General features: G+C 44.8%; 5 protein-coding genes across 8 annotated transcripts; 2 read left to right on the top strand and 3 right to left on the bottom strand.

The window, feature by feature from the left end:
- Positions 1-3,797: 3,797 nt before the first annotated feature.
- Positions 3,798-36,232, bottom strand: SHPK (sedoheptulokinase). Its single transcript, XM_073668032.1, has 7 exons — positions 36,021-36,232; positions 30,358-30,499; positions 26,181-26,364; positions 23,305-23,457; positions 21,978-22,153; positions 11,473-11,673; positions 3,798-4,564 (listed from the first exon to the last, which is right to left on the bottom strand). Exons 1-7 carry the CDS (start codon positions 36,183-36,185, stop codon positions 4,173-4,175), a joined length of 1,413 nt encoding a protein of 470 aa, XP_073524133.1. The 5' UTR covers positions 36,186-36,232; the 3' UTR covers positions 3,798-4,172.
- A 124-nt stretch (positions 36,233-36,356) lies between these two features.
- CTNS (cystinosin, lysosomal cystine transporter) lies at positions 36,357-54,402 on the top strand. The gene is made up of 11 exons (XM_073668029.1): positions 36,357-36,479; positions 37,855-37,945; positions 38,032-38,143; positions 38,409-38,493; positions 42,499-42,602; positions 44,297-44,428; positions 46,946-47,045; positions 47,118-47,237; positions 48,926-49,096; positions 49,595-49,712; positions 52,715-54,402. The coding sequence occupies exons 2-11, from the start codon at positions 37,876-37,878 to the stop codon at positions 52,846-52,848; spliced, it is 1,146 nt and encodes a 381-aa protein (XP_073524130.1). The 5' UTR covers positions 36,357-36,479; positions 37,855-37,875; the 3' UTR covers positions 52,849-54,402.
- A 2,286-nt stretch (positions 54,403-56,688) lies between these two features.
- TAX1BP3 (Tax1 binding protein 3) lies at positions 56,689-81,335 on the bottom strand. Its single transcript, XM_073668030.1, has 4 exons — positions 81,185-81,335; positions 63,657-63,776; positions 62,358-62,435; positions 56,689-62,210 (listed from the first exon to the last, which is right to left on the bottom strand). Exons 1-4 carry the CDS (start codon positions 81,221-81,223, stop codon positions 62,073-62,075), a joined length of 375 nt encoding a protein of 124 aa, XP_073524131.1. The 5' UTR covers positions 81,224-81,335; the 3' UTR covers positions 56,689-62,072.
- Positions 81,336-81,544: 209 nt separating this feature from the next.
- On the top strand, positions 81,545-88,888 carry EMC6 (ER membrane protein complex subunit 6). Its single transcript, XM_073668031.1, has 2 exons — positions 81,545-81,701; positions 87,852-88,888. The coding sequence occupies exon 2, from the start codon at positions 87,881-87,883 to the stop codon at positions 88,211-88,213; it is 333 nt and encodes a 110-aa protein (XP_073524132.1). The 5' UTR covers positions 81,545-81,701; positions 87,852-87,880; the 3' UTR covers positions 88,214-88,888.
- Positions 88,889-94,039: 5,151 nt separating this feature from the next.
- On the bottom strand, positions 94,040-221,377 carry P2RX5 (purinergic receptor P2X 5). Of its 4 annotated transcripts, none has more exons than XM_073668024.1 (12): positions 221,102-221,371; positions 170,750-170,900; positions 170,608-170,679; positions 154,117-154,192; positions 126,881-126,977; positions 121,268-121,348; positions 115,166-115,304; positions 112,502-112,638; positions 109,980-110,073; positions 105,268-105,333; positions 98,216-98,298; positions 94,040-96,676 (listed from the first exon to the last, which is right to left on the bottom strand). In XM_073668024.1, the coding sequence occupies exons 1-12, from the start codon at positions 221,236-221,238 to the stop codon at positions 96,580-96,582; spliced, it is 1,230 nt and encodes a 409-aa protein (XP_073524125.1). In that variant the 5' UTR covers positions 221,239-221,371; the 3' UTR covers positions 94,040-96,579. The 4 variants fall into 4 exon arrangements, with proteins under 4 accessions (XP_073524125.1, XP_073524124.1, XP_073524129.1 ...); XM_073668023.1 differs by having other exon boundaries at positions 221,155-221,296; XM_073668028.1 differs by lacking the exon at positions 94,040-96,676 and having other exon boundaries at positions 98,212-98,298; positions 221,102-221,377.
- Positions 221,378-288,358: the final 66,981 nt, after the last annotated feature.

Raw genomic sequence — 288,358 nt, 5'->3', positions numbered from 1 at the left:
CATTGCAGGGCTCAGAAGAAAGGAGTGCCATTTGATTTTTGGTATGCAGATCATGCAAGAATAGTTTACAGGTGCCATTTGCAGAGCTTTTACGCTACCAGTAACATATTTTTCAGTTGACAGATGACGAACCTGAGTGAGGGCTTGATTTTTGCAAAATGAGTTGAAAGGAAATCTGTCAGTAGGATCTATAGGCCTATATGGGCTTGTAGGTCATAGGAAGCTGAATAAAATTATACACTGATATCTGGGATCTAATGTCTTATTCAAGAGCAATCCACATTTTTCTTATTTGTGAATGAACTGTTAAAAGCTATGGGCCGGACATCTGTGTGATGCCTCGCTCCCGCTCGCTGGCTCTACCCTGAGAGATGGGGGTACTCGGAACCGGGCCTCCTGGTGTACGGTGGATGCAGTCGTGGCCTAGGCCCGGCCCGTGCCCAGGGTCGTCACAGTAAAAATAAGGGCCAGGAGGGACGGTGGTAATCGAGTGGATGCAATGACTACGCCACCTGTGGAGCCTGGTGATTCGCCACCAGCGCTGCGGCAGTCCTCTGAGGAGGGATGTCGTGGCAGCAGAAGATTGGTACTACTCCGCACAGGCGGCGCAGGGCATCAGGGCAGAGAAGAAAGATCAGGGGGGTCGTAGTGGGTGGTGCGGTGTGGTGTTGCGCTAAAATAAGGGACCACAGGCAATGGATGCAGTCTTCCAAGCTTTACTCACGTTGTTAGGTGTCAGCTGCAAGGCTTCTCCTTGCTCCTCACGGCGCGCTGCGGCCACCAGGAAGGGGTTCAGCACACACCGGGTAGTTCGGGTGCATCAATCAGGACCCCCTGCACCAGTGTTCCTAGACTTTCCCACTAGGTCCTCTCCTGTCCGTATGTGGTGCGTGTTACAAGGCTGGGTCTCCCTCTGGCTATACACAGAACAAGGGTACGGGTGGCGACTCCGCTCCGTCCGTTACCCGGTGGGATCCTCTAAGCCTCCGGGCTTTTCTGACTAGGACATGAAGTAGCAAAGCCAGATATCGGGGGCCGGTACCCCTTTTGCAGCATTAGTCCCTCTGACTAGGCCAGAATAGTGAGGACAGGTGGTGTATGCCGCTCCGTCTGCATCCCCCTAGGATCCTTTTGCCTGTGGAGCTTGTCTCCTCTGCTCCCCTCCAGGCCTTCTTAGGTAGGGACCTTGACCGGGTAGAGACAGCCGTTAACTTTAGCCCGCTCCTCGCCTCAAGGCGTGTATCTTCAATCAGCTGCAGGTTGCACCGGAAAGCCACGTTCAGTGATGAAGACCACAATCAAAGGACCTTGAACCTAAGATGGCCGTTGATTAAATATGATTGAATGAGTGTAACCTAAAGTGTGTCCTCCACCCTCACCCACTACATGGTTCCCCCTATCTTTTGGTCCCCCCCATCTCCTCTATCCCGGCTAGGGCAGCCCCCCTCAGGACAGGAGTGGTGTAGTGTTGAATGGATGGCTGAGTCCTGAGAGGTGCTCCACCCTTACCTCGGAGAGGAGATACCACACCTCGGTCTGAGGTGCAGTACCCCTGTGGCGACTGAACCCTCAGGGGCGCCACATCTGCATGAGAATCTACCTCCAGAGATTATTTTAAATAAAAGGGGCAATACCAGTGTGAGACATGTAACCAACACAGAACAGGGGAACTGAACTTTGTCTCCTTACAAACACATTTGCTGCAGCTCTCACAGCTCTGCTGTATTGCAGCACTGTCTGCCTGTGCGATGGAGGCTGAAGCTGAGAGGACGCTGCAGATGTGTCAGGTATAATCACACACAGCTCTGCAGTGAGATCAGGAGGGCAGAGAGTGGCCATCGCACATCACACTGGAAATGCCGACTTTTATTTAAAATAACCTCTGGAGGCGATGTCTCAGGGAGATTAGTGTCCGGCTTATAGTCCTGAACAGATCATTTACATATTCCAGAGAAATCCATTTTTTTCTTATAAGACATTGGATCCCAGATATCAAGGTATTCCGTTATTCAGCTTCCTATGGCCTGCATGCCCATATAGACGGCTTAGGAGGGTTGATCCTACTGACAAATTCCCTTTAAGAACTGACTGATTAAGTATTATGGCTGATGTGTATGCACTGTAAGATTTTAAGAAACCAGCATTAATCTCTGATGAGACAGACAAGTGGTTAACTCACACACGATACATTGAATATTGTAAAAGGATAGAGACTATAAAAAGTTCAGAATAGGAGTCAGAGGGGAAAAAGTGGTTTTGTTACTCACCTCTCCTGGATTCAGCGCTGGGCACTATATCCTCTGTCTTCTGATAACAGATCCCTCTGATACTCCAGGTGATGTGGCAACCCAATACGCACTCTCCCGTGCCATATAGTCTGTGCAGGAGGCGGGAAACCACCTGAGTATTTAGGTAGCAGATGTTCAAACTGCTACTCTGTACCCTGCTACATTGCTGTGTAGTTCTGCCACATTGAAGTTGCTCACTGGTGGGTCAACTCTGCTGTGCCAGCTCTGCCACAATAAATGCTGCTGCTGACTCAGCTCTGCTACACCGATTCCTCACCTTGCTACACTGAACTCAGTTGTTTACTCAGCTCTGCTACTTTGGTTCCTTATTGTTGAGTTTTAATTTTACCCCTTTTTTTTGCTACTATGTGTTAAATAAATCTTTGATATATTTATATATTTATGGCTTTTTGATCGTTTATTCCTTTCCTTGTTTCTAACATTTGGTTCCTTATTGTTGAGTTTAATCTGCTTCCCCACTTACTATCAAAAAAGAAGCAAGACAAAAATATATCTCATACCCTACCATAATTATATATAAATGTAAAGCAAAGTTGCATAATAAATATAGGGTACTTAGTGAACTATTTTTGATCAAAAAAAGTATACAAGCCGTCCCACCAGCGGCAAGGTGACCCTAAATTGGGACGGTACCTATACTGCCTATATTAAAAACCTTACTGTATATCAAAGTTGAAGTAATGCATATAAAAGGGTAGACAAATAGGACCGGGTCCCAACTCCAGACCACCTAGGCCCGTGGTAAGCTACATATATACCAATCAGCTCAACAAAGGGCATGCCACACCCTTAAATTGCACAGAATGCAAACAAGTCAAAAAACCAGACAATGTGAACTGAGGTCTAAGATGGCAGACATACAAGAAACAGAGGCATGTTCACACTAGCAAAAAAGAAGCAAGACAAAAATATATCTCATACCCTACCATAATTTTTAATATAGGCAGTATAGGTACCGTCCCAATTTAGGGTCACCTTGCCGCTGGTGGGACGGCTTGTATACTTTTTTTGATCAAAAATAGTTCACTAAGTACCCTATATTTATTATGCAACTTTGCTTTACATTTATATATAATTATGGTAGGGTATGAGATATATTTTTGTCTTGCTTCTTTTTTGCTAGTGTGAACATGCCTCTGTTTCTTGTATGTCTGCCATCTTAGACCTCAGTTCACATTGTCTGGTTTTTCCCCACTTACTATGACTCTTTTTCTGCTACTACAGTAGCTTTGTTCCAGTTCGCTGCTTCTGCCACCAAAATTCTAACTTAATCACCCAGCTGCTCCAGCGCCACCTGTCTGGGCTGCATAAGAGCTGCTCATCCGGACCGAAGACCTGGTGATTCCACCTATCTGGAGATGTAAGAGGACTAACAATGGATTTTGAGACACAAAAAGTTTTGATTTAATTTCTTGAGTTTCTTTATAGTCAGTTATTTCTTACTGCCTGCTTTTGTGCAGATTATTCTTTATTCCTTTTTTTTACCATCATTCAGGCATGGAAACATTCTTACTCAAACATGAACTTTTGTAAAAAAAAAAAAAAAAGAAAAGGAAAATAACACCTTACAATGTGAATTCAACACGCAGTCTTTCATGCCTTGTGATGCCCATATTAATAAGATATTTTAAAAAAATAAAAAAATACGAAAGATAAAAATAGTTTAACTTTATCTATCATTTTGCTTTAACCATTGTGCAATTCGGACTGCAAAATACATGTCAATAAGCAATATAAAGCTCAGAACCAGAAAAACGATTGTCTGCATCAATTACTATGACAATTAATAGGTTCATCCAAGCAACTGGTGTCTACACGGCCCTGCTTCCTTTGCCGATTATGGCCTATGATGTTCAGTAACAGTTACTGATGAACCATGGCCACAGCTGCACCTACTGCGGCATCCACATCCTTTCCATAGACTATAGGGAAAGGGAAGATTTTCTCCACCTCTTGCTTTAAGGTGGGGTTTCTAGACAAGGCACTTCCGCTGCCGATGATTCGCCTAATCCCAGACTCTCTCAGACGATGAGACGGCAGCATGGAATGAATATTGTGAATAATGCCGCGGCACAGTGCTCGGGACACATGGCCCAGTGACAGGTCCGCAGATGTCAGGTCTGAAACAGAAGCTCGACTGTCCGGAGAATGCCTCTCTCCAAAGAGTGTAGGGCAGATGGTAAGATGAGGGTCATTCACAGACAAAGCAGCATTGATCACCCTCGAGTATATATTGGAGTCAGAGGTTTCGAGACCTGTAAAGAAAAAATAGATGTAAGATGGTTTCTTCGGATGCAGATTCAAGAGTCAGATTAAAGTCACCAGTAATGTCACCCACTGGATAATCCAAAAAAGTAAATGGAATGGATTGTGTAGGGCAGCCTAACGACAAGCTTAGGGTAGACTGGATTTCAACATGTGGGATCATATTTTTATTCCCGGAGAGAATTGCACACAAAGGTGTCACGCAAGGTGTGTGAAAGACTAAGTGCAACACAAAGGGAAGGGGGGAAGTGAGCTCAGGCTCTAGGGAAAGGGGGGAGTGGAGACCTCCTAGGCTGATCTGATATCACCCTGTCAACACTAACGTCCCTATATTGGTTCCTCATCAATTGCCGCACGCGAACCTAAACCCTGTATTTCCCTAGTGCTTGGCCCTGGACATGGAAGGGGGTATGAGCACTAGTCAATCCCCACTAACAACCAAAGACCACAAGAGAGACAAACACGGGGGAAAGTAGCTTAGCTTTAGCCGACTTCAGAGAGATAACTCCAAGCGTCCTCCTAGCACCACAGAGGAAGATAGCAGTCTGAGAGCTCCAAGCATTCACAGGGAAACATGTGAGTATCACCGGCACCTTCCTGCTGCAAAGTGAAACTATTTAAATACCCAGGCCAGGGTGTCAATTAACAGGAAGGAGGTAGCAGCTGGGTCCTAGAGTGAAACAGTTAAGAAGGTGTCTGTAATGCTAAACAAAGATCTTCTGCAACCAACTGCAGGGCGACTGTCTGTCACATCTGACACACCCGTGACAACAGGTCCTTGGCAATGGCTCATCCAACTGCAGTAAAAATACTTAGTTGAATAATATGAGTGTGCTTGCTAACAGGGATGTTTGACACCGATACTATGTAAAGGGGTATTCAAATTCTATAAAGTGATGGCATTTATTGCTAGGATCTGACCTCTAGAACCCTCGCTGATCCTAAGAATGAAGTAGCACAGCACTGGTGTAGCACATCATCCCCTTACAAGTCTGCTTAAAGCACCACTCTATCGTTTTTATTTATTTAATCGCTGGAGTGGTATCAATAATGCATGTTACCTGCCCCTAGTAATATGCTTACCAGACGCCGTCTTCTGCTCTTCCCTGTGCCGCTCTGGCACCACTCCTCCATCTTGTGAGCGCAGCTACTGACTGACCGGAAAGTCAGAGTTAAAGTTCTGGATCTCATAGACTTACGTTGAGAAGTGACTTCGGGCTGACCCAGCAAACATAGGAGCTATCTGGCAGGTCACAAACAGCAGAAGACAACCAGAGATGCACCGAGAACAGAAGAAGCTGGTAAGCATATTACTGGGAGCAGAGAACTTATATTAGGGATACCACTCCAGAGAAGAAATGAAACAAAAATGAAGAGGTGCTAAAAAACAGTGGAGTGAGGATACACTACCCCAAAACTGTATGCCCTTCATTCTCATGATCAGATCCTAGTGATATGGTATCACTTATAGGAGACCGTGGAAATACTCCTTTAATTGCTAGTAAAAGCTGGGGAGTAATACAGGGGAGATCTGGTTTTTCTACTTAAGACTTTGCCAACCATAACTTATCCTTATAAATTAGATTTTCAATATTTCTGTCCTTTTTAGCTAATAACTATCCAGATAACATAAAAAGACAAGCTAAGGATTCTTTAAACAACTTGAAATCTGTAGATGGATTATGACAAAAACAAGTAAAAATTTAAAAAGGTCCATATTTTATTATATATTCCCCATTTTATTAAAAGCCCCCATATACATTAGAATAAAGGGCCTGTATTAGGCATAACACAATGCATGTGTTACTTATGGAGGGTTCCTTCTAAAACTTCATGCTTTAGGGAGCGGGTAAGGGCCAACCTTCTCTTTAGGCTGTATTTGCAAGTGCTGGTGGTGCCATCTGTCCAATAACACTAGAATAACAAGTCTTTATGAGAACTACAAAAGATTTTGGGGCCAAAAACCTAGAGGAATCTGGAGGTGAAATTAATGGCTAAACTACAGACTTCCAATATTATGAACATAGGTTTTTAAGGGGTATTCCTAGATCAGTAACTGATGGCATATAACAAGGATATACCATCATTAATCACAAATGTATGCCATTACGTAATGATGACTGGGTGGTCCAGTGACTGCCACTTATTCTGAGAGTCAAGGATCCACACAGCTGCTTACTTTGGACAAAGGTGTACTGTTGCATCCGGGCTAGATACAGTGGGCAAAATAAGTATTTGATACACTGCCGATTGTGAAAGTTTTCCCACCTACAAGGAATGGAGAGGTCTGTAATCTTTATCATAGGTCACTTCACCTGTGAGAGACAGAATATAAAAATAAAAAACAGAAAATCACATTATGATTTTTAAATAATTAAATTGCTTTTTATTGCATGGAATAAGTATTTGATCACCTACCAACCAGCAAGAATTCTGGCTCTCACAGACCTGTTAGTTTTTCACTCATTACCTGTATTAAGACACCGGTCCACAGACTCATTCAATTGCACTCCAACCTCTACTCCAAGGCCAAGACCAAAGAGCTGTCTAAGGACACCGGGGAGAAAATTGTAGACGTGCACAAGGCTCGGATAGGCTACAGGACACTAGGCAAGCTGCTTGGTGAGAAGGCAACAACTGTTGGCACAATTATTAGAAAATGGAAGAAACACAAGATGACTGTCAATCTTCCTCGGTCTGGGGCTCCAAGCAACTTCTCGCCTCATGGGGTGAGGATGACTCTGAAAAAGGTCAGGAATCAGCCCAGAACTACATGGGAGGACCTGGTCAATGACCTGAAGAGAGCTGGGACCAAAGTCTCAAACATTACCGTTAATAACACACTACGCCATCATGGATTAAAATCCTGCAGCACACACAAGGTCCCCCTGCTCACACCAGTACATGTCCAGGTCTGTTTGAAGTTCACCAATGACCATCTGGAGGATCCAGAGTAGGCATGGGAGAAGGTCATGTGGTCAGATGAGACCGGAATAGAACTTTTTGGTATCAACTCCACTCGCCGTGTTTGGAGGAAGAAGGATGAATACAACCCCAAGAACACCGTCCCAACCGTGAAGCATGGTGGAGGAAACATCATACTTTGGGGGTGCTTTTCTGCAAAGGGGACAGGACGACTGTGCCATATTGAACGGATGGATGGGGTCATGTATCGTGAGATTCTGGCCAATAACCTACTTCAGTCAGAGAATTGAAAATGGGTCATGGCTGGGTTTCCAGCATGACAATGACCGAAAACACACAGCCAGGGAAACTAAGGAGTGGCTTCGTAAGAAGCATTTCAAGGTCCTGGAGTGGCCTAGCCAGTCTCCAGACCTAAGCCCAATAGAAAATCTTTGGAGGGAGCTGAAACTCAATGTTGCCCAGTGACAGTCCCAAAACCTGAAAGATCTGGAGGATCTGTATGGAGGAGTGGGCCAAAATCCCTGCTGCAGTGTGTGCAAACCTGGTCAAGAACTACTGGAAATGACTGACCTCTGTAATTGCAAACAAAGGTTTCTGTACCAAATATTAAGTTCTGTTTTTCTATTGTATAAAATACTTATTTTATGCAATTAAATGCAATTTAATTATGTAAAAATTATACAAGATTTTCTGGATTTTTTTTTAAAGATTCTGTCTCTCACAGTTGAAGTGTACCTACGATAAAAATTACAGACTTCTCCATTCTTTGTTGGTGGGAAAACTTGCAAAATCGGCAATGTGTCAAATACTTATTTTCTCCACTGTACAAGTGAATGGGGCAAGATGCAGTTCCCTGCAAAACCCAGGGGCCGCGAACCTGGCTGTGCAGAGAAAAAGCAAAGTGGTTGTAGGGCCACTACTTCTTCATTCTCAAGATCAGTGAGTTGGACCCACAGTAATCAATAACGTGATCACATATCTTGTCGATATACCATTCCTTAGGGCTTGTTTGCATATATAAGGTCATCCTGGGTTTCTGTACCACACTGGAAGGAAACTGATATCAAAGCCGATCCCATAGGTTTCTATGAGATCACGTCCAGTCATCTGGTGCATCAGACGTTGGTCCTAGAACTGGATCAAAAAAACAAAGTGTGCAGCATTTTCTTACCCGGCTATGGAAGTCGGACTGGTACTTAACTTTGGCGTCAGCTGTGTGTCTGACTCATGGATACAATAACTGACTGGGCACAGCCGATGTATGGAAACTCAGCCTAAAAAGGGAATACCCCTTTAAAGTTTTACAGATAAAAATTCCAATTTACAGAACAGAACCTGAATTTCGTTGACTTTTAGATGTAAAATCTGTTGTCACAAATAGCAAAACCCACAGAAAAGCTTTTTTTTATCCAGAAAAATAGCAGAATGCAGTCACAACACATCAGCTAATGAGTTCAGGAAATGGGAGACGTCTTGAGACCAGATTGCACTTATCTAATTGTGTTAGATTCCTTCCATTTTACAAGCAGGTTTTTGAGAACATCGGCATCTTCCTTCTAATGGAAAAGCCTCAATTTTAGCTTTTCTCATACATCCAAGAAATATACTTAATAGTGAACCTGTCACTCTGACCGACCTATAGAAATAAATGCATCATTATATCATGGTAACGGAGATACGCTGGTGGGTGTGAATATACCCCTACGCCTCCCAGAGGGCCGAACAGAGGGATGGTAATTAGAAACCTTCTGTGTAACATATTTTAGGGTACTCCAGACAGACTACTCACAGGCTCCTATCGATTACAGTGTGATCTCCGGGAGCCACTGTGAAGCAGCCATGGACTTGTCATGTGCCTGGTAGCTCAAGTGGTTTCTGTTAAAGGGAATGTGTCACCAGATTTTTGCTAACCCATCTGAGAGTGGAATAATGTAGAGACAGAGACTCCAACAATATGTCACTTGCTGGATCTTTTTGCTAAAAATCCCTGTTTTATCTGCTGCAGATCTAGCAGTTCTCTAATGCGGAGCTCCGTATAATCCCGCCCACACCACTGATTGGCCATATTCTGCCTATGCACAGTGTATACGAAAAGCTACCAATCAGTGGTGGGGCGGGCAGGGTTATAAAGAGCTCATGAATATGGAGGACTAAATGGCAGTAAGTTTACTAGTCCTCTAGTGATAATCTCCTGCTCATAAAGTGATTTTATCAAAATTACACTAAGTAGCCCAGTAAGTGACACATCGCTGTAATCAGGGTCTCTGTCTCTACATTATGCTGCTCTCAGATGAGGGAGTAAAAACCTGGTAACAGATTCTCTTTAAAATCTCAAACTTGTCAGAACCATGTAGAATAAAGGGTGTCTCATACAGAAAGTAACAGTGATCACAGTAGGGGGGCTAGGTTATCCAAATGTAGGAGAAGAATCACGGGCAGGCAGTCCATCAGCAGACTTGATCGGGGCTCCCAAACTTTGTGTCTCTCCTGGCGGTGCTTAGGCACGTTTAATGCAAAATTACAAGGCAGTCATCTAGGGATAACGAAGGCACACATCTTACTCATTGAATTCAGGATTTTTTTATTCCATCTTACTGGCACAGGTGTATAACTTCCAGACCCTCGTCTGCAGTCTGCATTTACTACCGTGGAAAAGAACGGCTTGTACTAAAGATCCCACTGATACACATTCGGTCCTGTAATAGGACGTCACCATTGTAACTAGTCAGTACTCGGCATTTCTTCCCTCCTAAATATTCCACCATCACCTCTTAGTGTTATTATACAATGTGGAAGCATTAGGAACTGCAGCTACCTAGCCAAGAATTGGAGACTCCAAAGTGCTGAGGAGCATAGTGTGTAAACTGCTGACTTAACTGCAAAAATCCAAACCTCTGTTGGCATTAACTTCAGCACAAAAACTGTGTGTCAGGAGCTTCACAGCATAAGTTTCCATGGCCGAGCAGCTGCATGCAAGCCTTACACCACCAAGCACATTGCTGAGCATCAGATAGAGTGGTGTAAAGCTGCCATCACTGGGCTCTGGAGCAGAGGTAACGTGATTTGTGGAGTGATATGTCATACTTCTGTATCTGCCAGTCTGCTGGATGAGTCTGGGTTTGGCATATGCCAGGAGAAAGTTACCTGCCTGACTGCATTGTGCTTACTGTAAATGTAGTGGTAGTAAAATAATACTGTTGTTCAGGAGTCGGCCTAGCATACCAAGACATTTTAAATAACTGCATGTTTACAATATTTTGGGAACAATTTGGAGAAGGTCGTTTTCTGTTCCCCATGACTGTGCGCCACTGCACAAAGCCAGGTCCGTAAAGGCACAGTCAGGGGATTTGGTGTGGAAGAACTGGCCGCACAGGGCCCTGATTTCATCCTCAGCCATCACTATTTGGATGAACTAAAATAGAGATCATGAGCCTATTGTGTTATACAGTTCAACTACCTTTTCCCGTAGATCCGTTGACAATTCTTTTGCTTTCCCCATGACTCACAATCCAGAAACGTCAGTGGCTGGATGAAAGATGCAAGAGCCTGTCTGGATCCCAGAAACTCACTCAGCTTTTATACACACACACTGATTACAAGCAAACAGGTCACAGGTGAGGATGTTATCTTTAGTAGCCATTCAAACCCATTTGTGTCAAATTCTGTGCATGTTATCAGGCCAAAATCACCAGGGTATGTGAGTTTTTGATCAGGGTCATTTGGATGTTTTTGGTTGTCATTAAGATTTAAAAAGAGAAAACACAGTAGTTTGACAATAAATGGCTTCACCCAACTAATAACCATGAGTGGAGAAAAAGTTTTTTGTTACCATTCATATTCTCTGAAACAAATGCAAGAAAGGAAAAATTCTTCCGGGGTATGGAAACTTTTGAGCACAACTGAATATAACGCACACACACAGACACACATGAGCTCCAGGTTCTGTGTAACATGGTGATATCCGAGATCATACCTAACTCTGCCGTCCACTGAGCCAACATGGTGACAAAGGATGCAAAAACATTTCCTCCATTCAGAGAAGCAGCAACTGCTAAATACCGGTCCTGGAAGTAAGGAAAATACGTCACAGCTTCTGCAGGGCCAGGGTGGTCTTGTGGCTGGAATCCCTCTGGCATGGAGAAGGTCAGCTGAGCAGAGGTGCTGATGTTCAGGACTTACAAATTAGAAAAAAAAAAGCAACTGATGAAAATTCAATTGTGCTATAATTTAACATGAATACCCCTTTAAGTCACTAGAAATAAACTTTCAGGCAAAGGAATAACACATATAAAGTGTTACATAAATGATATTAAAGTTTTTTTTTTCAGAATTATAAATGGATAAAATTTGTTCAATTATTGTAAAAACAAGAAAATTTTCAATTCACATTGCAATTTCTCAAGAATGGAGGGATTTTTAATTTTATAGTTTCTTGCTATAGAGCCTGCAAGCGCTGCTCTGAACTGGATCGAACCAACTTCATTGCTCATGTGCTCTTCCAATGCTGCAGAGACAAACCTGCCTAATATAGCAGCATCGGTAAGCACAGTGCAACAATGTTGCTGCCCCGAACTGTCAATCATCAGTAGTGCCCCCTGAGAAGCAGGAAGGTGGGAAGCTGGGGAGTGCTGCACTCCTGAAAAACAGCTGATACGCCTTTTCACGGCGGCCGTTAAGGGTACTTATTCCTCAGCGCCACTGAGGAATAACAGTGTAGCGCCCCCCAGAGTTACTGGGGGTAACTGAGACCCTGGAGAACATGATCAGGGCCTGTTTTTCCGGTCCCCAATCATGTGATCCCCATTATTCACTGAATAACGGAGATCACGAAAAAAAAAAGTGTGCCCACGGTTACAATCATTTCTCTCTCCTCTGACATGATATACATGTCAGAGGAGAGAGAAATGAAGCCCATCAAGCCCACCTGGTGCCTCTGCCATCCCACTGATCTCCTGAACCATCCCCTGGTCCTCCGTCATTTTCCTGTAAAAAATAAAATGGCGGGTGCATGTGCAGTGCGACCGTCGAGATCTGCCGGCTGGTACCTGGCAACAATAGGGAATTTTTCCTATTGGTTCCTTTTGATCACTGTGATTGAACCTATCACAGTGATCAAAAGCAAAAAAAATGTAAATCAAATCCCCCTTTGTCAGCCCCTTAGTTAGATGAAAATTATAAAATAAAAAATATATATTTTTTCCATTCTTTGCAGTTAGGGTTGGAGTTAGGGTTGGAGTTGTATTAGGCTTGGGTTGTGCTAGGGTTAGGGTTGTGTTGGGATTTTTTCAAAAGTAAAGAAAGAAAAAAAATGATGACGATATGGCGACCAGTGTTGAGCGCAAGTGCTCGCTACTTGAGTTTGCATCAGGTGCTCGGGTATGCACCACGTATCGAGGGTGCATGAGTGACATGCTTAAGTCTCCGCCCCACATTTCGCAGCCGTTATGCAGCCAAAAAAAACATGCGGGGATTGCCTGCCATACACAGGCAATCCCTGCATGTTTTCTCTTTTGGGTGTCCAACAACCGTGAAACATGCGGGGCGGGGACTCGATCATGTCCCAAGAGCACATGATGATGTACATGGTGCATACCTGAGCACCAGATGCAAACTCAAGTAGCGAGCACTTGCGCTCAACACTAATGACAACTTATTCAATATGATGACTTAATGTTATCAAATTTTGTATCGTACCTCTGGGTTCAAAATGTTCACTATACCCCGTGATAAAATCCTTGAGGGGTCTAGTTTCCAAAATGGGGTCACTTGAGGGAGGTTTACACTGTTTAGGCACATCAGGGGCTCTCCAAACATGACATGGCGTCCGCTCTCGATTCCAGACAATTTTGCGTCACACCTTTCCTTCTGAGCCCTGCCGTGCGCCAAGACAGTGTTTTTTTTCCCATATATGGGGTATGTCCATACTCAGGAGAAATTGCACAACAATTTTTGGGGTCTATTTTCTCCTCTTACCCTTGTGAAAATAAAAAAATTGGGGCTAAAATATCATTTTTGCGGAAAAAAGTTTTTACTTTCACAGCTCTACATCATAAATTTCTGTGAAGCACCTGGGGGTACAAGGTGTTCACCACACATCTAGATAAGTTCCTTGAGAGGTCTAGTTTCCAAACTGGGTTCACTTGTGGGGGGTTTCCCCTGTTTAGGCACATCAGGGGCTCTTCAAACGCGACATGGCATCAGCTAATTATTCCAGCCAATTTTGCGCTCAAAAAGTCAAACTGCGCTCCTTCCGTTCCAAACCCTGCCATGTGCCCAAACAGTGGTTTTCCCCCACATATGGGATATTGGCGTACTCCGGAGAAATTGCAGAATTTTCTAAATTTTCACAAAATTTCCGTTTTATTCACAAATAAAAGCAAGTCATATTGAAGAAATTTTACCACTATCATGAAGTACAATATGTCATGAAAAAAATAATCTCAGAATCAGGGGGATCTGTTGAAGCGTTCCAGAGTTATTATCTCATAAAGTGACAGTGGTCAGAATTGTAAAATTTGACTTGGTCATTAAGGACATAATTGGCTCCGTCACTAAGGAGTTAATGGGTCCAGAGTGGTGTAAAACAAAAAAAAAAAAAGAAATTAAACTATGCTCACCTATGGGGCAGATGCTGCTCTACAGCACTCTGTACTATCCCACACACGTCTCCTGTTATTAACACCCATCGAGGGAATGTCATGTGGTCACAGCAGCCAATCAGCAACTGCCAATCAGCAGCCGCCTTCATATTCTGTCCAAATGGTTTCTTTCTGTTCGAATGGAATGAGAAGGCTGCAGCTGATCATCTCCTGCTGATTGGCTGCAGCGGTCACGTGACGATCCCCTGACGGATGTTAATGCCAGGTCAGGAGTATAGTTTTATTTTTTCTTACACTGCTTGGGCCTATTAGGGTTAATTTTGATAGAAATGGAGAAACCCTTTAAATGTTCCAAAAATAAAATAAAGAAAGAACAAACACATATAAACTAACAACCAGATATCACTGGAAAGAACACTCATCCACCATACATCACTTCATTTTTTTAACTAATTTCCTGGAAAAAAATTATCATGGAGACATGGCTCCAAAGACAATCCTGGAAATGAACAGACTGATGGTGCATTGTTTGGGGTGTAATTAATAATTAGATGCAGGCAATGAAGGCTTTGTAGGTGCGGTTAGTAAAGTGGTATTCTGGCACACAGCCACACCACTATGAACACTGCTAATTCTGACATGGACACTTACACATTTGTGTTATTTGTGTCGCTACTTCATTCCCTGAATGGAAAAGGACAAATGAAACGGAGTTATATGTGATGTAGAAGTGCCCCAGATAATCAGGTTTTATATGATAGTTTATTAAATGTCTAATGAGAAAGTCTCGTCAAGATAACCCCCTACCATATGTACATCACAGAAAAGGTCCCTGGCTGTGGATGTACAAACAGTGCTGCTCACCATTATTGGCACCCCTTCATTGTTTCCATAGACTGTGCAATATCAGTAAAATATCTCCAGAAATAAATCGAAAATGTACCAAAGTTTTATCCTCAGGATTTTTTTAACTAGTGGTCCAAAGTAATACAACAATAAAACATTGAAATTACAACATGGAAGTTGAAAAACAAAGAAAAAACAGAATAAACAGCATGTGCAGCAATAAAGGCACCCCTAATTAATACTTGGTTGCACACCCTTTGACATTGCTGACAGCTTCCAAACGTTTCTTGTAGCCATCTATAAACTTCTTGCACTTCTCAGCTGGAATTTTCTCCCACTCTTCCTTTGCAGTTTGTTCAGGCTCTTGAAGGTTTGCTGGTTTCTTTTTCCCAATGGCAGATTTCAGCTCACCCCAAAAATTTTCAATGGGATATAGTTACATAGTTACATAGTTTGAAAAGCCGAATAAAGACTTGCGTCCATCAAGTTCGACCTGTAAGTTATGTGGTTGCTAAAGTTGATCCAGAGGAGGGCAAAAACCCCAAATGATTTAGCCAATCTTCACCTGAGGAAAAATTCCCTCCCGACTCTGAAACCAGCAGTCAGAATAAATCCCTGTATCAACCTACTATTTTATTCTATTTTTAAGTATATGCTGAAATCTGCCTGGTATCTAGAAATGCATCCAGTCCCCGCTTGAACTGGTTTAGTGAATCCGACATTACCGTCTCCTCACTCAGTGAATTCCATATTCTCACTGCTCTTACCGTAAAGAACCCCTTCCTATGCTGGTGCTGAAACCTTTTCTCTTCCAGTCTTAGTGAATGCCCTCTTGTTACCGTAATATCCCTCCTTTTGAACAAATCCCTGGCAAGGTCTCTATACTGTCCCCTAACATATTTGTACACATTTATTATATCCCCCCTCAACCTTCTCTTTTCCAGGCTGAATAGTCCTAGTTTTGCCAACCTCTCTGGGTATTGCAGTCCCTCCATTCCCTTTATTAATTTTGTTGCCCTCCTTTGTACCTTTTCAAGCTCGTTTATATCCTTTCTATATATTGGGGCCCATAACTGAGCACAGTATTCCAAGTGTGGTCTGACCAGTGCTTTGTACAGTGGAAGAACAATGTTCTCATCCTTTGCAGCTATACCTCTTCTGATACATCCCATTACCCTGTTTGCCCTTACAGCAGCCGCCTGACTTTGGGCACTCCAATTTAGTTTGCTATCAATCAAGATGCCCAAGTCCTTCTCCATCTCTGAATTCCCCATTGATTTCCCATTCAGTGAGTACGGGTGACTTCCATTTTTCCTTCCCATATGTATGACCTTACATTTCTCCTCGTTAAACCTCATTTGCCATTTAATGCTCCACCTACCCAGCTTATCCAAATCCCTCTGTAGGTCTGCACTGTCCTCTTTTGTATTAATTGTTTTACATAACTTTGTGTCATCTGCAAATATTGATATTTTACTATTTATCCCGTTGACTATGTCGTTAATAAAGATATTAAATAACATTGGGCCTAGTACAGACCCCTGTGGTACCCCACTAGTGACGCTTACCCAATCTGAGTATATTCCATTTATAACCACCCTCTGCCTTCTATCCTTTAGCCAGTTAGCTACCCACTTGCAGACATTTTCCCCCAGCCCCATCATTCTCATTTTGTATACCAACCTATTATGTGGCACGCTATCGAACGCTTTTGAGAAGTCGAGATACACGACATCCACTGGTTCCCCCTGATCTACTCGAGAGCTCAACTCCTCGTAGAAGTCAATCAGGTTTGTTTGGCAGGAGCGATTCCTCATGAATCCATGTTGGTTCGGGGTTAATAGATTATTAGCATCAAGATGCTCCATAATTGCCTCATTAATAAAGCCTTCAAAAATTTTGCCCACAACGGACGTCAGACTCACCGGCCGATAGTTTCCGGTGTTACTTTTTGCTCCCTTTTTGAATATTGGCACTACATTCGCCTGTCGCCAATCAAGTGGCACAGACCCAGTCTCAACAGAGTCCTTAAATATAAGATATAACGGTCTGTCTATCACATTACTTAGTTCCCTTAGTACCCGTGGGTGTATGCCATCAGGTCCTGGTGATTTGTTTATTTTAATGTTACTGAGGCGTTTCTGTACCCCAGCTTGGGTTAGATTTGTCATACTTAGTGGAGGATTAAGCTTGTCACTTCTCATTTCGCCTGTTAGTTCTTTTTCCTTGTGAAAGTTGACGAAAAAAATTTATTTAATAGATTAGCTTTATCCTCATCTTTCTCTATGATTTTGCCTTCATCACTTTTTATCGGTCCAATATTATCCGATTTAACCCTTTTACTATTTATATACGTAAAGAACAGTTTGGGATTTGATCTACTTTCCCTAGCAATACGTCTCTCTGTTTCCTCCTTCGCTAGTTTTATTTGTTTTTTGCAGGTTCTCGTTTTTTCCTTGAGGTCAGGACTCATTGCTGGCCATTTTAAAAAAGTCCATTTTTTCTTTTTCAACCATTCCTGTGTACTTTTGGATGTGTGCTTTGGGTCATTGTCTTGCTGGAGGACCCATGATCTTCGACTCAAATCAAGTTTTCTTACACTAGGTAGGACATTTCGCTCTAAAATCTCTGGATAATTCTCTGATTTCAAGATTCCTGTGATACGGTCAAGGCCTCCAGTACTGGATGCAGAAAGTAACCCCACAGCATTATGGATCCTCCACCATGCTTAACTATTGGTAAGGTGTTTTTTTTCCCTATAAGCTTCATTGCGCATTGTCAAAATGCTCTATTTTGCTTCATATGTCCACAGAACATTTTCACAGAAGGATTGTGGTTTGTCAAGGTACTCTTTGGCAAAGATCAGTCTTCCTTTTTATGTCTTTTCCTCAGCATTGGTTTCTTCCTTGGCCTTCGCCCATAAAGCCCTGCTTGGTTTAATGTGCGGCGTATGGTACTTATTGAAACCATGAACCCAAACTATTCCAGGTTGGCCTTCAGGTCTTTGTATGTTTGACGTGGTGTTTTTTCCACCATTCGCACCAACCTTTGAAGACATCTCGTCAATTTTCCTCTTTCCCACACGTCCAGGGAGGTTCTTGACGGTTCAGTGCTTGGCAAACTTCTTAATAACATTGTGCACTGTTGAAACTGGGATACCAAGGTCTTTGGAGATGGCCTTATACTCTTTGGAAGTCTTGTGTTTCCTAATAGCAGTTCTGATGTCCTCAGACAGATCCTTTGACTCCACCATTTTTGACAAAGGAACAGGGCCTACCATGTGGCTTTTTAAAACACTAAAGTCATCATTCATTGGCTAATTCATGTCAAATGGGCACCGACAATTATTCACAGGAGAATCTCTTTTGTGATTTACCACATGCGAGTCAAAATGTGTTTCCATACTAAATTAATGTAAAGGGTGCCAATACCAGTAACACAGCAAGCTGTAAGTTTTTCTACTTTCCCTCCCATTGTTTTTTGTTTTAAATTATTGTTCATCATTTGCTCTATTGTATTAACACGAGTGCTCTATACAAAAAAACTGTTTCACGTGTTTCATTATTTTTCAGGAGATATTCCACATTATGTACTTAAACTGTGTGGGTGCCAATAACGATGAGCAGGACAGTATATACAGTTAGGTCAAGAAATATTTGGACAGTGACTGAATCTTGGTGATTTGGGTTCGACATGCTGCTATTTTTTATTTAAACTGAAACAACTGAGATGCAATTGAAGTGGAGACTTTCAGGTTTAATTAAAGGGATTAGACAAAAATATCCTGTGAAACGTTTAAGAATTGAAACAATTTTTCTACAAAGCCTCCTCGTTTCAGGGGCTCAAAATTAATTGGACTAATTAACTTTACCATAAAATGTTCATTTTTAATACTTTGTAGAGAATTATTTGCAGGTAATGACTGCCTGAAGTCTGGAAGCCATGGATGTCACCAAACACTGAGTTTCCTCCTTTACTGCAGATGACTTCAGTTGTTGCTTGTTTGTTGGTCTTTCTGCCTTATGTTTTGTCTTAATCATGTGAAATGCTGCTCGATGGGGGTGAGATCTGGTGACTGACTCGGCCATTGCAGAATATTACACTTCTTTGCCTTAGAAGAAAACTCCCGGGTTGCTTTTGCAGTATGTTTTGGGTCACTACCGATCTGTGAAGCGCCATCCAATGAACCTCGCTGCATTTGGTTGAATCTGAGCAGAAAGTATCGCCCTGTACACTTCAGAATTCATTCGGCAGCTTCGGTCTTCAGTCACTTCATCAATAAACACTAGTGATCCAGCGCCATTGGAAGTCATGCATGCCCATGCCATCACACTGCCTCCACCATGTTTTAGAGAGGATGTGGTGTGCTTTCGGATCATGAGCTGTTCTCCATACTTTCTTCTTCCCATCATTCTGGTACAGGTTGATCTTGGTTTCATCTGTCCAAAGAATGCTTTTCCAGAATAGGGCTGGCTTCTTTAGATTTTTTTTTTTTGGCAAAGTCTAATCTGGTCTAATTTTAAGGCTGATTAATGGTTTACACCTTGTGGTGAACCCTCTGTATTTGTTCTCATGAAGTCTTCTCTTTATGGTAGATTTGGATAATTGATACGCCTACCTCCTGGAGAGTGTTCTTCACTTGGGTGCATGTTGTGAAGGTTTTTCTTCACCATGGAAATTATTCTGCGATCATCCACCACTGTTGTCTTCCGTGGACATCCAGGCCCTTTTGAGTTCCCAAGCTCACCACTGCCCTCTTTTTTTTTGCAGAATATACCAAATTGTTGATTTGGACACTCCTAACATTTCTTCTATCTCTCTGATGGAATTCTTCTTTTTTTTCAGCCTAATGATCGTCTGTTTCTCTTCCATTGTCTGCCCATATCGATTGATATAACTGTATTTTGAATATGTTTTGGTAAATAGCTAAAATAGCAAAACTTGTGTCATTGTCCAAATATTTCTGGACCTAACTGTATATAGCGTATACAGGGTTTCTATAGGCTGATCTACAAGAGCTTATGAAGCTAGACCAGCTTCAAGCAAAAAATGGGGTTGTCTTCATGAGTTTTTAGAATACTAAAATAACGGCTGTAACTACCAGTCACTGAGTACATTCTTGACAACATGGTGGCACTACCACGTGCTGAAGGGAAACAAACATCACAATTACCAGAAGCCACAGAAATGCATTCATCACAGCTCTGGATCAGATGGGAGAAATTCTTTATAATTTTACAGATGACCACTCTTTGGGAACATCCAGCTTAATTTTACACTCGGGGAGAACATTTACTTTTTAGTTGGAGACTTGGAGGACATGTCTTGGGATCTTAGACCACTTGGTAATTAGGAAAAAGCCAATAAATACCAGATACTGCAAAGAAAATGTGGCCATACATGCTGTGGGCTCAAATAAATGGCCATTCATGTAATGCACACTCCAAAGACATACTGATAGGGAATGTAGATTGTGAGCCCCAATGGGGACAGTGCCCATAATGTCTGTAAATTGTCTGAATTGTAAAGCGTTGCGGAATATGTTGGCATATAAATTAAAAGATTATTATTTATTATTATAATGCATGGGTGTGCTGGGTGGGCCAGAGTGACAGCCAATTTTAGGCCGGATTCATCAAACAGTTTTTGCCAATGTTCTGTACTAATGTAACTAAATTTTTACCTAACTCATAGCTGTGCAAAAACGTTGCGATTTACGGCGTTTTTACATTGGTCCAAGTCAGCTTCGACATCTTTTGGAAAACTGAGCGGTGCTAAGTCTGAGGGGCGAGGCCGAATGCAACCGATACTAAAAAAGTGTTATACAATTAGGACAGAAATGTACTCCAGTCATTGACTGGAGTACATTTCTTGCAATGTTGCACAGCAGTTGAAAAATGCACCAAATCCATTAACTCATGAAAGGTATTCTCCAATGAAAAAAAGATATCACCTAGCCACAAGATAGGTGATAACTCAGTAATCAATGGAAGTCCAACTGCTCGGACCTGCACCCATTGTCAGAAACAGGCACTTTTATCCCTATTAGAGTGGAGAGGTAGTGCACATGCTTGACCGCCACTTCATTCGTTCCCTATGGGGCAGTGCTCAGATATTTCTGACGTTGCCATAGAGAACGAAAGGAGCCTTGGTCGGGCGTCCAATCTGCCACTTCATTGTAACTGGAATAAAAGTTCCTCATTCTGCCGATTGGCACCAACATTTGGACACCCAACGATCAGTAACTTATCACCAATCCACTTATCCTATGGATAGGTGATAACTTGATTTTACCGGACAAAGCCTAAATTCGCCTTAATCGCCACACGTTTTTAATCATTGCATTACAGGAGCCATCATTTTCTTTTTTCCGGGATGTGTTTTTGTTGATTTGTGCCATTTTATATTTTCATTCGCTGCAGTGTTCACTTTATTCTGTGGAGCAGCACGATTGTGGCGATACCAAATATTATGTCATATTAATTGTGTACAATAATTCTGTTTGATAAAAATCATTTGTCTTTGTGTGGCCATACTCCGAGAAGCAAGGATCAATCACTTTCCCATCAACTGAGCTTTATAAAGGCTTATTTTTTGTGCAAGAAGCAGTAGTTTCCACTGCTCCCATTTTCGGTTGTATACAGCTTTTTATTCCATTTATTTGCAGGAGGGATGAACAAAAATAGAATAGCAATTCTAGCATTGTCTTTTGTATTTTCTGGCGTGCAGCTTGTCATATTCCGAGAGCCAGAACCTTTTTACATTTTTTGTTCACAATATTTTTATCAGGTACAAGCTACCGTACATCATATAGACTGTAAGCTTGCGAGCAGGGCCCTCACTCCCTTTAATATCTGAATTATGCTTATTTTGTAATGTCTTTTTGTCTGTTCAAGCCCTCCCCCCCAAAAAAATTGTAAAGTGCTGCGGAATATGTTGGAAATATAAAAATAAAAATGATTATTATTATCATATATGGTGCATAAATGCAGATTTATGCCGGTGGAGTAGGTGGATTGCTGTATACCCGTACCTGCATCCGTGCTTTCGTTTAGAGAACTATAAACTGAACACTGAAAATCTCCCAAAGCGATGCCAACTTCTGTCCCCTGAGGGATCCCGCACCATTCATAGGAGGTCTTCCCTGCCATACACCCCGCATCCACCACAGTCGGGAGGAGACATAAAGGAAAACCGTACGCTTCCAATCTAATAAAGAAAAACAGTGATGACATCAGAAAAAAAATAATCATAAAAAAACACTAACAAATAAAACACCACAATACATTGCAAGAAGCCTCTGGAAGTGGCAGAAAAAAACAAACATGGATGCCATTATTACTTCTAGAAAGATGCCTCAAGTTTATCTAGACTTACAGGTGTAGCAAACTTTAACTTTAAAGAAGACTCGTCACCGGGTCAAAAATGACCTGTTTTTGTTATTTTATTCCTACTGCTCTGCTGATTACTAAGTTTTTTTTAAATCCGCCATACTGTTCCAGAGATATGAGCCTTTTTATTTAATGATCATTTTATGGTCTTTACCAAGGGGTTCTTACCCCTTAAGCCCCAGTCAGAGGCCTCTCATGCAGCCAAATCTGATCTCATGCTTAGCACTGAGGAGGGGCAACACCCTGAAACACGTCAGCAAATTGAGATTCTGGTTTGGCTTTTACACTGGCATGCCAGTGTAAGGAGGCTTATAAGCTACACAGTGCTCCTCTGGCGAGAGGGAACACCCCGAAACATTTTGCTTTTATCCTAAGTCATTTGGGAAGGCTCATTAAAGGGTAGATATAGACTTTTAGGATTGCTACTTCCAATAGGAGGCGATAGAGATCCAGTCCTCTTCCTCTCTGAAGAGACAATTTGCATATTGAGAACTGAGTGATAGCCTTGTAAAAGCTGTATTGGTCAGCCATAAACATCAGTCTGCATCCATTGAACTTCGGAGTTTTTGGATAGTTTCTGCTTGAGTTTCTTTGCAGGATGTCAGAATAGTCTCCAGAGCTGCTGTTCTTATGTGAGCTGCCACCTGCAATCATAGACCTTTTATTTGAGGATATTCAAAAGGTTCTCATTAGGGTTGAGGTCAGGGAGAATGGTGGCCACCCCATTAGTTTCTCTCCTTTTATGCCCATAGCAGCCAATGACTCTGAGGTATTCTTTGTAGCATGATATGCTGCCTTGTCAGCATGAAGATGATTTTGCTATGGATGCCACGGTTCTTCTTTTTGTACCATGGAAGAAAGTGGTCAGTTTGAAACTCTATATACTTTGCTGTGTTGAAAGTGGAAGTCTACAAACCAAGGAACCGATCAGATGAAAGCTTACGAGATAAGAGACACTACTGTACTTACATATCTGTGTTCCAGGTTTTGGTCCTGGTATTAAAATAGCCCCAGCTAGCAGCATTCTGCACAGACATCACTGGTTTCTGGAGGCCGCACAGCATGGAGACAACGTAGTCCTGGATTGTACCAGCAGAGTCATATTGCTGAAGGAAGTCAGGCCTGTACAATACATAAAGGGACCGGTTAGGATATGAACCAACCTTAGGACAACAGCAATCCACGGCTTTGCCGTCGATTTCCAGGGGAGAGCAGGTTCTCTGTTCGCAGTGTCCGGAGAGTGACCAAACATATGTTCTTGGGATTGGTGAGGATCCCGGTAGCCAAATAGCATCAATCGCCATTTTATAATATATTCTATTGACCAAGGAATAACTTCCAGGAAAGGTTCCCATAAACCTAAAGTTTTGCTGGGCTGGAAGCTATGTCTCCTGACCTCCATACACCTGCACTCTCATATCTGGACGAGCGTGCATGTGCTGTCAATGGCAAAAGTAGAGCAATAAGCAACAAGACAATGAGGCCCATCATCTCCTGTAGGAAGAAAAGTACTGGGAGTTATCCAACATGCTTCACCTCCCCGGACATTACCGGTCACCTGAGAGTCAGGAGACTCCCATACACATTAGTCAATTTTCGGGTTCGGATTACAATAATCTAATGCATAAGAAAATCTTAAAAGTGTTTTTTTCGGTAATAAATATTACATTCCCATCCTAAAATAATAAACGCAGATGTTATTCATTCCTCCAGGTCCAGTGCTGCCTCTCTGCTGCAGCTCCTTTCTTTGTAGACAGGCTGCAGCTGTGACAGTGAATATGAACGCTGCAGCCAATCACTGAGCTCATATGTGACTCAGATGTAGACAGCACGAGCTGCTGAGCCCAGTGATTGACTGCAGCAGAAAAGCAGGTTCCCAAAAGGATTCCAAGGGACCAGATCCAAATTCTGCACGTTACAACTTGTCTTTATTGTAACATGTGCAAGTCAAGATATTTGGGGCATACTCATAACTTACAAGTACAACAAGTTCCAGGAAGGCATTAGATACTGATTCACCATGTCCGGAGCAGCAGCAGAGAGGCAGCGTTGGACCAGCAGGGCGTGCGTAATACCTGAGTTTATGATAACCTAGTGTAAACCGATGAGGATAAAGAAAAATGTATTCCCAAAAAAACCCTTTAAGACAATAAAAAGGACTCTCACAAATAATTTCAGATTTTTTGTTTGAAGATTTTGATAATCTGATATCCCAGGAACGGTATAAATCCCGGACTGTAAAAAGCATGTGACACAGCCGCAGTCCTGCGGATTCCTGGCATTTGCCTTTAGGACACAAAGGGAGTTTCATGTGACCCGGCCGTCTTATATCGTGGTGAGATCACACTGTTATGGCCATTACACTGATGCCCCCCCCCATGATAGTCTTTCTACTGTTTATACATCTTCCTACAACAGATACAGTAATAAAATCATATTACTTCCATAAGGAAAATAAACCAGCATTTTATGTACAATGCAGTTTTGTACATTGTTCAAAAATGGTGTTTTCCTTTAAAAGAAATCTGCCATCAGGTCTTTGCTACCAGTATGATGTAGGGACAAAGACCCTGATTTCAGCGATGTGTCACTTACTGGGCTGCTTGCTGCAGTTTTGATAAAAAGTTTTCTCTGCTGCAGATCTACCAGGTTGCTGAATGCAGAGCTCTGTATAACCCCACCGCCACCACTGATTGGCAGCTTTCTGACTATGTGCAGAGAAAGCAGCCAATCAGTGGTGGGGTCGGGGTTATACAGTGCTGATGAATATGGAGAGGATTACATGGCAGCAGGTTTACTAGCCTCTTGCTCATAAAAGTGAATTTATCAAAACTACAGCAAGCAGCCCAGTAAGTGAGACATCGCTGGATTCAGGGTCTCAGCCATTACATCAAACTGCTCTCAGATTAAGAGGCAAAAACCCAGTGACAGACTCCCTTTAAGGCCCTCTTCACATCAAGTGCTCAACATAAATGCCAAATGTATCCCTAGGACTAGAAAGCATACAAAAGCACGATACGGCATTTTTAAAATGACAGTCTATCAGTGGACACCCTCCTGACATATACCTCCAATATAGGCTAGAAACGTAATGTAAACAGGGCCTAAATCATCTTCAATGAGAGTCCTAAGACTTGGAAATATTGGAAGGAACACTATTAGCTAAAACCTTAAATCGTCTCTGCACATTCAGACAACTTAATCTCATATGATGTTATAAGTAGACAGTCTGCAAATCACTTTACTTACAAGTTATGTTGTCTTACCGCTAAAAAAAAAAATCAATCCAAAAGTACTGACCACTAGGTGTCTCCCTTCTGTCTAAGGCGCTTTCCCCTGCCTGTTGTCAGGTGTAATCAGTCCCTAGCAGCAGAGACAGAGACTGATTAAAGGACGTAGGCTGGTCTTTATCTCTCTGCTTCTGCTATTATGTCCAGCAGGAGGAATTCATACTTGCAAGTGGTGGGAAAGGAAGTTCCTAAACCTAGAGTGCTGGCAGCATGCTGATTAGAAGGAACAGCATTTCAAAACGAGTGGACGGCGAATTATAGTGTATGAGAATTCGATTTTTAAAAAAGCAGTTTTAACTGGATGAAAACGATGAGGTCAGCAGGACCAAGCTTTTCTACAGGTTTTCTGTAAGGGCAGGTAGGATTTAACTATAACCAGTCACCAGTAATCCAGAAAAAAGGTTACTTTACTGCACTCGAAAAACATCTTTATATCCCTATAGTCAAACATTTGCCAGCTGCAACAACTATGGTACCAATTCACATTCTTAGAATTTTTGCTTTTTGACACATTTTTCAATTTAGCATCTTTTCTGCTATAACTGTATATTTTACCTGTTCTTTAAATACCAGAATATAGTAGTGCAGCCGAACCCTGATGCCACGTTCAGATGGGACTGCGGCTGCGGTAAGGAGGATAAGAAATCTGTAGTGCATCGTCCATCTTCCCAGGTCACTAGTCGGCTGACTTCGTTTGGCTCAAAGACCCTGAGATTTTCGCTATTAATCCAATGACATCCTAACAAAATAGAAAGATATATAGATCCCGTCCTGATTGCAGAGGAGCGCCAGAGCTTCACAAATTAACACATCCACTAACATTGGGGGCTTGTTTATATGTTGCGTTTTTTACCGTGTGTTTTTCAAGGGTTAAAAAAAAAAAAACGTGTTTGCCTGACGAGCTTTTTTTCTTTTTTTTTAAAGGGTAAAAAGTTCTGCATATTAAAGTACCAGCAAGATTCAAGGGTAAGAAAACCCAGAGTTTTACAGCACCAGCAAAATATCTCATGCACATGCTGCTTATTTTTTCCTTGCAGACTTGAACTATCAGTAGAGATTCATGCTGCCTGCGGTTTGGGTAGCATGAATTGCCTAACAGGTTCCTTTTAGAGGATTACTCCCAAAATCAGAAATAATCCCCAATAAAACAGCTCAAGCAATCCCGTATAACCGAGAAACCAGAGCCCCATTGAGAATGGAGGAGCACAAGTTCGACCTCCTCTTCATTCATTGTCTATGGGACGGCTGAAGCGTCGTACTCGGGTTTATCCACCAGCCCCAATGATAGTGAATGGAGCGAAGCTGGAGAATAAGCACCTTCTTTTCACTCGAGATGGGGGTCTGCAGAGCCTAATTCCTGGGTTCCAGAGCCCTGTTCTCGGGATCATTGGTGGTCCAGCTACTCAGCTCAGTAAATTTATCTTTAAACCTGTAAAATAACCCTTTAAGTCATGGACAACCCCTTCAATGTATTTGTTAGCCAAAGCTATAAAAAAGTTATGTGCACATGACGGCTTTTTCAGGCAGGGATGATTGCACAGTTTTTCAAAAAGAAGACATTTTGTCCCCTTTTGAAAGGCTGTGTGTTGACCCCACTGGCCCCTCGCACGCCATCTCCAGGCTTAGAATATTTCCCTCCCTATTGTAAGGCTTGGGAGACCGAATTACAACAAAAACTTACAGAGGGGCAGTGGGCTAGATGTTGTCACCTATCCCATGAATCTATAATCGCAACTAAAGCACAAGAAACAAGTTCTAAAATGTTTTCAATGTAGTATTGAGTTCCCACTGTCTTACATAAATGGGGGGGGGGAATAAGGGGACAAAGACACATATTTGATGGTCATGCCCAGTCTTGGGAACTTTCTGGGAGGGATTCATTAAAGGGGTGGTCCTGCACCTAAAATGTATTGTCTATCTATCTATCTATCCTTACACCGTAACCACTTTTTAAATTTTCTTTATTACACAGTACCCTACACTTCTCCCTATGTAGCTAATCCTTATAAGTGTTTTTATTTACTTCACTTTCACTTAATGTGATGTTTCGTTTGAGAGGAGTCTCAAATGTGATGTTACAGGAGGCTGGGGCTGCACTCACTCCCCACAGAGTCCACTCGCCCCTCCTGGAATAGGACGTCATCAGGGGTTAGAGATGCAGCTACTCACTAGTTTTTTTACATCGCCGTCCTCTCTAAATAAGTCCTGGATCCTGGGTGATGACGCTGTGGCAGATGTGAGTAAAGCACCGGCTCTGTGCTTCTATCTCCGCTGCCACCATAGCTTCTAACAGAAAGAAGACATTGTCAGTGTTAGAACTCTCCTGTTAGGTTTTTTCTATTTTGCTGGTCACATGACCTTTTTGCCTATTTAATCCAGCTCCGCGCTTCTGGCCATGCTGGATTTCATTGTAATTTCTACTCTTAAGCTAGCCAGGTGCTTTGTTACCTTTCTCAGTCAGTTTAGCTAATTCTTTGGACCTCTATGTTCTATGTTGTTTGTTTGTCTTTTTACTGCTACAATTTCTGCTAGGAGGTGTCAATCTTTCTCCCAGTCCCTAGTTCTTGTAGGGATCCCTCCCTCACATCTATAGGTCTTCGTTCAGACTAGCAGAGGACTTTAGCGGGTCTGATCGCAGGATCAGGTTCCCCGTTACATTGTAGGGATCTAGCGTAGTTCTATTGTAGGGACAGATCTCCTGTCTTTCCTTAGTGCTTGTAGCAGATCATAACAGTCAGGGGGCGGATATAGAAGTGAGTGACACCAGTGCCGCCCCCTGCTGACAATTTGTTTGAGGGCGGTGCTAGAAGCTGCGGGGCGGTGTTGGTGTCACACACTCCTATCTCTGCCCCGACGACATCTTCTTTCATGGAAGCTATGGTGGAGATAGGAGCAGAGAGCCGGCGCTGCACTCACATCTCCCACAGCATCCATCACCCAGGATCAATAATGTCTTCAGAGAGGGCAGCGATATAAGAAACTAGTGAATAACTGCAGCACTGCCCCCTTTGATGTCCTGTCCCAGGAGGGGCGATGGATGCTTTGTGAAGTGAGAGCAGCCCCAGCTTCCTGTGACGTCCTGTTTGAGACGGGGAGAAGTGTAGGGTATTGTGTAATAAAGCAAGTTACAAAAGTGGTTAGGGTGTAAGGATAGATATTAGAAAATACATTTTAGGTGCCGGACCACCCCTTTTAAAGGTTATTCTGAAGGAAACTGGGGTGGGAATCCCCAAGAAGCCAGAAGTGGTATTTTTATATACATGTTTCCATTTTTCAGATATGGCGATAAAAAAATCATTGTTGTGACATCTCCACCAAGCTGCAAAGACAGTAACTCCCGGTCACTGGAGGTCAGCAGACTTTCCATCATTAGAGGAATGGTTTGCTGAAGTTGCGATGATCCAACTTATGGAAATGTTAATAGCTTAAACTCAAGAAGAGATAGCCATGAATGGTAATGGTTTCACTGGGAAACCTTTTTATCTTCCCTGTCATAGAGGATTATTTTGAGACATTTGTATCCGTTGACATCATAAACCTCATGAGCACCAATTGTTTTCCCACGATGTGTTTGATTTCCATGGTCAACCACTAAACCTTCCTTCTTTTTCCTTTATTCTCTTTTCTCTATTGATCCTCATACATGAGTATTTTCTTATAAGACAAAAGTACACACCATTGTCAAGTTTCTATACAAACTTATATGTTTAATCAATACAAATGTTGAGAAACTTGCACACGACTTTCTTCCATTTTCCTTATTTGTTTACTGTTGTATATTTTCTATTGTAAAACCAATAAAACATTCATTTGAAAAAGAAAAAAGAAATGTACTGTATTTCAGGAAACGCCTAGGTTTTTGTTTTTTTTTGCTGAAATTTCTTTTTTAGTGGTTTTGGGTCATTTTCTGAGCACTTTTTCGATGCTATGAGCGTTGAGTATTTTTTTTTTTTTTTTAGCTTTTTTCCAACATCTTTTTTACTTAAAGAGGTTGTCCACTACTTTTTCATTGATGACCTATCCTTGGGATAGGTGATCAATGTCGGATTGGTCAGGGTCTGATACCTGGCACCCCCCCGCCGATCAGCTGTTCACGGAGGTGGCCACAAATGCTCAATTGTGGAGCTGCTCCGTCTTCTGATAGTGGCCGTGACTGGGTACTGCACATCCGCCTCCTATTCAAATCCATATGGGGAGGATGATGTGTAGTTCCCCGCCTCGGAAAATATCAGAAGATGGAGCAGCTCCACAATTGAGCATTTCAGGCCGGCGGCCGTAAACTATAACAGCTGATCAGCGGGGACGCTGGGTGTTGGGTCCCGACCGATCAGACATTGATGAACTATCCTAAGGATGGGTCATCAGTGAAAAAGTAGTGGACAACCTCTTTAAGTGATTTTACATAGACAATCACATGTTAATTCCTTTCAGCATTTTCTGGGTGCCTTTTCTGGTTGGTTTTGGAGTGGACCTGCCCGAAAAATAAGTTGTGAGCACTTACCCTTACTAGGATCTAAAAGCACAAAAAAGGCTAAAAAATATTTCTTTTTCACATCCCTGGGCTCATTAATAAGTTGTACCGCAGTGGGAAACCCCTTTATCTTCCGGAATTACCTTATAGGATATTAGAAAATGGGTTTTACATGCCGGAAAGCCTTTTTCCAATCAACTTCATTATGATAAAAGCGGAAAAAAAGGGAAAATACATATCAATATCACCCAGATATTACACCTTGGCCGCTTCTCCAAAATAAGACTCCGTGCATTTGTCCAGACACCCCGATTCGTGAGACTTTACGAAGCCTTTCTCTGGGTACAGCCGTCAAGCAATCATTTAGAGCCTGGATTATCCGACAGACATCTTGTTCTTTTCCCTGAAGACAACAATGTACAACAGTGAGATCTCAATTTATGAGGGGTTGTGCAGAATCTAAAAAAAATGGTTCAGTACCCGTCTACATGTAACCACTGCAGCCAGTCACTCTGCTTAGCTAGCATGTATGGCACATGAACACTATTCCTAGAGATTAGCTGCAGCGGTAACGTGTGTACAGCACGCCATCACGGTAGGGATATGCACAGATGAGTACTGATTTTTTTTGTATCTTATTAACTCTTACTATACCTATAATACTTACCTATATTTTAATACTTTTTAATGATCAGTCATTCACATGCTTCGGGTGTACACAGACGGGGGTGAAACTGAAATCTCCTACATTTTACAGCACATTTTATGAAATCTCCATCACACAAAAAGGAGAAAATCTGCAGTATAAAATGAGCGGCGCTGTGAATTTGACATCTGTAGCATGCCGATATGTGCTGCAGATTTCCCCAGGAATTCTCTCCCTTTTAAAAAATGCAAAGGGTTAAAACGGCAGCATTTTTCAATGAAGTATGCAGTAGGTTTTGTCACTGCAGATTATGCCATTTTTCCCCGTGTGCACATATCCTTAAGGTTATGTTTTATGCTGGCAAGGAACCCTAAAACTTTCCAATTTAGGACAGATCAACTAATCATTATCATTTTTAAAGGGAACCTGTCACCTCCAGAAATGATATTTAGCAACAGATAAATAGCATTTAAATCATGTTTAGCCGTACACTGGAGCAGCGGCTACAGGGAGAAAGTGAACTTATATCTTCCCTGCAGCCGCTTGCTTTCAGTCATCGGGGCGTTGAACTGTCATCGATCACTACACAGTGAGTGCGGCTGTAATAACTCCCCGGTACATTGATTGACAGTCAGTTCTGTGGCGTGTGTATACGCAGAGTGTGAGTGCAGAGCTGGCTGTCACTCAGAGCACTGGGGAAGTGATTACTGTATAGTGAGCGGTGGTTGTATCCGCTCCCTGCACCGCTTCAATGAGCGGCTGCAGAGAGGATATAAGTTCATTTTCTCCCTGCAGGCCCTGCTCCAGTACCTGGCTACACAGGATTAAACACTATTTACCTACAGATTACCTTGGTATCTGTGTTTGTGGAGGTGACAGGTTCCTTTTAATTATTTAATCCTGGACAAAGGTAACGTTGGTCTGATCTCAGCTCCACATAGATAAAGTATTGTTAATGATCATTTTGCTTTTGACTAAGGTCAGGCCACATAGCACAGCTCCTGCAGAACATCTTTGTCATGTGTATGCAGTCCCAAATCAAATGACAAGGTATCTACCGTTGATTAAAATTAAAGCCATTATCCCACTGTTTCCGTTTTTAGCATACTGATGAGGTGTACCATAATATAATGAGAGCTGCGGGTCATTGCTAGGGACATGTTCTCACACGAATGATTTGCTGCAGACAATTCTGAGATTGAATCCTAGATGCTGATGAAGTTAGTTTACATGATGACATTGGAAGCCGCCACTAAGGGTGCCCTATTTTACCGTCCGTGTTTTGGGCTTCAATGCCTGGCCCCATTATGGGTCTTCTAGCCTGAAGTATCATTCTCAGAGGCAGATACAAGGCTGTTAGTTCCGGACCGGAGACCTGCGGCCAAGGGTGGGCGATTACAGTAGTGTGAATGGACGCGTAGTCAGGTTTCACACAGCCGACATTCACGGTTCTAATACAAACTGCGATGATCAGATCGTTCTTGGGTCTTCTGACCTGAACTCAACAGCTTCATGTGCCTTCCAGTCTTTTTTAACTGATTTAAATGGGTGAGTTTGATCTGTAAATAGTATCAAAAAAGGGTCTCCATTTATTTTTTTGCTGATCCGCAAAAGAAAACGGAATAACCCCATGTGTGTCCGTGTTCTATCTTCTACGTCTCATACAAATCACATCACCAAAAAAGGGGTGCGATTACTCTGCAGCCTGCTGTCCGCGACTATTACAAACAGGATACTTTACTGTAAAAAAACAAAACCAAGCTGCAGACGTATCACGAGCAAATTATAGTCGCACACAACTTATGTTAAAGAGGTTGTCCAACTTTAAGGAATTAAAAAAAAAAAGCTCCCAAAGAGTATCAGTCATTTTAAATTTACTTTTGTAAATCATTAATAGATGTGAAAATAAAAAAACTTTGTAATATATCTTATCAGCGCCCCTCAAACCTAGCGCTTGTCGGGAGCAGTATTCAAATATCATGGACGGCGCCAGCACTAACTGAAAAAATACTGACCGAATACTGATAGTGGGGCCGTGGCTGAAGGATACAAATCACCTCTTCAGAGAGGAAGAGGACTAGAACTCTAGTGCCACCTATTGGAAGAAGCAATACTAAAAGTCATTATCGACCCTTTAATGAGCCTTTCAATATGACTCTTAACTTGCAGACACGGTGTTTCGGGGTGTAGTACCTCATCAGTGCAAATCATGAGATCTGATTTGGCTGTATGACAGACTTAAGACTGGCATCTAAGGGGTAAAGTTTTCTGCTTGTGGAGAGTGACAAGCTTGGCATGTCAATGTGAGGAGACTCATATGCCATGCATGCTGCTTTGGGAAATTAAATATGTAAATTGTCTCTTCAGAGAGGAAGAGAACTAGAACTCCAGTGCCACCTATTGGTAGTAGCAATCCTAAAAGTCAATATTGGCACATTAACGAGCCTTATCACATGACTTAGGATAAAAGCCAAACCAGAATCATAATTTGCAGATCAAGGACAATACCCCAAAATACTGTGTCTGCAAACTGAGATTCTGGTTTGGCTTTTACCCTTAATTCTCAATTTAAGGCCACGGCCCCACTATCAGTATTTGGTCAGTATTTTTTCTCAGGAGTGGTAGATAAAACCCAGAGTGGGTGATAAATGCAGAATTGGTGACTTGTTTCTATTATACCTTTTCTCAAATTGTTCCTCACCTGGTTTTGGCTCCCACTCCTGAGAAAAAATACTGACTGAATACTGACCAAATACTGATAGTGGGGCCAGGCCTAAGAGTAAAATCTGTGTTCAGCAAGTACAGACTTTCCCATTACTGACATAAAATATGGCAGTTGATGCTCATGAACTTCTATGGAGAACTGTAACTGTAGCTTCAGGACAGCTTGCAGTAAAATGTCTGTGTTTGCCTCCAACTCCTTCCTTCTCCATAAAATTTCAAAAGCACCAACTGCCATCTTCTATCTCAGTAATGGGAAACTCTGTCTTCGTTGAATTCAGATATTACCCATGAATAGAGAGTAAATGATCAGTCCAGGAGGAGAAAGAAGCAGATTTCTCTGATAAGATACAGTACAGACCAAAGGTTTGGACACACCTTCTCATTTAAAGACTTTTCTGTATTTTCATGACTATGAAAATTGTACATTCACACTGAAGGCATCAAAACTATGAATTAACACATGTGGAATTATATACTTAACAAAAAAGTGTGAAACAACCAAAAATATGTCTTATATTCTAGGTTCTTCAAAGTAGCCACCTTTTGCTTTGATGACTGCTTTGCACACTCTTGGCATTCTCTTGATGAGCTTCAAGAGGTAGTCACCGGAAATGGTCTTCCAACAATCTTGAAGGAGTTCCCAGAGATGCTTAGCACTTGTTGGCCCTTTTGCCTTCACTCTGCGGTCCAGCTCACCCCAAACCATCTCGAATGGGTTCAGGTCTGGTAACTGTGGAGGCCAGGTCATTTGGAGTAGCACCCCATCACTCCCCCTCTTGGTCAAATAGCCCTTACACAGCCTGGAGGTGAGTTTGGGGTCATTGTCCTGTTGAAAAATAAATGATGGTCCAACTAAACGCAAACCGGATGGAATAGCATGCCGCTGCAAGATGCTGTGGTAGCCATGCTGGTTCAGTATGCCTTCAATTTTGAATAAATCCCCAACAGTGTCACCAGCAAAGCACCCCCACACCATCACACCTCCTCCTCCATGCTTCACGGTGGGAACCAGGCATGAAGAGTCCATCCGTTCACCTTTTCTGCGTCGCAAAAAGACACGGTGGTTGGAACCAAAGATCTCAAATTTGGACTCATGACACCAAAGCACAGATTTCCACTGGTCTAATGTCCATTCCTTGTGTTCTTTAGCCCAAACAAGTCTCTTCTGCTTGTTGCCTGTCCTTAGCAGTGGTTTCCTAGCTGCTATTTTACCATGGAGGCCTGCTGCACAAAGTCTCCTCTTAACTGTTGTTGTAGAGATGTGTCTGCTGCTAGAACTCTGTGTGGCATTGACCTGGTCTCTAATCTGAGCTGCTGTTAACCTGCGGTTTCTGAGGCTGGTGACTCGGATAAACTTATCCTCAGAAGCAGAGGTGACTCTTGGTCTTCCTTTCCTGGGGCGGTCCTCATGTTAGCCAGTTTCTTTGTAGCACTTGATGGTTTTTGCAACTGCACTTGGGGAGACTTTCAAAGTTTTCCCAATTTTTCGAACTGACTGACCTTCATTTCTTAAAGTAATGATGGCCACTCGTTTTTCTTTACTTAGCTGCTTTTTTCTTGCCATAATACAAATTCTAACAGTCTATTCAGTAGGACTATCAGCATTGTATCCACCTGACATCTGCACAACACAACTGATGGTCCCAACCCCATTTATAAGGCAAGAAATCCCACTTATTAAACCTGACAGGGCACACTTGTGAAGTGAAAACCATTTCCGGTGACTAGCTCTTGAAGCTCATCAAGAGAATGCCAAGAGTGTGCAAAGCAGTCATCAAAGCAAAAGGTGGCTACTTTGAAGAACCTAGAATATAAGACATATTTTCAGTTGTTTCACACTTTTTTGTTAAGTATATAATTCCACATGTGTTAATTCATAGTTTTGATGCCTTCAGTGTGAATGTACAATTTTCAAAGTCATGAAAATACAGAAAAATCTTTAAATGAGGTGTGTCCAAACTTTTGGTCTGTGCTGTATATGACAAAGTTGTTTATTTTCATGTGTACTATTGATTTATGAAACAAAAATTAAAACAGCGGTCACACTTTAAATGTAGGTATTCTTGGATAAAATTCATGTTTGTATTTGGGTTTCATTAAAAATGTTGCACCATGTGCCTTCTATAGCTGCTGTCTATTGCAGGCTGCAGAATGAGTTAACTGAAAATCCATCAGTGAGCTCATTCTGACAGGAGAGACTGTAACTCTTGTGTCCTCTTTTTCTGCGCTCCTCTCAGCTGATTTATGACCACAGACCACATCAAAGTTGAATGCGCTGGAAAAAAAAGAATTTGTAAAGGCAAAATGGTGCAAAACTTTTAACGATCCTAATTGTAAAACTGTTCTTTAGCCCAAAATACATGAATTTAGATAAAATATATATATAAAAAATATCAATTGTTTGATGTCCATGTCACTGAGCAAAAAAGGTGGGTATCTATGAAGGACAAGTCACAGAGGGAGCAATGTCCTGATATAGGTTTGCATAGACCTGTCACTCTCCTGCATCTGAAGGACTACAATTCCCAGCAAGCCATGGAGCCTCCAGCCTCACCTGGGCTCCACACTCGCTCTGCAGCCCGGCTCTTGTGTCCCGGCTCTGGCTATGCAGCACCTCCCGGGATGCGGGCTCCACTAACACGGCCTTCACAGAACTGGTGCCCACATCAATGCCCAGAACCAAGCAGTCCTTTCCGAGATCCATCTGTAGTATTAGCATAAGACAGAGTCACTGACAGCGGCTCTGCCCACTGTTACCACAAGTGAGACGTCGCTAACTTTAATGTCCCCAGTACAGGCGCCATTTTCCTGAAACTCAGCCATTCAATTGCATACAAAAATTGACTTCATAAAAATGGCGCCTGAAGGACAGACCTGAGCCAGGCTTCTCCTCTGCCGCCGTGTCACGAGGTAAACAAGGAAGAAGGCGGGGCTTGCTGACTACATTGACAATTGAGGACTTAGTGAGGTGCACGGAGTGGCCGGTCTGCTGATAGACGAGGAGGGCGCACAGGTCAGTGTCCGCCATAGTGACAGTGCACAGTCTATAGGCTGAGGGGCTGGGCACGTGACGTCATGGTATTGGGACTTTTTTCTGCAGTTGCTTGTGCCCTACTGACCTGGTAGTGTGAGGGGGCAGTACTGAGCTCTCATCCCTGCCCCTCACCCAGTGGCATAACTAGATATTTACAGGTCCTAAAGAGGTTTTCCACTTTTGTAAATTCCTGTCCACAGGTGTTTTTTTTTTTTTTTTAAAAACAGCGCTGCAGCCAATCATTGAACTCTGAGTAGACAGCACAAGCCACGTTGAGCTCACTGATTGGCTGTTGATGTGACACCAGTGCTGCAGGCAATAATAGACACCAGGAGCAGCAGGGGAGACTGAGCACTGGACCTGGGGAGGGTGAGTAAGGCTGAGTTTGCTTTATTTAAATATACTATAGTGCAGGGAGCAGAAAACCCCTTTATTAGGACCTGGACCCCTCAGATGACGGCTGTGAGTACGTCACCCTGGTGTCCAGCACTCGAGGGACACCCATAGTTGACGTTTTGCAATAGCCTCCAAAAATGTAATGTTGGATTTTGTATATTTTTTATGCGATCGCAAATGCGCGACAGGTCGCAGCGGTCTGGACGCGGCTGTGTGACTGGCTGCAGGCTAATCATGTATGCAATAATGCCATCCAGTCTATCAGACTCACGTGGTAATCACATGTATTTAAAGGCAAACTCCATCTTTTCTTATAACTCGGTGCTGTTCCTCTGTTATTCCTCCTAGAAACGTATGGACAACTGGGCGTTACCGCTCCTCGATGCCATGAAAATGCCATTGGCAAAGTACAATCGCATTGTGGTCAAAGCTAGCTACTACTGATGCTGGCTGTATAACACAGCCGTGCTGTATGGAGCAGGCTCAGCTCCTGAACCCACTCCATACATGTAGCGTGCATGGATGATGGTGGATATACGTTGAATAATGCCAATGGGAATCTGTATCAAGTGGACCCCTCAAGTGCAGCGGCCTCAGCACTTGCCTGGGTATGCCGGGTGCTGACACCGGGTCCTGGTAGGGACGAAATGTGAACACTGCAGGTGATCAACGGCGACTGATTGGCTGCAACGCTCATGTGATGCCTTCGCTGGATGCTGCAGCACCGGTCCGGATGTTGATTCCAGTGGTGGCGCTGGTCTGGAAGATCCGTAGCTTCTTTTTTTTTCCCACCCCCCTAGCCCATTGGTACAGTGTTATCAATAATGGACAGCCCCTTTAAGTACAGTAGGAATCGATGTAATGTAAGCGTCTATTAGAAGCATCGGGTACTTCTAGATTAGGTTGGGTGTCGGGGGTCTACTTCTAATAACGTGCAATGGTAATTTCTTCTCCACAGCTCAGACCGAGCCGTACAGCCATGGAGGTGACCCTAAATCCAAAGTCTACAATACTCGCCCTCTTCTTACTCAGGTTATTAGTATTTTGTGGTGAGTGGTCCTGAATTAACCCGTCGATAGCTGCAGACTGTTTCATTGCTGGACGTTGGCACTGAGAACATGTTGTTGAGTTGCAGGTGCTGACGGCCCCCCATCATCGGCCGGGCTTCATGCTGAGAACATGATTTCTATCCCAGACGTTGTGACCATAGAAAATGGAAGCATGAAAAACCTAAGCCTTACTGTAGAGTAAGTGTTCTGGAAATGCTATTATTATTATTATTACACCGACTACATGTTGGAGATGGGAATACCCCTTTGAGTAATTTTTTTTAATTGGAGGAGACCGATGTGTTGTCCCATTTAGGGTCTTGGAGAACTCACTGGTGCGCTGGGTATTGTCCACTGCTTGAACAAATGGGTTATTAGAAAGCCTATATTGATGACCTGAATATTTTTGCTCATAAACTTTTCCCGCAGTGATATTTTATGTGAATGTTTTTTGTTTTTGCAGTGCTCCATTGAATGAAACCGTTCTTTTTACTTTCAACGTTACGTATTCTTCAAAGAACAGCACAATTGTTCGTCTTCCAGCAGAAGTAAGTAATGTGCAGCGTACGTCTGGCACCGCCGGGTGAAGTGCCAGCGTTGTGGGGTTTAAACACATTGAGAGAATTGTATCCTACAGGAACCAGGCAGACTCCAGCTCTCATTATTCACAGGATACATACTCCGCATTTGGCAAACAGTAGTTTTGATAAATATTCACTAATGTGAATGAATTTACAGATGCTCTCAAAATTTTAAAAACTAAAAAATTTGGCGTGACTCCCATATATCTGGGTGCACCTGTCTACTTTAATGGGTTGTCCCATAAGCAACAATTATCACCTTTGCACAGGAGGGGTAATAAATACTCTGGCCCCCCCCCACTGATCATGAGGGCCCCCATATGAAGGAGCAGCAGTGAGCATGTGCGACCACTGCTTCATGTGCTGGCTATAGGCACGATGGTCGCACATGCTCACTACTGCTACATTCACATAGGGGACTTCTTTAATCTGTTGGGGGATCAGCAGTGATCATACATTTATTATCTATCCTGTGCAAGGGTTATACATAATGTTTTATAGGGTTATCTCCTAAGCAACATTTATCACCTAATCACATTATAGTTATTAACATTTATAGCTGTTAACATATACAGGTGCATCTCATAGAATATCATCAAAAAGTTAATTTATTTCTGTTCTTCAATACAAAAAGTGAAACACATATATTATAAAGAGTCATTACAGAGTGATCTATGTCAAGTTTTTATTTCTGTTAATATTGATGATTATGGCTTACAGCCAATGAAAACACAAAAGTAATTATCTCAGTAAATTAGAATAATTAACAAAAAACACCTGCAAAGGCTTCGTAAGCGTTTAAAAAGGTCTCTTAGTCTCTTTTCAGTAGGCTCCACAATCAGTGGGAAGACTGCTGACTTGACAGATGTCCAGAAGGTAGTCACTGACACACTAAGTAAATTTTGCATTTCATTTGGAAATAAAGATCCCAGAGTCTGGAGGAAGAGTGGAGAGGCCACAATCAGTGATGGTTTGGGGGGCCATGTCATCTGCTGGTGTAGGTTCCCACTGTGTTTTATCAAGACCAAAGTCAGCGCAGCCGTCTACCAGGAAATTTTAGAGCACTTCATGCTTCCCTCTGCCGACAAGCTTTTTGGAGATGGAAATTTCATTCTCCAGCAGGACTTGGCGCCTGTCCACACTGCCAAAAGTAGCAATACCTGGTTTATATACAACAGTATCACTGTGCTTGATTGGCAGCAAACTCGCCTGACCTTAACCCCATAGAGAATCTATTATAGAGAATCTATGGGGTATTGTCAAGAGGAAGATGAGAGACACCAGACCCAACAATGCAGACGAGCTGAAGGCTGCTATCAAAGCCACCTGGGCTTCCATAACACCTCAGCAGTGCCACAGGCTGATCGCCTCCATGCCACGCCGCATTGATGCAGTAATTGATGCAAAAGGAGCCCTGACCAAGTATTGAGTGCATTTACTGAACATACATTTCAGTAGGCCAACATTTCGGATTTTAAAAACATTTTTCAAGCTGTTGTTATAAAGTATTCTAATTTACTGAGATAATGACTTTTGTGTTTTAATTGGCTGTAAGCCATAATCGTCAACATTAACAGAAATAAACCCTTGAAATAGATCATTCTGTTTGTAATGATTCTATATAATATATGAGTTTCACTTTTTGTATTGAAGAATTGAAATAAATTAACTTTTTGATGATATTCTAATTGAGTGAGATGCACCTGCATATATATATGTGTGTGTGTTATATAGGGCAGCATATTCAGCTGACTCAATTAATATATGTTGGTTATTTGCTAAGCATAGCAGGATATCAGTCTGCAACAGGAAGGAAAGAGAGCAACATTTTATCTTTGTTCTGTTTCTTTACCACTTGTAATCTGTGTCGTCCGACCATTACTGTACTTCCTCTAAACAGCGACATTTAGTGCGCACCGGCCAATACTGGGAACTGTATTTGGTGCTGTTGGGGTAATTCTCGGGCTCTGATGGGCCTCCTGTATATACTATATCACTGCACGCCGCTCTATCTTGTCCCATAAGACAATGGGCATCATGACGGACATCTGATGTACCTCGTTATAATGAACTCTGTTATTATTGTTTGCCATTTGCTCTTTTATATTTAACACGAGTGCTCTATACAAAAAAACTGCTTCACTTGATTCATTTTTTTCCGGAGATATTCCACATTATGTACTTAAACTTCGTGGGTGCCAGTAACTATGAGCAGGACTATAATCCTATAGTGTATCTGCTTATACATGTGCTCCTACGTAATATCCGGTCACGTACAGTGCCTACAAGTAGTATTCAACCCCCTGCAGATTTAGCTGGTTTGATAAGGTGCAAATAAGTTAGAGCCTTCAAACTGCAAACGAGAGTAGGTTTTATGAACAGAAGCATAAATCTTACAAACCAAAAAGTTATGTTGCTCAGTTGAATTTTATTAAATTTTAAACATAAAAGTGTGGGTCAATTATTATACAACCCCCATGTTTAATATTTTGTGGAATAACTCTTGTTTGCAATTACAGCTAATAATCGTCTTTTATAAGACCTGATCAGGCCGGCACAGGTCTGTGGAGTTATCTTGGCCCACTCCTCCATGCAGATCTTCTCCAAGTTATCTAGGTTCTTTGGGTGTCTCATGTGGACTTTATTCTTGAGCTCCTTCCACAAGTTTTCAATTGGGTTAAGGTCAGGAGACTGACTAGGCCACTCCAACACCTTGACTTTTTCCCTATTGAACCAGGCCTTGGTTTTCTTGGCTGTGTGCTTTGGGTCGTTGTCTTGTTGGAAGATGAAATTACGACCCATCTTAAGATCCTTGATGGAGGAGCGGAGGTTCTTGGCCAAAATCTCCAGGTAGGCCGTGCTATCCATCTTCCCATGGATGCGGACCAGATGGCCAGGCCCCTTGGCAGAGAAACAGCCCCACAGCATGATGCTGCCACCACCATGCTTGACTGTAGGGATGGTATTCTTGGGGTCGTATGCAGTGCCATCCAGTCTCCAAACGTCACGTGTGTGGTTGGCACCAAAGATCTCGATCTTGGTCTCATCAGACCATAGAACCTTGAACCAGTCTGTCTCAGAGTCCTCCAAGTGATCATGAGCAAACTGTAGACGAGCCTTGACATGACGCTTTGAAAGTAAAGGTACCTTACGGGCTCGTCTGGAACGGAGACCATTGCGGTGGAGTACGTTACTTATGGTATAGACTGAAACCAATGTCCCCACTGCCATGAGATCTTCCCGGAGCTCCTTCCTTGTTGTCCTTGGGTTAGCCTTGACTCTTCGGACAAGCCTGGCCTCGGCACGGGAGGACACTTTCAAAGGCTGTCCTGGCCGTGGAAGGCTAACAGTAGTTCCATAAGCCTTCCACTTATGGATGATGCTCCCAACAGTGGAGACAGGTAGGCCCAACTCATTGGAAAGGGTTTTGTACCCCTTGCCAGCCTTGTGACCCTCCACAATCTTGTCTCTGATGGCCTTGGAATGCTCCTTTGTCTTTCCCATGTTGACCATGTCTGAGTGCTGTTCACAAGTTTGGGGAGGGTCTTAAATAGTCAGAAAAGGCTGGCAAAAGAGATCTTTAATCCACACATGTGAAGTTCATTATTCTTGGTGCCTGAACTACTTCTTAATACTTTAGGGAGACCAAACAGAATTCTTGAGGTTTGAGGGGTTGAATAATAAATGACACTCTGAATTAACTTTTTACGTTTTAAAAAAAAAAACAAAAAAAAAAAACAAAAACAAAATTTGCTGCAGTGCATTTCCCACTTCCAGGCTGATCTACAGTACAAATGTCACAATGCCAAGTTAATTCCGCATGTGTCAACCAGCTAAATCCGCAGGGGGTTGAATACTACTTGTAGGCACTGTATATGCTCCTATAGTGTATCCATCCCAAACTTCCATGTAAGGACTTTGTGCTGCTGTGTAAATCTTGTCTACATTTTCTCCGTTTCTCTTTTCCTTCAGATTATCTTGTTAGCAAATTCGTCTCATTCTGTTTTCGGTGTGATGGCAGAAGATGTGGGGCAGGTCACCGCTTATCTGCACAGCAATAATTCCCACACGAATAGGTGAGTGCACCTACTAATAAATGGGTAAGTGTGCAAAAAATATATATATTATTGTTCCTTTTTTGTTTTCATATTGGATGCACTGTTTACTAGGACTGCACACAGGAAGAAATATTTTTAGAGCTGTGTGAACAGTAACACTAGTATTGGTGTTCTGCCGTTAAATACCTAAGCGTGCATTTACACTGACTGTTCCTAAGAACGATCTTTTACCAATTATCGGCCAGTGTAAACAGGCAGCAAAACACTTGTTCATCGGGTGACATAATAATTTTTAAGCTTGTTTAAAAATCTTCATTCTCGGCAGCACATCGCCCAGTGTAAACAGGACATGTGCTGCCGAGGACAATGATATTCTATGCGATCAGAATGATTGTGCTAATGATCACTCTGTGGGCATAGAAGCGAGGCCGGCCTGTTTAAAGACACCATTAAACAAGCGCCTATATGCTTACATCTAGCCGATGGGCAGTCATTTGACGTCGCCCATTGGCTCGTCAAAGTACACACTTATTAGATATTTTTTTGTGTAAATACTATAAGATACTAATCTATAAGTTCGGATCTCCGAACAGATGACATCCATACCTGGAACTGGTACCTAGGGTACTGAACTGCCTGCAGGGGGTAAAGCTAAGCTGACACTTGGAAATCTGGACTGTAAATTAATTAGCTGATACTAAATAAGAATTACTTTCAGAAAAATAGTGGCACACACCATATTAAAGGGCTATTGTCATCTTGTTAATAGGGTAAAATTGCAAACTCCTTGTAAAAACGAGCAGCTTTTAATTCTATAGCATACTGCTCATTGGCTGGGTTACTGGCCACCTCTCCAGTCTATTAGAGGTGGTCGACTTCCTAGGCAAAGAGTGCAGCACTTGCAAGCTCATTGTTTTAATGCTTGTAAGCGCTGCTCTGAAGTTGGCTGTATCGGATCGTTGCGATCCACTAATGCTGCAGAGGCAAAGCTGTCGGCACTGAAGAGGGCACCGATCGGGCTGCTGTGCAACCATGCTGCCAGCCTTCATTAGTGCACCACCCCCCACAAGCAGAAAAACAGGAGGCAAAGGAGTAGTGTGCTCCTGAAGAACAATTATAAGACATCCCCTATAATAACATTATAGTCCTAAAGGTATTTCTACATTCCCAAAGTGAATGTTTTCCATAACAAATCGGTCACCAGATTTCACATTACAAGCAGCATACATTATTATTAAATAGATCGCTTAGACCTGATGTGGCTGGTGTAGTTATTGTCAGAATAACACTATGATAATCCTGATATTAAGATGAGCATTTTATGAGTTCAGCTCGAACTCATTCATATATACGGTAGGAAAACATTCAAAAAGTATTATAAAGCCATGGTGGCATTGATGTTCAAAGTAAAGACAACAGCCTTATCAGGTCTAAGATTGATGTATGCCGTTTGTAATGTGAAATTTGGTGACAGATCCAATTTATGGTACATCGAAAGTCCAGATTTGTGGAGCTCTGTGCCGGAGATCCTCGGCTGTCCTCTTCTTGGCCACAATTGACGTCTTTGCCGGACTGAGGAATATCCTTGCCCTGAGCCGCCCAACAGCTTAGCTTTCACTATCAGGTCACATGTGATCCCCAAATGTGGATGCCGCAGTTTTCTCCCTGTATATCAATAACAATTTAACCTCTTAACTCCTTCTTGTTTCCAGACCAAGGATCCGGTTCCTGGTGATCCACAGCCTGGCAGTGGAAGTCATAGAGCAGATTATTGGCTGGATATATTTCCTGGCCTGGTCTGTGTCTTTCTACCCTCAAGTTATTACAAACTTTAGAAGGAAAAGGTGATGATCTATTTAAAATATATCTACCTCTCTCGTACCCCCAGAAACATGTCTCTGTGCCACGTGCAAGGGTTTTTTCACATTTTCTTGTTGCTTATTCCTGTACTGACAAGTCAGGTCCCTTAAGGGGACTAATAAATACCTTTTTTTTTTTTAAACTTTTCACTGTATTTAAAAAAAACCTAAAAGTCCAAATCCTCTCCCTTTTCCCCCTTTTAAAAATAAAGAATAAAGATAATTGAAAAAACTAAAAAATACACATATGGTATCTCCACGTTCAGAAAAGCCCAATCTATCAAGACCTAAAAATAACCCGATTTCGTAAACACCGTAACAAAAAAAAATAATAAATTCAAAAATGCCAAAAAATTACGCTTTTTTTGGGGGGGGGGGGGGGGGGTTGCCGCTGTAACAAGAGATCAAAATTTCATATCTATCCCAAAATGGTATCAATAAAATTGATGTCTCGCCCTGCAAAAAAAAGCCGTCACATAGCATCATCGACTGAAAAATGAAGACGTTACGGACTCGGAAAATGGGACACAATTAATAAAAAAATTTTTTCACCACTAAAATAATAATAAAAAAAAAACTGGACTAGTTTGGTATTGCTGTAATTGTACTGATGAGCAGAATCCTATTTGCGAGGTCATGTTTGCCACGCAGTGTACACCATAAAAACAATTCCCAAAAAACAATTTTATCGCACCCGTTTTCCAGTATACTGTGTGGTAAAATGAATGCGGTCATTCAAAAGTACAACTCGTCGCCCAAAAAATAAGCCCCATATCTCTGTGGACAGAAAAATAAAAAAGTTATGGCTCTTGGAAGACGGGGAGGAAAAAAAAAAAACGGAAATTGGCCATGTCGAGAAGAGGTTAAAGTGTGATTGTCGTATCGAAACAGAGATGAGCGCTGTGATACTTTGGCTCTGATCAGTTTAAATACATACAGTGAGGAAAATAAGTATTTGATACACTGCCAATTTTGCAAGTTTTCCCACCTACAAAAATGGAGGTCTGTAATGTTTATTGTAGGTACACTTCACCTGTGAGAGACATAATCTAAAAATAACAACCAGAAAATCACATTGTATGATATTCAAATAAAATAATTAAATTACTTATTTCATGCAATAAAATGCATTTGGTCACCTACCAACCAGCAAGAATTCTGTCTCTCACAGACCTGTTAGTTTTTCTTTAAGAAGCCCTCCTACTCATTACCTTTATTAATTGCACCTGTTTGAACTCAATATATGTATAAAAGACACCTGTGTGCAAAATCAATCACTCCAACCTCTCCACCGTGGCCAAGACCAAAGAGCTGTCTAAGGACACCAGGGACAAAATTCTAGACCTGCACAAGGCTGGGATAGGCTACAGGACACTAGGCATGCGGCTTGGTGAGAAGGCAACAGCTGTTGGCACAATTATTAGAAAATGGAAGAAACACAAGATGACTGTCAATCTTCCTCGGTCTGGGGTTCCAGGCAAGATCTCCTCTCGTGGGGTAAGAATGACTCTGAGAAAGGTCATGAATCAGCCCAGAACTACATGGGAGGACCTGGTCAATGACCTACCGAGAGCTGGGCCCAGTGTCTCAGACATTACCATTAGAAACACGCTACGCTGGCATGGATTAAAATCCTGCAGGGCACGCAAGGTCCCCCTGCTCATGCAAGCACATTTCCAGGCCTGTTTGAAGTTTGCCAATGACCATCTGGATGATCCAGAGGAAGCATGGGAGAAGGTCATGTGGTCAGATGAGACCAAAATACAATGTTTTGGTATCAACTCCACTCGCCGTGTTTGGAGGAAGAAGGATGAGTACAACCCCAAGAACACCGTCCCAACCGTGAAGCATGCTGGGGGAAACATCATATTTTGGGCGTGCTTATCTGAAAAGGGGACAGGACGACTCCACCATATTGAAGGGAGGATGGATGGGATCATGTATCACGTGATTTTGGCAAACAGCCTCCTTCCCTCAGTAAGGGCATTGAAGATGGGTGGTGGCTGGGTCTTCCAGCATGAAAATGACTCGAAACACACAGCCAGGACACCTAAGGAGTGGCTCCGTAAGAAGCATTTCAAGGTCCTGGAGTGGCTGAGCCAGTCTCCAGACCTGAACCCTATAGAAAATCTTTGGAGGGAGCTGAAGCTCAATGTTGGACAGCGACAGCCCCGAAACCTGAAAGATCTGGAGAAGATCTGTATGGAGGAGGCGGCCAAAATCCCTGCTGCAGCGTGTGCAAACTTGGTCAAGAACTACAGGAAATGTCTGACCGCCGTAATTGCAAACAAAGGTTTCTGTACCAAATATTAAGTTCTGTTTATCTATTACCATTGTATCAAAATACTTATTTCATGCAATAAAATGCTAATTAATTATGTACAAATCATACAATGTGATTTTCTTGATTTATTTATTTATTTATTTTTTTAAAGATACTGTCTCTCACACTGTGTGTATGTATGTATAATATACTTTTTTGTGTCTTTCTGCTTATTTCAGTGTCGTGGGCCTGAGCTTTGACTTCTTGGTGTTAAATCTGACCGGCTTTATTGCATATAGTGTCTTCAACGTCGGCCTCTTCTGGATCCCGTTTGTCAGGGTACGTGTTCTGTGCTGTTCATTCATTGCTTCTGTACATCCACAATACTAGATGTGCAATTATTTGTTACAGGAGCAGTTTCTTCAGATCTACCCCAACGGTGTCATTCCGGTGGATGCCAATGACGTATTTTTTAGCTTGCACGCCGTGCTCCTAACACTGGTTACAATCATTCAGTGCTGTATTTATGACGTAAGTAGGAGGAGATTATTTTTAGCTGACGTCCTTGAAATTCCTTTGTCAGCTGGTTATTACCGATCTTCAGGTGTCCAGGTAAATGTTACTGAGACACTTGACCATCGTAAATATGTGTTTATATAAAGCCTAACTCTATCTAAAAGCAAATAAGTTAACATGGGTTAATTATGACAGTATATAACCAAACGAAGGGATTAGAGAGTAACTGGGATTAGGAAAAAAAATGTTTCATGCATGACTATATGGGAATAGAACGTGCTCCAGCTCCAATGTTCAGACCACCAGTCAAGGGAAAGCAGGTGGGGAGAGTCGTCAGCCAAGCTAAAAGTGTAACGAATATACAGTTCACCAGGATAGCATGTCCCTACACCCCGAGTCAGCGCTGACATTGGCAGACATGCTCTATTGACAGGGAGGTTGGTACCTGTCATTAATTTATTCATACATTTGCAGGCGGTATGGCACAATGCGGAGTCTAAGAACCGATACTCCAGAATTGTTATTCCATGGCGAATGCAAGTATTTTCCAGATAGACCAGCCAGGAGAGGTGACGCTCCTTTTTAAAGGAGTTGTCCAGGTTTACATTTTTATGGTATAGGCATCCTGTGTGTAAAAAAAAAAAAAAAAAAGAAAATCAGCATTACTCCCTCCCTGCCAGTCCGGTATTGCCTCTCCACCAGCGATTTTGTTCACATTGGTGCAGCAGTGCCATTAGGACTGCTGTCCGTGACTACTGCAACTAATCACTGAGCTCAGCGGCCTGTGCCATCTACATTGGCAGAGCCGCTGAGTTCAGTGATTGGCTGCAGTGTTGACGTGATATCTTAGTTGCTGCCAAAACACTGAGACTGGAGCAGTGGCAGGACTGGACCGGGGGAGGGTACGTACGATCTGGCTTTGCTATTTTACATGTCTGCAAGGATTTGGGGTCCAGTTTGTTGAAAGAGAAAATCCCCTTAAGTGTTTTTTCCCAGATTTCTACCATAAATCTAAAAATACTTGCGTCACCTATAGTGTCCATACATTTGCCTGATAAATGCCCATGTCAGGTTGTAATACTTGTAAGCTTCTAGTCTATGCCTCTATCAAAATGCAACTCTAATTTCCTATGAAATAAATTTCTAAGGATTGTGGGGGAAGAATTGCTAGTGGGCAACTTAGTGCATCCCATCAGCCGTGCTGTATAGGAGAAGACCCAGTGAGACCACCACAATAACTGGAGATCCGGCTTGGTGCAATGTAGTTGACTGAAATTATTTTTTTATACATTCATTTTTTTTATTAAAGAAGCACTCACAAGAAATATAATCTTCTCTAAACTTGTCTTAATGTATATGCAATGTAATGTAAATGCAATTAAATACTTACCGATTGCCATGTTCCCTGGTTTCAAGCGATGCGTCAATCCTCTTCCCACTCGTGTGACTGCAATTCGGACTTGTCAGATCACACAGGGGTTTTTGTCTGGACCGGAGGTCGCTTTTGCAATGTGCGTCTATGGAGCTTACTTCTGATGCTCCATAGACTTACATTGTAGAAGGTCTGTACAAGACACCACCCAAGTGTATAGGAAGGCTCTATCTACTAAACCATGGCTCCTAAGCATAATCCTCCTTCCCGTATGTAATAAATTGTACTGCACAACTGTTGTCCTTATTCCAGCCTTCTGTGATCTTTGCAGCGAGGCGCCCAGAAGGTCTCTAAAGTGGCGGTTGTCTTCTTGATCGTTGCCTGGCTGTTTGCCTTTTCCATGCTGTTTGTGGCCGTGGCTGGAAAAGTGAGCTGGCTCCAGTTCTTATTCTGCTTCTCCTATATAAAGCTGGCGATTACACTGATTAAATACTTTCCACAGGTAACCTACTGATCAACCTGGATGGTTGTACCGTATTATATCCTCCTTTCTTCACTACCGATCAAATGGTCTAGTCCAGTAATAAGGTATATGGAGAGATAGAGAGAGGTTACCCAAAGGGATGGGAATTTCATGTCAAGTAACACAAAATAGCCGGGCGTTGTCCACAATGTCAAGTTCTTAAAACTTTTATTTGAGTATGTACTATGGAAATATATCAGTGGTAAGATGTGATTTCAAAATTACATCCATCTTTTTGTAAGAACTATAATGCAAATTTTACATTCAGAAATCCAGGGATCTCTGGAGATAGTAGCAGTCAAAAGGCCACCATAAAACATTGGGTTAAAGTTGATTAAACCCATTGATTTTGGTGGAGCCGGTTGATCATCTAATGGTCATGGGTCTCCTAGAGAAGCTGACTCTGGCAGATCTTGTCGGGAGAGAAGGATCGGGCATGTTGATTTAAGTACCCAATCCTTATGTTTTATTCCTCAGGCTTACATGAATTTCCGCCGGAAAAGCACAGAGGGATGGAGCATTGGAAACGTGCTGCTGGATTTTACAGGCGGCAGCTTCAGTATCATCCAGATGTTTCTACAATCCTATAATAACGGTAAATACGAAGAATATCATTGTGCGTGCGGGTTATCAAGCGCTTTCCAAGCGATTTTAGCATCACTTGGAAAGTGCTTGACAACTTGGTCACACTATATAAATCCGTGCAACCGACATGGATTTATATAGTGTGACCGTAAAAGAATGGTAAAAAATAAATATTATACTTACCTTCTGATGGCCCCCGGTGTCCGTCCACCGCGAGCTGCTGGCAAGCCAGGACGGATTGGATAAGGACACCGGGGGCCATCAGAAGGTAAGTATAATGTATATTTTTTTATTTTATTCTTTTTTTTACAGATACTATGGTACCCGGGTCCGGAGGACATTCTCCTCTTCTCCAAACCCGGGTACCATCCGCACATTGAACCGCATGTGCAGATGCAGTGATGCGTAATCCATGCGTTCCAATGCAAGTCAATGGCGGCGAAAACACAGCACTTCCGCAAAATAATTGGTAGTGCTGCAGATTTTTCTGCAATAATAATCCGCAGTGGAAATTTCCGCAGCATGTGCAAAGCACATGCGGATTATCATTGGGGAACATGGCAGGCCTTCTACCAAGCGTTTTTTAAGCGTTTCTGCAGCGGAATTGCCGCTGCGGAAACGCTTAAAAAACGCATCGTGGGCACACAGCCTTAAGGAGATGTCCGATGCCAAATGGCGTCTTTCAGAAATCATACTATCATTAGGCAGAACGCACCCCAATGTGCTCTCATCGGTATCTTTTTTAGCTTTCCCCATTGCTTCACGGATTCTTGTCACTCTTCGGGTGACCACCACCATGTGCGCCGCTGCCGGTCACCTTATTTTCTAGAACTACATATTCTACAATGCATAGCGTATTTTCTCTCCAACCACATGCTCCACTGCCTGGGCTCATGCTGTATATAGGGGCATGTGTGGGGGCTCATGCTGTATATAGGGGCATGTGTGGGGGCTCGTGCTGTATAGAGGGAGCTGGGTGGGGGCTCGTGCTGTATAGAGGGAGCTGGGTGGGGGGCTCGTGCTGTATATAGGAGGCTGGGTGGGGGGCTCGTGCTGTATATAGGAGGCTGGGTGGGGGGCTCGTGCTGTATATAGGAGGCTGGGTGGGGGGCTCGTGCTGTATATAGGGGGCTGTGTGGGGGCTCGTGCTGTATATAGCTAGACGTGACATCACTGCTGCAGCCAGCAGAACGTATCACTGGATACGGGGAGGGTGAATACCGGCTGTCTCTAACACAGACCTGCAGAATGCTGAAAAGAAAAACAACTTTAAGGCCGGGGGTCACACGAGTGTATACAAATATCAGTCCCATTCTCAACCAGGGGCACTGGACACCTTTTTTCTCACTGGTCATCCGTATACAATCCATTTTTTACGGGCAGCACAGTGGCTCAGTGGTTAGCACGGCAGCGCTGGGGTCCTGGACAACATCTGCAAGGAGTTTGTATGTTCTCCCCGTGTGCGTGTGGGTTTTCTCCAGGTTCCGCTCATACTCCAAAGACATAATGATTGGGAATGTAGATTCTGAGCCCCAATGGGACAGTGATGATATTGTCTGAATTGTAAAGCGCTGCAGAATATGTTGGCGCTATATAAATAAAAACATTTATTTTTTACTCAGCAGCTATTAATCTTACAGGACCATTTAGTTTCCCATCTTACAGAGCTGCAATATATATGTAAAAATCACACGCCATACTGATGGTCTGTATGGCTTCCATTTTTTTTTTTCTAGAATCCATCCGATTTCGGGGTAAAATCGTGGCGTGCTGTAATTTTTTTTACTAACGCCGAAAATGACTCCGAAAAAAACATGCAAATCTACACTGCTTCATTGAATAACATTGGTCTGAGCACGATCCCTTTTTTTTATTGGGTTGCACTCATCCAATGTATAGTCATGTGAACGAGCCCTAACAGCGGTGGGGGCAGGAGTTTTGACAGCTTCAGATCCTCAAAAATGTAGTGAGAGGTGTACAGTACTGCCTCAGATAAGAGGTGTAGGGAGCGGTGCCCTTCAAAGGACAGGGTTATCTGTGACGGTCTGCTGATACTACGGCCATCTTACATTCCAGTGAAACTATATGCAGTAGATTTTTTTTGCCCCCATTATCAGTTACGTACTTGGGCATTAGGTCAGAGCTTCAGCCATCACCTGAAGTTTATTGTGCAATCAGATGATCAATATTAAGTGCCAGGATCCAGACATGGTGCCTGCAAGATACTTTGTGTTCCTCCTGCGTTACCTGTACCTGTCGCAGTCCTACAGAATTGCATTGAGATCACCTTATAACATTATGATCTAAGGGACCCCATACACCAGGGTTCCCCAACTCCAGTCCTCAAGGCCCACCAACAGGTCATGTTTTCAGGATTTCCTTAGTATTGCACAGGTGATGGAATTATTGCCTGTGCAGGTGATGCAATTATCACCTGTGTAATACTAAGGAAATCCTGAAAACATGACCTGTTGGTGGGCCTTGAGGACTGGAGTTGGGGAACCCTGCCATACACAATAGATAGCGGACGGCCAAACAATGGTTCTCCTCAGTCCCCCATATACAGAACCGTTCGTGCTTTTTGCCAAACTATTCTCCTAGCGGCTTATCTTACTGATAACAAAAGGAGACAGTCCGAAATTGGACACGCCAGATCCGTATCTCTTCTAAATCAGTTGTCTGGAGGCCTCCCCTACACATTAGACTATCGGCATATTCTCTAATGTGTATGGGGCCCTAACGTTTGCTCCATTCTGATTACAGCTGCAATAATACAGAGCCCACATTACCGCTGACCAATGCGACATAATATAAGGATTTGTCTCTTCTCTCTCTGCGCATGGTTGCATAGGCTCCATTTAACCCCCAATGTGACTTCTCTTTATACACGAATGTACGACGCTCTGCAATATCTGTCACGTGATGGAGCCTGTGACGTGGATGTGAACAGCGCTTTATATATGAGCACACTATGGCATCACAATAAAATTCTTTCCTCTTTTCTTTCAACAGATGAATGGAAATTAATATTTGGTGACCCCACAAAGTTTGGTTTGGGCCTGTTCTCTATTATTTTTGACATTGTATTTATAACTCAGCACTACTGCTTGTATAGAAAACCGCACGGATATCAAAATCTTCAATGAAGAGAGGAGAAGTCGCTCTTTCCATTCCTATAAGGGATTTATTTTTTTTTTTTGATTCTTGCCTGTTGTGCCTTAACTTATAGAAGACTTGGAAGAAACTTGAATTCCACACCAGCCTCTATATCCAGTAACTTGTATAACAAATCTTAAGTGATTGAAGAATAAGGGCAGGTTCACTAGTCCACCAGGGAAGATATGCCGCTGTTCAGGTAACAAGACGCGAATTCTTGCCATAATATGGGTGAGACAATCCGGGCGTGTGGACCTTCCCCAAGATGGAATGATTCTACTTAGCCAAACTTGGACTTGAACCTTTTAGATACTTCGATCTCAGCTTTGTTTGGTGTGACACTTACCATCACATTGCTTGCAACGCAAAAAGTGCGTACCCAGCCCATGGATTCATACTAGCCACTGATCGGCTACATCGGATCCGCTCAGCAGTCATTTCCGAGCCTGTTGATGCGCATAGACAAGGTCTGCCTATCTAGACTGTTATTGCTCTCGGTAGCACATGTTCTGTGTGCACAGGCTGAAGTGCTGTCGAGAGTGATTATTATTATTAAGCAAGCTTAAAAATCATTTCACGCTACAAATGAGCATTTTCCTAGCTTGTTGGGCTACACTTACACACAAGTTGTGTTTTTTTTTTTATATACGCAGCAACCCTGTGCCGCTGAGGTCTTTATATGGTTTTCCTGCACAATCACTTAATCCTGCAGCTGTTTCCATAACTGTGCAAGGAAACCATAAAAAAAAAAATCCACAAAGGCACAGAGCTGCTGCATGACTGGTGTGTGAACGCTGCCTTGGGCCCGTCCCTTCTCAGGAACGAGGAACCATCCTGCCTGCTAATCTGCCAGTGTAAATGCAGCCTAATGCTATGCCGCTGGAATTTTTTTTGAGGCATTCAAAATCAGCTACTTTTCCTCCCCTCAAAAAATCCTTAAAATTCAATCTGTCACATTGAAGAAGGTGTCTTATCTGCAGGCAGCATGTGTATAGAGCAGGAGAAGCTGAGCAGATCAATATATTTGGTGGAGTCCAGTGAGCGGTCCTACTAGTGATTGACAGTCTGTATAACTGCAGCTAGAAAACTGCCAATCAATAATTAAGACCATCCTCCTGGAGTCCAAAACATAGAAGGAGTGGAGAAATAAATAAAAAAAAAAATAAAAGTTTCAGTATAACTTGTATTATATCACATTATATAGGGGTTAAGATACCTGGACAATGCAATTTTATAGGTTATATAATTTTTTTAACCTTGCTGGAGTAGATGACTGTTACTAGAATGGAAACCTGCACTTTTCAGAAGGGGGGAATGCTATTTTACTACAAGAATGCTTTTGTAAAATCAAATACCTCCAGTTCCAGATTGCAAATGAATTTTGCCAAATCTCTTTGTAGACCTGATACAACCAAAGTTTTGCTTTCCAAACCATTGAAAACTGTTTACTGTTCTATTTCTTAAATTCTAACATTCATATATGTGCCTGGTGGTCAACTTTATTTGGTTATATAAATCGTATTTCTCTGTTTTGGCGCATTAAAGCTGGACTATTCTGCATTTTTATTTTACATGCCCTAGAGTGAAGTCAGGAGGGATTTTAGCCTTACATGCAGCCGTTGAGCTCTGCCTCCAATTCTTCTTTAGAACTGCAAATTGTTGCAGAGGACCGAGACGTCTACAAGCAGTTCTATACTAAGTAGAAGTTCTTAATCGGTGTCACGCCATATGAAGCCTCCTCTCTAGTCTGTGAAACTGCCTAGCAAAAAATCAGACTTAAAAAAGGGTTGTTTTCAACATATATCTTCAGGAGCGCACTGTTCCCCTGACTCCCAACTTCCTGCGTGCTGGGGGAGCATTGTGCTCCTGATGATTCAGTTCAGACCAGTTTCAGGTTTCCAGCACGAATCTGAACTGTGCCCTTCTCTCAAATTGCAAGCAGAGGACGTTTTGCATAGGAGCTCGCTATGCAGCTAGCTTTGTAGTAAAAAGCCTGTAAGTAGGGATGAGAGGACCCGTGGAAGACCCAGTACGAACCTCAAACTTTAGTTGGGGTACCAGAATCCCATAGAAATCAATCAGGACCTGAACTTTGTAGCTGGAATCAATCTCTATCATAAAATGGACTTACACAAGAAGTCGGTGCCAGTACGAACCTCCTTAGGAGCCAGCCATTGCTGACAGACTGCAGAGGTGGCTGGTAACCTACCAGTGAAAGCTAAAAAGTCACTTGCGTTGAATAACACTATGGTGCCAGCCTCATCACGACTGGTGTGCACAATCACGCTACGCCAGTATTGCTAAAATGGCACCAAATTCATTAACTGGTGTGCGCCTTCATGCGCTGTGCCAGAAATGCTATTCTAGTCAGGGATGAATTTGACAGGCAGGTGTGACTGCACCCCCAACTGGCAAAAAATTGGCTAAAATCGCTAAATTTTTGCACAACTCCTACTTGAACAAAAATGTTGCATGTTTTCAATGTTTTTAATTCAGTTTTCTGGCTCAAAAGCTTTTATGAATCAGCCCATTTAAGTTCGGATTAAGCAAGGAACTGGACAATAGCCAAATCAATGCATGGTGGGAAGGAAAGTTCCAGCACGTACAGTGCTGGCAGACTGCTGATAATTAGAAACAATCAAAAAGAGTGGATGTTAAGTTACAGAAAATGATAATCAGGACAATTCATGGATATATTAGGCTGGTACGTACAATAAAAACTGATTTATGAGGGTGATAAGACTATGCTTTTTATAGTTTTTTTTGCACATAGGCTAGTTTTAAAGAAAATCCAACATTAGAAAAAAGAACAAATACACATCAAATCCAGTTTTTATTTTATTTGACGATTGTGTACAAACAGTATAAAAGCTACTAATTTATGCCTAAGACATTGTGAGCCCGGCACATGTTTGGTCAGCCATGAGGAGTGCAAAATTAGTGCATTTCAAAAGTTTCATCATTTACAGTGTCCCTTCACGAACAAGTGGTTTCATCTGTACACTATACAAATATAACACAACACGGAGAACCCATCAACAAGCGAAAAAGTCACTGTATCAGCTGAACGAAACCGGACTTATTGTAGGAAGGAGCCATTGTGCAGTCACACAGTGCGGGGCTGGGAATTACACATTATAGCTTTATTACCCCCATAACCTGATCACTATACTGTATATATCATGGCATACATATCAGCACAGTATCTAAGGCCACAAATGTACAATAGAAGCATGCAGCATATTCCTGGCTGTATGCATATACCAGAATCCTAAATGAACGGTATTAGGAAATAAGTATACCCACGTTGTACACCAACATCTAAAAGGAGATCAAAAGGCAATACATAAGCTAGGCTTCCATAATTCAGTGACAATCCTGCCAAAGATGAAAGCAGGAGAGGATAAGCTATTCAGCTACTCAACTGTATATACCCCCGGAAGCATCTTGTCGGGAGTCATATACATCAGCGCTTCTCAGACTGTGAGGTGCCCCCTAGTGGTTGAGCCGAGGCAGCGGAAGTGGTCTCTAGTTTAAACAGGTGGTCCAAGACTGATTGGCCCATAGCGACCTCATATTGACCTGACACCCAGCATCCCACCGATCAGCTGTTATCTGCTTCGACAGTGGAGAATGATTGGGGGCCTGCTGTGTTCTACCGCTGCGGAAGCAGATATTAGTGGGGGTGCCAGACCACCAATCTCATATTAATGATCTGCCCTATGGATAGAACCAGTCATGTAATTGGACAGTCTGGGAAGTCCCCAGTAGAAAAGGTTTGAGAAGCCCTGGCTTAGCCAATCAAATTATCTCTCTTGTGGTCACCTCTATAGTAGATCCACAGTTTTTTTCACAAGGATTTTTCTGGCAGAAAAAAAAAAAAAAAATGCAGCTGAAACCTGAAATTTTTGGGCGGGTAAGGGTCATCTTTTTCTCCTCCGATTGATTTAGTGGCCAAATTTGAGGCAGAAAGACTTCAAAAATTAACATGCTGAAGGGAAAAAAGTAAAATAAAAACACTGATCAATAGCAGAATTTTCCCCATAAAAAATAATCAATAAAAAGAAGTCAAGAGTATATTAATGTGGCCAGTTTTTGCACTAAGTTTTATTCCCGCTGCTTGCCAGAGTATTCCCTCTCTCCCCCTCCCTGTTCAATAAACCTGCCATGCGGTTCCAGATATATTGAGAATTTTATTGAGGGTTAATTCTTTACAAGAGGGTGTATTATATTATTGCCTTATGTGCATCACACCCTTGGTAAAGACCATAACAATTAGCACAAAAAAGGCCCATATATGTAATAAATTATGTGCATATTATAAACACTCAGGGTGCAGCAGGAATACAATAAGCTTAAAAGCTGGCAAACTTTTACAAGATTACAGGTTGTCTTTAAAGGGAATCTGTCAGCAGGTGTTTGTTACTTCATCTGAGAGCTGCCTGATGTAGGCAAAGAGAAGCTGAATCCAACGATGTATCACTTAGTTTACTGGGTGCTGCCGTTCTCACACAATCAGAGCTTTTACATTTAGAATAGAGCAGAGCTGAGAAAGCTAACCCTGCCCACACCACAGCTATCCCAACCCACACCAGCCTCTCCATGTACAAAGTCCATAGACAGTGAGGTGCTTAGTTGTCAGACTAGTCCGGCAATGTTAATTTCTTAGCAATAAATCCTTCACAGTAAATAAACAACAGTATGCACTTTCACAAGTGACACATCCCTGAATTCTATGTTTTAGCATCCATCTCCTGCTGTCTTCAGATTTCATAGCAAAAACCTGCTGACATTCCCTTTAAGCAAAATCTGCTGCAGGGCCCGCATTTAAAAACCCAATATGAACCAACCCATTGGGGTATGTTCTCACCGAACGAATGCAGGGAATTCTCTGCTGCAGAATATGCAATGCAAGTAATAAAAGCTGCAGCAAATCCGCAGAATTTTAAAGTCTGCAACCATATCTGCACAAAAAGCACACGGTGGATCTATCTTTACTTAACAAAATTTGGAAAGTGGCGCTGATTTGAGGTAAGAAACACTTGATTTTCAAAATGTGCTTTCCACTACACTTTATGCACATAAAACCACAGAACCGGAAACCAAGCGTTAAACTTTAGTCTTGAGACATGGACGTCACTGGAAGTTCCCTTTGATCTGCTCTCTCCTTTGGAGTTCATAGTCTATGAACCAGTAATAAGTGCTAAGGCTAACGTGGCTATTTTTTGGTCTGAGAAAGTTTTCATTCATTAGGTATTTTGTGGATAAGGTCCTTTAAGCAAGACTTGAAGGCACTTTGAGATAGTCACAAAGATATATGCAAACATACAAAAATAATTTCACATTGCATGAAATTAGGCAAATTGCGAAGGAAACTGCTCCTCAAAGCAGTGACTATTAAAGGGTCTTGGAATGTAAAAGCAAAAATTCATTTAGAGACCTTTTCATGGTGAACAAGACAGATGATGTAATAGGCACTAAGGAGCACAATAATTTTGTTTTTAGTTTGCCTCTGTTGTGGAGATACTAGTGTATTTGGCACCTAAAGAGTTATTTTTTTCCACATCCAAGTGGACATTACCAGAGAGATTTCACTAGGGGAGTGTACTGCATATTTCTGACTGACCAATCATAAGCAGGCAACAACCCACTGGGGAAAGAAGAACATGCCCCCCCCCACATTAGCACTGACAGTCTGTTCTTCTCACTGCAGTGAGGACTTGTGCTGGAGCATAGCAGACCTGAGTGTGATTAACTGACAGCTTTTCAATACTGCAGAAGTGGATTCTCATTATAGACAGGTCAAGCAGCTCTTTCCTACAAATTCAAATGAGCTTTACTGGCAAAGCCAAATACACATTAGCATTATCAAAGCAAGTGTAATGCTGCCAAATCTGCTATATTGCTCCTACCCCACACTGACTGCTGGAGGAAAAAAAAAGCTGTTACGTTAATCACACTCACGTCTGCTGTGCTCCAGCACAGGTCATCACTCTACAGTGAGGAGAGCAGACTGGTTATGTCTCACAGAGGAGTAGCCTGTCCTAAGCTATGGTGGGGAGGGGTGTTCTTTTCCCCTTGTACGTGGATGTCTCTTATGATTGGCACTGTGAGAGGCGAGCTACTAGAATTGTTTGTAATGAGACTGCCAGAGATGAAAGCTCATGTCCTCTTGAACAGCTAAGGGCCATTAGAGCACCCACTTCTTGTATTAGAAGTTTCTTATAGTGAGGGCTTAGTCCTGGGCTACACACAGACTTTGGAGCACCATTGTTACAGTCAAAACCCCCAGTTTTATTCAATATCAAACTGCAGCTGTCAATATTTAAAATAAAAAAAAACTCCATGTATCCCAGGTATGATTTGTGTCAGGCAAGTATGTGAGCAGATCTCATCATGGCATTTCAAGAACGCATTGAAAACCCATTTAGGAAAGTTTACCGCTTCTGTATGGAGCCATAATGTGACCATCTGAATGCATGCTAGCACTCATACTTTCTTATCAACATTGTGGGTTGAATACGGAATATTTCCTGCCATAAAAAGTAAAAAACAAAACTTTTTCCTGTGTTTTTCTGCTTTTGGCACATTATGTACAGTTGCCATACAGTGGAGTGTAAGGTTACATTAGTGTGAGTGCAACCTTTACGTCATAAACCGGCCATATACGTGGAGTTAATGTGGCTATATACAGAGTCCCTGTGGGGAAATAAATTGGAAATACAGTAGATCCCTATGGATGCTGCATTTCAGATTGAGGATGATGGTGTATACATTAGCCCTAAGTGTGTGATCCCAAAGGACAGGAATGCTGCAGCTTTTTCATATGCATTTGTGCATGTAAAATCCGCAGCTGATACGGCCTTGAGCTGCAGATTAAAGTCAGCGGTATGTCAATTTCTGGACAAGGCTTGCGTATGGAACTGGTGTACATTAAACCGCACTGTCAATTCTTCAGGGTTTTTTTTTTACCCATTCAAATGAATGCATAAAAAAAACCTGCACCAACCAACATGTAATATATGCTGAGTTTTTCTGGCAACACTGTTTGCAGCGATTTTTCCTGCAAATAAAAAAAAAAAAAAAAGCACTGTGTGAAGATATACTTGCTCAGATGTGCTGCAGAAATTTTCTGATACGTGGGGTGGGGGGGGGGGATACCTTTCGGAGCTTGATTTGTTAAACCGATCCCTGAAGAGGAATTTACCTGTGCTTCCCCATCTGCTGTGTAAGTTTACAGAGGATTTTATTCATGCAATGTAAAATAGTGACATCCAAGCACCAAAATCAACAACGCTGGCATGAAAAAAGGGTGGATTAGCTTTGGGGATTTAGGCACATTGCCACACTGATGGTGTAATAATCATGTGTGAACCCCACCACAGAAACCTCTACCATAACTGTAATAGACCATGGTTATTAAAAGGCATAGTCACACATAGCTTTAGGGTACATTCACATTTTTAGCTCAGGGGTTAAATTTACAGATCAGAAAAACAACACAGAAAAGCTTTCACAGGAATGTTCACCTTTCTGATTAAATCCGCTTCTTTTGGCAAGAAATATACAAATCAAACAGAGAAATGTGGCAACAGGAATACAATAATAGAACAGTCCTAGTATATTTATATGCCCTGATCAATTCCTGAAATTATGCAAAACTAGTGATCAAAATCTACTTATTAATGGCAGAATGATAAACTACAATTAGTAGATTTGTTAGTCTTTGGTATACATATACAGTGGTTATAGACGGTGCCTTGTGACACCAGCTGTGCAGAGGGGTTAACATTTAGCATCACGACCAGTGCCGGCTAGGTACAAGATAATAATTGGTCCTCATGGTAAAGCTAAGAGTTTACATTCATATAAAATAGGCCTATGGTGGTAACATGGAATTAATATTAAAGGGACTTTGTCAGCACAGAATGACTGTTCAAACCAAGCTCTCAGTGCACCATGGAGTGGCCACACATTTACAGTACACCTTCCCACCTACTTCTTTTCCCTCAATCTCCACCCCACTACCTCTTCTTTGATTGACAGCTCTGGCGTTATAGAGCCGGAGAAGGGTGGAGATGGAGAGAAAACAAGTGGGAAGGTGCACTTAAACGTTTGGCCATGCCATGAGAGCTTGGTTTGAACAGTCATTCTGTGCTGACAGACTCCGTTTAAAATTGGAAATGAAGGTTCCACTATGAAAAACTGGCAAATAAAAATGTATAATTTTATTGTAGCGTAATACCAGGTGTGAATTTACTGCTATTTCATTTGTTTCTAGACCTTTGTGTGTAGCAGCAGCGCTCTCTAGTACAGGATTTAATAAAAACACATCTTTGTAGTACCAGGATTAGTACAAGAAAAGCTTTAACAGGACCTGCCAGCTCTGTTTTAGTAAATACTTGCATAACCCATGAAGTGCCAATAGTGGGGCAACCTTTCCGAGAGCTCGGTGTCGCTCCATTCCTCTGTTATTCCTCTTGGAAATACAAAGTCAGATAGACAACTGCTTGTTACCATTCTGCTTGTCAACAGGGCTGACACTTACATCACTGAATAGACAAAGAGAATGGTGACACCCGTTTGCCATTTTATTCATACATAACAGGGGAACAGCACAACTTAGAGTTCTGAGAAAAGGTGCTCCAGAATTTTGGTATTTACTACAAGAGGTATGTCAGAAAAGCTGACAGGTCCTCTCTAAAAAATATATGACAAAAGGGGAAGCATTTTAACCATGTAGACAAGATTGATGGTAAATGCTATTAAATGGCTATATATACCACATCCTTCTTGTCTATAACCAACAATATTTATGTCAGACATCATAAAAAGTGATGCCAATGGTGGACCAGCAACTAAGGTCTAGCTGAGAAAGAGGGGCTCTAGTTCCCCCCTTCTCACTGGAGAGGTACAATGCCCGGTCACTGTCCACTGAAAGGAATGGAGTTATAGAAACCTAGGAGTGCCCATGGCATTGAGCGGTACCCGGCCTGTAAAGCATGTATATTGGATGTACTGCTGCTGCGGCCACTAAGGAACATATCACTTGGCAAGAGGCAAACTAACATGTGCTTGGGGCTGGATCTGTCCCAGCGTGTTCTTAGGGATCTGCAGACCGGCAACGACTCATACATACAAGATTGCCCATCACTTGTTCTTTAGTGGAACCTGTGTACTAGAGGACGAAGAGATCCATGTAGCAGCGCAGTCTTCATGGCCTCATAGACTGCCGCACGGCCTCCTGCAGGGATTTCCTGGTCACTAGAAGACGGACAACCTCCTCATTCTTCTTAGTGAGACGTTTTCGGGCCTGATCATGTGTCACCATAGTCATGTCCCATCCATTCACCTACAAAAGAAAGGGACGTGCCGATTATTGCAGTACCAAGCTACTTGGCTGTCCGTCCAGAGAGAAGCGGAGATTGTAACCTCACTAGAAAACCACTTTATTGCAGATGCAGCAGAATTCAGTGAAGCAGTATAATGATGTATTTACCTGCATGATTTTGTCTCCCATTTGAAGTCCAGCCACCTCTGCAGGTCCTCCTTCAGTCACTCGTGTCACATAGATGCCCTATGATTCAAAGCAAGAAACCAATAGGATTATTATATGTTGAATTCTTAATTCAGAGCTGCGGAACATTACAGCAATGTAGCAACTCTCTGCAGAGCATTGGTGTATCCTATGTGATGCAGCTTCATCTGTCTCCTGCTTGTGATAGGTTTCTCTGTTACTTAATCTGCCTCTTTAGGGCATGTGCAGATGACAGTTTTGTCCACATCCGATAAAATAGGTCCGGAGGTGGAGAGGGGAAAAAAAAAAAAAAAAAAGTTTCTCCACTTTCTCTATAATGTCAGTCTGTGCAATCTGATTTTTCCCCATGGAATTAAATGGGCGACTGCCATCTGATGCTCGGCGGCAAATTGTGCATACTGCAATTCGGTCTGAAGGGGATGGGGGAAATCGGACATGTGCACAGCCTTATAGAATAACATGGACACTAGTGCTATGCGTCAAAATGATGAATAGCAATTGTCCGAGTTGTATGGTCACCTGTATGAGCCCTTAAAGGAATTTGCTGATGATTCTGGACACTCTAAATTGTAGAAAATCAGTTTGTGTCAGAGGAACATCTTCTATATCACTGCTCTCAAATATAAGACAGCAAAGATATCGTCAACTGACTGGGGGACATACTAAGGCAGGTGGGCTGTGCAGAGAGGGGGCTGGAAGCTGTCAGGTGATGATGTCACTCTAGACCAGTGATGTCAAACACAAACACAGAGGGCCAAAATGAAAAACTTGGAAGAAGTCACGGGTCAACCAGTATACAGAATAATGGGCCCCACATAGCCCTCCGTGCGCAACAGTGGGCCCCACATAGCCCTCCGTGCGCAACAGTGGGCCCCACATAGCCCTCCGTGCGCAACAGTGGGCCCCACATAGCCCTCCGTGCGCAACAGTCGGCCCCACATAGCCCTCCGTGCGCAACAGTCGGCCCCACATAGCCCTCCGTGCGCAACAGTCGGCCCCACATAGTCCTCCGTGCGCAACAGTCGGCCCCACTGTTAGTGTCATGCAGCACCCCTATGCTGTGTAAAACACTTATGGATATGCAAAACATAATCTGTGTACAATGTGTGGTGAATTACAGGCAGTGAATAAATGGAGGCATACCGATGAAGAGAAAGGCTTTAGAACAGGCCCGGGTATGTTCAAAAAGGGGCTAATTAATTTAATAATCAACCAACTAAAACACAATAAACAGCCATGGTATCGGTACCAGATCTTCACCTTATCTGTCTTGTCCTCCGAAAAGGGGTTCTGGTTAGGGTCTTGATCTATACCTCCTCCGATACTGAACCCCAGGATCAGGTTGTCCCCCTGACGCAGCTTGTGGATTTCAACTCTTTGCTTTAATAGAAGAGAAAAATAAAATCAGCGCTCAGTAGTGTAGATAGCATCTCTGAGTACAGGATACGGCATATATTAAACAGCTGGATGGCGCAGACTGCTGTGTTGGCACCTCTGCGCTGGTACCGTTCTGTTCTCAGGACACCGGGACCTGGCCAAGCCTTTTGGCTAAATGACTGTATTGTGCATTGTGAGAAGGATGATCTCATATGGAGGAGAGGAATGACAGAGGGATCCTGGTGACGAGTGCAAGGCAGAAAAATTATTATAAATTCACTGCAAGATTATTGTGAACGAGAATATTTTATGCTATGTTCCCATGATAAGCTTTTGGCGAGTTTTTTTTTTTACCGGGGCTGTGGTGTCCATTTTGGTGGAGTCGGTATAAAATGGACCGTCTCCTAAAATATATAATAATTGGGTACAGTAGCTCAATGCAGGATGTACTGTAAATGTTTTCATAAGTATTTGGGAAAGTTATGAAATGTCCTATAAATGTCTGTTCTGTTCCTGATCTAAGGATCTCGACTTTTAGTTGAGATGAATCTGTGCTGCACTTTATGTACACGCTCAGTAGTGAGGCAGTGAGATGAATCTGTGCTGCACTTTATGTACATGCTCAGTAGTGAGGCCGTGAGATGAATCTGTGCTGCACTTTATGTACATGCTCAGTAGTGAGGCAGTGAGATGAATCTGTGCTGCACTTTATGTACATGCTCAGTAGTGAGATGAATCTGTGCTGCACTTTATGTACACGCTCAGTAGTGAGATGAATCTGTGCTGCACTTTATGTACACGCTCAGTAGTGAGGCAGTGAGATGAATCTGTGCTGCACTTTATGTACACGCTCAGTAGTGAGATGAATCTGTCCTGCACTTTATGTACACGCTCAGTAGTGAGATGAATCTGTGCTGCACTTTATGTACATGCTCAGTAGTGAGGCAGTGAGATGAATCTGTGCTGCACTTTATGTACACGCTCAGTAGTGAGGCAGTGAGATGAATCTGTGCTGCACTTTATGTACACGCTCAGTAGTGAGATGAATCTGTGCTGCCCTTTATGTACACGCTCTGTAGTGAGATGAATCTGTGCTGCCCTTTATGTACACGCTCAGTAGTGAGATGAATCTGTGCTGCACTTTATGTACACGCTCAGTAGTGAGATGAATCTGTGCTGCACTTTATGTACACGCTCAGTAGTGAGATGAATCTGTGCTGCACTTTATGTACACGCTCAGTAGTGAGGCAGTGAGATGAATCTGTGCTGCACTTTATGTACACGCTCAGTAGTGAGGCAGTGAGATGAATCTGTGCTGCACTTTATGTACACGCTCAGTAGTGAGATGAATCTGTGCTGCCCTTTATGTACACGCTCTGTAGTGAGATGAATCTGTGCTGCACTTTATGTACACGCTCAGTAGTGAGATGAATCTGTGCTGCACTTTATGTACACGCTCAGTAGTGCGATGAATCTGTGCTGCACTTTATGTACACGCTCAGTAGTGAGATGAATCTGTGCTGCACTTTATGTACATGCTCAGTAGTGAGATGAATCTGTGCTGCACTTTATGTACACGCTCAGTAGTGAGATGAATCTGTGCTGCACTTTATGTACATGCTCAGTAGTGAGGCAGTGAGATGAATCTGTGCTGCACTTTATGTACACGCTCAGTAGTGAGGCAGTGAGATGAATCTGTGCTGCACTTTATGTACACGCTCAGTAGTGAGATGAATCTGTGCTGCCCTTTATGTACACGCTCTGTAGTGAGATGAATCTGTGCTGCACTTTATGTACACGCTCAGTAGTGCGATGAATCTGTGCTGCACTTTATGTACACGCTCAGTAGTGCGATGAATCTGTGCTGCACTTTATGTACACGCTCAGTAGTGAGATGAATCTGTGCTGCACTTTATGTACATGCTCAGTAGTGAGATGAATCTGTGCTGCACTTTATGTACACGCTCAGTAGTGAGATGAATCTGTGCTGCACTTTATGTACACGCTCAGTAGTGAGATGAATCTGTGCTGCACTTTATGTACACGCTCAGTAGTGAGGCAGTGAGATGAATCTGTGCTGCACTTTATGTACACGCTCAGTAGTGAGATGAATCTGTGCTGCACTTTATGTACACGCTCAGTAGTGAGGCCGTGAGATGAATCTGTGCTGCACTTTATGTACACGCTCAGTAGTGAGATGAATCTGTGCTGCACTTTATGTACACGCTCAGTAGTGAGATGAATCTGTGCTGCACTTTATGTACACGCTCAGTAGTGAGGAGTCAGTTGGGGAGTCAGAGTTGGGAGTCCGGAAAATTGAGAAGTTGGAGGTATGACTTGCAGACTCCGCAGCCCTGTTTTTTACGCTGAGTATTTTCGAAAAAATGCAAGTAACCTATTTTATTAATGGGTGCAGAAAATCTGCAACATTAAAAACTCACCTAAAGCTCATCGTGGGATCATAGCCTTAGTGTTAACAGGCTGTGAATCACCCGATGAACAAGCAAAACGCTCCTTCAAATCGGGTGCAATGATCTTTTGTGCTGAGCAAAAAAAATATTGTTCTTGGTGGAGCATTTTCCTTCGTAAATAGGACTCGCGCTGCCGAGAAATATGGCAGCCTATGGGCACTGCACAATCTATTACATATAGCTCAGTGTGCATCGTTTACGGCAGTCTGCCTGTGTAAATGGGCTAGCAAACCACCGCCGATCATGTTGTGCCGACGGTCAGTCCGTGTAAACGGACCCTTAGGTTATGTTCACACGTTGCGTTTTTTTTCTGCAGGCAAAACCTGCTCTCTTGGCAGTAAAGAAACTGCTTAGAAAAAGTAGGCTTTGCTGGAGATTATATGTGTCACTTGTTTACAGTACATGGTTAATAAAGTTACCATAGATTTATTCACACAAACACTACATGTTTGCGTTTTTTGCACCCTCATTGCTTTCTACGGGTGGATAAAACGCTGAACGAACAGACTTGCTGCAGATATAAAAAACGCTGCAGTTTTCCAATTCAGTAAAAAAAAAATCCAAAAAAAGTAAAGTGTGAACATAGCCTAAGTCTATAGAGAAGGGAGAGTGTCTGCAAGATTAGATGAACCCTCCAAATCAGGCCTCAATCACAAACTGCTAATCACATTCACGTAGGTTTTAAATTGAAAGAGTCTATTGTAGTATTAATTTCTTTTTTCATAAATAAAATAATACACGTGAAAATAATAAACTTTGTACTATATCTGATTATAGAAATCCGCTTTTTCCGCCTGGATTGATCCTTTATTTCATTCTCATTTGATTCTTAATTCAGGGGTAAAATCCGTCTTCAGTGAGTACAGACTTTTCCCATTACGGAGCTAGGAGATGACAGTTGGTGCTCATAACATTCTATGGAAAACTGTAGCTTCATTTCGGGAGAGCTTGCAACAGAACGTCTGTCGGCCTCTAGCTCCTCCCCTCCCCATTGAATTCTAAAAGCACCAACTGTCATCTATCTCAGTAATGGTAAAATCTGTGTTTAGTGCATACGGGTTTTACCTGTGAATTGAAAGTGGAAGATCAATCCAGGAGAAAAAAAAAAGCAGATTTCTTTGATAATTTTTATGTCATAAATCAGTGTACATGAAAATGTAATATATATCTTAAGATGACTGTTACGCTAAACAAATTGTGTATAAAAATGATTCCCACAGCAATCAGTTTATAAGGTCTTTTTTCCCCAAACCACAATATGACACCATGATAGAGATTTACTAATTCCCTAAATTTAAGGCCCCCAGTACACATTAGGTAAAATCCTCTAGACAAGTTACAATTGGGAACCTAAGTATAACACAGTTGGAATTTAATAATTTGTTTGGTGAGAAGATAAACCACCGCCTGTTGAATCAGACAGCGATTCACTAGGTGAATCTAGAGACTCCCGGCCTGTGTATGGAGGACATAGCTGGCAGCTGAATGACAGCTATCCAATATATATGGCCAATTTCAGACAAGGGAGAGGCATATGCCATGTGATACATTTTGGTGCATATTGCAAGACTCAAGACACTTACCTACACCAACTAAAGGTTGGCTTACTTTAAAAATCAGTATTTTGCACCAATAACCTAAATCTGATCTGCAGTGGTGTGTAGAGATGTGCCTGAAAAAGCAGTAAAGCAGCCGCTGCCCATTCATTCTGCTGATAAGAACTTGTCCAATGTGTTGGACTCTACTGTGCACACATTTCTTAAGAATTGGCCACCGTGACTTTTTTTTTTCCAGAAAATCCTTAAAAAAAAACAAAACACCAAACCTAAAAATGGGTGTTTAAAATACACAATATAGTTCCCCTCCCTGTTTGTTAGACTGCAGCATTTTCTGCATGATCCGGATTGTTCAATCTCCTGCTGATCAGTTTAATCTGTTGCTGGTGAATGACAGAAGCCTTCTCCTTATACACAGCAGAAGGTAAAGGCTTGTGCAGCAGACACTTTTCTTAGGCCACGGCCCCACTATCAGTATTTGGTCAGTATTCGGTCAGTATTTTTTCCTCAGGAGTGGGAGCCAAAACCAGGTGAGGAACAATCACAGAAAAGGTATAATAGAAACAAGTCACCAATTCTACATTTATCACCCACTCCTGGTTTTGACTCCCACTCCTGAGAAAAAATACTGACCGAATACCGATAGTGGGGCCGTGGCCTTACAGCCAGACATGGGACAGTGAAGAGGAGGAGGTGGAGGGGTACATGGTTGAGCTCCTACAACATGCAGTATGTGTTCTTGGCTTATTAAGACATTATGTACTTATCAAAATGAAAAAATAAAAACCCAAAGAGATGGACTGGAATACAAGATGGTGTGCATGCAGGATGTAGGCACATGTTCACATTGGCTACTAAACAAACAAAATCAAGATAAAAAAAAATTATTGGGGGATGTAAGTAATTCTGCGCTCTTTGGAGTTCCGACAATCCAGTAGTAAGGTAAAATGTAGGTTTATTGTCAATGCGTTTCAGAGTCCACTGACTCTTTCTTCAGGACAACCATACATAAAGATCTTGGCCATAAACTTCTTTATGCAAGGCTGTTTTATGGAAGCTGCATCTGGACTCTAGGCTTTTTAGGTGTCGTGTCTCACACAACCCTACAAGGTCAGCGGTTCTACTTATTTTGCATAAAATTTGTTAAACTTGGATAAGACCCTATTGCGCTCTTGCATTTTTTAGAAGTTAAAAAACATAATAAGCAAAACTCCTGCAATAAATAAATAGCAATAGTGCATGAAAATAATATAGGGTGCTTAGTTAACATAATTTTGATTAAAATAAAATCCCACCACGTCACAGTGACCTTATTCGGGACGGTCCTAAACTCTAGTATTAAAACCTTACTATTTGTCAAGTGACGTACGTTTCAATACTAGAGGTTAGGACTGTCCCAAATAGGGTCACCGTGATGTGGTGACTTATTACATTTTTTTTTCATCCAAATTATGTTAACTAAGCACCCTATATTATTTTCATGCACTATTGCTAATTATTTATTTACTGCAGAGATTTTGCTTATGTTTTTATCTTGGGTTTACACAAAATGAAGACGTGCAAAACATTCTGGAAGCATAAAGTGTAGATAATATTATTAACTAATGTACAAGTAAAATTGGCTGCATAGACTGCAAGGACAATTAGTGTTAATTACAATAGACAATATATATGCCATCTAAAATACAGATACTAAAACCTTGTGTTAAAAGATGGAAAACAAAAAAAACCCACACAAATTCCCAAATGAATCATTTATTATAATGATATATGGGGGGGGGGGGCGGGTAATTCAACAGCTCCACCTTAGAGCAGTGAGTGAAGGTACAGCTGTCACCTGTCGGGGGGCCCTGCCCTTGGACACCACAGATAAGCTCAGACCTATGTAAAGGTAACCACGGGGATGAGAATAAACAAATCCACCCAGACAAACACTGCCGAGATCAGGTAATGCTTCACTGCTGGGAAGGTCCTGAGAAATACGATAAGCCGTGGCCCACATCTATCAACAGATCTGTGTCAGTTTCTAAACAAAATGGGCCAAAATTTCGCTTTTTTACATGGCAATCAGTTAACGCATCATCACAGGGCTGTGGAGTTGGTAAGCCAAACCTCCGACTCCCTCACACATGGCTCATGTTTAAGTGATAAATTTACTGCAGCACAGATTCATCTCAGGTAAAAGTCTAGACCCTTAGATCAGGAATAGGACATTTCATAACTCCCAAATTCTTATAAAAAAATATTCCCCTCAAACTGCATTGAACTACTCTACCCAATTTATTATATATTTTAGGAGTTGGAGTCAGTCCATTTTATACCGACTCCACGGCGCTGTCTTGATAGTAAAGGCTATGGGAAGGTTTTGGGTGACATCTTCTCCTCACACCATGACAGGCACAGACGTCACGCTCTTACACCAGCAGTCCCAAGTCAGTCAAATGTATTCAGAGGAGCGAGCGCGCTTTCTAATATGCTTAAGTGGTTGTCCGGGCTAAATTGATAAGTCTGCAGTCACTCTGTGTGACTGCAGACCTATGAATCCCCCCAGCACGCGCACTATACACTACGAGGATTCACACGTATCCGAGCCGGGATCGGCGGGTACGTATGTATTATGCATACCCCGGCCAGAGCCTGTCCACTGGGTGCAGCCTCACTTAATACAAGTGTATGGAGCAACACCCACTTAGTAAAGACCATGAAAATTAGCACTAAAGAAAAAGGACCATGTCTCTACAACCATATGGCAGATTAAAAAAAAAATAAAATAGAACAGCAGGAATGAAATAAGACCAAAATCTGGTGACAGGTCCTCTTTAAAGGGGTTGTCCAGGTATGGGATGAAAAAGTCTGCAGTATGTGACTGCAGATTTCTGAATCCTCACAGCGTGCACACCTCACACTGTCAGGATTCCCCAAGAGCGGATGTGACCGCAAGTATGTGATTTGTATACATGCAGTCACGTACTGACTAGACGAGTGTAGCCTCACGCAATTCACTTGAACTGAGCGATGCCGAGCATATCTAGACGGAATGTGGCCAGAAGTATGCAAATAGTCACGTGACCTGCTCCTCGAAGCGGAGAATCCTGACAGTGTGCACTGTGAGAAGTCACAAGTCTGGATAAGGTGATTTTAGAGTTTCATCCCACACCTGGACAACCCCTTTCAGCACTTCTACCCAGCTGTTCCATGCATTGTGTCTGTAACACCTTTACAACTGCACAGTCATCAGGCATTGTGCGGCTTCATGCCTTGGACAGCCATTTTGCATTTGTCGTGTTGGGGCACATGAAGCTGATGGAGGCAGACCCTTTATCTCAGAGTTGCTGTGCTGTGCACATGTCTCTGGAGGAGCACAGTTTTCTGAGCAGATCTGGCAGCTGACAGCCCTTCCCTTTATCTTACAGGATGAATCAGCCTTGCCGCTGACTAGATTTACAAGAAGCCATACTGTACAGTGTTCTAACATGTCAGGCGCTATATAACTGCTGCTGTCAAAGTCTGGATGACTCAGGCAGGAACTGACGGGGACTCTCAGGAATGCAGCCGTGATAGGAACGTCCAACACACCTCGGCTATCTCCATTTTCCACGATATCTTAGGAACCATTTAACACTTTGCTGCATTGGAAATTATTGCTCAGTTTGCAATCATTTCCAATGTCGCAGTTTTGTAGAAGAAACTTTAAAAGGCATACACGCTAAAGAGGTCTAATCTGCAGAGGGTCCCCTTCCGGATTTTTTATGAAAAGGTTGCAAAGCATGCACCCTGCAGACGCCAATGACTTACAATAGTGTCTACCTGGACTGGGTCAGGATGTCTATTCCTTTACTAGGTGGAAAAGCTCTGCAGATCTATACCTCCCACCACATGGAGGCCTGGGACACAAATGTGAACAGAACCTTACTCCAATGCAGCGTGTGCAACTATCAATAGGATACATTAATGTTTCCTATATGTAGCAGCAACATATCCCACAGCGCTGTGAAGCCATGCACACAAGAAAAATATATAATTCTGACCATCACAATTATATTATGTTCACAAGTTGCATTTTTGCTGCATTTGAAGCTGCGTTTTACAGTACCAGCAAAAGCTATGAGATTTCAAAAATCTCATGGACACAATTGCTTTTTTTACTTTCCTGACTGAATTGGAAAACTGCTGCTTTTTTTAAAATCTGCAGCCTGTCACTTCTTTCAGTGTTTTTGCAGCATTTTTCACCCACAGAAAGCGACGAGTAAGTGCAAAATAGCAGCAAAAACATCTCCATCTGTTTTTGCTACGTTTTTTGTGAAGCTAAGCAGGTACAGCAGGATTGTGAAACTGTCTTGGTCATTTTGCTTCAGGAGAAGTACTGTGGGGGGGGGGTAGGTTGGGGAGACCATTTCTCTCTCCTCTGACATGTTATATCATGTCAGAGGAGAGAGAAATTATTTTTACACTGGATCTCACTTTTTCTTTTTTTTACAAGATACGGTGATCACGTGATCGGGGACCGGAAAAACCCGCCCTGATAGTGTTCTCCAGGGTCTCAGCTACCTCCGGTAGCGGGAACCTTGGAGGTTTTCTGATGCTGTGGGACCTTATTCCCGATCGCCATTTGGAATAAGGCCACTGGGGTTAAAGGGAACCTGTAAGCATGAGAATGCAGTCCAATCTGCAGGCGCCAGGTTATAGAGCAGGGAGCTGAGTAGACTGATATGTAGTTTTGTCAGAAAAGATTCAGTATAAGGGTGCAATCAGACGGCTGAATAACACGGACGACGATCGCATCGCATGCCCGGACTGGCCGGCGGCTTGATAGTATGAATTTCTATGCATTAAAACTGCATTAAAACTAGTAGGAGGCTTATTCAAGGAATATTTGAAGCATTTTTCTATGTGGATTTGCAGTAAAAAAAAAAAAGTGCAACCTAATGTTATGTAGCAATTCACCTTGGCTTATACTTCTTTTTATCTCTTTTACATAACATCTGAAAAAGTAAAACTAAAAAAGAGGCCAACAATACAGTCTAGGTACAGTCTGGGTGTCCATCCGAAAACGATGCACGTCAGAGCGCGCGTTCACTCTGTTGACATCATTACAGTCTATGGCCCCGTCGGTGCATACGCCCCGAATCCTGTTATGTGGGGGGGTCCGGACATAAGCCCCAACGAATGGGTGAAAAAACACAAAATTAAAGTAACCTAAAAAAAAAAAAAAAAAACTTGGGCACATGCTGAAAAAAATATCCACAGTGTACATTGATAAAAGTGGCGAGATGGAGATCCACAGAGTTTTGCACAATTTATTCTCAGTGGAAATTTCACCCTCGCCTAAACTGCAGCTTCTTTGCAATGACATCTGCTATGGAAATCACTGTAGCTAGTGTTGAGCATTCCGATACTGTAATATCGGGTATCGGCCGATATTCGCGGTATCGGAATTCCGATACTTAATTCCGATACTTTTACAATATCGGATACCGGAATCGGAAGTTCCCATAATGCCTGCGCTCTGCAGTGTCTGTGAAGGATGACAAGTTGGATGGCAGCGCGATCCAGCCTGTCATCAGAATGCCATCCCAGCGGGGGAGAATTCTCCTGATTGTTTAAAAGCCGGCGCGCGGTAAAAAGCCGCCGGCTTTTAAACAATCACACAGCCCCATACTGCTTCCCCGCAGCCTCCCACCCCGATCCTCCGCTCCCCTCGCCACCTCCCATCCCGATCGTAAGTTATGACCGGGCGGGGAGCGCAGCACCAAGGAGCGGGGAGTGAAGGACCCGGGCGGGGAAGCCGGCAGTGAAAAGACTTCACCGCCGGCTTTCCCGTTCTGTGCTGCGCTTTCCCGCCGGTTATTTCAAATGAACAGCTGAGGTATCAGGTGATGCCGATCAGCTGTTCATTTGAAGTCGCCGCGGTGCCCTCAGAGGGTTCATGTGAGTTCATGCTTGACTGCATGAACTCACATGAACTTTCCCACGGCCGCACAGGTCAGCCTCACCTCCCAGACCCGTCATGATTAGTGTGTGTGCGGGGTGTGTGTGCGGGTGTGCGCGGTGTCTGTGCGATGTGTGCGGGTGTGTGCGTGCAGGCAGACATAGGCCGATGTGACACTACTACTCCCATCGGCCTATGTCTGTCCCCCGTCCACTCCTGCCAGCAGGATCAGCTCGATGGGAGCAGTAGTTCCCATCAGCCTGATCCTGCTATTTAAATTGCCCTACTGTGTCCCCAATAAATGTTAAATACATGTCATTGGTGGCCAGTGGTTACCTACAATAAATTAGTTCATACATTACCTGTCCCCGCCGATCGCCACCTAAAATAAAGTAAAAAATAAAAAACTACACCTATACTCACCTAGACACCTAATTCCCCGAAGCCATCGATCTCCTGTAATAAAATATAAAATAATAAACCACAACCTTATCCTTACCCCTCCGTAGCAGTCCACGAGTGTCCCACGAAGATCTCCAGTTCAGAGCAGCCACATAGAATGTGACCGCTCTGAACCGCTGCCGCCGCTAGAATGACGGGGCCGTAAGGGTTCACCGGAGTTCAGGCAGCGCTGCTCCGGTTAGCTCCTTTACGGCCCTGCTGTATCGTGAGAAATTCCCACGGTACAGCAGTGCCGTAAAGGAGGTCTCCGGAGCTGCGCTGCCTGAATGCACTCCGGTGACCTCAGTCAGTGGCTCCCGCTGCCGGGAGCGGACGTGTTCCCGGCAGCGTGAGCTTACAGCAGCCATGCACAGCTGTCACCATCTCCAGATGTGACAGCTGTGCATGGGAGATCAGCGCAGGAACGTGGACAGGTAACTATTATTTTTAGTAAACTAAGAATTAAATAAAATTGTGTGTTTTATTTCAAATAAATTATTTTTTTCTGGGTGTAGTGTGTTTTTTCTTTTTAACACTTTGTAGGTTAGTAATGGGGGTGTCTTATAGACGCCCATCATTACTAACCTGGGCTTCATGGCAGCTGGCGCTGACATGAACCCCACCACTATTACCCCCTGCCACCGCACCAGGGCAGCGTGGAAGAGCGAGGCTAAGTGCCAGAGTTGGCGCATCCTATGGATGCGCCATTTCTGGGGCGGCTGACGACTGGTGTTTCTAGCCTGGGAGGGGGCCAATATTCATGGCACCCTTCCTGGGCTATTAATATCAGCCCCCAGCTGTCTGCCTAGCCTTTGCTAGCTATTAAAATAGGAGGGACCCCACGTCATTTTTTTTGGGGGGGTCCCCCATTTTAATAGCTAGTAAAGGCTAGGTATTCAGCTGGGGGCTGATATTAGTAGCCTGGGAAGCTCCGTGGGTTTTACCCCCTTCCCAGACTTCAAACATCTGCCCCAGCCGTCTGCTTAACCTCCGCTAGAGACTAAAATTATGGGGGATCCCACGCCATTTTTTTTTAAAATAAATCCTTTATTTTAACACTAAATGACATTTGAGGAGTTAATAAAGATGCAGTCCCTAAATTATTATTTATTTTTTAATTAATTTTTCCCAAAACTTTTGACGTGGGCTTCGCCATATTTTTGTATGCCAGCCAGGTACAGCATCCAGCTTCTATGAACGCGCCATTTTCCGGGGTGGCTGCGGACTGCAATTTTCAGCAGGGGGGGGGGGGGGGGGGGCAGAAAGCTTGGGCCTCCCTGCGCTGCAGATTCCATCTCCCAGCTGCCTAGTTGTACCTGGCTGGACACAAAAATAGGGAGAAGCTCCACGTTTTTTTTTTTTTTAATTATTTCATGAAATTCATGGAATAATTAAGAAAAAAAGGGCTTCCCTATATTGTTGTGTCCAACCAGGTACAAATAGGCAGCTGGTGGTTGGGGGCAGCCCGTTCCTGCCTGCTGTACCTGGCTGGACCCAAATATAGTGCAAAGCCCCACGTCAATTTTTTTTTTAATTATTTCAGGAAATTCATGAAATAATTTTTTTTTTAATTATTTCAGGAAATTCATGAAATAATTAAAAAAAAAATTATGTGGGGCTTCGCCCTATATTTGTGTCCAGTCAGGTACAGCAGGCAGGAACGGGCTGCCCCCAACCACCAGCTGCCTATTTGTACCTAGCCGGACACAACAATATAGGGAAGCCCTTTTTTTCTTAATTATTCCATGAATTTCATGAAATAATTAAAAAAAAAAAAACGTGGGGCTTCGCCCTATTTTTGTGTCCAGCCAGGTACAACAAGGCAGCTGGGGGCTGGAATCCGCAGCGCAGGGAGGCCCAAGCTTTCTGGGCCCCACCCGCTGCAAATTGCAGTCCGCAGCCGCCCCGGAAAATGGCGCGTTCATAGAAGCGCCATCTTCTGGCGCTGTACCCAACTCATCCAGGGCCCTGGTGCGGTGGCTCACTGGGTAATAAAGGGGTTAAGGCCAGCTTGGCATTATCAGCTGGCCCTAAGCCCAAAATTCATGGGGTCACGCCAATATTAGACATGACCACCATGAATTTCTAGTAAAGTATTTAAAAAAACACAACACCCAGAAAAAAGTCCTTTAATTGAAATAAACACACAATTCTTTATTGTTCTAAATTAAACCATACTTACCACCACGCCCATTCCAGCTGAAGCCAACGATCTCCTGCAATAAAAGTAAAATAATAAAGCAACCTCATCCTTACCTTTCCATGGCTCCCACGACACATCAGCTCTGCTACATCGAGATGACAGGCTGGACTGCAGCAGAACGCTGCCATCCATCCTGTCATCCCGCAGACACTGAGAAGCGCAGGCATACTTCCACTCCTCAGTGTCTGGCTGTGACGGCATCCAGATGAGCCGAGGTCATGTCCAATGAACTCAGCTCACCTCATGTACGTCACTGACAGCGTGGGAAAATTCTCCTGCACTCAGCACTTCAGCGTGAGAATTTTCCCACGCTGTCAGTGACGTGCATGAGGTGAGCTGAGTTCATTGGACATGAACTCGGCTCATCTGGATGACGTCACAGAGAGACACTGAGGAGCGCAAGCATGCCTGCGCTTCTCAGTGTCTGCGGGATGACAGGCTGGATGGCAGCGTTCTGCTGCGGTCCAGCCTGTCATCTCGATGTAGCAGAGCTGGAGCTGTCCTGGGAACCATGGAAAGGTAAGGATGAGGTTGCTTTATTATTTTTCTTTTATTGCAGGAGATCGTTGGCTTCAGCTGGAATGGGCGTGATGGTAAGTATGGTTTAATTTAGAACAATAAAGAATTGTGTCTTTATTTCAATTAAAGGACTTTACTCTGGGTGTTGGTGTTTTCTTTTAACTTTGACTATGGGGTTAGTAATGGGGGTGTCTTATAGACACCTCTCCATTACTAACCTGGGCTTGATGTCAGCTGGCATTATAAGCTGACATCAACCTCAACCCTATTACCCCCTGCCACCGCACCAGGGCAGCGTGGAAGAGCGAGGCTAAGTGCCAGAATTGGCGCATCCTATGGATGCGCCATTTCTGGGGCGGCTGACGGCTGGTGTTTCTAGCCTGGGAGGGGGCCAATATTCATGGCACCCTTCCTGGGCTATTAATATCAGCCCCCAGCTGTCTGCCTAGCCTGTGCTAGCTATTAAATTAGGGGGGACCCCACGTTATTTTTTTGGGGGGGTTCCCTCATTTTAATAGCTAGTAAAGGCTATGTATTCAGCTGGGGGCTGATATTAGTAGCCTGGGAAGCTCCGTGGGTATTACCCCCTTCCCAGGCTTCAAACATTTGCCCCAGCTGCCTGCTTAACCTCCGCTAGAGCCGAAAAATAAAGGGGAACCCCACGCCAATTTTTTTTTAAATAAATCCTTTATTTTAACACTAAATGACAAGTACAGTAAACAACACTGTCACTGTACTTCATATATATGTGACTGACATGTTTCTATCTATCTAATCTATGTGTGATTCTCTATTCTTTCTATTCTAAATTGTCGGGTACCGCTGCTGAATTGCCGGCCGGCTTTTTTAAAGAGACGGTGCACGAAAACACTATTATTTTTTTAAATAAATCCTTTACACTAAATGACAAGTACAGTAAGCAACACTGTCACTGTACTTCATATATATGTGACTGACATGTTTCTATCTATCTAATCTATGTGTGAAGCTCTATTCTGTCTGTTATAAACTGTCGGGTACAGATGCTGAATTGCCGGCCGGCTTTTTTAAAGAGACGGTGCACGAAAACACTAATATTTTTTTTAATAAATCCTTTACACTAAATGACAAGTTCTGTAAGCAACACTGTCACTGTACTTCTTATATATGTGACTGACATGTTTCTATCTATCTAATCTATGTGTGAAGCTCTATTCTTTCTGTTGTAAATTGTCGGGTACCGGTGTATGCCGCTGATGAATTGCCGGCTTTTCATGTCATTCTACATTATTCTTAGTTGTTTTACTTCATGTAGAATTAACCTACAAGGAAAGAAAGGGCTTATTTTCATTCCGATATTTGTGTCCCATTGACTTGCATTGGTTTCCGGTATCGGAATCGGGGATATCCGATACTTTTTGGGTATCGGCCCGATCCAATCCGATACGATATTTCCTGATATCGGAAGGTATCGCTCAACACTAACTGTAGCACCTCTGCACATTATGTTGTGTGGGCACCCTCATGAATAAAATCAGGCCAGATATCTCTCCAACCCAGGCTGCCATTTTTGTCCCTACACCAAAAAAAATTGATAAATGGAAAAAAAAAAAAGGGGGATCAAAACATCATCAATGGAAAAATAAAAAATAGTTATTCCTCTCAAAAAAATGGAGACAAAAAACAAATTTTCTTTTTTTTTTTATTTGCAAAGTTGAGATTTTTTTTAAGGGAACCTCTCACCTAAGAAAGTGCTATTTACCTGCAGCTAGAGGATCAGTGTAAAGATAAATAGTGTGCCAATGCTGCCCGGCCGCACTAGAAGAAAATTAACTTCTCTCCCCCATGAGCCGTCGGCTTTTGGTCACGGGAGCGTGCACGGGGCGGCTACAGTCACTGTACTGTGCGCGGCTGCTGTAAACACGCCCATGCACTTTGATTGACACTCGCTCTGGACAGATGCATTGCACCACGAGCTGTCAATCAAAGGCCCTGGGCGTGTTTACAGCGGCCGCTCACAGTATATTGACTGTAGGCGGCCTGTGCACGCTCCCGCGACTGAAAGCAGTCGGCTCCCGGGAGGAAATATTTTCATTTTCTCCCAGTAGTCACACTTTCAGTAAGGCGGCCATGCAGCATTTTAAACACGATTTACCTGCAGATTAACCCTATATCGGCAGCATCTTCCAAGGTAACAGGTTCCTTTTAAGCCACTAAAATGAAAAAAAAACAAAAAACCTACAAGTCTGGTGTCACCGTAACTGTACTTAGCAGAAGAATCGTATCGCAAGGTCATTTTTTACAATAAATGCCATCATACCAAAACCTAGAAAACAATGGTGGCATTGAGAGGATTTTTTTTAAACCATTTCACATTATTTGGATCCCGCCCCCCCCGCCAGTTTTTAGTACGTTATATGATGGAATGAATCCGGTGATTCAAAATGATATCTTACACGGCTATGCTGAGGGAGAAACAAATGTGGCTCTTGGAAAAAGGGGAGGAAAAATCTAAAGCACGAAAACAGACATTGCTCGCTATGGGAAAGGGTTAATCCATACGCCCACTGCGCAGAACATCTTTATGCATGAGGGGGTCACACAGGAGCGCGTTATATATAGAGGGGTCACATAGGAGTGTGTTATATATAGGGGGGTCACACAGGAGCCGTTATATATAGGGGGTCACACAGGAGCCGTTATATATAGGGGGTCACACAGGAGCGCGTTATATATATATAGGACGGGGGGTCACACAGGAGCGCGTTATATATATAGGGGGGTCACACAGGAGCGCGTTATATATAGGGGGTCACAAGGAGCGCGTTATATATAGGGGGTCACACAGGAGCGCGTTATATATAGGGGGTCACACAGGAGCGCGTTATATATAGGGGGTCACACAGGAGCGCGTTATATATAGGGGGGTTACACAGGAGCACGTTATATATATAGGAGGGGGGTTACACAGGAGCGCGATATATATATATATAGGGGGTCACACAGGAGCGTGTTATATATAGGGGGGTCACACAGGAGCACGTTATATATAGGGGGGTTACACAGGAGCACGTTATATATATAGGAGGGGGGTTACACAGGAGCGCGTTATATATAGGGGGTGTCACACACAAGCGCGTTATATATATAGGAGGGGGGTTACACACAAGCGCGTTATATATAGGGGGTCACACAGGAGCGCGTTATATATAGGGGGTCACACAGGAGCGCGTTATATATAGGGGGTCACACAGGAGCGCGTTATATATAGGGGGGGTCACACACAAGCGCGTTATATATATAGGAGGGGGGTTACACACAAGCGCGTTATATATAGGGGGTCACACAGGAGCGCGTTATATATAGGGGGTGTCACACACAAGCGCGTTATATATATAGGAGGGGGGTTACACACAAGCGCGTTATATATAGGGGGTCACACAGGAGCACGTTATATATAGGAGGATCACACAGGAACAGTTATATATAGGGGGATCACACAGGAGCGCGTTATATATAGGGGGATCACACAGGAGCGCGTTATATATATATATATATATAGGAGGGGGGTTACACAGGAGCGCGATATATATATATAGGGGGTCACACAGGAGCGCGTTATATATAGGGGGGGTCACACAGGAGCGCGTTATATATAGGGGGGGTCACACAGGAGCGCGTTATATATAGGGGGGTTACACAGGAGCACGTTATATATATATATAGGAGGGGGGTTACACAGGAGCGCGTTATATATAGGGGGTGTCACACACAAGCGCGTTATATATATAGGAGGGGGGTTACACACAAGCGCGTTATATATAGGAGGATCACACAGGAACAGTTATATATAGGGGGGGGTCACACAGGAGCGCGTTATATATAGGGGGGTTACACAGGAGCGCGTTATATATAGGGGGATCACACAGGAGCGCGTTATATATAGGAGGGGGGTTACACACAAGCACGTTATATATAGGGGGTCACACAGGAGCACGTTATATATATGGGGGGTCACAGGAGCACATTATATATATATGGGGGTGTCACACGGGAGCGAGTTATATATAGGGGGGTCACACAGAAACTGTATATATTTTTTCCTTGTTACTTTGTTGCAAAAAACAAAGTATCAGAATGAGGAAACAGAGTCAGTCACGTGACCTCTGACTGCGCAATACATGGTGCAAAAAGAAAAAAAAGTCGCAAAAAGTTTTCAAAACAACCCAGTAAAAGTCACCCAAGAACTTGTTACCGGACACTGCTGCTCCATGTAAGAACTAAACTGCACCGGGCAGGAAAATGCAACTCACCACAACGGCAGTGACCGGCTGTCCGGGGATGAACGACATCCTGGCGGCTGCTCCACAACTCGTCGCCACCACCCGCAACTGGACAAAGCGGCCCGGGCCTCACACACGCCCAGCTCATGAATATTAATGAGCCGGCACTCCCTTATCTCTCATCCCCGCCCCTCTGCTAAAGTCACGTGTTCTCCCGAATTGTGTATTAACTTGAAAACCACGCCCATCAGCAGTTTCGCGCCAGCTCTACTTCTGCATCACACCCCGCTATAATGTGATTATAAGCTAGGAGGGTCCTCATTATACACGGCCCGGATATTATTACATGCATTTGACGTGCCATCAACAAATATGGCCGCCAGTAAATACTTCATAGTCATGTGTAGAAGAGCTTCCTGGGTAAAAGGTCATTTCCGGTTACTTCTGAAGATGGCGGAGATCGCGTTGTAGTGTTTGGCTTGTGCTCCAGAGTGGTCGGTACCAGGAGGCTGTTGGCTCGGCAGACGGTGTGGCATCCTCCGCAGAGGTGCTGTATACTGGGCGGGTGACACATGTCATTTTCTGCGTGCACGACAGAGGGCGCACGTTATCCTGCACACATTAGTCCCCTGTGTCACCGGCGGGGATGGTTCGTGGGACAAGGCCCCGGGAGGGTGGTAATGAAAGGGGTAGGCAGCGATCAAGACTGAGAATCACATGTACGAAGCAGCGGCCCCCCCCCTCCCGACCATGGGTTGTATGTGGTCTTACTGACCAAGTTCTGCCTGCACGTAAACTGCGGTGTAATATCGGAACCGGCCTATGGGCAAGAGTGGCGCTGTGTGTGGGGTAAAGGGAGGATAGCAGGGGTCTTATAAGTGGTCACAGCCAGGTGTCCTCCCCCACCGGACAGGCATGTACCGTGGGCATGATGGCGGCTGTAGTGGGCTCCTGCTTAGATGCTGGTGCTGTCACTGCAGAGAGCAGGGGGCTCGTCACCATCGGAGCTGCTTCCACAGCACTACAACAAGGCAAACTGGATACACTACTGAATGTCTCCTAGACCCAATAAGGCCGGTGTAATTACTCTACTCTGAAAATCCAACTTGGAATGGCTGCATAATCATTTCTTAAAGGGGTTGTCCGGTCCAAATCGATTAGTCTGCCGGCACTCTGTGTGACTGCAGACTTATGAATCCCCCCAGAGCACACACTGTGCACTGCGGGGATTCGCCAGTTTCTGACCTGGGACCGGAGGGTATGTATGAGTTATACATACTCCTGGCCTCGCTCCATACAAGTGTAGTGTATGTATAACTCATACATACCCTCTGGTCCCGGGTCAGAAACTGGCAAATGCCCACAGTGCCTGCGCTGGGATGATTCATAAATCTGCAGTCACACAGAGTGACTGCAGATTTATCGTTTTGGACCTGACAAAACCTTTACATTTTTTGTTGTCCAATAATAGGCTGAGCGTTTTGAGTCCAGTTGGTCTCCTAACATGGGAAGTTTAAATCTGACAGGGTCCCTTTAATGCACCCAGTTTATTTTGTGACATCTGGTGACTGTTCTGTTTTACAATCCTCTACAGTTCTGACCATCGCCAACAATGGTTTTGCAGAGTCACCGAACCGTCAGGCCCCCTAAAGTGTATGTTACACACACACCGCTAGGCTCAGATAGGGGCGAGACTGGTTTCATGAATTCTTTGGAATCTTGGGGGAACTGTTACTCGGGGCGACCATAGGCTGCTTCTTCTCTCAGGCACACGATAGATTCAATTGCTGACCAGACACATCTGACAAGAGTCTTTTTCAACAGTTTTACAGTGGAATTTAATCTGAAGCACGGCCAGTGCAATTCAGGGATATTACAGCAACAATCTTCATTACAGTACAGTCTGAGTTTTTTGAGCAACTGGCTCCAGTAACAATACAGTAGTTTTTTCACAAAGCACAGTATTAGTCTCTTCAGTAGCATAATTCAGCATAGATTAGATAGATCTCTTAGCAGCACACTTCTATGCATACACAACCACAGGCTTTTTCTTCACAAGGACACAATAATACACAGCATTCCTTATCCTGCATGGAGATGGAGGGGTGAGGGTTTGAGGAGGGAGATAATCCCTGTGACACAATTCCTTCCAGTCCTTATCTTCCTGGATAATAAACTCCCTGAACTAACAGTGCAGAGTATCTGACCTGTGTTTAGTTTCACTCCTGATCTGAATCCTGTTGAGTTGCCTTCTGTCAGAACCAGATAACACACCACCTTTCTCTTCAGCTTCAGCCAGACTACAATGACAAGTTCCCCACAATCCCCCTGGGGCTCTGCTAAAACACTCCCTGTCTCCTGTGACTGTGTTAACCCCTCTAGTTGCTGAATGCTTCTGAAGCACAACTTCTGCATGTCACATCTAGTTTAAGGCTATGTGCCCACGATGCAGAAAATTTCTGCAGCATTTCTGCATCTCCCTGGCAGAAAAAACGCATGCAGATTGTGCATGTGTTTTTCCTGCCAAATACATGCGGATTTGAAGCGTTATTTCCATGCTTTTCCTCATGCGGATTGACAAGCGCTTTCCAGGCGATTCTAGCATCACTTGGAAAGTGCTTGACAACTAGGTCACACTATATAAATCCATGCAACCGGCATGGATTTATATAGTGTGACCGTAAAAGAATGTTTAAAAATAAAAAAATAAACCTATACTTACCTTCCGATGGCCCGGCGTGTGTTGCTGCGCTCGTTCCTGGCTGCCAGCTGATCGCGGGACACTGCACTGAAGGGCCTGTGGTCACATGACTGTGACGTCACCGGAGGTCCTTCAGTCCTGCCCGCAAGCACAGGGAAGGAGACCGGGGGCCGTCGGAAGGTGAATATAATCTTTATTTTTAAATTTTATTCATTTTTTTTTACATGTTCTTTGGTACCCAGGTCTGGATGAGAGTCTCTTCTCCTCCAGACTTGGGTACCATCCGCACTTTGCAACGCATATAATCCGTGAGTACAAATGTACTGACACGGATTATGTGCGTCTCAATGCAAGTCAATGGCGGCGATTACGCTGCTCTTCCGCAAAATTAATGGACCTGCTGCGGATTTTTGAGCGCAGCATAAACGCTGCGGTAAATCCGCAGCATGGGCATTGACAGTGCGGCTTGTCATTGGGGACCATGGGGGGGCGGATTACTATGCGTTTTTGAAGCGTTTACGCTGCGGAAATTCCGCAGCATAAACGCTTGAAAAACACATCGTGGGCACACAGCCTATCACTGTTAAATCTGTGTGGGGCTCTTTTTGGGAAAGAGCAACTATTTTTCCAAGGTCAGATTCACACCACATCTTAATCCATGTTCATGAGAATAAAAGGGATAAAACATTCCTGTGTGACCCCCCCCCTATATGTAACGCGCTCCTGTGACCCCCCCTATATATAACGCGCTCCTGTGTGACCCCCCCTATATATAACGCGCTCCTGTGTGACCCTCCCCCTATATATAACGCGCTCCTGTGTGACCCCCCCCTATATATAACGCGCTCCTGTGTGACCCCCCCCTATATATAACGCGCTCCTGTGTGACCCCCCCCTATATATAACGCGCTCCTGTGTGACCCCCCCTATATATAACGCGCTCCTGTGTGACCCCCCCTATATATAACGCGCTCCTGTGTGACCCCCCCTATATATAACGCGCTCCTGTGTGACCCCCCCTATATATAACGCGCTCCTGTGTGACCCCCCCTATATATAACGCGCTCCTGTGTGACCCCCCCTATATATAACGCGCTCCTGTGTGACCCCCCCCTATATATAACGCGCTCCTGTGTGACCCCCCCTATATATAACGCGCTCCTGTGTGACCCCCCCTATATATAACGCGCTCCTGTGTGACCCCCCCTATATATAACGCGCTCCTGTGTGACCCCCCCTATATATAATGCGCTCCTGTGTGACCCCCCCTATATATAACGCGCTCCTGTGTGACCCCCCCTATATATAACGCGCTCCTGTGTGACCCCCCCTATATATAACGCGCTCCTGTGTGACCCCCCCTATATATAACGCGCTCCTGTGTGACCCCCCCTATATATAACGCGCTCCTGTGTGACCCCCCCTATATATAACGCGCTCCTGTGTGACCCCCCCTATATATAACGCGCTCCTGTGTGACCCCCCCTATATATAACGCGCTCCTGTGTGACCCCCCCTATATATAACGCGCTCCTGTGTGACCCCCCCTATATATAACGCGCTCCTGTGTGACCCCCCCTATATATAACGCGCTCCTGTGTGACCCCCCCTATATATAACGCGCTCCTGTGTGACCCCCCCTATATATAACGCGCTCCTGTGTGACCCCCCCTATATATAACGCGCTCCTGTGTGACCCCCCCTATATATAACGCGCTCCTGTGTGACCCCCCCTATATATAACGCGCTCCTGTGTGACCCCCCCTATATATAACGCGCTCCTGTGTGACCCCCCCTATATATAACGCGCTCCTGTGTGACCCCCCCTATATATAACGCGCTCCTGTGTGACCCCCCCTATATATAACGCGCTCCTGTGTGACCCCCCTATATATAACGCGCTCCTGTGTGACCCCCCCTATATATAACGCGCTCCTGTGTGACCCCCCTATATATATAACGCGCTCCTGTGTGACCCCCCTATATATATAACGCGCTCCTGTGTGACCCCCCTATATATAACGCGCTCCTGTGTGACCCCCCCCCTATATATAACGCGCTCCTGTGTGACCCCCCCCCTATATATAACGCGCTCCTGTGTGACCCCCCCTATATATAACGCGCTCCTGTGTGACCCCCCCTATATATAACGCGCTCCTGTGTGACCCCCCCCCCATATATAACGCGCTCCTGTGTGACCCCCCCCATATATAACGCGCTCCTGTGTGACCCCCCCCATATATAACGCGCTCCTGTGTGACCCCCCCCATATATAACGCGCTCCTGTGTGACCCCCCCCATATATAACGCGCTCCTGTGTGACCCCCCCTATATATAACGCGCTCCTGTGTGACCCCCCCTATATATAACGCGCTCCTGTGTGACCCCCCCCTATATATAACGCGCTCCTGTGTGACCCCCCCCTATATATAACGCGCTCCTGTGTGACCCCCCCTATATATAACGCGCTCCTGTGTGACCCCCCCCCCCCCCAAAGGACCAATTGACTTTTAAGAGGTTGTCCAGTCTGAAAGGGAACCTGTCACCAGCAAAAATGCTGTTAATCTGCAAGTTACCACTGTTACTAGCTTGCGCCTGCACTTAGCTGAACGCTGTGGGGCGAAAATTATATTTTATTTTCCCTGCAGCGCTCCGGTTTCAGTCAGGGGCCGGAGCTATAACCACACCCCCAGCCTTGACTTGCACTCGCTCTGCATTAGGGTCGGCTTTCAGTAAGTGCAGGGGGTGCAGTTACAGCTGCCGCTCTCTATATAGAGAGCAGTGACTGAAGCTGGAACGCTGCCGGGGGGGAATAATGTTCATTTTCTTCCCACAGCGTTCGGCTGTGTGCAGGCGCCGGGCAGGTTAGTAATGCTATTAATTGTAGATTAACACCATATCTGCAGGTTAATAGCGTTTTTTTCCTGGTGACAGGTTCCCTTTAAGCTACAATTGCAAACTCACATTGTGCTCAGTGCTTGGAGCGGGAGGTCATGTGACCAATATAATATGCCATTTGCATACTCCCGGCCACATTTCGACTAGATTGTTTCCAGCTTTGTTCAATACACTTGCTTTGAGCGAGGCGGCGCCCATCTAGTTGGATTGTGGCCAGGAGTGCAGATCTCGGTCACATGACCCAGCGCCAGTGGATCCTCACAGTGCGCAATCTGAGGAGTCACAAGATTACAGGTCTTGTATCTTAAAGAGACTCTGTCGGCATAATGACCACACACACACACACACACACACACACACACACACACACACACACACACACACACACACACACACACACACACACACACACACTTGACAGCTCTGGTTTTATAGAGGCTGAGATGTATAAAAAAAAAACAACCACCAAGCAGGTTGGAAGGTGTATATAAATGGCCTCACCACGAAGCACCGAGCACCTGTACTTGGTTTGAACAGTCAGTCTTTGCTGACAAAGTCCCTTTTAGACCAGAGAGCCCCTTTTAAATATGACACATGGGCTCCAAATTGTGACACTTTGGGCTCCTTTGGATGCTCTTGCTGACGGTGTCTGTCTTTTTGGCTGGACATAGCAGACGACCTGTCACCCAGGCATTGCTGTAGGTTGATTTCCTGTGGTACTGGAGTAATAGCAGGGCTGTGGAGTCAGTCATGAAGTCAAAGCCCATTTTGGTGGAATCGATGTAAAATGGACAGACTCCAACTCCTAAAATATATAATAAATCGGGTACAGTAATTCAATGCAGTTTGTGGGGAATATTTTTTTCATAAGAATTAGGGAAAGTTATGAAATGTCCTATTCCTGATCTAAGGGTCTAGACTTTTAGCTGAGATGAATCTCTGCTACAGTAAACTTATCACTTAAACATGAGCCGTGTATGAGGGAGTCGGAGGTTTGGCTTACCGACTCCACAGCCCTGAGTAATAGTGTCTGTTTTTATGGCGAAGTCCCTTCCTTCTGATGACAGGGCGCTCATGCTTTCTTCTTTCCTTGCACAGCTGTATCTGGACCTCACACACTGGCAGCAATGGCTGCAGTCGTTCTGAAGAGAGAGGGCCCGCAGTTCATCAGTGAAGCCGCAGTGAGGGGAAATGCTGCCGTCCTCGACTACTGCAGAACCTCGGTTTCTGCCCTTTCTGGAGCCACGGCTGGGATTCTTGGCCTCACAGGCCTGTACGGATTCATCTTCTACTTCCTTGCCTCTTTTCTCCTCTCCCTGCTGTTGGTGCTAAAGTCTGGACGCAGGTGGAACAAATATTTTAAATCGAGGAGGCCTCTTTTTACCGGGGGGCTTATCGGGGGCCTCTTTACGTATGTCCTGTTCTGGACCTTCTTGTACGGCATGGTGCATGTGTACTGAAGCACGCTGGATGGATCTGCCTTTCAGGAACACTCTTTTTAATGGAATTCAAAGACTCGTCCCTAATAAGTAATTAATTTGACTAGAGAGTTACTTTTTAAATGAATCTTTCTTCTTGGGTTCTGTTAGTAACTTATGAAAGTTCTGTAATCCTCCCTGAATTAAACCTATTATAGGCTACTGAAGTTACTGGTATTGTGTCAGATGATTCCACTACATGTTAATCCACAGCAAAGTCTATGAAATATGCAGTAATATGTACGATTGCTAATCTACAGCGATGTCTCCTACTACTGACCTCATACAAGTATGGACCTCTATGGCTTAGTAAAATCTTCAGCTGCTAGTTCTGTGACCTGAGTATATCGATTCCTAGCTTTATGTATATACTTATATTAAATAAAGTTATACAAAAGAGGGAAGCAGCAACAATGTAGAGTTGCTTGATGTTCTAATCCAGAGATTAATGCTTGTCCAGTGTGCTTCTTTTCTGTTAAAATGACTGTAATGTAAACCAAACGAGCCATATGTTAGTCAATGAGGTCAGTCTGGTGCCGTGTGTGTCCATCAATGCCCAAATCTGTTTGAGTTCTGTAAATCGGACGTCTTGGGGTATGTTCACACAAGGTGTTTTTGTTTTTTTTTTTTTGTTTTTTTTGTTTTTTTTTTTTTTTTTGTGCATCAAAACCTGATCTCTTGGCAGGAAAGAAGCTGCGTCAAAAAACGCAGGTTTTGCTGCGTTTTTCAGAATCCCTAAATTCAGCGTAGAAGCATGAACACAGGTCACCAATGTGAAACCATATGTCACCATATTAACCAAAATTACAAATGTAACTGTGGGGGGAGGTGAATTGTTCAGGAATAGTTTTTCTAAGACATTGGCAGTGCATTGAGTTTGTAGGACACTATTTATTTTCACTCTATGGTCTGCCATTGAGTTGCTCAGAAATTGTTTAATTTCACACCTCCATGGGCCACATGTATTGTTTACACTGTAGACATAACTTATACTGTCCTAATCCAAACTGCCATCTCAGGTGACCAAGCAAGATTGTAAAATCACAAAAATAAATGAGTTTCACATACTGCTCTACTTGCTTTTTTTTTTTTTTTCTTCACTAAAACGCAGAAAAACCTGATGGCTACTATGTTCACACTAGGCTTTTTTTCAGCGGTTTCACCACCTGTTACTTTCAATGGGTGAAAAACGCTGAAAGTAGTGACATGCTCTATTGTGCAAAACATGCAAAGCACAAAATACTGATGACACAAAAACCTATGTGTGTACATGAGATCTCTGAAATCTCAGACTTCTGGTACTATGAAACGCATCTGAAAATTAGCATAAAAAAAGCTGAAAAACGTCTACTGTGAACATAGCCTTACTGGCCAATCTTACTGATTTAATTACCTCTTGCTGCAGATTTGCATTTTTTTTTTTTTTTTTTAATCTGGACACTTTTTGACTGCTTTTCTTCTAGTCTACAGTTTGCACTACGTATCCCCAACGTGTTTTTTTTTGTTTTTGTTTTTTTTTGGGAGTCAGTAACTTGAGACCAAGTCATCCGATGCAGCACCTCCATTACTCCCTTTCCTTGTTTTATGTATCCTACATAGGCTCGTGCTACGTTTTGGGTCTTTTTGGTCTTGTTACTTGCCCAATCCTTGATAAGAAGCTTTACTAAAGGGGTCTATTCCCCATGCCTGATTGATTTCATCCTGTACCCTCAGACCTTCTTTCCTTTTCTTCAGAGTTGGATCCCCATGTCCAGACATCATTGTTTTACCATAACTATATCTTTACTGTAGACATACGATTGGACCTAAAAGGTTTGCAATTGTTGGAACTCGGGTGGAGCGCAAAATAATCCATTCAGCTCCTCAGCGTTTCCTACAAGCCTCGTGGTGATCTACTCTGCAGACTGCAATGTTCCTACATTAGGAAATTCAACCCCCTAAAGTTTCACCTACTATTTTGATAAATGAGGTTATTTTTGACGGCGGTGAAGGGCACCAAGACCATCAGATGCCAGTGACCACCTCCTTAAATTTTACAAATTTAAAGAGCCAAAATAATCTGGAAAATCCGATCACTTAAAACTTGTGACTTCTGTGGTGTAATTGCAGCCAATAGACATTTTTTTATATGTTCACTTCTTATCTAAGTAATTGTAAAAACTATTGAATTCATTTCTGCCCTAAACAGAGTAAGTTGCAGCAGGAGCGTGGGTAATCTGAAGCATGAGAATAATACAGTGCCGATTTAAAGAGTCTGTAGTATCCAAAAATCTGTCTCCAGGTACGGAAAGGTCCTTTTTTTTTTTTTTTTTTTTTTAAAGGAGCTTGGGCTAAGAAGAGCCAATCCTTTAGCTTAAACACGTGCTGCATAAGTTTGGAGAAAGCATTAATTATATTCACATGCAGATTACGTGTATCGATTACTGTGATGATCCCACTACATGGTACATCGCTTACGGATGGATTTCTGAGCTGACAGATCCCCTTTGACAGCCATCGGGGCTGTGGTAGACAGACAACAGTTTCTATGGTGATTGACCAGTCAGTGCCGCCATATGGACCATCTCAGCTGAAAAACTATAAGCCTCCGATTGCCAAGTTCACAGGCAGCTAAAAGGGATGAAGTTTGACATGGCTCCGTGAAACAGATTTTTTTTTTTTTTTTTCCAATTATCGGGCTGGTTGCGAAGTCTTGAGTTTCACAGTCTTCATATAGTCTGCAATGACTGGACTGACCGTGGGTCTCCTGACCCAAACTAACAGTTTCCTAGGCATATGTGAGGCTGTTAGTTCAGAGTTGGGCGGTCCGTGCATTATGGTTCATATATGGATGGCTGAATCTCAGCCTTAGGCTTCTTTCACACATCCATATAAGTACCGGAACAAACAGTACCAGTGCCATCTGTGTTTTTCCGGTATGGAAAAAGAATGAAATTACAAAGCTTCTCGTTTTTGCAGTGTTAAAAATGTACAGCACATGAATGCCAGCCATGTGTTTTATGTGTTTTTCACTGACCCATAGCCTCCTTGTGGTTCACACGGACACACGGTGAAGATCACCCTAGGTTATAATGGTTATGTGTGGTATCCATGAAAAAAAACCCAAAAACGGATGTGTGAAGAGGGCCTTGGGGCGTAGTCAGTGGCTGTATAAATCGGCCTGAGATCAAAACGCAATGCTCCGACTGGTCGCGGGCTCTCCTGACCCGAGCATGACTGCTTCATATACAGCTGTCACGCTCAGGTCTAGAGAGCCTCCAACCAGTCTGAGCATTGCGTTCTGATGTCGGTCTGATATACGCGATCGTCTGATTGGGCCCTTACTCATTATTTTGAGGTAATAAAATGCTAACTTGTATATCCAGATAATAATTGCCCAAAATCCTACATCACTTTATGCTCGACCTCGGAGGTAGAATAAGAACCTGTATTGTGGAATACGATGGCCATGAGAATCTTTATTCCCAAAAATATACTCCTAAGCATTGAAATTACAACACCAAGAAGCCGTAGATTGATGGAAATCACCGGTTGGATAGACATGGTAATGATCTGTAAATGATGGGATGGAAAAATGGAAATGTTTTCAAGGCATGGATTTCTTCAGCATCGAGTGTGAGCGTACAAATCTCCGCACTTACACGTCTTGGCTGCTCTCAAAGTGAGACCACGGCAGAACACTAACTCCCTGATGATCTGATTAGACGACTGCCATCTAGTTTGTCCCGTGTCTTGTTTAGCCCTATAGTATAACAGATCTGACTCTGGGAATCCTCGTGGATTGCTAATGTCATGTAGTTTTTGAAGACGCCGTTTTGCTTCATGAACTATAATTGAGTATGTCTCTCCGTCATGGTGCCTGGTGTTTTACCAAGCAAAGAGAAATGCTGTCCTAATTTGTCTGGTATTTTTGGCCGGTCATCAGAAAGCTAATGTCCAAGAAACCCATAGGGAACTGAGTAATATCTATATTATTTTTCTCTAATATTGGATGGATCCATTGATGCCAGTATGCTAACAGGAATGGTGTGTTCTGTTAGGACAGGGTCCACCCCTGGGTCTTATGGTCTGAAACGCCCATCAGTGAACCATGCCATTCAATGAAATGTCTTGTTAGTGTTACACAAACTTTGTAGATCTTCCTCCTCACCACTGAAATAGCAAGATATAGCACGTTTAGGCCACACAGGCTGCTTGAAGTAGCACGAGCAAAATGCGGCCTGACTTGTTGAAAAACGGATCTCGAGACACTTTGGAAAAATGGCCGCACCACTGGTTCCACCACCAAATCCATGCAATGCCGAGCTGTGAGTGCACTTGGAGAGAAGACAAGAAGGATCCAGCTACAGTACGTTATGCCACCTCGCAAAATCAGAAGGCATTTACACAACATTGGCCAGACGTCCAACTATACAAGTGATCCATAAACTTCACACCATCGCTCTCAAAGGCTGCAATAGTGCAGACCAAAATGTATATGGCGGTCTATTCTAAGTAAGTAAAATAAATAAGTCTGGCTTTTGTCTTGGACGCAATGATAGTCGGAGAGTGGTCTGGAGACCTCGTTGGCAATGTCATGAAAGGGCCTAATGTCTGGCCTATATTGGCCTGGGGTGGCATAATATATGGTAGCCAGAGCCCTCTAGTCTTCAGTCTAGGTACACCAACAGCTCAGTGTTACATTGATTTGGTCGTGGAACTAGTGGTATGGCTATTTATCCAAAGTGTCCCAGGAGCCATCTTTCAACACGATAACGCCAGCCCGCATGTTTCTTGTTTTTCAGTGAGCTGTCTACAACATCTCTAACGTGTTTCCCATCGAGCACATCTGAGACGTCATTGGTCCAACTGCAAAGAAAGCTGCCAGCAGCGCATCTTGATGATTTGCTCAAGTGCATTGACCGTTGCAGAATATTCCTCAGACAGCCATTAATAACCTCACTGATAGCAGCTAAGGCATGTAAGTGTGGGGATTTGTGCATGTGGTGCTCTTATTTGATACTGAATAAATCAAGATGTTTTACAAAAATATCGGAGAATAATATACCCGGCTGTAACCGTGCCACCAGGCTGTGATTCATCCTGTCCGCGCTTTGGGCAGCATGAATCGCCTGACAGGTTCCCTTTAACATGTCTGTTGATCCTGTGATTTCCATAACTCCACAACTTTTCCTTCTCAATGTTTCTTTTTACTGAGTTATTGGAGTGGAAACTCCACATTTTTGAGAGGTTCTGATTTTTTGAGGAGGATTTTTAGAGTTTTCACTCAGTTTCTGCTCCAAAACGCGTAAAAAAAATTTCAGTGGGAACATACCCTAACACTCCTCACATTAGCCTGATGCAGGCAGATTGGTGGTTTGGATACAGATGCTAGTGTGCTGCATTCTGACCAGTTGGACCACTGCTCCTCATACATCAGGTTCAACCCCTCCTGCTTCTTATCCACCGATTCTGGTCTGGACAGCAAAATCTTGGGCAATAGGGATCTCCTGTCCAGAATGATGTCCTCCAGTTAGGTACCTCTGGGTCACAGTAATATTATTGCTAGGGATGAGCGGACCCGTGGAAGTTTGGGTTTGACTGAACTGTAGTCCAAAGTTCAGTTCTGGTACCAGAACCAAACCCAAACCCCATAGAAATCAATGACAACTTTTGAGCTGGAAAAATCTCTCTCTCAATAGTCACTACATTTTTCTTTTTTTTCTGTTGAGAAATCATCAGTACAAATGAAAATAATAAACTTTGTAATATACTTTATTTCAGAAAAATGTCTCTTTTTCCAACTTACAATCACTTTATGTCTCCTGTGCTGATCTTCTAATCTCAAAAATTGCTCAAATATGTTTACAAATCTTTCTGCATTGATGGATGAAATTACGCCTACTGCTATAATCCTGATGGAGAGGGAAGTGGGGAGAAGCTGGAAGGAAACAAAGGAGAAAGGCTGAAGGAGAAACTGGCAGTGCGTCTAGTGCTGGGGGGAAAACAGCATTAGTCAGAGACAGAAGGCAGCGGGCGGGGAACAGGAAGAGAAACAGGAGAGCTGTAAGGGCACTGCCCCGCCCATTGCACTTACAGCTCATTAGCATACACTTTCATCTATTGATTTCTTTAAAGCAACAAAACAGATTTCTACAAGAAAGGCGAGCATTTACACAGCATTAAAGCACCTTTACAAATACGTCATTAGTTTGGGGTATAAAATCCTGATGACAGGTTCTCTTTAAAGGGGTGATCCAATCCCTATAAGGCCCTGCATAAATATATATTTTTATGGCTTAGACACTTTTGTAGTTTGATTTACTGTAATCTCTATATCTGTTTTTTATTTTTCAATCGCATTGATAGACGCAGAAAGAAGTGACGGCAGCGTTGCCAAACAGCTTCTGTCACCGCCCTGAAATGGATCGTCATTAGGGGGCGGCGCTGCTGTCACTCACCCTGCTTCTATCACCGCCGCTCCCGGATGGCGTCCTGTTTCCGTGAACGGAGCTGCAGTTGCTTCTCTGCTTCTATCACAATCTATATAATCTCTCCATATATAGGTATAATGGAAGAGGACATATCAGGAAGGTGCACCTACCGCTACTGTAGTCTTCTCTGAAGCTGCTGTCTCAGGTTCTTGTGTGAGACGTTCTCATTCTGTTCTCTTTAAAAGTTTATCCCATTTCTCTGTTATGAACGCGCCATTTTATTGCACATTATCGGCTTAATTATTTATTGCGCTAATTGTCTCAAATACAATTCAGATTACATGTATTTCATCACGTTATATTACATTATCTCACATACATGGTCATTCATGGTGCTGGTTGTAGTGCTGTTTTTTCCAGATACACAGGTTTGTAATGTGTGAAATTGGAAACCTCAATCTATGTTTCTTATGTAAGTCCAGTGCTTATTCTTCTCATTGATGAAAGTCCCACATTATTTCTTTTTAAAAATTGATAGTGTTCTATGAGCATTGCTTATAATAAATGGGCAGAAGGTCACTAGGCACTTTTGTCAGTTTTTCATATGTAAGGGTTATAAGCCATCAATATAAAAGTAGTGGACAACCCCTTTAATAGAGGTTCAGGACATTCATATATATTCTCCAGAGGGAAAGATACTCTGTGTAGCTGATCTCCCTTATAGCTAACTCAGCCATGTTATACACTACAGGTACAGCCTATAATCAGCACTGATCCCTATAGGATCCACATTACCAACCCATATGTTTGCCTTCTGACCTTTTTTCATGCACAGCACACACTCAGTATCTCTTGTATTAAGAAGGGTTAACGTTTCTCCTTGTGGAGAGTGATATGCCTGGCAGGCCAGTGTAAGCCATGTCATGCTTCTCTGACAAGGGGGAACACCCCGAAACACCATGAAAATTCAGATTCTGGCTTGGTAAAGGATTTTGACTTTTAGTAATGCAACTTACAATAGGTGGCGCTAAAGTTCAAGTCCTCTTTCTCTCTGAAGAGGCAATTTGCATATTTAATTTCCCAGAGGAGCATTGCATGGCTTATAACCCTCCTTACACTGACATGCCAGGCATGTCATTCTCCACAAGGAGAAACGTTACCTGTTAGATCCCAGCCAGATGCCTCTCATACAGTCAAATCTCATGGTTTTCACTGAGGAGAGTCAACACCCCAAAATACGTGTCTGCAAATTGAGATTCTGGTTTGGCTTTTATCCAAAGTCATGTGGCAAGGCTTGTCAAAGGGTCGATATTGACTTTTAGGATCACTGCTTCTAATAGATGGCGCTGGAGTTCCAGTCCTCTTCCTCTCTGAAGAGACAGTTTGCATCTTGTAATAAGATAACTTTTTCTCTTTAAAAGTACAGATTTCTCATTTATTGAACACATTACAGAGCTGCATAATAGCTGCGCAATGTAAGATCAAATGCATGCTCCGAGATGATCACTAATCAATAAGTATAAAAACACCACATCGATCGAGTTTTCAAGATGTCAAGAAAACAACACTGTCTTCTACCTGCAAAGCAGTGAATGGAGCTCGTTGCTCTTTTTGATGAGTCTCTAAAGTGCATGTTCTCCAGAGCAGAGAAGACCAGCAGAAAAATACAAGATGATTCACAATGTCACAGGGCGTAAAGGGTGCAGCAAAATGGTTGCCTTGGATAAACAGTAATGCAACAACCCAATGAAGAGTTCATGCTGCGGCAAATCTTCATATATCCGGCTCACAGCAGCATGATGGCTATTAGAAGCAGGAGTTGGGAAAACAAAGGTTCATGGATGTGCCGCACCAGTAGACCAGTATGTCCAGCCATACAAATCTCCTTGACAGGCGCTTCTCTCTTACTGAGAAGTTTGTCTCTTGGGTCAGAAGTTAGGTCTCCACACTCTGTAATTGTTTCATTTGGTCTATGGCATCATGGCTTTTTGATTTCTTCTGACCATTGACTGGCAAGGTTTTCTTGCAGGACCTGCAGATATAAGCAGTAATCCTTATTTATTATAAATCTCTCTAGTCAATAATTGCAAACAGTTTGCAAACTCCAAAAATGTTTAAAAACATTCCAATAAAAAACTTTTAGAACAGTGGGACATTTGCATACATGGCAACCCAACATATAACAGCTTTTAAAAAAGTACTGCAAGGGGGGTATAAGATTATCCTAATTTAGGTTAAAACCAACATAAAACTTGTATGAACGACACCAGATAAGTATCCGTGTTTAAAATACCATATGCTATACACTGTTTTGGGGAGGAATGGGGTGAGGGGAGGAGACCGGAGAAGAACAACTTCTGTATTACAGGACACATGGACACTCCCTTGAAAGAACGTAGAACATTCGAATGGACGTTTTACAGTGGGTACGGAAAGTATTCAGACCCCTTTAAATTTTTCACTCTTTGTTTCATTGCAGCCATTTGGTAAATTCTAAAAAGTTCATTTTTTTTCTCATTAATGTACACTCTGCACTCCATCTTGACTGAAAAGAAACAGAAATGTAGAAATTTTTGCAAATTTATTAAAAAAGAAAAACTGAAATATCACATGGTCATAAGTATTCAGATCCTTTGCTCAGGCACTCATATTTAAGTCACATGCTGTCCATTTCCTTGTGATCCTCCTTGAGATGGTTCTACTCCTTCATTGGAGTCCAGCTGTGTTTAATTAAACGGATAGGACTTGATTTGGAAAGGCACACACCTGTCTATATAAGAGCTCACAGTTCATGTCAGACCAAGTGAGAATCATGAGCTCAAAGGAACTGCCCAAGGAGCTCAGAGACAGAATTGTGGCAAGGCACAGATCTGACCAAGGTTACAAAAGAATTTCTGCATTACTCAAGGTTCCTAAGAGCACAGTGGCCTCTATAATCCTTAAATGGAAGAAGTTTGGGACCACCAGAAGTCTTCCTAGACCTGGCCGTCCAGCCACACTGAGCATGGTTTGTCACCAATTGGCTGTGACTGGCTTGCTTCAACAAGTAATTATGGGTGATGTGCCCCTCTCCTTTGTTTTCCTTATAGGTGCACATTAGACATTTATAGTGTAACCAATGGATTCAGACCCTCACGTATAACACATTAAAGCCATATCCCATCAATGTGAATCACCATCTGGATATTGAAATGCAATAACTGTCTCCTCAGTACACACCCTTAAAGGGGATTTGTCACATGGTCAAAAATGGCATGTTTGTTCCTATAACTTATTCCCGCTGCTCCCCTGAATATTCCTCTTTTTTCTTTTTTTAAAATTACCTTACAGTTCCAGAGAACTGGGCTCTTTTATCTAGTGCTAATTTTAATGGGTTTTAGAAAGGGGACGTGTCTCACAGGATTATCTGTGGGCGTGTCTTTAAGCTGCTCTGCATAATTACCCTGTGAGCCACGCCCTCTTGTAAAGACCATAAGCACAATGGAAGCACAAACTGAACACTTTTGATCTGATGGCAGGTCCACTTTAAAGTGTTAAAGAAACAATTCTTGACTTAATTAATGACACTTACTTTACTTCTTCAAATTTTTTGTCTCTGTAAAAGTTACTCTTTTTGATCAAATACAGCAAGACCAAGTCACAGAAGAAGGCTCCCTAAATGACAATAAAGAGAAACATTATTATTCTACATATCAATGATACGAACACCTTTGGGGACAATTGTCTTACTTAAATGTACATATTTTATGCTGAAAGTCATTTTTGTCATTGAGTTTAATTTATAATTTAGTCTTGTTGGTCTTTCATAGCCTCTGTGTGTCTCAATGACCATTGCTAGGTGCAAAATGAGTTATCCGAGAATCTGTCAGTAAGCTCCTTCTGATGGGGATTATTATTCAGAATTAATATTTTTTTCCTCTCTCTCCCCTCTATATTTTATCCAGAAAGGAGAAAAGGTTTTTGGACAGAGGGGAAGTTTAATTAGGAAAAATTTGTTATGAACTTCATTGCAATATTGTGTATAATTGTTGTATTATTATTTGAGATCTTTGTCAGATGGGATAGTGTTTACGGTATAACAGCAGATGACCAGTTCCAGTTTCGTTGCTATCTAAGAGAAATAAAAAAGCAGATGATTCAGATGAATCCAGATTTGTATAGCACCATGTTGGTGGTGGTGGGGGGAGCAGAATTTGGCACAGGCAGCATGGACTGAAGAACCCTTCATGTCAGGTGTGCACAGTTCAGGCTGGTGGAGGTGGCCTACTGGTGCAGGAAATGTTTTATTGGCACAACTGAGTCCTCTGATACTGTAGATGGACCTTTGGAGAACCAAGTTCATCTCTTCCTGGTGGATATTTACCCTATGGCAGAAGGACACTTTCAGCAAGACAATGCATCATGATATCATTAAAGGTCGTATAGTCATGTATTGGTACCAGGAACATGACAGAAAGATTTCCTTAATTTCCAGGCCTCACCGTCAACAGATATTATTCCTATATATAATCTGTGAGACCGAAGATAGAATAGGCTGTTCATACCATGTCAGAAGCTCCATCTAATTTGTGGAATCTGCGAAAAGCTATCATGTCCACACGGACCTATATCCCTGGACAACAAATAGTAGAATTCATGGTGATTTTGATGGGGCTTGCAGCTATTGCTTTCTGTGAGGTAACACATTTCCCTGCCTGTTTTATCACAGGAGTGAGTGTTTCTGATGCACCCCCTGGGCCGTGGGGTACTCTGTAGCCGGGCCGGTCGTTGCTGGGGGATGTCACAGTGGCAGTGACCCACTCCGTGACCCAGGGCGGTCAATAAAAGGGGGATTAACCGGTTCCCGATCGCCCACTGTAGATAAACGTCGGCGCTTGCTGGGCTCTGTGCAGCGCCGACGTTTAAAAACGGTGGGTGGTCTCGCAGCGCTCAGGACCCCCAGGGTCCTGCAAGCGCTGCGATTCCGGTGCAGAGCGTTAGCTCTGACAGGGAACATCATCAGGACCTGATTAGATCAGGTCCCAGTGATGTTAACCCTTACCTGTCTTCTATATGCTGCGATCTATAGTGATCGCGGCATATAGGAGACAGCAGTAGGAGAGGGGGTCGTCAACTTACCTCTCCGAAGACCTCTGAGTCCTTCCAGGACCTGGGGTTGCTATGGCAGCTGGAGATCACATGACCGCCTCCAGCTCTGCCATATATGGTGTCCTGTCTGGCTCAGCTGCAGCTGTAGCCAGACAGGAGACTCTGACTGAAACAGTCAGGGAAGATCTCATGTAATGTAATGTAATACATGTCTATTAGATTACATGAGATCAGTGATCAGAAAAATAAAAATTAATGTCCCATACATGGACTAAGAAAAAATGTAAAAAAAAGTAAAAAAAAAGTTTTTAAACTATTAAAAAAAAAATCACAAAATAAATAAAAATAAATAAATAAAATATTAAACCAATAAATCCGTATATTTTTACAAAACCAAAAAAAGTACACATATTTGGTATCGCCGCGTCCGAAACAACCCGAGCTATAAAACTGTCACACTAATTAACTCCTTCTGTGCACACCATAATAAAAATAAATAAAAAACGGAGCAAAAAAATATGCTTTTTCATCATATCGCCAAACAAAAAGTGGAAAAAAATGCGATCAAAAAACAAAATAGAAATAAAAATGGTACCACTGAAAACGTCACCTTGTTACGCAAAAGAAAAGCTGCCATACAGCTCCATCAGCCGAAAAATAAAAAAGTTATAGCGCTCAGAATAAAGCAATGCAAAAAAAATATTTTTTTCTATAAAATTGTTTTATTGTGTAAAAGCGCCAAAACATAAAAAAAAAAATACAGTAAGTGTAGTATCGCTGTAAACGTACTGACCCGAAGAATAATGCTGCCTGATCACTTTTACCACACGCAGAACGGCATAAAAATAACCCTCAAAAAACAATTCCAGAATTGTTTGTTTTTGTTAATTTTACCTCCCAAAAAACGGAATAGAAAGCGATCAAAAAATGTCACGTACCCAAAAATGATACCAATAAAAATGTCAACTCGTCCCGCAAAAAACAAGCCGTCACATGACTCTGTCGGCCGAAATATGGAAAAATTATAGCTCTCAAAATATGGTGATGCAAAAACTAGATTTTGCAAAAAAAAGTCTTTTAGTGTGTGACAGCTGTCAGTCATAAAAACCCGATATAAATCTGGTATCTCTGTAATCGCACCGACCCGAAGAATAAAGTAATCTAATCAGTTATATCACACGAGGAACGGCGTAAAAAAATAAATAAAACCAATTCTTCACCTGGTACTGATTTGTTTATTATGTCCCCAAAGATCCCAGTAAGGCTCTGCCCACATTTATCCTGCGCTCTGCGCTGAGCACTTACACCAGAGTTTCCGTGTAAATCTCTGAAATACATGATTCAGCTGGAACCCATGACGGAAGATTCCCTGTAATGAGACAGATATAGGCCACTTTGGACGCCGTCTAGCCTGGGATCCCACGGTGTCATTTGTTTTAGGCGTGCATAAAAGTGCGGTTGACCACAGTTTTGTGCACTTCTGAAAAAAAGGACACCGCTAAACAGAGGCCAGACGGAGTCCAGAGTAACTCTGCTGCCTCATTACAGTGAATGGATCCCGCAGGGGTTTCATGTGAATTACATCACTTGGAAATTTAGATGGAAACCCCGATGTAAGTGCTCAGCCTAGAGCGCCGGATAAATGTTACGTAAAATGTTCCCAATAAAAGCTTCAACTCAGTCCTCAAAAAAAGCTAGTTCCCACTCAGGTCCGTCATCTGTTAAAAATATAAGGGACTTCCAAGTTACTGGTAGCAGAAAGGCTCTGGAAAAGCAAAATGGCCCTTGCCCCCCAAAAGAAATTCAGAAAATTTTGTGCTCCCAAATCCAAATGCCTATTCTACAATAATTTGTTCTCCAATTGTCAAATAGCGCTCCGTCCCCCCCAGATCTCACCGTATGGCTAAGCGGTACGATACAGCCACATATGGGGTATTGACACTTTTAGAAGAAATTGTGTGACACATTTCGGCACCATTTTTACCCATTGCCCTGTGTGAAAATGTAAAATCTGAGGGTAAAACATTTTTTTGTGGTAAAAATATAATTATGCTTTTTTCACTGCCCAATGGTCTAAATTTAAAAATTAAAAAATACTCACTACTTCCCTAGATGAATTCCTTGAGAGGTGTAGTTTACAAAATGGGGTCACTTGTGGGGGTTTCTGCTGTTTTGGCATGTCAGCGACTCTTCAAATGTGACATGGTGTCTGCAACCTATCCCAGCCAACATAGCGCTCCTTTCTCTTCCGAACCCTGCCGTACACCAAAGCAGTGGTTTTCCCCCACATATGGGGTATCGGCGTACTCAGGAGAAATTGTACAACAAATTTCATGGTGCAATTTCTCCCATTACCCTTATGATAATGCAAAATTAGGGAATGAAAAACATTTTTTGTGGGAAAAATGTGAAAATTTTATTTTTACGGCTCAATATTATAAACTTCTGTGAAGCAGCTGGGGGTGCAAGGTGCTCACCACACATCTAGATAAGTTTCCTAAGGGGTCTACTTTCCAAAATGGTGGCACTTGTGGGGGGTTTCCACTGTTTAGGCACATTAGGGGCTCCCCAAATGTGACATGGCGTCCGCTAATTATTCAAACAAATTTTACATTCAAAAAGTCAAATGGCGCTCCTTCCCTTTCAAACCCTGCCATGTGCCCAAACAGTAATTTGCCTCCACATATGGGGTATCGGCGTGTTCAGGAGAAATTTCACAACAAATTTCATGGTGCAATTTATCCTGTTACCCTTATGATAATACAAAATTAGGGAATGAAAAACATTTTTTGTGGGAAAAATGTGAAAATTTTATTTTTACGGCTCAATATTATAAACTTCTGTGAAGCACCTTGGGGTTCAAGGTGCTCACCACACATCTAGATAAGTTCCCTAAGGGGTCTAGTTTCCAAAATGGTGTCACTTGTGGGGGGTTTCCACTGCTTAGGCACATCAGGAGCTCTCCAAACGCAACATGGCGTCTGCTAATTATTCAGACTAATTTTACATTTAAAAAGTCTAATGGCGCTCCTTCCCTTCCGAACCCTGCAGTGCGCCCAAACAGTGGTTTTCCCTCACATATGGGGTATCAGCACGCTCAAGAGAAATTGCACAAAAAAATTTGTGGTCCATTTTTTCCTGTTACCCCTGTGAAAATAAAAAAAATTGGGTCTAAAGTAACATTTTTGTGAAAAAAGTTAAATGTTAATTTTTTTCTTCCACATTCCAAAAATTCCTGTGAAGCACCTGAAGGGTTGATAAAGTTCTTGAATGTGGTTTTGAGCACCTTGAGGGGTGCAGTTTTTAGAATGGTGTCACTTTTGGGTATTTTCTGTCATAAAGACCCCTCAAAGTGACTTCAAATATGATGTGGTCCCTAAAAAAATGTTTTTGTAAATTTTGTTGGAAAAATGAGAAATCGCTGGTCAACTTTTAACCCTTATAGCTCCCTAACAAAAAAAAATTTTGGTTCCAAAATTGTGCTGATGTAAAGTAGACATGTGGGAAATGTTATTTATTAACTATTTTGTGTGACATATCTCTCTGATTTAAGGGCATGAAAATTCAAAGTTTGAAAATTGCAAAATTTTCAAAATTTTCGCCAAATTTCCGATTTTTTCACAATTAAACGCAAGTTATATCGAAGAAATTTTACCACTATCATGAAGTACAATATGTCATGAAAAAACATTCTCAGAATCAGGGGAATACGTTGAAGCGTTCCAGAGTAATTACCTCATAAAGTGACAGTGGTCAGAATTGAAAAAATTGGCCCGGTCACGAAGGCAAAAACAGGCTCTGGCGCGAAGTGGTTAAAGAATCATAGAATAATGGGAATCATAGAATCATAGAATCATAGAAAAGGGAATAAAGTTTTTATACGTATAATGTTCGTGACACCACCTGTGGTATGTGGCTATATGGGGCCGCCGTTGCGGTGCAGATCCTCTGGAGCTGATGGTGACGCAGCAGAGTTGGTTCAGCTCTCCACAGGCAGAGCTTAGCTCAAGGGCAGTAAGTGATGGTTAATGAGGTAGATGTTGCTGTGCAGTGTAGCGCAGGTGATGGCGCAGATAATAATTCTAGTACACAGTGGGGTGCAGTCTTCATATTTACTCACAGTTGTTGCACTCCAGGTTACCAGGACCAGGGTAACCTCCCACGCCGTCCTGTGTTTACCAAGGCAGAGGTTCAGCAAACTCCCAAGTGTTTCAAGAGTACTTAACGGGACCCCAATTTGTGTGCCTTCCTCGGTCGTCTTCCTGCGCTGGCTCTCGCCCTCCTGCCCTGCGCCTCGCGATCAGTGTCCCAAGCTGGTAACCTCGGATCTTGGCGGGCAACCTGCAGTTCCCTGAATCCTGTGTGGCTACCTTTTCGGCGATTTAGTTGCGGTTGTTAGCAGCTGCACCCTGAAAGTACAGAAGCCTCCGGTTTCTAGCTGAGTCTTGTAGTTCTCCACTAGTTAGGGGCTGGTCCCCTTTGCGGCCTGATCCCTCCACGTTCCTGCAGATTTGGGTGCACGGGTGGCTTCCACACTCGCCGTGCCCCTGGGATCCCCTCACTCCTGGAGCCTTCCTCTGCTCCCTTCCTCTACAGACAGTCCTCCTGGGCCTTCTCTGAGCAGAGCTCCTACAGAGCTCCTGCTCCCACACTCTCTACTCAGACTGATCTCTGACTGGACTCTCTATCCCAAGATGGCTCCCCTTTTTATACTCCTACTGAAGTGCTCCCCTGTACTGCTTCCTCCACCCACACCCACTACATGGTTCCCCCTCTCTTGGTTCCCCCCACTTCCAACTAGGGACAGGGCTCAGCATAAGGCAGTGCATCTTGCCCCGCCTGTTGGTCTGGAAGGGTGTAGTGTTGGATGCAGGTGGGTGGGTCCCGGGCAGTACTCCTTCCTTACCTGAGAGTGGGATACCACACCTCTAGGTGAGATGCAGTACCTCTGTGGCGACTGAACCCGCAGGGGCGCCACATTTCCACCATGGCTCTAGTCATCTGAGTTAATTATAAATCAAGTCAGTAACATAGGAGTTCTGGCGGCTACTTAGCTTACATTTCACTGACTTGAATTATGATGAACTAAGAAGACTAATGACAAGACAAAAACACCCACTCCTGTGATAAAACAAGCAAGGAAATTGGTTTTCCTCACATAAATAAGTAGCTGCAAACCCCTGCTGGTTCATCTGTATGTTCTCTTATGCTTCCTTCCCTGCCCAGTAGATGTGTTATGTGCTGACTATGAACTGTAGCAACTGTGCATAGTCGGACACAGTAAGTACATTGCAGGGGCACATTTATCAGATTTTAGCACAGGAACATTTTTTTTTAAATATCAAATTATGGAACTTATTATTATTCCAAGATCTATTGATTAAAATGTACTTTGTTCGTGGGAAAACCCCATTAAGGACTGCTGCTCCATTGTTTGTAAAATGCTAAGTGTCAAGTTAACATTGCTGCATCTATGATTAATGCATAGGTTTATGTGAATTTCTAGGTATGAGAATTCTATAATTTCCTACTTACCACACCCATAAGCGCCAAGCCTGAGCCTATATTAATAACCGTTGGTATAATATTGAACTTTCCAGCCTGGAAAACACATTAATGATTATAGATATGTAAATTGAGACTTACAATTGGCAATTAAAGGGGTTATCAAATGAAAGACAATTATCACCTATCCACAAATTGTTGAGAGTCTGGACACTGGGAACTGGATTGTTCACTAAAACAGGTCTTCTTCAAACAGTTCCTAATGATATCAGTGAGCTGTCTGTGGGATTCAGCTGCGTTCTTCTCTAAGGCAGGTTTAACACATTCTACTTTCACTAGATGGTGGCCCGATTCTAACGCATCGGGTATTCTAGAATATGTATGCGGCCGACCGGGCGCAGTCAACAGAACGTTGTTTAAATTTTGCGCCAAAATCGCTGATTGGTCGCGGCCGGCATCCGCGACTAATCAGCAAAACGGTGTTTAAATTTGGCGGCAATATCGGTGATTGGTAACGAGTGGCGGCCGCGACCAATCAGCGAACTGTGTTAGTGAGGACCGGAGAGCTTGTTTAAATTTGGCGGCAATCTCGCTGATTGGTCTCGGCCGGCCGGCGGCCGGGACCAATGGGCAGAGCGGTGTTTAAATTTGGCCCCAAAATCGCTGATTGGTAGCGGTCGCAGGCGGCCGCGACCAATCAGCAGAGCGTTGTTTAAGTTTGGCGCCAGTCTCGCTGATTGGTCGCGGCTGGCGGCCGTGACCAATCAGCACAGCGGTGTTTACATTTGGCGCCAATCTCGCTGATTGGTCGCGGTCAGCCGGCGGCCGCGACCAATCAGCAGAGCGGCGTTTAAATGTGCCGCCCATCTCGCTGATTGGTCGCGGCCGGCCACCTCGACCAATGAGCAGAGCGGCGTTTAAATTTGCCGGCCATATCGCTGATTGGTCACGGCCAGCCACCGCGACCAATCAGCATAGCGGCGTTTAAATTTGCCGCCCATCTCGCTGATTGGTCGCGGTCGGCCACCGCGACCAATCAGCGAGATGGGCGGCAAATTTAAACGCCGCTATGCTGATTGGTCGCGGTGGCTGGCCGTGACCAATCAGCATAGCGGCGTTTAAATTTGCCGCCCATCTCGCTGATTGGTCGCGGTCGGCCACCGCGACCAATGAGCAGAGCGGCGTTTAAATTTGCCGCCGATATCGCTGATTGGTCGCGGTAGCCGGCCGCGACCAATCAGCAGAGCGGCGTTTAAATTTGCCGCCCATCTCGCTGATTGGTCGCGTTAGCCGGCCGCGACCAATCAGCAGAGCGGCGTTTAAATTTGCCACTCATCTCGCTGATTGGTCGCGGTGGCCGGCCGTGACCAATCAGCAGAGCGGCGTTTAAATTTGCCACTCATCTCGCTGATTGGTCGCGGCCGGCCACCGCGACCAATCAGCGTCGTATTAGTGTGGGCCTGGGAGCGGCGCTGCTTGTGCGGCTCCGTATTAGCGAGGACCGGGGAGCGGCGCTGCCTGTGCGGCTCCTTCTGCTGCGAGAAGCCGGGAGATGAGCGGCTGCTCGCAGCAGAAGCATCCCGACCGGCGGCGCCGCTGCCCGGTCCTCCGTTCACACTTGCTGTCGGGAGATCAGCGGGCCAAGCCGCTGATCTTCCGACATTAGCCGCATAGAGGTCAGCGGCGCCGGTCGGGGTAGTTGTGCTGCTAGCGCTGCTCATCTCCCCGCTGCATCGCCACTGACCTCCGTCCGCCAGATGAGCCGCTAACGGCCGCCATCTTTTTTCAGAAATCCCGCGGCGCTGATTGGCCTCTGCCGGACCAATGAGCGACGCGGGATTTCCAGGACAGACAGACAGACAGACAGACGGGATAAAACAATTATATAGTAGATGGTCATAGTCACATGTTCAGTATTTGGTCAGTATTTTACATCAGTATTTGTAAGCCAAATCAAGGAGTGGGTGAAAAATGCAGAAGTGGTGAAGTGTTTCTATTATACTTTTCCTCTGATTGTTCCACTCCTGATTTTGGCTAACAAATACTGATGTAAAATACTCACCAAATACTGAACATGTGAACGTGGCCTTAAAGTAAGGACCAAGAAGTTATATACTTATCAAGCTTTTGAGTTCAGGTCAGAACATCCACGGCCTGATCTGGATATTTTCGTCTGTAATCGAACTATGAAAGTCGAGAGTGTGAAACTGGTTATAAAAGATAAGGGTCCCGACAATGGTGATCTGTTATACACTGCTCAAAAAGTAAAGGGAACACTTAAACAACAGAATATAACTCCAAGTAAATCAAACTTCTGTGAAATCAAACTGTCCACTTAGGAAGAAACAATGATTGACAATCAATTTCACATGCTATTGTGCAAATGGAATAGACAATAGATGGAAATTATTGGCAATTATCAAGACACCCTCAATAAAGGAGTGGTTCTGCAGGTGGGGACCACAGACCACATCTCAGTACCAATGCTTTCTGGCTGATGTTTTGTTCACTTTTGAATGTTGGTTGTGCTTTCACACTCGTGGTAGCATGAGACAGACTCTACAACCCACAGAAGTTGCTCAGGTAGTGCAGCTCATCCAGGATGGCACATCAATGCGAGCTGTGGCAAGAAGGTTTGCTGTGTCTGTCAGCGTAGTGTCCAGAGGCTGGAGGCGCTACCAGGAGACAGGCCAGTACACCAGGAGATGTGGAGGGGGCCATAGGAGGGCAACAACCCAGCAGCAGGACCGCTACCCCCGCCTTTGTGCAAGGAGGAACAGGGGGAGCACTGCCAGAGCCCTGCAAAATGACCTACAGCAGGCCACAAATGTGCATGTGTTTGCACAAACGGTTAGAAACCGACTCCATGAGGGTGGTATGAGGGCCCGACGTCCACACATGGGGGGTTGTGCTCACAGCCCAACACCGTGCAGGATGCTTGGCATTTGCCACAGAACACTAGGATTGGCAAAGTCGCCACTGGCGCCCAGTGTTCTTCACAGATGAAAGCAGATTCACACTGAGCACATGTGACAGACGTGACAGAGTCTGGAGACGCCGTGGAGAGCGATCTGCTGCCTGCAACATCCTTCAGCATGACCGGTTTGGCAGTGGGTCAGTAATGGTGTGGGGTGGCATTTCTTTGGAGGGCCACACAGCCCTCCATGTGCTCGCCAGAGGTAGCCTGACTGCCATTAGGTACTGAGATGAGATCCTCAGACCCCTTGTGAGACCATATGCTGGTGCGGTTGGCCCTGGGTTCCTCCTAATGCAGGACAATGCCAGACCTCATGTGGCTGGAGTGTGTCAGCAGTTCCTGCAAGATGAAGGCATTGAAGCTATGGACTGGCCCGCCCGTTCCCCAGACCTGAATCCGATTGAGCACATCTGTGACATCATGTCTTGCTCCATCCACCAACGTCACGTTGCACCACAGACTGTCCAGGAGTTGGCGGATGCTTTAGTCCAGGTCTGGGAGGAGATCCCACAGTAGACCATCCGCAACCTCATCAGGAGCATGCCCAGGCGTTGTAGGGAGGTCATACAGGCACGTGGAGGCCACACACAATACTGAGCCTCATTTTGACTTGTTTTAAGGACATTACATCAAAGTTGGATCAGCCTGTAGTGTGTTTTTCCACTTTAATTTTGGGGGTGACTCCAAATCCAGGCCTCCATTGGTTAATAAATGTGATTTCCATTGATGATTTTTGTGTGATTTTGTTGTCAGCACATTCAACTTTGTACAGAACAAAGTATTCAATGAGAATATTTCATTCATTCAGATCTAGGATGTGTTATTTGAGTGTTCCCTTTATTTTTTTGAGCAGTGTATTATCATAATAATTGGGTATTTCAAAGTTGGTTCCTAAACCTATTAAAGAGGAACTTTTACCAAATTTCTCATGTTGAGCTGGGCACATGATGTAATAGTGGCTACAGAGTGGAATAAAACTTTTTGTTTTCTTAATTTCGCCTCTCCGTTGCGGAGATATTCCCCGGCCCCTCCACCTGCGTCTGGTCTTTGAATCACAGGTCACTACTTTTTATGCGACCTGTCTCCTCTGTTTGAAATCTCCTCTTCAAACGGAGGAGGCAGCAGCAGGGCCGGGGAATCACAGACAGGGAGGAGAAGTCCGGCCCCTGTGCACCGAAATCTAACTAGCAGAAAACTTCAAATGATGATTAAAGAAGAACCACAAAGCGGATTTCTTCACCAAAACTATCAATTTAATCAGTATTACAGCACCATTACAGCCATGTCTTCACTTTAAATTACAAAATCGTGCTCATAGGTTCTCTTTTAAAAGGATTTTTCCTTGACATATAATTTTACATTATTCCTGAATTTGATCTGTATCATGTTAGCCTCAGAATAATAGTCACTCTTTTTTTCGATAGTGAAATATTGGAGCATTCCACTTTCCGTTTTTGCCAGCCTGAACAGAAGAGCATGGTGTTTATTTCCCCTTTACATCCTTTCAGTGACCCTGGAGCCCCTTCACTTTTTTGTTTATAACGCGGTTCCTCGGGGGATGGAGTCCAGCACCGGCTCTCTCCTTTTAGTAATAAAAGTGATCCCATAAGGACTAGATATCCTCCTTCCAAAGGTCTCCACAGTAACACCATGGTCTTCATCAATCATGTGCACCTTTTTTCCAAAGAATGTTTAGTACTAACAACTAAACCAACAATTCTTCCATTTGCAATGAATGTATTCTTCTATATTATAAATCACGTACCTTTCCATTCACCATGATATCGAAGCGAATTCCATAAGCTTTTATCAGTGTCCTATAATCAGTCCCATTAGCATCACGGTAATACTTAGCATACCTTCATTAAGAAAGACATGTGTGGGCATGAATATGGTGTTACCAACAGAAACGTTTCATATATATTGGGGAAGATTAGCAGCGCAGCGATACGCAAAATTATTGTTGGTGTACAAAATGAATCTAAAGTCTTTACATCAGGCATAAAACACATAACCCTGGTTCAGCCGGGCACTTTATTCACCTACTCTGTCTTTTTATAATTTTTTTGTGTTTCACATATTAATTTTTGTAGCACTTTTTCTTTGGGTTTAATTAATACTGTGAAACCAATGATTGCAGGTTCAAGGCTTCTAAGAGGACTAAAACAAATGAAAAATTAATAAAAAATGTTAAATAAAATAAATAAATATAAATATATATATATATATATATATATATATATATATATATATATATATATATATATATATATATATATATTGTAAGGCGGCGGTGTTCACACCGTGCAGTAACTGAGGCAGTGACCCAAGCAAGTCCAACATAAACAGCTTTTATTTCAGCAACTCACGGGTAAACAGAAAGTCCTCCAGTTCGCAGCCGGGTTAACAGAGAGTCCATACACAATGGTTGCCGTGGGCAACGGCCGTGCCAGCCGCTCAGAGCCTGACAGGTGCAGAGCCTTCCTAGGCGGTGGTTCAGCCACACTCAATCCTGCTGAGCTTTCCTGCTGTGCTCCTAGCAGGTTCCAACATAGAACAACACTAATCCTTAGTGCAGGGTTTTTAAAGGACCTGTGGCAAGAGCCACTGGAAAACCCGGGTTGGAGGGAGGAGGCCGCCCCACTGCCTCCTGTGACCTCCTCCCAGAAATGAAGGCCCTGCCAGGTTTTTACTGATCTGCCTTAGCCAGATAGCCTGACTAGGTCCACGCTCACCTTCATTCCTGCATTGCAGCCACAGCTGTGTCTGTGACTGCAATGCACTCCAATGGTTTTAATAGGTCTCTGTACACATTCTGGGGGAGATATACCGTCCCTCGTACACGATCCCGGTCACTGCCTCACAATATATATATAGAAAATTAACAAAGCACTCCCATCAAAATTGTTATCCTCCTAATATATTACAGTCATCATATTATACAGCACTGTGTACTTACAATTGCTCATTTTACCTTTCTAATTCTTCTCTTTTCCATTAGGTTTATGGCATCATGTGATTAAAAACAGACTAACTGAATCCTTCTATGCTCTATGTAGAAACAGGAGGTCAATTTTCTCTGCACATGTCATAAGTCACTGCAAAAGTCTGTGGCAGAGGGAAGGAGGGAGCAGCTGGGTCAGGGGTTAAATAGGGCAATGGGTCATGCAGGGACAAGAGACTTCCTGTTTCTACATGGAGCAGAGAAAAGAGAAGAATTAGCTGGGTAGAAAGGCAAAATGAGCAATTGTAAGTGCACAGTGCTGTAAAATATGATGACTGCAATGTATTAAGAGGATACAAATTTTGATGGGAGGAGTAGGAGTGCTTCTTTAATATCACCCATCATTTCCTCCATTAAAAATAAAGGGAAAAAAATAAAAAAAACATATTTGGCATCACTGAGTTCATAAAAGTCTGATGTATTAAAATATGGAATTAACCAAATTGGCAAACGCCGTAATGAGAAAGAAAAATCATAACACCAGAATTGTGTTGTTTTGGTCACCTCTCCTCCCTAAAAAAATTGATAATAAGCAATCAAAGGATTGTATGTACACAAAATTATCAATAAAAATGTCAGCTCATCACACACAAAAAAAGCCTTCACTCAGTCTTATCAGCAGAAATATGAAAAAATATTACGGGTCTCAGAAAATGACAACATAAAGCAGAAATTTTTTTTTTTTGCAATATTCAGAATTTTTTTCATCACTTCAATAGGAAAAAAAATTGCTGCATGTTTGTTATTGCCGTAATAGGACTGACGTGGTCAATCATTATTCCAGGTCATTTTAAGTGCACAATGACAAACGTAAAAACAAGAATTGCATATTTTTCACTCTTTCATCCCACTTGGAATTTTTTTCCTTTGTTTCAGTAAATTATATGGTAAAATGAATGGTGTCATTCAAAACTGCAGTTCGTCCTTCAAAAAACAAGCCTTCGAATGTCTATGTCAACAAAAATAATAAAAAAGAAGGCGAGGAAAGAACAAAAGCGCAAAAATGAAAAATTCCCGGGTCCGTAAAGTGTTAACCTTATGCATGTGCTGCACATTTTTATGGTAAAGAATATATGCAAAAATTAGCTTTTATTGCATTGTTTTCTTAATTCGCAGCATGTCAATTTTTATTGCGAAGATGCATCTCTTTGGTGCAGTTTAGAAATTCAAGCTTAAAATCTGCACCAAAAATGCAGTATGTGAACCTAGCCATAGGCAACATGGAGAAGGGTGCCTGGCTTGAGACTGACCCATTCAGTTCTAGTTTAATAAGAAATTTATACCTGAAATTATATCCTGAAGAAACAGATTTTTCTGTGAATTTATTGTCCAAGCGAGTAAATGAATACTGGGGATGGCATTCAGAAGCATCTCTGTCAAGGTTACAGTCCCATTCTATCTGAATGCCAATAACCCCTCCCTGAGAAAAGAAGCACATTTAGTTATAAAGTTATATCATACATTTTCTGTATGTGACACGGTAAGGTCACCGCCGACTTTTTTTCTTTTTCTGTTCCTATAACATTTTATTTAAGCTTAGTATTCTGACCACAATAATTGAAACAAGATTCATCATTCATGCAGTCCCTCTAAAATCTCACTAGAGGGCACCATAACTTTAATGAATAAAATATTGCACCTTCACCTGCAATGTAAATATTTTATAATATACGTTGCTCAATACAGAAATTGCAACCAAGACGGTGAAGTTGTGGAATTATGGAAATCATACAACGTGAAGGCCTCTTGATGGCGTTGCCCATGTGGTCTCCATGGCAATCTTTGGGTATCAATAGGTCCAAGACAAAAGACTCATTGCTGAAGAGTATAGACCTCTCTTCGAGCCTCCGTTGCTCCATGTCAGCATTAGGTCTCCATCTGGAGAACACAGGGGCAATATCATGAAGAAGCCTTCACTAGGGAAAGTATAGACCTCTCTTTGAGCCTCCATTGCTCCATGTCAGCCTCAGGTCTCCGTCTGGAGAACACAAGGGCAACATCATGAAGAAGCCTTCACGAGAGAAAGTATAGACCTCTCTTCGAGCCTCCGTTGCTCCATGTCAGCATTAGGTCTCCATCTGGAGAACACAAGGGCAACATCATGAAGAAGCCTTCACGAGGGAAAGTATAGACCTCTCTTCGAGCCTCCATTGCTCCATGTCAGCCTCAGGTCTCCATCTGGAGAACACAGGGGCAACATCATGAAGAAGCCTTCACAAGGGAAAGTCACACAGATCATACTCCCTGGATTATGGTGTGGGGTTGCGTAATATACAGTAGTCGCCACCTTTCAGGAACACTAACAGCTCGGCATTACATTGAGTTGGTCGCAGAGTTGGTGTATCTGCAGAGTGCCCCAGGAGCCATATCTCAACATGAAAACGCCAGGCCGCATGTTGCTTCTGCTACTCTGAGCAACCTGTGTGACATAAACATGCCACCATAGCCTGCAGCATTTCTGGACCTGTCTTTCATCAAGCACATCTGGGACGTCATTGGTCGGTATTTGCAAAGGGAGCAGCCAGCAGCAGATTTTGATGATTTTCGTTCAAGTGCATTCAGCGTGGCAGAACATTCCTCAGACATCCATTAATAATCTCATTAATGGCAGCCAAGACGTGGAAGTGTCGGGATTTCTGTGTGTATCGATCATGCTCCATACTGAATAAATCGATATGTTTTAAAAAAATTGTTTCCAATTTTTTCATCATTTGCATATCCTTAAAGGGAACCTATCATGTAAAATACCACTATTAATCTGCAGATATGGGATTAATCTGCAGGTTAATAGCGTTCTGACACCGTAATGAGAGCCCCGCTGCCAGGAGAAACTTTATTCCTTGCCCCTTCAGTCACAGGTGTGTGGGGCTGGCATGATTTCAGTCACCCCTCTGTGTATGGAGATTGGCGGCTGTACCCGCACCCCCGGAACTGACAGTGAGCTCAGCATTAGGGCTGGCTGTCAGTCAGTGCCGGGGCTGCGGATACAGCCGTCAATCTCCATACACAGAGGGGTGACTGAAATCATGCCGGCGCGGCGCCTGTGACTGAAAGAGCAAGGAATAAAGGGGGGAATAAAATTAATTTCCTCTTGGCAGCCGGGCTCTCTGTGCGGGTGCTGGACAGGTTCAGAACGTTAACCCCATATCTGCAGGTTAACAGCGCTATTTTACATGACAGGTTTTCTTTAATATCCATTCTGTGATTTCCATAATTCCATGACTTTTCCTTCCTAGTGTTGCAATTTCAATGTCGAGGAGTCTAGGTTTACTGGCGTCTATTTTTATGATCACCTTGTTATGAAACTCCAAACGAAAAGATAAATGTTAAAAGCGAGAAGCTTATGAGCCAGCAGCGCCACCATTTTCGGTGGCTGGGTCTGGTATTGCAGCCTTGTTCAGTTGATTTAAATCCCTTAAAATTAAGCTGCTCTTTTGTAGGTGACTTTAAGGGCCCATTCAGACAACCCAATAATTGGGGAAAAAGTGTTCCTAGGAATGCTCGTTTCCAGATTATCAGCCTACCTAAACAGGTAGGCAATCACCCAATGAATGAGAAAAACAGATGTTCCTTTGGTGAGATGATTATTAAGCAAGTTCTTTATAAACAGGACTTTTTGTCGAGAGCAATGATTTTCTATGTGCACAGAACAGTCGTATTTTGTGTGCGGTCAGCCTGCAAGAAGATGGGCAGCCATTAATGGCCACCGTGGGTTGGTCGGTCTTAATGGGCCCTAATAGTAAAATTGACAGTACATTAAAGAGTAGCCCATACCACATAAAGAAATTTGCTTTTTCATCTAAATATGTGCATTTATTATGGTCTGAAAAATAGGATTTAACCGGTATCAGTGTTCAGAGAAATATAATTAGCAGCAGAAAAGAAAGTTATAAATACAATATACACAGCCGCCATTTTCCGTGACGACATATACACATGTAACTTACTTCCATTGCTATATCCTTAAAGTTATTTCCAGACCAGGAGGCAATTTTGCCCAAGTAAAAGATTGGACAGTAGTGGTTTTCTTTATCATATCGACATGTCTTGAGAAATGTATCGTCTTCTGTGTTCAGAATGTTCGTTCTATGAGAGAGAACGTTGTGACATTGCATAAAAGGGGAAACGTATCTTCGGCTACTTCCACAAAGTATAAACATAGAACCTACGCTATGGGTGTATATCAGTCTCATAGTCCCATACGGGAGAAAGGGGGGTTGTTATACCTCCCTACATCTACAGTGCCTACAAGTAGTATTCAACCCCCTGCAGATTTAGCTGGTTGACACATGCGGAATTAACTTGGCATTGTGACATTTGTACTGTAGATCAGCCTGGAAGTGGGAAATGCACTGCAGCAAATTTTTTATTTTTTTTTAAACGTTAAAAGTTAATTCAGAGTGTCATTTATTATTCAACCCCTCAAACCACAAGAATTCTGTTTGGTCCCCCTAAAGTATTAAGAAGTAGTTCAGGCACCAAGAATAATGAGCTTCACATGTGTGGATTAAAGATCTCTTTTGCCAGCCTTTTCTGACTATTTAAGACCCTCCCCAAACTTGTGAACAGCACTCAGACATGGTCAACATGGGAAAGACAAAGGAGCATTCCAAGGCCATCAGAGACAAGATCGTGGAGGGTCACAAGGCTGGCAAGGGGTACAAAACCCTTTCCAAGGAGTTGGGCCTACCTGTCTCCACTGTTGGGAGCATCATCCGTAAGTGGAAGGCTTATGGAACTACTGTTAGCCTTCCACGGCCTGGACAGCCTTTGAAAGTGTCCTCCCGTGCCGAGGCCAGGCTTGTCCGAAGAGTCAAGGCTAACCCAAGGACAACAAGGAAGGAGCTCCGGGAAGATCTCATGGCAGTGGGGACATTGGTTTCAGTCAATACCATAAGTAACGTACTCCACCGCAATGGTCTCCGTTCCAGACGAGCCTGTATGGTACCTTTACTTTCAAAGCGTCATGTCAAGGCTCGTCTACAGTTTGCTCATGATCACTTGGAGGACTCTGAGACAGACTGGTTCAAGGTTCTATGGTCTGATGAGACCAAGATCGAGATCTTTGGTGCCAACCACACACGTGACGTTTGGAGACTGGATGGCACTGCATACGACCCCAAGAATACCATCCCTACAGTCAAGCATGGTGGTGGCAGCATCATGCTGTGGGGCTGTTTCTCAGCCAAGGGGCCTGGCCATCTGGTCCGCATCCATGGGAAGATGGATAGCACGGCCTACCTGGAGATTTTGGCCAAGAACCTCCGCTCCTCCATCAAGGATCTTAAGATGGGTCGTAATTTCATCTTCCAACAAGACAACGACCCAAAGCACACAGCCAAGAAAACCAAGGCCTGGTTCAAGAGGGAAAAAGTCAAGGTGTTGGAGTGGCCTAGTCAGTCTCCTGACCTTAACCCAATTGAAAACTTGTGGAAGGAGCTCAAGAATAAAGTCCACATGAGACACCCAAAGAACCTAGATAACTTGGAGAAGATCTGCATGGAGGAGTGGGCCAAGATAACTCCACAGACCTGTGCCGGCCTGATCAGTTCTTATAAAAGACGATTATTAGCTGTAATTGCAAACAAGGGTTATTCCACAAAATATTAAACATAGGGGTTGTATAATAATTGACCCACACTTTTATGTTTAAAATTTAATAAAATTCAACTGAGCAACATAACTTTTTGGTTTGTAAGATTTATGCTTCTGTTCATAAAACCTACTCTCGTTTGCAGTTTGAAGGCTCTAACTTATTTGCATCTTATCAAACCAGCTAAATCTGCAGGGGGTTGAATACTACTTGTAGGCACTGTATCAACCTATAAAAAATCAGAGTAATCAACCCCAAAGACATATAGTATACTCTAGATAAAGTTAAAAGGGTATAAATTTTATTGTAATTATATTAAAAATAGAACAAGCAGTAAAATAATCAATTGGTATAAGGTGAAGATATATGAAAATCGCAGAAGATATGCCACATAAATCCTGAAGACATAAATACCAATGTGACAAACCAGTGTTTTGGTGCTTCTGGTAAATAATGTTGGTTTGTCACATTGGTATTTATGTCTTCAGGATTTATGTGGCATATCTTCTGCGATTTTCATATATCTTCACCTTATACCAATTGATTATTTTACTGCTTGTTCTATTTTTAATATAATTACAATAAAATTTATACCCTTTTAACTTTATCTAGAGTATACTATATGTCTTTGGGGTTGATTACTCCGATTCTTTATAGTTTGATACTTCCACAAAGTGCGTTTTTAAAAGTTTTTCGGGTCTAAAAATGTATTTTATTAAGTCTCAAAAGTTTCTTATATTCGTTTGTACTACTTTTTTATGCACAGTTTGTTGAAACAATAGTGATGATAATAATAATAATAGTAATGTCCCCCTTTACTGTAGCCGCTGCATTTGAAAATATGCTACAAGGAAATAGGGGGACGGGAATCACTAATTTCTCTTTGTACTCTGTATGCGAGACAATATACTGTAGTAACTAGTCTCCAGCCACCAGCTCAGATACAACTGAATACTAGAGACAGAGGCTGCAGAGAAGAAACTGGTCATATAATGGACAGAAATTGTGTCATTTCTCACGTACGCACAGTTAACAGCTTATTCTGAAAAGTAGAAAAACTTTTCCACTCTAGTAGTTGCAAATGAAAAAGGTAGCTTTATTCAATTAAATCGACCCATGTGCAAACAGATTAAGCCAACGTTTTGACCAAATAAGGCCTTTCTCAAGGTATATCTGTGTAAGAAGGGGTCAGAGGACCCTGAGCTGTGCGAATCTAGTCGCGCCATGATTAGATCCGTGTAAGGTGCCTGAACGAGGTAGTCGTGGACGAGCTGCTGCCTCTGCTCACTCTGGCACACCAACAGACACCGTGTCCCTGTCCCGGTGTGCTGTTGTGTGTGGGGTGCATCACACTTACTTCTGGCCTGCAGGCCTCCACTGGCTCCGGGATTTCCTCTGCTGGAACCTTTGCAGCAATCAATCCAGGGGACACGGAATTGTAAAAACAATCAAACTTTTTCTTGGCAACTGGCTGTCTTTACAAACAGGCATAAAGGATAAGTCCCCACGTGTTATTGTCTTTCTCACAAGTACTGGACACAACTTCAGCCCTGGTTCTTGGTATGGGTAGAGCATCCCTCTTGCTAACTTCCCTAGCACTAGGAATTATTATTCTCCACCACTAGCAGTGCACTAGCAGTGCCGGATTCTATCACCCTCTGCCTCGGAGAGTTTGAGTGCATTTTCTCCTGAGTGTGCCCAAGGGCCCGGACGTCCAACTCGAGGTGTTCCCAGGCCGACAGATGGACTCGCACGGAGGGGTTCTTTGGCAATCCACTGCCTTAAGTATTTAGGGTCACATTGTCCCTAGCAGCCTAAAGCCTGAAACTACTGCTGTCAGCTTTCACTCCTTCTCTCAACTGAACTGTCACTTCCTGAACTTAGCACTAACTCTAGTTCCCCCCTCCGCTATCTGGGCCGGTCATTACACTTAACCCTGACTAGGCCAAACTGCAGCACCAGAGGGTTCTACCTTCCAAAGCATTCATTCATATAAAACTAATTTAACCCCTTGGAGTGTCAGGGAGCAGACCATCACCTCCACCACTCCTACATCCATACAGCTCAGGATCCTCTCATCCCTTCTTACACAGATATATCTTGTGAAAGACCTTATGTGGCCAAAAATGTTGGCTTAATCTGTTTGCACATGGGTCGATTTAATTGAAAAAAGCTACCTTCTTCATTTGCAACTACTAGAGTGCCAAAGTTATTTCTATTTACTTGAAGACTACATCTTACTTCTGAGCATCTACTAGACAATATTGTAGAGCAAACCTATTTGTTGTATAAGCTTAAAGTCACCGGAAATTATAGGTACGCTTTAGCTCACATTTGTGGACTGCTCAAAATTTAGTCCACAAATCAAGGTGGGTGAGGCAGGTCATTAGATAAAGTCATTGCCTCTTGCCCCTAAAGTTAAACTGAGGCCACATTCGCACCTTCAGTATTTGGTCAGTATTTTACCTCAGTATTTGTAAGCCAAAACCAGCAGTGGGTGATAAATACAGAAGTGGTGACGTGTTTCTATTATACTTTTCCTCTGATTGTTCCTCTCCTGGTTTTGGGTTACAAATACTGATAGAAAATACTGACCAAATACAGAACGTGAGAACGTGGCCTTAGTGTAACTTCTTGTCAATGTATTGTTGGGTGTTTTTGGCACAGTGGGTACGGAAAGTATTCATACCCCTTTCAATTTTTCACTCTTCGTTTCATTGCAGCCATTTTGTAAATTCTAAAAAGTTCATTTTTTTCTCATTAAAGTACACTCTGCACCCCATCTTTACTGAAAAAAACAGAAATGTAGACATTTTTGCAAATGTATTAAAAAAGAAAAACTGAAATATCACATGGTCATAAGTATTCAGACCCTTTGCTCAGTATTGAGTAGAAGCACCCTTTTGAGCTAGTACAGCCATAAGTCTTCTTGGGAATGATGCAACAAGTTTTTCACACCTGGATTTGGGGATCCTTTGCCATTTTTACTTGCAGATCCTCTCCAGTTCCGTCAGGTTGGATGGTGAACGTTGGTGGACAGCCATTTTCAGGTCTCTCCAGAGATGCTCAATTGGGTTTAGGTCATGGCTCTGGCTGGGCCAGTCAGGAATGGTCGCTGAGTTCTTCTGAAGCCACTCCTTTATTATTTTAGCTGTGTGCTTAGGGTCATTGTCTTGTTGGAAGGTGAACCTTCGGCCAAGTCTGAGGTCCAGAGCACTCTGGAAGAGGTTTTCATCCAGGATATCTCTGTACTTGGCCGCATTCATGTTTTCTTCAATTGTAACCAGTCGTCCTGTTCCTGCAGCTGGAAAACAGCCCCATAGCAATTCACTGTTTGGGATTGTATTGGGCAGGTGATGAGCAGTACCTGGTTATCTCTACACATACCACTTAGAATTATCACCAAAAAGTTCTATCTTCGTCTCATCAGACCAGAGAATCTTATTTCTCATAGTCTGGGAGTCCCTCGTGTTTTTGAGCAAACTCTATGCAGGCTTTCATATGTCTTGCACTGAGGAGAGGCTTCTGTCGGGCCACTCTGCCATAAAAGCCCGACTGGTGGAGGGCTGCAGTGATAGTTGACTTTGTGGAACTTTTTCCCATCTCCCTACTGCATCTCTGGAGCTCAGCCACAGTGATCTTGGGGTTCTTCTTTACCTCTCTCACCAAGGCTCTTCTCTCACGATTGCTCAGTGTGGCTGGATGGCCAGGTCTAGGAAGACTTCTGGTGGTCCAAAACTTCTTCCATTTAAGGATTATGGAGGCCACTGTGCTCTTAGGAACCTAGCGTAATGCAGAAATTATTTTGTAACCTTGGCCAGATCTGTGCCTTGCAACAATTCTGTCTCTGAGCTCCTTGGGCAGTTCCTTTGAGCTCATGATTCTCATTTGGTCTGACATGCACTGTGAGCTGTGAGGTCTTATATAGACAGGTGTGTGTCTTTCCAAATCAAGTCCTATCAGTTTAATTAAACACAGTTGGGCTCCAATTAAGGAGTAGAACCATCTCAAGGAGGATCACATGGAAATGGACAGCATGTGACTTAAATATGAGTGTCTGAGCAAAGGATCTGAATACTTATAACCATGTGATATTTCAGTTTTTCTTTTTTAATAAATTTGCAAAAATTTCTATATTTCTGTTTTTTTTTTCAGCCAAGATGTGGTGCAGAGTGTACTTTAATGAGAAAAAAAATGAACTTTTTAGAATTTACCAAATGGCTGCAATGAAACAAAGAGTGAAAAATTTAAAGGGGTCTGAATACTTTTCGTACCCACTGTATATTGTTTACTCCCTGTATATAAAATAAAATGCCACTACGATGATAACAACACATTAAAAGCATAATTATTAATTTGCAAATGAAATATTAATGGAATACTAATATATGTTCCATTATTTATCAGCAATAAAGCGTAATACAGTGTAGCAAATATATCATTTACTGACACTTACTTTGAAAAATTGAACTTTGGAAAGCGTATGGAATTTTTAATATAGACGGTGAAGTTTTCGGCTTTTCCTAATAGTGGTGTTCTAAAAAAGATCATGTAGTGTTAGTTTATACTAATATATAAAAATTAGTTAATAACACATGTCCAGAATTTCTTTCAATGCATGCTCACAAAATGGTATGCTGAATCTTGTTATAATTTAATGGTTAAGGGGATTTATTTTTTTCCTGAACATAAAATAAATTCACTCAGCTCATCTACAGGATGTTTGGTGTCTCTCTAGACTTATTGCATTTACACATCTATATGTATAGGCCAGACGACTTGGGAATGTGTATATCTGCAGTAACAGATACCTAGATCAGCAGCGGGCACTGAGTTCGGTATTGCTGTACAGTATTAGAAAATAGACCCATGTAGCTTATTATTTTAGCTAATTAGACAGAAAGCTCAAATTTGGAAACTCTCGTGTATTTTAAATTATTCACTAATATTAACTTTTTCTTGAGTGACAGCTCTCGTGAGTTCAGCTGTAACACATTCAGCTATCAGTGGTTTGTTCTGAAGTGTATGTAAGGGTGGTGGACAATGACTGTCGTGTTCCTACCCCTGAAGACACCAATTGCGTCATACAGTGTTGCTGCTAAGGGTGGCCCAACCAGTTATTAGGTTTAGGGAGCAATCACTTTTTCACACAGGGCCCTGTAGGTTTGGATTTCTTTTTCCCTTAATAATAAAAATCTTCATTTAGAAACTGCATTTTGTGTTTACTTGTGTTATCTTTGTCTAATATTTAAATTTGTTTTGTGATCTGAAACATTTCAGTGTGACAAACATGCAAAAGAATAAGAAATCAAAAAGGGGGCAAACACTTTTTCACACCACTGTATGTGTTGTGTAATGTGAATAATGTCCTGCGTCTTTGTAAATATTGGGATGTAATGTGCTATGTGAAATTTAACATGTTCCTCTGTAGTGTATAAGTAATGTTAATAAGACATAGGTTAGGACTTAGGACATAAGATAGATAGTATAGATAGTGACTTTAGTTAGGTAGCAACATTAGGGTAAGGATAGTGTTAATGTTCAGGACTAGCCCATAGAGGGAGGAAATTAGTGTTAGGGCAAGTGACTGCTTCCTGTAGATAGGGGCAAGTTCAAGTAGCAGTAGGAAGTGTCTGTCAGCCGTGCTGCCATTGGATGAACTACAATAGACGAGACTAAGGGACAATTGAGTAGTGCGACCTGGAACTGACTGAAGAGACAGAAAGGCCACCTTAAAGGGATCCTTAAAGGGGTCCTTGGATAGGACGACGTGTCATGAGAAATCTGAGCTTGCTAAACGCCGAAGGTAAAGGACTTAAACAGGACTGAGTTCATGGGACTAGTTGGGGGTCCCGAGCGATAGATCCAGGGCGCCAATAGTGGAAGAATTAGGATACAGAACCACTGAGCAAGTAGAGAGACTTTCTGATTAGGACTGTGGCGACAAGCTAGGCTGTGATAGAATCATAGAATCATAGAATGGTAGAGTTGGAAGGGACCTCCTGGGTCATCTGGTCCAACCCCCTGCTCAAAGCAGGATTCACTAGATCATCTCAGACAGATGTCTGTCCAGCCTCTGTTTGAAGACGTCCATTGAAGGGGAACTCACCACCTCTCGTGGCAGCCTGTTCCACTCATTAATCACCCTAACTGTCAAAAAGTTTTTTCTAATATCTAATCTGTGTCTCCTCCCATTTAGTTTCATCCCATTGCTTCTAGTCTTTCCTTGTGCAAATGAGAATAAAGATGATCCTTCTACAATGTGACAGCCCTTGACATATTTGTAGACAGCTATTAAGTCTCCTCTCAGTTTTCTTTTTTGCAAGCTAAACATTCCCAAATCCTGCAACCGTTTCTCATAGGACATGGTTTGCAGACCAGTCACCATTCTGGTCGCTCTTCTCTGAACTTGCTCCAGTTTGTCTATGTCTTTTTTAAAATGTGGTGCCCAAAACTGTACACAGTATTCCAGATGAGGTCTGACCAAAGAGGAGTAAAGACCGATAATGACTTCACGTGATCTAGACTGTATGCTTCTGTTAATACATCCCAGAATTCTATTTGCCTTTTTTGCTGCTGCATCACACTGTTGACTCATGTTCCGTCTATGATCTATTAGTATACCTAAGTCTTTTTCACATGTACTGTTTCTTAGCTCTATTCCTCCCATTCTGTATATGCTTTTTTCATTTTTATTGCCCAGATGTAGTACTTTGCATTTTTCCCTGTTAAAAACCATTCTGTTGGTTGCTGCCCACTGCTCCAGTTTATTTAGGTCTTTTTGAATCCTCTCTCTCTCTTCTCTAGTATTAGCTATCCCTCCTAGCTTTGTGTCATCAGCAAATTTAATCAGTTTACCCTCAATTCCTTCATCTAAATCATTGATAAAGATGTTGAACAATACAGGTCCCAGGACGGAGCCCTGTGGTACCCCACTTGAGACATTCATCCAGCTGGATGTGAAGCCATTTACAACCACCCTTTGAGTCCGATCACTAAGCCAGTTATGAATCCACCTAACAGTTGCCTGGTCCATTGCATACTTGGTCATTTTTTCAATAAGGATGGTGTGAGATACTTTGTCAAATGCTTTGCTGAAGTCAAGATATACTATATCTACAGCATGATGAAGTAGGGCAAAACATTGTGCTCCACCGGCCATGGAGTAGACTGCAGTGGAAGGAAACCATTTGTGTAAAAATGCTTTTTACTGTGAAGGAAACGTCCATAAGACTTTGAACCTGTACCCCTTGTACATAACCCTTACCAAGTTACCACTCAGTAAAGAGTGTCTTTTGGTACAGAAGTCTCCTTTATTGAACTTTGAAACCTATGATCCTGGCCAGCCAACGTGACAGGAGAAGACGGGTGCTTGCCCGTGGCTACCGCCCAGCTCTGCGCTACATGTACTGTGATATCACTATATCTTTACATAGAGATAGCAAGAAATTTGAATAAGCACAGAGCTGCAGACAGCGAGAGTCAAGAGCTGTGATTAGGAGAACTGAGAGAAGCCGATGGTGGTGATTTTGCAAGATTTATAACAGCAGCTTGTCAGGAGCTGAGAGGGAGGTGAGCAAAGAACTACTGTATAGAAATAATCGAGTTGGAGAGAGGTGGTTGGCATATTAAGAGTTAAAACTTCTCCTGGAATGTAACTACTGCGCACACATGGCCACGGTCTAGGCAGACACTAGTGGTTGAGTTAGTTCTGGGTAGGAGTTTTTTCTCGAACTATAAAATGCAGTGGATTTTCTGCACAAAAAAGTATGCTGAGTTTTTACTGTGTGGGAACATAACCCTAATATAAACATATTTTCTGTAGAAGAAATACATTAAAAGGTGTGTTTCCTCAAGGTAATAGAAATATGCCAGCTTTTTGACTCAGTTAGTCAAAATGACCCCATAATGAGCCTTAATTTTTAGGAGGAGTATTTATTGCCTGTGGAGACCAGGAGGCCTGGAGCACTGGTCCTGAATCAGCGGCTTAGTACCCCTATAACTTGAAGATTGTGTCTTCCCATAGGATCTTTCATTTATGGCCATAGGCACTGATTATAAAGTACTATCTGCACTGGTAATATTGCAAACATCCTAACGCTTGAACATTATTAGTTTGGATGGTAAACATACAGTATTTTCTAATGTCTCCACGTTTAAAGTGAATGTATAACCTAGATTTTTTTTTGCTAATTAGAATTATATATTTAACGTCTCATTTCTAATCTGTTTTTTTTCCCAGTAGAAGATTTTTTAAATACATTTTCTGTAGAAGATTATGGGTGCACTCATGTTGCCTGAGCTGCCATTGACACCATTTAGAGATGTGCTTTACAGCTGCCCCATGGACCATAGTAAACAATGGTCTAGAGATGTTTATTTTCTTAGAAGGTTTTTAAACAGGTTCTGTGATCTGCGCAGAGGTCATTGTGCAGGGAGGGGGAGGAGGTGAACTGTGTCTGTTGCTTTTTGTATTGGTGGATTCCATGTTATTTGTCTCCAGCTTTGTGATAATATTGAAAGGTTATAATTCTATCATTAGATCACAACTGAAATGGTAATTATCAGCCTGTCGTTCGGCTCAGTGCTCACTGATAAAACTGCAAATATTACAATATTTATTTATTGATTATTAACTGTAGATACTAACATGGAAGGAGACCCCTCGTGGGTGGAACACTTTGGTCTGCAACTCACACAAAGCCTTACTAGTTCATTGAAATTTGATTAACAGTGAAGGGGCTTTGGATCACCTGATATTGGGGTATAAAGTGGAGGACGGGGAGCTTTCATGTTGCATTAAAGATAATATATATCACAACAAATTATGTGCATGGGAATAATTATGGGATGGGGGGAGGCGGTCCCCATAGCACATTATGTAGATGGGAATTAGGGTTATGGAAAAGGGTTGGGCTGTTAAATACCTGTCACTCGGCAATGTGGGCAGGCTTAGTGAATGGGGCACATGTCGGTTTGATGAGTATTATTCACACTTCACTATTCATGAACAATTAGAAAATACATCATCAACATTTAAAAAAAAAAAAATAAGATACACAAAAACGTAATTTTATGGTCATTTTTTGATCTGTATCCTCCATTTTTCAATTGAATGTGACTCCTGACAACCATTCAAAGTAAATGTTGGGACTAGGGATGAGCGGATCGGTAGAAGTTCAGGTTCTACCCGACCTGAACTTTAGTCCAAAGTTTGGTTTGGGCACCAGAACAGTACCCGAACTTCAACCAAGTTGAAGTTAAAGTTGGTTTGTAGAACTTGGTTGAAGTTCGGGTACTGTTCTGGTGCTCGAACCAAACTGTGGACTAAAGCACGCGTTGGGTAGAACCTGAACTCCATTGAAAATAAAGAGACCCGAACTGGAAAGAAAAAAAAAATCTTTCTCTCTTTAGAACCGGACAATAAATGCCTGATACGAACATTTCTGTTCGGGTTCGCTCATCTCTAGTTGGAACCTATGATCAGTAAGGGTACAGAAAATACTGCTGTGTATGAATCAGTGAAATTGAGAACTTCTCCTTCATGTCCTTCTTGTTGGGAGGTAAGTATTCAGTTATTAGTGGCACATACTTAAAGGGTTTTTCCTGTGAAAAGAAGTTGTCACTTATTCACAGGCTGGATAAACTTATTGATGTGTTGGAGTCTGACTGCTGGGAATGGGCCACTTTTATCCCCATTAGAATGCAGCATCAGTGATTATGATTGACCGCCGCTCCATTCATTGCCTATTGAGCCCCTGAGCACTGTGATCTGCTTTATAGCCTTATAGAGAATTAATGGAGTGCCGGTAGGGCTTCCGGAGTGCCGGTAGGGCTTCCGATCTGCCGCTCTATTCAATAACAAGGATAATTGTGCCCTGCTATAGAATTTCCTTCTGTGCCAATCAGCAGGTCCTATAGTCGGACCCCACTGATCATTAAGTTATTAAGTTATCACCTATATTGTGACAACCACTTTAAAGGAAATGAAAATATTTCTTGGATACATCTGCATATTGGATAATACTATTTGAACTATGGAGTCCCTTAGCATAACAGTGGATCTTACTCTGGCTTTTGCCTCTTCTCAAGTGGACACCAAGCAAATATTTCACATATTCCTATTGTGTTTGCACCTGTCTTCAAGCATCGTCCTGTCTTGACCCCTGAAAAGAGAATATTGAATATTGATCACATCATCCTAAATAAAATCATGCATCCAGTGTTGGACTGGGATGCCAAGGGCCCACTAGTAACTAACAGGACCCCACTTTTCAACTAAATGCAAATGTGACATTATTCTCAATTACAAATTTACGGTATATAACAATGAACTGGGTAGATTGATAAATGAATAAGATGCCGCCTTTGTCTGTACATAGTGATTGAAGTATATTGTGCCAAGAACTGCTCATATAAGAGAGTGGTGGCCCACCGGAGGATTCTCCTGTTCTCCTGTCGGCCAGTCCAAGCCTGCATGCACTCATGACTGATCATGTTAAAGGGATCCTATCATCTGATTCACACTGCTCAAACTCACACTGCTCAAACCACAGGCAGCATAAATCAGAGCCTGGAAATATAATAGCAGTCAGATATTTGTTCTCTGAAACACTCCAGCATTTCAAAGAAAATATATTTCAAAGATCGTGCCAGGAACCATAGCCAGAGACAAGACTAGTCTGGGACAAAACACCCCACCCCACTGCAGGTTTCTCCCAGTGACATTTCAAGTGATTGACAGATCTCTTTTTTGTGTGTACATAGGGAGAGACCTGTCAATCACCTGCTCCACCACTGGAAGAAGCCAGCAGGGACGGAGCAGGACTAATTTTGTCTTGGGCTGTAGTCCTCAGATCTTTAAAGTATATTTTCTCTGAAACTGCAGTCATGCAGCCAGGCTCTGATACATGCTGCCCATCGTTTGGGCAGCATAAATCAGATCAGAGGTTCCATTTAAATGCTACGATCACTCTTGTGTTGAAATAACTTATTTTAAAAGTAAGGGCTGTCAGAACTGCCGCATTTAATATGTTTTCCATAGAAAAATTAAATAAAAACTAAAAGCATTTGCATTTTTGGTAGGATTTGCATGACATGCACAGTTATGAGAGTATTTCTGCATTTTACTTCAAAATCGTTTCCTTTTATGCTGAGGGCACATTAACCATTTATCACTGAAGTGTGAGCTTTAATGTGATAAATGTTTGTTAAAGTAAAGTTAAAAAAGGTGATGGCTCAATGCTTGGCCAGGAATTAGACACAACTATGAAATTTGCCTTTTTATATAAAAAGTTCCCACAAAGCTGCAAATGAGAAAAAAAATCCACACCGGCCCCTTTTGTCAAAAGTAGGATCTTTTGGTTAATGTGTTAAAGCCCAGCTAATTTATTTGTTGTGCCAAGTGCTTGTCTGTAACTAAATATGGCTGGCAACTCAGGGTCTCCTGTGCACTCTCTAACACCTTTGTTAACAATAAGAAGAGTCAGGAGGACCGATGTCCTCCAAAAAAGGCCAAAAAAAAGGCCTGAGCCCATAATAAACTAATGGTGATACTTGCCTATTCATGGACATCTTAAAAGGGTTATCCAAACTGTAGAAATTTAGTAAAAATAGCTTGCAATATTATAAAATACTATTTAACAACACCTTTATCTAGATATCTGGTGCTTACCCTTCTGCAGCACTCCTGGTCTTTGTTTACATGTGTGCAGCACGTGACCATAAAAGCCAATCTGTGGCTGCAATGGTTATACGCTGTATTACTGGCATCATCACTCAGCAATAGTCTAGATTTTCCTTCACCCGAGGCAAAAATTCAGTTTGGTGCGCCCTCCTATACACAGCTTATGCGGTTCGAGTAGTCATCATATCTGACCACTCACACGAGCACGAGCTGTAAATATGAAAATTGCATATGAATGGTGAAGTGACAACCGCTGGAACCGGCAAGCAGAGCTGACTCCTGACAGTAAGTATATTAGTGGCATTCTGCAGTGCTGAATTTCATAATGAATGCTTCTAACATAAATACAGATGTAGCAATCTTTAACTTGCCAGACGGCACAATACTTTATTTACATAGCCATGTATCATGTTATCTGTTATGGATTGCTACATCTGTACAGGATCAGAATCAATAATAGCACATGAATACACTACCAGAACCACCATCAGTACATGAATACAACACCAGAACTACCAACAGTGCAGGAACACATCATTAGAACCACCATCAGTACAAAAATACATCACCAGAACCACCAAGAGTACAGAAATTCAACACCGTAACCACCATCAGTACAGAAATACATCACTAGAAACACCAAGAGTAGAGCAATACATCACCAGAACCACCAACAGTATAGAAATACAGCTTCATAGCCACCATCAGTATAGGAATACATCACCAAAACCATCATCAGTATAGAAATATAACATCACAACCACCATCAGTACTGAAATACATTACCATAATCACTATCAGTACATGAATACTTCACCAGAGTCACCATCAATATAGAAATAAAGCATCACAACCACCATCAGTACAGAAATACAGCAACATAACTATAATCAGTGCAAAACTACATCACCAGAACCACCACCAGTATAGAAATACATTATCAGAACCACCATCAGTACATGACTGTTACACTTGCGCTCAGACTGTTAAGCGCGAGTGTGGATCATGGACCCATTATGCCATGGACCGGACTTACCCCGCAGGGGCATAACTAAGCAGCTACCTTGGTGTTTGCAGGAGCCTCTAGTGGTGAGGTCAGGCTTGTGCGGCAGGTAGCTGCCAGGTACCGAGCTGTAAGGACAGGTGTTGGCAGGAACAGCAGGGATGCAGGAAGGTGCAGTAGGTATATTGACTGGCACAGCTGATTCACAGGTAGGCAGGTACTGGCAGACACGGCTGGTATACAGACAGGCAGGTGATGGTGGGCACGGCTGATATACAGGCAGGTAGCTGCTGGCGGGCATGGCTGATACACAGGCAGACAAGGTGCGGACAGGCGGGGAACTGCAGGTGCGAATAGGCAGGGAACCACAGGCGTGACCAGGTAGGGAAACGCAGGTGCGGACAAGCAGGGGACCGCAGGTGTGGACAAGCAGGGAACCGCTGATGCGGACAAGCAGGGAACCGCTGATGCGAACAAGCAGAGAACCGCTGATGCGGACAAGCAGGGAACCGCAGATGTGGACAAGCAGGGAACCGCAGATGCGGACAAGCAGGGAATCGCAGATGCGGACAAACAGGGAATCGCAGATGCGGACAAACAGGAGAACCGCAGATGCGGACAAGCAGGGAATCGCAGATGCAGATAATCAGGGAATCGCAGATGCGGACAAGCAGGGAACCCCAGATACGGACAAGCAGGGAACCGCAGATGTAGACAAGCAGGGAACCGCAGATATGGCCAAGCAGGGAACCGCAGATGTGGACAAGCAAGGAACCACAGATACGGACAGGTACGGAACTGCAGGTGCAGACAGGCAAGGAACCGCAGGTGTGGACAGGCAAGGAACCCTGGTGTGGACAGGCAATGAACCACAGATGTGGACAGGCAATGAACCGCAGATCCGGACAGGCAAGGAACTGCAGGTTCCCACAGGAGAGACAGGACTCTGTTCACATAGAACAGACAGGGTCAGGTTACCACAGGACAATTACAAATACACACAGGAGAGACAGGACCAAGTTCACACAAGACCAAGGACAGGTACACACAGGACAGACAGAGCCAAGTTCACACAGGGCACTTACCATGAAGTAACAAGTGCGCACACTAATCACCAATGTTGCACAGCGACAACAGACTACAGATAGGAACTGATTCAGACTCAGCTGGTTTAGGAAAGGTACAGGTTCTAACAGCAGGTTTGAAGATAAGTACAGGTTCCGACACAGCAGATTTAGGTGAGGGAGCTGTTAAATCAGGATTAGAGTAGGAACTAATTCAGACAACAGGTTTGGAGGAAGAAACTGAATCAGACACAGCTGGTGTGGAAACAGGTGCTGATTCAGACACAGAAGGATACAGAGACAGGTTCAGATACTGGCAATATATACAGGGAAAGATGAAGACTAGATACAAACAGGATAAGAGCCAGGTGCTAATTGAGACTAGATCAGACACAGGTACAGGTTCAGGGTTCCGGACAGGGCATACAGACCCAGGGAAATAGGTTTGGGCAATGAGTGGACCTGACAACGAACTTAGCAGTTTACAGACAAGCTAGACACTGAAGTCCTTGACGTTGAACAGGCCCCTCTCAATCGGGAAGAGTGACTTAGGTACCAGATGCCACCCAGGAATTGGCTGGGGACATCTAAGGAGTGCGCACGCTAACCCTTTAAGAAAGAGGAAGTGCACACTTGGCAAGATGTCTGCATCAGGAACGCGGTCCGGTTGGTGAGTACACCAGCGTCCCTGCCAGGAGGGGGAGGCACGCAGGGACGAAGGCATTACAATGACTACACCACCAGAACCATCATGAATACAGAAATGCAGCACCAAAACCAGCATCAGTACAAAAATACAGCACCAGAACCATCATCAGTACTGAACTACAGAATCACAGTCACCATTAGTACAGAAATACAGCACCAAGCTTAGTACAGTGATCAATTGCAATGTCAGGTCAGCCTCACATACAATTGTATCACATGAACCTATGAATTCCCAGTATGTCCTTAACAATAGTAAAGAGATGCTGGAAGCAGTTGTTACCAACCATCATCAGACTGCAGACCAAAGAATAACCACAGTACTGAAGAGATGCTGTTAATATCACAAATAAACATTTAGGTACCTTATAGAAGATATTTTCTCTGATTGGAGCTGTTCTCTTTCTTTTCTTCTTCATCTAGTGTAGATGTCATGATGACTTTTCAAATCCATATTTCATCTCTCCAAACTTCCATCTTTTCCGATCTTCTGCAGCACATCCCAACATGGTGCCCTTATAAATTACGATGTCATTATAATGCTCCTAATTAAATATCTGCCCTACACTGTGCCCCTGGATAATTTCCCCTTGCTGTGCCCCTGAATAATTGCTCCTCTATGTGTTCCCTGCACAAAATATGACCCCATCACTGTCCCTCTTTTGGTACATGGCCTCTACATTGTTCTCTCCTTTCCATTCTGTGTGCCCTCATCATACTCCCCCTCTATTCATGCTGTCCTCTCCATACTGTGCCCTGGTACTGTCCCCCATGCTTGCCCATCCCTACACTGCCCCCCATACTACCCAGTTTATATACTGTGCACCTGCACACTTTTCTCCTCCATACTGTTCCCTTACACATTCCCCCCATACTGTTCCCTCTCATGCACCCTTCCACACACTGTCTACCTGTACATTCCCCTACCTGCCCATCAGTGTGAAGGCAGTTATCACACATTACCCCCTGCTCACATTGTCTCCTTACTAGTGTTGAGCGAGCACTAAAATGCTCGGGTGCTCGAAGCTCGGGCCGAGCTCACCGTGATACTCGGGTGCTCGACCTGAGCAACGAGCCCAATGTTAGTCTATGGGAGACCCGAGCAGTCTGTAGAAAGCCTAAAATGTGCCCAAAACGATAGTGACAGTGCTCAAATGACATGGGGACAGCATGGTGATCGCCCCAGGAAGCATTTCGGACTCCAGGTCACTGCTGTCAACAACGTGGTCAGAGGTATTAAGCCACTTTTACGGGCTCACAATAAAACGTTCAAAAACGAAACTGAAACTGCTTTCCTGTGAAATATGTTAAGGAACATCCTTTCCAGGGTAAAGACTTGTGTATAAGGTAAAATAAATAACCAAAAACAAAAATACTCCTCCATACCTTGGGCTATGTTCACAAGTAGCATTTTTTATACGTTTTTGCACTTTTGTATTGCTTTCAACAGTGACAAATGCATTCACCAGGAAATGTCATTTTAACATTTTACAACCTTATCTGGCCATGTGCTGTGTGACACATGCATACAGTGCTGAAAAGACATGGGAACAGCATGGGGAAGACCCCTGGAAGCATCTCTGACACCCAGGTCATTGCCCAAAAGTGTGCCCATCAGAAGTGATCCTTGCCGCATCAGAAGATGCAGATTTGCAACTATCCCCGTGCAAGTCCTTGTCCCAGGGCAGTGTTCAATTGTACCTCCCCCATTCCTTGCGCTACAAGCGCAAGTATGCAGCCTGCCACTCACCCACCCCCAGGCTGCAATACCATACTGCTTGCTTGCACTTGAAATTGGGCCTTTTAGGCATGTGGAGGCGGAATCTGCCACCACGTCATGGCTGCGTCGGCGGCCTGGTATCCATACTCAGTCCCCAGCCGCCCGGTGGCCGGGTGTCCACGCTTGGCCCCCAGCCTCCAGGGGGCGGCTGGGTGTCCATACTCGGTCCCCAGCCACCCCGCGGCCGGGTGCCCACACTCAGTCCCCAGCCGCCCCGCGGCCGGGTGCCCACACTAGGTCCACAGCCACCTCGCGTGGACAAGTGAATTTGGCCAGGGATGGTCCATCTCACTGACGCCTTCACACTGGGCTAATATTGTGGAAGCCGGGACACAGTTGGACAATGGGATGCAACACATCCTCCAGACATAGAGGATTGCGAATAAAAAGACAATATCAATGCCCCTTGGAAGAGTGGTGGAGGTTACAGTGGAATAAAAATACAATATCAATGCCCCTTGGAACAGTGGTGGAGGTCCCAGTGGAATAAAAAGACAATATCAATGCACCTTGGAAGAGTGGTGGAGGTTACAGTGGAATAAAAAGACAATATCAATGCCCCTAGGAAGAGTGGTGGAGGTTACAGTGCAATAAAAAGACAATATCAATGCCCCTTGGAAGAGTAGTGGAGGTCGCAGTGAAATAAAAAGACAATATCAATGCCCCTTGGAAGAGACGTGGAGGTCACAGTAGCTTTACAAGACGGTTTTAATGCCCCTTGGAAGAGACGTGGAGTTCAGGGTGGTTTAACAAGACGGTTTTAATGCCCCTTGGAAGAGACGTGGAGGTCACAGTAGTTTAACAAGACGGTTTTAATGTCCCTTGGAAGAGACGCGGAATTCAAAGTGGTTTAACAAGACAGTTTTAATGCCCCTTGGGAGAGACGTGGAGGTCCCAGTGCAATAAAAAGACAATATCAATGCCCCTTGGAAGAGCGGTGGAGGTTACAGTGGAATAAAAAGACAATATCATTGCCCCTTGGAAAAGTGGTGGAGGTCCCAGTGGAATAAAAAGACAATATCAATGCCCCTTGGAAGAGTGGTGGAGGTCCCAGTGGAATAAAAAGACAATATCAATGCCCCTTGGAAGAGTGGTGGAGGTCCCAGTGGAATAAAAAGACAATATCAATGTTCCTTGGAACAGTGGTGCAGGTTACAGTGGAATAAAAAGACAAGATCAATGCCCCTAGGAAGAGTGGTGGAGGTTCCAGTGGAATAAAAAGACAATATCAATGCCCCTTGGAAGAGTGGTTGAGGTCGCAGTGGAATAAAAAGACAATATCAATGCCCCTTGGAAGAGACGTGGAGGTCACAGTAGCTTAAAAAGACGGTTTTAATGTCCCTTGGAAGAGACGTGGAGGTCACAGTTGCTTAACAAGATGGTTTTAATGCCCCTTGGAAGAGACGTGGAGGTCACAGTAGCTTAACAAGAAGGTTTTAATGCCCCTTGGAAGAGACGTGCAGTTCAGAGTGGTTTAACAAGACAGTTTTAATGCCCCTTGGAAGAGACGTGGAGGTCCCAGTGGAATAAAAAGACAATATCAATGCCCCTTGGAAGAGTGGTGGAGGTCCCAGTGGGATAAAAAGACAATATCAAAGCCCCTTGGAAAAGTGGTGGAGGTCCCAGTGGAATAAAAAGACAATATCAATGCCCCTTGGAAGGGTGGTGGTGGTCCCAGTGGAATAAAAAGACAACATCAATGCCCCTTGGAAGAGTGGTGGAGGTCGCAGTGGAATAAAAAGACAATATCAATGCCCCTTGGAACAGTGGTGGAGGTTCCAGTGGAATAAAAAGACAATATCAATGCCCCTTGGAAGAGTGGTGGAGGTCACAGTGGAATAAAAAGACAATATCAATGCCCCTTGGAAGAGAGGTGGAGGTCACAGTAGCTTAACAAGACGGTTTAAATGCCCCTTGGAAGAGACGTGAAGGTCACAGTAGCTTAACAAGACGGTTTTAATGCCCGTTGGAAGAGACGTGGAGTTCAGAGTGGTTTAACAAGACGATTTTAATGCCCCTTGGAAGAGACGTGGAGGTCCCAGTGGAATAAAAAGACAATATCAATGCCCCTTGGAAGAGTGGTGGATGTCCCAGTGGAATAAAAAGACAATATCAATGCCCCTTGGAAGAGTGGTGGAGGTTACAGTGGAATAAAAAGACAATATCAATGCCCCTTGGAACAGTGGTGGAGGTTACAGTGGAATAAAAAGACAATATCAATGCCCCTAGGAAGAGACGTGGAGGTCACAGTAGCTTAACAAGACGGTTTTAATGTCCCTTGGAAGAGATGCGGAATTCAAAGTGGTTTAACAAGACAGTTTTAATGCCCCTTGGAAGAGACGTGGAGGTCCCAGTGGAATAAAAAGACAGTATCAATGCCCCCTGGAAGAGTGGTGGAGGTCCCAGTGGAATAAAAAGACAATATCAAAGCCCCTTGGAAAAGTGGTGGAGGTCCAGGAGGAATAAAAAGACAATATCAATGCCCCTTGGAAAAGTGGTGGAGGTCCCAGAGGAATAAAAAGACAATATCAATGCCCCTTGGAAGGGTGGTGGTGGTCCCAGTGGAATAAAAAGACAATATCAATGCCCCTTGGAAGAGTGGTGGAGGTCGCAGTGGAACAAAAAGACAATATCAATGCCCCTTGGAAGAGTGGTGGAGGTCACAGTGGAATAAAAAGACAATATCAATGCCCCTTGGAAGAGAGGTGGAGGTCACAGTAGCTTAACAAGACGGCTTAAATGCCCCTTGGAAGAGACGTGAAGGTCACAGTAGCTTAACAAGACGGTTTTAATGCCCGTTGGAAGAGACGTGGAGTTCAGAGTGGTTTAACAAGACGATTTTAATGCCCCTTGGAAGAGACGTGGAGGTCCCAGTGGAATAAAAAGACAATATCAATGCCCCTTGGAAGAGTGGTGGATGTCCCAGTGGAATAAAAAGACAATATCAATGCCCCTTGGAAGAGTGGTGGAGGTTACAGTGGAATAAAAAGACAATATCAATGCCCCTTGGAACAGTGGTGGAGGTTACAGTGGAATAAAAAGACAATATCAATGCCCCTAGGAAGAGACGTGGAGGTCACAGTAGCTTAACAAGACGGTTTTAATGTCCCTTGGAAGAGATGCGGAATTCAAAGTGGTTTAACAAGACAGTTTTAATGCCCCTTGGAAGAGACGTGGAGGTCCCAGTGGAATAAAAAGACAGTATCAATGCCCCCTGGAAGAGTGGTGGAGGTCCCAGTGGAATAAAAAGACAATATCAAAGCCCCTTGGAAAAGTGGTGGAGGTCCAGGAGGAATAAAAAGACAATATCAATGCCCCTTGGAAAAGTGGTGGAGGTCCCAGAGGAATAAAAAGACAATATCAATGCCCCTTGGAAGGGTGGTGGTGGTCCCAGTGGAATAAAAAGACAATATCAATGCCCCTTGGAAGAGTGGTGGAGGTCGCAGTGGAACAAAAAGACAATATCAATGCCCCTTGGAACAGTGGTGGAGATTCCAGTGGAATAAAAAGACAATATCAATGCCCCTTGGAAGAGTGGTGGAGGTCACAGTGGAATAAAAAGACAATATCAATGCCCCTTGGAAGAGAGGTGGAGGTCACAGTAGCTTAACAAGATGGTTTTAATGCCCCTTGGAAGAGACGTGAAGGTCACAGTAGCTTAACAAGACGGTTTTAATGCCCCTTGGAAGAGACGTGGAGTTCAGAGTGGTTTAACAAGACGGTTTTAATGCCCCTTGGAAGAGACGTGGAGGTCCCAGTGGAATAAAAAGACAATATCAATGCCCCTTGGAAGAGTGGTGGAGGTCCCAGTGGAATAAAAAGACAATATCAATGCCCCTTGGAAGAGAGGTGGAGGTTACAGTGGAATAAAAAGACAACATCAATGCCCCTTGGAACAGTGGTGGAGGTTACAGTGGAATAAAAAGACTATCAATGCCCCTTGGAAGAGACTTGGAGGTCACAGTAGCTTAACAAGACGGCTTTAATGTCCCATGGAAGAGATGCGGAATTCAACGTGGTTTAACAAGACAGTTTTAATGCCCCTTGGAAGAGACGTGGAGGTCCCAGTGGAATAAAAAGACAATATCAATGCTCCTTGGAACAGTGGTGGAGGTTACAGTGGAATAAAAAGACAAGATCAATGCCCCTAGGAAGAGTGGTGGAGGTTACAGTGCAATAAAAAGACAATATCAATGCCCCTTGGAAGAGTGGTTGAGGTCGCAGTGGAATAAAAAGACAATATCAATGCCCCTTGGAAGAGACGTGGAGATCAGAGTGGTTTAACAAGACGGTTTTAATGCCCCTTGGAAGAGACGTGAAGGTCCCAGTGGACTAAAAAGACAATATCAATGCCCCTTGGAAAAGTGGTGGAGGTCCCAGTGGAATAAAAAGACAATATCAATGCCCCTTGGAACAGTAGTGTAGGTTACAGTGGAATAAAAAGACAATATCAATGCCCCTAGGAAGAGACGTGGAGGTCACAGTAGCTTAACAAGACGGTTTTAATGCCCCTTGGAAGAGATGCGGAATTCAAAGTGGTTTAACAAGACAGTTTTAATGCCCCTTGGAAGAGACGTGGAGGTCCCAGTGGAATAAAAAGACAATATCAATGCCCCTTGGAAGGGTGGTGGAGGTCCCAGTGGAATAAAAAGACAATATCAATGCCCCTTGGAAAAGTGGTGGAGGTCCCAGTGGAATAAAAAGACAATATCAATGCCCCTTGGAACAGTGGTGGAGGTTACAGTGGAATAAAAAGACAATATCAATGCCCCTTGGAAGAGTGGTGGAGGTCGCAGTGGAATAAAGAGACAATATCAATGCCCCTTGGAAGAGAGGTGGAGGTCACAGTAGCTTAACGAGATGGTTTTAATTCCCCTTGGAAGAAACGTGAAGGTCACAGTAGCTTAACAAGATGGTTTTAATGCCCCTTGGAAGAGACGTGGAGTTCAAAGGGGGTTAACAAGACGGTTTTAATGCCCCTTGGAAGAGACGTGGAGGTCCAAGTGGAATAAAAAGACAATATCAATGCCCCTTGGAAGAGAGGTGGAGGTCACAGTAGCTTAACAAGCCGATTTTAATGCCCCTTGGAAGAGACGTGGAGTTCAGAGTGGTTTAACAAGACAGTTTTAATGCCCCTTGGAAGAGACGTGGAGGTCCCAGTGGAATAAAAAGACAATATCAATGCCCCTTGGAAGAGTGGTGGATGTCCCAGTGGAATAAAAAGACAATATCAATGCCCCTTGGAAAAGTGGTGGAGGTCCCAGTGGAATAAAAAGACAATATCAATGCCCCTTGGAACAGTGGTGGAGGTTACAGTGGAATAAAAAGACAATATCAATGCCCCTTGGAAGAGTGGTGGAGGTCACAGTGGAATAAAAAGACAATATCAATGCCCCTTGGAAGAGAGGTGGAGGTCACAGTAGCTTAACAAGATGGTTTTAATGCCCCTTGGAAGAGACGTGAAGGTCACAGTAGCTTAACAAGACGGTTTTAATGCCCCTTGGAAGAGACGTGGAGTTCAGAGTGGTTTAACAAGACGGTTTTAATGCCCCTTGGAAGAGACGTGGAGGTCCCAGTGGAATAAAAAGACAATATCAATGCCCCTTGGAAGAGTGGTGGAGGTCCCAGTGGAATAAAAAGACAATATCAATGCCCCTTGGAAGAGAGGTGGAGGTTACAGTGGAATAAAAAGACAACATCAATGCCCCTTGGAACAGTGGTGGAGGTTACAGTGGAATAAAAAGACTATCAATGCCCCTTGGAAGAGACTTGGAGGTCACAGTAGCTTAACAAGACGGCTTTAATGTCCCATGGAAGAGACGCGGAATTCAACGTGGTTTAACAAGACAGTTTTAATGCCCCTTGGAAGAGACGTGGAGGTCCCAGTGGAATAAAAAGACAATATCAATGCTCCTTGGAACAGTGGTGGAGGTTACAGTGGAATAAAAAGACAAGATCAATGCCCCTAGGAAGAGTGGTGGAGGTTACAGTGCAATAAAAAGACAATATCAATGCCCCTTGGAAGAGTGGTTGAGGTCGCAGTGGAATAAAAAGACAATATCAATGCCCCTTGGAAGAGACGTGGAGATCAGAGTGGTTTAACAAGACGGTTTTAATGCCCCTTGGAAGAGACGTGAAGGTCCCAGTGGAATAAAAAGACAATATCAATGCCCCTTGGAAAAGTGGTGGAGGTCCCAGTGGAATAAAAAGACAATATCAATGCCCCTTGGAACAGTAGTGTAGGTTACAGTGGAATAAAAAGACAATATCAATGCCCCTAGGAAGAGACGTGGAGGTCACAGTAGCTTAACAAGACGGTTTTAATGCCCCTTGGAAGAGATGCGGAATTCAAAGTGGTTTAACAAGACAGTTTTAATGCCCCTTGGAAGAGACGTGGAGGTCCCAGTGGAATAAAAAGACAATATCAATGCCCCTTGGAAGGGTGGTGGAGGTCCCAGTGGAATAAAAAGACAATATCAATGCCCCTTGGAAAAGTGGTGGAGGTCCCAGTGGAATAAAAAGACAATATCAATGCCCCTTGGAACAGTGGTGGAGGTTACAGTGGAATAAAAAGACAATATCAATGCCCCTTGGAAGAGTGGTGGAGGTCGCAGTGGAATAAAGAGACAATATCAATGCCCCTTGGAAGAGAGGTGGAGGTCACAGTAGCTTAACGAGATGGTTTTAATTCCCCTTGGAAGAAACGTGAAGGTCACAGTAGCTTAACAAGATGGTTTTAATGCCCCTTGGAAGAGACGTGGAGTTCAAAGGGGGTTAAAAAGACGGTTTTAATGCCCCTTGGAAGAGACGTGGAGGTCCAAGTGGAATAAAAAGACAATATCAATGCCCCTTGGAAGAGAGGTGGAGGTCACAGTAGCTTAACAAGCCGATTTTAATGCCCCTTGGAAGAGACGTGGAGTTCAGAGTGGTTTAACAAGACAGTTTTAATGCCCCTTGGAAGAGACGTGGAGGTCCCAGTGGAATAAAAAGACAATATCAATGCCCCTTGGAAGAGTGGTGGATGTCCCAGTGGAATAAAAAGACAATATCAATGCCCCTTGGAAAAGTGGTGGAGGTCCCAGTGGAATAAAAAGACAATATCAATGCCCCTTGGAACAGTGGTGGAGGTTACAGTGGAATAAAAAGACAATATCAATGCCCCTTGGAAGAGTGGTGGAGGTCGCAGTGGAATAAAAAGACAATATCAATGCCCCTTGGAAGAGAGGTGGAGGTCACAGTAGCTTAACAAGACGGTTTAATGCCCCTTGGAAGAGACGTGAAGGTCACAGTAGCTTAACAAGACGGTTTTAATGCCCCTTGGAAGAGACGTGGAGTTCAGAGTGGTTTAACAAGACAGTTTTAATGCCCCTTGGAAGAGACGTGGAGGTCCCAGTGGAATAAAAAGACAATATCAATGCCCCTTGGAAGAGTGGTGGATATCCCAGTGGAATAAAAAGACAATATCAATGCCCCTTGGAAAAGTAGTGGAGGTCCCAGTGGAATAAAAAGACAATATCAATGCCCCTTGGAACAGTGGTGGAGGTTACAGTGGAATAAAAAGACAATATCAATGCCCCTTGGAAGAGTGGTGGAGGTCGCAGTGGAATAAAAAGACAATATCAATGCCCCTTGGAAGAGAGGTGGAGGTCACAGTAGCTTAACAAGACGGTTTTAATGCCCCTTGGAAGAGACGTGAAGGTCACAGTAGCTTAACAAGACGGTTTTAATGCCCCTTGGAAGAGACGTGGATTTCAGAGTGGTTTAACAAGACGAATTTAATGCCCCTTGGAAGAGACGTGGAGGTCCCAGTGGAATAAAAAGACAATATCAATGCCCCTTGGAAGAGTGGTGGAGGTCCCAGTGGAATAAAAAGACAATATCAATGCCCCTTGGAAGAGTGGTGGAGGTTACAGTGGAATAAAAAGACAATATCAATGCCCCTTGGAACAGTGGTGGAGGTTACAGTGGAATAAAAAGACAATATCAATGCCCCTAGGAAGAGACGTGGAGGTCACAGTAGCTTAACAAGACGGTTTTAATGTCCCTTGGAAGAGACGCGGAATTCAAAGTGGTTTGACAAGACAGTTTTAATGCCCCTTGGAAGAGACGTGGAGGTCCCAGTGGAATAAAAAGACAATAACAATGCTCCTTGGAACAGTGGTGGAGGTTACAGTGGAATAAAAAGACAAGATCAATGCCCCTAGGAAGAGTGGTGGAGGTTACAGTGCAATAAAAAGACAATATCAATGCCCCTTGGAAGATTGGTTGAGGTCGCAGTGGAATAAAAAGACAATATCAATGCCCCTTGGAAGAGACGTGGAGTTCAGAGTGGTTTAACAAGACGGTTTTAATGCCCCTTGGAAGAGACGTGAAGGTCCCAGTGGAATAAAAAGACAATATCAATGCCCCTTGGAAAAGTGGTGGAGGTCCCAGTGGAATAAAAAGACAATATCAATGCCCCTTGGAACAGTAGTGGAGGTTACAGTGGAATAAAAAGACAATATCAATGCCCCTAGGAAGAGACGTGGAGGTCACAGTAGCTTAACAAGACGGTTTTAATGCCCCTTGGAAGAGACATGGAGTTCAGAGTGGTTTAACAAGACAGTTTTAATGCCCCTTGGAAGAGACGTGGAGGTCCCAGTGGAATAAAAAGACAATATCAATGCCCCTTGGAAGAGTGGTGGAGGTCCCAGTGGAATAAAAAGACAATATCAAAGCCCCTTGGAAATGTGGTGGAGGTCCCAGAGGAATAAAAAGACAATATCAATGCCCCTTGGAAGGGTGGTGGTGTTCCCAGTGGAATAAAAACACAATATCAATGCCCCTTGGAAGAGTGGTGGAGGTCGCAGTGGAATAAAAAGACAATATCAATGCCCCTTGGAACAGTGGTGGAGGTTCCAGTGGAATAAAAAGACAATATCAATGCCCCTTGGAAGAGTGGTGGAGGTCACAGTTGAATAAAAAGACAATATCAATGCCCCTTGGAAGAGAGGTGGAGGTCACAGTAGCTTAACAAGACGGTTTTAATGCCCCTTGGAAGAGACGTGAAGGTCACAGTAGCTTAACAAGACGGTTTTAATGCCCCTTGGAAAAGACGTGGAGTTCAGAGTGGTTTAACAAGACTGTTTTAATGCCCCTTGGAAGAGACGTGGAGGTCCCAGTGGAATAAAAAGACAATATCAATGCCCCTTGGAAGAGTGGTGGAGGTCCCAGTGGAATAAAAAGACAATATCAATGCCCCTTGGAAGAGTGGTGGAGGTTACAGTGGAATAAAAAGACAATATCAATGCCCCTAGGAAGAGACTTGGAGGTCACAGTAGCTCAACAAGACGGCTTTAATGTCCCTTGGAAGAGACGCGGAATTCAAAGTGGTTTAACAAGACAGTTTAATGCCCCTTGGAAGAGACGTGGAGGTCCCAGTGGAATAAAAAGACAATATCAATGCTCCTTGGAACAGTGGTGGAGGTTACAGTGGAATAAAAAGAGAAGATCAATGCCCCTAGGAAGAGTGGTGGAGGTTACAGTGCAATAAAAAGACAATATCAATGCCCCTTGGAAGAGTGGTTGAGGTCGCAGTGGAATAAAAAGACAATATCAATGCCCCTTGGAAGAGACGTGGAGATCAGAGTGGTTTAACAAGATGGTTTTAATGCCCCTTGGAAGAGACGTGAAGGTCCCAGTGGAATAAAAAGACAATATCAATGCCCCTTGGAAAAGTGGTGGAGGTCCCAGTGGAATAAAAAGACAATATCAATGCCCCTTGGAACAGTAGTGGAGGTTACAGTGGAATAAAAAGACAATATCAATGCCCCTAGGAAGAGACGTGGAGGTCACAGTAGCTTAACAAGACGGTTTTAATGCCCCTTGGAAGAGATGCGGAATTCAAAGTGGTTTAACAAGACAGTTTTAATGCCCCTTGGAAGAGACGTGGAGGTCCCAGTGGAATAAAAAGACAATATCAATGCCCCTTGGAAGGGTGGTGGAGGTCCCAGTGGAATAAAAAGACAATATCAATGCCCCTTGGAAAAGTGGTGGAGGTCCCAGTGGAATAAAAAGACAATATCAATGCCCCTTGGAACAGTGGTGGAGGTTACAGTGGAATAAAAAGACAATATCAATGCCCCTTGGAAGAGTGATGGAGGTCGCAGTGGAATAAAAAGACAACATCAATGCCCCTTGGAAGAGAGGTGGAGGTCACAGTAGCTTAACGAGATGGTTTTAATGCCCCTTGGAAGAAACGTGAAGGTCACAGTAGCTTAACAAGACGGTTTTAATGCCCCTTGGAAGAGACGTGGAGTTCAAAGGGGGTTAACAAGACGGTTTTAATGCCCCTTGGAAGAGACGTGGAGGTCCCAGTGGAATAAAAAGACAATATCAATGCCCCTTGGAAGAGAGGTGGAGGTCACAGTAGCTTAACAAGACGGTTTTAATGCCCCTTGGAAGAGACGTGGAGTTCAGAGTGGTTTAACAAGACAGTTTTAATGCCCCTTGGAAGAGACGTGGAGGTCCCAGTGGAATAAAAAGACAATATCAATGCCCATTGGAAGAGTGGTAGATGTCCCAGTGGAATAAAAAGACAATATCAATGCCCCTTGGAAAAGTGGTGGAGGTCCCAGTGGAATAAAAAGACAATATCAGTGCCCCTTGGAACAGTGGTGGAGGTTACAGTGGAATAAAAAGACAATATCAATGCCCCTTGGAAGAGTGGTGGAGGTCGCAGTTGAATAAAAAGACAATATCAATGCCCCTTGGAAGAGAGGTGGAGGTCACAGTAGCTTAACAAGACGGTTTTACTACCCCTTGGAAGAGACGTGGAGGTCACAGTAGCTTAACAAGATGGTTTTAATGCCCCTTGGAAGAGACGTGGAGTTCAGAGAGGTTTAACAAGACAGTTTTAATGCCCCTTGCAAGAGACGTGGAGGTCACAGTAGCTTAACAAGACAGTTTTAATGCCCCTTGGAAGAGACGTGGAGGTTCCAGTGGAATAAAAAGACAATATCAATGCCCCTTGGAAGAGCCGTGGAGGTTACAGTGGAATAAAAAGACAATATCAATGCCCCTTGGAAAAGTGGTGGAGGTCCCAGTGTAATAAAAAGACAATATCAATGCCCCTTGGAAGAGTGGTGGAGGTCCCAGTGGAATAAAAAGACAATATCAATGCCCCTTGGAAGAGTGGTGGAGGTCCCAGTGGAATAAAAAGACAATATCAATTTTCCTTGGAACAGTGGTGGAGGTTACAGTGGAATAAAAAGACAAGATCAATGCCCCTAGGAAGAGTGGTGGAGGTTACAGTGCAATAAAAAGACAATATCAATGCCCCTTGGAAGAGTGGTTGAGGTCGCAGTGGAATAAAAAGACAATATCAATGCCCCTTGGAAGAGACGTGGAGGTCACAGTAGCTTAAAAAAACGGTTTTAATGTCCCTTGGAAGAGACGTGGAGGTCACAGTAGCTTAACAAGATGGTTTTAATGCCCCTTGGAAGAGACGTGGAGTTCAGAGTGGTTTAACAAGACAGTTTTAATGCCCCTTGCAAGAGACGTGGAGGTCACAGTAGCTTAACAAGACAGTTTTAATGCCCCTTGGAAGAGACGTGGAGGCTCCCAGTGGAATAAAAAGACAATATCAATGCCCCTTGGAAGAGTGGTGGAGGTCCCAGTGGAATAAAAAGACAATATCAATGCCCCTTGGAAGAGTGGTGGAGGTTACAGTGGAATAAAAAGACAATATCAATGCCCCTAGGAAGAGACGTGGAGGTCACAGTAGCTTAACAAGACGGTTTTAATGTCCCTTGGAAGAGACGCGGAATTCAAAGTGGTTTGACAAGACAGTTTTAATGCCCCTTGGAAGAGACGTGGAGGTCCCAGTGGAATAAAAAGACAATAACAATGCTCCTTGGAACAGTGGTGGAGGTTACAGTGCAATAAAAAGACAATATCAATGCCCCTTGGAAGATTGGTTGAGGTCGCAGTGGAATAAAAAGACAATATCAATGCCCCTTGGAAGAGACGTGGAGTTCAGAGTGGTTTAACAAGACGGTTTTAATGCCCCTTGGAAGAGACGTGAAGGTCCCAGTGGAATAAAAAGACAATATCAATGCCCCTTGGAAAAGTGGTGGAGGTCCCAGTGGAATAAAAAGACAATATCAATGCCCCTTGGAACAGTAGTGGAGGTTACAGTGGAATAAAAAGACAATATCAATGCCCCTAGGAAGAGACGTGGAGGTCACAGTAGCTTAACAAGACGGTTTTAATGCCCCTTGGAAGAGACATGGAGTTCAGAGTGGTTTAACAAGACAGTTTTAATGCCCCTTGGAAGAGACGTGGAGGTCCCAGTGGAATAAAAAGACAATATCAATGCCCCTTGGAAGAGTGGTGGAGGTCCCAGTGGAATAAAAAGACAATATCAAAGCCCCTTGGAAATGTGGTGGAGGTCCCAGAGGAATAAAAAGACAATATCAATGCCCCTTGGAAGGGTGGTGGTGGTCCCAGTGGAATAAAAACACAATATCAATGCCCCTTGGAAGAGTGGTGGAGGTCGCAGTGGAATAAAAAGACAATATCAATGCCCCTTGGAACAGTGGTGGAGGTTCTAGTGGAATAAAAAGACAATATCAATGCCCCTTGGAAGAGTGGTGGAGGTCACAGTTGAATAAAAAGACAATATCAATGCCCCTTGGAAGAGAGGTGGAGGTCACAGTAGCTTAACAAGACGGTTTTAATGCCCCTTGGAAGAGACGTGAAGGTCACAGTAGCTTAACAAGACGGTTTTAATGCCCCTTGGAAAAGACGTGGAGTTCAGAGTGGTTTAACAAGACTGTTTTAATGCCCCTTGGAAGAGACGTGGAGGTCCCAGTGGAATAAAAAGACAATATCAATGCCCCTTGGAAGAGTGGTGGAGGTCCCAGTGGAATAAAAAGACAATATCAATGCCCCTTGGAAGAGTGGTGGAGGTTACAGTGGAATAAAAAGACAATATCAATGCCCCTAGGAAGAGACTTCGTGGTCACAGTAGCTTAACAAGACGGCTTTAATGTCCCTTGGAAGAGACGCGGAATTCAAAGTGGTTTAACAAGACAGTTTAATGCCCCTTGGAAGAGACGTGGAGGTCCCAGTGGAATAAAAAGACAATATCAATGCTCCTTGGAACAGTGGTGGAGGTTACAGTGGAATAAAAAGAGAAGATCAATGCCCCTAGGAAGAGTGGTGGAGGTTACAGTGCAATAAAAAGACAATATCAATGCCCCTTGGAAGAGTGGTTGAGGTCGCAGTGGAATAAAAAGACAATATCAATGCCCCTTGGAAGAGACGTGGAGATCAGAGTGGTTTAACAAGATGGTTTTAATGCCCCTTGGAAGAGACGTGAAGGTCCCAGTGGAATAAAAAGACAATATCAATGCCCCTTGGAAAAGTGGTGGAGGTCCCAGTGGAATAAAAAGACAATATCAATGCCCCTTGGAACAGTAGTGGAGGTTACAGTGGAATAAAAAGACAATATCAATGCCCCTAGGAAGAGACGTGGAGGTCACAGTAGCTTAACAAGACGGTTTTAATGCCCCTTGGAAGAGATGCGGAATTCAAAGTGGTTTAACAAGACAGTTTTAATGCCCCTTGGAAGAGACGTGGAGGTCCCAGTGGAATAAAAAGACAATATCAATGCCCCTTGGAAGGGTGGTGGAGGTCCCAGTGGAATAAAAAGACAATATCAATGCCCCTTGGAAAAGTGGTGGAGGTCCCAGTGGAATAAAAAGACAATATCAATGCCCCTTGGAACAGTGGTGGAGGTTACAGTGGAATAAAAAGACAATATCAATGCCCCTTGGAAGAGTGATGGAGGTCGCAGTGGAATAAAAAGACAACATCAATGCCCCTTGGAAGAGAGGTGGAGGTCACAGTAGCTTAACGAGATGGTTTTAATGCCCCTTGGAAGAAACGTGAAGGTCACAGTAGCTTAACAAGACGGTTTTAATGCCCCTTGGAAGAGACGTGGAGTTCAAAGGGGGTTAACAAGACGGTTTTAATGCCCCTTGGAAGAGACGTGGAGGTCCCAGTGGAATAAAAAGACAATATCAATGCCCCTTGGAAGAGAGGTGGAGGTCACAGTAGCTTAACAAGACGGTTTTAATGCCCCTTGGAAGAGACGTGGAGTTTAGAGTGGTTTAACAAGACAGTTTTAATGCCCCTTGGAAGAGACGTGGAGGTCCCAGTGGAATAAAAAGACAATATCAATGCCCATTGGAAGAGTGGTAGATGTCCCAGTGGAATAAAAAGACAATATCAATGCCCCTTGGAAAAGTGGTGGAGGTCCCAGTGGAATAAAAAGACAATATCAGTGCCCCTTGGAACAGTGGTGGAGGTTACAGTGGAATAAAAAGACAATATCAATGCCCCTTGGAAGAGTGGTGGAGGTCGCAGTGGAATAAAAAGACAATATCAATGCCCCTTGGAAGAGAGGTGGAGGTCACAGTAGCTTAACAAGACGGTTTTACTACCCCTTGGAAGAGACGTGGAGGTCACAGTAGCTTAACAAGATGGTTTTAATGCCCCTTGGAAGAGACGTGGAGTTCAGAGAGGTTTAACAAGACAGTTTTAATGCCCCTTGCAAGAGACGTGGAGGTCACAGTAGCTTAACAAGACAGTTTTAATGCCCCTTGGAAGAGACGTGGAGGTTCCAGTGGAATAAAAAGACAATATCAATGCCCCTTGGAAGAGCCGTGGAGGTTACAGTGGAATAAAAAGACAATATCAATGCCCCTTGGAAAAGTGGTGGAGGTCCCAGTGGAATAAAAAGACAATATCAATGCCCCTTGGAAGAGTGGTGGAGGTCCCAGTGGAATAAAAAGACAATATCAATGCCCCTTGGAAGAGTGGTGGAGGTCCCAGTGGAATAAAAAGACAATATCAATTTTCCTTGGAACAGTGGTGGAGGTTACAGTGGAATAAAAAGACAAGATCAATGCCCCTAGGAAGAGTGGTGGAGGTTACAGTGCAATAAAAAGACAATATCAATGCCCCTTGGAAGAGTGGTTGAGGTCGCAGTGGAATAAAAAGACAATATCAATGCCCCTTGGAAGAGACGTGGAGGTCACAGTAGCTTAAAAAAACGGTTTTAATGTCCCTTGGAAGAGACGTGGAGGTCACAGTAGCTTAACAAGATGGTTTTAATGCCCCTTGGAAGAGACGTGGAGTTCAGAGTTGTTTAACAAGACAGTTTTAATGCCCCTTGCAAGAGACGTGGAGGTCACAGTAGCTTAACAAGACAGTTTTAATGCCCCTTGGAAGAGACGTGGAGGTCCCAGTGGAATAAAAAGACAATATCAATGCCCCTTGGAAGAGTGGTGGAGGTCCCAGTGGAATAAAAAGACAATATCAATGTCCCTTGTAACAGTGGTGGAGGTTACAGTGGAATAAAAAGACAATATCAATGCCCCTTGGAAGAGACGTGGAGGTCACAGTAGCTTAAAAAGACGGTTTTAATGTCCCTTGGAAGAGATGTGGAGGTCACAGTAGCTTAACAAGATGGTTTTAATGCCCCTTGGAAGAGACGTGGAGTTCAGAGTGGTTTAACAAGACAGTTTTAATGCCCCTTGCAAGAGACGTGGAGGTCACAGTAGCTTAACAAGACAGTTTTAATGCCCCTTGGAAGAGACGTGGAGGTCCCAGTGGAATAAAAAGACAATATCAATGCCCCTTGGAAGAGTGGTGGAGGTCCCAGTGGAATAAAAAGACAATATCAATGTCCCTTGGAACAGTGCTGGAGGTTACAGTGGAATAAAAAGACAATATCAATGCCCCTTGGAAGAGTGGTGGATGTCGCAGTGGAATAAAAAGATAATATTAGTGCCCGTTGGAAGAGACGTGGGGGTCACAGTAGCTTAGCAAAATGGTTTTCATGCCCCTTGGAAGAGACGTGGAGGTCACAGTAGCTTAACAAGACGGTTTTAATGCCCCTTGGAAGAGACGTGGAGTTCTGAGTGGTTTAACAAGACGGTTTTAATGCCCCTTGGAAGAGTGGTGGAGGTCCCAGTGGAATAAAAAGACAATATCAATGCCCCTTGGAAGAGTGGTGGAGGTCCCAGTGGAATAAAAATACAATATCAATGCCCCTTGGAACAGTGGTGGAGGTCACAGAAGCTTAACAAGATGGTTTTAATGCCCCTTGGAAGAGACGTGGAGGTCACAGTAGCTTAACAAGACGGTTTTAATGCCCCTTGGAAGAGACGTGGAGTTCAGATTGGTTTAACAAGACGGTTTTAATGCCCCTTGGAAGAGACGTGGAGGTCACAGTAGCTTAACAAGATGGTTTTAATGCCCCTTAGAAGAGACGTCCAGTTCAGAGTGGTTTAACAAGACGGTTTTAATGCCCCTTGAAAGAGACGTGGAGGTCACAGTAGCTTAACAAGACGGTTTTAATGCCCCTTACAAGAGCCATGCAGTACAGCATATTAAAAGCATTATTCCCATTATTGGGGAGTGGGTCTCCCATAGTCTTTGCCTATGCCTTCCAAGCAAAAGCTGCCAAAAATGAGGACAGAGGAACTTGCAATGCCCCTTACAAGAGCCATGCAGTACAGCATATTAAAAACATTATTCCCATTATTGGGGAGTGGGTCTCCCATAGTCTTTGCCTATGCCTTCCAAGCAATAGCTGCCAAAAATTAGGACGGAGGAACTTGCAATGCCCCTTACAAGAGCCATGCAGTACAGCATATTAAAAACATTATTCCCATTATTGGGGAGTGGGTCTCCCATAGTCTTTGCCTATGCCTTCCAAGCAAAAGCTGCCAAAAATTAGGACGGAGGAACTTGCAATGCTGGCAACACGGACCACAGTCACCCTGGTGGTATAGTGGTGGTGGAGGCTGAGGATAAGGAGAAGAGCAAAAAACAGCCGAAATGATTAAGCATATACCCATTTGTGGGTGTGAAGCGGTGCATGGGAATACACCTCCTGAAATAACATAGTGGATTTGACTTTATGTTATTCTGCTGTCATTTGGTGGTGATGAGAAGTCTGGCCCAATCCAGCCCTTATTCAATTTGATAAGGGTCAGCTTGTCAGCATTGTCAGTTGACAGGCGAGTGCGCTTATTAGTTATAATTCCCCCAGCGGCACTAAAAACACGCTCCGATAACACGCTAGCGGCAGGGCTGCCAGGACCTCCAAGGCGTACAGAGCGAGTTCATTCCAAGTGTCCAGCTTGGATACCCAATAATTAAAAGGCACAGAGGAATCACGGAGGACGCTGGTACGGTCGGCAAGGTACTCCCTCACCATCTTTTGAAACTTTCCACTCCTTGTGAGAGTAGCCCGTGCCTCAGGGCCTGTAAGCTGGGCGGGTCTCAGAAAACTGTCCCAGAATGTTGACAGTGCTCCCCTGCCTCTGCTGAATTGGAGTTGCGTCTCTCTCGCCTGTACCCTTTGGTTGGGCAATGAACTGTGACCTCTGCCGCTAGCGTGTACAGATGGGATTTTTTTTAACAGTTCTGCAGCAAGGACCTTCTGGTACTGCCCCATTTTTGTAGACCTCTCCACCTCAGGAATAAGAGAGTGAAAGTTCTCCTTGTAGAGGGGGTCTAAAAGTGTCACCAACAAGTAATGACTGTCACCCAACATTTTGACAACGCGAGGGTCACGGTTAAGGCAGCGTAACATAAAGTCAGCCATGCGTGCCAGACTTGTAACGGGCAAGACTTCCGTGTCCTCACCAAGATGACGACTGACTATGCTCTGCTCCTCCTCCTCTCCTCACCCCCCCCTGTCCTCAGGTCACCCACGCTGAACCAACGGTATGACAGTTGTACAGGTACTACTGTCTACAGCGCATGATACCAGCTCCTGTTCTTCCTCCTCCTCCTCCTCTCCCTCATTGTCCCCCAATGCACGTTGGGATGAGATGAGGCTGGGCTGTGTGTAATCGCCCGCTACGGCTTCTTGATCCATCTTATCATACTCTGGCTGCAATGCCTCCTCTTTAATTCTCTGTAGAGAGCATTGCAAAAGACAGACAAGTGGGATGCTGACGCTAATGATGGCGTCATTGCTACTCACCATCTTGGTGGACTTCTCAAAGTTTGTCAGGATGGTACATATGTCAGACATCCAGTTCCACTCCTGAGGTCTTATGTGTGGAGTCTGACATGAATATCGACGGCCTTCTTGCAGCTGGTACTCCACAACTGCTCTCTTCTGCTCACAAATCCTTTCCAACATGTGGAGGGTAGAGTTCCAACGTGTGGGGACATCACACACCAGTCGGTGTGCCGGAAGCTGCAAACGCTGCTGCAACACAGCAAGGGCGGCGGAAGCTGTAGCCGACTTGCGAAAATGAGCTGACAAGCGGCGTACTTTGACGAGCAGATCTGGCAACTCGGGGTACGATTTAAGAAACCGCTGAACCACGAGGTTAAGCACAAAAAAAGTGGATAATACAGAGGTTTGAACAGTGGAACTGCAAAACCACAGTTCTAGTTATCTGGCCTACACCAAACTCTTTTAAATAGATATATTTGTGTCTGAACACTCACAGACACACTCATTTTTTTTTTTTTTTGGGGGGGGGGATACCAAAAGGTTAATAAGACGGGTAATTGTACAGTCTTATTAGAAAAAAAAAAAAAAGAGGATTTAGATGAAAAAAGGATTTTTCCTGGCCCCTGAGACCTGGGGCTAAGTCTAGCAATTTGAAAAGCAGCACACAGGATTGTAATGCAGTGTTTGTTGGTATAACCACTGCGTCTCCTATACAGCCTGCCTGCCTGCCTGATATCTGGGATGGATATTAGTCCTGAGAAGGACTGTATTTTTGATTTTGCAGGCTTTAGAGACCCTACACTACCTATTTTGCAGTATAAATCTCTCCCTAGCTCAGCAGCACTCTCCCAACACCGTCTGATCCGGAGCGACTGTGTCCAAGATGGCGGCGCCCGGTTTTAAGTACTCGAGGTGATGCTGTGCGGCCAACCAATCACTGTAATGCCCACAACCAATCCCTGCATGTAACCCGGAAATGCTCGGTGCTCGCTGAACATCCCGAGTAGTGAGATACTCGGGCGAGTACCGAGCAGTGTCGAGCATGCTCGCTCAACACTACTCCTTACCCATTCCCCCTGTTCATACTGTCTACTCACACATTCCCTTCAGCCCATACTGTCCCCTAACACATTTCCAGCACCCTTGTCTATACTGTCTTCTCACATATTCCACCATCCCCTCTCCTGTACATACTACCTTCTCACTTATTCCACCCCCTCCTGCCCACACTGTCTTTACACATTTTACACCCTCCCCCCCTTTTCCCATACTGTCTCCTCACACATTCCCTCCTGTCCATACTCACATATTCCACCATCCACCCTCCTGCACATACTGTCTTCTCACAAATTCCACCCTCTCCCCTGTCCATATTGTTTTCTCACACATTTCCCCCTGCCCAGACTAGCTCCTCACACATACTTCCCTGCCCATACTGTCTTCTCACACATTTCCAGCCCCCCTCTTGCACATACTGTCTCCTAACACATTCCTAGCCCTTCTGCCCATGGTATCTTCTCACATATTCACCATCCCCCTAATGCCCATACTGTCTCTTGTCATACTCACCTTGATGCCGAATATGTCCTCTGTGGTACAGGAGTGACGTCAACATGTGATTAGCTGACCTGATCACACTGCTGATGTTTCTCTGACCCCAAAGAGCTGGCAATCAGGGCTTCAATAGTACTTGTACCCGAAAGACATGAATACAATTAAATGTTGAGAATCAGCTGTCAGCTTCACCTCTGGTTTAAAGAATGGGTGAATCCCTCTTCAGGGGGTGTAAAAATGCAGGTGCCTGGGAGACACCTTGTACTGATGCAACAGGTGGCGCAATGGCATCCCTGCCAGCTGTGCCTATAGCAAATGTACTGTGTGCCCCCCTAGATACGCTCTGGTGATAGGAACAATGATGCCGGTAGTACGCGACATAACCCTAAGAGCCACTGATTGGCTGCAGTGCCCACGTGTTAACAAATACCAGGAGCATCATTAGAGGGTCAGCCCTGGATTTATGCGGGGAGAGAAGTAATTTCTTTGTTATCTCACAGTATCAGCAGCCATTTTTTACAAAATTTCTACAAGTTGGATAACCTCTTTAACTCCAAGAACCAATTAATGGACATGCACACAACGTCTGTTTCAGGTGGATATTGCCTGGAACCCGCCTAAAAAAGTGCTAATAAACATCAAAAAGAATGATCGATTACATGGCAAAGTATAAATGACTTGCTGAACACATGTTCCGTCCTTCCGAACTTCTCTTAACCGTTTCAATCTTCCAAAAGCAGTGAAGCATCTAAAAGATGTGACCGGATCATTCTACTGTTGACTTCTGTTTTGAAGCTCCTCAGTAATTTATATACATAACTAAAAAAAAAAAAAAGTAGCCGGCAACAATGCCGCCTAGAAAACGACCAAGTAGACGACAACAAGGAGTCTTCAGGAAAAACCACCATTGTTTTCCAGAAGCGTCTTCTGTGGGTACGCCGACATCTATAAGACGTCATGTGCACATACCAATATTTGGCAAAGAAACCATAAAAATCTTAACATGGATTTTAGTTTTACTTTCCATATTTGGTTTAGAACAGATAATTATTTATTTTTAAACAAAGATAAAACAAGTTGTAAAAATAATTTTAAAAATTCAAAATGATCATGTCATGATTTTTTACGTTGATGCATTTGGTAAAAAAAAATATTGGACTCTTTCTCTTTGTCGCTGATGTGAGATGAATATCCAGACTAAATGGTTCTGCTGTGGAATCTCTGGATGGCTTTTCTTTATGTTGTACGTTATTTTCAAAAGTGGGTTTTGTATTTATGATAAATGAATATTCCATTATATATATATGGTATATTATTCTTGGTTAGTTCTGTACATTATTTTGACACATTCTCTGCTTTTCTTGTTCAATTAATAGAAGCAATTTCCTCTACATATTTATGGCTTTTCTGCTCTTAGTAAAGTAATTTGTGCAATGAACAAGAAATGCTGCCAGTACATTAGTAAATGTGGTCACGTTATACCATTGCCAGCAATGACTGGATCACCCTCAGGACAATCGCTGTTCTTTGTACACACTGCATCAGGGATCCCAGGACTCTGGAGGGGAAAATATAAAAACAAAATAGATTTTATTTAAAATTTTTGAGACTTTATTTTTAGTTGTTAAAATAAACAATTTATTAGGATCAACCCTCCTAAGCCGTCTATATGGGCCTGTAGGTCATAGCAAGCTGAATAAAGTGATACCTTGATAGCCGCGATCCGATGTCTTATAGGCTAGAACATTCCTGAGTGGTGTTTATCCCGATAGCTCTCATCCTGTTTGTTTTTTCATTAGATTGTATTATAGGGAAATGTGATTGTGGACTTTCTATCATGTAGTAGAATATTTATGTGTTCTAATTTCACTTAGTGTATAAACCACTGCTGTTCTATTCTTCTGCTAATGAGCAGTTACTGTAATTTATCACGTTTTATGCCTTGACTTGAATGATACAACGTAATGTGATGTCTGGTAATGGAGGAGAGGTGCTTCTAAGGAAATTGCATTTTTTAACCCAAGTTGTAAAGTGCATGCAGAACTATTTTCAACAGCATGATACAAACATACACATATTAAGGCCACGTTCACACGTTCAGTATTTGGTGAGTTTTTTACATCAGTATTTAGAAGCCAAAACCAGGAGTGGGTGATAAATACAGAAGTGGTGACGTGTTTCTATTTTACTTTTCCTCCGATTGTTCCACTCCTGATTTTGGCTTACAAATACTGATGTAAAATACTGACCAAGTACTGAATGTGTGAACCTAGACTAACCCTGTACCTGCAGAATGTGCCATGAGCCTTCAATATACATATATCTACAATATACAGTGAGGAAAATAAAATGCAAATTAATTATGTCGAAATCATACAATGTGATTTTCTGGTTTTTATTTTTAGATTCTGTCTCTCACAGGTGAAGTGTACCTACAATAAAAATTACAGACTTCTCTATTCTTTATAGGAGCGAAAACTTGCAAAATCGGCAGTGTATCAAATACTTATTTTCTCCACTGTACATATTTGGCCTGGCCATTTTTCTTTGACCCTATTCTGGGCAATTATTGAATTTCATACAGTGGCAGTGAAGGCCATGGAGTCTAGGTGACCATGGCTGACCTGGCATGGAATCTATTGAGTGGGCCAAGGCGTGCATTATACTGTATGTTGGTCTATGGGGAGTGCATTATACTGAATGGAGGACTATCGGGTGTTCATTATACTATATGGATGCCTATGGGAAGTGCATTATACTATATAGAGGCCTATGAGGAGTGCATTATACTATATGGAGGGCTATGGGGCACATTATACTATATGGAGGCCTATGGTAAGTGCATTACACTATATAGAGGTCTATGGGAAGTGCATTATATTATATGGTGGCCTATGGGAAGTGCATTATACTGTATGGAGGACTATGTGATGCATTATACTGTATGGAGGCCTATGGGGAACGCATTATACTGTATGGAGGCCTATGCGGAATGCATTATACTATATATAGACCTATGGGGTGTGTATTATACTATATGCAGGCCTATGGGGTATGGATTATACTATATAGAGGCCTGTAGGGAGGTCATAATACTATATGAAGGACTATGGGGTGTGCATTATACTATATGGAGGCCTATAGGGAGGACATTATACTATATGGAGGCCTATGGGGAGTGTGTTATACTATATGGTGGCCTATGGGAAGTGCGTTATACTGTATGGATGACTATGAGATGCATTATACTATATGGAGGCTTATGGGGAGTTCATTATATTGTATGGAGGCCTATGGGGAGTGCATTATACTATATGGTGGCCTACAAGGAGTGCATTATACTATATAGAGACCTATGGGTTGTGCATTATACTATATTATACTATATGGAGGCCTGTAGGGAGTGCATTATACTAAATGAAGGACTATGGGGTGTGCATTATACTATATGGAGGCCTATGGGGAGCACATTATACTATATGGAAGCCTATAGGGAGTGCATTATACTATATGGAGGCCTATGGGGAGTGAATTATACTATATGGAGGCCTATGGGGAGGGCATTATACTATATGGAGGCTTATGGGGAGTGCATTATACTGTATGGAGGCCTATGGGGAGTGCATTATACTATATAGAGGCCTATGGGGAGTGCATTACACTATATGGAGTCCTATGGGGAGTGCATAATACTGTATGGAGGACTATGGGAAATGTGAGAAGTCAAATGTGTCTTTGTTGTATTCTCTGCAGATGAGTCGTGGCTGTAGAAGTTGTCGTGCCAGTCTGGGTCAGATGCAAAACACAGGAAGTGAATGATTCCAGCAGAAAGAACATCAGCTGTAAGTTACTATATATGTCTGTACTGTGATCTCTTATATGTTCTGGAGGACTGGTATCTACCATTATGTCACCATATGGCGGTAGTATCAGTGCTGGTCTTTGTATAGAGATTTTTTTTAATAACAGCACAGTCATCTGCTGAGGTTCTCCTACATCCACTATTAGGGTGCGCCACCATAGTCGTAATCAGGGTTACCTGGTTAGGAGCCCATTCAGAAGTTTCTCCCCTCCGAACCAAAACCCTAGCTACGCCTCTGAATCACTCGTCTGACCCTGGCCTCAGGCCAAGAAGGAGAGTGGTTTAAAATTCTGACAAACTGCTATTTCTGTAGCTCTGAAATGGGCTGTGAGGAAATTGTAAGACTCATTTATGTATGAGAAAAACGGACGTCCTAGTTTCATCAGTCAATTTATTCAGAGTTTCATAAAATTTTCATCAGAGCATCATTCAAGTTTCATCAAAATTTGGATCAAGTTTTGTCAGCTTTTTTCAGATTAGAAAAAAAAGTTTCTCTACCTTCTCCTATGTAGCAATCTGTGAAAAAATGGACAGCATTCAGATGACATCTGAGTACTGTCCGATTTTTCATAGATCCGTAGACTTGCATTGCTTTTTTTAATCCAACACTTGGTGCAATATTGAATATGTCTCCATAATATTGTGAGGCACACGGTTAGAAGTCCTAAGAGAAAATTGTCTGAATGAGCCCTAAGATTGAGACAGGTGGAGGTATGATCCTCTCTGCAACTGAGGCCCCTTGAGAAAAATTGTGGTTAAGTAGTAACATAGTAACATAATAACATAGTTTTTAAGGTTGAAGGAAGACTAAGTCCATCTAGTTCAACCCATAGCCTAACATGTTGATCCAGAGGAAGGCAAAAAAAAAACATGTGGCAAACACTAAGCTCCACATTGGGGAAAAAAATTCCTTCCCGACTCCATACGACAATCAGACTAGTTCCCTGGATCAACGCCCTATCAAGGAATCTAGTATTTATAACCTGTAATATTATACTTTTCAAGAAAGGCATCCAGGCCCTTCTTAAATTTTAATAGTGAATCACTCATTACAACATCATGCGGCAGAGAGCTCCATAGTCTCACTGCTCTTACAGTAAAGAATCCCCGTCTGTGATTATGATTAAACCTTCTTTCCTCCAGACGTAGAAGATGCCCCCTTGTTCCCGTCTCAGGCCTCAGAGTAAAAAGATCAGTTGTAAGGTCTTTGTACTGTCCCCTGATATACTTGTACATAGTAATAAGATCACTAAGCCTTCTTTTTTCCACAGTAAATAACCCCAAGTGTAATAACCTATCTTGGTATTGCAGACCCCCCAGTCCTCTAATAACCTTGGTCGCTCTTCTCTGCACCCGCTCTAGTTCAGCTATGTCTTTCTTATACATCGGAGACCAGAACTGTACACATTATTCTAAGTGTGGTCGCACTAATGACTTGTATAGAGGTAAAATTATGTTCTCCTCATGAGCATCTATGCCTCTTTTAATGCATCCCATTATTTTATTTGCCTTTGCAGCAGCTGCCTGACACTGGCCACTAAACGTGAGCTTGTCGTCCACCAATACACCCAGGTCTTTTTCAGTTACAGTTTTGCCCAGTGTTTTACAATTAAGCATATAATTATACATTTTATTTCCTCTGCCCAAGTGCATTACCTTACATTTATCCCCATTAGGCTGAGTTCACACGATGCGTTTTTCATGCGTTTACGCGGCGTTTTTGCAGTTGCGTAAACGCCGCGGAAACGCATGAAAAACGCATGGTAGAAGGGCAGCAATGTTCCCCAATGGAAATCCGCATGTGCTGTGCCCATGATGCGGATTTTTCCGCAGCGTAAACGCTGCGGTCAAAAATCCGCAGCATGTCAATTAATTTTGCGGAAACGCTGCTCTTTTGCCGCCATTGACTTGCATTAGACCGCATGGAATCCGCATCACTGTATATGTTGATGCGCATTCCATGCGGTCTAATGTGCGGATGGTACCCGGGTGTGGATGAGAGAACTCTCATCCAGACCCAGGTACCATTAAAAAAAAAAGAATAAAATAAAAAATATATATTCTCACCTTCTGACGGCCCGCGCTGCGTCCTGCCGGCTTCCCGCGCACTTCGCGGTTGAATGAAGGACCTTCGCTGACGTCAGAGTCATGTGACGGGTCACGTGACGCTGACGTCGGAAGGTCCTACAGTCTTCACTGCCGGCAGCCGGGACCGATGAAGCAGGACACCGGGGGCCATCAGAGGGTAAAGTATAGATTTATTTTTTATTTTTTGACATCACACACTATATAAATCCATGCCGGTTGCATGGATTTATATAGTGTGAAGTTGACAAGCACTTTCCAAGTGATGCTAAAATCGCTTGGGAAGCGCTTGTCAACCCGCATGCGGAAATGAAAGTGAAGACCGCTTCATTTCCGCATGTCCCTGGCAGGAAACCGCATGTACAATCCGCATGCATTTTTTCCTGCCAGAGAGATGCAGAAACGCTCAGGAAAAAATCCTGAGCATTTCTGCATCGTGTGCACATACCCTTAAAGCTCATTTGCCATTTATCAGCCCAAGCTTCTAGTTTACATAGATCCTCCTGTAATATAAAATTGTCCTCCTCTGTATTGATTACCCTGCAGAGTTTAGTGTCATCTGCAAATATTGAAATATTACTCTGTATGCCCCCTACAAGGTCATTAATAAATATGTTAAAAAGAAGGGGGCCCAATACTGACCCCTGTGGTACCCCACTGTTAACTGAGACCCAGTCTGAGTGTTTTCCATTAATAACCACCCTTTGTTTCCTATCACTGAGCCAATTCTTAACCCACATACATATGTTTTCCCCTATCCCCATTGTTCTCATTTTATGTATCAACCTTTTGTGTGGAACCGTATCAAAAGCTTTTGAAAAGTCCATATACACAACATCCACTGCATTTCCTTGGTCCAGTCCAGAACTTGCCTCCTCATAAAAACTGATCAGATTAGTTTGACAGGAACGGTCCCTCGTAAACCCATGTTGATATTGGGTCATGAGGTTATTCTTCTTCAGATACTCTAGTATAGCATCTCTTAGGAAACCCTCCAGGATTTTACCCACAGTAGAGGTTAAGCTTACCGGCCTATAATTTCCAAGTTCAGTTTTTGTCCCCTTTTTGAATATTGGCACCACATTTGCTATACGCCAGTCCTGTGGTACAGACCCTGTTATTATGGAATCTTTAAAGATTGTAAATAATGGTCTATCTATGACGTTACTTAATTCCTGCAGTACTCGCGGGTGTATCCCATCCGGGCCCGGGGATTTGTCAACTTTAGTGATTTTTAGACGCTGCCGTACTTCCTGCTGGGTTAAGCAAGTGACATTTACTGGAGAATTTTTGTTATCACTAATCATGTGTTCTGTCATGCGATTTTCTTGTGTAAATACGGTTGAAAAAAAATCATTTAGCATATTGGCTTTTTCCTCATCCTCATCCACCATTTCACCCAGAATATTTTGGGGTTATTTTTAGTTTCTCTGGCAATGATTCTCTCTGCCTCAATCTTTGCTGCCTTGATTTGTTTTTTACATAATTTATTTAATTTTCTATATTTATTTAATGCCTCATCACTACCTACTTGCTTTAGTTCTCTAAATGCTTTCTTTTTGTCACTTATTGCGCCCCTTACAGCTCTATTTAGCCATAGTGGTTTCCTCCTATTTCTAGCATATCTATTCCCAAGGGGTATATATTGTGCACAGGTCCTATTCAGGATGTTAATAAATGTCTCCCATTTGCTTTGTGTAGCTTTATGTCTCAGGATATCGTCCCAGTTTATTGCACTAAAATCATCTCTTAACCGTTGGAAATTTGCCTTCCTGAAGTTTAGTGTCCTTGTAACCCCTCTACTACACATCTTATTAAAGGTTACATGAAAACGTATTATTTTGTGATCACTATTACCTAAGTGACCCCCAACTCGTATATTTGATATGCGGTCTGGCCTATTGGTTAATATTAGGTCTAGCAGTGCCCCCCTTCTTGTTGGGTCCTGAACCAGCTGTGAAAGGTAATTGTCTCTCATATTAGTCAAAAAACCTATTTCCTTTGCTTGAACTACATGTTTCTGTCCCCCAATGTATTTCAGGGTAGTTGAAGTCTCCCATAATAATGACTTCTCCTTGAGTCGCTGCTTCATCTATTTGCTTTACGAGGATATTCTCCGCTACTTCCATTATTTTTGGAGACTTATAACAAACCCCTATCAGTAATTTATTATTTTTTCCCCCTCCCCTTATCTCCACCCACAGGGACTCTACATTTTCATTAGATCCACATATATCCTCCCGCAAGACAGGTTTTAAGGATGATTTTACATATAAACACCCCCCCCCCTCGCTTGTTTGTACGGTCACTTCTGAACAGACTATAGCCCTGTAAATTAACTGCCCAGTCATGGCTCTCCTCCAGCCATGTCTCAGATATCCCTACCATGTCATAATTATTTTCCAACAAAATTAATTCTAATTCCTCCATTTTGTTGGTGAGGCTTCTGGCATTAGTGTACATGCATTTTATGTATCTCTCTGTACCTCTATTCCTTCTTACTTTATTGACTGTTCTAACCCCACCCCCAGTTTCTTTATTTGTGCCCAGGTCACTATCTGCACTATCTTCCCCACCTATAAAATGAATACCCTCCCCCCCAATCCCTAGTTTAAACACTCCTCCAACCTTCTAGCCATTTTCTCCCCCAGCACAGCTGCACCCTCCCCATTAAGGTCCCTAGCGTAGAGTCTGTAGCCAACTGAGAAGTCGGCCAAGTACTCCAGGAACCCAAATCCCTCCTTCCTACACCAGTTCTTGAGTCACTTATTTATCTCCCTAATCTCCCTTTACCTCTCTGGCGTGGCACGTGGTACCGGTAGTATTTCAGAGAATACCACCTTGGAGGTCCTTGCTTTCAGCTTGCAGCCTAATTCCCTGAAATCATCTTTAAGGACCTTCCACCTACCTCTAACTTTGTCATTTGTGCCAATGTGCACCATGACCGCTGGGTCCTCACCAGCCCCTCCCAGTAATCTGTAACCCGATCTGCGATGTGCCGGACTCGAGCGCCAGGTAGGCAGCACTCTGTTCGACGATCCCTGTCTTTGTGACAGATTGCCCTATCTGTTCCCCTAATAATTGAGTCCCCCACTACCAGCACCTGCCTGGCCTGCCCTACTCTCCTATTTCCCTCTTTACTGGAGCTGACACTCCTCCGGCTTTCAGGGGACATGCCTTGCTACAGTAGTGCTACCCTTGTACCGTCACTCCCCTCATCTGCCAACTTTGCAAACTTATTGGGGTGTGCAAGATCAGGACTAGCCTCCCTGGCATTCTTCCCTCTACCACCCCTTCTGTCACCCAACTAGCGATCTCACTGTCCTGCAGCTCCCGACTACCACCCTCCCCCACATCTACCCCAGTGAGCTGCTGCTCAGTGAGCAGCAGACTCCTTTCCATGTTGTCAATGGATCTCAGTGTTGCCAGCTGCTCATTTAGATCCAGTATCTGGGCTTCCAAACGCACAACGTGCACACATCTCGCGCAGCAGTAAGCAACCTCGACCGGCTGTTCAAGGAATACATACATGTGGCAAGATATACACTGGATAGCATTGTCAATAATGGAGCTCATTTCCTAATGGGGATTGCAATATACAGAATGTTAAGTAAAAAGTAAAGTAAAGAATTAATGAAATACAGTCAGCAATTCAGTCCAAAGTCCTCCCTTCCAAACTCCCTGAATCCAAGTCACTGAAAAACAAGTCACACACTTACTTTCGTTCGCACTTACGCTCCGGACACACGCAGCTCGTTCACACTCGCAAACTAAGAGATTTAAAGAGTTTTTTTTTTTTTTTCTTCCCTTTTCCAGCAATGCACCCTTCACCTCAATGCACTTCCCAAAAAAAAAGTGACCCCTTTAAACTCTTCCCTCCCATAGCGAGTTTCATTTTTACTCTGTTTTTATCCCCTTTTCTTTTCTTTCATCTGAGAAAATCAGTCCGATTATGCTAAACACACTCTGTTCAGACTTTGATCAGAGATTGATCACAGTGTGATCCGATTTTCTCGGATGTTGAGAAAAATAAAAAATAGTTTCTTCATATTCTCCATTCAATCTGTGAAAATCAGATCGCACTCGAATGACATCCGAGCATTCCATCTAAATGGCGCTGTCAGTGCTTGACAAGTGATTAACAGCAGCAATCTGATTTTAGCTCCGGCCATGGCTGTTAGTGACCGATGCTCGCTATGTAACACAGTCGGCAACTACCATGTGTGGAGAGAGCTCAGCTCCTTAGCTCCTTCCACACTCTCGGAGCCCGACACGGAAGAACAGTTATGTCCAATTTTCACTAAGGGGATGTGATAATCTACTCTAAAAGCAAGGCTTTTAGGTGATGATAGTCCAAGATTGTGCAGTCCAGTAAAGCATGTCTCAGTCCAGTAGCTGGGTTCTCATGTGGAACTGAGGAGATCCCTGTAGACCAATAGATTGATATGGTGAGGTCTACTTACCCTGTAAACCTTGGGTGAGATCCGATAGTAAAGTTCCAATGATATTAAGCAAACATATAAGGGTGTACCCCATCCCTGTTTCCCTTGAACTGTGCACCTTGTCTATTGAGCTTTCCACAGGCAGCTGTTAAACAGTCAGGACTAGGTCCTTCTCTGCAATGTCTATTTTGAGGCCTGTTGGCATATAGCAACGTAAGACACTAGAGTTAGGGACCATCCAGATTGGGTATACCTTGCTGTGGTGAGATGGCTTTTACGCTTATTTGATCAAAAACATGTCAACTAAGGACCCTAAGCTTCTACATGTATTACTACTATTCAGGGTCGGACTGGGCTGGCGGGGTACTGGGAATTTCCCCGGTGGGCCCCGCCCCCTGCTGCAGAGGAGAGGGGGGAGAAGAGAACGAAAAAAAAAAACCCTGCGGTTTTAAGGGGCACGGGCCCTTTAAAAGCGCAGGCACAGTGTATGAAGGGACGCGTGCATGCAGCGTTCATTACCTGAACCTCCGCGGCGCATGTCCCAGTGAAGCAACTGAAGCTGACGTCATCGTCATGCGCCTGCTATGAAGGAGGCGCGCAACTCTGCCACCGGAGAAGGAGAACACCGCACAGGAGCACAGGAAGGTAAGAGGTATCTTTGTGAGTGTGTGTGTATATGTATATGAGTGGATGCAGAATGGGATGAGGGCCTGGCTGGACACACAAGGAGGGCCCTGGCTGGACACACAAGGAGGGCCTGGCTGGACACACAAGGGGGAACCCTGGATGGACATACAGGGGGGAACCCTGGCTGGACACACAAGGGGGAACCTTGGCTGGACACACAAGGGGGGGGCCCCGGATGGACACAAGGGGGAACCCTGGCTGGACACACAAGGGGGGGTCTGGCTGCACACACAAGGGGAGTGGGGGCTGGATGGACACATAAGGGGGGGCTGGATGGACACATAAAGGGGAAGCCTGGATGGACACATAAGGGGGGGGCTGGATGGACACATAAAGGGGGCTGGCTGGACACACAAGGGGGAAACCTGGCTGAAAACACAAGGGGGGGCCCAGATGGACACACAAGGGGGGGCCCGGATGGACACACAAGGGGGGTGGCGGCTGGACACATTAGGGGGGGCTGGCTGGACATATAAGAGGGAAGCCTGGCCGGACACATAAGGGGGGGCTGGCTGGACACATAAGGAGGGGAGCTGGATGGACACATAAAGGGGGGCCTGGCTGGAGACATAAGGGGGGCTGGAGACATAAGGGCGGCTGCCTGGACACATGAGGGGGGGAGCCTGGCTGGACATATGAGGGGGGAAGCATGGCTGGACACATTACGGGGGGAGCCTGGATGGACACATAAGGGAGGGTGGCTGGACATGTAAAGGGGGGGTGGCTGGACACATAAGGGGGGAGCTTGGCTGGACACATGGGAAGGGGGGGCAGGATGGGTAAATGGGGGGCAGGCTGGACACATGGAGGCCAGGATGGATATATGGGGAGGCAGGCTGGACACATGGAGGCCAGGATGGATATATGGGGGGGCAGGCTGAACACGTGGGGGCTAGGATGGATATATAGGAGGGGGCAGACTGGACACATGGAGGCCAGGACGGATATGTGGGGGGGGCAGGCTGGACACATGGAGGCCAGGATGGATATGTGGGGGGGGCAGGCTTGACACATGGGGGGCTAAGATATGTGGGGGGGCAGGCTCGATACGCATGGGCTAGGATAAATATATGGAGGGGTCACACTGGACATATGGGAGCCAGAAGGGATATATGGGGGGTGTCAGGATGGATATATGCAGGAGGGGGGCAGGCTAGACACATGGAGGCCATGATGGATATATGGGGGGGCAGGCTGGACACATGGGGGCTAGGATAGATATATAGGAGGGGGCAGGCTGGACACATGGAGGCCAGAACGGATATGTGGGGGGGCAGGCTGGACACATGGAGGCCAGGATGGATATGTGGGGGAAGCAGGCTTGACACACGGGGGGCTAAGATATGTGGGGGGCAGGCTCGATACGCGTGGGCTAGAATAATATATGGAGGTGCCACGCTGGACATATGGGGGCCAGAAGGTATATATGGGGGGGGGTCAGGATGGATATATGCAGGGGGTGGGGGCCAGGATGGATATATGGGAGGGCAGGCTGGACACATGGAGGCCAGGATGGATATGTGGGGGCAGGCGGGACACATGGAGGCCAAGATGGATATATGGGGGGCTAGGACGGATATATGGGAGGGGGCAGGCTGGACACATGGGGGCCAGGACTGATATATGGGGGGGCAGGATGGACACACAAAGGCCAGGATGGATATATGGGGGGGGACAGGCTGGACACATGGGGGCCTAGGATGGGTATATGGGAGGGGGCAGGCTCGATACACGTGGGCTAGGATAAATATATGGAGGGGTCACACTGGACATACGGGTGCCAGAAGGGATATAAGGGGGGTGTCAGGATGGATATATGCAGGAGGGGGGGCAGGATGGATATATGGGGGTACCAGGCTGGGCAAGGGACTTAATTACTGTTTGGGGGCCAGATTGAGGAACATACATTATTAGTTTATGGTGGCGAGTGGGGAACATTATTACTTTAGAGTCCAATTAGGGACATTATTACTTCTGTAATATAATTTACTTTTTAGGAAACTGCTTTCCATGGCATGGGACAAAAGGGGGGTCCTGTTACTGTGCAGGGCTTCACTATATCGCTTTTTTTCTTCAACTGGTGTAGTGTAGAAGTCGGGGGGGGGAAGTGGGAATGTGCTCTAGAAGAGATCAGTTACACACGTGGTCAAAATTGTTGGTACCCCTCGTTTAATGAAAGAAAAACCCACAATGGTCACAGAAATAACTTGAATCTGACAAAAGTAATAATAAATTAAAAATCTATGAAAATGAACAAATGGAAGTCAGTCATTGCTTTTCAACCCTGCTTCCACAGATTTAAAAAAAAATTAAACTCATGAAATAGGCCTGGACAGAAATGATGGTACTCTTAACTTAATATTTTGTTGAACAACCTTTTGAGGCAATCACTGCAATCAAATGATTCCTGTAACTGTGAATGAGACTTCTGCACCTCTCAACAGGTATTTTGGCCCACTCCTCATGAGCAAACTGCTCCAGTTGTCTTGTGTTTGAAGGTTGTCTTTTCCAGACAACATGTTTCAGCTCTTTCCAAAGTTGCTCAATAGGATTTAGGTCAGGGCTCATAGAAGGCCACTTCAGAATAGTCCAATGTTTTCCTCTTAGCCATTCTTGGGTGTCTTTAGCTGTGTGTTTTGGGTCATTATCCTGTTGCAAGACCCATGACCTGCGACTGAGACCAAGCTTTCTGACACTGGGCAGCACATTTCTCTCTATAATCCCTTGATAGTCTTGAGATTTCATTGTACCCTGCACAGATTTAAGACACCCTCTGTCAGATGCAGCAAAGCATCCCAGAACATAACAGAGCCTCCTCCATGTTTCACAGTAGGGACAGTGTTCTTTTGTTGATATGCTTCATTTTTCCATCTGTGAACATAAAGCTGATGTGCCTTGTCAAAAACTTCCATTTTGTCTCATCTGTCCATAGGACCTTCTCCTAGAAGCTTTGTGGCTTGTCAACATGTAGTTTGGAAAATTCCAGTCTGGCTTTTTTATGATTTTTTTCAACAATGGTGTTCTCCTTGGTCGTCTCCCCTGAAGTCCACTTTGGATCAAACAACAATGGACGGTGCGATCTGACATTGATGTTCCTTGAGCTTGAAGTTCACCTTAATCTCGTTAGAAGTTATCCTGCGCTCTTTTGTTACTATTCGTATTATCCATCTCTTTGATTTGTCATCAATTTTCATCCTGCAGCCACATCCAGGGAGATTGGCTACAGTCCCATGCATCTTAAATTTCTGAATAATATGTGCAACTGTATCACAGGAACATCAAGCTGCTTGGAGATGGTCTTAAGACCTTTACCTTAAACATGCTTGTCAATAATTTTCTTTCTAATCTCCTGAGACAACTCTTTCCTTTGCTTCCTCTGGTCCATGTTGAGTGTGGTACACACCATGTCACTAAACAGCACAGTGAGTATCTGTAGCCCTATATACAGGCCCACTGACTGATTACAAGATTGTAGACACCTGTGATTCTAATTAGTGGACACAACTTGATTTAACATGTCCCTTTTGTCACATTATTTTCAGGGGTACCATCATTTCTTTCCAGGCCTATTTCATGAGTTTAATTTTTTTTTAAATTCTGTGGAAGCATGGTTGAAAAGCAATGTCTGACTTTCATTTGTTCATTTTCATTTTTAATTTATTATTACTTTTGGCAGATTCAAGTTATTTCTGTGACCATTGTGGAATTTTCTTTCATTAAACGAGGGGTACCAACAATTTTGACCACGTGTGTATATAGTATATACAGAGCTCCTGTGTATGTCTGTGACCACTGTATTACCTATTCACTATATACAGAGCTCCTATTTATAATGTCACTGGTGATCACTGTGTTACCTCTACACTGACACTACATACAGAGCTCCTGTGTATAATGTCGCTGGTGGTAATAACAGTGTTGTTAGTATTGTGGTTTGTATTCATGATCAGTATTGTAGTATTTGGTCACTTTGTGGTGGTAATATGTTGTCTGGTTATGGTGTGGCTGTATTTGTTCCTTGTATGTGGTATTATTCGGTCACTATGTGGTGGTAATATGTGATCTGGTCATGGTGTGGTGATATGTGTCCCTTTTGTATGTAGTATTATTGATGTTGGTATAGTGGACTGTGTTGTGTATGGCGGTCATTTGTTTTTGCTGATATTAACTAGGAAAAGATTTTTTTCCATTGGGTCACAGCCCCACTATCAGTATTTGGTCAGTATTTTTTTTCAGGAGTGAAGGACAAAACCAGTAGTGGGTGATAAATGCAGAATTGGTGACTTGTTTCTATTATACATTTTCTCTGATTGTTCCTCACCTGGTTTTGGCTCCCACTCCTGAGAAAAAATACTGACCGGATACTGACCGAATACTGATAGTAGGGCCGTGGCCTTAGAGATTAAATACTTGGACCAGAGCGGCAGAGATGCACTTACAGGGGTTCTCTGGTGAAAACAAGTAATCACCTCTCCACAGGATCAGTGATAATATTAATTGGTGGGGGTCTGACTGCTGGCACACAATCAGCAGAATGTGGAGCTTTTCTCCCCATTAGACTGGAGCGGCATGTGAGATGCGACCACTGATCCATTCATTCCCTCAGTGGCTGTGAGCACTGCTCTCTTTTGGAAGCCCCCAAGAGAATGAATGAGGCTGCGGTCAGACGTCCCACCTGTCGCTGCATTTTAAAATGGCGATAAGTGTCCTGTCAGGGATAAAACTTCCCCATTCTTCCGATAGGTGCGTTTTCCAATGTTCGGACCCAAACGATCAATAAGTGATCACTTATCCTGTGGATCCCATGGATCGGTGATAACTTGTTTTAACCAAAGAAGCCCTTTAATGCAAACTACCGTAATTGTACATCCCAATTATAGTGTGTGCACAGTAGATGTGCAGGAGCCGCCAGTCAATGCTCCACTATAACACGGATAGCGGATAACAGGTATTTGCATATGGCTGTAGGTGGGCCCCTAGAGTCTATTCCCCCTGTGGGCCTCAGACACCCCGGTCCGACCCTGCTACTATTTATCTACTTACTGAAGGGTACTACTACACATTCATTGTTTTTATTTTAGCTTGTGTTTAAAGCCCCTGTCTCACATATCGAGATCGCTAGCGAGATCGCTGCCGTGTCACGGTTTTGGTGACGCAACAGCAACCTCACCAGCGATGTCGCTATGTGTGACACTTTGCAGCGGTCAGGCCCCTGCTGTGAGGTCGCTGATCACTGCAAAGTGTCCTGGACCATTTTTTGGTCGTTGCCCTCCCGCTGGTCAGCACACATCGCTGTGTGTGACCAGCGGGAGCAGCGATCAGGCTGGTAACCATGATAAAAATTGGGTTACTAGGGGCACACGCGCACCTAGTAACCCGTTGTTTATCATGGTTACCACTCTGCTACAGTGAGCGGGAGGTTACCGCTCACTTTAGCAGGCTGGTAACCATGATAAACATCGGGTTACTAGGGGCACACACGCACCTAGTAACCCGTTGTTTATCATGGTTATGAGCCTGCTAAAGTGAGCGGTAACCTGCCGCTCACTGTAGCAGAGTGGTAACCATGATAAACAACAGGTTACTAGGTGCGCGTGTGCCCTAGTAACCCAATGTTTAACATGGTTACCAGCCTGCTAAAGTGAGCGGTAACCTCCCGCTCACTGTAGCAGAGTGGTAACCATGATAAACAACGGGTTACTAGGTGCGCGTGTGCCCCTAGTAACCCGATGTTTACCATGGTTACCAGCCTGCTCCTGCTTCAGCAGCAGGCTGGCAACCGGGAGCAGGACATCGTGGAGAGATTCTTTCCATGATGTCGCTGCACCCCTGATCGTTGGTGAGCCTGCCTGTTTGACAGCTCACCAGCGACCACATAGCGACGCAGCAACGATCCCTGACAGGTCATATCGTTGTCGGGATCGTTGCAGCGTCACTAAGTGTGACGGGGCCTTATCTGTTAGTGGCTGCGGTGTGAATGTGTACCTACACATTACACTTATACCAACAGGTTTGCTGGCCCAAGCTTTTGGTTTTACAATAAAGTAGGTGGCGTAGATAAGAGGGAAGCGGGGGTGGATGGCAAAGTCGGAGCCCTTGAGAGTCAGATCCTAGGTGGCAATGCTGCATTACTGTAGGAGTGAGTGAATACAGAGTGGGCTTGAATGGCTTATGGGTCTTATAAGCAGTACAGTGGCTCAGTGGTTAGCACTGTTGCTAGGCCTACTAGATATTGCACAAATAGTTATGTGTTTTATTATGTTTTTCTGCATGATGCATGTTAAAACCAACAAGTATATTGTGTTTCTGGAAAAGGCAGTAATCAAAATGCTTTCTGCACGATAGATAGATAGATAGATAGATAGATAGATAGATAGATAGATAGATAGATAGATAGATAGATAGAGAGGCAGATAGGCAGATAGATAGGCAGATCGATCAGGCAGCACTCCAAAAAATGGACTTTAATAGTCTACAAGATGTGACGATTTAACTCATTGAACATTATTGTTTATTCAGCCAAAATGATGCCACATATTATGGCCTAATAAAGTCTGTTTTATTTTTTACTTCATTTTTTTCCGGAGTGCTGCTTGATCTTGTTGGAGTTTGTATATTATAGCTAGGAAGAGAAAAGACCAAAATTGCAAAGGAATGAGTAAAGAAGATGAAAGAGATGTAATTACACTACAGAGTGGCGTTTTTACATTTATATGATTAAAATAGATGAAATGAATGCGAAATCGGACACATTGAACTGTGTGTACAAGAGTGGCACTGTTTCTGAAAAAATAATCTTTTATTTTAATTTCAAAGTACCAACTTCAAACTGATGGACACCTCCTACTATTTGTACATCTTTATACACGTAAACATTTGCTTCATTTTTTTCCTTACCTCACGGCATTTCTCTTGTCTTTGATTAGGGGTGACGATTAAATTCGTTACTACAAAAAACACATTTTCACCCTAAAAAAATAAAAATCAGTGTTTTGGGTTTTGTTACTTACATAATTTAAAGAATACTAGTTTCACCAACCTGAGGAGGTATGACATAATCCACCACGTCCCAAAGTCTTGGCCCAAGTTCAGTGGTGTTTGTGAAGGCAACTCCCTTTAACTTTGTTATGACAGAGCTTTGTATGGATGTGTCTGTATCTTGATAACCTTTTTTAACCACGAACACCCACCTGTCCAACAAAAACGGGAACATATATAAGTGATTGCTTGAGGAGCCTTATGAGATAAGTCGATTCTGTTGACCAGTTAGCCTAAAGAATTAAACACAATTCTGTAGCACTTTGAACAAATGTTTGGTCACACAACTGAAAATCTGCACAAAACTATGAGGAATAACTTATATTTTTAGCACCTTTACAAAAATACGTAATGGGACTATCTCAATTTTACTTGGAATTTGTAGTTACACCAAAGAATGGTCCAATAACATGAGGTCAGACAACTTCAAAAATTATTATAACACAAAAGGATCTATAACGGCATATAACCGCCAGATAAGAAGAGAGTCTGACAATGAATTAATAAAACATAAACAATTTTATTTCAAGTGATAGATAAAAATATAATAAAATAGACAAGGGATTAAATCTCCAAAAAAAAGGGGTGATAGGAAACACAATACGGTCTCATAAGTAATAAACAATGTATTCGTATAAAGGAGCACACAGGAACATGAACCTAAACAAGGTCAGGATAAATCAAATAGCGGGATAGCATATTATTCTGTTTACAATACTTCACCAAATACTGTGCAAGTGCAACAGGGGGAGTATGTATAGTATTAATCCAATATTAATGAAGGGAATGGGCTCAGATTAAATTCTTAGAACTAATATGCAAAGCCCCAATGAGGGTCAAAAGGTATTATCTCGTAGGTCCTGGGACGCTGGACACCTGCTGTGTCCTCCCCTCACCCGACGGACGCTGTTTCGCTTAATCGCTTCTTACCAGAGGAGGGTATACAGGCCGGTATAAATATCTTGTTTAACCAATGGAAGTCTAGGAGAAGCTAAATGTCCAATCAATGGGGACATCCAGGGGGCGGGTGCAACATCACATGCTTAGCGTCATATGCGACGTCATGCGCACTGATCCATCCTCCTGCTGCAAATGGGACTTCCGGAATCGCGCTCTCTGGACCACAGGTGGAACGCACCGCGGTCACATGATCGAGCACTTCCGCAAGTCAGAGAAGGTTTAGATCCAGAGCATGCGTACTGACGCTAAGCAAGGAAAGTGAACAAGGGGCCTGTGGCGCCCTGCTGCGCATTGGTGCCACAGATCCCAGAGGGGTGCATGGACGGATTCCTCCACAAGAGGCCCTCATAGCATACACACACCTCCACCTTCCACCTCAGACCAGCAGAGGGAGCCCGAATAGGGATATAAAAAGGGAAGGTGCAGCTAGGCAGTCAGTCAGTCTGGAATCTACAGCCTGGAGTATGCAGCCAGTCTGCTGCAGCCAGAGAGATTGTTAGGTCAGTACAGACTCAGTGAGCTCAGTTAGTGAGCCTAAGGCATGCCGACGCCGTGAGAGCGGTGAAGAGTAGCGAGGCCTACTGCCAGTGTGAAGCCTAGAGAGGGCCTCGAGCGTGGCCGAAGGCAAGTGGAGTAAGCGAGCTACATAGGGGGCAGAGGAGTTTAGCCAGCTCACCCCAAGACCATTTACCGGACACCGGGTCCGCGTCTGCAGGGACCTCTATGCCCAGCAGAAACAACCGGAACCCCTGGCGAACTATATGTCCCAAGGAACACCAAAAGCTGACTGTCATATCAGGGTCAGGAGTCACTGAGGCCCAAGAGACCAGGGAGTGTGATCTCCAACAGAAGGCCCTACCACCAGGTCAGCCGGTGCAAGACAGAGACCAAGTTAGGCCTAGCTCCAGGCAGGTCAAAAACTTATCAAAGAAAGTCAAGAAACAGGAGGCCCCACACCCGCTCACTGGGGAGAGTTCTGTTATGCACCCTTCACCCTGAAGTACCCTGGACCGTGCCAGAAACACCACCAGTAAAGGTACTGAAGTGAACTCCGGTGTGCGTGCCTATTCTTCTATTCTTCCTCTGACCCGGCTGGGTCCTCTCTGTCCTGCATCCCTTCTCCTACGCTGCCCTGAGGCCCCGCTCCACCTGTGGGGAGCCGCACCAACTAAGCTGCCTGAACACCGGCCTCAGAGGACTTTCGCAGCGCTGGTGATCCTCACCAGACACCACAGGTGGCATCACGAACTTTCCCCTTTCCCATACACCTTTCCCCCAATTCCTTGCTTTTAAGAGTGACCCCAGGGTACAGGCCTGGGAGCCAGCCACCGCGGCATCCCCAAAACCAACAACAAGGCCCGGGCGCCGAGTCGTCCCCATCCCCTGGGCACGTCAGGCCCGTGCACTAAGTACAGAACAAAAGATGGGAAGCCACACTAATCAGAAATGAACAATAGTTAATAAATAATTAAAAATTAAAAGATGAACAAATTATTGAAATCAGAAAAATAAAAAATATATCTATGTGTGGATGATAATAAATGTGTTGGGTGATAATAAATAACTGTGAATTTAAAATGGGAAATGTGTATATTAATGTGAGATATTTACCCCCCGTGCGAAATAACATACGTTATATAAATGGGTGATGTTAAGAAATTCTTTAAACAAGAAAAAAGGTGTCGTCCAAAGTATGCTAATGTGAGATTAGCTGAAAAAATGCCAAGATAGAGGAGATAAAAAAGGGGGGATTAAAATATTGTGCTGAGGGAATTACAATATCAGTTGCAAAAAAAGTGTACCGGTGAAGATTAAAGTGCTAATGTGCATAATGTAAAGGAGGATGCAAGAAGGAAAGTGTCAGATGAAAAACATTTATTAATAAATAGTTGTAGAGAATGCTCAAACATTAAAAGTGCAAGGTGCATATTGATGTGCAATTATGCCGGGAATCTAAAGTAAAAAAAGGTAATCCTAACTGAGGATTACCTGAACAAAAATTGAGAAAAGTTCAAAAAGAAGTTTATGACGCGCCCCCTGGGCCATATTCTTTAGGGGAATACCCGGAGCCGGATCAGATGGGAGTTGTAGTCTTCCGAGTGGCTGTGACCCGGTCCGTGCCCAGGGTGTCAAGCTCAGTTGTATGTGGCAGTCCTACAGATGTTATTAAGTTCTTAATGTCGACTACGCCACCCGTTGTATTGCGGTCACTATGGCCGCCGCTGCAGCAGGGTCCGCTGAGGCTGATGGTGTTGGTGCAGCTTTTGGTAGTATAACCCCCAACGGGTGGGGTATAGCCTCAGGGGGTCAGGTGCAGAGGATGGGGGTTGTGGTGGTGCAGCATAGATGTTAAGTGAAGACAGAGTCGGGTTGTGCAGTTTAGGGTATTTACTCACTGCTGATGTTCCGGTCACTCCAGCTTCAAGTGACCACCCGAGCCGTGCTGCGTCCACCAGGTCCTGGATTCAGCAAACCCCCAAACAAGTCCGGAGCGTGACCCTGAGCTCTCCTTCTGTCCTTTCCTCTGGCCGTCCCCACTAGTGATCCACCTAGGTCCAGCTCCCTCGGGCCTTCTGTTGGGAGACCCTTGGCCTTGGGTTCCCTGACCCTCCACGTGGTATGCCTTCGGGGTGGATGTGGTGAGTGGCCGTGGCAGACGCTGCCCACGGCCTCCGGTCTCTGGCTAGGGTATGCTTTTGCCCCCACCAGTTTGGGATCCGGTACCCTATTGCCGACTCTTCACCCGGGGATTGAATTTGGGTTCTCAGAGTCCTCTCTTTGTCTCCTCTGGGTCTTTCCTTCTCTGCTCCACTCTCTCTCTCTGGGGCTTCTCTGCTCCTCTTCCTCCTCTGACTTCTCTCTGCAAAAGGCTGGCAGACTGACTGACTGTGGCAGACTGACTCCTCTGCAAAGACTGACCCTGATCTCTGATGGTGCCCACCTTATATACACCCTCTATGTGTGAGCTCAGGCGACCAGCACCCAATGAGCTCCTATCTTTACCCAGGCTGCTCCCCCTATCTGCCCCTACACTACTTGGGATGTTCCACCCCCCTCCCACTCCAGCCAGGAACAGACTCGGTCGTACCTGCACATTTCTAAGTGGGAGTACCGTCGGTCTGCTCCTCGGAAATGGGATGTGTGTAGTGCATGCAGCCTACCGAGCTCAGGTCCACACTCCATCCTTACCCGGGAGTGGAATATCACACCTCTGGGTTGAGGTGCAATACCCCTGTAGCAGCCGAATCCTCAGGGTGCTACATTCCCCCCTGGTAAATCACAGCACGTCCTCGGGCTGTAAGACATAAACAACACCAAAACATACAAAATTTTTTTTTTCATATCAACAACATAGTAAAAACATATAAAATATCATATATATATCAGAAAACTTTTCATATAAATAACATTCTCGTCGCCTCTGCTCCTCCTCCGGTCACTGTGCAACGTGTGACCGGGTAAAGTGCGACAGTCTTCGGAACTCGTGGCTTTCCTATAAAACCGGTAGGGGGCGCTTTAGGACGCGCAACTATTTACAAGGGATATGGCCGCTCTCAGTCCTCGGCCAGGTATTAGGGAGGAATGACCGCTCTCAGTCCTCGGTCAGTGGGATTTAAGGGATAAACAGTTCACACTTGCTGGTCCCAACGGGGACTATATTATCAGCAGTAACAGTTCACGGTGCCCCGACGGGCAACTATATACAGCTTCTGCTTCGCTGTACTTAACGACGACGTCCTCCTGCTCTTTCTTTATGGTTACCTTTGGCTTCAGACCCGTCCGGGCACGTAGGCTGGGCGAACAGATCTTCTCCCAGATGCGGCACTCTTGGTCTTATGGGCGCGGTGGTGTTAGCGCCCGGGTTGCCCGGGCCTTGCGGCCAGGCCTGGGGTATCTGGAAGGTGAAGGGCACCGTAAGGACGGCGGCGCCCTGGGCTACTTGGCCCTGCGACCAGACCGGGGGCTCCGCGGAGGTAGGGGGCGCTGTTGGTATTGCGGCGCCCGGGGGTACTAGGCCTTGCGACCAGGCTGGTGGTACTTCCTGCTTGGTCACGCTCAGGGTCGAGGCGTGTGACGTCACAGGGGTCGCGGCTCCCGTTTGAGGCCTAGTCTGCGGCGGTGACGTTGCAGCGACGGGCACGGCAGGATAGACTTCGGGCTCTGCGACGGGGAGCTGGGGCAGGTACGCGGTTTCCCGGTTTGGGGTATAGACGTCCCCTTTACCTGCCTCCACTCGTTCGGCTCCCTTCTCGGCGCCGTCTCCGGCCTTCAGTCCTCCCGCGCCATCCTCAGAGGCGGTCTGTCTCCTCGTCTTGGGTGGCGTGCTCCGCTGACAGGTCTCGGTCTGCTGGGCCATCTCACGGCTCCACTCCGCCAACGTCTCTCGCTGCACCCGGGCCATCCTCCTTGCGAGGCCCTCCAGAGCGGTCTGTGCACACTCCCGGTCTCGGGGGAGCTGTGCTAGGACCTCCACTAGGCCTAGTGGGGTCGTTGCTTCCAGCAGGCTCCTGACCAACGGGTCGGTGCTGCTCTGCTCTCCTTCTGTTGTTTCCAGCAGGCTCCTGGCCAGCGGGCCGGTGCTGCTCTGCTCTCCCTCCTCTGTTTCTAGCAGGCTCCTGGCCAACGGGCCGGTGCTGCTCTGCTTTCTCGCCATCTCCGGGTAAGCTTCTCCGATACTCTTCTCCAGGCTTCTTGCCTCCGGGTGCGCTCGCTCCAGACTGCTCCAAGCGACACCCATCTTTGTTCTCTTCTTCTCAGTCCTCCCCCTTCGAGGGCGGTCCCGGGGCCACTCGGTGATTGTCAGCTCCAGGGGCAGTTCATTCACGCTGACAGACACCTCTAGCATCACAGTCTCTGTTGGTGGGGGCGGTTTCCACTTTTGGCGCCATTTTCGGTCCTGGCCCACGATGGGAGGTGGCCTCTTGCCACCCTCTGGCACGCCCATAATGGCGTCCGCTCTTCCAAGGCGGGAAACCTTTGGAAATGGCGGGAATCGTCTCCCAGTGGCGGGAAACTCTGCAGATGGCGGGAAAAAGCTGTTAATGGCGGACAACCGGCGGGAATCGACCTGTGATGGGGTCCGATGGCGGGGACCCTCCGGAACCGGCAGGAGACTTCTTTTTGAGGTAAACTCGTTCTTTTCTTCAGGCACGCAGTACCCGGTTGTTGTGGGCACGTAATCCTGCCGACTACGCCAAAGTTGACGCGCCCCCTGGGCCATATTCTTTAGGGGAATACCCGGAGCCGGATCAGATGGGAGTTGTAGTCTTCCGAGTGGCTGTGACCCGGTCCGTGCCCAGGGTGTCAAGCTCAGTTGTATGTGGCAGTCCTACAGATGTTATTAAGTTCTTAATGTCGACTACGCCACCCGTTGTATTGCGGTCACTATGGCCGCCGCTGCAGCAGGGTCCGCTGAGGCTGATGGTGTTGGTGCAGCTTTTGGTAGTATAACCCCCAACGGGTGGGGTATAGCCTCAGGGGGTCAGGTGCAGAGGATGGGGGTTGTGGTGGTGCAGCATAGATGTTAAGTGAAGACAGAGTCGGGTTGTGCAGTTTAGGGTATTTACTCACTGCTGATGTTCCGGTCACTCCAGCTTCAAGTGACCACCCGAGCCGTGCTGCGTCCACCAGGTCCTGGATTCAGCAAACCCCCAAACAAGTCCGGAGCGTGACCCTGAGCTCTCCTTCTGTCCTTTCCTCTGGCCGTCCCCACTAGTGATCCACCTAGGTCCAGCTCCCTCGGGCCTTCTGTTGGGAGACCCTTGGCCTTGGGTTCCCTGACCCTCCACGTGGTATGCCTTCGGGGTGGATGTGGTGAGTGGCCGTGGCAGACGCTGCCCACGGCCTCCGGTCTCTGGCTAGGGTATGCTTTTGCCCCCACCAGTTTGGGATCCGGTACCCTATTGCCGACTCTTCACCCGGGGATTGAATTTGGGTTCTCAGAGTCCTCTCTTTGTCTCCTCTGGGTCTTTCCTTCTCTGCTCCACTCTCTCTCTCTGGGGCTTCTCTGCTCCTCTTCCTCCTCTGACTTCTCTCTGCAAAAGGCTGGCAGACTGACTGACTGTGGCAGACTGACTCCTCTGCAAAGACTGACCCTGATCTCTGATGGTGCCCACCTTATATACACCCTCTATGTGTGAGCTCAGGCGACCAGCACCCAATGAGCTCCTATCTTTACCCAGGCTGCTCCCCCTATCTGCCCCTACACTACTTGGGATGTTCCACCCCCCTCCCACTCCAGCCAGGAACAGACTCGGTCGTACCTGCACATTTCTAAGTGGGAGTACCGTCGGTCTGCTCCTCGGAAATGGGATGTGTGTAGTGCATGCAGCCTACCGAGCTCAGGTCCACACTCCATCCTTACCCGGGAGTGGAATATCACACCTCTGGGTTGAGGTGCAATACCCCTGTAGCAGCCGAATCCTCAGGGTGCTACATTTATATTAAACAATATATACAGTGCCTACAAGTAGTATTCAACCCCCTGCAGATTTAGCTGGTTTGATAAGATGCAAATAAGTTAGAGCCTTCAAACTGCAAACGAGAGTAGGTTTTATGAACAGAAGCATAAATCTTACAAACCAAAAAGTTATGTTGCTCAGTTGAATTTTATTAAATTTTAAACATAAAAGTGTGGGTCAATTATTATACAACCCCTATGTTTAATATTTTGTGGAATAACCCTTGTTTGCAATTACAGCTAATAATCGTCTTTTATAAGACCTGATCAGGCCGGCACAGGTCTGTGGAGTTATCTTGGCCCACTCCTCCATGCAGATCTTCTCCAAGCTATCTAGGTTCTTTGGGTGTCTCATGTGGACTTTATTCTTGAGCTCCTTCCACAAGTTTTCAATTGGGTTAAGGTCAGGAGACTGACTAGGCCACTCCAACACCTTGACTTTTTCCCTCTTGAACCAGGCCTTGGTTTTCTTGGCTGTGTGCTTTGGGTCGTTGTCTTGTTGGAAGATGAAATTACGACCCATCTTAAGATCCTTGATGGAGGAGCGGAGGTTCTTGGCCAAAATCTCCAGGTAGGCCGTGCTATCCATCTTCCCATGGATGCGGACCAGATGGCCAGGCCCCTTGGCAGAGAAACAGCCCCACAGCATGATGCTGCCACCACCATGCTTGACTGTAGGGATGGTATTCTTGGGGTCGTATGCAGTGCCATCCAGTCTCCAAACGTCACGTGTGTGGTTGGCACCAAAGATCTCGATCTTGGTCTCATCAGACCATAGAACCTTGAACCAGTCTGTCTCAGAGTCCTCCAAGTGATCATGAGCAAACTGTAGACGAGCCTTGACATGACGCTTTGAAAGTAAAGGTACCTTACGGGCTCGTCTGGAACGGAGACCATTGCGGTGGAGTACGTTACTTATGGTATTGACTGAAACCAATGTCCCCACTGCCATGAGATCTTCCCGGAGCTCCTTCCTTGTTGTCCTTGGGTTAGCCTTGACTCTTCGGACAAGCCTGGCCTCGGCACGGGAGGACACTTTCAAAGGCTGTCCTGGCCGTGGAAGGCTAACAGTAGTTCCATAAGCCTTCCACTTACTGATGATGCTCCCAACAGTGGAGACAGGTAGGCCCAACTCCTTGGAAAGGGTTTTGTACCCCTTGCCAGCCTTGCGACCCTCCACGATCTTGTCTCTGATTGCCTTGGAATGCTCCTTTGTCTTTCCCATGTTGACCATGTCTGAGTGCTGTTCACAAGTTTGGGGAGGGTCTTAAATAGTCAGAAAAGGCTGGCAAAAGAGATCTTTAATCCACACATGTGAAGCTCACTATTCTTGGTGCCTGAACTACTTCTTAATACTTTAGGGGGACCAAACAGAATTCTTGTGGTTTGAGGGGTTGAATAATAAATGACACTCTGAATTAACTTTTAACGTTTTAAAAAAAAAAAAAAAAAAAAAAAATTTGCTGCAGGGTATTTCCCACTTCCAGGCTGATCTACAGTACAAATGTCACAATGCCAATTTAATTCCGCATGTGTCAACCAGCTAAATCTGCAGGGGGTTGAATACTACTTGTAGGCACTGTATAGACTGTGCATAGTGCGGAGGTGCACTGTTGAAAAAAAAAAAAAAAAAGGGGGGGGGGACATACATGGTAAAATGCCATATTCATTCCTAAAATAGGAATATAAGTCCATAGAAAGTCCATCCAAATAGTATTTCTCTGCAGGAATCCCAGAACCATGTATCAGTCAGGAAAACCAATATTCATCCAAAAAGCCAGAGAAAAGCATCCGCATTGGAACTTGAACATGACTGTAACCCAAGATTAGGCAAGCTCGATCTCCACATATAGGGCATCCACCTCCATTGCACCGGCTGGTAGGTTTACTATAAATAAATAAAATTAAAAATTAGACATACAAACATATTAAAAAGTATATACATACCAACTTAAAAAACTCACAGAGTAGCTACAAAAAGGACCCAAAGCCAAAATTTTCATTAAGGTCTTCTGGGGTAAGGGTACCCAACAGATAGATCCATCAGCTCTCATATTGGACCAAAAGTTTACCCAGATCACCCCCTCTTATTCCCATTGTCACCTGGTCAATACATTTAATCCTCAAACCCGCTGGATTACATTCATGGTGTATTTTGAAGTGACATGGTAGAGTTTTCAGTAGAGTCCAATCATCTATAGTGTTTGCCTTCTCAATGTCTCTAATGTGTTCTCTAACCCTCACTTTTAACTCCCGAGTTGTGAGGCCTATGTAGATTAGATTACATGGGCATTTAGCATAGTAAATTACTCCTTTTGAGGAGCACGTAAGGTGCTTCCTAATTTGAAAGTTTTTAGCTCCATTAAAATTTTCAAAGCTTACTGATTTATTTAAATTTAAACAGGTTTTACAAAGGCCACACGGAAAGAATCCCAATCTGGGATTAAGTATTTTAGGGTTATTATGGGAGTCATAATGACTGTGCACCAATAAATCTTTAAGATTTTGGCTTCTCCTGGCTACCATTAATGGGGACGGAGGGATAACCTTACGAAGGGTAGGATCCGTAAGGAGGACATTCCAATGTTTTCCCATGATCCTTCTTAAATCATCCCACCAATCACTAAAGGTGGAGATAAAACGTACCTGACTTTCTGAACTAGTTCGGTTTTTGTCATACGTACCATAAATTAATTTCTCCCTAGGGATATATTTAGCTCTTTTGCACCCTCTATTGATAGAACGCCGATTGTATATCCTCTGTCTAGAAATCAATTTCTAAGATCAGCAGCTTGAGTTTCAAAATCGGTATCCTCTGAACACATCCTCTTTGCTCTCAAAAATTGGCCCATAGGTATTCCCTTGATAGTGGATGGAGGATGAGATGATGTTGCATGAAGAAATGAATTGGTAGATGTTGGTTCCCTGTAAACGTCCGTTGTAATTCTACCAGTTTCAGAAACCGTGATTTTAAGATCCAAAAAATCCAGGTCTCTCCCAAATTTGTAGGTCAGTTTGATATTCGATGGATTGTTATTTAGTTTCACCATTAGTCCTTCCAAGTCCCTCGCTGTGCCCTTCCACAGGAACCAAATGTCATTGATATATCGCATCCAACCCTGTATGTGGTTGATCTCTTCAATATCATCCCCCTGGAATATGTCCCTCTCCCAGGCACCCAAGAATAGCTTGGCATACGAAGGGGCACAACTGGCCCCCATCACAGTTCCCTGTAATTGTAAGTATATGTTGTTGTTAAATGTAAAGATGTTGTGTTTAAGGACATACTCCAGGAGGACGAGGATCAAATCCACCAGGGCTGGCTGCAAATTGCTGGATTTTTAATACCACATAGTAATTTACTATGCTAAATGCCCATGTAATCTAATCTACATAGGCCTCACAACTCGGGAGTTAAAAGTGAGGTCTAGAGAACACGTTAGAGACATTGAGAAGGCAAACACTATAGATGATTGAACTCTACTGAAAACTCTACCACGTCACTTCAAAATAAACCATGAATGTAATCCAGCGGGTTTGAGGATTAAATGTATTGACCTGGTGACAATGGGGATAAGAGGGGGTGATCTGGGTAAACTTTTGGCCCAATATGAGAACCGATGGATCTATCGGTTGGGTACCCTTACCCCACAAGGCCTTAATTAAAATTTTGGCTTTGGGTCCTTTTTGTAGCCACTCTGTGGGTTTTTTAAGTTGGTATGTATATACTTTTTAATATGTTTGTATGTCTAATTTTTAATTTTATTTATTTATAGTAAACATACCAGCCGGTACAATAAAGGTGGATGCCCTATATGTGGAGATCGAGCTTGCCTAATCTTGAGTTACACTCATGTTCAAGTTCCAATGTGGATGCTTTTCTCTGGCTTTTTGGAGGAATATTGGTTTTCCTGACTGATACATGGTTCTGGGATCCCTGCAGAGAAATACTATTTGGATGGACTTTCTATGGACTATTTTAGGAATGAATATGGGATTTTACCATGTAGGTCCCCCCCCCCCTTTTTTTTTTTTTTTTTCAACTGTGCACCTCCGCACTATGCACAGTCTATATATATTGTTTAATATAAACTTCTTTTTGAACTTTTCTCAATTTTTGTTCAGGTAATCCTCAGTTAGGAACACCTTTTCTTACTTTAGATTCCCGGCATAATTGCACATCAATATGCACCTTGCACTTTTAATGTTTGAGCATTCTCTACAACTATTTATTAATAAATGTTTTTTATCTGGCACTTTTCTTCTTGCATCCTCCTTTACATTATGCACATTAGCACTTTAATCTGCACTGGTACACTTTTTTTGCAACTGATATTGTAATTCCCTCAGCACAATATTTGAATCCCCCCTTTTTTACCTCCTCTATCTTGTCATTTTTTCAGCTAATCTCACATTAGCATACTTTGTACGACACCTTTTTTCTTGTTTAAAGAATTTCTTAACATCACCCCTTTATATAATGTATGTTATTTGGCACGGGGGGTAAATATCTCACATTAATATCTACATTTCCCATTTTAAATTCACAGTTATTTATTATCACCCAACACATTTATTATCACCCTCACATAGATATATTTTTTATTTTTCTGATTTCAATAATTTGTTCATCTTTTAATTTTTAATTATTTATTAATGACTATTGCTCAATTCTGATTAGTGTGGCTTCCCATCTTTTGTTCTGTACTTAGTGCACGGGCCCCTTGTTCACTTTCCTTGCTTAGTGTCAGTACGCATGTGTGGCGCCCCCTGAGGGTTCGGTCACCACAGAGGTACTGCATCTCACCCAGAGGTGTGGTATCTCACTCTCAGATAAGGAAGGAGTACAGCTCAGGACCCTAACACCTGCATTCATTACACCACACTTCAGAGGGCAGGGCGAGATTGCTACTACAGGAGAGCACAGTCCCTGGTCCCTGGCTGGAGTGGGGGGGGAACCTAGTAAAGGGGAACCATGTAGTGGGTGTGGGTGGAGGATGTAGTTAAGGGGAGCACATAGAAGAAAGATATAAGTAGAGACACCATCTTAGATCAGTGTGTTCAGTCAGAGGAGGAGTAGTGACAGGAGCAGAGGCTCTGCACGAGCTTTGCTCCAGAGGCGGGCCTGGACAGTGAGGCCCAAGTCTGAGAGGAGAAGGAGAGAAGCAAGGAGAGGGAGCGTAGAGGCTCCAGGAACGGAAGAAGGGACCCTAGGGGTACGGGCCGTGAAGAAGGCCACCCGTACGCCTGCATCTACCAGGAGGTGGAGGGGTCAGGCTACATACAGGGTACCGGATCCTTCAACTAGCTGAAGATTGCATATCTCAACTAGAAACCGGAGGCTGCAGTATTTCATGTGCTGTAGCCAACATTCCATATCAGTCTCACCAGGAAGGTAGCTATATAGGACCCAGGGGACGATACAGACGTCGCCCGCAAAGGCCCGCAGATACTGGACTGGGACACTTGGTATGAGGTTCAGGGAGACAGCCAGAGAGAAGTCACAGAAGGGGGTCCTGCTAAGTACTCCGGAGATATCTGAGGGTGGACTGAACCCCTCACTGAGTAAACGCAGCACGACGTGGGCAGTTATACTGAGCTCTGTAACTTGGACTGCAATAACCGTGAGTAAAGACCCTGGAACTGCACTTCCTTGTCTCTGTGTTTCTTGCTGTGCCATCACTCCCTGCACTTCAACGCCCAGCACAACCTGCAATATTCACACTGCCCTGGAGCTAGCTCTTCCTGCAGAGAGCCACACCATCCCTGCTGCAGTAACATCAGCTTCAGAGGACTGCTCCGTAGCGGCGGCTCCCTTTAGCCGCATTCCACAGGTGGCGTCGTCGAACTCTATAAACATTATAAATCCCCTGTAAATAACCCCTTTTATTGACCTCCCTGGGTCACGGACCGGGTCACCGCCACTGTGACATTCCCCCAGCATCCACCGGCCCGGCACCGGGTACCCCACGGCCCAGGGGGCGCGTCACATGCGCTGGATCTAAACCTTCTCTGACTTGCGGAAGTGCTCGATCCTGTGACCACGGTGCTTTCCACCTGCGGTCCACTGAGCGCGATTCCGGAAGTTCCATTTGCAGCAGGAGGATGGATCAGAGCATATGACGTCGCATATGACGCTAAGCATGTGATGTTGCGCCCGCCCCCTGGATGTCCCCATTGATTGGACATTTAGCTCCTCCTAAACTTCCATTGGTTAAACAAGATATTTATACCGACCTGTAGACCCTCCTCTGGTATGACATGCCCCCGGAAGAAGCGATTAAGCGAAATGGCGTCTGTCGGGTGTGGGGAGGACACAGCAGGTCTCCAGCGTCCCAGGACCTACGAGGTAATACCTTTTGACCCTCATTGGGACTTTGCATATTAGTTCTAAGAATTTAATCTGAGCCCATTCCCTTCATTAATATTGGATTAATACTATACATACTCCCCCTGTTGCACTTGCACAGTATTTGGTGAAGTATTGTAATCAGAATAATATGCTATCCCACTATTTGATTTATCCTGACCTCGTTTAGGTTCATGTTCCTGTGTGCTACTTTATACGAATACATTGTTTATTACTTATGAGACCGTATTGTGTTTCCTATCCCCCTTTTTTTGAAGGTTTAATCCCTTGTCTATTTTATTATATTTTTATCTATCACTTGAAATAAAATTGTTTATGTTTTATTAATTCATTGTCAGAATCTCTTCTTATCTGGCGGTTATATGCCGTTATAGATCCTTTTGTGTTATTGTAATTTATAGTGCTGGTTTCATCCTATGTGCACCTCCTAAACATATACTGTACTTGGAAATGCACACGGTGATGTCACTGCGCAGTTATAATTCTTTCAGTGATGTCACCAAACATATACATTACACATAATGATATAATAAAAATAGTGATATCACATCAGGACCATAGTGAGGGATAATGTACTCAGCGATGTCACATTAAATCAGCACACAGCGATGTCACAACTGGAACTTAAATACAGTGATGTCATAACTACTGTAAATACAAAGTACAGTGATGTCCCACCAATGACCACCGGATTTCTTACATTACAAATTTTGCTCAAATGTTCTCTGTCTACCACCTTACCCATGCTCTACATGCTCTACATTGGGCCAGTGATCTAAAGACTAATATTTTCCATAAATCTAACCTACCGTATATTCCGGCGTATAAGACGACTTTTGAAGACTGAAAAATCTTCTGTCTAGTCTGGGGTCGTCTTATACGCCGGTAATGCTTTTGAACTTTCAGAAATTGACATGCGGGGATACTCTGGGGGTGTTAATAAGCTGCCGTGGCCGTATCCCTGCCATGTCGGAGTTAATATAAGGTGGAGGGAGTTAAAATACGGCGGCGGTAGGTCCAGACGGTCAGCGCTTCTGTGCTGAAACGGACACATCGCTGCGTATTCCCAGCTCCGGACACAGCGCAGGGCTTCTGTGCCGACAGCTTTCACTTGTCACAGAAGCGCTGCGCTGTGTCCGGAGCTGGGAAGTTCGCATTGCTTCTGTGACAATATATGAAAAGCCGGCAATTCAGCAGCGGCATAAGCCGGCACCCGACAATTTAGAATAGAAAGAATAGAGAATCACACATAGATTAGATAGATAGAAACATGTCAGTCACATATATATGAAGTACAGTGACAGTGTTGCTTACTGTACTTGTCATTTAGTGTAAAGGATTTATTAAAACAAATAATAGTGTTTTCATGCACCGTCTCTTTAAAAAAGCCGGCCGGCAATTCAGCATCTGTACCCGACAATTTATAACAGAAAGAATAGAGAATCACACATAGATTAGATAGATAGAAACATGTCAGTCACATATATATGAAGTACAGTGACAGTGCTGGTTACTGTACTTGTCATCTAGTGTTAAAATAACGGATTTATTTAAAAAAAAATTGGCGTGGGGTTCCCCTTAATTTTAGTCTCTAGCGGAGGTTAAGCAGACGGCTGGGGCAGATGCTTGAAGCCTGGGAAGGGGGTAATACCCACGGAGCTTCCCAGGCTACTAATATCAGCCCCCAGCTGAATACCTAGCCTTTACTAGCTATTAAAATGGGGGACCCCCCCAAAAAAATGACGTGGGGTCCCCCCTAATTTAATAGCTAGCAAAGGCTAGGCAGACAGCTGGGGGCTGATATTAATAGCCCAGGAAGGGAGCCATAAATATTGGCCCCCTCCCAGGCTAGAAACACCAGCCGTCAGCCGCCCCAGAAATGGCGCATTCATAGGATGCGCCAATTCTGGCACTTAGCCTCGCTCTTCCACGCTGCCCTGGTGCGGTGGCAGGGGGTAATAGGGCTGGGGTTGATGTCAGCTTATAATGCCAGCTGACATCAAGCCCAGGTTAGTAATGGAGAGGCGTCTATAAGACACCCCCATTACTAACCCCATAGTAAAAGTTAAAAAAAACACAAACACCCAGAATAAAGTCCTTTAATTGAAATAAACACACAATTCTTTATTGTTCTAAATTAAACCATACTTACCATCACGCCCATTCCAGCTGAAGCCAACGATCTCCTGCAATAAAAGTAAAATAATAAAGCAACCTCATCCTTACCTTTCCATGGTTCCCAGGACAGCTCCAGCTCTCCTACATCGAGATGACAGGCTGGACCGCAGCAGAACGCTGCCATCCAGCCGGTCATCCCGCAGACACTGAGAAGCGCAGGCATGCTTGCGCTCCTCAGTGTCTCGCTGTGACGGCATAAAGATGAGCCGACAATGAACTCAGCTCACCTCCTGGACGTCCGTCACTGACAGCGTGGGAAACTTCTACTGCGCATGCGGGGAGCAGGAGAATTTTCCCACGCTGTCAGTGACGTGCATGAGGTGAGCCGAGTTCATTGGACATGATCTCGGCTCATCTGGATGCCGTCACAGTCAGACACTGAGGAGCACAAGCATGCCTGCGCTTCTCAGTGTCTGCCGCATGGCAAGCTGAACGGCAGCGTTCTGCTGCGGTGCAGCCTGTCATGTGAATGTAGCAGAGCTGGACCGGTCCTGGGAACCATGGGAAGGTAAGGATGAGGTTGCTTTATTATTTTACTTTTATTGCAGGAGATCGTTGGCTTCAGCTGGAATGGGCGTGACGGTAAGTATGGTTTAATTTAGAACAATAAAGGATTGTGTGTTTATTTCAATTAAAGGACTTTATTCTGGGTGTTTGTGTTTTTTTTAATTACTTTACTAGAAATTCATGGCGGTCATGTCTAATATTGGCGTGACCCCATGAATTTCGGGCTTAGGGCCAGCTGATAATGCCAAGCTGGCCTTAACCCCTTTATTACCCAGTGAGCCACCGCACCAGGGCCCTGGATGAGTTGGGTACAGCGCCAGAAGATGGCGCTTCTATGAACGCGCCATTTTCCGGGGCGGCTGCGGACTGCAATTTGCAGCGGGGGGGGGGCCAGAAAGCTTGGACCTCCCTGCGCTGCAGATTCCAGCCCCCAGCTGCCTAGTTGTACCTGGCTGGACACAAAAATAGGGCGAAGCCCCACGTCTTTTTTTTTTTAATTATTTCATGAAATAATTTTAAAAAAAAGGCCTTCCCTATATTGTTGTGTCCGGCCAGGTACAAATAGGCAGCTGGTGGTTGGGGGCAGCCCGTTCCTGCCTGCTGTACCTGGCTGGACACAAAAATATGGGGAAGCCCACGTCAACATTTTTGGGAAAAATTAATTACAAAATTAATAATAATTTAGGGACTGCATCTTTATTAACCCCCTAATTGTCATTTAGTGGTAAAATAAAGGATTTTTTAAAAAGAAAATTGGCGTGGGATCCACCATCATTATAGTCTCTAGCGGAGGTTAAGCAGACGGCTGGGGCAGATGTTTGAAGTCTGGGAAGGGGGTAATACCCACGGAGCTTCCCAGGCTACTAATATCAGCCCCCAGCTGAATACCTAGCCTTTACTAGCTATTAGAATGGGGGACCCCCCCAAAAAATGACGTGGAGTCCCCCCTATTTTAATATGTTTATGAGTGACAGTTTTCCTGCTATATACCTGCATGTCATAAGAATTTAAATTAAAAAAGGACCATGTTAAATTCAAATCTGTTTTTTTTTTAATTTTTACCGGTGTTTGGTATGCGTTGGAAAAGGGGTAGTCTTATACGGTGAATATATCCTAAACTCTATATTTTAACAGGAAAGTAGGGGGGTCGTCTTATACACCAGGTCGTCTTATACGCCGGAATATACGGTACCTTTCCTGTCTACTAGACTTTTGTCATTTTGTACAAGTTCTCACTAGGAGGGGGCACTGTTTCCTCTTCTGGAGACTGCTAGATGTCATGGGAAGTCAAATAAGCCAGGCAATGCTCCATGGAAAAAAATATATGCAAATTAGCTCTTTTCCAGAAGAAATAAAGTTGTTTCTTCAATGCCACCTATTGGAGCTAGCAACCCGATAAGTCAATAACCAAACCTGTAGTAAACCTTTTTTTTCTAGGAAGCATTACTGGGCATAAAAGACTCTGTATGGCTCACTAGCTGGTGGTCTGAACAAGGAGAACCGGTAGTCTCCTAGACCTACAGTACACTTCTTATATGTGCCCTCTCAATTATTGCCCTGTGAGGCTGTGACCAGCTCCTGCAGCTTTAGGCTGGGGCTAGATGGATGACTTTGGACACATGGTCAAAGATCGCTTTCTCTATTTGCTACATCACAGTGCAAGGCCATTGAACATGGTTGCATTATGATCACTTGGGTACTATGACAGATAAGTCTCAAAAACTCAAAACCAGTTAGATTTTTTGCAACTTGCTTGTTACGATCCCAGTACTTTGCGAGTTGCACATACACCTGTATTATACTGCAATGTAACATTGATAAAGTATGAGGATTCCCTAACAAACAGGCAATCCCTGCATGTGTTGAAGCTGTCTAACACCCATAAATCATGCAGACGCAGGGACTCGAACACAATATACGAGCACGCTGGAGATAATTCAGAAAGCACCTGAGCGTGCTCGGTTAAAGGGTTAAACGAGCATGCTTGCTCATCACTAATTGCAAGCTTCCAAACAAAGGTCCTTACGCCACTTGTTTTAATTGTGTATCAGTTTCTTACTATCTATTGGCTGAGTTGTTCTGTGCATTTTCCCTCAGATTGTAAAGAACTGAGGACTATGTCAGTGCTACATACAAATATCATTAGGGATAATATTGCAGACAATATCACAGTATGGTAAAAATGTAGATATTTATTTTACTGGACAGGAAATAATCTACAATGAAGCTAATAACATGTCTATGGGTAACTCATAATGTCGACACAGATTTTCCCAAAAAGAATGAATACACTATTGAGCTATAGAAATAAAATAAATTACAAACTATATAATTATACAATATATAGTATATACTGTATATGGTACTTTATATAATCAGAATTATCAGTTAACAGAAAAACCTAATTATATTACCAGTAGGCCCCCCTCTGACATGATATACACATTATAGCCTATTGGTGCAATCAGACGTTCTCTTTTTTTCTAGATCAATGAAAAAAATGTCCGAGTTTGGTCCATTATGCCGATGAACCTCATACAGGCCTCTGAATGGGATAGCGTTATGAACAGACACCGCACAGATCCTATCTGTTTTGCATTTATGCACCATCATTTAGGGAAAAAAACATAAATGTGTGAATTTGGTCTAATTGCTGGATGTTTGAGGATGAACACTCCTATGACCTATGAGTAATATGTTACACTCACACTTGGCTATTATAACGCTTCCTTCTTTGTCTGATGAATACACTTATTAAGATAATGTTACCCATCCCTACTCCAAACTGGCTCAACCTGCTCAATACAAGAACATGTCAGGATCAGCAACTCATGGAAGGAACTTGAGTGATTTACTGTATGGAAACTGAAAACATTGGCTGCGCGCACACGATGCGTTTTTCATGCGTTTATGCTGCAGAATTTCCGCAGCGGAAACACATCAAAAACGCATGGAAATCCGCACCCCATGGTCCCCAAAGGCATCCCGCAATGTCAATGCACATGTTTCGGATTTTTCCGCAGCGTTTCTGCAGCGCTCATAAATCCGCAGTATGTTCATTAATTTTGCGGAAGCGCAGCGGAAGTGCCGCCATTGACTTGCATTGAGACGCATAATATCCGCGTCTGTACATTTGTACAAGCGGATTTTATGCGTCTCTATGTGCGGATGGTACCCAGTTCTGGAGGAGAGGAGACTCTCATCCAGACCTGGGTACCAATGTACCGGTAAAAAAAGAATAAAATAATAAATAAAGTTTATATTCACCTGTCCGGCAGCTTCTCTCTGCTTGCCGGCAGCGCTTATCTTCCAGGACCTGAGATGACGTCGCGGTCATGTGACCGCAGGCTGTCTCGCGATATGCCGGCAACCCGGAAGAAGCCAGGACGAGCGCTGCAGCACACGCGGCGGGGGATCGGGGGTAAGTATAGCTTTATTTTTTTTATTTTTACGGTCACACTGTATAAATCCATGCCGTTTGCATGGATTTATACAGTGTGACCTAGTTGTCAAGCACTTTCCAAGTGATGCTACCGCCTGGAAAGTGCTTGTCAGTCCGCATGCAGAAACACATGCGTTAACGCATGTGGATACGCATGTGAATCCGCATGTATTCCGCATGTATTCTGCAGGAAAAACGCATGCACAATCTGCATGCGTTTTTTCTGCCAGGGAGATGCAGAAATGCTGCCGAAATTTTCTGCTTCATTTCTGCATCGTGGTCACAGAAGGTCTTTATATACAACCATTAAAAATCAAAAATCCCACAAAAGAATAATTCAGTTTGTGCAAATTTTGAAAGATTTTATTTTTTTACTCACTTACATAGCACCATTAATTCCACAGCGCTTTACAGACATTATCATTGCTGTCCCCTTTGGGGCTCACAATCTACATTCCCTATTAGTAGGTCTTTGGTGTGTGGGAGGAAACCCAGCCTGTGCCCGTCCTGTCAAATAATGGGATTTGTCTATTTTAGAGGACATTTTAGAGACAGTACTGTTTGGTCTTACACTATCAGTAACAAGGTCGCGTGAACCATTAAACTGCTGTTAGTAATCTGCATTAATCTGCTAAAATAAAGACATATCTATACAAACAACTGTACACATCCTATCAGATACTTCTGCATAGATTGTATCTCAGCTGTAACTCCTATCTGCAAAGTCTCTATGCATGTTTTCCAAAATGTAGATGCCAGAGCCAACCACTAGAAAAATGATCCATCGTCTCTTTCGATTAACTTGTTTTTTCTCTATTTTAACTCCTCTTCTGCCATCCTCTTCCTCTTTTTGTAGCCTTTTCATCGTTAGATGTTTAATTTCCTTTTTTTTGGGATTTATGACAGAAGGCTGACTCTTGAGATGATAGATTTGCCAGTTAGAGCAATTAGACTTTGTGCCAACAGCTTAATTTCTTTATTCTTTTAAAGTCTTTCTTTTTCTCCTGTTCAGATTTCTTTTCCTCTCTTTTTAAGAGTTTCCTGCTATGATGACTGCTTTCACTTCCTTATATTTCTTCTTTGCTTGTTTATCCTTCTCTTTGGATTTCGTGAGAAAATACCCATTAATCACACCTTAAGAAAATAATGAATCTTTGCACAACTTAACCACCTTCAACAATATCCAGATCCCTGTGATAGGAGTTGACCAACTGGACACTGGCCAACCGTTGAAACAAAATGGACTGGTGGTAGTTGAGAAGACAATGGACCCGTGTAATCCGGTAATTGTTAGAATGAATAGAGATGAGTGAATGAATTTGCAGACATCATTGTTATGGCGTGACACACAAATGACATTGCACCAAGGCTACAAATCAAAAGAGGATCCGGCAGTAGGTGTCAATTTGCAGAGCACCTGTGTGGCGGCCACGGACTGCTGAGTGGCCACTGGACCAGCCTCATGTGAATCTATTCTCTCATTTTTAAGAATGATTGTTCTAAAAGACTTGGTTACACTTATGTTAAAGTAAATCTGTCAGGATGATTTTGCTAATCAAACTAATAGTTATACTTTATAGCTGAGGAACCTACTTTCAGGGGCTGCACACAAAGAACCAGAACGTTCATTACGCTCTTCAAGAAAAATGGTGCTTGTGGTCTTTCGGCTATACTTAGTTACAGATGTTATGAGCAGTAGGGAACAAAAAAAATAAAAATAACTTACCATTATATAGATTAGAATATGGAACATTTTCCCTTTCTGTTTAAGTAATAAAAGTTACCCAAGCAGGGAAGATAAAAATAACTTCTCCGATTTAGACGGATGACCATTGTTTACACTTATAAGAGGTCTAACAAGTTGGTGACACAGATTCGGGCAGTAGAATGATACTTGTACACAGAACTCTACATAAATGAAACTTAAATGTAGGAGATCTGAGGTTTTGCAAAATAAATTTACCCTAGGATAATGTTGGAGAGGAAAAGGAATTCAACACATCCGTCCAGTAATGCATAAAAACTGTTCACCCTTTTTTTAATCCATTAAAACACAAATGTCCATGGAAGCATTAAAAAAACTTCACGCGTTTCTGGCGAACCCAACCTTAATCATAGTAGATAACGTTGATGGAAGTAGGCTCCCAGGTCATATGAAGTAGTATAATAACCCAACCCTCCCCCCGCAAGTACTTGAAATCCATTACACAGATGGAAAAGGAACCAACAATATTTTCCACCTAGATTTATTTTGAATATGTACTTCAATAGTAGATTTTGTATCCACAAACATGGAGCGAACCACGATTTGGCCAATGGGCCAACTTTCAAAGACGAAGAGTGGTTTGTGACTACACCCCAATCTACTTCTCAAATCCCAGAGCATTTGTGCTTCAGATTTACTGAAACCAGACGCTTTCTGATTTCTTATGTGGGAATATCTCTGCTTTGCCTGAAAAACTAAATGACTAATTAATGACTTGTCAGCTTGACAGGCAAATAAAAGGAAAAAATGGAGGACGGGGTAGAAAGTGTAGCTCCCACTATGCAGACAACCTTTGGGCCAGGAGCCAATGTTTGTGGCTCCTGATGTGTGATGGGTGCTGGGCAGCAGAGAGGCACCAGGACCAGCAAATCAAAGAGATGGTGGCAAAGCACCAAAACAGACAGGTTCATAGCACTATATCTATGGTGGTAGGAGACAGAGTTATGGAGATACATGAGTATAGAGAAACCTGGCATGAGAATGTGGACTAGAGAGAAGAAAGTACTAGTGAATTGAATCACAAGATTCAGGCAGCCCTGTCTACTATGTACATCACTGAATGAAACATGTGTCAAAAGTTAATCAACTTATTTACAGTAGGTTATCTATAAACTGTACGAACGCCCCATTTTATGCCCCTAAATTTGCCATTGGACACCATCTGATGGTTCAGCAATCCTATGTTATACACAAGAAAAGCTCTGGTTTCAGTTAAGGTTTTGGGAAGTCTTCACTTTTTCTGGTAGCCTCCTGGATGTTTCATGAAATTTGGCAAGTGTGCTTTAACATTTTAAGAAGGTCAACAATGGATAAAACAGCAAGCTATTTAAAAAGTATGGATAATATTCTACCTATAAGAACATAAATAATTATGAAATAACGGTAAGAGATAAGCCACATAAGTTGTATCCCTATTTTACGTATTTCAGTCTGGCTCTGACAGAATAAGGGATAACAATGCCAAAATGTTCATAAGCTCAGTGCAATATTTTTACACAGTTAGAAATGTGAATACTTTGTAATATGTAACTTGGTCAAAGCCCAAGGGTTGTCATAATTAAATATCATATTGGCAGTCAAAAGAAATAAATTAAGAATCTGCAGTCTTCCCAAGACCATTCACTTAATCACTGCGGTAGGCTTTTTGGCCTGATACAAGCTTACTTGTAGGACATGCACAATGCTAAGAAATGGGAAATCTGGATCAATTGTCACTAGTGATGAATCTACAGACTGGATTTGCATAAAACCACTGAGACCCTGTACAAACTTTACAAACCGCTTTGCATGTGAGTCGGAAGATACGGTAGTATCAGGTTTATTGTTTTTTTTATGGAGTTTTATTTCCCCAACTGACGTCAATGAAAACATACAATTATTTTAATTTGCTAAAAAAAGTCAATAAAACTTTAAATGAAACACTTTAATAATAATAAAACTTTATTTATTGGATTTGTCAAAATCCAAACGTCAGTCCTTCCTACTTTTGGTCTGTACGGTTCCCATCCGCTGTTAATTCGGATAATCAATAGAAACACTTAAACACGTAAAAGTAAATTTTCTTACATTGAAGATTTCACAGCAGCACTTGACTTTGAGGGCATGTGGAAATGCTGCTAGGAAAATGTAACCGGTATTTGAGAAAACTCTGGCATTGTAAATAAATATATATATCCTATATATAATTGTATATACTGGGTATATATACTTTCTACTCTGTATTTATGAAGAATCCTTAATAAATAAAAATAGTCCTATGTATCCAAGTGTTTCTATTGATTATCTAAAATTTTATATTGCAACTGAGTATTTTGGAGGTGATTTCATGCAATCAAATGTGGGAATCCGTTCTTTTAAGGAGCCTTTGTAAAAGGATTTTTTGCTTTTTAATTTCATCAAGCTTTGGTGTGAAATATAGGGTCCTTACGCTTAGTGGTTTCGTCAACTGAGCGTTTGTCCTTTTTCGTTAGATTGAGGTCAAAATGAGTGCAGTGAACAGCTCCAAAGATATGATCCTTACCTTGAAGACTAAACATGACCCTGGATTACATGGTTAGACATGTATTTGAAAGGGGAAATATGAAGATGCCTATATCGCCCCTCAAAACAACTAATCACTGGGGGTTCAGCAGCAGTAACCATGAAGATCAGGTACAGTACATCTATACACTAAAGGGATTTTTAAAATAAGCCATTGCTATACATATTATAGAGTTATACACCTAATGCAGCCACTGTGGGACTGAGGGCAAAAGTCCATGCTGTCATTTCCTATAACATATTCACAATTGGGTCTCCTTTATATGTGTCCATACTTCTCACCTACATAGAACATCAAGTATAACATTTACCATGAATTTTTGCCCTTACATTGAATAGCAGTTTTTCTGACTTTCTGAATCATAGTCTGGCTAGTATTAAACATGATCATGGCATCATCTTGTCCTCTATATGAATCCTTTCCATTAATAAAGAAGATTTTACTGCATTGATTACGCAGTATTGGTACGACAGGCTGGCGAATATGCAATGCAGAACACAGTTCCCGTTTTAACATTTTTTTGGAAAGGTATTTAATGAATAGTGATTGGCCAGGAATCTAGTTTATTTTTAGAATTCTCTAACGCCAGCAGGTATAAATCACCTCATTAGATGCAGTATGGATTCCGAGTCTGTTGGAAATGAGACAGTATCTCATGGACAACGCTTCACCATTTTATGAGCTCATAAGATTTAAAAAGCTATTCTTCCACTACTGGACAACACTTAATTAATAGCATTAGGGTGCTGCATAAAATAATGGAAACAAGGCCATGTGACTCAACTATGCACACAAACATAGGAACTGGGTTGCAGATAAATTGCAGCAAGTGCTCTATACTGATGAGTCAAAATGTGAAATATTTGGTGTTGCAGAAGGCAGTTTATTCACCAAAGGGCTAGAGAGCAGTACAATAATCAGTGTCTACAGGCAACAGTGAAGCATGGTGGAGGCTCCTGCAAGTTTGGTGCAGCATTTCAGCAAATGTAGTTAGGAATTTGGTCAAGATTAATGGTGTCCTCAATGCTGAGAAATACAAGCAAATACTTTCTCATCATGCAATACCATCATGAAGGTGTCTGTTTGGGTTCAAATGTATAATGCTGCTCTAAAATGACTTCAAACATACAGTTAATGTTATTAAGCATATAAAAAAATTAGGATAGATATGTTACATCCCACGCTGCTCCAGACCAATTTTCCGGTAGCAGTTTTGTCATTTGGCGGCAATGTTTTTGCAGATGTACCTTATGTTCAGGGGCAGGCTGGGCTGCGGGGCAGGGTGGCACTTGCCCCCTGGGACGATCTTTTAGTATGCATTTGAGGGCGCACTTCCAAGTTATTCACAATAGCTCTGTTTTGCAGCCATGCCTTGAAACACATGCTGTGCGCATCAGTTAAGAAGAGACATGGCTCCTCTCTCACAGCTTGACGAAGAGAACCGCCTATGAGCAGATAGGAGCAGGACAGGGAGTGATACACAGGAAGGAAATTGCTGCTGTACCACTTTTGGACTGAAAGTGTAGACGCAACCAGCAGTGGTGTTCTGGATCTTGATGGGTGAATGTAACAGAGGTAGGCAGGAGTGCAGGGCGCACAGGATAACTAATCAGCAGGACTCCAAAGGCTGCAAATAGTATTGCTGCTGCAGAGGTGTATCTAGGTTTTCCAGGACCCGGGGCAAGAATTCAGTTTGGCGCCCCCCTTCATGCGGTCTGAATAGTCATCGTGTAACCACTCATTCATATGAGATTTGCTTACTTAGTCATGTGCCGATGAGCTGCTCTTTCTATTTCTCTCAATGTTCAGTGAAAAACTGAGAGAAGCAAGAAGACAAGCTAGTTGTCACGTGACCATAAGGGTAAGGATGAAAATTGCATATGAGTGAAGAGGACATGTGATAACTGCTGGAACCTGCAAGCAGAACTGAATCCTGACAGTGAGTCTATTACAAGCTGTTAGGATATGCATGCTACAGTGCTTCATTAGCACAATACCCTTAAAAATAGCATTGTCATTATAATGCTCCTGAATAAAAATATCTGTCCTACTCTGAGCCCCTAAATAAATACTTGCCCCTCACTATGATTCACACGTTGTCCCTCTCCTTTACATACTGGCTCCCCACTTCACACTGTCTTCTCACACTCTGTCCCCCCTATAAGACCCAGACTCTATACTGTGCCACCTCATAACTCTCCCCCTTCTTGGCATACTGTCCCCTCCTGCCTGTGCCCTTACACTGTCCCCCCCATGCTAACCCCCCACATTACTCAATTTTTATTCTGTGCCCACTCACACTTTTCTCCCCTCCATACAATTTCTTTGTGGCGCCCCTGAGGGTTTGACCGCCACAGGGATGCTGCACTTCTCTAATGGAGTGTAGTGTTCCTCCTCTGAGGTAAGACCAGTGTGATAGTCGTGACCCAATCGTTGCATCCAACACCATACTTCTCCACCAGAGGGGGCTAGTATGCACTAGGTGCTGCTCCCCTGGTTACAGGGAGACTGGGGAACCAAGACACAGCCCTCGTCCCCGGCCTTGGGACGAGAGGCAGGTTGTAGATGGGGAATGTCTCAACCCGGCCAATGACCAGGACCAAGAAGGCCCGGAGCTTAAGAGTGTGGCTCCACAGCAAATGGATCCCAGGCAGGATGCAGACGGAGCAGTGTACGCCACCTGTCCTCGCCATGCTGATATATTCAGAGGGACTCCGGCTGCAAAAGGGGTACCGGCCCCCGTCACCCGACCTTGCTACTCTACGTCCTGGACGGGAAAGCCCGGTAGGCCCAGAGGATCCCACCGGGTATCGGACGGAGCGGAGCTGCCACCCGTACCCTTGTTCTGAGAGGAGCTCAGAGGGAGTCCCGGCCTATTCGCACACACACGGACAGGAAAGGATTCGGTCTGTAGTTCAGGAACACTCTGGTGTAGGGTCCCGACTGAATGCTGGACTTACTCGGAGGTTGTCAGACCCCCGTCCTACTGCCCGGCGCAGTGACCTAGGAGCAGGCTCTAGCCCGGAGCTCCAGGCTGCCGCCACCCCCGGAGACCTCCGTGGTCTCTCACCTCCATTACAGGAAGACCCCGGGCCTGCATGGGAATCTATGGGCCCCAAACAGGGAGGGCCCGTGGCCTCGGGCCTGCTACAGCGCCCCCTAATGCTGCTTCCGGGCCCCACAGTTACCTGCCCGGCGGCGGAAGAGAGGGCCTGGGATAACCAGGGGGGCAACCAAGAAGGCTTCCCCCGGGAACCCCAGGCCGAAGAGAGGAGAAGGGAGCAGTGCCTCCAGCAAATTCTCCAGCTAAACTGGGAGCAGCAAGAGCAGGAGGCACGGTGCGAGCAGCTCCGAGTTCAGGCCAAAGCTGCGAAGTCCAGAGCCCGCCAAAGGGAGGCGTCCCACCCAAGCCCCCGTGAAGAGGGGCAGGTGGTCCGTTTCCACAAGGAGGCAGGATGAGGCTTCATCAGGAGTCCCGGGCTGAGGCAGGACGTCTTCTTCAACCGTTGCGACGTCGAGCCCCAGCTCAAAAAGGAACACCCTGGCCGGAACCTCACCCCGGGTGATGTAGTGTCCTTCACCAGCCACAGTGGGGTGCGAGGGTGGTACGCCCTGGATATTCACAAAGTCTCCAGGAGTGAAGCCCCCGCGTACCCACCTGTGGAGGGCCGGCCAGCCTCTGTCGGGAGGAATGAGCCCTTTCCCCAGCGGGAATACATGGACTAAGCAGCCCCCCCCCGGCTGCTGTTGCAGTTAAATTGTTTTTTTTTATAATTTTAGTTGATTTATTTCCCGTTACCAGAGACATTGATCCCTGTGGACTATGGCAGGCGGCAGACTTTACTTGTATATAGTTTGCATCTTTTCAGGTGCTCCATATTGGTTTCATGAAAAACCGTGTATACTTTTCTACCTCAACACATCAGGAGGAAAACCTGTCAGGGTGGCTCTCTGGGAGGTCCAACTTGGGATCTTCATGCCCTGCAGCCATCCCAGGGCCCACGTTGAGGGATTGGGACAGGCCCCTTGCACTTCTGAACTGACTCTGTGTCTTTGCACTTTAACCCGCCTGTCTGCACAAAAATGTCTCTGGAAAATGCTAGCACTTTTATAATTTTATATTTTGTACTTTTATACTGTATACCCTGTTATGTAACGTTCAAGGAAATGTGCCTCCCATAAAGGGAAGATGGTTCTTGTTATTTAAAAAAAAAAGAAATTCCTGGGTGTTACTTCTTTTGCATCCCGCGGACGTGCTGTGTTTTACCAGGGGGGAATGTGGCGCCCCTGAGGGTTCGACCGCCACAGGGATGCTGCACTTCTCTAATGGAGTGTAGTGTTCCTCCTCTGAGGTAAGACCAGTGTGATAGTCGTGACCCAACCTTTGCATCCAACACCACACTTCTCCACCAGAGGGGGCTAGTATGCACTAGGTGCTGCTCCCCTGGTTACAGGGAGACTGGGGAACCAAGAGTTAGGGGAACCAGTCAGTGGGTGAGGGTGGAGGACCTACAAGTTTGTTACACTTTAAATTTCATACTTAATAAAAAGCCATCTTTGATCTTGGTCTTTGTGCTGTTAAATACTGTGTGTTACTGTGACCTCCCTCCTGGAGAGCAGATCCTGTGTGGGCCTGCAGGATCGGGAGACACAGCCCTCGTCCCCGGTCTTGGGACGAGAGGCAGGTTGTAGACGAGGAATGTCTCAACCCGGCCAATGACCAGGACCAAGAAGGCCCGGAGCTTAAGAGTGTGGCTCCACAGCAAATGGATCCCAGGCAGGATGCAGACAGAGCGGTGTACGCCACCTGTCCTCGCCATGCTGATATATTCAGAGGGACTCCGGCTGCAAAAGGGGTACCGGCCCTCGACACCCGACCTTGCTACTCTACGTCCTGGACGGGAAAGCCCGGTAGGCCCAGAGGATCCCACCGGGTATCGGACGGAGCGGAGCTGCCACCCGTACCCTTGTTCTGAGAGGAGCTCAGAGGGAGTCCCGGCCTATTCGCACACACATGGACAGGAAAGGATTCGGTCTGTAGTTCAGGAACACTCTGGTGTAGGGTCCCGACTGAATGCTGGACTTACTCGCAGGTTGTCAGACCCCCATTCCTGGTGACCGCAGGACTCCGCGGGGAGCAGGGAGTCGCCTTCCTTCTGCCATCTCGAAAGTGAGTAAAGGCTTGGAAGTTCACCCCTATGGCCTCCGGACTGTTTATTCTGCGCTACACCACACGACACGGCGCCCATTCTCCTCTACTACTACCCCCTCCATCCTGTCCCTCTGCCCTGAGGCCTTGCTCCGCCTGTGGGGAGTAGTAATAACTTTGGCCGCCATAACATCATGCCTCAGCGGACTGCAGCGGCGCTGGTGGCCTTCACCAGGTGCCACAGGTGGCGTAGTCGTTAACCAGCCACTCGACCCGGATAAGCCCACACCATCTCTTTTTAATGTGACGGCCCTGAGCACGGGTCAGGTCCGGGCCACGACTGCACCCCATCTCTTCATCACAGGACCCGACTCCGAGTCCCCCAACACCCAGGGTAAACTAAAAGGGCTTTTTCGAGAATGAGGCGTCACATCTTCACATTATTCCCCTCAATGGTCTCTGCACACATTTCACTCTCCTTCCTCATACAGTCTCCTCTCACATCCCCCCTGCTCCCCATTCTGTGTCCGCATACATTCTTCCCCTCGCTCCTTATACTGTGTCCGCATACATTCCCTCCTCGCTCCTCAATCTGTGTCCGCACCGATCCCCCCACTCACCATACTATTTGCAGAATTTCCCCATAGACTTGCATTAGATGCAAAAGATCTGCACCTAAGAATTTCAAAAGCAAAACAACTTTATTTAAAGCATTACACACCAAGCAGAGACAAAAAAACGCAGATTCAAAAATGCAATAAAAAAGCATGTTAAAAAAAGTCTTCAAAAACGCAAATAACCTAATCTACATAACAGGTGCAGAAATGGTGCAGAAATTCTGCAACATCAAAAACTCTCCAAATACTGATCATGGGAACATAGCCTAAGAGTTTGTAGCGACTGGACCCCCAACAATCATTCATTTATTATTGATAGGTGGTAAATGCATTTTCTGGGAAAATCTCTTTAATTCATACTGGTGGCAATTACCGTGTTTTGCGGATTATGAAGCTGTGTGCACAAGGTGCATTTTTGGTGCATTTGGTGCATCGCAACGTTTTTTCCGCACGGAAATGGGCCAAAAACGCTAGGGAATCTTTTTTCCAGCTAATGCAAAGACAATCCTGAAGTGCTGTGCACATGATCAGAAATTTTCCTGTCAGGACTGTAATTGCCTTTAAATCTGCAGCATGTCAGTAGTTCTTTGTGAGTTTTTGCTGCATTTTTCACCCATTAACTTCAACTGAGTCAGTCAAATCCACAGCAAAAACGTAGGTATAAATATATTTGCGGATTTGCTGGGTATTTTTCCTGCGTATTTGACTTACTCAATTGATGTCAATGAGTCAAAAACGTGGCAAAAATGCACAAAGAATTGACCGCGAGTGACAGGCGTCGGTTGATGAGTAACTACTCCTCCCATCAGCCTATGGCTGCTGCCGCTGATATTAGCATGAGCAGGCTCAGCTGATGGGAGCTGTCATCAGCTGGCGTCTGTACTCGCAGTGAAAAAAAAAAGTTAAAATAAATGAATGTTAAAATAAAACTACATTAGACTCACCCATTCGCCGTAATCCCGATGTCCCACGGCGATCCGATCATCCGCCAGCACTCTATACATTGACAGGAGCATGAAGGTGGTGCATGCACAGATTGAAATCTGAAGAGACGCGCAAGCGCCACCTCCGGCGGCCACTTTCCTGAAGTCCACCGCAGGGAAATCAATGGGAAGGGGACTTCACTCACCGCCAACTTTCTATGAATCCCCAAGGCCCGCAGCATCACACTGCCAGGACACCCACTCCTCCCAGCAAGGGGCCCGCAGCATCGCTCCACTCCTGCTGCCGCCGGCCTCCTGCAGCAACCTGTCTCCTGTGACCCCCCTCCACTGCAGCTGCACCCCCTCTGTCCGGTAAGCCACATTCGGATCATTAGACGCACCCCCATTTTCCTTTCATATTTTGGGGGGGAAAAGTGCGTCTAATAATCTGAAAAATAGTGCGAGCATACTTTATGGCATAATAGCACTAAAAATAATGTTTGTAATTGAAGCGGTATTGTCATGTCAATAAGATGTCATATTACTAGGTATTAGCTATTGAAATATATTGTAGTTGAATACATATTTTTTGTATTATCGGATACTTTTCATTAGGCTACGGTCGCACGACCGTGGATTTTCTCATCTGAGCGAATTGGGTCGACTATGCAAATTACTCAATGATCAACCTCTGAGCAGAGTGTAAGCATAGTGTGATCCGATTCTCATGGATAAGAGTATCGGAGCACACTGTGAGGAGAAGATGGAGATGGAGAACAAAATTTGTCCATCTTCTCCATTCTGTGAGTCCGCGGAAATCAGACTACACTTGGATGAATGGGTGCGTGTGCGACCATCCGATATCAAAGTGCAAATTTACAGGTTCTGTCAGTGAAAAAAAATTAGTCATCAGCACTGCCCCATTGGTCTGAGGGTTGGCCGATAAAAAAATCGAATAGCACTCATTCAATGTATACGCTGGTGTGAGCGAGCCCTTAAACAAAGTCATTGTTTATTTATTTTTTTAATTTTTGATTGAACACTATCTTTGCCTCTACTATGTCATGTATTAATATTTTTCTGTAGGCTCTTAATTATGCAGTATCATTTTTTATTAGTTGTTGCATTAAAGAAGCACTCCTCCTCCCATCAAAATTTTTATGCTCTGAATATATTCAATAATAATATTATATAGCACTGTGTACTTACAATGGATCATTTTGCTTTTCTACCCAGTTAATTCTTCTCTTTTCTATGAGGTCTATGACATCACATGATTGAAAACGGACTATCTGAATCCTTCAAAGTTCTATGTAGAAACAGGAGGTAATTTTCCCTGTATGAGTCATAATCACTGCAAAAGTCAATGGCAGGGGGGAGGAGGGAGCAGCTTGAAGAGGAGAATGATTTCTGCAGGGACACTTAATGTTTTTACATAGAGAAGAGGAAAGAGAACAATTATCTGGGTATAAAGGCAAAATGAGCAATTGTAAGTACACAGAGCCATATAATATGATAACTGAAAAATATTAAGAGGATAAAAATTTTGATGGAAGTGCTTCTTTAAGACCCCCATGTAAAATGACAGAAAAGTCACCCAATGGTAATCACAGGAATGACCGCAGAGGACTACACTCCTACATTAACTCCATTGGAGCACACATCATCTAGGTCTCTCTATCAGCAGAAGTCCCCTAGTGGAACCAAAAAAGTAATTAGAGGTTTACCACTCCTTGTTGTTGGATGTCCCACTACAGTCAAAATGTAAGTGGTAAGTACTGTAGGTACTAATATCAGCAACGGATGTGTTGCGCCCCTGCGCGTCCAGTTGCCATAGAGGTACATCATCTCACCCAGAGGTGTGGTACCCCACTCTAAGGTAAGGACGGAGTACTACCCGGGACCCACACACCCACATCCAATACACTCCACTTCAGGAGGGAAGGGCGAGATTGCTCCTAAGGGAGAGCACAGTCCCTGGTCCTTAGCTGGAGGGTGGAACTAGGTAGAGAAGGTGGGTGGAGGAAGTAAATCAGGGGAGCACAGACAGAAAGAGTATAAGAAGAAGGGGAACCATCTAGAAGGAGACAGTTCAGAGCAGAGACAGTTGGGAGTGGGAGCTCAGAAGGAGCTCCGCTCAGGAGAGAGAGGAGTCGGGCCTAGTAAGAGAGGCCCAGGAGGAGAGTGAGAGAAGACGCGAGCAGAGGGAAAGGCTCCAGAGACAGAGGGGATCCCAGGGGCACGGTGAGTGCAGGAAGCCACCCGTGCGCCCGAATTCACACTGACGTGGAGGGATCAGGCCGCAAAAGGGGACCGGCCCCAGACTAGTGGAGAACAACCAGGCTCAGCTAGCCAACCGGAGGCTGCAGCATTTGCAAGGTGTTGCAGCCAAAATCCACAATTATATCGATGAAAAGGTGGCCACATAGGGTCCAGGGGATTGCAAGTCGCCCGACAAGGCCCGAGGCCACTGGCTTGGGATACTGATTGTGAGGCGCAGGGCAGGAGGGTGAGAGCCAGCGCAGTGAGACGACCAGGAAAGGTACATAGAACGGGGTCCCGTCCAAGTGCTCCTGAAATACCTGAGAGTTTGCTGGATCACTGCAACGGAGGACACAGGACGACGTGGGCAGTTGAACACTGGTGACTGTAACCTGAGGAACTTAACAACTGTGAGTAAAACCTGAAGACTGCACCCCATTGTGTCCTTGAATAATTGCTGTGCCATCAAATGCACTACACTGAATCAATGACATCTACCTCATAAAATCTCCATCTACTGCCCTGGAGCTTAGCTCTGCCTGTGGAGAGCTGAACCAACTCTGCTACTTTCCCTTTAATTGACCGCCCTGGGTCACGGACCGGGTCACTGCCACCGTGACATCCCCCAGCATCGACCGGCCCGTCTGTCAAGTACCCCACGGCCCAGGGGGTGCGTCAGATGCACCAGCAGAGAGTCACCAGTCAGGTCCAGTACAAGAGGTAGACAACTGCCTAAGGCACTACCTCCTCCCTCCATGATGAGGGCGCACTTTGGGAAAAAAAAGCCTGACACCGCTGAATGCCTGCGGCCGCCCCCCTCCTTCTTTTGGTGGCAGGCATTTAGCACACTGATGGCCAGGGAGAAGGCACACAGGTGAGCAGTATCAATCACTGACACCACTTAACCCTCTCTATGGCTGCATCACGGCCGTCGCTCATTCCCTCCACTCAATTGTATTTGCGTCTGTCAGACGCAAATACAATTGATGTCAGCGTTGCCCTGGGCAGGAGCATGTCATTAGCTCCTTACTCCATTGGAAACTCCAGCAGAACACAGGCCACTTGAGGCCTGTGCACTGAAGGAGACAGCGTACGCAGGAGACATCAGATGGCACGATGCAGTGACGTCATCGCACCATCCAGCGCCCACTGCTGTATTTCATAGAAGAGGAGCGGAGGGAAGACGGGGGGGAAAGGAATTAGGTGAGTATAAGCTTTTTTTATTTTTATTATTTTACTTTGCCAATACAGTACAGACCAAAAGTTTGGACACACCTTCTCATTTAAAGATTTTTTTTTTGTATTTTCATGACTTTGAAAATTGTACATTCACACTGAAGGTGAATTAACACATGTGGAATTATATACTTAACTAAAAAGTGTGAAACAACTGAAAATATGTCTTAAATTCTAGGCTCTTCAAAGTAGCCACCTTTTGCTTTGATGACTGCTTTGCACACTCTTGGCATTCTCTTGATGAGGTTCAAGAGGTAGTCACCGGAAATGGTTTTCACTTCACAGGTGTGCCCTGTCAGGTTTAATAAGTGGGATTTCTTGCCCTATAAATGGGGTTGGGACCATCAGTTGTGTTGTGCAGAAGTCAGGTGGTTACACAGCTGATAGTCCTACTGAATAGACTGTTAGCGGCTTTTTTCTTGCCATAATACAAATTCTAAGTAAAGAAAAATGAGTGGCCATCATTACTTTAAGAAATGAAGGTCAGTCAGTGCAAAAAATTGGGAAAACTTTGAAACTGTCCCCAAGTGCAGTTGCAAAAACCATCAAGCGCTACAAAGAAACTGGCTCACATGAGGACCGCCCCAGGAAAGGAAGACCAAGAGTCACCTCTGCTTCTGAGGATAAGTTTATCCGAGTCACCAGCTTCAGAAATCGCAGGTTAACAGCAGCTCAGATTAGAGACCAGGTCAATGCCACACAGAGTTCTAGCAGCAGACACATCTCTACAACAACTGTTAAGAGGAGACTTTGTGCAGCAGGCCTTCATGGTAAAATAGCTGCTAGGAAACCACTGCTAAGGACAGGCAACAAGCAGAAGAGACTTGTTTGGGCTAAAGAACACAAGCAATGGACATTAGACCAGTGGAAATCTGTGCTTTGGTCTGATGAGTCCAAATTTGAGATCTTTGGTTCCAACCACCGTGTCTTAGTGCGACGCAGAAAAGGTGAACGGATGGACTCTACATGCCTGGTTCCCACCTTGAAGCATGGAGGAGGAGGTGTGATGGTGTGGGGGTACTTTGCTGGTGACACTGTTGGGGATTTATTCAAAATTGAAGGCATACTGAACCAGCATGGCTACCACAGCATCTTGCAGCGGCATGCTATTCCATCCGGTTTGCGTTTAGTTGGACCATCAGTTATTTTTCAACAGGACAATGACCCCAAACACACCTCCAGGCTGTGTAAGGGCTATTTGACCAAGAAGGAGAGTGATGGGGTGCTACACCAGATGACCTGGCCTCCACAGTCACCAGACCTGAACCCAATCGAGATGGTTTGGGGTGAGCTGGACCGCAGAGTGAAGGCAAAAGGGCCAACAAGTGCTAAGTAAGCATCTCTGGGAACTCCTTCAAGATTGTTGGAAGACCATTTCCGGTGACTACCTCTTGAAGCTCATCAAGAGAATGCCAAGAGTGTGCAAAGCAGTCATCAAAGCAAAAGGTGGCTACTTTGAAGAACCTAGAATATAAGACATATTTTCACACTTTTTTGCTAAGTATATAATTCCACATGTGTTAATTCATAGTTTTGATGCCTTCAGTGTGAATGTACAATTTTCATAGTCATGAAAATACAGAAAAATCTTTAAATGAGAAGGTGTGTCCAAACTTTTGGTCTGTACTGTACATGGGGGCTATAACAATAGGGGCTGGCTGTGGGGACATTATGAGAAGCTGGCATAGTGGAAATTGAGGGGCTGGCTGTGGGGACATTGAGGGTCTGGCTATGTGGATATTGAGGGTCTCTCTGTGGGGAAACAAAGGAGTAAAGATTGATGGGGACCCTCCCAGTAGGACAGAGGAGTGGTGTAAAATTGGCAGGTGGATAGATGAAATGTTTTTGTTGACAGTGCTGATGCAATAGATTAATTGAAAGAAAGGGGTGGTAGATGCCTTAAAAGTTTCTTACAGTATATTTTAAAAAAGTATTCAATGAAGAAAAAAATAACTATTTTTTTTTAGAACAAAGAGGTGCCAAAAGCATAAAATAAAAAATGGTGTTCAAGAGACCATGTTATGATGCTTTAGTAGATCATTCACAGTTTTTGTCATCATGACATATGTTTGAATTTGCCACAGTTATGAGGACAGTGTGCAATTTTCTAGCTTGGTTTTATCACAGTATCTACGTAATAAGCTTGGTTTTGTTGCTGAATCGATGCAATAAGATTGGTTTTGTTACTGAATCTATGCAGTAAGCTTGGTTCTGGAATTGACTCAATTCGTGTATGCCCACTAGCCAATGGTAAGATGACCTTTCTTTTAATGGGACTCTGACCATTTATATCAGACATGCCTCTCCTAGGCTTGCAACTTGTCACCTGTTCACACTTCATTCTGCTAGGATGTTCAGATCAATTTTATTTTTTTACTGTTTTTATGCCGTAAGCTTGGTTCTGGTCATGTATATATGCATTAAGCTTGGTTCTGATGCTGTATGTAGAAAGCTTATTTATGTTCCCATATCTATGTAGTAAGTTTGGTTCTGGCACTGTATGTACACAGTAAGCTTGGTTCTGGTATTGTATGTATACAGTAAGCTTGGTATTGTATCTGTGCAGTAAATGTGGCTCTGACACTGTGTCTATGCAGTAAGCTTCGTTGTGTTTACGTACCAAACTTGGTTCTGTTCCCATATTTATGTAGTAAGTTTTGCTCTGGTATTGTATCTACATAGCAAACTTGGTTATGCTCCCATATCTATTTAGTAAGTTTGGTTGTGGTACTGTACATATGCAGTAAATGTGGTTCTTGTACTGTATCTATGCAGTAAGTTTGGTTCTGGTACTGTATCTGTGTAGCAAGCTTCGTTCTGTTCCCATATCTATGTAGAAGGTTCTGGAACAGCTGACAAACCTAGAAGTGGACGACCACGGAAAACTTCCTCCAGAGTTTATCACATTATTAAGAAAAAGTCAGTATCTGATGTCCATAAAAGTGCTGTACAGATTTCTCACATTAAAGAGCGAAGAATATGGGGTAAAAGTGAATCGCCAAACTGTGGTGCGAAGGTTGAATGCACGAGTTCCAGTCAAGAAGCCTTTCATCTCTGCAAAGAACTGGAAGGTCCGACTTGAGTTTGCCAAAAAACACAGCAAATGGAAAGAGAGAGATTGCTCTAAGGTGTTGTAGTCGGATGAATCCAAGTTCAATCTGTTTGGTAGTGATGGCAAGCACTATATATACTGCCCAATTGGAAAACGTAATGATGTAAGGTACCAAACACCTACAGTAAAATATTGTGGTGGCAATGTCATGGTTTGGGGCTGCTTTTCTGCATCTGCCATTGGCGCTCTGAATAGCATTGATGGAAATATGAGTGCTACCATGTACAAGGATATAATGGAGAATGTAATGCTGCCACATGGTAAAACCAAAGTAGGTAGGGGATGGAAATTCCAGCAAGACAATGATCCTAAGCACACATCCAATTTAGTCAAACACTGGTTAGCAAAGAAAAATGTTTACTTATTGCAAAGGCCAAGCCAGTCACCTGATTTAGACTCTATAGAGCAGCTTTGGGATAGCAATAAAGATAAATTGTTTGCAGATTTGCAAATGGAATGGAGCAAGATTCATCAAGATGTCATGAATACCCTATTGGCTTCAATGCCCCGTTGGTGTGGTGCAGTAATTAAAGCAACAGGTTATGCTACAAAATACTAAGTTATGGCATTGTAAGCAATGAATTACGCTCTATGTTGTGATCACTTATTAGTACAGTATTTTCCGAACTATAAAGCTAAGTGCCCACAATGCAGAAATGCTGCATATTTTTTCCGCTTATTCCCTGGCAGGAAAAACGCATGCGTATTTTACATGCTTTTTTCCTGCCAGGTAGAAGCGTTTGTCAAGCGTTTTTGCATGCATTTCTGCATGCGGGTTATCAAGCGCTTTTCCAAGCGATTTTAGCATCATTTGGAAAAGTGCTTGACAACTTGGTCACACTATATAAATCCATGCAACCGGCATGGATTTATATAGTGTGACCAAGTAATAGTTAAAAAAAAGAATAAGAATGGTAAAAAATAAAGATTATACTTACCTTCTGATGGCCCCCGGTGTTTTCTCTGCTCCGTCCGGTCTGTTGTATGGGTCGCGGTGGTGTGAAAGGACCTGCCATGATGTCATTTAGTCATGTGACAGGTCACGCGACCGCTGACGTCGGTGGTCGCGTGACCTGTCACATGACTAAATGACGTCATGGCAGGTCCTTTCACACCACTGCGACCCATACAACAGACCGGACGCATCGCTGAGGAGACTGGGGGACATCAGAAGGGGAGTATAATCTTTATTTTTTATTTTAAATTCTTTTTTTAACAGGTACTATGGTACCTGGGTCTGGAGGAGAGTCTCCTCTTCTCCAAACCTGGGTACCATCCGCACATTGAATCGCATAATATCCGCTTGTGCAAATGTGTTCATACGGATATTATGCGGTTCAATGCAAGTCAATTACGCTGCGTGTCCACAATATTAATGGACATGCTGCGTATTTTTCCGCAATGATAATCCGCAGCGGAAATTTCCGCAGCATGTACACGGCACATGCGGATTATCATTGGGGACCATGGGGCACGTATTACCAAGCGTTTTTTAAGCGGAAATTCCGCGGCAAAAACGCTTGAAAAGCGCATAGTGGGCACACAGCCTAAGACGCACTGGACCATAAGACGCACATAGGTTTTAGAGGAGGAAAATGGAAAAAAAATTGAAGCAAAAAATGTGGTCATGATGCACTTTTATGGGGGAGGGGTCTGCTGCTGACACTGTTATAGGGATAATGTCCCCCAATTCTGTACTAATATCCCCCATCCTGGTATGCATGGCACCCCTCATCCCCATCCTGGTATGCATGGCACCCCTCATCCTAGTATGCATGGCACCCCTTATCCCTCATCCTTGTATACATTGCACCCCTTATCCCACATCCTGGTATGCGTGGCATCCCTCATCCTGTTATGCATGGCACCCCTCATCCTGGTATGCATAGCACCGCTGAACCTAGTATGCATGGTAACCTCATCACACTGCGCACAAAAAATAAAGCATTCTACTCACCTCCCCTCTGCTCTAAGAAGCTGTCTGCAATGCCAAACGTAGAGATCTCCTGCAACCCACTGCAGGGCAACTGTCTGTCACCTCTGAGACACCCGAGACAGTACCCCCCCTCTACGAGTGGCCTCCGGACACTCAGGACCGGGTTTCTATAATGTCACGCCACGTGTGGGAAAGACTTAGTGCAACACAGAGGGAAAAGGGAAAGGAAATTGACGCGCCCACTGGGGCCGTGGGGGTACTCGGTAGCCGGGCCGGTCCTTCTTGGGGTAGTCACGGTGGAAGTGACCCTGTCCGTGGCCCGGAGCAGTCCATAATGAAGAGTCAATTGGAGAATAAAGTTTTTGGGGATAAAGTTTGTGATGCCACGCATGGTATGCGGCTATAGGGGGCCACCGATGCGGTGCAGATCCTCTGGGGCTGATGGTGACGCAGCAGAGATAGTGCAGCTCTCCATGGGCAGAGCTAAGCCCCAGGGCAGTATATAGGACTTGATGAGGTAGATGTTGTTGGCAGGGACAGTGTAGTTCAGGGCCGGTGACGCAGCAATAAATCAAGGACACAGCGGGGTGCAGTCTTCAGGCTTTACTCACAGTTCTTAGGCAGTTCCAGGTTACCGCTGCAGCCGGTTATAACCACCCACGTCATCCAGTGTCCTCCGGGGAAGTGATCCAGCCAACTCTCAGATAATTTGGGTGCACTTGAATGGGACCCCTTTCTTGTGTACCTTCCCAGGTCGTCTTTCTGCGCTGGCTTACGCCCTCCTGCCCTGCGCCTCACACAACAGTGTGCCGAGTCAGTGGCTGCGGGCCTTGTTGGGCGACGTCCTGTCTGTCCCCTTTTATCTTATATGGCCACCTTTTCAGCCATTGTGTGTGGATTTTGGCTACGGCACATGAAGATACCACAATCTCCGGTTTGCTAGCTCAGTTTTGAAGTACTCCACTAGTCTGGGGCCGGTCCCTTACTGCGGCCTGATCCCTTCACGGTCAGCATGAACTCGGGCGCACAGGTGGACTCCGCATTTCCTGTGCCCCTAGGATCCTTTCTCTCTCTGGAGCCTTTCTCACTGCTCTGGTGTTCTCTCCTCACTCTCCTACTGGGTCCCTTTGACTGGGCCCCTTCACCGTCTGGACCTTACTCCACACGGTCCTCCCTTGCTCCCCTGAGCAGAACTGAACTCCTTCTAGATGTTTCTACCCTTCTTTTATACTCTTCCATCAGTGCTCCCCTAAACTACTTCCTCCACCCACGTCCTCTACTTAGTTCCATCCCCCTGACAGGGACCAGGTCTGTGCTCTCCCTTAGGAGCTATCTGGACCTTCCCTAATGGAGTGGTGTAGTGTTGGATGGCACACCCGTGACAATAAGACGCATCCCCCACTTTCCTCCAAAATTTTGAAGGATATAAATACGGCTTATAGTCCGAAAAATACGGTATATGCAAACATTTTGCCATTCAGTTTTCTTTAATTAAATGACCATACCTATATTCAAAAGCATTTTGGTTAAAATTAGGTCTTGCATGAGGACAACTTCATGCACTTTCAATTCATCACCAGGGAAATGGCATCACAATAACCAGACAGAAGTAATCACATTGTTGAAAAAAATGTCGCCACTGTAGGTATATTTATATAAAACTGGAAACTCTATTAAATAAAGCAATACCTCTTTATCTGCAAAATGTGAACATATGTTAGTGATCATCACATCTCGGATGAATTATTAGAGCTGTAGTTGACTTTCAACTTGGCAGTTCTTCGCTTAAGGATTTCCCAAACCACTAGTTAAAGAGTGTCACAAATCAAAAAGCCACTTATAGTGAATCATGATAATTAATCTGTTACAGGACCCCAGCTAATCCCACAAATGACTTAACCTGACTGTAAAGCCAACGCCTTAGTGAATTAATCATTACCGTCCTGGACTTCACTATTGCCTCTGCGGAAGCATTGCAAGCGATATCTGTCTTCAGCAATCTTATCTGTAGTATTATTATACCCTTGTTCTGTCCTTTAACCACCCTGATCTATCTTTGGCACAATGAAATAATATACCGGACACCGCCAGTAACTGCATCAAAAAGTTACATGGAAGGAAATGTAACTGCACACAGTGTATTGGCATAAAATAAAAAGTTGTAGAACACAAATGGCAGAAGGCAGGACAATGACATCAATAATATCTGTCACTGGTAATATTTTTACAAAGTGGTAACATTTCTTTTTAAAGGGAATCTATCAGTAAGATCAACACCCTCCACCCCCCAAACCTCATATATGGGCATTCAGGTCTTTGAAAGCGAAATCCATTTACATAGTATACCTTCTATCTGTTGCTGCATTACTGAGAAATTAACATTTTAATTAATAAGCAAATGAGACATTAAGTGCTCTGGGTATTACAAAGCACTTCCTGAAGCTCTGCTTTTCCAGGCTGTTTCCCCACTCTGTTGAAGGCTCTTTAGCATAATTAACAACTTACTGTCTGTGTAATGTCAGGTTACAGCCAAGGAAATCAGACAGTGAGATATCAATCAAGCTAAAGAGTCTGGGGCTGGGCAGGGAAACAACATTGGGAACAGAGGCTTGGGAAGGCCTCTTTCACACCCAGAACACTTATCCCCTCATTTATATATGCATTAAAATGTCGAGTACTCAGAAAGGCAGCAACAGATAAAAGACATAAAGGTGTTGATGTATTTACCTTTCAAAGAACTGCATGCCAATATATGCAGCTTGATCTTACTGAGAGGTTTAATTTTAAAAAAAATCACCATCATTACATATGCATTACCAAGGCTACCTGGCCTAAATAGAGATAGTGCTTGGTTATATTATATTTCATTAACTTAGTGACACCAGTTATTTTTATAGAAGCCATATTGATTGTTCATCATAATGTTGATGCTTCAATAAAAAGAGGCACACAGCATTTAATGAATTAGGCACATCTCTTAACTGGCGTGCACATTCACCAAAAATGTGCTCCAATCGGGGCCTGAACTACATTTCTGGAATAAAGTGACATAATTTTTCATAAGTTGACAGGCAGGCATAGCCATGCCCCAACCTGCCCATGCTCCACTCATGCTTCTCCCTTAATGGTGTAGCTGGCTGGGACTGAAATATAAATGCCACAAGTTTCAATATTTTTGCTCAACCTCCAAGTTGCACAAAAATATTGCGACTTATTAAGGTCATTTTGATGAATCAGCCCCCAAGTGCATTTAGTCTCTGCCCAAGCAGTCTGACTGACAGCTACAGCTTGTACTGAGCAGTGTGAGATCTCAACAGGAAGGAGGGACACTGAGAAGCTGTCAATCAGGCTAGAATGGTGTAGATTGAGTATAAACTTTGAAAAAAGATGATAAAACCATTCTGCCCATCAGTAATGATTGATAGCTACCATGAAAAAATGCAGATACACAGCAGCCATAAGTCACTGCTGAGAGAAGCCAACTATGGTCAGCTGCACTCTTTACTAGCTACTCTTAGGGCTCGTGCAGATGGCTGTAGATTCTCTCATACTGCATAGTTATGCAAATGACACTCTGATCAAACTCTGATCAGAGTTTGATTAGAGTGTCAGCATAATGTGATCCGATTCTCTCATCTGTGAGTAGAAGATGGAGAACCAAATTTCTCCATTGTCTCCATTATGTCAGTGTGCGGAAAACAGACTGCACTCAGATGTCATCTGAGTGCAGTCTGATGATTTCTACGCACCCATAGACTTGCGTGGCTGAGTGCTATCCAAGTATCGGATCAAAATTGAGCTTGCATCGTTTATTTAATCAGACAGATTCCGATATGCATAGCCCAGTAGACTAACATTAGCCCAGGTGCGATCCGATGTTTTGTCTGATTGCTCTCGGACTGAATACAGATGCCTGCACCTGTCCTTACCCAGACAACGGAGTTGTATTATTTTTTTGTGCCCATTTGGCTAATAGTGCTTCAGACATATCTTTATACTATGCTGCCCTCAAAGAGATTTACAGCCTCAGGGAAGAGTCAGCCGTATAACCCGGCCGAGGATCGCAACTCAATGCATGGACTGGCTGACGGCAGTTCTTAATTAATTTTAGATTTTGATAGAACAGACTTTTCGGGATGCAGTGATACCAAATATGTTTAGATATGTCATAAATATGTTTATGTATCGCAGAGGTACTGGAGATAAGGTCCTATTACTGTTTTATAGAACATTTTGTATATTATAATAATATCAGTAAAGTTTTACTTTTGCTCTTCAGTGAAGTGAATAGGAAAAAACACTTAAAGATGCCACAAAAACTGGGGAGGAAATGGGCCATAAATTATGCTATTGTGACAAGTGTTCAGTTAGAACTCCAGAAGTAGCTTATCAAAAGCACCCATTATTGGCTCAAATACCCCTCCATCCATCCATGTCAATCTTCACTTTCATTTTTTACTACTCAGATGCTTTTAAAAAGACAAAAAAAAAAATAATAAATTTTGCATATAGGGAATAAGGTTCAACGTATTACTAAATGCAGAAAATGTACTAATCATCCTATAAAAAATAGGAACATTTCCCATAATCCCAGTTTAAAGTTTTTCTACAATTTTCTTTCTGCAAACCTCACCCAACAGGTAAGATCATTACCTCCATCAGAAGTTAATATACCTTCTCCCAATTCTGATTCTTGTTTGACAAGTTTCACACAAAGAGCGGGTGGGGATAAGTATAATCTCATCGCTTATAACCAGACCTGTCACTTCTCCTGACAAATCTATTTAGTAAAAATGGAATATAACAATTCTGAAGCATCTTTCCCAAAACAGTCATTATATGTTTCCTCTGTTATTCCTCCTGGAAATGTATGAATGATTTAACAACTAGCCATTAACGATCCCCTTGTCAGTAAGTGATTGAATGGTGTCTAATTGTGTAGGGATATATCCCACTGACAAAAGGAATGCTGATACTAATTTTTCAATACATTCATACAGTATCCCGAGGCATAACAGAGGAACACACAATGCCCCAGAATAATTTTCTCATGCAGATTGCAAGTATTTATTAGAACAGGCAAGTCAGCAAAGCTGATTTGTCCATTTAAAGAGACAGATTAATCATAAAATTACCTACTGCTAAAATCAGATATATTTGTTAAATGTTTTTTTTTTCTTATATCACTATATATGAAAAAAAAAATTCTTGCCGTTTTCACACTGGCCGCTATTCTAGACTCTAATTTTCTGTTCTTTCAGTCAATGCACGTGAACATTAGCAGCAATAGACTCACACCCTGCTTTTTGTATTGAAGCATCTAATGAGCATGTGCATGATCATTGTGAAAGGAGGGGGGAGCAGTTGAGCTGTGACATCACCTATTGTGATCGGTGGATCCTGTGTTATCAGCTGTGCATGATGATGTTACCCTTCATTGTAATCCTGCCTCTGAGGATAATGAAACTTCTGAAAAGTCTTCTTTAAAGGACAGGAAGTGTAAGTCAAAAATATCCCCATTAATCAGTATGAAAATTGCAAGATTTCTATTATTTTTTTTTTAAACAGAGTGAAATTAAAAAAAAAAAACATTACCAAACATTTAAAAGAAAACATTTTTTTTTCAAAACACAAAAACCCGATAGGTCATTTTCTGGTATTACATTCCTCTAAGGGCTCGTGCGGACACCCATATAACTCAGACAAGTGCTATCCATCATCGTCCCCATGTTATTCTATGAGGCAGTGCACATGTCCAACTTTTCTTCTGACCAAGTAAGTCTGAGTGCTCACAGGTAATGAAATAATAGAGCATGAACCATCAGTTATATGCCGGAAAAAATACCCTTCTATTAAAATATAAATCTTTATTGGTATACAGTGCCTACAAGTAGTATTCAACCCCCTGCAGATTTAGCTGGTTTGATAAGATGCAAATAAGTTAGAGCCTTCAAACTGCAAACGAGAGTAGGTTTTATGAACAGAAGCATAAATCTTACAAACCAAAAAGTTATGTTGCTCAGTTGAATTTTATTAAATTTTAAACATAAAAGTGTAGGTCAATTATTATACAACCCCTATGTTTAATATTTTGTGGAATAACCCTTGTTTGCAATTACAGCTAATAATCGTCTTTTATAAGACCTGATCAGGCCGGCACAGGTCTGTGGAGTTATCTTGGCCCACTCCTCCATGCAGATCTTCTCCAAGTTATCTAGGTTCTTTGGGTGTCTCATGTGGACTTTCTTCTTGAGCTCCTTCCACAAGTTTTCAATTGGGTTAAGGTCAGGAGACTGACTAGGCCACTCCAACACCTTGACTTTTTCCCTCTTGAACCAGGCCTTGGTTTTCTTGGCTGTGTGCTTTGGGTCGTTGTCTTGTTGGAAGATGAAATTACGACCCATCTTAAGATCCTTGATGGAGGAGCGGAGGTTCTTGGCCAAATCTCCAGGTAGGCCGTGCTATCCATCTTCCCATGGATGCGGACCAGATGGCCGGGCCCCTTGGCTGAGAAACAGCCCCACAGCATGATGCTGCCACCACCATGCTTGACTGTAGGGATGGTATTCTTGGGGTCGTATGCAGTGCCATCCAGTCTCCAAACGTCACGTGTGTGGTTGGCACCAAAGATCTCGATCTTGGTCTCATCAGACCATAGAACCCTGAACCAGTCTGTCTCAGAGTCCTCCAAGTGATCATGAGCAAACTGTAGACGAGCCTTGACATGACGCTTTGAAAGTAAAGGTACCATACAGGCTCGTCTGGAACGGAGACCATTGCGGTGGAGTACGTTACTTATGGTATTGACTGAAACCAATGTCCCCACTGCCATGAGATCTTCCCGGAGCTCCTTCCTTGTTGTCCTTGGGTTAGCCTTGACTCTTCGGACAAGCCTGTCCTCGGCACGGGAGGACACTTTCAAAGGCTGTCCAGGCCGTGGAAGGCTAACAGTAGTTCCATAAGCCTTCCACTTACGGATGATGCTCCCAACAGTGGAGACAGGTAGGCCCAACTCCTTGGAAAGGGTTTTGTACCCCTTGCCAGCCTTGTGACCCTCCACGATCTTGTCTCTGATGGCCTTGGAATGCTCCTTTGTCTTTCCCATGTTGACCATGTCTGAGTGCTGTTCACAAATTTGGGGAGGGTCTTAAATAGTCAGAAAAGGCTGGCAAAAGAGATCTTTAATCCACACATGTGAAGCTCATTATTCTTGGTGCCTGAACTACTTCTTAATACTTTAGGGGGACCAAACAGAATTCTTGTGGTTTGAGGGGTTGAATAATAAATGACACTCTGAATTAACTTTTAACGTTTTAAAAAAAAAAAAAAAAAAATTTGCTGCAGTGCATTTCCCACTTCCAGGCTGATCTACAGTACAAATGTCACAATGCCAAGTTAATTCCGCATGTGTCAACCAGCTAAATCTGCAGGGGGTTGAATACTACTTGTAGGCACTGTATATTAAAATACCCCGTATAAAAAAATGTGTGAATAAATCAATGTGAACAAATGTAAATAAACAATCCTAGTAGGATCAATTAGATCCCAATAATAATATAGTCGCAGGAAAAAGGGTGAAGTCCCAGCCACAGTTAATAGAGGGGAAAGCACCACCTAAGATCAATATGAAGGGAAGGCAGTATATACAGTGGGTAAGGAAAGTATTCAGACCCCTTTACATTTTTCACTGTTTGTTTCATGGCAGCCATTTGGTAAATTCTAAAAAGTTCATTTTTTTCTCATTAAAGTACACTCTGCAACCCATCTTGACTGAAAAAAACAGAAATGTAGACATTTTTGCAAATTTATTAAAAAAGAAAAACTGAAATATCACATGGTCATAAGTATTCGCACCCTTTTGAGTTAGTACAGCCATGAGTCTTCTTGGGAATGATGCAACAAGTTTTTCACACCTGGATTTGGGGATCCTCTGCCATTCTTCCTTGCCTCTCCAGTTCCGTCAGGTTGGATGGTGAACGTTGGTGGACAGCCATTTTCAGGTCTGTCCAGAGATGCTCAATTGGGTTTCGGTCAGGGCTCTGGCTGGGTCAGTCAAGAATGGTCACAGAGTTGTTCTGAAGACACTCCTTTGTTATTTTAGCTGTGTGCTTAGAGTCATTGTCTTGTTGGAAGGTGAACTTTCGGCCAAGTCTGAGGTCCAGAGCACTCTGGAAGAGGTTTTCATCCAGGATATCTCTGTACTTGGCCGCATTCATGTTTTCTTCAATTGCAACCAGTCGTCCTGTCCCTGCAGCTGAAAAACACCACCATAGCATGATGCTGCCACCACCATGTTTCACTGTTGGGATTGTATTGGGCAGGTGATGAGCAGTGCCTGGTTTTCTCCACACATAAAACTTAGAATTATCACCAAAAAGTTCTATCTTTGTCTCATCAGACCAGGGAATCTTATTTCTCATAGTCCGGGAGTCCTTCATGTATTTTAGAGCAAACTCTATGCGGACTTTCATATGTCTTGCACTGAGGAGAGGCTTCCGTCGGGCCACTCTGCCATAAAGGCCCGACTGGTGGAGGGCTGCAGTGATAGTTGACTTTGTGGAACTTTCTCCCATCTCCCTACTGCATCTCTGGAGCTCAGCCACAGTGATTTTGGGGTTCTTCTTTACCTCTCTCACCAAGGCTCTTCTCTCACGATTGCTCAGTGTTGCTGGACGGCCAGGTCTAGTAAGACTTCTGGTGGTCCCAAAATTCTTCCATTTAAGGATTATGGAGGCCACTGTGCTCTTAGGAACCTTGAGTAATGCAGAAATTCTTTTATAACCTTGGCCAGATCCATGCCTTGCCACAATTCCGTCTCTGAGCTCCTTGGGCAGTTCCTTTGAGCTCATGATTCTCATTTGGTCTGACATGTACTGTGAGCTGTGAGGTCTTATACAGACAGGTGTGTGCCTTTCCAAATCAAGTCCTATCAGTGTAATTAAACACAGCTGGACTCCAATGAAGGAGTAGAACCATCTCAAGGAGGATCACAAGGAAATGGACAGCATGTGACTTAAATATGAGTGTCTGAGTAAAAGGTCTGAATACTTATGACCATGTGATATTTTAGTTTTTCTTTTTTAATAAATTTGCAAAAATTTCTACATTTCTGTTTTTTTCAGTCAAGATGGGGTGCAGAGTGTACTTTAATGAGAAAAAAATGAACTCTTTAGAATTTACCAAATGGCTGCAATGAAACAGAGTGAAACATTTAAAGGGGTCTGAATAATTTCCGTACCCACTATATATATAAAGGACGTAATGAGATACAGTATATCCCTATTAAGACCCTATAAGGAATCTGTTTCTTGCCTAACCAAGGTTGGCATCCTAATCACGGTTCCCCCACTCACAAGTGGCTCACCCTCAAGACAATCCATAAAATATCCCTTAACAATCAATATTTCATGAATAAATAAAGAGGGTCATATAGTATTTAGACTATAGCGATGCAATCACTTACCTTATATTCCTGCTCTGCACATGGCCCATGAGGTGATATGGTGATCAATTATCCCCCTTCCAAGCAGCCCCGGTTCGTCCAGATCCGAAGTTACTGTCCTGACGTATTTCCCCCTCTTATGCATGTAAGGGTACCTCAGGGAACGAAATTCAAGTGCTGGCACAATCGCCCATCATGGTTACCCAAGGTTAGTGATGGGATTAGGTCCCCTATATATACACTTCAATACCTTGCTGTTGATTCTAGGTGGTGCCCCCCTCTATTAACTGTGGAGGGGACTTCACCTTTTTCCTGCTACTATATTATGCACTTTATTTGGATCTAATTGATCCAACTAGGGTTCTTTATTTACATTTATTCACACATTTTTTTATACAGGGAATTGAAATGTATACCAATAAAGATTTATATTTTAATAGAAGGGTATCTTTACTGGCATATAAGTTGGCCTGAGGAAAAAAGTAGCAGCATGCACTAATTGCGTTCAAGAATCGAATGGCATTCTCTCATTCAACTCTATGGGTCCATGGAAAAATTTTGGGATTTTCACAGACTGAGGTGAAGAAACCTTTTTTTCTCTCCACCTCTGAGAAAATCGGATAACACTCTGATCAAACTCTGATCAGTGTGTGATTAGCATAATCAGATCGATTTTCTCGGATGTGGAGAAAACGATCCCCTAATACTAATCCGAGCCAAACTTTGTAATAAAAATGAACTTGCAGAAAATGTGTTAATGGGTTCTCAGTGTAATGAATATATTATAATATTGGCATTGTACATTCGTTGGCGCCTAGATTAGTATTTGCTAAAATTGAGAAGACATCCTAAAGACATCCTAAAGTGACTGCCTAAATTATTGCTAAATTAAACCACAACTGCAGATGATGTCTAATGTACCTTCTGGTGTTTCTCATTTCCTCTGTGCCCCACACAAACCATACTGATACTTATCTAGATAAAGGAAAATGCAATAGATATAGAAATACAAGAAAATTAGCCAGAAAATAACTTCACACATAAAATGTATCAGCTGCGGATAAAGATCTGGAAGTATGATGGTGACATTCGCTATATTTTAGAGACACAAACAAGAAGCTAAATTATGTTTATATCGTACCATATAAATTATTGATTACTTATACAGTACAGATGACGAGCAAATTATACATGATATACAGTGTACATAGGAGAGAATAAAAAGAATGACAATCCAGCAGCAGGGAGACATCCTTTAGTTGGTCTAGTAGCTTTACTGGCAGTCCCATGTAAAACTACTGAAAATACATTGCAATATCACAATGCCTTGTGCCAAATGACAAACTCAGCACTGCTCCAGTACAGTCAGCATATACCCAACACATGCAGCGTGTAGCAGTCAGCATAGGCATGCAGTATATTAATATACAGTAATAAGATAAGAGTTCTTACCCCACTAAATAAGCCAGAATGGAGAGCTGAACAATACGGAATAAGATCCCCACCTTTTTGTTCTTGGCAATGACATATTTTTCAGTCTTATAGTCAAAGAATGACATGAACAAGCCTTTCCATTCGACCTGCCCCATTCTGTCTGCTCACATTGCAGCAGTGAATGAGGCAGAGAGAGGAAGGGAATGCAGCTCTGATTCCGGCACAAGCGCTGAAACATGAGAAAGAGACAGCTGAACCCTGAGCCGCTGCTGTCTGCATGTGCCCCCAGCAGGGCAGTCACCACAGTAGGTGACAGGGTGAGGGAGATCCCAGGGTCACTGTCAGAACACCCTCTAACTACTGTAATAAATAATTCACGCCATCTTTTATTGATGAGGTTTCGGATCTTCACCAATCGCAATTCTCACTTTTTTCTTTAGGCAACTTTCACCCTACGTTTCTGTCTCTCCGTTGAGGCCATTTATTTTATTTTTTTTATGGCTGACAGAACCATTTCATGATGACGCATCGGAGTGCAAAGTCTTCAACTTTGGACTCCATTTGCCATTTTTGCCATCAATGTCCGTCTTTTATAGCTCTACAGACTACACTATTTTATCTGGCAAAAAAAGAGAGTCACCACCACAAAAGACAGATGTTTTCAACTTTTGATTTTGTTTGTATAATTATGCGCTGTCGGGTTTCTATCTGAATCCAGTTTTTCTGGACTTTAGATGGAAGCCCCCCAAAAGAGATGGGAAATGATGCACAGAAGTAGTGAAAGTAGCCTTAGACATTAGTGTAGTCATTGACTTCACATTTCTTTCGAATCGTGAACTTTATTGCCTCTTTATGTGACCAAATACTCTAAATAAAACTTGATGTGGTTGGCCTTTCATTTTCTGTTGATCAGGGATTTCTTAGGAGAGACAGCGATGAGACATCAATGTTTGATCTTTGCAGGTTCGACGATGGTGATGCTAGAATAAAATGGCAGTGGTGCTAAGAAGCTACTCTGAGTTAACTTAGGCTATGTGCACACAGTGCGTTTTTTCTGCTCGGAAATGGGCCAGAAATGCATTGCATACCTTATCCTATGACTCCCTATGACATTTTACAAATTCTATGCACATGATCAGGAATTTTCCTGAGCAGATTTCATGTGCGGAAAAAAACGCAGCATGTCCATTTTTTGTGCGTTTCTGCATGTGTTTTTGCCTATACAATGCTTTGGAAGAAAACGCATGGCAAATCCACAGGCAAAAACACACAAACGCATCAACAACGCATGAGAAAAGCATGGAAAATCCGCAGTGTTTTTCCTGCCAAAGAGGAGCAGAAATGCTGCCGATTTTCCGTAAGCAATTCCTGAACATGCGCACATAGCCTTACTTTGACTTTTTCTAGAGTCGACCATCGACTATAATGATCTCTGGTGAAAGACAAACAGATCCAACAGGAGACAAAGTGGCACAACACTGAACTATGATGGCTTCCACAGGGTTATTTCGATCTATGAGGGTCATAGTAATCAGACCCCTGTTTTGGCATTAATAACATAACTTACTGATAAGCTATGAATGTCTCTCATGGGCCTCATTTAGACTTACGTTTTTGCTCACGAGAAATATCCGTTTTTTTCATGGAAAAAAAGATTTGCTAATTTAGAATTGCTTATCATTCATTTCAGCTTTTGCTGATTTTTCTAATCTGGCTTTCATTTACCTTATAGACTATAAAACGTGCACTAAAACTATAATATATGTCATCTACTCTTTATCATAAGTATTGCTTATTGCTGAGACAGCTCTGTCACACTATCATTACTTCTAAATCATGACAGAAAAGTAAACCTAAGAACATTTCCTAATTATCCCAGTATTCAGTGGGTAAATAGAGTCATATGGCCCCCAGTGCAAAGTTTAGAATTGGGAGCCCATCAGCAAGTATTCTAATGTACGGATGTGGCGCCCCTGAGGGTTCAGTCGCCACAGGGGTACTGCACCTCAGGACGAGGTGTGGTATCTCCTCTCCCAGGTAAGGATGGAGTACTACACAGGACCCCAACCACACACTCAACACTACACCACTCCAATTCTGAAGGGGGCCTAAAGCACCATAGTGCTGCCCCGGGCCTGAATGGAGGAGTTGGTTGGAACCAAAGTAAGGGGGAACCACGTAGTGAGTGAGGGTGGAGGAAGCATTTACCTAAGCACTTTATTAGAATTCTATATAACTGGAGGCCATTTTAATAACAAGGTCTTTGGTCGTGGGTCTTTGGGACGGCAAGTCAGCACAAGGCTGCAGCCGGCTGAGCGTCCATGGTCAGGGTCCAAGCAAGAAGGCCCAGGAGGGGAGCAGAGGAGATAGGCTCCACGGGCGAAAGGATCTCAGGGGGTGCGGACGGAGCGGAGTCGCCACCTGCATACCTTATTCTGGCCCAGCCAGAGGGACCCTGCCGCAAGAGGGGGTACTGGTCCCCGATTATCTGACTTTGCACTTCACGTCTCTGTCGGAAAAGTCCGGAGGCTTATGTGGATCCCTGGGGGATACGTACGGAGCGGAGTCGCCACCTGTATGCCCTAATCTGAGTTTATCCATAGGGACCCGGCCTTACGCCACGTTCTCACCACAAGTCACCAAAAAGAGCACCAAGTCGGTCCGGGAACTGCACGTTACCCACAAGGGACATCGCAGTACCCGTACGGGACTCAGAGGGGCACACAAGGCGGGAGAAGTTGAACAAGAGAGGAACACACTAGAGCAGGTGTCCTGTCAAGTGCTCCTGAACTATCTGGAGTGTGCTGAACCCCACCCTGGCGGCCGCAGCTCGCCGTGTGACAGCAGAGAGAAGCTCTGAGCTGAGTAACCACCAAAGTGAGTAAAGACTTGGATGACTTCAACTACCTCCTCTGTCTGTTCTTTCCTCCGCGGCTCTGCACCCGCCAACGTTCTATTCGACACCCTATCTACGCTGCCTTGAGGCCCCGCTCCACCTGTGGGGAGTCGCACCAACTAAGCTGCCTGAACACAGGCCTCAGAGGACTGTCGCAGCGCTGGTGATCCTCACCAGACACCACAGGTGGCGTCACAAACATTCCCTTTCCCATACAACTTCCCCCCTTCTTTTAAGAGTGACCCCAGGGTACGGGCCCGGGAGCCAAAGACCGCGACATCCCCCAAGGTCAGGCAACAACAAGGCCCGGGCGCCGAGTCGTCCCCATCCCCTGGGCTCGTCATCTCTTCCTGGCGTCACGAACAGGATTTCGTGCCCGCGGCAACGGCAGAAATCTATACCCATTGCCACCGGGTACTGTGCGCCTTTCCTAAAGACTGTATTTCCACATTCAATGTGGCGCCCGCCGAAGAAGAACGGGCGCCATTATGTGCAGGGAAGACAACAACAACTTAAGACCTCCCATCGTGGGCAAGGTCCTCCAATGGTGCCAAAAACTCAGACCGCCCCTTGCAGCAGAGACTGTCCGCATAGTTGTGTCCGTCAAGACAGATGGGACGTCCCAAGGAGTGACCGTCTACGAGCATCCACTGAACCGCCCCCAAAAGAGGAGGAGAAAGAGAGGGAGACAAGGTGTGGTCTGGGCAAGTCTAGACAGACCACACCTGGCAGCCGCGATGGAAGGAGAACAGGATGTGCCCTCCGTCGCTGGCCCACCAACAGCCACCTCCGTTACCCTGGAGGGATACAGCATTCATCTAACAGCAGAGGAGGCCGAGTTCCTCCGTTGCGAGATGCAGGATCTGACCCGTCGAGTTGAGGAGGCCCAGCGGAAAGCGGTCGCTGAATGGAGAGAGGACCTGCTGGGGAAGCATGCGGCCCGACGCCAAGATACGTCGCGCCCCACCAGCGATACCCCAGCCCAGGCGGAAAAGGAGGAAAACCAGGAGGCCGCGTGCAGCCCAGGAGCGGGTAAGAGTGAAACCCCTGTCCCGGGCGCTGAGTGCGCCGACCTGCTCCTGGACCTCCTACCGTCGCCTCCATCCCCGGACGCCACCGTTTGGGAGCAGTTACTGGCCCCGGATCCTGAGGCCCAAGCCGCCGCAGCCTCCGGAGGCCTGCTACCCCTCTTGCTCCCGGAACCGCCAGCACCTGCCCTCGCCTGGGTGTACTCACACCCGAACCCAGACTGGTCCGCGAAGGTGGAGGACCAACAGCGTCCCCCGTTAACGCCATTGCCAGCACCCCCGGTTGCCTGCCCAGGAGGGGAGGAATTTAGATGGGACAACCAGGGGGGGATCTAATGGGGTTTCCCCGGGAGACTCAAGCTGAAGCTCGACAGCGGGAGGAGTTTTGTGAGCGTGAGCTCCTCCAGCTAGAGCAGGAACGACGTGCCCGAAGGGTCCGCTGTGAGCAACTAGAGGTGTGGTTAAAAGCCGCCAAGGCCCAAGCCAGGCAGGCGGAGGCCTCCCGTCCCAGCCCCAGGAGGAAGGACTTATCGTCCGGTTTCACCAGGAAGCGGGATGGGGCTTTATCCGCAGCCCCCAGTTCAACCGTGATGTCTTTGTTAATCGGCGGGACGTTGAGCCCCAGTTGGAGCAAGGCCACCCCGACCGCAATCTCTACCCTGGAGACTTGGTCTCATACACCCGCCACCACGGAATACGTGGGTGATACGCCCTAGAGGTGCACCGGGTGTTTAAGGAAGATGCCCCCCTGTGCCCTGCCACGGGTGACCGATCAGGATCCGTGGGCAAGCATGAGCCGCACCCCCGGTGGGGATACCTTCACTAGTGCGGCACCGGAGGCTGGACTTCCTTACCTCCCAGTTATTTATATGTTTTACTAAGATATTGTTCCTGCGGACAGTGAGCAGTCAACAAACTTTATTGCATATAGTTTGCACCTATTGAGGTGCCCCCTATTGGTTTTATACGCACAACACCAGACCTCAGAACAAAAACCTGTCTGGTGTGGCACAAGTGGAGGTCCAACTCGGAATCGCCATGCCCTGCAGCCACCCCAGGGCCTACGTTGAGGGTTTGCTTTGGACAGGTCCCTCATGCTGCTGAACTTGCACTTCTACAATATTTTCTACTGTTTTCTATGTATACAATGTTTTTATATTTATCATGTATAACCTGCAACTTTTAAGAAAAGTGCCTCCCATAAAGGGAAGATTGTTATGGTTTAAATTTTTGAATGTCTGAGATATACCATGTCTTTGCTCTATTGCAGCCCGCGGACGTGCTGTGTTTCACCAGGGGGGAATGTGGCGCCCCTGAGGGTTCAGTCGCCACAGGGGTACTGCACCTCAGGACGAGGTGTGGTATCTCCTCTCACAGGTAAGGGTGGAGTACTACACAGGACCCCAACCACACACTCAACACTACACCACTCCAATTCTGAAGGGGGCCTAAAGCACCATAGTGCTGCCCCGGGCCTGAATGGAGGAGTTGGGGGGAACCAAAGTAAGGGGGAACCACGTAGTGAGTGAGGGTGGAGGAAGCATTTACCTAAGCACTTTATTAGAATTCTATATAACTGGTGGCCATTTTAATATCAAGGTCTTTGGTCGTGGGTCTTTGGGACGGCAAGTCAGCACAAGGCTGCAGCCGGCTGAGGGTCCATGGTCCCCGGTCTCAGGCCTCGAGACGGGGGGTCGGGGCAGAGTTACAACCGGCTCTGTCCTCGGTCAGGGTCCAAGCAAGAAGGCCCAGGAGGGGAGCTGAGGAGATAGGCTCCACAGGCGAAAGGATCTCAGGGGGTGCGGACGGAGCGGAGTCGCCACCTGCATACCTTATTCTGGCCCAGCCAGAGGGACCCTGCCGCAAGAGGGGGTACCAGTCCCCGATTATCTGACTTTGCACTTCACGTCTCTGTCAGAAAAGTCCGGAGGCTTATGTGGATCCCAGGGGGATACGTACGGAGCAGAGTCGCCACCTGTATGCCCTAATCTGAGTTTATCCAGAGGGACCCGGCCTTACGCCACGTTCTCACCACAAGTCACCAAAAAGGGCACCCAGTCGGTCCAGGAACTACACGTTACCCACAAGGGACATCACAGTACCCGTACGGGACTCAGTGGGGGACACAAGGCGGGAGAAGTTGAGCAAGAGAGGAACACACTAGAGCGGGGGTCCTGTCAAGTGCTCCTGAACTATCTGGAGTGTGCTGAACCCCACCCTGGCGGCCGCAGCTCGCCGTGTGACAGCAGAGAGAAGCTCTGAGCTGAGTAACCACCAAAGTGAGTAAAGACTTGGATGACTTCAACTACCTCCTCTGTCTGTTCTTTCCTCCGCGGCTCTGCACCCGCCAACGCTCTATTCGACACCCTTTCTACGCTGCCCTGAGGCCCCGCTCCACCTGTGGGGAGTCGCACCAACTAAGCTGCCTGAACACCGGCCTTAGAGGACTGTTTCAGCGCTGGTGATCCTCACCAGACACCACAGGTGGCGTCACGATCATTCCCTATCCCATACAACTTCCCCCCTTCTTTTAAGAGTGACCCCAGGGTACGGGCCCGGGAGCTGACCACCGCGACATCCCCCAAGGTCAGGCAACAACAAGGCCCGGGCGCCGAGTCGTCCCCATCCCCTGGGTGCGTCACGGGCCCCTATAGAGTTCTAGAGCATAAACTGACATGTGTTTGTTCTCTTCCAGTAAAGAAAAAAATGCTACAGAAAAAGCTATAAATCTCATAGAAAACATGGCAATATGTTCATTTCCTAAGTAATACTCCTAAATAGCAGTCATACATTTGCCAAATATCGCCATATTGTTACTGAACAAGCCCACTATACTAAAACTAATATACTAATAATAAACCACATAAAGATCGCACCAATCAGAGTACCTTACCGGGAGGTCACCACCCTATCACCCCCTGTGACCACTCTGCAGATCCTCACACTTGGTGAGGATTTCTACAGAGCGGTCACACTGCAGATCTCTCTGCTGGGCCTTGTAATGCCACAGCATTTATGACACCATAAGACCTTCTCCTACCTACCCAAGGCTCCGGTCTCCAGGCTCCTGCTACGGTCTCCAGGCTCCTGCTCCGGTCTCCAGGCTCCTGCCCCGGTCTCCAGGCTCCTGCTTCGGCTTCCAGGCTTCGGTCTCCAGGCCCTGTCTCCAGACTCCGGTCTCCAGGCTCCTGTTCCAGGCTCCATGACCTGCTCCGGTCTCCAGGCTCCAGGCTCCTGCTCCAGTCTCCAGGATCCTGCTCCGGTCTCCAGGCTTCGGTTTCCAGGCTACGGTCTCCAGGCTCCGGTCTCCAGGCCCCGGTCTCCAGACTCTGGTCTCCAGGCTCCTGCTCCGGGCTCCATGCACCTGCTCTGGTCTCCAGGCTCCAGGCTCCTGCTCCGGTCTCCAGGCTCCTGCTCCGGTCTCCAAGCTTCAGTCTCCAGGCTTCGGTCTCCAGGCTACGGTCTCCAGGCTCCTGCTCCGGTCTCCTGGCTCCGGTCTCCAGGCCCCGGTCTCCAGATTCCGGTCTCCAGGCTCCAGGCACCTGCTCCAGTCTTCAGGCTCCTGCTCCGGTCTCCAAGCTCCATAGTTCATAGCTCATTGTTTGCACCACCTACAGTTTTTCCTCTTTTTTTTCAGAAAAAAAATGTTTACACCCAAGCACACTGACACACACACACACACTCTAAATAAAGTACTGACGCACCCGCACCACATACATAACAAAAAAATGTCCCTCTCATCCCAAACTCACTATTCAGCGGAGGAGGCATATGCTTTCCTTGCCTTCGACACTGACAGCGAGGGCGAGGATCCCACATTTCTTTATTTTTCTGACTCCTTGTGGTCTTCCTCCTCCTCTTCCTCCTCAGGTGCTGCTGGACCGCCACACAGTCGCCCCAGGAGAGAAGATGAACCAGCTCCCCCCACTACTGACTCCATATGGACCTCGTCCCCCGAAAATTATGAGCCACTGATTCCTGATTTCATGGCAGAATCATGAATTAAGTTTGACACCACCGACCTCACAGAAATAGACTTTTCTAGGAAGTTTGGCAATACTGGAGTGTTGACGTTTTGTATAACACTCCAGTGTTCCGAATGGTCATGTCCCGGACACGTTTTGAGGCCATCCGCAAGTTCTTGCACTGCAACGATAATGCAAGGTGTCAAGCACGCGATGACCGGAACTTTGATGGTCTTTTCAAAGTCCGGCCGGTCATCGAACACTTCAACAACAAGTTTGCTGAAGTGTACATGCCCCAAAGGGACATCTGTGTGGACGAGTCCTTAATTCATTTTAAGGGGCGGCTTGGATTCCGGCAGTACCTACTCAGTAAAAGGGTCAGGTACAGAATCAAGCTGCATAAACTTTGTGTGAGTACCTCAGGGTACATTCACAAGTTTAGAGTTTACGAAGGGAAGGACTCCCGGATTGAACCCCCTGAATGCCCCCCTGGTCTGGGAGTGAGTGGGAAAATTGTGTGGGATTTGGCGCACCCACTGCTGGATAAAGGTTATCACCTGTACGTGGACAACTTTTATACCAGTGTCCCTCTCTTCAAGTCCCTCTCTGCGCGAGGTACCGCAGCCTGCGTTACTGTCCGTAAAAATCAGAGAGGCCTCCCAAAGACGCTAATTGGGCAACTGCTCAGAAGGGGTGAGAGCAGAGCCCAATGTAGCAACCGCCTGCTGGTGGTCAAGTACAAGGACAAGAGGGATGTCCTTCTTTTGACCACCATACCTGGTGTTGGCAGTACCTTCAGCACTGTATGAGGTTCCACTACACAGGTCGTCAAACCAGACTGTGTAGTGGGGTACAACAAGTACATGAGGGGAGCTGATCTTTCTGATCAATTCCTCCAGCCGTACAGTGCTTTGAGAAAGGCTAAGATGTGGTTTCCTTCTGTCACAATGTGCAGACAACACTTCTACGTCGTATCTTCACTTCCAGGAGGTAGTTATCAAGACCCAGATATTTGGTAGCGGTGACGGAGCGGGCCCCAGCACTTCCGAAACTGAAGGACCTCGAATTGTGCCAGGCCAACATTTCCCGGGGGAGGTCCCTCAAACAGGAAAAAAGGTCACAAAAGAGGTGCCGAGTGTGTTCAAAAAGTGGAATACGCAAGGATACCACTTAGCAATGCGACACCTGCCCTGACAAACCTGGCCTGTGCATGAAAGAATGCTTCAGAAGGTACCATACGTCCATGCAATACTAAATTAATTTCTGACGTATGACAACCAGACGAACACTACACAACTGACGTAGTGTTCGTCAGGTTGTCCCACACAATTGACGTATAACACTACATTATAAAATTCATAAATCAGGTATCAGTTCCAAAAAGGGGGGGTACTTGTTGGGCATTTCCACTGTTTAGGCACATCAGAGACTCTGAGAACTTTACATGACGCCCACAGACTATTCCATCAAAGTCTGCATTACAAAGCGTCACTCCTTCCCTTCTGAGCCCTGACATGCGCCCAAACAGTAGTTTTCTCCAACACATGGGGTATCAGCATACTCAGGAGAAATTGGACAACAGATTTGAGGTCCACTTTCTCCTGTTACCCTTTTGAAAATATTTTTTTTTAACATTTTTGTGGAAAAAATGTTTTTTTTTTATTTTCACAAGTCAACATTATAATTTTCTGTGAAGCACCTGGGGGTTCAAGGTGCTCACAACACATCTAGATAAATTCAATAGGGGGTCTAGTTTCCAAAAAGAGGGTACTTGTTGGGCATTTCCACTGTTTAGGCACATCAGGGACTCTCCAAACGTGACATGACGCCCACAGACCAGTCCATCAAAGTCTGCATTCCATAGTGTCACTCCTTCCCTTCTGAGCCCTGCCGTGTGCCAAAACAATGGCTTTCCCCTATATATGGGGTATCAGTGTACTGAGGAGAAATTGCACAACAACTTTTGTGGTCCAATTTCTCCTGTTACCCTTGTGAAAATACAAAAATTGCAGCTAAAAGATTGTTTTTGTGGAAAAAAATGATTTTTTTTTTCACTGCTCTATATTATAAACTTTTGCGAAACACTTGGGGGTTCAAAGTGCTCACCACACATCTAAATAAATTCCTTAAGGGGTCTAGTTTCCAAAATGGAGTCACTTGTGTGGGGTTTCCACTGTTTAGGCAAATCAGGGGCTCTCCAAATGCGACATGGCGTCGGCTGTCAATTCCAGCGAGTTTTGCGTTGAAAACGTCAAAGGGAGCTCCTTCCCTTCCGAGCCCTACCGTGCGCCCAAACAATGGCTTTCCCCCACATATGGGGTATCTGCGTACTCAGGAGAAATTATACAATACCTTTTGGGGTCCAATTTCTCCTGTTAGGCTAAGTGCCCACGATGCAGAAATGCTCTGGATTTTTCCTGAGCGTTTCTTCATCTCCCTGGCAGAAAAAACGCATACGGATTGTACATGCGGATTTTACATGCGTTTTTCCTGCTAGGGACAAGCGTAAGTGAAGCGATTTTCACATGCATTTCCGCATGCAGGTTATCAAGCGCTTTTCCAAGTGATTTTAGCATCACTTGGAAAAGTGCTTGACAACTTGGTCACACTATAGAAATCTAAGCAACCGGCATGGATTTATATAGTGTGACCAAGTTAATAGTTGAAAAAAACATTAAAAATTGTAAAAAATTAAAACAAAAACATTATACTTACCTTCTGATGGCCCCTGGTCTTTTCTCTGCTGCGTTCGATCTCTTCTACGGCTCACGATGGTCTGAGAGGACCTTCCATGACGTCATTTAGTCATGTAACAGGTCACGCGACCGCCGACGTCGCCGCTCTCTTCTGTGTATCTGTCTCCCATGATCTTCAAATTACTCTGAAGCCCCCACCACAAATTTATGGCTGACAGGAAACACTCACCAGGTCTGGACCTAAGTGTGAATGACTTTGTGTGGTTGTCTACCTGGAATATCAAGTTGAAGGTTCCTTCCTGGAATCTAGGACCTAGATTTATTGGTTCCTATAAAACAACCGCTGACATTATCCCAGCAGTGTTTCATCTTGAGTTGCCTCAGGCTCTTAGGATCCACATTGTGTTTCACAGGTCTCTGCTCAAAAAGTATGTGGTACCTCTTCAGTCCTCCCACCTGCCGCCGCCTCCAATCATGGTTGATGGCAGTTTTGAGTTTCAAATTTCGAAGATTGTGGATTTTCGTCTTCAACGTTGTTCCCTTCAGTACTTGGTGTACTGAAGGGGTTATAGTCCAGAGGAAAGGATGTGGGTTTCAGCATTGGAGATGAATGCCCCTAGTTTGGTTCATTCTTTCCATGCCTCTCATCCAGAGAAACCTGGTCCTGTGTGTCCGGAGGCCACTCGTAGAAGGTGGAGTACTGTCCCAGCTGTGTCAGGTTTGACATACAGTCATTCTGGATCCAGCTGTAGAAGGTTGCTGCGTATGGCCTTGCAGACACCTTCTTGATCTTTTCATCATCCCTCCCTCTCTAGGACCCAATAGTGATCTTCACCTTCTGCTGCTAATTGACACACCCTTGCTGGATCTTTAAATACACTCAGTTTCTCTAGAGAGTTGCTGGTGATAGAGTTAATTCCTCTGTTCAAGTCTGGAATTCTAGCATTTGGCTAGATTCTCCTTGGAGTTCCTTTGTGGATTGTAGTCGTTATCTCTGTGGTGTCTTCTCAAAGCTAAGTGTATCCAATTGTATGTTTCCCTTGTTTGTCTTTAGTTGCAGTGGGGCTGACTAGTGCTCACCCCTCCCTCTCTCTACCTAGGGCCTAGCTCTAGGGTCAGCCAGGGCTAAGGTATCCTACTAGTCGATAGGTGTGGAACCTATTTAGGGATGATAGGGAAGTCAGGGTGTTGTTAGATCTGCACCAGGTCGTCCAATGAGGTGGGTATTTCCTGACTGGCTAGCTCATCCTTGATTTGCCTGGAGAGGCCCTCCCAGAAGGTAGCCACCAGCGCCTCATTGAAATATGAGATATGAAAAGGAACTGCATACTGGCCTACTCTGAGCTTACCCTGCTGTAACCTGAGCAGAGACGAGGCAGTAGACGAAGCGCGACCGGGCTCATCAAAAACCTTACGGAAGGCCTCTAACAAGGACTGGAGGTTCAACACCAGGGACATAAGGAAGGCCACATTGGCCTGATCAGAAATGAGCTTGAAGTGTAGCATGCACTTTTTAATAAACTCATGCCATAGAGCAGGGACCCTGCCATAATGTGGAGGGGCAGACAGACGAGATCCAAAGATAGGTGCATAACTGGCAGACTGCTGAGGCACAACCGTAGTTGTTGCAGCTTGGGTAGACTAAATGATTCCGTGATCCGAAGAGAGACCAGGGAGGCGCAACCAGGTGCTACTCCAGGACTGACCTCGGGTGGATGGCAGCTGACCCTTAAGGGACAGGAGGCATGAACAGGCAGGAATGATAAAGTTGGCAAGCACAGGCAGACACAGCTGATGGACAGGCAGACAGGCACAGCTGATAGGCAGGCGGGCACAACTGATAGACAGGCTGGCGGGCATGGCTGATGGATAGGCAGGTATATACAAATACACGCACTAGGACCTGAGAACTAACAAGAGTGTTAAGAACAAACTTACAATGTTGCTCAGGCACCTCCAAGTTGGAGGAGGTGCCTTAAATACTAAATGTCCTCCAGCAATTGGCTGAGGACACTTTAGGATGGCGCACGCAGCCCCTTTAAGAGGCGGGGAGCACGCGCGCATGCGCCCTAAGCACACTGCCCAGGGATCTGCGCGCCATGCGCATACCCTGGGCAAATTCAAAGCCGGAAGAGGAAGGAGGAGCGGGACAGTCCAGCCGTGGGCCGCGGCGGTGAGAGGGTTGGCGTCTCTGCCGGGGGAGAGAGGCAGAAGGTAGAGACTCCGGCGTTACAGTAGCAAACCAATTGGGTATCTATTAGCCCCTTCAAGTACACAAATCACAGAAGCAACCTAAAACTACTCATTATTATTAAGAGGTTTTTGTATTATTTGAAAAAGGAAATGTCCTATTATGTGTACGATTCCTTGAGTATTTTTAAGATACTTGATAGATTATTTGGGCACTATATGCTGGTTATATCTGAGCTGTATATAAATTATTATTATTATTGCTACTTGGAAATGTTTGTCAGTGGTATGTGGACAGTATTATACTGTATATGATTAAGGTCTCATTCAGACATTAGTGATTTTTCTCATACATAAAAGTACAGATTGATTTCCATCATTGCTGGATCACATTTTCATCAGTGTTTGCTCAGTGTGTCTGTTTATAGCATCAGGGTTTCATTGGTGATTTTTTTCATATATCGAAAAAAATAGAAAAATCTCAAATCTTCTATCTTTTACAATTTTGAAAATACTCATGGCATTCTTGTGCTATGTGTGATTTTTTTCAAGGACCTTTAGATTGGTATGGGTATTTTTGATTCGTGACTCTGATGAAAAACAGACACATCTTCATGATTTTTTTTGCACACATGGGTCCGGATTCATTAAAGCAATTTGGCCAGAATTATTGAGTAAATAGCTTTGAAAAGTCCTAAAATTTTGGCACAACTCCGAGTTACACAAAAGTTTTGCAACTTTTGGCATTTTCACTCCAGCTTCTCCAACTCCACCAAAATGGGGAAAGTTGGGTGGCATGGAGGTATGGCAGGGTCGTGACTCCACAGTTTGTCTAATTCATGATGAGCTGTGGCCACAAATCTTACTCCAGTGAGAAAGAGGCACAAGCCACTTGTCAGATAGTCCAGATTCATGAAGAGGCGTGCACGTCCTCATCAATCATGAGTGTCAACTCCTTCCCTCCCCCTCATCAAAACCAGCGAGAAAATCTCCGGTCTTGATGAATTGGGGTTCTGGTCCGCAAGTCAGGCAAACAAATGTAGCACCCCGAGGACTCGGCTGCTACAGGGGTATTGCACCTCAGGCCAGAGGTGTGGTATTCCACTCCCGGGTAAGGATGGAGTGTGGAACTGGGCTCAGTTAGCTGCATGCACTACACTCACCCCATTTCCGGGGGACAGATCAACGGTACTCCCACCAGATAGATGTGCAGGTACGACAGCTTCTGTCCCTGGCTGGAGTGGGGGGGGGGAGGAACATCCCAGTGGTGTAGGAGCAGATAGGGGAGGGACTCTGGGCATAGGTAGGAGCCCATTGGGTGCTTGTCACCTGGGCTCGGGTGTCAGAGGGAGTATATAAGGTGGGCACCATCTTAGGACAGGGTCTTTTTGTTCTGTTCTGTGCAGAGAGGAGCTCAGCCAGAGAGGGCTGACAGGGAGCTGTGGCTCAGTCTGGGCCCAGCTCCAGAGCCAGGCCTGGAGAGGAGGCCTGAAGTAGAGAGAAAGGAGAAGAAGGAGGAACAGAAACACCAGGAGAGGCCCAGAGACGCAAGAGAAGAGGGAACCCTGAGATCCCACGAGTTAACGGGTGAAGGGTTGGCAGAACAGTGTACCGGATCCCAAACTGGTAGAGGCCAATTATCCTCAGCCAGGAACCGGAGGTCGTGGACAAGTTTTGGCGCGACCCCTCGCCATATCCACCAGGAAGGCATACCACGTATAGGGTCAGGGAAGCCGGGAAAGGTTTCACCACCAGAAGGCCCGAGGGAGCTGGACAAAGGTGGATCCCTGGTGGGGACGGCCAGTAGGAAGGAAGAGAGGGGAGCTCAGGACCACGCTCTGGAACTGCCTGGGAGTTGGCCGAGTCCCGCACCTGGTAGACGCAGCACGGCTCGGGTGGTCACTCTTGGCCGAAGTGATCTGAACACCAACTGTGAGTAAAGCTGTGAAAACTGCAATGCACGTCTCTGAGCTTCCTTGTCACACCACTACCACTATCATCATTCCCTGCTTCACCAGCTGCCCTGAGGCTATACCTCTCCCGTTGGGGGTTATACCATCCACGCTGCACAACCGTACCACCGGCCTCAGCGGACTGCCCTGCAGCGGCGGCTTCATAGCCGCATTCAACGGGTGGCGTAGTCGGACACTAATACCATCATATCAATAACGCCACTTAGTTTGACACCCTGGGCACGGACCGGGTCACCGCCACGAGGACTACTACCCCCAACAGATCCGGCTCCGGGTATCCCCCAAACATGGCCCAGGGGGCGCGTCACAAACATGAACACAGATAGAACACGAATGTGAAGAATGGACGTCTGAATGAGGCCTTGTATTGTATATGATTTATTTTAGAAATTAATTGGCAGCATTCAGATATAAACATTTGGGCAAACAGTGCATATATTGGCACTGTATAGTTTATAAAGCCGTCTTATCATAAGATGTGGACTGAAATTAGACTGACCTCAATAGGCAGAGAGGAATTAAAATAATATAGTCATGGTGTAATGCTGTGAACATAAATTCAATATGTTGAGATTTGGTAACAAATTAAATCAAGTAAATTGAGCATATGGGAGGAATACTGAGCAGTGATACGTGTGTGTATATTGATTATAACATCACAGTAAGGTCAGGCTGACATTGAATTAGAATAAAGCTATATTAAGCTTATAGTCAATCGTAACCTTATCAGCTATAAGCTTGTCTAAAGCAGGTAGAGCTAAATTCAGTATTTAAAAATGTGTGGTGCTAAACATTACCTCTATAAACAACCTCTAAAACACTTAATAATACATGCAATGATATAACTATATGAATTATGCACATACAGATAGAATTGTTGGTACTCTTCTGGTAAAATAAGAAAACTCACAATGATCACTGAAATAACTTGAAAATGACAAATGTAATTTTCAATTTAAATTTACTCAATATCAACTCATGAAATTTAGACATTGCTTTTGAATTTGCGGTTCAACTGAAAAATTTAGAAAAAAACAAACTATTGAAAATGGCCTGGATTAAAATGATGGTACCCCTAGAAAAGATTGGAAATTATTTTTACCATAAGGACATGTGAAACGAAGCATCACCTGTGTCAACAAACTTTTAATAAGTTAGTCTGCCTATTTGATGGGTGAAAAGTAGTCACTGTGCTGTTTGTTACCGTGGTATGTACCACACTGAACATGGACTAAAGAACGCTAAGGAGAGAGTTGTCTCAGGAGATTAGAAAATAAATTATAGACAAACATGTTAAAGGTAAAGGCTATAAGACCATCTTTAAACAGCTTGATGTTCCTCTTACTACAGTTGCATATTATTCAGAATTAATCTATAGGACTGTAGGGAACCTCCCTGGAAGTGGAAAATCAATGACGAATTGAAGAGACAAATAATATGAATGGTAATCAAAGAGCCCAGAAAAAGTTTCCAAGAGATTAGAGGAGAACTCCAAGGTCAAGGAACATCAGTGACAGATCGCACCATCCGTAACTGTCTTGGCTAAACTGGACCTCATGGAAGACAACAACTGTTGAAAGGAAATCATTAAAAAGCGAGATTGGGATTTGACTTTGGACTTCAGACAACCACATTAAGTTATGGGTTTCATCATTTTTTTTTTACATTTTTCTGTTGAACTAAAATTCAAAAGCAATGTCTTATTTTCATTAGTTGATATTCAGTAAATTTAAATTTAAATTTACTTTTGTCAGTTTCAACTTATTTCTGTGACCATTGTGAGTATTTCTCACATGCCCAAGTTTATAGTATAAATCGGTAATATACCTGAACAAAGTATGTTTTTTCTCATAGTTTCATAAAGGTCTATTTACCTAGGCTACAGGGGAGTAACATTTACCCCTACATTATCCTTGATCACCTTGGAAGCAGGCATTGCCTCCTCTGCTGTCGATTATGGCATAAACCTGGTAAAATATGTAATTATAAAGCATAAACCCAAGACTATCTGGGCATTTGGCATGAAAAGGAACTTGACATCGGGATTTACTCATAATTAATGATGTCTTTATTATCCATAAATGCTAAATGTACATTTTTAAAAACAGTGTTTAATTCTCCCTGCTCTATCTGCCTGCTGACACTTGACTAGTCCAAGACCACTTTCTATCAGCTGGCTGCAGGCAGGGAGAGCAGGGACAATTAAAATTACTTTTTACACACATACATTTAGCATTCAGAGATAATAAATGCATCTTTAAAAAATGATTGATAAAGTGCTTCTAATTCCTAATACTCTCTAGGGTTATATCTTGATGTCTGTATAATTGCTTGCATACAGTGATCATTTCAGTTCTTTACCTGTCCTTAAAGGCAATCTGTCACCACTTTGGAGATATTGTGACACCTATCGCCCTCCCTGAGCGGTGGGGTACTCGGAGCCGGGTCAATGTAGATGTTGCCGGGGATGCAGTCGTGGCCTCGATCCATTCCGTGCCCAGGGCTGTCACATTAAAATAATGGGCTTTTGAGGATGAGTGGTTTTTCGACTACGCCACCTGCGGTTCCTGGTGATGGCCACCAGCGCTGCGACAGTCCTCTGAGGCCGGTGTTCTAGCAGCACAGTTGGTACTACTCCCCACAGGCGGAGTAGGCCTCAGGGCAGTGGGTTGGAGGACTATGTGGAAGTATGGTGGGTGCAGTGCCGCGCAGGAATAAACAAGCGGAGGCGGTGTATGAAGTCATCTGGGTCTTTACTCACTTTAGATGAAATTTCAACCGCAAAGCTTCTCTCTGCTACACACGGCGTACTGCGGCCACCAGGAAGGGGGGCTCAGCACTTCCCAGGTAGATCAGGAGCACCTGTCGAGACCCCGCTGGTGTGTGTGTTCCTCTCCTTGGTAAGTTCATCCACTAAGTCTTCTCCTGACTGTGTGTGGTATGAACTTGGTGTAAGGCCGAGTCCCACTGGGTAAATACAGTTTAAGGGATACAGATGGCGACTCCGCTCCGTCCGTACCCCCCTGGGATCCACTAAGCCTCCGGGCTTTTCTGACTGAGATGTGAAGTGACAAAGTCAGATATCCGGGGCCGGTCACCCCTCTTGCAGCAGGAATCCCTCTGACTAAGCCAGAGTGAAGAATACAGGTGGCGACTCCGCTCCGTCCATATCCCCCTGGGATCCTTTTGCCTGTGGAGCCTATCTCCTCTGCTCCCCTCCTAGGCCTTCTTAGGACAGGACCTTGACCGGGTAGAGACAGTGGTTAACTCTGACCCGCTCCTCGTCTCAAGGCCAGAGTACGAGGACTGCGAATCTTCAGCTAGCTACAGACTCTTACTGGACCCTGACAGAAGACCCTCAATCAAAGACCTTGAACTTAAGATGGCTGTTGATTATATATCAATCAATAAGTGCCTCCTAAAAGTGTGTCCTCCACCCTCACCCACTACTAGGTTCCCCCTATCTTTGGTTCCCCCCATCTCCTCTATCCTGGACAGGGGCAGCACCCTGGTGCATTTAGGCCCCCTACAGGACAGGAGTGGTGTAGTGTTGAATGGTGAAGTGGGGTCCTGAGTGATGCTCCATCCTTACCTGGAAGAGGAGATACCACACCTCTATCTGAGGTGCAGTACCCCTGTGGCGACTGAACCCTCAGGGGCGCCACAATATCAGACCTCTACTATGGGCATACAGGTTATAGAAAAGTAAATCTATACATACATGTATGGACCATAGTAGAGGTCTGATTGCAGAGAAAAGTGCTTTAATCAATTCTATTTTGTACAGGCTTGGTGTCCGGGAGATGCCAAGCAATCCCCGCCTATGTGCTTATTATTCCCCCAAATCCCCGCCTATATGCTTAATTATCATATTCCCCCTGCCCCTACACGTCACAGGGCCCTGTGACGTGCACTGTGCTCCCTTCTGTGCCATGCATGCGCAAACTGCCGCTCACATAGAGCGCGCTTTGCTTCATCTCAGCCCCGTCTACTTGTGTACTGCACTGCAGGGTTCTATTGTGCAGGCACCGGGAAGTGACAGTGACACCCCAGCGCCTGCGCAATAGAACCCTGCAGCGCAGTGTATAGGCAGACGGGGCCGGGATGAAGCAAAGCGCGCTCTATGTGAGCGGCACTTTGCACATGCCCGGGAAGTCAGGGAGCACAGTGCACGTCACATATAATATGATAATTAAGCAGATAGGTGGGGATTTGGGGGAATAATAAGCACATAGGAGGGATAGCTTAGCGTCTCCCGGATGCCAAGCCTGTACAAAATAGAATTGATTAAAGCGCTTTTCTCTGCAATCAAACCTCTACTATGGGTCATACAGGTATTTATAGATTTACTTTTCTATACCCTGTATGTCCATAGTAGAGGTCTGATAACTACAAAGTGGTGACAGATTCTCTTTAAGGCTTTAATGGAGCAGTTTTTTGTGCCAACTAGTACTGTAATCCTTGAAGGTAAAGTTGTCTGTACCTTAGCTAGTGTTTATAAAGATTACTTTTCTGTGGGATGAGTTCCCTACGGTGTCATGTAGATGACGAGGTCAGAAATACATTTTGTAAAAATAGCTATATAGACATTTAGTCATTATTATCGGTGGATCAACACACAGTCAATAAGGATAGGAAACCAGTTGATAGACGTTTTGATAGAAGCAAGCAAAAGTCAGCGAAAACCATGTTTAATTGATTACAGGTTTTCACTGTTTTAGGCTTCGTTATAGGACAGAAGCATCTGAGTTATTTATATATCAAGATTTGATATATAATTCTTATAAAGCATGGCAGTACCGCCTGGTGGCACTATGACGATGCGTTCTGGAGTCTGCTTACCTTGCAACCTCAAATGGGTTGGGGGGCAGTCAAAGCAACAGATGTTTGGCTCAAGTTCATGTTATCTTTTAAACTGCCCTCCTTTTCAGAAGCGGCCACTGGTCATTCCTCAGGAGAAGGTCACCGCTCAGTGGTTGTCTGTAGACCTGGAGCATCCCCCTACGGGGGAGCTCTTCCAGCAGCGCATTTCCCCCTTCCCTCAAGTAAATTACCAACTAAACCCTCACCCGGTGAATGCTAGAAACATAAGGACCCCGATCAGCATATTCGCGAGGGGCCCTTGGTTAGACCAATATCATAACAAAGATGTTGTGGTCAACTTCGTTTTTGTTCTATTTACGTGTTTTTTTCATGCTGTATAAATTTAATAGGATCCCGTATTTCACTAGTAATTTAAAATCAGCCAGAGAACACCCCGAGATATCAGCCCGCGAATACCACAAGAACCTGCGTAATAATATCAATAAAGAGGTTGCATTAGGAAGGATTGTTGGACCTTTCGAATCACCTCCATTTTGGAACTTTAGAGTTTCACCATTGGGCATAGTTACAAAAAAAAAAAAAGGACACATTCCGAATCATATGTGGCACCCTGCTGTTCACAGGTACCACAGGACCCAAAAGGGTGCATGGATGGACTTCTCCACAAGAGGCCCTCGTTACAAACAAACACCTCCACCCTTCTACCTCATACCACCAGAGGGATATATATATGGAGGGTGGAGCCAGGCAGTTCAGTCAGTCAGAAGCTAGTCTCAGGATAGCGTGCTGACGCTGAGAGCAGCGAAGACGCAGCACGTCTGATGCTGTGTTCTGAGGGCCCCAGTGCGGCCGAAGGAAAAGAGGAGAGGAGAGAGGAGTTGAGGGGGCAGAGGAGCATCATAGGCTCACCCCCGAGTATACAAACCGGACACTGGGTCCACGCCTACAGGATCCCTTTATACCCAGTAGGGATCACCGGCATACCAGGAGGACTACAAGTCCCTGGCCAACCTGAAGCTAAACCCATTACAGGACCAGGAACCATGAAGGCCCCTGCGCCCAGGGATAGTGGTTGCCAGCGGAAGGTCCTACTACCAAGCGACAGGTGAAGAGAGCAACACGACACAGAAGCTAGGCCCAGTTGCAGGCTGGCCAGGAACTTAGAGAGAGGGAGACACGGACCAGGAGGCCTTATACCCGCCCACTGGGGAGAAGTCCTGAAGTGCACCCTTCCTACCGAGTACCCTGGACCGTACCTGACATACGCACCAGTAAAGGTATTGAAGCGAATCCCCTGTCTCTGTCAGTTACTTCTGCTGCGCCATCCCGACTGCACTACAAGCCCCAGCATCACCACCCACCGTCAAAATCTACACTGCCCTGAAGCCCACTCCACCTGTGGGGAGCTGTTCCATCCTAGCTGCCCTTCAACTGCCTCAGAGGTCTGCAGCAGCGCTGGTACAAATTACCAGAAACCACAGGTGGCGTCACGATCAAACTACAAATCCCATATAAACTATCTCCTTTTTGTTGACCGCCCTGGGCCACGGACCGGGCCAGCCATTGTGACATATTCCCCCCCAGCATCCATAGGCCCAGACACCGAGTACCCGACTGCCCTGCGGGCGCGTCATCTCTGGCGTCATGAACAGGATTTCGTGCCCGTTGCCACCGGGTACTGTGTGCCGTATTTTAACTGTGCTGAACATCACCGCCATTACCGCGTCGCCGCGCGGGAAGAAGAGGGGCGTAACCGTGGGAATCGGAGAGGCGTGACTGCTAGAAGAGCACGAAGCTCAAGCCCCATCTCGCGCTCTGATGGGGCACCTGGAAGTGTCAGGTCCTGGATGGAGACCGTCGCCTGCAGAGCTGCGGCCTACCCGATTAAAGAAACAGGAGGTAGGCTACGGTTCACTAGGGGGGCGCAAACATGGCCGACGACCAGCAAAACGCTGGAGCACCAGTTAACGCTCCTGATGCTCAACTTGCGCCCGGCGCTACTTAGGGTGGAGCGGCCGTCCCACCAGCAGGGGTCGTGACTCTGTTAATACCCATGGCCCTGCCGTATATTCCTGGAGCAAAATGGCTTCCCCAGTATGATGGCAAACCAGACACCCTGTCTGGATTCAAGAGAAGGATATGTGGTGTATTGGACATGTATTCTGTAACATCCCTGGCGGCGTGCCTGCATAGTGGACCACCTCCCACTATGCAAGACCGCAATCTTACCTGTCAGTCCAGCCTACAAACCTTGCTCTCTTGACTGACTGCTTAGGGCGGCGGCCCGGTTACTTCCTGATTCTTATAGCTGCTGTGGGCGCACCCCTAATGCGTCTCCAGCCTATTGCTGTGAGTCACTGGATATTTAAACCCCCTCCACCCAGAAAGAGGTGCCTGAGCAACACCTTCACTCAGTTAGTCTTTGCTACTGAATTGCCAGGCCCTGTCCTGTTTCTAGTCTGTTTTCGCCACTCTGGGGGCTGCATACCCAGACCTGTTATCTCTGACTTCTAGTCTGTTTCCGCCACTCTGGGGGCTGCATACCCAGACCTGTTATCTCTGTTTCTCTGACATGCCCACCTCTCTGGCGGCTTCCCTCTGCTCTGCCTTGCCCACCACTCCGGCGGCTTCTCTCTGCTCTGCTTTGGACACTGCTCCGGCAGTTCCGCTCTGCTCTGCCTTGTCCACCGCACCTGCGGTTTCACTCTGTTCTGCCTCGTCCACCGCACCTGCGGTTTCGCTCTGCTCTGCCTTGTCCACCGCTCCAGCAGTTCCTCTCTGCTCTGCCTTTTCCTCTGCTCTGGCGGTTTCGCTTTACTCTGCTTGACTACCACATCTGCAGCTCTGAACCTGTCTCCCAGTCTATACTGGACTCTATCCAGCCTGCGCTCCAACCTGCTAGTATCTCCCTGTCTGCATACCAGCCGTGCTTGCCAGTACCCACCTGTCTGCATACCAGCCGTGCTTGCCAGTGCCCACCTGTCTGCATTCCAGCCATGCTTGCCAGTGCCCACCTGTCTGCATACCAGCCGTGCTTGCCAGTGCCCACCTGTCTGCATACCAGCCGTACTTGCCAGTACCCTCCTGTCTGCATACCAGACGTACTTGCCAATACCCACCTGCCTGTATGCCAGTCTAACCTGCCTGTTCCTGCATTCCCCCGTGTGTGTCAACAACTGTGACCGGGATCTGACCTGGAGTCACACCTGTTCCCTCTGCTCGGTTCCTCCTTGGTCCATGGAGTCGACTAAGCCGCCATGCGACCTTGGTCGGATCGGGTTGATACTTAGTTACGTCCCTCCAGGCACTCCTCGGTTCATGGTACAGTGGGATCACTAATCACGCTCATGCCAGTCAGTCCGGGCGCGAGCGTAACATATTCAATGACTGGTAAGCAGAGAGCCGCTGTTGTGCTGGGACAATTGACTGATGCCTCAGAGCGAGAAGTTGAAACCTGACCAGCCGCAGACCAGGAATCAGTATCCGTTATCTTTAAGAGACTGCAAACTGTCTTTGAAAACCGCACTGAGACAGATCTCCGGATGAGGTACTACCACTGTACCCAGAAACCTGAGGACAGTATCCGGGACTATGCCTGGCGCTTACAAGAAGCCCTGCGGGCCCTGAAACAGGTTAGTCCAGCCAGCATACAAGATGAGAATAAAATTCTGACAGAACAATTCATCCGGGGGTTGAGGTCCCAGGAGGAGAGCAGAACTGTACGGTAGTGGGCCTTAGATCATCCAAATGCCACCTTTGACACCCTGAAGGACATGGCTATTAAGGGCCTTCAGCCCCTGGAAACATCAGGGACTGCTATCCAGCGTTACCAGGGTGGGGCCACCCCAGTGCCCGCAGCACCCACTGCTCCTTCATTAACGGCTGAAACAAAGATGCAAACTGTGCCCCCTAGCGAGCTGGATAGCCTGCGCTCTGCAGTGCGCCAGCTAAGTAAAACCCTGACCACTGTCCTGAGCACTCTGCAGCTAGAGACGGAGCCTGAGCCGGACGGAAGGAAGCTACTCGCAGACAGTGCTGAGGATGTCCCCTGGATGAGGAGAAGAAGGAGGACAACGCCACCCCGTAGGAGGACAATGCCACCCCGTAGGAGGACAACGCCTCCCCCTGGGAGGACCAACGACCAACGTTGCCCTCCAGGAGATTTCATCTGCTACCATTGCCACAAGGCAAGCCACACTGTGCGGAACTGTCCTTTAAATGGTCAAACCCTGGGGCTGAAGGCCGACACCCAGGAGTAACTCAAACAGGCCCATCAAGCTGGTACGACCAGTTCGTAGGAGGAAGGCCTTTCCTGTCCATCGTGGTGGACGGCATAGCAACACCTGCGTTACTTGACACCGGCTCACATGTAACCATCATACCTAATGTCCTCTACAAAAGGTACTGGTCCATAGATGAACTCCACCCGCAAGCCCCGAACCTCTCTGTGTATGCCTCTAACAGCCTTCCTCTTAATCTAGTAGGGGTTAAGGATGTGACAGTGAAGGTGGGGAGAGTGGAACTAAAGGACCAAAGACTAATTGTTATAGAATCTAACCCTGGTGATACCAATCCCTATATGTACTTGGTACAAATATTGTTGGTAACTGTTTGGGAGAAGTGTTGTTTTTACTCCAACAGATTGCTGACACTGCCAAACCAGGGCAGAGGAAGGTGCTCCAGAAAGAAATTCGAGCCCTCTTGTACCAGCAACAGGTAAAGCTTACAGATGGTGAGATTGGTAATGTACGGGTAACAGACCCGATACCCATTGTGATTCCCCCAATGAGTGAGATGCTGATTTGGTGTAGGGCAGCAATAGGTCTCAAGGGACAGAACTACCAGGCGGTAGTGGAGCCCATTAGCTCAGAGCACAGACCTACACTCCTAACTGCTAGTTGGGTAGTTGATGTACGCAATGGGAGGGTACCTGTACGTCTCCTAAATTGTGGGGAGGAGGAAATTAAATTGCCAAGATACACCACTGTTGCCAGATTGTATACTGTGAATAATGATGCCATACACACAGTGGAATCCTTGACCCCACCAGATACAGTGGAGTACAATGACTCTGAAGCTCAGCTGGAGGATTGGTGTCAACAGCTCCATGTTGGGACTGACGCCACCCCTGTCCATCAGAAACACGGTGTTTACAGAGTGGTTCAGGAATATGAACAAGTGTTTAGTAAACACCCACTTGATTTTGGAACGGTTAAAGGGGTACCACATATCCACCGGTAACCACCCACCCATTAAAGAGCATTACAGACCCATACCACCAGCATATTACCAAAAAGCCAAGGAAATGTTGCATGACATGAAAAAGGCAGGGGTAGTAAGAGATAGCTGTAGTCCCTGGGCAGCTCCCCTGGTCCTGGTCAGAAAGAAGGACGGTAGCACGAGGATGTGTGTAGATTATAGACAAATTAATCGTATAACACATAAAGATGCATACCCTTTGCCCCGTATAGAGGAATGCCTGGCTGCACTAAAATCTGCCAATTACTTCTCTACATTGGATCTCACTACTGGGTACTGGCAAGTCTCTTGCTGAGGAAGACCGGGAGAAGACAGCCTTCACCACCCCAATGGGACTGTGTGAATTCAATAGCATGCCTTTTGGACTCTGCAACGCACCCGGAACGTTACAGAGGCTGATGGGGTGTTGCTTAGGACACCGGAACTTTGAGACAGTGCTACTATACCTGGATGACGTTATCGTGTACTCGAGGATGTATGAAGACCATCTAAAGCACCTGGTGGAGGTATTTGAAGCATTGCCCCGGTGTGGGAGGAAACTAAAACCTTCTCAATGCCACTTGCTCAAGCAGAAGGTTCAGTACCTGGGACACGTAGTCAGCTCAGAGGGAGTAGCACCAGACCCGGAGAAGGTCACTGCCATCCAGAAGTGGCCTGAACCGAGAAGCATCAAATAGGTACGGCAATTCCTGGGACTGGTCGGGTACTACAAGAGGTTCATAAAGGACTATACCAAAAAGGTAGCACCTCTACAAGACCTCCTGGTAGGACAGTCCAAAAGAGGAAAGAGTCCCACATTCCAGTGGGGCAAAGAGCAGGCTGAATCCTTTGCAGCAATGAAGGAAGTCCTAACCGGTGAAGAAATCCTGGCCTACCCTGACTACAGCCAGCCTTTCCTGCTGTACACCGACGCCTGCAACGAGGGACTGGGAGCTGTGTTGTCCCAGAAATGGCAGAGAAAAGGTGATTGCGTATGCCAGTAGGAAGCTTCGCTCTACTGAGAGGGACCCAAAGAATTACAGTTCCTTCAAGCTGGAGTTGCTGGCCTTGGTCTGGGCTATTGGCTCGCCCCCTGGGCCGTGGGGCACTCGGAACCGGGCTTCAGGGCAATGCTGGGAGTAGTAGTGGTGACCCGGTCCCGTGGCTCAGGGTGGTCAGACCATATGCGGTGGCAGTGTATTTGTAGGTTTTGAAAGTCCGACTACGCCACCCGTGGATTGCAGTCAGGGAGGACCGCCGCTGCAAGGCAGACCGCTGAGGCTGGTGTTGGGGATGCAGCAGGGAATAGTACAACTATGGAGTGTAGCCTCAGGGCAGTGTAATTCGATGTTGGGGGTGATGGTGCAGGCGCCGCAGTAATCACACAGAGTCCAGTAATGCAGTCCAGGGTCTTTTACTGCAGAACTTATCACAGACCCTCCAGGAGTACCGGGTAGGAATGGGCCTGGGTGTCTGAGGGCATTCGGGAGAGCTCCACTGGTCAGGGTGAGTGGGTAGGCCTACCGTTCTCTCTCTGCCCTTGCTGACTATCTCCCCCTTTAGTGGTATGATATCCCACGTCCCTGAGCTTGCCGTGTACTACGCCTGTATGGCTTGCGACTCGGGCCTTAGGTACCTGTAGCTTCTCTGTGCTGTACCGGTCCCTCTGTGTGGCGGAGCTTCTAGGCTTCTTAGGCCAAGGGACCTGAAATCCCTTGTGGGTTGGTTATCTGCTGCTGGGCTTGCAACCCTGACAGCCTCGGACCCCAGTGTCCGGTTGTGTAGTTCTCTCTCTGCCAGGACCAGCTCTCGTCGCACCTGTCCCTGGCTTGCTGCTCCTCCTTTGCCTCCTGGACTCCTCAGCTGCGGCTGACCTGTCCCTCTCTTCTGGGAACCCTTCTGGATGCTTCAGAAGTGGGTCCTGGTCTCTCTAACCCTGCCCTCAGTACCAGCTTTTATAGGGGCAGCCTGCTCCCCCTACTGGCCTGGGACAGGAGGTGCTGCATGCAAATGGTCCCTGGCCAGAGAACCTCCCTCCTGCTCTCAGACACAGCCTTACATGTTTGTGGCATCCAGGCCTGGGGTGACACATTCCCCCCTAGTAAAGCTTAGTACTCCGGGACTAAACAAGAAACACAGATACAGGGTATAAATTATAACATAAACATAACAGAGAAGAAAACAACAAACAACACCACATATTGAGTTCTTTAGGTCACAGTGTGGTCTGTGACCGGGTGTCCGTTTCACCCAACAAGGCGAAGTCTTAAACGGTGCGATACCTGTCCAAAGCAAACCCCAAGCATTGGCCCTGGGCGTGGCTGCAAGGCGAAGCAAACTACTTTGGACCACACGGGGCCACACCAGACAGGTTTTTCTTCCGTGGCCATCTTCGCAAGAGGCACCAAGTGCAACTATTTACAAGGTAGTTCCGGTTATCCAAAGTTCATAACCTGTCAGTCCATATATCTAGAAAAACTGGAGAAAACACTATTAGTTACAGGTAACAAACATATTAAATATTTACATGGTACATTTAGATCTTGTACCTATATCCTCCAGTGAGCTGGTGTTTGACCCCTAGTGCTCCTGGTTGACCTCCTTAACCCACTGTCTGGTGGTGGACCAACCTGGCTTTCCCCACTATCATTGAGGGTACAGCTACTAGCTGGGTGTACAGGCAGGGCAGGCAGCTGTCTGCGAGTCCTTTGGCTTACCGCAGGCATGGCAGGCTCACTGTCAGAAGAGGGTTGACTCTCCTGGGCTGCTGGCGTGGGTTCTTCCGCCTCTGGGGCTGCTTGCTCTTCTTGTTCTTCCTGCCTTCCTGTAGGCTCCTGCTGGGTATGCTGAAGGAAGTGTAGGACGGGTACCACTATCGCGCCATTTATCTGAGTCCAGGTCCGGGGGAACTCTCCGAGAACTGTGCTGATCATCTCTTCCTTGTCCTCTGCGGGTTCAAGGTCATCTTGATCTTCACTTGGACTCTGTAGTTGCTCGGGGCACCGTTTTAGGTGGTCTCTGGAGACGGTGCTAGTGGTCTCTCCTCCATCCTTGGTAATCACACATACCTTCGGGTTGTCGTGGTCGGACTGCAGCACCGTGTACGGGTCTCTCTCCCACTGGTCGTCCAGCTTGTGTAGCCTTCTCTTCCGCTTCAGGACCTGCTCACCAGGTTCCAGGGGACCAGCAGGGGCGTGTTGGTTGAAGAGCCTCTCTTGCTTTTCTCTCGCTTGAGCCAGACTCCTTTCCACACTCTCCTGTACCTTCATGTACTGTAGCTGCCGTTCCGTATCCCAGTCCGCATCTGGGGAGGTGTCCTCGGGTGTCAGGACTCCCATCTCCAGGTCGATCGGCAGCTTACCTGGTCTTGCTCGCATCAGGTAAGCCGGGGTGCAATTTGTAGCATTCACCAGGATATGGTTGTACAAGTCAATCAGGTCTGGCAGCTTCTCCGGCCACAGGCTGCGTTCTTCCAGGGGTAACGTCTTGAGGAGATCAATGACGATGTTGTTCATTTTCTCACACAGCCCGTTGGTTTGCGGGAGGTAAGGCGTTGTCCGAATCTTCCTACAGCCGTAGAGGTTGCAGAACTCCTGGAATACTTCAGCCTCAAACGCTGGACCTTGATCTGTCAAGACCTGTTCCGGATACCCATGTGGATGGCAGAAGTGTTGCTGGAAGGCTCTGGCCGCTGTTTGGGCTGTCAGGTCTTTAACAGGAACCACTACCAGGAACCAGGAGTAATGGTCCACAATTGTCAGGGCATAGACGTAGCCCGACCGGCTTGGAGCCAATTTCTCATGGTCCAGAGCTACCAGCTCAAGAGGCTGCCTGGTGACGATGGGCCTCAAGGGTGTCTGCTGGCTGGTACGGTCCTTCCTTCTGAGGTGACTTGGGCCACAGTCCCTGCTCCACTTCTCGATGGCCCTTCTCATGCCGACCCAGTAGAACCGCTCTCTCAGTAGGAACTCCAGTTTCTTCCACCCGAAGTGTCCCGCTCTGTCAAGGTAGGCATCCAGGACCATTGCTGCATCTCGCCTTGGGACCACTATCTGCCAGATCAGCTCGTGCGTCCGGTGATTGACAAGCCTTCTGCACAGCTTACCCTCGTAGAGGAATAGCCTGCTTTTCTCCTTCCATATCTGCTTGGCTTCCTCTGGAGCGTCCGGGCCAGGGCTAGCGTCTTCCTGGGTTAACATGTCTTTCACCAGGCGTATTGCAGGGTCGCTATCTTGAGTTTCAGCCCAGCCGTGGTGGGGTAAGGGGTTGAACATTGTTTCTTACCCGGTGAGAATGCTGAGTGGCCCCATACCGGTGGAACGCAGGGAGCTCTATTTCCTCCTGCTCTTCCGAGTCGTCTTCTCCTTCAGGTAGGTGGGGTATTCTTGATAGGGCGTCTGCGTTGGTGTTGGTTCTGCCTGCCCGGTATTTGATTGTGAAGTCATAATTGGATAGGTGGGCCATCCACCGCTGTTCTAGGGCACCTAGTCTTGCATTGTCCAGATGTGTCAACGGGTTGTTGTCCGTGTACACGGTGAACTTTGCGGAGGCCAGGTAATGTTTAAACCGTTCTGTGACGGCCCACACCACTGCCAAGAATTCTAGCTTGAAGGAGCTGTAATTCTTCGGGTTTCTTTCAGTGGGCCTCAGCTTCTGCCTGGCATATGCGATCGCCCTTTCTCTGCCCTGTTGGTTCTGTGACAGTATGGCTCCCAGGCCCACATTACTGGCATCTGTGTGGAGGATAAAAGGCTGACCATAATCGGGGTAGGCCAGGATCTCATCCCCCGTGAGGGCCATCTTCAACTGGCGGAAGGACTCCTCTTCCGGCTTGTCCCACTTGAAGGGTGGCTTGTGACTTTTGGATTTAGATTGCCCTATTAGAAGGTCCTGCATAGGGGCTGCCATCTAGTGAAACCGAGGATGAACCTTCGGTAGTAGCCTACCAACCCGAGGAATTGCCTCACTTCCTTGATGTTAGAGGGGCTTGGCCAGCTCTTGATGGCTGTAACTTTGTCGGGGTCGGGGGCAACTCCCTCTGCACTTACCACGTGTCCTAGGTACTGGACCTTCGGTTTTAACAGGTGGCACTTTGAAGGCTTCACTTTCAGGCCGTAGCCTGCCAGGACTTCGAACACCTCGGCCAGGTGCTTTAGATGGTCCTCGTAAGTCTTCGAATAGACGATCACATCGTCCAGGTAAAGGAGGACCATCTCGAAGTTTCGGTGCCCTAGACAGCATTCCATCAGCCTCTGGAAGGTCCCTGGTGCATTGCAGAGCCCCAAGGGCATACAGTTGAACTCACTCAGTCCCATCGGGGTGGTGAAGGCGGTCTTCTCCTTGTCAGCCTCTGCCACAGGAACCTGCCAGTACCCACTAGTAAGGTCCAAAGTAGAGAAGAAATTAGCTGATTTTAGAGCTGCTAAAGACTCCTCTATCCTAGGTAATGGGTACTCATCTTTATGGGTGATACGATTAATTTGTCTATAGTCCACGCACATTCTCATGTTACCGTCTTTCTTTTTTACCAAAACTAAGGGAGCTGCCCAGGGGCTACAGCTATCTCTAATGACCCCAGCTTCTTTCAGTTCTCTCAGCATACCCTTTGCGTTCTGATAATGTGCAGGGGGTACAGGCCTGTGTCTCTCTTTTATAGGTGGGTGGCTCCCCGTGGAGATATGGTGTTCTATCCCTTTTACTCTGCCGAAGTCTAGCGGGTGCTTACTAATGATTCTCTCGTACTCCTGTACCACCCGGTAGACTCCTTGTTTTTGGTGCAGGGGAGTGGAGTCAGCACCCACATGGAGTTTCTGGCACCAGTCCTCCTTTTGTTTCTGGCCCTGATAGCTTTGTGCTCAACAGCAAACAGTTTGGCCAGTGTAGCGTACCTGGGTAAGTGTACCTCCCTCTCCCCAATGTTGAGAATGCGAACGGGCACCCTCCCATGATGGACATCAACCACCCCCCGGGCTGTCAAAATGGTGGGCCTGCTCTCTGAGTACACAGGTTCTACCATGGCTTGGTAGTCTCTGCCTCTCAACCCAATTGCAGTCCGACACCAGATCATCATTTCACTTTTGGGAGGCATGGAAATGGGGAATGGGTCACTCATTCTTACGCTACCGATCTCACCACCAGACAGTTCTACCTGTTGCCGTCTCATCAGGGCTCTTATCTCTTTCTGGAGGACCCTCTGTTGGCTGGAGCTCGCATTCATCGCCACCTGCTGCAAAATCATAATTACTTCTGAAAGACAGTTTTCAATTACATTAGTACCCACAGTTATTTTAGGGGGACGATCAATGTCCACAATGATCACTCCCTGTGCCGGCAGTTCCACCTTACCAATCTTGATGGTCATCTCTCTGAACCCCACCTGCGGCACAGGTTGGCCATTGCTGGCAATGATGCTTAAGTCATCGTCTGGGTAGCGGGTTATGTCACCGTCACTCCAGTACAGCTTGAAAAGTACGTAGGGGATGGTAGTCACTTGAGACCCGGTGTCCAGCAGTGCACTCATGGGGATACCGTCCAGCACCACGGGTAAGACCGGGCGTCCCCCCACGTACTTATGACGCCAATTAGACGGGCCTGATGACCTTATGCCTGGGGGTTGGCCCTCTGCCCCAGGTCAGACCCATTTAAAGTACAGTACCTTGCTATGTGTCCTGGCTGACTGCAACGGCGGCAAATCGGCTGTCCATCCTCAGTGTAGCGGTCGGTGGGCCTCCCTCTGAACGGCGGGATCCTCCTCTGTCAACGCCACGGGACATCCTCCGGACTGGAAGCCAGCTCGATTGGTCTTGACAGTTCCATCTGCAACGACTGTACGGTCCTGGTTAATGCAGCCACACTCTTTGTTAGCTCCTGGACCTGATGGTGCATGTCTGCAGGCTGGGTTGGATTTAGGGCCTATGCATCAGCCCCCACAAGGTCTGTGGGGTAAGGCGCTGCCCCCTGGTGGAAAGTGATGGCAGGGCGCCGGGAAGCTACAGCGCCACCTGGTGCGGGTTCTCTGAGCACCCGGAAGGCCCTATCCTTGAACTGCGCAAAAGTCAAATCGGGGTTCTGTAGGGCCATGAGGCGCAGCTGGGTTCTGTGGGCGCTGGACAGCAGACCTTCTATGAACTGGTCAGTAAACAGTTTATCAGTGTCCTGCACGCTGCCAGGGTCAGCTTGTTTGATAGCTCTCAGGGCTTCTTGCAGGTTCAAGGCATAGTCTCTGATACTATCCTGGGCCCGCTGCTTACAGCCATAAAACCGCATTTTGATTTCTGCTGAGGTACGAGTATCAAAAGTACTCCGCAGCCGGGTCAGAATGTCCTTTACTGTCCTTTTCTCCTCATCTGACCATGATTTCACTTCCCGCTGGGCTGCACCGGTTAGCTGCCCCGTCAGAATGCTTACTTTCTGTTCTTCTGTCAGGGGGTAAACTTTAAATAAACTGTGCAGTCTTTCTCTAAAGTCAGTTAATGTATGGGAGTCCCCTGAGTATTGGGGCAGCCAGGCTGCTCCGGGGATGTAGGGCATAGAGAGCGGCATCACCGCTGCTGCAGCCCCGCCGGTTGTAGAAGGCCCCTCCGCGTCCGTCATCTTCCTCCCCCCTAGTTAAGCGTGGCCTACCTTCCGACGATCCTCTTCTGTAGGCCGTGGCTCCGCTGGCGCTGATCCGTACGAGGACCTTGCGTCCTGGTGACGTCAGCGTCGCTCTCTCTCCCTTCCAGGACCTTGCGCAGCATCGGTGCGTAGGGCGGGGCTTCAAGTCTCGCGCGCTTTGGACGTCCACGCCCCTCTTCTTCCCGCGTGGCGTCCTGAAGATGGTGTCCGATGGCGGGAAAAGGGCTGAAGATGGCGGGAAATGACTGAAGATGGCGGGAGACGACCGAAGATGGCGGGAAACGGCTCCAGATGGCGGGAAACGGCTTCGGATGGCGGGAAACCTCCTTTTAAGGTACATGTACAGTCTCTTTCAGGCACGCAATACCCGTTTGTGGCGGGTTGGTCACAATCCTGCCGACTACGCCAAAGCTGACTCGCCCCCTGGGCCGTGGGGCACTCGGAACCGGGCTTCAGGGCAATGCTGGGAGTAGTAGTGGCGACACGGTCCCGTGGCTCAGGGTGGTCAGACCATATGCGGTGGCAGTGTATTTGTAGGTTTTGAAAGTCCGACTACGCCACCCGTGGATTGCGGTCAGGGAGGACCGCCGCTGCAAGGCAGACCGCTGAGGCTGGTGTTGGGGATGCAACAGGGAATAGTACAACTCCCCACGGGAGGAGTGTAGCCTCAGGGCAGTGTAATAGGATGTTGGGGGTGATGGTGCAGGCACCGCAGTAATCACACAGAGTCCAATAATGCAGTCCAGGGTCTTTTACTGCAGAACTTATCACAGACCCACCAGGACTACAGGGTAGGAATGGGCCTGGGTGTCTGAGGGCATTCGGGAGAGCTCCACTGGTCAGGGTCAGTGGGTAGGCCTACCGTTCTCTCTCTGCCCTTGCTGACTATCTCCCCCTTTAGTGGTATGATAGCCCACGTCCCTGAGCTGGCCTTAGGTACCTGTAGCTTCTCCGTGCTGTACCGGTCCCTCTGTATGGCGGAGCTTCCAGGCTTCTTAGGCCAAGGGACCTGAAATCCCTTGCGGGTTGGTTAGCTGCTGCCCGGCTTGCAACCCTGACAGCCTCGAAACCCAGTGTCCGGTTGTGTAATTCTCTCTCTGCCAGGACCGGCTCTCGTCGCCTCTGTCCCTGGCTTGCTGCTCCTCCTTTGCCTCCTGGACTCCTCAGCTGCAGCTGACCTGTCCCTCTCTTCTGGGAACCCTTCTGGATGCTTCAGAAGTGGGTCCTGGTCTCTCTAACCCTGCCCTCAGTACCAGCTTTTATAGGGGCAGCCTGCTCCCCCTACTGGCCTGGGACAGGAGGTGCTGCATGCAAATGGTCCCTGGCCAGAGAACCTCCCTCCTGCTCTCAGACACAGCCTTACATGTTTGTGGCATCCAGGCCTGGGGTGACACACTATCACTGAAAGGTTCAAGCATTACCTAGCCTCAACGAAATTCACAGCCTTTACTGACAATAATCCCTTGACACACCTGGAGACAGCCAGGTTGGGAGCCATGGAACAGTATTGGATGGCCAGACTGTTGAATTATCAGTTCACCATCAAGTATCGGGCAGGTCACAAGAACACCAATGCTGATGCCCTGTCAAGGATGCCCCACCAGTCAGACACCGAGGATGAAGTGGATGATTTAGAGGAAGTTGAATTACCTGCTTTCCACCGAAGAGGAGTGGTCCACGAGCAACACGCCACCAGAAGACGTCATGGAAGGACGCTGAACCCTCTACCTCATCACAGCTGGAAGGAGACCCAGGACAGTGATGCTCCCCCACAAGCTAAACACCTGTGGAATGAGAGAAGCCGGCTGTTCATCTAGAGAGAGAAGCTGTGCAGAAGGTATGTCAACCCCAAGACTCATGAAATGGTGTGGCAGATTGTTGTACCCAGGACAGATATCCAGATGGTGTTAGAGGCCTACCACGACCAAGCAGGTCACTTTGGCTGGAAGAAGCTGGAAACCCTGCTTAAGGACCAGTTCTATTGGGTTGGAATGCGGAGTTCCATAGAGAGGTGGTGCCGGAATTGTGGACCCTGTAGCCTCAGAAGGAAAGACTACGGCAGCCAGAAAGCACCCTTGCAGTCCATGAAGACAACCCAGCCCCTGGAGATCGTTGCTCTGGATCACGTCAAGCTGTCACCCAGCAGGTCAGGCTACTCCAATGCACTGACCATGGTGGATCATTATTCCCGGTTCCTGGTGGTAGCCCCTGTCAAGGATCTGACAGCAGAAACTGCAGCAAGAACGTTCCAAGCATACTTCTGCAGGCCCCATGGATACCCGGACAAAGTGCTGACGGATCAAGGCCCTGCCTTTGAAGCCGAGCTGTTTAAAGAATTTGGTCATCTGTATGGGTGCAAGAAGATCCGGACTACGCCGTATCACCCTCAGACCAATGATTTGTGTGAGAAAATGAACAACATCATCATAGACCTGCTGAAAACCTAACCCTTGGAAGAAAGGAACCAGTGGCCAGACAAACTACCGGACCTGGTAGATCTGTACAATTACATACCTGTGAGTTCTACTAATTGTACACCAGCGTACCTCATGAGAGCAAAACCCGGATAGTTGCCCATGGACCTGGAGCTCGGAGTGTTAGAACCTGAAGCAGATATGTCCACTGAAGACTGGGATACAAATCGGCAAGAGCAGTACAGGAGAGTACAGGCCTGTGTCGAAGACAGTCTAAACAGAGTAAGGGAAAAACAAGAAGAACAGTACAATAAACATGCACCAGCAGAACCCTTGGCACCTGGAGAGATAGTGCTAAAGCGGGAAAGAAGAGGTCACAAGCTCGATGACCAGTGGAAAAGAGAGCCCTGCACTGTGCTAAACTCCAGATTTGACAACAGTAAAACCTGCCTGATCAGTAAAGATGGAGGTAAAACGACCGCAACAGTCTAAAGAGACCATTTGAAAGTGTGCCCAGGTCTACTGAAGACAACGGAGGATGAAGTACCTCCTATAGTACCCGAAGAACCCAAGGAAGAAGTGCTTCACACAGTTCTATGAGATTTCCCTGTGGACTGGCCTCAACTTGATGGAGCAGTTATTATACCCGTAATACACTTCTATCAACCACAAGAAGAACCTGTGAGCGCTCTGGAAGAACCTGCTCAGGAACAGGAAGAGTCCCCAGTCAGAGGAGGATCACCCGTCGAAGCAGAGCCTGAAGGCTCAGTGGACAGAGCACTTGCCAGTCCCATAGAGAGATTAAGGCTGTTTTATAATCTACCAGCACGTACACCTGCTAGATTAACAGAAAGTGCATGCACAGACACTAGTAACACCCCAGTGCTACGAAGGTCCATACGCAGCACACAAGGCCAAATCCCTGCCAGGTTTAGGGAATAAGCACAAAGTGCATACATTATAAATAGTTACCCAGTTAGGTATTGCCTATTGTTTATTGTATGAACTGAAATAATATATGCATTTAGTTACCCGTCAGGGTACAGAGACTTGTAGGCTGAGGACTGTGAGCAGCCAAAAACTGTCCTTGTAAATAGTTGCACTCATCAAAAGTGCCCCCTTGTTTGACCACTGAACAAAAACCCGTTTGGCGTGGCCGAAGACGTGGTCCAGCACCTGGATCACTTATGCCCTGTAGTCACGCCCAGGGCCCACATTGAGGGTTTTCAGGCGGGTCCCTCTTGTTACCCTTGTTACACTTTCTTCGGTGAAATGGACACCGGGTTACGGTACTTACTGTAACTTTATTATTGTTGTTATTTTTGTTATTGTTGTTACCTGTTTTGAAAAAAAAAATGCTTCAGTCCAGGAGTACTGAATTGTACTAGGGGGAAATGTGGCACCCTGCTGTTCACAGATACCACAGGACCCAAAAGGGTGCATGGATGGACTTCTCCACAAGAGGCCCTCGTTACAAACAAACACCTCCACCCTTCCACCTCATACCACCAGAGGGAGCCCGTGGGGATATATATATGGAGGGTGGAGCCAGGCAGTTCAGTCAGTCAGAAGCTAGCCTGTGGAGAGCGTGCTGACGCTGAGAGCAGCAAAGACGCAGCACGTCTGATGCTGTGCTCTGAGGGCCCCAGTGAGGCCGAAGGAAAAGAGGAGAGGAGAGAGGAGTTGAGGGGGCAGAGGAGCATCATAGGCTCACCCCCGAGTATACAAACCGGACACCGGGTCCACGCCTACAGGGACCCTTTTTACCCAGTAGGGATCACCGCCATACCAGGAGGACTACAAGTCCCTGGCCGGCCTGAAGCTAAACCCATTACAGGACCAGGAGCCACGAAGGCCCCGGCGCCCAGGGATAGTGGTTGCCAGCGGAAGGTCCTACTACCAAGCGACAGGTGAAGATTACAACATGACACAGAAGCTAGGCCCAGTTGCAGGCTGGCCAGGAGCTTAGAGAGAGGGAGACACGGACCAGGAGGCCTTATACCCGCCCACTGGGGAGAAGTCCTGAAATGCATCCTTCTTACCGAGTACCTTGGACCGTACCTGACATCCGCACCAGTAAAGGTATTGAAGCGAATCCCCTGTCTCTGTCAGTTACTGCTGCTGCGCCATCCCGACTGCACTACAAGCCCCAGCATCACCACCCACCGTCAAAATCTACACTGCCCTGAGGCCCGCTCCACCTGTGTGGAGCTGTTCCATCCTAGCTGCCTATCAACTGCCTCAGAGGTCTACAACAGCGCTGGTACAAATTACCAGAAACCACAGGTGGCGTCATGATCAAACTACAAATCCCATATAAACTATCCCCTTTTTGTTGACCGCCCTGGGCCATGGACCAGGCCAGCCACTGTGACATATTCCCCCCCAGCATCCATAGGTCCGGACACCGAGTACCCCACTGCCCTGGGGGCGCGTCACATACACCATCTATTTCACCCCATGTTAACAGCAGAATCCCATTGGAAAATGCCTCGGGCTTCTTTGTCTCCTGGATTAGAGCCGCAGCTCTTTTAGCAAAATCCGATATTGAATCCGACCCAATGGGTAGTTCCATTTCATGTCATTATTTTAAACTTTTTTAGTTGCTTCCTGGATTGGGTTGTTGGATTCCAGACTGATAACAGGTCCATTATCCATTATTTGGATGATTTTCTATTCATGGGTTCAAAAGATTCAGAATCAGAGCATTTTAAAATTATCACTCGTTGTTTCAGTGTCCCTTAATAGAGATGAGCGTTGTTCGACTCGAACTGTTCGCCAATCTCAAATTCGAGCTGTTTTGGGCGGTGTTCGAGCCGTTCGGCGAACACGAACGATTTGAAAAAAATTCGGCTGTTCGAAGTTATGTTCGATAACTGTTCGTGCACCAAAATCATAACTGGATTTTTTCTCAGTAATGCTGAAAATTAATGTTAATACGCAGTTTGAGTGTACAGTGGGGCGGGGGGAGGGGCAGGGGATGGATCTCTGCAGGAATAATGAAGATCTCCATTTTTTTTTCTCTTTCCCGCATTTACAGTGGGGAGGTGCAATCTGTCAGCCTATCAGCAGCGCACACATGGAGCGAACTGCTTTTTTTCACACAAGCAAGGGCATGTGTCATTGGCAGTGTATGTCACATGTCCTTGCCCTATAAGACCCAGCCATTTTCCCCGTCGCCACCATTTTCTCACTGCTGCAGCTGCGTGTTAGACGGCACCGCTGTTGCTGTGTGCGCTATATCTTGTTAATTTCAAGCCAATTTTCGCACAAATCTACAGATAGCTTGGGAGTAGGGAATAGTTGTGATTGCAGTCCTTTTAAGGACTAGGTTACAGCATTTCCTACGAGTTTTATCAGGCAGGTCTGTGCTCTTAAATAGATAGGTTGGGAGTAAAGACTAATTGTAATTGCAGTCCTTTTCAGGACTAAGTTACATCAGTTCCTATCAGTTTTTGCCAGGCAGGTCTGTGCCAGTGCTGTGCAAGTTTTTTTCACAGCATTTGGCTAAATCTAGCAAAGCTAATCCTTTTTGACCTATTGCAGAGTGTGTTAGTCAGTGGAGTAGCCTATCTGTGTTGCAAGATATACCACCTGTGTATAGAATACCAATTGTTTTACTGCACCTAGTGAAGTAAAACCTTTTGGGCACAGCATCATTCTATTAGTCCATCTATACTAACCTCCACCAGGTTGCAAATTGAATATAATTTTTTTCTGCATCTAGCTCTGAAAAAATATTTGGGCTTCTAGCAGTGTGTGGGACTTGTTCTATTAGTCCATGTATACTGACCTCCATCAGGTTGCAAATTCAATATAATTTTTTTCTGCATCTAGCTCTGAAAAAATATTTGGGCTTCTAGCAGTGTGTGGGACTTGGTCTATTAGTCCATCTATACTGACCTCCATCAGGTTGCAAATTCAATATAATTTTTTCTGCATCTAGCTCTGAAAAAATATTTGGGCTTCTAGCAGTGTGTGGGACTTGGTCTATTAGTCCATCTATACTAACCTCCACCAGGTGGCAAATTAAAAATAATTTTTATCTGCATCTAGCTCTGAAAAAATATTTGGGCTTCTAGCAGTGTGTGGGACTTGTTCTATTAGTCCATCTATACTGACCTCCATCAGGTTGCAAATTGAATATAATTTTTTTCTGCATCTAGCTCTGAAAAAATATTTGGGCTTCTAGAAGTGTGTGGGACTTGGTCTATTCGTCCATCTATACTGACCTACATCAGGTTGCAAATTCAATATAATTTTTTTCTGCGTCTAGCTCTGAAAAAATATTTGGGCTTCTAACAGTGTGTGGGACTTGGTCTATTAGTCCATCTATACTAACCTCCACCAGGTTGCAAATTAAAAATAATTTTTATCTGCATCTAGCTCTGAAAAAATATTTGGGCTTCTAGCAGTGTGTGGGACTTGTTCTATTAGTCCATCTATACTGACCTCCATCAGGTTGCAAACTGAATATAATTTTTTTCTGCATCTAGCTCTGAAAAAATATTTGGGCTTCTAGCAGTGTGTGGGACTTGGTCTATTAGTCCATCTATACTGACCTCCATCAGGTTGCAAATTCAATATAAATTTTTTCTGCATCTAGCTCTGAAAAAATATTTAGGCTTCTAGCCGTTTGTGGGACTTGGTCTATTAGTCCATCTATACTAACCTCCACCAGGTTGCAAATTAAAAATAATTTTATCTGCATCTAGCTCTGTAAAAATATTTGGACTTCTAGCAGTGTGTGGGACTTGGTCTATTAGTCCATCTATACTGACCTCCATCAGGTTGCAAATTGAATATAATTTTTTTCTGCATCTAGCTCTGAAAAAATATTTGGGCTTCTAGCAGTGTGTGGGACTTGGTCTATTAGTCCATCTATACTAACCTCCACCAGGTTGCAAATTAAAAATAATTTTTATCTGCATCTAGCTCTGAAAAAATATTTGGGCTTCTAGCAGTGTGTGGGACTTGTTCTATTAGTCCATCTATACTGACCTCCATCAGGTTGCAAATTGAATATAATTTTTTTCTGCATCTAGCTCTGAAAAAATATTTGGGCTTCTAGAAGTGTGTGGGACTTGGTCTATTAGTCCATCTATACTGACCTACATCAGGTTGCAAATTCAATATAATTTTTTTCTGCGTCTAGCTCTGAAAAAATATTTGGGCTTCTAACAGTGTGTGGGACTTGGTCTATTAGTCCATCTATACTAACCTCCACCAGGTTGCAAATTAAAATAATTTTTATCTGCATCTAGCTCTGAAAAAATATTTGGGCTTCTAGCAGTGTGTGGGACTTGTTCTATTAGTCCATCTATACTGACCTCCATCAGGTTGCAAACTGAATATAATTTTTTTCTGCATCTAGCTCTGAAAAAAATATTTGGGCTTCTAGCAGTGTGTGGGACTTGGTCTATTAGTCCATCTATACTGACCTCCATCAGGTTGCAAATTCAATATAAATTTTTTCTGCATCTAGCTCTGAAAAAATATTTAGGCTTCTAGCAGTGTGTGGGACTTGGTCTATTAGTCCATCTATACTAACCTCCACCAGGTTGCAAATTAAAAATAATTTTATCTGCATCTAGCTCTGTAAAAATATTTGGACTTCTAGCAGTGTGTGGGACTTGGTCTATTAGTCCATCTATACTGACCTCCATCAGGTTGCAAATTGAATATAATTTTTATCTGCATCTAGCTCTGAAAAAATATTTGGGCTTCTAGCAGTGTGTGGGACTTGGTCTATTAGTCCATCTATACTAACCTCCACCAGGTTGCAAATTAAAAATAATTTTTATCTGCATCTAGCTCTGAAAAAATATTTGGGCTTCTAGCAGTGTGTGGGACTTGGTCTATTAGTGCATCTATACTGACCTCCATCCGGTTGCAAATTGAATAGAATTTTTTCTGCATCTAGCTCTGAAAAAATATTTGGGCTTCTAGCAGTGTGTGGGACTTGGTCTATTAGTCCATCTATACTGACCTCCATCAGGTTGCAAATTGACTATAATTTTTTTCTGCATCTAACCCAGCCAATAGTTTTGGCCTAATACCACAGTTTGGCCACTCAGCTCTGCTCGGTTCCCATCCATTGTTTTTTTGTGCAAACAACTCCAGAGTTGTGAATTAGTTAACCACCAAAATGAGTGGAAAAAGGCCTGCTGCTGGTGGAAAGGTTAATAGGCGTGTTGGGAAGGGGAAAAAAGGTTGTGTCCGTGGGGTAGGTGTTAAATCAACAGTAACATCTGCAGAAGAAAGACCATCTTCCAGCCAAACTAAAATGTCTACTTCTTTCAGCGGACAATGTGATAAGATCCCTTTCTTACGGCCACGCCAATCGCTACAAATTCCAGATGAGGCACAAAAACAGCAGGTGCTTCAACGGATATCAAGTGCTCCTTTAAGTGGGCTCTCCTCCACATCAACTTCAACATCACAAATACTCCAGTCCTCAGAGGTGTCACCCCAATCGCACTTGCTTCCTCACAGCTCCCAAATCTCCAGCTGTCCGTCTGAGTATGAGGTAGAACAGATGGTTGAGTCTGCAGAGCTGTTTACTCATACTATAGCCTGGGAATCAGAGGTCGGCTCCAGAGCTTCTGTGAATCCAGACGAGGAAGTGATCTGCACTGATGCCCAGAATCTTTATGAGTCGGATCCAGGACCAGACGCAGAAGGTTCTGACCATAATGTAGACCCTCATTCCCAAACTGTAACTCCTGTTGGTGGAGACAATGAGGAAGACGATGATGAGACTCAAATACCTGATTGGAGCGACAACTTTAGTTTTTTGTCAGGGCAGGAACAGGTTGGCTCGGAGGACGTCGGGTGTGATAACACACAGGGTGATGATGATGAGGTTGGAGATCCCACTTACTGTCAACCCACAGTCAGCCAAGAGATGAGGTCAGCAGAGGAGGTGGAGGAGAATGCTAGTGACGACGAGGTCAGGTTGCGCCTTCCTGGACAGAGACGTAGTACTGGAAGCACGTCAACAACTGCATCCTCAAACACAACTCTGCCTCTCACCACAAGTCGTGGTGGCTCTTCAGGTCGCATGGGTGCTAAGCCTTGCATAGCCTGGGCATTTTTTCAGATCGATAAAGATGACCCAACTCGTGTTATCTGTAACATTTGTCAGCAAAAGCTAAGTAGAGGCCAAAAAATACATAGTTTGAGTACTTCATGCATGAACCGGCACATGGACATGAAGCATAAGTTGCAGTGGGAAGCTCATTGTGCTACAATGTGGCCTAGCCGGCCGGGCCAAACACCGTCTGCCACATCTTGTGCATCCGCGGCCTCTTCATCCTCTGTGACTGGGGGGACAGCAGTCACACCTGTTTTGGGATGCTGACCTGCCACCTCTTTACCCGCAACAGCCAGCGTGATTGGCAGGTCATCATTTTCTTTGGAGGTGGTAACACCAGCTGGTGTTGAGCGCTGTCCGACATCGATAGCACCACCTTTGGATCAAGACAACCTAATATGTCCGCCTGCATCTTCCTCACAGACCGGCAGTTTGCCGGGGACACCCTTATCAACCCCGTCTAATCACAACAGCCAGCCCTCGGTCCCTCAGATGTGGACAAGTAAAAGACCATTTCCTCCTAGCCATGAGAAAGCTAAGAGGTTGAATTTCACCATCTGCAAGCTCTTGGCTACAGAAATGCTGCCTTTCCGCCTGGTGGACACAGAGGATTTTCGAGACCTTATGTCCGTCGCAGTGCCCCAGTACCATATGCCCAGTCGGCACTACTTCTCAAAGAAAGGTGTGCCTGCGCTCCACCAGCATGTCGCACGCAACATCACCGCTTCTTTGAGAAACTCTGTGTGTGACAGGGTGCATTTCACCACAGACACTTGGACGAGTAGGCATGGACAGGGGCGTTACATGTCGCTGACTGGGCACTGGGTAACTATGGTGACAGCAGGACAAGGGGCTGCTGTCCAAGTCTTGCCGTCCCCACGAGTTGTGCGTCAATCCTCTTTATCTCAAAGTTCCTCCACTGCTTCTGCCTCCTCAACCTCCTCTCGGTCCTCCACCTGCACCCAAAGCCTGTCTGGTTATGCCACAAGCTTTCTAACTGCGCAGAAGGGATCCTGCACACCTCCTTACTATGCTGGCAGTAGGGCTCAACGTCATCAGGCAGTTTTTACTTTGAAATGTCTGGGAAATGTGAGTCACACAGCTGAGGAGTTGTGGTCAGCTCTGGAGAACCAATTTCATGAATGGTTGTCTCCACTGGACCTGAAACCATGGAAGGCCGTGTGCGACAATGCTGTAATCCTGGGTGCGGCCCTTCACCGGGGCAATGTTACACACGTGCCTTGTATGGCTCACGTGTTGAACCTGGTTGTCCAGCAATTTTTAGCCCACTATCCCAGACTAGATGGCCTTCTGCAGAGGGCACGGTCGCTGTGTGCTCACTTCCGCCGTTCGCATCCCGCAGCTCAGCGACTTACATCTCTACTGAAGTCGTTGGGCCTGCCACTTCACCGGCTAAAATGCGATGTGCCTACCTGGTGGAATTCAACTCTGCACATGTTGCAGCGACAGTGGCAGCACCGACAAGCCCTGGTGCAATACGTTCTGACGTATAGCCTGGGCCAACGAGATCCAGAGGTGGGGCAAATCACGCTGGAGGAGTGGTCTCAGATCAGGGACCTATGCACCCTTCTGCACAGTTTTGAAATGGCGACGAAGATGTTTAGTGCTGACGATGCCATTATCAGCATGACTATTCCGGTGATTTACATGCTGGAGCACATGTTAAACAGAATTCGGAGTCAGGTGGTGGCACAAGAGGAGGTGGAGGAAGTAGAGGAGGAGGAGTTGTATGCGGAAGGGCTAACATCTGCAAGGTCCAGATGGTCGGCAGCACCAAGGCGACAGGCATGTGAGGGTGGGGGAGATGGTTTTACCAGGGCGCATGGTAGCAGCCAAACTAGTGAGGAAGGTGCAGGAGCCCAGGAAGAAGTGGAGGACGAACTGATGGAAGACTCATCAGATGAGGGAGACCTTGATCACATTTCTGTTGTGCGAGGTTGGGGGGAGAGGACAGAGGAAGGAAGCATGATTGTTACCTCGCCACCAACACAACAGGGACTTGGTGCTCCTGGATGCGCAAGACACATGAGTGCCTTCTTGCTGCACTACCTGCAACATGACCCTCGAATTGTGAGAATTAGAAATAATCCTGACTACTGGGTTGCCACACTGTTAGATCCCCGGTACAAAAGTAAATTTGCAGAAATTATTCCTGCCATAGAAAGGGATGCACGCATGCAGGAGTATCAGCAGAGACTGTTGCAGAATCTTACATGTGCTTTTCCACAAAACACCAGTGGTGCACGTAGTGAATCTCACAGTTCCAACTTGCCAACCATGGGACCGTCGAGTGTTCAGCACTCAAACCGTAACAGAAACACAGTATCTGCTAGTAACATCAATTTTGCGGAATCATTTCACCACTTTTTTAGCCCATCCTTTGCAAGGCCACAGGAGACAAGAAGTCTGACACATAGTCAACGCCTAGAGACGATGGTACAGGAGTATCTCCAAGTAAACATTGAAGCCATGACTGTGTCACTGGACCCTTGCTCTTTTTTGGGCTTCCAATCTGGATAATTGGCTGGAGCTCGCCACTTACGCCTTGGAGATCTTGTCATGCCCCGCAGCCAGCGTTCTGTCTGAACGTGTGTTCAGCGCTGCTGGTGGTGTGCTGACAGATAAGCGCACGCGGCTCTTCACTGATAATGTAGACAGACTCACGTTCATAAAGATGAACAAATCATGGATCCGAAACGACTTTTCTACCCCTGTGTCATCCTGGGGAGAGTAAAAGCTTGATGATTGGTTAAAATCACCTCACGATCCGTTTTAAGCTTTCAAATTACTAATCATGTTTATCTGTATCTTGGCTGGAAAATAATTTGGGCTTTGTAGCAGTGTGCAGTACTGATTCTATTAGGCCATCTATACTAAGCTCCACCAGATTTAAAATTACTAATCATGTTTATCTGTATCTTGGCTGGAAAATAATTTGGGCTTTGTAGCAGTGTGCAGTACTGATTCTATTAGGCCATCTATACTAAGCTCCACCAGATTTAAAATTACTAATCATGTTTATCTGTGTCTTGGCTGGAAAATAATTTGGGCTTTGTAGCAGTGTGCAGTACTGATTCTATTAGGCCATCTATACTAAGCTCCACCAGATTTAAAGTTACTAATCATGTTTATCTGTATCTTGGCTGGAAAATAATTTGGGCTTTGTAGCAGTGTGCAGTACTGATTCTATTAGGCCATCTATACTAAGCTCCACCAGATTTAAAATTACTAATCATGTTTATCTGTATCTTGGCTGGAAAATAATTTGGATTTTGTAGCAGTGTGCAGTACTGATTCTATTAGGCCATCTATACTAAGCTCCACCAGATTTAAAATTACTAATCATGTTTATCTGTATCTTGGCTGGAAAATAATTTGGGCTTTGTAGCAGTGTGCAGTACTGATTCTATTAGGCCATCTATACTAAGCTCCACCAGATTTAAAATTACTAATCATGTTTATCTGTATCTTGGCTGGAAAATAATTTGGATTTTGTAGCAGTGTGCAGTACTGATTCTATTAGGCCATCTATACTAAGCTCCACCAGATTTAAAATTAATAATAATTTTTAGCTGCATCTAGCCCGGAAAATAATTTTGGGGCTCCGAGATGCGCAAGACACATAAGTGCCTTCTTGCTGCACTACCTGCAACATGACCCTCAGATTGTCAGAATTCGAAGTAATCCTGACTACTGGGTTGCCACACTCTTAGATCCCCCACACTCTTCGATCAACCTTTTCATTTTAATAAAGACCAAAAAAATGGTCATTTTTGAAATTAGAAGCATTAGCAGGTTATTAGAAACTGAAATCAAACAGTTTTCAACTCAAAACTTTATTCTAGGTGATGTTACATTTGCACATAGGACCCCTTGTTCGAAAGGAGCTTCTGAACTCTCTCGTCCATTGAATTTGTCAGGTTTTGGATCATTTCTGATGCAATTGTTTTGCATGAGGACAGAATACCCTCCCAGAGCTGTTGCTTAGATGTGAACTGCCTCCCGCCATCATAGACACTCCTTTTGATGATGCTCCAGAGGTTCTGAATGGGGTAGAGGTCAGGGGAGCATGGGTGTCACACCATAAGTTTGTCCCCTTTTATGCCCATATCAGCCAGAGATGCAGATGTGTTATGTGCAGCATGAGACGGTGCATTATCATGCATGAAAATGATCTTGCTGTGGAATACACGGTTCTTCTTCTTGAACCATGGCAGGAAGTACTGTTTGAGAAACTCCACATACATTATGGAGTTCATCTTTACCCCTTCAGGGATCCTAAAGGGGCCGACAATCTCTCTCCCCATGATTCCAGCCCAAAACATTACTCCACCTCCTCCTTGTTGCCGCTGTTGCCGTGTTTGCGTGGGGTGTCCATCAACCAGCCATCCTCCACTCCATCCATCTGGACCATCGAGCGTTGCACGGCACTCATCCGTGAACAAAACAGTTTTGAAGTCAGTCTTCATGTATTGTTTGGCCCACTGGAGCCGTTTCTGCTTGTGTGCAGTGGATATAGTAGGTCGTCAGGATGGCGTACGCACAGCTGCAAACCTCTGAAGGACCCTGCATCTCGTTGTTCGGGGAACGTTGGAGGCACCAGCAGCTTCAAAAACTTGTCTGCTGCTATGACAAGGCTTTTTTGCCGCTGCTCTTTTAACCTGACGTAATTGCCTGTAGGAAAGAGTCCTCAATTTGCCCTTATCAGCACGCACACGTGTGTACTGTGAATCAGCTACATACTTCTTGATTGCCAAGACACTTCATCCTGATCATCGCACAATGTTGATTGTAGTCATGCCTTGACCTACACACTCCACAATTTGTTGCTTCTCAGCAGCCGCACATCCTTTTTCTTTCCCATTTTGGCAGAAAATGTAGGCTGCTTAATAATGTGGGACAGCCTTCTTAAGTAGTCTTGCCTTTCATTGGACACACCTGCCAAACTAAGTAGCAATTGCTTACAGTGATATAAAGAGCCCTGACACACATCACCATCAATGAGTTTAACTGACAAACAAACAAATTCTTCCCTAAACACTTTTTGCATAATAATTTGGAACACAGTGTACATGTGCTTTTCCACAAAACACCAGTGGTTCACGTAGTGAATCTTACAGTTCTAACTTGCCAACCGTGGTCTGTATGGAGTTGTTCAATAAAGGGCCCAAAATTAAGATAACATAGACGGGAGAGGTCTCTATGAATAGGGATTCCTAAGTATTTGATACCCTGTGAGGGCCAGGCAAAGGGAAAGTTGGACTGGATGGAATCCTGTATGGATTTGGGGAGGGAGACATCGAGGGCCTCAGACTTCGCTGCATTGATTTTAAGATTTGACCATGTAACAAAGTGATCTATTTCAGCCATAACAGCAGGGATGGATATGTCACGCTGTCTCTGTGTACTGGAGGTAGGGGGCCTAAGCTGACCCTGAGCTGGGGCCCTGACTAATCCCTCTACCTGGAGGTACTGTTAAAGGTACAGAGGTCCAGGCCGCCAGCGTATCCCCTACCTCCTGAGGATCCCTGCACCTAAGTAATCTAGTCCTGAGAAGGACCCCGATCACAACAAAAGGGGACAGGTAATAATATGCCAACACTCAGTACTTAGACGAACGAGACAGTACAAGGGTAAATCCAAAACCACCTTGCATACAAAAACTACACAACTACAACAGAGGGAACACCAACGGGAAAGGAGATAAATGATAAAGCGAGGAAGGGAAAAAACACTCCAAATACACTTATCTCTGAAACTCCAAATACCACGATCCGCTCTGTTAGTCTGCATGAAATGCTTTCACCGACACTTCCCTAACAGAGCAGCAGACATATGAAGGAATCTCACTACTGCAGAATTGATTGCAGCTGGGCGAGGCTGGACCTTGTCTAGCACAGAGAGAGAGAGTTAACTCCCTCACTGCCGAAAAGCACAAAGCACCAAAAACTCAGCTGCGAGAAGTCAGGCTGTGCAATCGTGACGATCTTCGTGGCGACACAACCATGACAGTACCCCCCCCTTCTACGAGGGGCCTCCGGACCCTCAGGGCCAGGTTTATCCGGGTGAGTCGTGTGGAAGGCCCGAATTAACCGGTCTGCATTAATATCTGACGCAGGAACCCACATCCTCTCCTCAGGACCATACCCCTTCCAATGAACCAGGTACTGAAGGGACCGACGATTAAAGCGTGAATCGATGACCTTCGATACCTGGAACTCCAAGTTACCATTGACCACCACTGGAGGCGGAGGTAAAGGTGACGGTATCACCGGCGCCACATACCTCTTAAGCAACGATCTGTGGAACACGTTGTGAATTTTAAACGTAGGGGGGAGATCAAGACGGAATGCCACCGGATTAATTATAGAACTGATCCTGTACGGCCCGATGAACCTGGGACCCAGTTTCCAGGAAGGAACCTTAAGTTTTATATTCTTAGTAGACAACCATACCAGATCGTTCACACTTAGGTCCGGACCAGACACTCTCCTCCTGTCAGCCATACGTTTGTAACGGTTCCCCATAGTACTCAGATTATTCAGTACCCCTCTCCATACAGAAGCGAGTGATGACGAAAATCGTTCCTCCTCAGGAACCCCCGAAGAGCCCCCTCTACTGAAAGTACAAAACTGGGGGTGAAAACCATATGCCCCAAAAAACGGGGACTTACCAGTGGACTCGCTCCGCCTATTATTAAGAGCAAACTCCGCCAGAGGTAAGAAAGAAGCCCAGTCCTCCTGGTTCTCTGACACAAAACACCGGAGATATGTCTCCAAACTCTGGTTCAGACGTTCCGTCTGACCATTGGTCTGGGGATGAAAAGCCGATGAGAACGACAAATGCATCCCCCGCCGAGTACAAAATGCCTTCCAGAACTTGGACACAAACTGAGACCCCCGATCCGACACCACATCGGAGGGTACCCCGTGAAGCCTCACAATCTCCCCAATGAACACCTGCGCAAGAGTTTTAGCATTAGGAAGAGCAGGAAGAGCGATAAAATGTGCCATCTTGCTGAACCTGTCTACTACAACGAGAATGACAGTTTTACCCGAAGACGGCGGGAGGTCCGTAATAAAGTCCATAGACAGATGAGTCCAAGGACGCTCCGGGATCTTCAAAGGTAAGAGGGCCCCAGATGGACGGGTATGTGGGGTCTTAGAGCGCGCACAAACCCCACAGGACGCAACAAAAGTTACCACCTCCTTATGTAAGTTAGGCCACCAAAATCGACGCGAGAGGAGATTCATAGTTGCTTTACTCCCTGGGTGTCCTGCTAAAGCTGAGTTATGGTGTGCCTCGATCACCTTTTGTCGTAGCTGATCTGGAACAAACAGTCTCCCTGGAGGTCCAACAGGGGCGTCCACCTGAGCCTCCAATACCTCCTCCTCAAGCTCAGAGCATACTGCCGACACCACCACCCCCTCTTGAAGGATAGGAACCGGGTCATCCGTATTCCCGACCCCAGGGAAACTACGAGACAAGGCATCCGCCTTCACATTTTTTGACCCAGGACGAAACGTAACGACAAAATTAAACCTGGTAAAAAACAACGACCACCTGGCTTGTCTGGGATTCAGACGTTTTGCAGACTCCAGATAAAGCAGGTTCTTGTGATCGGTGATGACGGTGACTGGATGGACTGCCCCCTCCAAAAAATGGCGCCACTCCTCAAAAGCTAACTTAATGGCCAAGAGTTCCCTATTGCCGACATCGTAATTCCTCTCGGCGGACGACAATTTTTTAGAGAAAAAGGCGCACGGATGCCACTTACCAGGGGACGAACCTTGTGACAACACTGCTCCCACCCCTACCTCCGAAGCGTCTACCTCTACAATGAATGGCTGTGACGCATCAGGTTAAATGAGTATGGGTGCTGAGGCAAAACATTTTTTCAAGGAGGAGAAAGCTTGACAAGCCTTGTCAGACCACCTAGAAAAATCCGTCCCCTTTTTTGTCATGTCAGTGAGAGGTTTAACCATGGACGAGAAATTACGAATGAACTTCCGGTAATAATTAGCAAACCCCAGGAAACGTTGTAGTGCCTTAAGATTCTCAGGCAGATCCCACTCAAGAACTGCCCGCACTTTCCCAGGGTCCATACGAAAACCAGACGCTGAAACCAGGAAACCTAAAAACTGGAGTTCCTGTACGGCGAACACACACTTTTCCCATTTAGCATACAGTTTATTATCCCGCAAGATCTGTAACACCTGCCTAACGTGCTCCTGATGAGACACCAGATCAGGCGAGTAAATTAAGATATCATCCAGATATATGACAACAAACTGTCCAACCAGGTGGCGAAAAATGTCATTAACAAAGTGTTGGAACACCGCCGGGGCATTAGTCAGACCGAATGGCATGACAAGGTTCTCATAATGCCCCTCCGGAGTGTTAAACGCCGTCTTCCACTCATCCCCCTCCTTCATTCTAATCAGATTGTACGCCCCCCTGAGATCCAACTTAGAGAACCATTTGGCGCCCACGATCTGATTAAAGAGATCGGGAATAAGTGGGAGCGGGTACGGATCTCGGACCGTAATCCGATTAAGTTCACGGAAATCCAGGCAAGGGCGTAGGCCTCCATCCTTCTTCTTCACAAAGAAGAACCCCGCGGCCACCGGGGAAGATGAAGGTCTAATATGCCCCTTAGCCAGACTTTCAGAAATATAATCCTTCATGGCCTGCCTCTCAGGACCAGAAAGGTTATACAACCTAGATTTAGGTAACTTGGCCTCAGGGAGCAGTTTAACAGAACAGTCATACTCGCGATGAGGAGGTAGTTCCCGACACCCCTTCTCCGAGAATACATCCTCAAAGTCCACCAAAAATGGAGGCAAGACCCTAGGAGTGACAGCACCGATGACCGTATTCATGCAGTTTTTATTACAGAAATTACTCCATTGGCTTATCTCTCTGGATTGCCAATTAATAACCGGGTTATGCTTAGTTAACCAAGGAAGGCCCAACACTATAGGAGTGGGAAGACCCTCCAACACGTAGCAAGACAACAGTTCATTATGTATCGCCCCCACTTGAAGTTTTACGTTATGCACAACATGCAAAAAACTTCCCTGACCGAGGGGCCTGGCATCGATCGAGAATATGGGGATGGGTTTAGCCAACTCACTCAAATGCATACCTTGAACCCGGGCAAACCGAGCGTCCACCAGATTAGCCCCGGCCCCACTATCTAAAAGAACAGATATCTTCTCAGTTCTCATACCCACCACCACCTCCGCCGGTACGAGAAACTGAGATGACCCCAGGGACGAAATGCCTACTCCCAGATTGCCGTCCACCACACAACCTGGGATTAAAAGTTTTCCGACGACTCTTTACTCTGCAAAGGACGGGATGGACACCCCCCAATAAAATGTCCCTTTCTCCCGCAGAAGAAACACCTTCCAGTCTTGTGGTGTGCCACCGGTCCCCTCCCCCGAAATGATGTCCCTCCTAATTGCATAGGCTCCTCTGGACTGACCAGGGGAACCACCAAATGAGGGGACCTTGTAGGAGGTGGAGTCATCACAGGGGGTGGAGTTATCCCGCACCTCTCCCGAAGCCGTCTGTCAATGCGAATAGCAAGGGCCATAGCGGCTTCCAGTGACGCGGGAGAGTCATACTGTGCCAACACATCCTTTAATTTGTCGGACAAACCTTGACAAAACTGGCTTCTAAGAGCCGGGTCATTCCACTGGGTGTCAGTGGCCCACCTACGGAACTCCGAACAGAATTCCTCCGCCGGACGATCTCCCTGCTGGATCCTACGTAACTTAGATTCAGCAAGGGAGATCCGATCCGGGTCATCATATACAAGACCCAGAGCAGCAAAAAACCTATCCACTGACTGGAGAGCCGGGGAGCCCGGGGGAAGAGAGAACGCCCAAGATTGTGGGTCCCCTTGTAGGAGCGAGATGACAATTCCCACCCTTTGTTCTTCACTCCCCGATGACCGAGGCCGCAGCCGAAAGTACAACTTGCATGCCTCTCGGAAAACAAAAAACTTGTCCCGCCCCCCAGTGAACCTGTCAGGGAGAGCTACCTTAGGTTCTGGTCCAGCTTGCTCCTGGGGACACAAAACCTTGGACCTAACGTCCGCCAGCTCCATGGACAAACTCTGCAACTGCCGAGCTAGACCGGCTACTGGATCCATGGTAGCTGGAGAAAATCTAAGGGGGTCGGTGAAAATGTCACGCTGTCTCTGTGTACTGGAGGTAGGGGGCCTAAGCTGACCCTGAGCTGGGGCCCTGACTAATCCCTCTACCTGGAGGTACTGTTAAAGGTACAGAGGTCCAGGCCGCCAGCGTATCCCCTACCTCCTGAGGATCCCTGCACCTAAGTAATCTAGTCCTGAGAAGGACCCCGATCACAACAAAAGGGGACAGGTAATAATATGCCAACACTCAGTACTTAGACGAACGAGGCAGTACAAGGGTAAAACCAAAACCACCTTGCATACAAAAACTACACAACTACAACAGAGGGAACACCAACAGGAAAGGAGATAAATGATAAAGCGAGGAAGGGAAAAAACACTCCAAATACACTTATCTCTGAAACTCCAAATACCACGATTCGCTCTGTTAGTCTGCATGAAATGCTTTCACCGACACTTCCCTAACAGAGCAGCAGACATATGAAGGAATCTCACTACTGCAGAATTGATTGCAGCTGGGCGAGGCTGGACCTTGTCTAGCACAGAGAGAGAGAGTTAACTCCCTCACTGCCGAAAAGCACAAAGCACCAAAAACTCAGCTGCGAGAAGTCAGGCTGTGCAATCGTGACGATCTTCGTGGCGACACAACCATGACAGGATATATGTGATTGAGTGATATATACTAGGACATCATCAGCAAATAGAAAGCACTTGTACTCGGTGCCTCCCACCTCAATCCACCTAATATTGGGGTTTTGGCGAATTGATGAGAGCAGGTGCTCCGTCACTAGGATGTATAAGAGAGGGGACAGAGGACATCCCTGCCTTGTCCCATTGGTGATTATGAAAGGTGATGAAAATGTTCTGACGCGCCCCCTGGGCCTTGGGACACCCGGAGCCGGACCCTTTTTGGTGGATGCTGGTGGTTGTAGTCTCCGTGGCGGCAACCCGGTTCCGTGGCTCAGGGCGGTCAAACCAGTGGCGGAACTATTTATGTGGTTTTGATGTTTAAATGTCCGACTACGCCACCTGTGGATTGCGGCCAGAGTGAACCGCCGCTGCAGGGCAGACCGCTGAGGCTGGTGTTGTGGGTGCAGCAGAGCGTAGCATAACTCCCCACGGGAGGAGTATAGCCTCAGGGCAGTGTATGCGGAGGATGGGGGTGATGGTGCAGGGCAGCAGCAGTAACGACACGGAGTCAGTGATGCAGTCCAGGGCCTTTACTCACAGTTCTTATTATCCAGACCACTTCTGCAGGTAACGGCTGCCCACGTCGTACTGTGCTCACCAGGTGAGGGGCTCAGACAACTCCCAGATAACTTTGGAGCGCTTCACAGGACCCCCTTTGTGTGTCCTTTGTCTGGCCTTTCTTACCAACCCTTCTGTCCGGCTGCCTCGGGCCTCCTCTTGGTAAACTTGGCGCCAGTTTCCCTGACCCTATGTGGTGCCTTCCTAGCCGGTGTAGCGAGGGGCTGCGCCAAGTAAAATGTCACAGCCTCCGGTTTCTAGCTGAGGGTCGTTTCCCGCCTCCACTAGTTTCGGGGACCGGTCTCTCCCTTTGGCCTGACCCCTCCACGCAAGTGGATTCGGGCGTGCGGTGGCGACTCGCCCGTCCGCACCCCTGGGATCCCTTCGTTCCTCGTTCCTGGAGCCTCTTCCACTCCTCTTCCTTCCTTCTCCCTCTTCCAGGCCTGGGCCTCTGTTACTAGGCCCGCCTCCGGAGCAGAGCTCATGCAGAGCCCCAGCTCCCTGTCACTTCTGCTCAGACTTCTCTGCACTGAACTAAGATGGTGCCCACCTTTTATACTCCCTTCTCAATGCACCCAGGAAATGCTTCCTCCCTGCTCCTGCACTACAGGGTTCCCCTTCCTCAGTGTTCCCTCCCCCCACTCCAGCCAGGGACAGGGACTGTCGTGCCCATCTCAGGGGCATATTGGTCGCCCTGCCCCACGGCAATGTGGTGTAATGCATGCAGGTGTCAGGTCCTGATCCACATTCCATCCTTACCTGAGAGTGAGATATCACACCTCTGGGTGAGGTGCAATACCTCTGTAGCAACCGAGCCCTCAGGGTGCTACAGTTCCATTTATCTTCAGCCTAGGTGACGTATTGCGATACAGGGCCGTGATTTGGCTATAAAAGGGTCCCCTAGACCCCTACCCCAAGCTTTTTAAGAGAATAATATATGGCGTGCCAGGAGACTCTATGGAATGCTTTCTCAGCATCCAACGAGAGTATCTAATTACAAATTTTTAACTGCATCTAGCCCAGGAAATACTTTGTGCCTAGTAGCAGTGTCTGCTAGTCAGCGGATTATCCCGGCTGTTAAGCAAGCTACACCACCTGTAGTTTGGACACTTAATTTTTTCAAAGGAAATGCTTCGGGACCACGGGATACTCAGTGAAGAGCATCAGGAGGCACCCCAAGGCATAGGGGCTGGGACTGGCGGTAGGACGCCTTGCGGTGGACAGCCGAGCTCGATCCTTATAAAAGCTTTTTAACTGCAGCAGCTTTAGTGGACGCTACTGGAGCTGGAATTACGCGGCTGCTGGCATGAGACTTGCCCTCTAATAGATCCTTGTAAAAGGATTTAAAGTGTATTCATTCAAATTAGAGAGACAATTTAAATTAAAAAGCTTAGAGCTGCCTCCACCACAGGGGGGCTCGCTCGACCCACCAGTGGACAGGCACCAGTATTAGGAGAGGGGGGCTGGCCGTCAGGTTCCACCATGACTCTGGCACAAACCCGGCAACACGGAGGTGGCACGGGCAGGAACGGACTAGCCGTGTCGGCTTCTCACTTTTTGGATTTTAGAAGGGCATGACATGCCTATATCTGTGTCTCCCCCTCCTTTTACTCCTCCACCTCTTTTCTTTTCACATGACTATATGTACTTGTCACTTTTCCATGTGTTAGTTATGTCTTCTGAGCAGTTTGTCAGCTTTTGGACACCTTTGAAGGTGTTTTCTATGTGTTTCTATGTGTTTTTGTTTGCCTGCCATTGGTTTTAACGGTGTTCGAAGGTGTTCGACGAACAGTTCGACGAACAGTTCGGCGAACACACGGGTGTTCGACGAACCGAACTCGAACACTACGGGGGTGGCTCAACACTAATGACGACATGCAGAAGCACATATTCTCAATGATGGAAGTGATATCACAGCTAAGATCTAGTGGTGAAGACATTAATGATAGTCATGTAGCAGCTATATTATTGTGCAGTTTACCAGATTCGTATACCCTTGAGACAAGACCAGAAACTGAAATTACATTAGATTTTGTGAAAACAAGACTAATAGATGAATATCAGAGAAGAAAAGAACAAAGAAATGATTCTTGTACTGAAAAGGATAGTGAAAACGCTCTTAAAGCTACAGAATTTAAAAAACCCTATAATAAAGAGACAAGCGAATGCTTCAGATGTAAGAAAAAAGGTCATTTAAAGAAAGACTGTACCATATGGAAAGCAGAACAATAAAAATTACAACATAAAAAGCATACACAGAAAGTAAAAAACACAATTTCCGATTCATGTGAGAATAATTGGAATGGCACATTTAAAGTAACAGACAAGAAATCATCACTTGGTTAGTTGATTGATTCAGGAGCAACGAGTCATATGACAAGTGACAAGAATTTCTTTACTGATCTTGATTTAGATAAGAAAGAAGCCATTTATCTTGCGGATGGAAACAAAATAACCACAGAAGGTATCGGACAAGGTATGCTAAATTGTTCAAACAAGTTCGGACAAGATTCAAAGATACTTGTACAGGATGTGTTGTATGTTCCAAAATTGGAAGGCGGATTATTATCTGTGAAACGTTTTACTTACAGTAAAATTCAAAGACAAAGAGCAGTGTGCAATTATTGCAGGAAACAAGGTGATAACCAAAGTCAAGGCAGATGAACAATTATATCATTTTGACACACCAAAGGAACAGATGAAGGTATGTACACATGATCACAAAAACTATTCACATGTGGAATAGACGTATAGAACATAGACACCCTGACAGTATAAGGGAACTGCAGAGAAAAGAATTGACAAAAGATTTAAAGATATCAGATTGCTCAATTACCGTAAGATGTGAATGTTGTATAAGATCCAAAGCCACAAGGATATCTATTCCAAAAGAAAGTGAGATGAAAAGCGAAAGACCACTTGATTTGGTGCATACTGACGTATGTGGACCGATGAAAGTGACTACTTCAGGAGGCAAAAGATACATGTTGACTTTTATAGACGACTACTCAAGATACACAGTCACATACTAAATTAAGAACAAAAGTGAAATTTTTGATAAACTCTGTAGACTATGTAACAAGATCAAGTAACAAATTTCAAAGGAAGACAATTGTCATCAGAAGTGATAAAGGAGGTGAATTTACAGGTCACTGAATAGAAGAATACTTAAGACAAAATGGAATAGAACACCAGAAAACTGTTCCATACACACCTGAACAAAATGAAGTAGCAGAAAGGAAAAACAGAACTCTAACAGAAATGATAAGATGTATGCTGACAGATTCCAAACTACCAGAGAAATATTTGGGTGAGGCAGCAATGACAGCTACATATCTACAGAATCGACTTTTTTCCAGAAAACTGACGAAAACTTCATATGAACTGTGGCAAGGTATGAAACCAAGTGTCAATCATTTAAAAGTTTTTGGATGTAAAGTTTTTATATTCATTCCAACAGAAAAATGTTCCAAACTTCAAAACAGATCCATGGAAGGAATATTCGTTGGATATAGTGAAAATTGCAAAGGATATAGAATCCTAGATCCCAAAACAGACAGAGTTACAGTGAGTAACAGTGTGACATTCATTGAAGATTTAAATGAAGACATTATGATTTCAGTTGAAACAAAAAATGAGAAAAACAATAGTGACATAACTGAAGAAATATCTGATGAGAAAGAAGTAGAAATCAATGAAGAACAAAATACTGAAAGTGAAGAATCACAACTACAAACAGAAACAGAACCAAGATGTTCAATGAGAGAGAACAAAGGAAAACCACCAAAACGTCTCTCATACAAGACAAGAATAAAAAAATCTATGAGCCTACCTCTTGGGAAGACATATCTAAACTTCCTGAAGAAGAAGCTAATAAATGGATAGAAGCAACAGAAACAGAAATTAAATCCATGCATGATTCAAATACATGGACACTAACAGATTTGCCAGAAGGAAGAAAAGCCATAGGATGTAAATGGATTTTTAAAGTAAAATACCAAACAGATGGCACAGCTGAAAGATACCGAGCAAGACTCGTAGCTAAAGGGTATTCTCAAAAATATGGAGAAGACTATGATGAGACATTTTCTCCAGTTGTCAAACACACTACAATAAGAACTTTACTTATAGTTGCAGCAATGAAACAGATGGAACTGAGACATCTGGATGTAAAGACAGCTTTTCTGAATGGAGATTTAACAGAAGACATTTACATGGAACAACCTCCAGGATTCAAAGATGAAAGAAATCCAAATGTTTTCAAACTACAGAAAAGCATATATGGTTTAAAGCAAGCAGCTAAAGCATGGAATGACAAAATCACGGAAGTACTTACAAATGAAAAATTTCAAAGAAGCAAAGCTGATGCATGCTTGTACACAAAAAGGCTGATTAATAGATGGATTTATGTACTCATATATGTAGACGACATTTTTATTTGTTTTAAACAAGAAAGGGATAAAGAAAACATTCTAAAAATCCTGAAGCAACATTTCGAAATCAAAGACTTGGGAAATGTGAAACGGTACCTAGGAGTACAGATAGAAAGAGAAGAAGACGGAAGTTTCCTACTGAATCAAAATCACATGATTCAAGACATAACAGAAAAATTTGGATTAAAGGATGCAAAAACAGTAAAGTCTCCAATGGAAACTAATTATCTCAAAGAGATGAACAGTGAAAAAAATATGCTACCAAATAATGAAGAATACAGAACAGCAATAGGAAAACTACTGTATCTAGCGACCGTTACAAGACAAGATATCGCAGCAGCAGTAGGAATCCTGAGTAGAAATGTATCAAAACCAAATAAAGCTGATTGGAATGCCATGAAGAGAGTAATGCGTTATTTGAAAGGAACTAGCAACGTTAAGCTGAAATTACCCACAAGTGATAATTGCATTTTAACAGGATACGTTGATGCAGATTGGGCTGGAGATCCAACTGACAGAAGATCTACCAGTGGACATATTTTTTTTCTCTCAGGTGGACCAATAAGTTGGACAAGTAAGAAACAGTCAATTGTGACACTGTCTTCAACAGAAGCAGAATATGTTGCCGCAGCACATGCGAGTCAAGAAGTACTGTGGTTAAGACAATTGTTGACAGAATTAGGACAACCACAGTTGGAACCAACAAAACTGAAAGAGGACAATCAAGGATGTCTTGTTCTTGCTCAGATGGAAAGAGTCAATCCAAGAACCAAGCATATTGATGTGAAATATAATTTCTTGAGAGATCATCAGGAACAAGGAGTCTTGAAGTTAGAGTATTGTCCTACTGAAGTAATGACAGCAGACATCTTCACGAAGGCGTTGAATGTTGATAAACACCAGAGACTAATAAAAAAGTTGGGTTTGATTGAATAAGTCCTTACTGTTGAGAAAGGGTGTTGGCATATACAACAGATTAGGACTTATTATAAGTGAAAGGAGGACTTTATACTAACCGGACAGCAGATGGCGATAGTGTGTAAAGTTATATGCTTGCTGTAATATGGGGGAGGAAAGCTCTCAATTGTTGGTTGTTTTTACTTCCTGTGTGTTTTCCTTTCTTTTCCTGAATGTGTTATGTAAGCAGCACACGGACTGTGTGACACTGAATCGTATCTCATGTTTATCCAGCATGAAGTAAATACTGTTTACTCAAGAAATCTTGCTGATTGAAGCTCTCGTAAGTACCGTGGTGACTGTAAGAAGATGCACTCTGCGACAGGTGGTACACATGTTCCTACAAAGTGACTGAATTGATAACAATGATTAGACCGGACCTAGATCGTTTCCTCAGTTTCTTCCCTAAACTTCTCCTGGTTTGGTCTGTGATAGCTCTCCGAGCTGTATGGCAGGAGGCTCAGGATGGTATGGCGGTGGAGTAAATCTGACGTACTATAAATATTCGTATGTCAAAGTTTGTTTGTGATAAATTTGGTGCCATGGTAAGACATCAGCAGCTTGAAAGCAACAATTCATCCCTCGTAAGGTCAGATGGTGTGCATCTTAACCCCTTTAATGCCCATGATGTACTAATACGCGTCTGTGCCCTGGGACTTAAGAGCCTGACCCATATAAGTACGTCATCGCGATCGCGCGCGCACACAGGCTGTGCGGGCGCGATCGCCGCCGGGTGTTAGCTGATTGTCACAGCTGACACCCGGTACTATGTGCAGGGAGCGGTCCCGCACCGCTCCCGGCACATTAACCCCCGCAATGCTATGATCGAAGTCGATCGCAGCATTGCGGTGGCTAAGGGGAGGTGATCGGTATACTCACCTCCTCTTCCGGCCTCCAGCGCTGTCTACCACGGCTTCCCAGGTGTTGCCATGACGACTCGATGTCGTCATGACAACATCCGGGTCACCAGACACCAGGAAGATTGTTTGGTCATGCGCAGTGCATGACCAAACAATCTTCTCACTGTGCAGCGCTGACTGCCTGCATAGCAAAGGGATGGTGCTCCATCCCTATGCTATGCAGGTGATCAGAATAAAAAAAGTGCAAGTCCCACAGTGGGACAAAGTAAAAAAGTAAAAAAACTTTCAGAAAGTGAAAAAAAAAATTAATTTTTTTAAAAATAATATTTAAAAAAAATAAAAAAAATAATCCACCAAAAATAAAAATATAATGTACCCATCAATAAATATTATTCTGAAAAAAACAAACAAACAATAAAAGTACACATATTTGGTATCGCCGCGTCCTTAACGACCTTACCTATAAAACTGTCTCACCAGTTAACTCCTTCAGTGAACACGGTAAAAAATAAAAAGCGAAGTAAAAAACAATGCTTTATCATCATACCGCCAAACAAAAAATGGAATAATACATGATCAAAAAGACGAATATAAATAAAAATGGTACCGCTGAAAACGTAATCTTGTCCCGCAAAAAACAAGCCATTATACAGTTCCATCAGCCAAAAAATCAAAAAGTTATAGCTCTCAGAATAAAGAAATGCAAAAAAAAAATTTTTTCTATAAAATAGCTTTTATTGTGTAAAAGCGCCATAACATATAAAAACTATATAAATGTAGTACCGCTGTAAACGTACTGACCCGAAGAATAAAGCTGCCTTATCAATTTTACCACACGCAGAGTAGAATAAAAAAAAAAAAAAAAAACAATTCCTGAATTGTTTGTTTTTGTTTATTCTGCCTCCCAAAAGCTGGAATAGAAAGCGATTAAAAAATGTCACATGCCTGAAAATGGCACCAATAAAAACGTCAACTCATCCTGCAAAAAACAAGCCATCACATGACTCTGTTGGCCAAAATATGGAAAAATTATAGCTCTCAAAATATGGCGATGCAAAAACTAGATTTTACAAAATATGTGTCTTTTAGTGTGTGATAGCTGTCAATCATAAAAACCCGATATCATTCTGGTATCTCTGTAGTCGCACCGACCCGAAGAATAAGGTCGTCTAATCACTTATACCCCACTAGGAACGGTGTAAAAAATAAACGCATGGGCTGGGGTTGGGGTTAGGGTTGTGCTAATGTTAGGGTTGGGGTTAGGGTTGTGCTAATGTTAGGGTTGGGGTCAGGGTTGTTTTTTTTTCAAAAGTAAAAAAAAAAAAGATGACGATATGGCAACTAGTGTTGAACGTAAATACTCGCTACTTGAGTTTGCATCGGGTGCTCGGGTATGCATTGAGTATCGCGGGTGCTCGAGTCTCCGCCCCATATGCTTTGCGGCAAAAAAAAAACTCGCGGGGATTGCCTGCCATGCACGAGCGATCCCCACATGTTTTTTTTGGGGTGTCTAATAACCATGAAACATGCGGGCGGGGACTCGAGCATTTCACTTGAGCACCCGTGATACATGGTGCATACCTGAGTACCCGATGCAAACTCAAGTAGCGAGCACTTGCGCTCAAGACTAATGACAACTTATTCAATATGATGACCTAATGTCATCAAATTCTGTGTCGTACCTCTGGGTTCAAAATGTTCACCATACCCCTTGATAAAATCCTTGAGGGGTGTAGTTTCCAAAATGGGGTCACTTGTGGGGGGTTTCAACTATTTAGGCACATCAGGGACTCTCCAAACGCGACATGGTGTCCGCTCTCCATTCCAGACGATTTTGCGTTCGAAAAGTCACACAGTGCTCCTTCCCTTCTGAACTCTGCCGTGCGCCCAAACACTGTATTTTCCCAACATATGGAGCATTGACGTACTCAGGAGAAATTGCACAAAAGCTTTTGGGGTCCATTTTCTCCTCTTACCCTTGTGAAAATAAAAAATTTGGGGCTAAAACATAATTTTTGTGGAAAAAGTTAGATTTTTTTATTTTCACTGCTCCATGTTATAAACTTCTGTAAAGGACTTGGGGATTCAAGGTGCTCACCACACATCTAGATAAGTTCCCTGAGGGGTCTAGTTTCCAAAATGTGTCACTTATGGGGGGTTTCCACTGTTTAGGCACATCAGGGGCACATCCGCTAATTATTCAAGCAAATTTTACAATCAAAAAGTCAAATGGCGCTCCTTCCCTTCCGAACACTGCCGCGCGCCCAAACAGTGGTATTCCCCACATATGGGGTATCTGCTTACTCAGGAGAAATTGCACAACAAACTGCATAGTGCAATTTCTCCTGTTACCCTTATGAAAATGCAAAAGTGGTGGCTGAAAAACATTTTTGTGGGAAAAATGTGAAAATTTTATTTTTACGGCTCAATGTTATAAACTTCTGTGAAGCACCTGGGGGTTCAAGGTGCTCACCACACATCTAGATAAGTTCCCTGAGGGGTCTAGTTTCCAAAATGGTGTCACTTATGGGGGGTTTCCACTGTTTAGGCACATAAGGGGCTCCCCAAATGCAACATGGCGTCCACTAATTATTCAAGCAAATTTTACATTCAAAAAGTCAAATGGCACTCCTTCCCTTCCGAACCCTGCCGTGCGCCCAAACAGTGGTTTTCCCCACATATGGGGTATCTGCTTACTCAGGAGAAATTGCGAAATAAACTGCATGGTGCAATTTCTCCTGTTACCCTTATGAAAATGCAAAAGTGGTGGCTGAAAAACATTTTTGTGGGAAAAATGTGAAAATTTTATTTTTACGGCTCAATGTTATAAACTTCTGTGAAGCACCTTGGGGTTCAAGGTGCTCACCACACATCTAGATAAGTTCCCTGAGGGGTCTAGTTTCCAAAATAGTGTCACTTATGGGGGGTTTCCACTGTTTAGGCACATAAGGGGCTCCCCAAATGCAACATGGCGCCCGCTAATTATTCAAGCAAATTTTACATTCAAAAAGTCAAAAGGCACTCCTTCCCTTCCGAACCCTGCCGTGCGCCCAAACAGTGGTTTTCCCCCACATATGGGGTATCTGCTTACTCAGGAGAAATTGCAAAATAAACTGCATGGTGCAATTTCTCCTGTTACCCTTATGAAAATGCAAAAGTGGGGGCTGAAAAACATTTTTGTGGGAAAAATGTGAAAATTTTATTTTTACGGCTCAATGTTATAAACTTCTGTGAAGCACCTTGGGGTTCAAGGTGCTCACTACACATCTAGATAAGTTCCCTGAGGGGTCTAGTTTCCAAAATGGTGTCACTTATGGGGGGTTTCCACTGTTTAGGCACTTCAGGGGCTCCCAAAATGCAACATGGCGTCCGCTAATTATTCAAGCAAATTTTACATTCAAAAAGTCAAATGGCGCTCCTTCCCTTCCGAACCCTGTCGTGCGCCAAACAGTGGTTTTCCCCAACATATGGGGTATCTGCTAACTCATGAGAAACTGCACAACAAATTTTGTGGTCCATTTTCTCCTGTTACCCCTGCGAAAAGAAAAAAATTGGGTCTAAAGTAACATTTTTGTGAAAATAGTTAAATGTTAATTTTTTTCTTCCACATTCCAAAAATTCCTGTGAAGCACCTGAAGGGTTAATAAAGTTCTTGAATGTGGTTTTGAGCACCTTGAGGGATGCAGTTTTTAGAATGGTGTCACTTTTGGGTATTTTCTGTCATAAAGACCCCTCAAAGTGACTTTAAATGTGATGTGGTCCCTAAAAAAATGGTTTTGTAAATTTTGTTGGAAAAATGAGAAATCGCTGGTCAACTTTTAACCCTTATAGCTCCCCAATAAAAAAAAATTTTGGTTCCAAAATTGTGCTGATGTAAGGTAGACATGTGGGAAATGTTATTTATTAACTATTTTGTGTGACATATCTCTCTGATTTAAGGGCATAAAAATTAAAATTTTGAAAATTGCAAAATTTTCAACATTTTTGCCAAATTTCCATTTTTTTCACAAATAAACGCAAGTGATATCGAAGAAATTTTACCACAATCATGAAGTACAATATGTCATGAAAAAAACAGTCTCAGAATCAGGGGGATCCGTTGAAGCGTTCCAGAGTAATTACCTCATAAAGTGACAGTGGTCAGAATTGTAAAAATTGGCCTGGTCATTAACGTCCAAACCACCCTCGGGGGTAAAGGGGTTAAAGTAGCCTCGAAGTTGAGGTCCCCCAAGCATCTTTCCATTAATCTTTGGAAAGTCCCTGGTGAATGTGTCAGTCCAAACGACATCCGGTTGAACTCAAACAAACCCATAGGAAAGACAAAGGCAGTTTTTGGACGATCCTCCTCAGCCACTGGGACCTGCCAGTAGCCCCTGGCCAGGTCGAGAGAAGAGAAGAATTTAGCACTTCCTAACGGAGATAGAGACTCTTCAATTCGGGATAATGGATAAGAGTCCGGTACTGTACATGCATTCAACTTCCAATAGTCTACACACAATCTCAGGGTACCATCTTTTTTCTGAACCAGTACAATAGGAACTGCCCAGGGACTCTGACTTTCATGGATCATGCTGTTCCGCAACATGTGAGCCAAGAGTTCTTTCACCTCCTGGTACATTTGAGGTGGAATCTGGTGATACTTCTCTCGAATGGGAGCCGTATTTCCTGTGGGTATTTCATGTTGAATGTCCTGAGTGCAGCCGAAATCATCTTCATGTTGTGCAAATGACGTGCCCCCGGGGCAATGGGGGTACTCGGCAGCCGGGCCTATGGATGCTGGGGGGATATGTCATAGTGGCTGGCCCGGTCCGTGGCCCAGGGCGGTCAACCAAAAAGGGGATTGTAACTTGGATAGAAAATAAAAATAAAGTAAATAGTTCGTGACGCCACCTGTGGTACCTGGTAAGGTTTACCAGCACTGCTGCAGACCTCCGGGGGGTGATAGGATGACAGCTGAGGTGTTTCTGCTTCCCACAGGTGGAGCGGGCTCCCGGAGCAGTGTGGAGTTTGGTGGGTGGTGATGCTGGGACTTGTAGTGCAGGCAGGGTGGCGCAGCAGGAGTAATTGACAAAGACAGGGGATTCGCTTCAATACCTTTACTGGTGCGGATGTCAGGTACGGCGGTCCAGGGTACTCAGTAGGATGGGTGCACTTCAGGACTTCTCACCAGTGAGCGGGTATAATGCCTCCTGGTCTGTGTCTGCCTCTCTGCATGCTCCTGGCCAGCCTGCAACTGGGCCTAGCTTATGTGTCGTGCTGTTCCTTCACCTGTCGCTTGGTAGTGGGACCTTCTGCTGGCAACCACTATCACTGGTCGCCGGGGCCTTCGCAGTTCCTGGTCCTGTAATGGGTCTAGCTTCAGGTCTCCCAGGGAATGCTGGTGATCCCTACTGGGTATAAAGGACCCTGTAGGCGTGAACCCGGTGTCTGGTTTGTATCTTCGGGGTGAGCCTATGATGCTCCTCTGCCCCTTTCAACTCCTCTCTCCTCTCCTCCTTGCCGTCGGCCACACTCGGGGCCCTCAGAACTCAGCAGCAGACGTGCTGCGTCTTCGCTGCTCTCAGCGTCAGCACACTCTCCAACAACTAACTAACTGCCTAGCTCCACCCTACATATATATATGTCCCTAACGGGCTCCTTCTGCTGGTGTGAGGTGGAAGGGTGGAGGTGTTTGTATGTAATGAGGGCCTCTTGTGGAGAAGTCCGTCTATGCACCCTGGGTCCTGTGGTACCTGTGAACAGCAGGGTGCCACATTCCCCCCTAGTACAATTCAGTACTCCTGGACTGAAGCATTTTGCAAAACAGGTTAACAACAATAACAAAAATAATTATAATAACAATTAAGTTACAGTATGTCCCGTAACCAGGTGTCCATTTCACCGAAGATGGTATAACAGGGAGAAACATGAGGGACCCGCCTGAAAACCCTCAATGTAGGCCCTGGGCGTGGCTACAGGGCATAAGTGATCCAGGTGCACCACGTCTTCGGCCACGCCAAACGGGTTTTTGTTCTTTGGTCATTTATAGGGCACTTTGATCAGTGCAAACTATTTACAGGACAGTTTTTGGCTGCTCACAGTCCTCAGCCTACAAGTCTTTGTACCCTGACGGGTAACTAAAGGCACACATATTATTGACAGTTTATACAATAAATAATAGTCAATACCCAACTGGGTAACTATTTACATGGTAGACACTTTATGCTTATTCCCTAAACCTGGCGGGGATTAGTCCTTGTGTGCGGCGTGTGGACCTTCTTAGCACTGGGGTGTCACTAGTGTCTGTGCGTACCCTTTCTGTTAATCTAGCAGGTGTACGTGCTGGTAGATTATAGAACTGTCTTAATCTCTCTATGGGACTGGCAAGTACACTGTCCACTGGGCCTTCAGGCTCCGTCTCAACGGGTAATCCTCCTCTTACTGGGGACTCTTCCTGTTCCTGAGCAGGTTCTTCTAGAGCGCTCACAGGTATTTCTTGTGGCTAATAAAATGTATTACTGGTATAATCACTGCTCCATCAAGTTGAGGCCAGTCCACACTGAAATCTCCTAGAACTGTGTGATCCACGTCTTCCTTGGGTTCTTCTCGTGTTATAGGAGGTACTTCTTCTTCCGTTGTCTTCAGTAGACTTGGGCACACTTTCAGATGGTCTCTTGAGACTGTTGCAGTTGTTTTACCTCCATCTTTGCTAATCAGGCAGGTTTTACTGTTGTCAAATTTGGAGTTCAGCACTGTGTAGGGCTCTCTTTCCTAATGGTCACCAAGCTTGTGACTTCTTCTCTTCCGCTTTAGCACTATCTCTCCAGGTGCCAAGGGTTCTGCTGGTGCATGTTTGTTATACTGTTCTTCCTGTCTTTCCCTTACTCTGTTTAGACTGTCTTCGACACAGGCTTGTACTCTCGTGTACTGCTCTTGCCGATTTGTATCCGTCTTCAGTGGACATACCTGCTGCAGGTTCTACCACTCTGAGTTCCAGGTCCATGGGCAATTTTCCAGGTCTTGCTCTCATGAGGTACGCTGGGGTCCAATCTGTAGAACTCACAGGTATGTGATTGTACAGATCTACCAGGTCAGGTAGTTTGTGTGGCCACTGATTTCTTTCTTCCAAGGGTAAAGTTTTCAGCCGGTCTATGACGATGTTGTTCATTTTCTCACACAAACCATTGGTCTGAGGGTGGTACGGCATAGTCCGGATCTTTTTGCACCCGTACACGTGGCAGAATTCTTTAAACAGCTCGGCTTCAAAGACAGGGCCTTGATCCATCAGCACTTTGTCCAGGTATCCATGGGGCCTGCAGAAGTATGCTTGGAACGTTCTTGCTGCAGTTTCTGCTGTCAGATCCTTGACAGGGGCTACCACCAGGAACCGGGAATAATGATCCACCATGGTCAGTGCATTGGAGTAGCCTGACCTGCTGGGTGACAGCTTGACGTGATCCAGATCAATGTTCTCCAGGGGCTGGGTTGTCTTCTTGGACTGCAAGGGTGCTTTATGGCTGCCATAGTCTTTTCTTCTGAGGCTACAGGGCCGACAATTCCGGCACCACCTCTCTATGGAGCTCCGCATTCCAACCCAGTAGAACCGGTCCTTCAGCAGGGTTTCCAGCTTCTTCTAGCCAAAGTGACCTGCTTGATCGTGGTAGGCTTCCAGCAC

This window comes from Phyllobates terribilis, unplaced genomic scaffold (genome assembly GCF_046119375.1).
Source record: "Phyllobates terribilis strain yellow unplaced genomic scaffold, ASM4611937v1 Scaffold_2__4_contigs__length_985480577, whole genome shotgun sequence".
In the NCBI taxonomy this organism is placed as follows: Eukaryota; Metazoa; Chordata; class Amphibia; order Anura; family Dendrobatidae; genus Phyllobates; species Phyllobates terribilis.
This window is presented reverse-complemented; position numbering and strand designations above follow the sequence as displayed.

Coding starts and splice junctions, on each gene's coding strand:
- P2RX5 (XM_073668024.1), bottom strand. CDS start 221,238: ATGGGGCAGGTCGAATGGAAAGGCTTGTTCATGTCATTCTTTGACTAT. Junction 154,193..170,607: donor GACAAGAGAAATGCCGTGAG/GTAAGGAAAAAA, acceptor TTTCCCCTCCAG/AGTCCTGGGATCCCTGATGC. Junction 112,639..115,165: donor TTAAGGATATAGCAATGGAA/GTAAGTTACATG, acceptor TTCTTTTCTCAG/GGAGGGGTTATTGGCATTCA.
- TAX1BP3 (XM_073668030.1), bottom strand. CDS start 81,223: ATGTCGTTCATCCCCGGACAGCCGGTCACTGCCGTTGTG. Junction 63,777..81,184: donor AGCCGGTCACTGCCGTTGTG/GTGAGTTGCATT, acceptor CTTCTATTAAAG/CAAAGAGTTGAAATCCACAA. Junction 62,211..62,357: donor TGGGAGACAAAATCATGCAG/GTAAATACATCA, acceptor TTTCTTTTGTAG/GTGAATGGATGGGACATGAC.
- EMC6 (XM_073668031.1), top strand. CDS start 87,881: ATGGCTGCAGTCGTTCTGAAGAGAGAGGGCCCGCAGTTCATCAGTGAA.
- SHPK (XM_073668032.1), bottom strand. CDS start 36,185: ATGCTAATACTACAGATGGATCTCGGAAAGGACTGCTTGGTTCTGGGC. Junction 30,500..36,020: donor AGAGCGAGTGTGGAGCCCAG/GTGAGGCTGGAG, acceptor TGTTGTCTTCAG/GGAAAAGAACAAGATGTCTG. Junction 11,674..21,977: donor AAACGAAAGCACGGATGCAG/GTACGGGTATAC, acceptor CTAATTTGTAAG/TCCTGAACATCAGCACCTCT.
- CTNS (XM_073668029.1), top strand. CDS start 37,876: ATGGAGGTGACCCTAAATCCAAAGTCTACAATACTCGCCCTCTTCTTA. Junction 37,946..38,031: donor CAGGTTATTAGTATTTTGTG/GTGAGTGGTCCT, acceptor GTTGAGTTGCAG/GTGCTGACGGCCCCCCATCA. Junction 42,603..44,296: donor AATAATTCCCACACGAATAG/GTGAGTGCACCT, acceptor TCTTGTTTCCAG/ACCAAGGATCCGGTTCCTGG.